The sequence below is a fragment of the Cydia strobilella genome, chromosome 6, assembly GCF_947568885.1.
Source record: "Cydia strobilella chromosome 6, ilCydStro3.1, whole genome shotgun sequence".
NCBI classification, from domain to species: Eukaryota; Metazoa; Arthropoda; class Insecta; order Lepidoptera; family Tortricidae; genus Cydia; species Cydia strobilella.
The window spans coordinates 9,229,287-9,517,644 of record NC_086046.1 but is presented as its reverse complement, the minus strand read 5'-3'; the positions used below and the strand labels follow the sequence as shown (position 1 = coordinate 9,517,644).

Here is a 288,358-nt window from a genome sequence, read left to right as displayed (position 1 = left end):
CTCAATGCTATTTGTTGCTTAGTGTCCAAAATTAGCTATGTCACCGGTGAACTGACTCAAGTTTGCTTTTCGAGAAAATATTGATAAGAAATTTAAGTATAAGTAATTTTTGGCAAATCTCACAATCACGGCCATGTAACAAATAACAGACTGACGATGGAACGAGTTGTAAAGAAAAAATGTAGACAGTAATTGTTTTCCCTTTACGTAGGTCCCTATCTTATTATTAGTCATGTCACAACCCTTTCCTTTTTCGAACGCAACATAAGGGCTCATTCATCTCCAGCCCTAAACATATAAATAGTTATTTATTATACAAGGGTGCAAAGTTGTATTTTACCCGCGAGTATTTCAACACACGAGAAGTAAAATACATTTGCACCCGTGTGTGCACTATAGCGAGGTAAATGCAACATCCACAGGCGTTAGATCATCTTCATCAACTGGAATCACTAATTTTTTTACGATATTAAATATAACCGAAAACTCTGGAAGTTGTGTACGTGAGTCGGAGTCGGTGAGAAAAGTTTTAAAGTAAAATGTTTGAAGTTGACATTTCTGACGATGCGTTTTGGAATTGCATCGACTCAACCTGTGCGTTCAGAATTATATACACATCATTATAAAAAAAAAACAAATGTTTCTTATGGAATTTTTAGGTTTATGACTTAAAATCATTAAATAAAGCTAAATTTGGTATTTTCAATAAATTCCCAAACCATTTTTTTATGATAATTAATATCGAACGAACTATTATTATGAGCGTTTTACGTTTTGTTATCTGTCAAAAGCTACTTAAACACGCTCCATCCAAAGTCAAATTACTTTCCCCACTAGTGGATAAAATGCGTTTTACCCGCTTGTTTTAAATAATAAAAACGGCTTTCCGAGCTAGTGAGGGGAAAATATTTATGTCGCGCCTAGTCTTTGGTCTCCAATCAAGTATCTTCCTGGCCGTTAACGTACGACCCACAACATGATGTGCCTAAAAACTCTAGACGTGCGTATTTCAGAAACCAAAAATATGGCAGCAAATTATTATAAGAATTATTATAATCTAGTTTTGAATTATTCACGGTTAGTTTCACTAGACTTATATTGACCGGGATATAGACCGTGATTACCTTTTGTATTATTTGTGAGCTCCCGATATTTCGACGCAGTTACATGCATCATGTTCACGGGTGACTGAAGATAGCGGGTGGGTGTCAAAGTTGTGTAGACAGCGCTCTGTCTACCCTCATTCTTGCGCGTCGGCTGCGTTCACTTTCAACGTTACCAACGGTCGCATTCACACTTGTTGGTCCGGTCGCGTTCACAATCGTTGGTCTGTCCAAACACACTACACTCACGGTGTCACTACGCGACACCCGCTTCACGCTTCAGTCACCCGTGAACATGATGCATGTAACTGCGTCGAAATATCGGGAGCTCACAAATAATACAAAAGGTAATCACGGTCTATATCCCGGTCAATATAAGTTTATTATAATCTGTCTCGAACGCAGTTTATTATATTTTACCGTTCTTAATGTGCTGTTAGAAATTAAAAATAGCTTATTTTATTTCTTAAGTAAACATTAATACCACTTTTGCACGCGCTGTGTACAGTCAGCATTATTATCACTGAAAAGCAAAAGCACTTAAAATATATATATGATTCAGTCTTTATTTCTCTCTAATCTAGAAATAGAATGGTGTCAGATATCTTTGAGGACCTTGTCATAATGTATGACATACCGCAGGACGAGAAAATAATTATGGTTTTTAAGTTATGACGGTTCTATTAAACTTGTATATGTGGTTCTGAGTGTTCTGACACTTCTGACACAATCTTATTAGTAGAGAATAATACCGGATTTTGGTTGCAACTTCCAGTCCGTACTGGTGTACATAATACCGGATTTTGGTTGCAACTTCCAGTCCGTACTGGTGTACATAATACCCGTATTAGTCACCCGTTGACCACGAACGCTGTAAAGAGTTCGAAACGTCGGGATGTATTATAAATTCAATATACGCGATATAATCCGTTTTCATAGTTTTATTTCATGAGTAACTATCGCGGGAGTCACCCGTTGACCACGAACGCTGTAAAGAGTTCGAAACGTCGGGATGTATTATAAATTCAATATACGCGATATAATCCGTTTTCATAGTTTTATTACTTATTAGTAGAGATCAAAGACTGTCATACGTTTTTGCTCGCTTTGTTATGCTTGATGTGCAAGGTCCAAAAAGACAGAGTTCAAATCGTCGATCGGATATCAAGACAATGATAATCTTTGAAAACATGTTTAATGTTCAATGTCATGTTTTTCAGTGTAATCGCATTTACATGGGTTGCGTAGCAGCGGCATAGTGTACGTGTAAGTTTATTGCAGCGGTGTAGGGAGCGAGGCGCATGCGCCCGTGACTAGGGAATGCAATCTCGATCTCGTAATTTCGAGATCTCGCACGAATTTTCGAGATTCAATCTCGTTGAAATCTCGATTTCTGCAATATTGGTCGAGATCTCGATTAATATTTTCGAGATTTCGAACGAGATTGAAAGATTGATCCGTTTAATTTGCTTTGTTTTGTGTAATCTTTTTGACCTTAGCGACCGACTTTAGCTAACGATAAAAGCATTGTGGCGCGCTCTGTGCGGAAGAATCGGAGAAAATTGGCGTACCTAACCACAATTATATTACACCAGCGACCCGCCCCGGCTTCTCACGGGTAGTTCAAATAATTTACACAAAACCTATACAAATTATACATATAAACCTTCCACTTGAATCACTCTACTAGATAGTAAAAAAACCGCATCAAAATCCGTTGCGTAGTTTTAGAGATCTAAGCATACATAGGGACAGACATACAGACAGCGGAAAGCGACTTTGTTTTTAGTGATGATATGATGATGTTAGCTTTTTTGTACAGTAGTAGCTGTAGTTTGCTCAATGCTTGTTAAAAATATCAACTGAGCATGTTAGTGCCTCTACTTCTTCGCTTTATTGTTGTTAGGCGGTTTCCTAAGTGAAGTTACATAACTAGTGGTTCAAAGACACATGAAAATTGCGCTAAGTATTTTTTTATAAAGGTTGATTTTTTGTTAAATGTTAAATCGATTTGTTGTTTTTATTTTCAAAATATAACATGACTTACATGACGTACTAAAAAATAGTACATACGGAATACTTAGAGAATTATGATTAAATTAACACATTTTTAAGTACTTTGTCAAATCTCGATCTCGTCGATATTAATCTTGATCTCGAAAGTCTGACGGTCGAGATCTCGAAACACCAAGTTTCGATTCAGATTTTTCGTGCGATATCTCGAATCGACAATCTTGGTGCGAGATTGCATTCCCTACCCGCGACCTTGTGGTGCAGTGAGCAACGCAAGAGCAGTGGTATCATAACATAATCGTTTACCGGGCACACGCTAGTCGAAATCAAAGTCGAACTATTAGAGAGGCTTCTCCTTTTAAGCATAGTTCGAAACGGTTCTCGAAAGCGAGTTAAACTAGTGCGTGCACCTGCGTTCGCGCAATCTATAAGAATGCAGAACCAGACGGCAACCGTCAATGCAGCGGGTCTCGTTTCGTGTCGATCACATACATCAAATACGGACAGCGGCAGGGGAGACCGGGACAAATCCGGACATGTGCCAATGTACTGAATGTACATAAGTTAAATAAATAAATTTAATTTAAATAAGTGATACACCTAACTAGTAAACACGAATGATCTACGTTGCTATTGGAGCATCATTTGTACGAGCTTCAGTCACCTATATACCACCTGACTATGACAGAAACATGACATATTATTATGTGGACATGAGAGAAACTTGACGATGCGCGCCAGCTGCTTATTTTGTGGCTGCCTTTGGCCAGAAAAGAACTAAATTCTGCTTATTTATATTTAATTGTAATATGCGTATGTTACTCTATTGTACTCGTAATGTTTATTTTATGGCACCTTGAGAGATAATGCCCAATGAATTAACGGTTTTTATCGTGTTGTGTTTGGTGTCTTTTTTAAATTTATTATAAGTTACCGAAACTTTTGTCTGTCCATGGTGCTTAGCCAAGGTGACGATCGCTTGCGCTACGACAACGAAATGCTTTGGATCTCTCTATCACTCTTCCATATTAGTCCGACAGTGACAGTTGCGTTTCGTTCGCTACAGAGTGTAAACGATTGGTATGTTGGCTACGCACCCTGATGGTTCTGTGCTATGTTTGGCGGATAAAAACTATTACGGACAGATAAATACTTCTTAGAAAACCAATGAAGAAGAGTACTGATAAAAGATCAATAGCGAATATTTCCGAGGTTTTGATACTGCTGATACGAGTATCACGAGAAATGCGCACTATACCTACCGGCCCTTATCAGCGGATGCCTTATCGCAAGCGGCAAAGCAAGGTCGAACTTTAACTACATTCGCTATGCTACTCCAATCTCTACTATAATACTATAAAAAGCATACCTACTTACAGCATCAGCTTTAACTACTTGTACCTACCTATAATACTTCATTTGTGTACTGCACTTTCAATAAAGTATGTACGAGTACCTGTGTAAAATACTCTTAACAGTGTAGCACTTAGGTAAAACAAGATATTAGCTTACCGTTAAAAGCGATCTCTTCCACATAACCATTGGATAACAGTAACAAGAAATGAATAATTTTATTTATGTACTATTATATTAGCTTGAAGGGATTGCTCATGCTGCCTTCAGTGTATCAATGCGTCAACGTATGTACCATGTGTACCTATAATATTATATTCATAGATAAGGTTAAATAAATTGAACATTCTTGCGTATCCTACAGTTAATTTAAGACTATAGTCGCTGATGTGTCCTTGAGCGTCTCAGCGTCTCTGTACCCGCACCCCGCTCACTGCGATCGTACGTGAATTTACCACAACGAGGTTCAAAGAATAAGCTACAGCCCAGAGGCGCGCGGTTGGCGCTATACTCGTATTTTTAGTGTATCTTTTGCAGATATTTTGTCGTTTGAGTATGAGTAGATCATGCGTTTAGTGGAGGTCGTAAATTATAATAAAAATATATTCCCTTAGGCATTATACTTTGCAAGCCTCAATTAGTTAATTTGTGTTTTATCTGTTTCTTACTTACAAATAAATACCTAAGTCAATTCGACTGATTAAAATTTATAGCTAGAGCTTGATATGTAAAATTGGGGCGTACAGTGTGTTTATTTTATAGTCATTTTTTTATCCGTAATAAATAAATATAAATAATGACATTAATAGTTAACTTATAAAATTAAGTACCTACTATCTAGTCTACCTACATATAAAATTTTGGGAACTAGTGTTAAACTAGTATTATTTTTCGAAGTTCGAAGTTTTCTCAAACATTACGTGGGAATATCATTCGTGGGAAATTTATATTACAAGCGCGCCACAACCAAATCAGCGCTCTGCAGTTTGTTATTTTTTGGCCACAATAACTCCGATATAGTGGTTAACGGCTATGTATGATGAACCCCCGTGGACGTCAGCTGCCGCTCCGTTGGTGGGTTGAGGAATGGCAGTCAGCTAAAAAAGCAAAAAAATTGTCATCGCCTCCCGCATGATACTTTGTCAGCCGGTTGTATCTCGGTGGAAGGTCAGCTGGTCACATGAACATGTAAAAAAAAATATTTTCAGTCATCGCATCCCATTTCATTATACTTTGTCAGATGGTAGTTTAGAATTTAGATGATATTGTTAATAAAACAAATCGTCGGCCAGTTCTATCGCGGTGGAAATACCGTCAGCTCTTAAAACATTATTGTTAGTTTAAAAATAATTTTAATTGATTTAGCCGTTAAGTAGAAATAACCAAAGTTAGCCGCAAAATGGCCCGTTGTATTATTTTTATTACGGTAAAACTATTGTTGAACAATAAATAAAGATTCATAGCTATATATTTTTTTCATAATTTTTTGTTTACCCATTTAGAAGACATACGCTCTAGACCGTAACAGTAAGTAAGTATATAGTTTCTGAATTAAAGAGGTATTATTTACCATTATAATAATTTACCACCTCCACGAAATGCAAGGTCTATTCGTATCTGAACAAGAAAACATTTGTAAAATACGAACTAACTATTACATTATAGCATAGGTACTCGTATTATCGTTGCGGTGGTAAGTAGTACGTTTGATTTTTTCCTTTCGCCTTAATTTATAGTTTCGCCAAAAAAAAATACGACAGGACGTTTTGGTCTTTTTACTAAACGGCTTAATCAGTTGTAAGGGTCATGATTTATAAATAGTTTATATTTGGGTTATGCCTACTTTCATTTATGATTAGCTTATAAAAGAATATCAATTGACTCTTACTTGTCACTGTTCGTTTTCATCATCAACCACCACCAATCAATTGGAGATTACCCAATCTCACAACAGTCACAACACAATTTAAAAAATTTAAACTTAAAAATGAATAAATAAATATCTATATACAACGTAAATTGATAACCTATATTAATCAATTAATTATTGTTTTGTTAGGAATCGAACTTTATTCAAAACGTAAAAATGGCAATATGTCCGCGCATGTTAGAAAACTTTTATTTTTATATTTCAAATGAAGCTTTCTCAAACATAAGTAGAAATATTGTCATTATTTTCGTTATAATAGGCTGCGAAACACCGTGTTAGGCGCGCTAAAGCGCGTCAGAATCAAATCAACTTTCTGCAGTTATTTAGTCTTTGGCCACAATAACTCCAATTTTATTGCACTTGGGCTCAGCACAAGCATACAGAGTACAAGGAAGGCACGGAGCGATGAGCGACACAGCCTCCTCGTCTCAAAGCTAGCACACGACTGCCGGCCACGCTTTTTTCGAGCTGCATACGCACGAAATGTTGAATAATATTCGATTTCTTTAAAAAAATATTATTTTTAACATTATGAAACGTTGCCTTTGTAGTGCCTGTTAAAACATTTATTCTAGGTTAAAAATAACTTTAATCGAATAAACCGTTTAGGAGATACGAGTATAAGCAAAGTTAGTCGCAAAACGACCTGTCGTAATGTTCCTTTTATGGAGAAACTATAAATCATAGGGAAGAAGTCAAACGTTAGGAATGTTGTACATAAAATGGAGATTAATATATTTTTTTTCATAATTTAATGTTGAACCGTTAAGCAGATATATACTCTAGAAAGTAAGAGTTTACGGCCAACAATAGCGACTAGCGCCTTAAGTGGCCAGCAAGCTAGCCGGATTTGGTTTCTATGAACTTAATGTAGGGAAGCCCAAGAGGGGAATATTTTTAGTTACTCGAGCGTGTCAGATTAAGATCTGAGTGATATCTTGCTAGTCGTGGAGTCTACCTTAACCACTTTTAGCCATCTATGTTGGATTGTTGGCCCGTTAGTAGGTGGGGGGTTGGAGGGCGGGGTTCGGTTAAAAAATATGGGCATTTGGTTATAGTTTGGTTTGGTCCACGTTGATGCTATAGGTAATTGTGCTAATACTTAATCTGACAAATATTTGGATTGTCTTAATTTGACGGTTACAAGTTCGAAACACATTATCCGGCGGTAGGTAGACTCCACGGGTATTAATCTGACGCGCTCGAATAAGTACAAAAATCCCCCCTTGGGCTCCCCTACCATAACGTTGCAACATGTTGCGTTGTGTACAAGGGTACATATACATTTTTCGTGTTTGTATGAAATAGTGATTGTGTATGTAAGGTTTACAAGACATTAGAGACCGCAAGCCAGGCGCAAATTTCGTCAGTCATCGCCTCCCGGGCGAAAACTCGTATAGCGGTTAACAGCTATGTACGATGAACCCTCGTGAACGTCAGCTGCGGCTCCGTTGGTGGGTTGAGGAATGGCAGCCACCGAAAAGCGTAACACGGTCTTTCGACCGCGATACAACAGGCTGACGATGTTTTGTTAACAATAGCATCTAAACTATCATCTGACAAAGTATCAAACGGGAGGCGATGACGCCGATGACTGAAAATATTTTTTTTTACATGTTCATCTGACCAGCTGACGGTCTTTCCACAGCGATACAATCGGCTGACGATTTTGTTTATTCACAATAGCATCTAAACTATCATCTGACAAAGTATCAAGCGGGAGGCGATGTCTAATTTTTTTATAGACTTTATTTGCTGCCATTCCTCAACCCACCAACGGAGCGGCAGCTGACGCTCACGAGGGTTCATCATACATAGCCGTTAACCACTATACGAGTTTTCACCCGGGAGGCGATTGGTCATGGAAATCTGTTCCTGGCCCGCGGTCTATTACATATACAAATCTGAACCGTTGTAGTTCCAAACATTTTACCAATCATCTCCGTATACACCCTAACACCTTGAACCGTTTTGAGCTTTACGGCGATTGGACACTTGCGATAACATAGAGCGAAATTAATGCCAGCTTTTGTAGGCTAAATAAAGTGGTTCCGAATAGTTCCGATAAGAATAAAAGCTGATAAAACTTACCTAAATTAACCCTGGTTGCTAACGTAACGTAAAAAAATATGTAAATAATATTATGATGTACCTGGCTACTATTTGTATACCCCTTATCAAACGGATTTGAAGTGTTCGATTGAGTCGGTGTGAGATGGTGACTTTTTCCCGGACACATCATTTGATAGGTCCTTAAAAATAAGGTTAAGCTTTTAAAAAAAAGTTTTTAGTTGAAGTGAATATATAAATATATAGTTGGTCAAGCAAATCTTGTCATTAGATAATTTTTAAGAAAAAAAACCGACTTCAATGGGGGATGCCGTTGAAAGGATACTTATTGTTGATGATGCACTCCAGACAATGAAATGAAAAAGACAGCATCTTTTGCCTAACTAAAATGAGGTAAGACCACCCACGTTTCTAGTAGCATTTCGTTTCTGTAAGGGTCATAGTTCTAACCTAACCTAACCCAATGTTCTGATAGCATTTCGTTTCTGTAAGGGTCACAGTTCTAACCTAACCTAACCCACTTTTCTGATAGCAGTTCGGTTCTGTGAGGATCGCAGTTCAAAAAAAAGTCCAGGTCCAAGTTTGGGTCTGGGTCCATAACGAAGAGAATAAATCGCCAAACGTGAACTATGTGTCGTTGAAGAGTTCCATTCTGATCATCATCAGCAGTTCCACTTCATCAAATGTCACTTTTTTAAATGTAAATGCTTGATTTGTTGATGAAAATACTAAAATCACAATTTGTATGCCTTTAACATTTGAGGAGTTCCCTCGATTCCTCATGGATCCCATCATCAGAACTGCGTTTTGACCAAAACGGGACCAATCTGTATGTATATACTTACAATCAAAAAAAGAATTTTCAAAATCGGTCCAGAAATGACGGAGTTATGGAGTAACAAACATTAAAAAAAAAAAAAAAACAACCGAATTGATAACCTCCTCCTTTTGAAATCTTGAAGTCGGTTAAAAAGGCGCGAAATTCAAATTTTCTATGGGACGATAACCCTTCGCGCCTACATTTTTTAAATTTGCCGCTTTTTTTCTACTGACAAGATTTGCTTGACCAACTATAAATGCGATGATGAATAATTTTTAAAATAATCGCTTCGAAACTCGAAAATATTGTGTCCACTTTTGAACCGTATTTAAAAAAAAATGAAACAGAAAACAAAGCATGGAGAGCATTTTTTATTTATAACTTTAGTCTTAATTTTGATGATTAATCTACTTTCGATTTACTTAATTGTATTTATTTCTTTCATTAAGTCGTTACATCTTAATTGTTGTATGTTGTTCTTAAATAAAGTTATACAATTTTTAGTAATTACTCATTAACGAGTTTTCTAAGTCCTCTACTTATTAACATGACGTAAGTGCCGGAAGGATACGGCCTTTCGCTGGTATGACTTTTTATATCATATGAATGTACGGAACCCTCCATTATGATGGTCCGACACGCACTTGGCCACTTTTCTTCCCTCAGTATGACCGATTTGTATTGCTTACCCTATATAACCTACGACTTTCATGAGATGACGTCTCATCGCGTCGATCTCAAGAACAATTGCGCTACGACAAACGATATTAAAGGACAAAATGTTTACACAGTAGGAATAGAAGACGAATTGTGGAGGACACAGACACAAAGGTCGAGATGTTGAATTGTTGTTTTGTTGCGCGGGCGTCGCGTCCCTGGCGGAACGGGTGACATTGAGCGCCTGCTGAGTTTTTACACAGCTGCCGGGCTAGCACATTAATTCATACATTATGTTAAAGTCTATCTCGCGTCTATGTCGCGCCAATCATGTGCTAGGCCTACTGGGCTGTTATTTTCATCACTTACTAACTTCGCTTCATATGCGAACCAGTTTAAGTGACAAGAGTTGTCACTTCAGTTACTGATGATCCTTGATCCATAATAACCATGCGTAATCCAAGATTACACTTATATATATTGATCTGCCTTAGGAGATAGCTCGGTAAGTGGTTAGAATAAAGCTGTTCGTTGATGCTCTGACGCAGGTGTCTGCTTTGCGTATGGCCTTTGATTGTTAAGTTTGGATGTTTGTCTCTACGTCTGGCATAGGTACTTGGTACTTGTTGAGGAAAACTTTAGTTTTCTATCGATCAGTTACGCACTTGATACTCGTAGGGTGAGTCAGATTGGAAATACAAGGAAGTTAGTCATATCAGCAGTCGGCACCGAAGAATGTAAGACTACATAGGGTAAGACGTAAGACGTCCAGTGAATGAACACTTAAGCAATTATCCAATTTTGAAAAATCATTTCTCAGCATTCATTAATAATTTGCATAATTAATTGCAATTTAATCAATCCTCATTTATTAATTAAAAAAGTAATTTCTGCGATTTTTTATTACTTTCATAGTTTTTGAGTTATAACATTATTTATCAAAAAGTATCCAAAAACCTAATGAATGAACATGAAAACTAGTGAATGAACACCGCAAAATCCAGTGAATGAACATAATTTCGATCTTATTAATCAGCATTAAAAAGACATTTCTAACACAAAACCCGTTTCCAGCTCTATTCTAAATAGTAGGTATAGCGAAAGCGTTCATATCTTTTTATCCCCTCTATTTGATATTAAATATATAAGAATGTAATAAAATCATGGTTATTCACCAATAACACAGAAATCTGTTACATATTAATAAGAAAAAAAGAATCAATATTTAAAACTACGTGCATATTTTGATAAAAAAAGGTCAGGCTCAGCAAATAATGCTTAAAATAATAGACTTTTCATTCCGTTGTTCGTGGTTACATTGTTCATACATAGAATTAGTATAAACCTAATGAATGAACAAGCCAAATTTTGTACTGTTCATACATAGGCATGAAAAATGTAGTAAATGGACTATGAAAAATCTAGAAATTTGGTTTGTTCCAATACTGGATGAATGAATCAGAATCGTTTTCTATGCAGAATCACAAAAAACAAACTCAATACCATTTCGTTTACATATACATTTAGAAAAAAAATGAAATCTAGACGACATCAGTGGACACACCGTTCATTTACTGGTTTCAGAACGACTATGAAAAATCTAGAAATTTGATTTGTTCCAATACTGGATGAATGAATCAGAATCGTTTTCTATGCAGAATCACAAAAAACAAACTCAATACCATTTCGTTTACATATACATTTGTAATGGCGCGCCTAGCCGCGCATTACAACATCATGCAACGGCCACGTGACAGACAGCGGAGCTACCTATCGAGCCGCGGCCACCGATCGAGTGCCAGCCCACTCGCCCCACCCGCCGCGCGCCGTGCCGAGAGTATAAAAGCGGCGCGCGCCCATACAACAGCGTCAGTTGGGCTCACCGCCTTCCGCAGTGAGGACAGCTGATCTCCCGGTCGAGCCGGCGTGTTTTCAGACGCGTAGGCACCCGGTTCCCCTCCGACCCTTCCTGCTTCCCGTAGCCCAGTCAGAGCCGGCGTGTTTTCAGACGCGTAGGCACCTGGATTACGTAACCCGTCCTACCCTGTATCTTGGTCCGAGCCGGCGTGTTTTAGACGCGTAGGCACCCTTGATACTCCCTATCGCCCTGGTCAGAGCCGGCGTGTTTTAGACGCGTAGGCACCCTAGGCGCTCCCCCCCCGATTCGCATATCCTTCCCGTCTCGCCATCCCCTTCACTCTTAGGGGATACCGTTCCCAAATCCGCGAGTAGCTTAGGGTCCGCGCCGTACCGTTGCAATAATTAAAAGCCACCCCGCGTCGTACCCAGTTTAGGATACCTAGACTTAAGGAATCTTAATTTATAATAAACCGGCATAAAAGCCCGCCGATTTGTATTACAACATTAAAACTGTGTTTCCTTATCTCACTCTGCACCCTCTCTCTCCTCTGAGCTAAATAGGAAACCCTTGCTCCCGTCTGGAACAAGGGAGGTGTATGAGGCCGCGCCCGCCCCGGCGAACGTGACCCCATCACATCTGGCGCCCAACGAAAAAACTCACGTAGGAGTCCATAAGGTATCCTGGAAGGAACCAATGCTCGAGAGAGGACAGAATAAATAAAGAAATAGAGAGTAAATAAATAAATAAATAGTTTACATATACCGCACCGTGTACTTATATATTCCGTACAGCCGCTACACGTAGCATCACCGCACCGAGGCAACTGGGACTGTCACATCCCGCCCACCCGTAGAGTACACCTAGCCCGCACAGAGGTACACCAGGACCCCCGACGCTCCATCCAAGTAATAAGGTTAAAAAAAAACCGTACACCGCTGCTTACCGGTAGGTATCAGAAATGCCTACAAGTTGGATATACCGACTGAGAAAACCCGAATTAATACAAGAAGCCACGGCACGTGGCGTTCCTACTGAAGACTTAACAGTAGAGGAGATACGCAAGGGCTTGGTGGAGATCCTGAAAGAGGAAGAAGCCGATAAAATGGCGGAAAACAATGCAAAGGTAATAACAAAGCTAATAAAAGAGTGGAACCTGTCATTTGAGACCACAGACGACGCCGTCGAGTTCATAGAAAGGTTGGAGGAACTCATTATGGCGAGCAAGATTAAGAAGGAGGATATATTAGCAGCATTACCACGCATCTTAAAAGGTAGGGCACTGCTCTGGTACAGAAATTACGTAGATTCATGGACCGATTGGAATCAATTCCTGCAAACATTTAAGCTGTACTACTTCCCGGTAAATTATGAAGAGGATCTCATAGCCAAAATTGTCACTAGAAAGCAAGGAGCCCAGGAGAGGTTTACCGACTACGTCACAGACATTCTGACGCTGATGCGCAGGTACGGAAGTCTCGACGAAGCAGCGAAGTTACACCGCATCCACGAGAATATGTTCCATAGCTACAAGCTATACATCAAAAGGCAAGACTATAAGACCTTACCAGAGCTGTTAAAGTTAGGAACCGAGTATGAAAATATAAGGACACCCACGTACGGTGCAACGACGTCGTCAGGAGCGTGGCGAGACGCCAGCGACGACAGCAAATGGAGGGAGGACAAACAAGCAAGCAGCGAACAAACGACCCAAGGTAGGGACGACCGACGCCACAAAAACCAGAAACCGAAACCCGAACCGAAAGAGAAACCGAGCCACACATTGCATCCGAAGTATGACCCCAAGACCAGCTGCTGGTCCTGTGGGAAACCGGGACATAACGCAGACGCCTGCAGGGGCAGACGCCAAGTGTTTTGCAGCCAGTGTGGAAAACTGGGAGTGCTGAGTAAGGCCTGCTGCAGGAAAGCAACCTGGATAGGGCAGGAAAAGCTAGGAGCAGCCGATAGCCCACAGGCGAGCGACAACCGCATATACACCGATTTGCACATAATGGGAAGAAAATACCGAGGCGTAATAGACACAGGATCCACCAACTCGTACATCAACCAGCAAGTATATAATGAATGTAAGAACATCGCGTACCAAAATAAGCTAAAAACAAGAGAAGTAATACTAGCGAATGGGACCAGGACACAAACCCACAACAACTTGTTGGTCGACATAGAAGTCAAAGAGGTAAAAATCAGACACTGGCTGAGGGTGCTGCCGTCAGCGACGGACATTATAATAGGAATGGACGTCCTGAAACGACTTGGAATGTCAATAAAATGGCCAGGAGAGAGCCAAGACGAAGAAGACCCCGATGACAAAGATACCCAGAGAAAAATACGAAAAACGGAGAGGACAAGCAAAAACATAGACACGCCAGAAGAAAATCAGAATAGCACAACCGCCGAATCCAGTCAACAGCAGCCAACCACACTGCTCACAAAGGTACATCACAGAATAGAACTAAAGCACACAGGACCCGTAAAACAGAGATACAATCCGCGAAATCCGAAACAGCAAGAAATAACCGACAAACACGTGAGTGACATGCTTCAACAGGGCGTGATCGAGAGGTCACACAGCCCACATAGTTTCCCCGTCGTAACAGTGGAAAAACCGTCAGGTCAGTACCGATTCCGTGTAGATTACCGTGAGAATAACCAGATATCCGAAAAGGATGCGTACCCGCTACCACAGGTAGATTTACCACATACCAGGAACATTGACCAGATATCCGAAAAAGGTAAATACACAACAAACCAAGTCCCGCACCGCCGAGCAAAAGCGAACCTTACACAACACACACAGAGTCCAGCGATAAAATACAACCGGAAGAAGAAAATTAGAAAAACAGAAACCACGCAGCGCGGACACGAACCGACTTCAGAAATGGAACATGGGACCCTTAAACGTCAATTTAATAGAAGAAAAATAGATATAGGATGGATACCAAAAAGTAAGTTACAGATCGCCAGCCCCCTGGCACCGGCACCGTCCTCGAGACCAGACACGGAGGGCGGAAACAAGAAAAGGACGCGCAGGGCGGGCAGAAAGAGGAACGGCGGCCAACAACACGGCCATACGAGAAGGCCGCGAACGCGGCAGGCGCACCCGCCCTACGAACGTCACAGCAAAAGAAAAAAGGGGGGAAAAGAAGACTAAATAAAAAAAAATGTGTGAAGTGAAATAATATAAAAATATAACAGTGATTATATTAAAGTACCGTAATAAGAAAACCAAATAGTGTAGTAAAAAAAAAACGTAATAAAGCGTAGTAAAAAAAAAAACCGTCAGCAGATTTAAGTACCGTAGAAGCATAAAAAAAAAATGTGTAAAAAAGAAAACCTATTGTTTAAATAAAATAAAGTAATAGAATGAAGAATAATTACCGTGCAATCAAGTGTGACCAGTAAACCGCAATAGATACTTAATATAAACATAAATAAACCCGCGACATAGTGAATAAATAGAATAGAATGATACAAGCACATAGAAAGAATAGGTTACAGACCAAGTAAGTACATAACAGTGAAGTGCATGGGTAACATTAAGTCAAGTGAACAACAATATAGTGGGAATAGTATAATAGAATAGCAATATATTTACAATAAATAACTTTAAAAAAAAACAAGACGCGGGTCAAACAGAGAACGTAGGCTCAAAATAAATAAACGTGTTGCAAATAGGAAGACGAATACTTAGAATAAATACAAAAATCAGATAAACATAATAGCATCCAGTAAATAAAAAAGAATAATAATAAGAATTAAAAAAAAAAAAAAAAAAAAAAAAAAAGAAATGGTATCGTCTTTCAGCCAGCATATTCTAACGGTGATTTTTCCCCATAGGTAAAAATCTCCAGACGGGTGACGGGACTGTAATGGCGCGCCTAGCCGCGCATTACAACATCATGCAACGGCCACGTGACAGACAGCGGAGCTACCTATCGAGCCGCGGCCACCGATCGAGTGCCAGCCCACTCGCCCCACCCGCCGCGCGCCGTGCCGAGAGTATAAAAGCGGCGCGCGCCCATACAACAGCGTCAGTTGGGCTCACCGCCTTCCGCAGTGAGGACAGCTGATCTCCCGGTCGAGCCGGCGTGTTTTCAGACGCGTAGGCACCCGGTTCCCCTCCGACCCTTCCTGCTTCCCGTAGCCCAGTCAGAGCCGGCGTGTTTTCAGACGCGTAGGCACCTGGATTACGTAACCCGTCCTACCCTGTATCTTGGTCCGAGCCGGCGTGTTTTAGACGCGTAGGCACCCTTGATACTCCCTATCGCCCTGGTCAGAGCCGGCGTGTTTTAGACGCGTAGGCACCCTAGGCGCTCCCCCCCCGATTCGCATATCCTTCCCGTCTCGCCATCCCCTTCACTCTTAGGGGATACCGTTCCCAAATCCGCGAGTAGCTTAGGGTCCGCGCCGTACCGTTGCAATAATTAAAAGCCACCCCGCGTCGTACCCAGTTTAGGATACCTAGACTTAAGGAATCTTAATTTATAATAAACCGGCATAAAAGCCCGCCGATTTGTATTACAACATTAAAACTGTGTTTCCTTATCTCACTCTGCACCCTCTCTCTCCTCTGAGCTAAATAGGAAACCCTTGCTCCCGTCTGGAACAAGGGAGGTGTATGAGGCCGCGCCCGCCCCGGCGAACGTGACCCCATCACACATTTAGAAAAAAAATGAAATCTAGACGACATCAGTGGACACACCGTTCATTTACTGGTTTCAGAACATTTGATAAGCCAGTAATGGAACTCTAGAAAATAAAGACTTAATCGCATAATACGCCGACAAAGTGTGCATTTATAGAAGGTTTAACTCTTAATCTATCCAAATAACTAAACTTTGTACAGGTAAACATTAAATAAGCATAATTCATAATTTATTTATTTTAGACAAAAAACGTGAATTTGTTCATTCACTGGGGGGTGTTCATTCACTGGTGGGTTTACCCTATACCTATACATAAAAGTATGCGTTCGTTATGAGTTTTTAACTACATACTTACTATTACCAGTTTGATTTATTATTCTAATTCTTTATAGGTATTTTCTGTGGCACCTTTACACATTAATTACTTCAATTTATAATCCAGTAACTTAATACATTTAGCGGTTGCGTCAAATCCGATAGTTCTGATATTTTGCAGACTTGTTTATGATGTTGGCCCAATGAATAATCCAAGTTTGCAACCTGACCCATCTTCAGACGCGAAATCGACAGGTAACTGTACCGGTGTCTGACTTTACATAGTTACTGTATTTGTAATCTACATCTATAAGTCTTGTAAACTTTAACAAGTTCGTATAGGCCTACAGATTCTCTTTAAGCTGAAACATAGCTTAAACTGTCCATTAAGGAAAACATTACGGACTATTGAGGACACTCACATTTTTATGAATCGTATGTACTTAAGCTGGCTGTGCTCTGAAGAACTGTTTAACATGATGCCAACGGCCGCTTTCTATCACCGCACCGCTCGCCATCGGCAGGGTGTTCATCCTCACACCCTAGCACCTAAATGGTCGCGTACTGTGCGGTTTAAGAGGAATTTCGTCCCGCGTACGCTTCGGCTGTGGAATGAGCTCCCTGCCGAGGTTTTCCCGAGGGGCTACAGTATGGGGTTCTTCAAAAAAGGAGTGTACAGGTTTTTAAAGGGTCGGTAACGCGCGTGTAATATCTCCGGTGTTGCAGGCGTCCATAGGCTACGGTAACTGCTTACCATCAGGCGGGCCGTATGCTTGATTGCCACCGACGTGGTATAAAAAAAAAGCTAGTATTATATATTTATACATGGTGTTTCATGACCCACTGAAAACCTAAAAACAGTTTGTTCAGAATCGATAGAAGAATCGATCGCGCTATGTTTTAATGGGGGTATTTTTTTTTTACATGCCCATTCTACAGGTTTGTAATGCAACAATTTCAATAACTAGCATTTGACACGTTATTTGTCAATGAGCAACACCCTTAACCGGCCATTGGTAAACCTTATCTCGTTGCAGTAAGGTATGTATATGGTCTGTTGTAGTGTTTACGATGGTAACTAGCAATTGTTTGATGTCACTAAAACGACGAAGCATCTTGAATTACCAGTCGAATAGAATTGTTAAGAAAACTAAATAACTAATATTTTTTTTAAATATTTATCGGATTAAAGAATAAATACTCAAGATGAGTTCAAAAAAAAAAATCTTGGGGTCTCTCAGGTTTTCAGTGACTCAAGTAACCCCGTATATATATGGAAGTGCTGGCACCTCTAAACTCCCCATGAAAATTTACTGGGCACCAAATCGAATAGCCAGCTTTGTCAGCACGTCAGCAGAATAAGGTGGCACGTTTGAAAAATCTAGGCGCGAATCGATCTCCCAACTCCCATACAAATCAGCTATTGCTCATGCTCAGCATCTCCTTGAGTCGGGTACAAATCACTGGATCGAGTTGCATAGTGTTAGCAACACTGTTTGTAAGGATCATTATTTATTATAGCTTATATTTTGATCATTTTTACTTTTACGATTAGCTTAAAAAAGAGTATCAGTTGACCCTTACTTGTCACTGGTTCCCGCCATCTTGAATTGTTATTAAAAGGCGGGTACACTGTGATAAGGGGCAGTTCGTGTACAGACGAGTTACAGTGTAGACGTCTTGGAATATTTATTGTAAATTGGTGGTTATTATGTTGGTAACGAAAGAATAAAGTTAAAATATTGGTACAAGTATTAGTTTTCATCATCAACCCGGTGGTAACCTAACAATCAGAAGCTGGATCCAACAAAAATCGATAAGATTTTGTTTTGCCACGCCCCACGAACGTAAGGTTTTCTTTCCGTTGGTATCAGTGAGTAAAACATTATTTACCGGAAAGTATGTTAAATTATGGTAAGTCAGTCATAATTTTTATGTATTTCTTTTACCTTCTTTCATTTTAAATAAAACTGGTTAGATAATCTATCGTCGTCTAAGATAATATCATTTAATGTAGTAATTTTGGCATATGTGTGTGAACAAATAACAGGTATTCTCAGTAATAATAAAAAATTAAAAATATGAAATTTTAAAATCTACAGTTGTCTATTAAGCGTTTTTTAATACAGCATAGGAGCTAGTGAAAAGTCGATCGTGTCATTAGAATGTTTCTTATTTTTATTTTATGAAAATCGATTGTACGATGCTGTAACACATCGATTATTTCAAGTTCAGGCTAAGGATGCATTGTTTAGTTTTCTGCGTAGCAAAATAGCAGTAGTGTAATAGCAGACTACAGTAGGATATTGTTTTATACACATTAAAAATTTACGATCTGCTGCATCTTTGAGGTCAGTTTGTGGTACTAAAATAGGCTAGATGACAAATTTTCTTTAATGGTATCAATCGATCAGGTTTATTTTTAGGATCATATTCATATTCCTTTATTGATAAAATTACAAATTTTACATGTCATAAATATTAACAAGTAAATATCAGTTAATTACAATTCATCCAATGTCTATATGGGACCCATTGCATTAAAGCAATACAAAAGTCAGAATTGATAGTCAAAGTCCGACAGTCGTACTTCACTCGCGAAACGGTCCTAACAAAAAGATATGAACGTGACGTCAAGGTCACTGTGAGCCCAACTTAAATGTATGGAAAATAAGTAAAATTGCGATTTTGTCTGTGAAATATTGCGTTTATGCATATCGTTGCTATACAATCTTTTTTTGGATAAAATGTAACCTTACTTTATTCCTTTTTGGAAGTTGAAAAAACTAGATTTTGAAACTTAGATCCTGTATTTTCTTATCATTTCCATATATTATTTTAATATCCATATTATTGCGATTAATTGCTCATTTGCTATCTATTTTACTAGATTATGTTATACAATTTAACATGTGTCATCATCCCTATTGTATAAATACACTACTTAGTAGCCGTGAAACCGATGAGTGAACTAAAATGATAACTTGTCAATTTTATTGAATATCTCTTAATTAATGCTGCGTTTGAATAAGAAAAGCCTCGAGTTCCAAGTGGTTAAACGCGATTTGCGTCAGTGTCATAATTGTCCCGAATGCAATCTGTTCTTAAACTAAAATAAGCCTCAAATATTTTCATAAGGAATTAATGATGTAGCTGTCGAAAAACGAACCTTATTCTAATTTTGCCAACTCTGGTATGTTAAATCTCCAAGTTATGGAGCAGAGCATATGTCTTATTTTCCATATTGTACACTCCTCATGATATATATATATCTCGTAACTTTATGCGCTGAGCATTCAATTATTTTTGTGTCAATGTACCCAACTACTTATGTAACCCAATATTCATATGCAAATAAATCACTCATCATTCATACGAGGTCGTTGGGAAGTCGATATTATTATTTGATTAACTCGCATATTTTGAAAATTAAAAAACTCATTTTCCCGTTTTCTATTATTTATTGAGAATATTTTGAATATCGTATAGTGTATTATATGGCAGTAACTACATTTTATTATTTATGTTTTGTAATAATACTAATTCATACGTAAATAAAAAAAATAAGGGACCTTAATTGGAATCATATAATATGAATATAATGCGAAAAAATGGGCCTTGCCCCGCTGCCGGCGGCCAGGTTAGGTTTTTTATATTGTGTTTATATATTTTTTGTACTGTTTTGTAAGTGCTTTTATATTTTACTTTAATATCCATATTATAAAAACACTAACTTAAGATGAAAGACAAATATAGAGAATATATTATAATGCGTAATATGTAGTCGGTTATGTAGTCGTCACATGTACTCATATGTAGTCATATGTAGTCACATGTAGAGTCACATGTAGAGTCACATGTAGAGTCACTTGTAGAGTCACATGTAGAGTCACATGTAGAGTCACATGTAGAGTCACTTGTAGTCACATGTAGAGTCACTGGTAGTCACATGTAGTCACATGTAGAGTCATATGTACAGTCAGAGCTATGTAGTTACATGTAGAGTCATATGTACAGTCAGAGCTATATTGAGTAATTCTCATAAATAGAAATGATGGCGTACGTGTAGACGCTAGTATCAGTAAATACGAACATACATCTTGTGAAATCGATGTGTATAGTTACCGCACGTGGATGAACATGTGAGACCTTGAAGTGCGTGGATGAAGGCGCTAGACTTTTATTACAACTCTCATAAACATATTTACAACACTAAAATAAGGAGTCAACCATGTAAATATGTATAACATACAAATAAACAATAATAATAAAAGGAAAAACTTAATAACGTCGCTACACGCTAATATGTGGAGTTCTCATTCAAGTGCAATTTAGATTAAAACTGAATAAATTACAGATAATGTGAATGAAATATCATATTACATGTGTTATACATTACTCGTACTTGTATTTTTGTGTACACCTACAAAAAAAATAAGACGAAGGAGTTATACACTTGACTAATAAAAGGAACGCAGCGTTACTATCGCTCGTTCATAAATATAAAGGAAATCGATATACGCGTACATTAGTGATACCTGTTTTCTTAATGTTCAATTTGAACTTGAGCGCGTTAGCCATAGAGTTGAGACATTCCATATATATATGAAAACTCTGCTTATTACTGAGGAGATATGATAAAATCTTTGCAAAAGAAATAACATGATCTTATAAGTTTCGTTCATAAGAGAATCTCATTTCTTCCATTATTTAAATCACCATAGTGACATGTAATTATGTACATATAAAATAGTAATTAATAAGGTGCTTCGTTTTCAATATGCTGTTTCTGTTCAATATTATCTTGACAAGTAAGCATGATGTAAATTCTAGTCTCATATTTTATATTCTAATATGTAGTGTGTTTGATAACTGATAATTCAGAAGAAAGTACCACTTATCCAAATGTCAATTTCAATACAACAAATAAATTGACAAAAAAATCTTAATTTAATAACGGTTCTTAATTTGAATAATTATTTACGAATACCTATCTCGATATAGTAAAATAGTATTAAAAATAATATGCAAGATAAATTGTATTCGACATATATACCCAAACTTTATTTTGCCCAGGGTTTTATACGTGAATTATGACAGTAATATTAATAAAGTCTTGTTTTCGTAAAGCCAAAATAATAATAAATAAAAAAAGATATTCCAAGCATACGTATTGAAATAATTACATGCATTAATTGTGGAATCTGGAATTTAGTCTGAATAACGAATTAGGATAACAAATGCACCGTAAACAAAACCCCTAATACAAACCCGTATTACAAATTGTTTCTAAAAAAAATACGATTATATTTGGAAATTAAATACTTTTAATAAAGTAATTAATTAAAGTCATCTTTTTTTGTGACATGGAATTTGTTCTTGTAATGAATCACTCGTTAGTTTATTTGATGTTCTTAAATTTGGTTGAGTATTCATGAGTCTTTAATGGCTATAATAATGACCTAAAGCGGGTAACCGTCAAAGTAATATAATTTAAAAGAAATTATCGAATAATCCTGATATTGAAACGGGACTTACTCGTTTACACTTCCGTTTATTAAGTATATGAATGAAATATTGTCAAATAATGGGTAGCCTAAACCAAACAACATAATTTGTTACTCATAATTATTATTATTATCAAGAGGTTTTTTATCTCAGCATATGCTTGCATTCATGTTGACTACGGGTTGGACCCGAAGATATAAAATCAAAACCATGCATTGTTTATATAGGTGTAAGACTTATTATGTTAAACTTTCATTATTAAACGTTATTGCACAATACATGATATAATACATGACTAAATGACTAATAAATTGTGGACTATGTGGCTTTAATAATTAGGTAAAATACTTGGTAGCCATGTCGTTTATGTACGAAAATATCTGAAACGTGTAGCAATATTAATCCATTACAAGCTTAAATCGATATGACTACTAAACCAACAAATGAAATAAATCAATAAAATAAAACCACGAGTCTTAAGTATTCAATAATAATTTGAAGGGAAGTCTTGAAATATCGTCAATACCAAAGGGTTTACTATTGCTCAACTGCTGTTGACAATAGGAACATCGTAATATGGACAATATTCAACATTAAGTACTGCCTTACTGTTGGTTGTTAACTTATTAAAAATATTTGATAGATGAAAGGGTTATTTAGGATAGTACATACATCTTGATAATTATTAAAGATCTTACTATTCATTTTTTTAATAATAAGGTATATTTGTTGTCTGATCTCTATTTGGTACCTGCGAGGACATGTTATTCCAGGTTGCTTTATTATTATTAAAAGATATATATTTGCTATCGCAAACTTCTGGCGATTTGTGAATACATAGTTTAAAAAAAACTCGTGACCAGCTCAAACTTGATGACCAATGTCATTAAATAAAGTGTAACTAAAAAATAATACTAATAATATTTACATGATTAGAATAAGCGCAACATAGTCTGCGTTATATGTAGTATTTATGTTGGTGTGATATTTAATACATTTATATTCAATTCAGGTACTGAAATATGCCGTATACTGCGGTGATCAGTGATTAGGCAAGAAAATATATCTGAACTGAAATATGCCGTGAATTCGGTGATCAGTGATGATACGAAAATGAATGTTTATGCTGAAATATGCCGTATACTGCGGTGATCAGTGATTAAACAAGAAATTATATCTGAACTGAAATATGCCGTGAATTCGGTGATCAGTGATGATACGAAAATGAATGTTTATGCTGAAATATGCCGTGAATTCGGTGATCAGTGATGATACGAAAATGAATGTTTATGCTGAAATATGCCGTATACTGCGGTGATCAGTGATTAAACAAGAAAAATTATATCTGAACTGAAATATGCCGTGAATTCGGTGATCGGTGATGATACGATAATGAATGTTTGTGCTGAAATATGCTGTGCAATGCGGTGATCAGTGAATAAATGAAAGAAAATGTTTGTTCTGAAATATGCCGTGTAATGCGGTGATCAGTGACAAAATGAGAATGAATGTTTGTACTGAAATATCATCATTATTTCTGTTTTGGAAATGTACCTGTCGTTTAACGTGACAAGACTGGCGGATACCTTTAAATAATCACTTAATCCCCTTTTGTCGATGATGATGATAATTTAATGATGGAAAAAGACAGATCAAAAAGAAGTCTCAATAAGTCACAGAGGATATTAAACGCTTCCTGAGCGTTGTTCGAGCTAATAAACTCATAAAAGGAGAGAGCCTTTATACTATCATGAAACTTTCTATAAATAATCTCTACAATAGTCTTGATTTCATTAAAGGTTTAAAGCAATTGATTGTGCCAGGTCATGATCAGATGATTCAAGTTGCGTTTTGATTATGAGATCTCGTCTACGGTGACGTAACGCGTATATATAAGAAGGAAGGTGAGATCTCGTCTACGGTGACGAGTACACATAAGAATGCATAAGTGCTCTCGTCTACAGTGACGTGTACAAATAAGAGGGAACGTGTGATCTCGTCTACGATGACGAGTACACATAAGAAGGTATGAGTGATCACGTCTACGGTGACGAGTACACATAAGAAGGTATAGATGATCTCGTCTACGGTGAATTAGACACATGAGAAGGAGTGTGTGACCTCATCTACGGTGACGTCCACCAAAGAAGGAGCGTGTGATCACGTTAAAGGTGACGTGCACACTTGCAAGGAATCGACGTCTACGCTGAAAAATTGTATAAATAAATCGACGACGATGAGTGTGCAAGTTTTGAAATAATGGATTGGATTATAAAAGTGATACATTGTCCTAGAAAGTCTTATTTTATTTTAGTTTCATTTTTATATGCTTATTGCTTATTAATGATGTATAAGATTAAAGTTACATTTTAGAAGACTAGTCTTGTTAGACGTGTTTATTGAAATTAAATCCTTAATTTTGAGTGTCAATTTGTCTATTTTGCAAAAACTTAATTTTGCACGTAATATCATATAATATAACAAATAAAAGTGTACTCGTCAAGATAATTAATTATTAGTATAAGTACTCATGTAAGTGAATTGTAATATTCTTATGAGTAATAAAATTCTTTAAACCTAATTTTGTAGAGATTCAAAATAATTGTATGAGGCCATACGCCTTTTGTAGAATGGCCGAGCATTAATCGGAATTCGGAATAGGGACATTCCTACATCAGAATGGCCGTCTGTTAGCAACACTGTTTGTAAGGATCATTATTTATTATAGCTTATATTTTGATCATTTTTACTTTTACGATTAGCTTAAAAAAGAGTATCAGTTGACCCTTCCGTGTCACTGGTTCCCGCCATCTTGAATTGTTATTAAAAGGCGGGTACACTGTGATAAGGGGCAGTTCGTGTACAGACGAGTTACAGTGTAGACGTCTTGGAATATTTATTGTAAATTGGTGGTTATTATGTTGGTAACGAAAGAATAAAGTTAAAATATTGGTACAAGTATTAGTTTTCATCATCAACCCGGTGGTAACCTAACAATAGTCCCAAGGTCATTTCGACAGAACGCCACTATATACCAAGATTGGTAAGAGAAGCCGTTGAAATTCACAAATACAAAAATTTCAATCGTGAAGATGGGTTTAAACTGTCAAATGTGTGGAATCCTGTGATTTGTTTGTGTAAAAAACCAGTGATATCCGAATCAAACACGCGTAGTGACACCGTGAGTGTAGTGTGTTTGGACAGACCAACGAGTGTGAACGCGACCGGACCAACAAGTGTGAATGCGACCGTTGGTAACGTTGAAAGTGAACTCAGCCGACGCGCAAGAATGAGGGTAGACAGAGCGCTGTCTACACAACTTTGACACCCATCCGCTATCTTCAGTCACCCGTGAACATGATGCATGCAACTGCGTCGAAATATCGGGAGCTCACAAATAATACAAAAGGTAATCACGGTCTATATCCCGGTCAATATAAGTCTAGTGAAACTAACCGTGAATCATTCAAAACTCCCATACAAATGTTTAATTATGCGCCTTTTTTTGGCAAAGTTGGCTCGCCAGAGTATACACTTGTAATTTTATAAGATATAACAATAGCAGAAAATCGTATATCTGCTGTTTCATATACCTACATCGAAATAAACATAAAATAACTTTCACGAGTTGACACAAAATGGGTGGGTGGTTTTTACGTTATAATTAATTTTACCGCTTACAGAACTAATATATATACCTACTTACTGTGTACCTAAAGCTAATATTGACACTGAATGATAGTATATGTAGTATGTATAGGTAGGTATATATTTCCAAGGAAATGCAAAGATGATACAGATCAGAAGGACCCTACAAATCGCTTAAAATCAATAATTTTGATTTCAGATTCGGATTTCGATTTTTATTCTTATTTTTGCATGACAAAGCAAGTTTAGTCAAGCATGAAAAAAGCTTCTTTACCCGCCTCGGCCGCCTCGATAATAAACTACATATACATACTATGGTAGAAGAACAGACTTTCTTTCAATTATTAACATAACATAGAAAAAAAACAGTTAATCTAACTAAGTCTTCATTACTTGTATAAAATATATTATATTTTTTTAAACTACATAAATCGATAGGTTTACCTTTTACCTATCCACATTGGTTGTCAACAATGAGTAAACGATATAACCCTGAACGGAACAAAGGAATGATTGGTCGGCATGTATTTCAGTCATTGCGGTTTAAGTTATCGGTTGACCGTATTTATACCCTATGTGCAATTATTATTGTCCACACATTTCCCAATGAAAAGCTAAAACGCAAAAACTAGTACCAATATAGTTACCTACTGAAGGTCATTAACTGAAATTGTTACGAAAAGTATCTGACTATTGGATCATTACATATTTTAATGACAAAAGATTTTAACGTTTGTATGAATTTGAGTTGAAAATAACAGCTTTGTTTTACACGTTTTACAAAGATCAAGGACCTCAGTACATTTGACTGGAGTTTAAACTTTTTACAACGCCAGCGTTGAATGCATTGTTCTTTATTTACTTATCTCCCTCTCTTTGTTAAATTATCATACAGACAGTAGGCATCTAAATAACTTGACCGTTTTTGACATCAAGTACACTAACACTACTAACAGTAACAGTAACAGTTTAATTAGAAAGGAATAAAAGATATGGCGTGCTGCGCGAAACTTGCGACGGAAGATTAGGCGATTACGTGGCTTTTAACGTTTCATCTCAATTACTCTGACAGTACTTATACTCCTAAACTTCTGATTAATATTTTGCTAGCCAAATCCCTCCTAAATATTTTCTGCTAAAATTACTACTGCTATGGTATTTATGCAGGATAAGGATCAAAGAATATAATGTGATAACGATATACAATTGAAAAAAAAATTGACATGTTTTCGTGATTATTTTTTTCTACACAACTTTTGGAACTAACCAAATTATTTTATTAAATCCGCCGGTTCTGCCGTGGCGGGGTGGCCTAGGGGTTCAAGACGTTAGCCCGGATTGCTAAAGACCCGGTTAGAATCCGGCCTTCACCACTGGAGGGCTTCGTCACTTTTTCTTTAATATATGACATCTATTTCAGTTTATTTTTTCATAGCCAATGTTAACCTTTTATGGTGTTGCTTAGAGTCTGCCCTCGCAAATATAGTCACTAGACTATATTTGCGAGGGCAGAGTCGGAAACTATTCCGACTTAATTTTTTCATGGTATTTGCACTTGATTAAAACTGTAAAAATTCAATATACAAAAACTGCAATTTTGCTCTTAAGGTGCTATGGGTTCAGCCAGCAGTTTTTGAAAAATCCTAGCGCTTTATCAGACAAAAATTATAAATAGCAATCTTGAGGCCTTTCTTTATTAACTTCATCACTTCATAGGTTTAAGTTTAGGTTAAGTGTACATTTGCATGATAACTAGCAAAATATGTTTAGTGCAGAAATATGTTATCTATACCATCTAGTGTTGTTAAAAGACTAGTCTTTAAGACTTTTGAACCTTAACGACTCGCGAACCTTTAAGGCTGAAGCTTTGAAAGCTAGAGCGTTAAAGGTTTGCTCACAAAGCGGTTTAGAACCTTAACGACTCAAACTTTTTATGACTTGTCAAAATGAAGTCTTTAAGACTCGGGCCTCATAGGGAACTAGCTTTTTAACTTAAGCTCAAGCCCCGAACCTTAAAAGCTTGTGTCAAGCTTAGAGCTCATACGTTGAGCTCTCTTTGCAGAAATTATATTTGTGTAGAGAATTTACGAATATTACCTATCTATATCGGAAGAGTAACTTAACATCATCTAACGCACCTGCAACGTATACAGGGTGGACCATTTAGAACCGTGATTCCGTTGCGTATGTACATCCAGTTACATTTTCTATGAAACTATATTTTAAAATTTTCCCGTTCCGTTCCGTCCTATATGAGTGAGTCATAAGAAATAAAAATAAAAGTATTAAAAAAATATATAAATTAATTAAGACTGGGTGATTACTTGAACCGCTTGAACGTTTTAACTTTAAACCGCCTCCGCTATTGACTAATAATTTAATTTTTTTAATATTTGGAAGATATTTAGCCAATATTTATAGTGTCCAAAACGTGTCGACGGTTTCCATGCGACGACGCTCCGCAGAGTCCGCGACAGCCGCCACAGTCTCCTGAGCGTAGTAGCGGGGTGGTGGGACAGTGGCCTAATCAGGCACCGGTCCTCGCTTCACTTAGGTTTAGGTACTAATATAGTTATTTAAGTATTTTTTGGTACTAACTAACTAATATGGACACTTATTCATTGGCCCAACTTACTACGAACAACTACCTGCTGACCTAAAAAATGAGCCGTGTGACGAAGCATTTAAGCGCAAATTGAGAAACCTTTTGTTGGATAACCCTCTGTACTCTATAAGTGACTTCATGGAATTAAATTTGAAATGATATATGTAATTTTATTTATGATTCAAATGATTTATTGTATATTAAGAATGACATTTACATCTTTTGTGATATTTTATTTTGTTTGACATTTAATGATGATTCTAAATTGCTAAGATTGACATCTATTTTTGACATGTTTTTGTTTATACATACTTATATGACGATCCTTATTGGGAGAGAAAATTATTTTAATTTATTTTGTATTTTTTAAGTATGTAATGTTTGACGATCATGATAAGAAGATAAGCATAATTTTGACATTGATGCAAATTTATAGTGTAATTTTTATCCTGAAATAAATAAATCAAAATCTATTCGTCAGAAATAAATGCATTTTTTTTAAATAGTTGGAACAGAATAATTCACCCCCATTCATGTGATAGAGGTACCGAAGATTTTTTTATGTTTTCGCTCGAGCACTCTTTGTCAGCATGTTTACATTTCACAACACATACCTATTCATACCAAGTTTCAACTTTCAAGTACTAGTCACTGAGCCAACCCGCGGACTGACAGACAGACGAACAGACAGACATGGCGAAACTATAAGGGTTCCTAGTTGACTATACGGGACTCTAAAAACGCGATAAGTCATAATTATCTTTTTCTGTTTTTCCCTATTTCACAAAAACGTATTAAATTTCACCCTACCCTATAGCATAGGTTGATCTTATTTGTTTAAAGCTTTTACTTTTTGCTCCAAACCTTTACTGCTAAAAACCTTACAGACTTAAACCTTCAAAGCTTAGGAGGCTTTTAAGCTTGAGGCCAAAAGACTCGAGGTTTCTTTGCTCGTAAGCTCTTAGTTCGAGTCGTTAAGGTTCCGAGGCTTTAAGATTCGAGGCTTCAAGGCTCAGCAGTCGCGACTCAAGTCTTGTAGTTTACGCCTCAAAGCTTAAATCCACAACACTAATACCATCTCATATTGTACCATATTTTAAGCAAATATATTATTATTTGTATTTCCTTGGATATCACGGGCCTATAAATCCCGGTCTTTTGATAGGCTTGCGTGGGGATATAGATCCAACACGTAGAGGCCCCTTGGAGAGCTTTAATGTCATGTAGAACGCCTGCTGGAACCCGTTCACAGGCGCAACAATAGACACCCATGAACCGGTCGCAGCAGGCATTGGGACTATTGCAGAAAAAGTGAACAGTATACCGGTCTATGGATTGAAGTTTGGGTGGACAATGAGACTGGGCTATTGTAAAGAACTCCGGACACCTGCCATAACAATGTTAATACACGTTATCGAGGCAGGTGGTGACTTGCCGCTGACTAGATGGGCCCCTGAAACTGCCGTCGTGAAGACGACCAGGAGCAACACCGGTGTGAGCGGCTCAGGGGTGTCGAGAGGTGTGCGCCGCTTTCTACCCAGTGGCTGTTAGCAGCCACTGTGCCAACTCGCGTCTTATGCATCTTTCACTTCCACTCCTGGAGCATATAGCTCTTACGACTCCCCTCTGGACGGCCAATGAAGGCAAGCCAGAGCTGAGAGTCCTGGATATCACGGGCCTATAAATCCCGGTCTTTTGATAGGCTTGCGTTGGGATATAGATCGAACACGTAGAGGCTCCTTGGAGAGCTTTAATGTCATGTAGAATGCCTGCTGGAACCCGTTCACAGGCGATGAACCGGTTGCAGCAGGCATTGGGACTATTGTAGAAAAAGTGAACATTATACCGGTCTATGGATTGAAGTTTGGGTGGACAATGAGACTGGGCTATTGTAAAGAAGTCCGGACACCTGCCATAACAATGTTAAAACACGTTATCGAGGCAGGTGGTGACTTGCCGCTGACTAGATGGGCCCCTGAAACTGCCGTCGTGAAGACGACCAGGAGCAACACCGGTGTGAGCGGCTCAGGGGTGTCGAGAGGTGTGCGCCGCTTTCTACCCAGTGACTGTTAACAGCCACTGTGCCAACTCGCGTCTTATGCATCTTTCACTTCCACCCCTGGAGCATATAGCTCTTACGACTCCCCTCTGGACGGCCAATGAAGGCAAGCCAGAGCTGAGAGTCCTGCGGGTCCCCTTGGGGTCCACTCCGACCGACGAAGACACGCCGGAGACGGAGACCCTGACCGACTCTCTGGAGCACTCGGGTCCGTGGGTACGTCACCTCGAAACCTGATTTAGGTACCATAAAAAAAATTTATATATAAAAATTGTAATATTTTTTGTAGAAAAGCTGTTAACATGAAAATTGCTTCTAGATTTCTAGAAGCAATTTTCAGCAGAATTTTATTTTTGATTTAACTCATCGATTACTTTTGTTTCTGTTAAAACTAAATAAAAATAATAATAATTCCTTCCGGTTCAAAAGCTTTACCACTATAAGTATAATCTATCCGTGTATATCACATAATATGTATTTTTCTTTTTGCTTGCTAGACCTGCTTTAATGTATAATTTCTCGACTTATGTCATCTCTACTTGAGCCACCTGCTATAAGTAATTTAGGACTTGACAATAGGTAATATGAAATAAATAATACGTTATTGAATTAATCAATATTCGTTATTTTTTTTGTGTTATCTTATGAGCTTCGTTATCGAGGTTCCCCGAAGCGGCTGCAGCGGCTGCGGCATGAATGCGCGATACAGTGATTAGTACTTGCGTTTGCGCACGTACTCGCTACACGCGTCACGCGTCACGCGTTGCTGATAACGCGGCTATATACAATGAACAAAATGTTGGAACGTGTAAAGTCAAACCATTTATAAAAATCCGACTGCTTAAGTATGTAAATGCAGCATATTATGCTACTTCCACAGCAGAGGGCCTACCGCGAAAACCGAATATCGCAAATTGCGGGGATCTTTCTCTTTTACTCCGATGAAGGCGTAATTAGAGTGACAGAGAAAGATGCCCGCAATTTGCGAACTTCGATTTTCGCGGTTATAGCCCAGAGATTTATCTAAGGACACCAGAAGTTAAAATTTATCAAAAAAATTGACTTACCAAAATATATTTTAAGGTTTACATACATTTGAAAAACCTTACCCTTCGTTCTTCGTCACTCAGATAGTAGTAGGTTAAACCCACCTCTTTTTTCAACCTTTAGTTAACCTTAAGAGCCTTTAAAGGCATAAAAAACTATTATTGGAACGCGGCTACAAGCATAAAATAAAGTAGAGCACAACTTAATAATTACTTTGCAATTATTAAATATCTTATAAATCTCACTAAAGGTATGTTTGTGTAGCACCACAACTCACACATGTGCACCTCAATTCTGAGGTTCAGCCAGAGTCGTAAACAGCAGTTACCGTTATGATAGACCAACTCTATACCTATATGTACTTGTCTATAGTCGCTCTGAGCTAAGTTTGCCCCGACTGTAATAGAACAAATTAAGCAAGTTTCGTTGTAAAGGAACGTCATATTTTGCGTCACTTTGTCATTCCAAATGGTATGCAGAGCTAGCTTGGTCCGACTCTATCGATTGGGTTATTCAAAACTTAAAGTTCAGATGCGTGATGAGTATACAAAAAAAACATTATTAGTCTCGAATTTGTACTTAATGATCTTTGTTTTCTCTTTTAAGAGAGAAAGTAAATGAAGCATCTGCAACAGGCTAATAATAGACACATACATACTGGCTTAGCTACTAATGTGATCCTTAGTTCTATAATTTTACTCAATTGGCAGTAGTGAACAAGTATTATGTGTATCTTCGTATGCACTCATAACAGTGCAATCAGTTGTCACATAAATTAATGATTTTTTAGATTTTTATTTATCCTTCAACAATTTGGTATACGCCACCTTAGACAAGAACATCAATTTGCATATAAACAATTGGTTAGCCAACCGGACACGCGAGCCATGCACGTCTTCAGCTAAATCAGTCGCAAGCTTATGCAGTCAATGCGTTAATTAAATCGCAATTAGAATTAGTTCGGTGGAACATTACGGCTTACGTTTTATAATTAGTGTTGGATAAATGAAACAGTGGCCTCGTAGGAATTAGGTCGGTGCTGGTTGCGGGTAGTGGAGGGGACGGAATTCGCGTAACGTTACGTCAGCGGGCATCGGCCTCGCGGCGGTCGGTGACCTGCGGCTATCTCTAGCGCACGCCCCACTAGCGCGCGCGCACGCGGCTCACGCACCGATGTACCCTCGATAACCTGAGAACCCTGTAACACGAGCCCTCGCTACCACCCCTTCAACAACTGCTTCAGATATCGACTTTTAGATTAGCGTCATTTTTTTATGTGGACAGGCGATCATGAATTTCAACGTTTACGATATACCTGCTGAATATTAACTGAAATGTATGGATACGAGTATTAATTAACCCCAATGCGCGCTATCAAGGAACAACGGAATAGTAGTAAATAAAACATCCTATCCATCCATGTTATTCCATTGTATAACTGTTTTTAAATGTGAATTTAATACGCTATATATATATATATTTATGGAGCGACGACCTGGTGAAGGTCGCGGGAATTCGGTGGTTGCGAGCGGCACAAGATCGGTCGGAGTGGCGAGCCTTGGGGGAGGCCTATGTCCAGCAGTGGACGTCTATCGGCTGACATGATGATGATGATGATGATATATATTTATAATTTTATACATTATCTCTACTCTACCCAAATAGGTATATTCCATATAAGCAAGTACCTATATTCCGGTCACATTTAGGATGAAAGATAACATTAGATTTAGTATTAAGTAAAGTTAAAGTTAAAGCATCTTGTCCAAAATTTCCCTTACGAGTATGAAGTGGCCAATGTCCCGTTCCCGCTTTTTTTCACGTGGCTAAGTTGCGCGTTGCTTGGTGGTCATTGACATGGTTGTTTGTTTGCCGATACTATATTGTGTCGTAAACGCATTAGAATACATTATATAAGTACATAATACTGTTACTTTGTACCTCTAAATATAAATACTCAGACTTATATAAATAAATATAAATATTGGACAATCTCTTACAAATAAACACAAAGTCACTGCAGTAGCTTTTGTAAAAAGTTGTGCCAGCGCCAATTCTTAGGATTAGGGTGACAAAGCGAACCTCGGATTCCTTTCAACCGGGAAATAGGCGTTCGGGAAAAACGATCAGATACGGAGAAGCACTGTGGTACAGTCGAAGGCAAAAATATCGATCCATGCAAATAGCTCAAAAATATATGAACACGACCTTATTGTCTCAGGTGTAAGAGCGTACACACATATTTTTGAAAGTTTGGGAATGTGTATATATTTATGCCCTTGACTGTACCTATGCCAAAGTAAATTAACTTCACTTATGTATATATGATGAACATCATGAATTAGTGAAACAATAGTAGATTGTTAACCAAGGGATAAAAGGCACTCATTTCTGCCGAGGTATTTTGGCGCTCGAACGCAGTGAAAGCGCCAATAGTCCGAGGCAGAAATGATGCCTTTCACCCGAGTTAAACACTACTTTTCATTACGAATACGAGGAAAGTCAAATGCATGTGTTTTTTAAAAACATGACTCAGTATACATTTTTATAGTATTTCTTGAGGGTACGTTCAATTAACAATTCAGGCAAAAGTATCGTTATTTATGGAATGGAGAGTCAAATATCAGAATCGAAATTGTATAACAAGTCCATTTAAAATCAAAATTCAATTGCGTATCGTAAAAAATTCAAAAAATCGTACTTCGAACATAAAATGCTCTAGTGCAGACACGTATCATTTTCTGCACACTTTTTAGAACAACAATGACCCTCTTTCAGAGCATGAGCAATAAAAATTATCATAACAACCGGTGTAGCGGTTACGAAGAAATTAACAAATTACGATTTTTTACTTTGGAGCAGCCTGTATGTACCTAGCTCCTGAGGGTGCCTGAGGTCATAAATAATATGAAACCTTCTTCGACCTTTTTGATTATCTTTTTTATTTATGACACTAATAAGATTCTGACTTGACAAATGTCATCATTGCCGCATATTTTCGAACAAATTGTCAAAAGCACTGGCAATGATTAATACAGTTGTTTCTTTTTGTTGTCGATTATAAGAAATAACTAGTTAAAAAAAAATGTTTTTTTTTATCTTTGGTCTTATTAAAAAATATTAACGTTAGAGCATTCCTGAGAAGTAACCCTACGTGGGATTTCAGGGTTTGTCCAATGGCTAAGGTCATTCTGTATAATACTCAGGAAATTTTGATGTAAAGCATATCAGTAGATAGATAGACCTATTTATTAGTGCTTTTAAGACAAAAAACAGTTTTTAATTTCCGAATTATGATATTGAAATGGCACTGATAAACTAATCCCCACTTGCTGGCTTGTACATTTGAAACGGTATATACAAAAAGTGTCATAGCGGTGCCTGTCTGTGGAACTAACGACTTATGATGCAAGTACAAAGCGGGCTACGTTTTCAAAATGTAGATCCGAGTCCCTCGACCCGAGGTTGTCGACCTCGTTTCGCCTTGTATCTATGCGAGTGGACGTGCCTACTATACACTCGCTGGTAAGTAGGTACCTAACTGCAATCTATGCACGGTTACATAGACATGAAATGTATGGAAAATTAAATAAGAATGAGATATTTATGATATTTGATGCAGTTAAAAGATCAAAATGACCAAAATAAAGTACAAAATACATACATAGCAAAATGAAGGCGAAGTTTTTTATTACTTACCTATAGGTAAATAGAGAATTTATTGGCCGCACTCGGGCACTCAATGTAGCTTGTAGCGAAATGAGAATAGTACATTTCGCTGTTAGTGCGGAAAGTATGTCATTATTTCACGAGTACAGAGACTCGGGACGAGTGAAGAATGACATTTCCGCACGTGTATCGAACGACGTTTTTTTATACAATTGCGAAAAAATAAGAAAAACAACAAGTAAGGAATTCGAAACTTTTATATTATTAATTCTGTTTTTCTTATTTTTCAGAAACATCATTGACATTGACATTATGAAGAGGTGTTTTTTAGCTGGGTTTTATTATTATTGAACCCACTTCAATGAAAGATTTTTTTTTAATGCATGTTCTTTATGACAGAAACAATTGTAAATATAAAACCTTGTACTATTATTACCCAAATATCGTTAATTATGATTATTTGTGTATCGTACATTTATAAAAACAATATCGAATGTTGCCTTTGGAAACTTAAAGCAGAAAGAAAAAACGCCTCTTCTTTGACAGGCGTTCCGTTCTATTCAGACAACTTATTAAGAACGGTTTTTCAATATTCAATATATATAAAAATTGACGTGTTATAATGATGAAGAGGTAAGTAATAAAATATGAAATATGCATATTTTTCGTATTCTTACATTAACAGTAGGTTTTTATGTTGATTACGACGTTTTAAGGAAACTAATATTAACACTCATCAATAAGTAGTCATGAATTGGAACAAGTGAAAATTTAAAAAAATTGGAAAAGTAAAAAGCACTAGTTCGCGAAAACCAACTTTGCGCACGCTAAACAGTCGCGAAAAGTAGCACTTTTTGAGCAACTGTATTAAAAAAAACTATACGCTCGTTGTACAAGTATGCTCATTTGGATAGTCCGACAAAAATGTGATCCTGTGTGAAAATAATTTACGCTCATTGTAGAAGTCATATTCTATTATAAGTCAAATAGTTAGTTTTATATATGTTTCTATTCCATTAACACATTCACTGCCCCCAACGCACATGTGCGTTCACCGTCATACAAGTTTGTTACTAGGCCACGCCCCTGGCAGTGAATGCGTTAATAGAAAACCAATTCACAATAACAAAATAAAAATCGTCCTTATCTTAGCACTAAATTATATAAACTAATTCTAAAAACAAAATTGTCGGAATTCGTTTAAACGAAATCAACCGCCGTCTACCTTCCAACATACAAGGGAAAATAGGTCTCAACAACGTAAACAACTACAAACATGCCTATGAATTCTAGGCCTAACTTTTACTCGCCGATAGTATTAATTAGTACACCGAAGCATGTTACTCTCATTTATGCCTCGTGATTTACTATCTCGAAACCTTGCCCGAGCTTTCCCTTCTTGACATCTTCGGGCCCTGACTTTCCAAACACAGACCTCGGCATAACTAGGGGAAATTTACATTTCACGTACCTAATGACAACTAGTAAGGAGTAAATATAGTTTCGCATACTTTACGTAAAACTTCGTGTGCGCATAGAAGACTAATTTTTAACCGACTTCAAGATTTCAAAACTAGGAGGTTTTCAATTCGGTTGTATGTTTTTTTTTTAATGTTTGTTACTCCATAACTCCGTCGTTTCTGGACCGACTTTGAAAATTCTTAATACATACAGATTAGTCCCGTTTTTGTCAAAACGCAGTTCTGATGAAGGGATCCATGAGGAATCGAGGGAACTCCTCAAATGTTAAAGGCATACATATAGTGATTTTAGTATTTTTATCAAGAAATCCAGCATTTCCATTTAAAAAAGTGACATTTAATGAAGTGGAACTGCTGATGATGATCAGAATGGAACTCTTTAATGACGCATAGTTTACGTTTGGCGATTTGTCCTCTCTTCTTTATGTTTGTTAAGCAACTTAAGTTTTCAAGACACATTTTTGTCAAGCTCGAGTTCTGATATGATGGGACCCATGAGGAACCGAGGGAACTCCTCAAATGTGAAAGGCATACACATAGTGATTTTTGTATTTTCATCAACAAATCCAGCATTTACATTTAAAAAAGTGACGTTTGATGGAGTGAAACTGCTGATGATGATCAGAATGGAACTCTTCAATGACACATCGCCAAACGTGAACTATGATAGTTCACGTTTGGCGATTTGTTCTATTCGTTATGGACCCAGACCCAAACTTAGACCCGGACTCGGACCCAGACCCGGGTCTGGACATGAACCCCAACTCGGACCCGGACCCGGACCCGGACCGAACTCGGACCCGGACCCAGACCCGGACCCGGAAATGCTACTAGAAAAGTGGGTTAGGCGGGTGGGTGGGTTTTAAGTGCGATTCTCACAGAAACGAAATTTTATCAGAAAAGTGGGTTCAGCGGCATCCCCCATTGAAGTCGGTTTTTTTTTCTCTAAGAACAAATTAAATTATTTTCTATGAAAATATTTTAATTTGTGGTTTTTCAAGTAGACACACTACTATTTAAACTATAAACTGAAATAAATGTCATATACGAAGGAAAAAATGACCAAAGCCTCCAGTGTCCAGAGCTGGAATCGAACCAGCGTACCCGGTTTACCGGACAGGTGCCTGAACCGCTCGGCTATCCGGTCACGATGGCATGGGTCGAAATTTCCAAGTATATGACAATTCCCGAAGGCTTGTGGCGCCCCCTGGCCATCTCTAAGGTAGAACAGTATGGTTCGACCTTCTAACTGAATCAACTCGGGTGATTACGGGCTAGCGAAGATACCGGTGGTGACCGGTGGATTCGGGTGCTAGACCCGAAAGAAAAGGATGAGTATAGTTTTTTTTGGTTCTTATTTACTGCCAATTTGGTTTGTCCAACTATACAATAAATGGGATTCTGTGAGTTTTCGCTGAATATTTTCCATTTACTTTTTTTTTGTACAGCGTGTTTTGATAATCTTCACTCGCTTCCTGCTATAAAAATAAAACAATGCCACAATTTTATTTATATTTTTATAAGCTCTTTTATGCTCATCTTACCAAACACATACTTTTTAGGGTTCCGTACCCAAAGGGTAAAAACGGGACCCTAGTACTAAGACTCCGCTGTCCGTCTGTCTGTCCGTCTTTCCGTCTGTCACCAGGCTGTATCTCATGAACCGTGATAGCTAGACAGTTGAAATTTTCACAGATGGTGTATTTCTGTTGCCGCTATAACAACAAATACTAAAAACAGAATAAAATAAATATTTAAGGGGGGCTCCCATACAACAAACGTGATTTTTTTGCCGCATTTTGCGTAATGGTACGGAACCCTTCGTGCGCGAGTCCGACTCGCACTTGGCCGCTTTTTGAAACTCTTTTTTACTTGGGGGTCATCCATTAATTACATCACGCGTTTAGGGGGAGAGGGGGGTCACGAAAATGTAACATGTTGTGACAAGGGGGAGGGGGGGAGTCACAAACAGTTTTTAACGTTGATTCTTAACGAGCCCTTATGATTTGTACTCGTTACATTTATTTTGCAGCTTAGATACACTAATGCTCTTTCTATATTGTAAGTCTCAACATAATTTGAAAAATGCTTATACATATTTTACTGAAACTTGAATTTGGACCATAGTTGTAAGTTGTGGACTAAAGTTACCTGATTTTACGGTACGCGTTTGCGTTAAGTATCATTTTGTATGGGATTTTGAGTTTTCAAAACGTTCCGCTTGGCGCGCTGCGCTGTTCAAAATCGTCAGTCACGCTATCGAATGTATAGTTGGTCAAACCAAATTGTCAGTAAATAAGAACAATAAAAACTATGCTCATCCTTTTTTTCTGGTGTAAGTAAGAATCTCTCTTAATTTTAATAATCAGTATAAGTATGTATAAAAATAAATAGCTGTGCCCTTACAGGGTCTGTATTCTTGTAACTTGTAATACTATGAGTAATAAATATGTTTGAGTTTGAGTTTTGAGTTTAGGTTTGAAATGAGACAGTCCTTTGACAAACTATAATATACACTAGGGATTCAGATTTAAAGTAAATCTGAATATAAGCTAGGCACTCGTGTATTTTTAAAGCTAAGTAATAGGCACCTATCTAACGAAACAAACTACATAATGCAAATAATCAACAGACATAAATTTGCTCTATTGTGGAGTGAGGGAGTGACCATGGATGAGATGCCATTTAGATATACATAATTCGTAGAAGAACAATTTTGCATGCCGATTCGAGTTATCAAATTAATACCAAGTCATTGAGTTCAGAAAGTTGCACAGAACAGTGAAAGTGTCTCCACAATCCCACAACAAACAAGTTCTCTTTGTTTGATTGTATTTTATTTCGGCATACGCTAAGTTACTTTTGTACCAAATTAGAGTTGGACGACTGTCAGTGTCAGCCATCCATTAATCATGGTATTTGGTAAAATAGAGGAGCATAACTTTCTAGCGGCTGGCTCTGCTGAGAGCCAGCGCCGGGCCTGCTGGCTTTCTACGGAGCTGCACGGCTCTGCTACACAAACTGTAACTAATAGATTAGATTGAAAGAAGCCCGAGAAAGCGAGCGGGGCGCGGGCGGGAAACTGGGTCACTTTCATTTTCGTTCATTTCTTTTCGAATGCAACGTGCTTGACGTTTGCCGCGCTGGTTAGCGCGTGTTCATTACCTCCTTTCTTTATGGATAGGTTGTTTTGTTTAACCCAATAATGCACCAAAATTAACTTCCAGAGCACTTTAAAGAAATGATTCTGAACAAAATGGTTACCGTGCAAAAAAGTACTTTTTCGCGCATAGTGTTAACAACGTCTTTGTTTAGTACCTATATCTTAGGAAATTTTGAAAAATAATCATTCGGACTATATTGTTGATTTTAGACCGACTACTTGGTTTGTCATGGGGGGCACTATCATTTAGAGTATTTTAGAGCCTCAAGCAAACAAACAAAACCAAGTATTTACACTCTGCTACGAAGATCATCTTGGAAATAATAGGCAAGATACTAAATTACAATTATAATGGTTGTCCAAAAAAGAACGCAAGATTTGAATTTGCCGCAATTTTTGCATGTTAGTGCTGGCAACCCTAAAAAAACTATTTGACAGCTGAAATTAGGGTTTGTGAAAATGCAGGCGGGTTATACAAAACAAGGGCCTGACACTCTTTGATAGAGAAAGATAGTCTTATTGCGATTCCTATAAGAAAGAATAGGAAATAGAAAATAGTGCCGTGCTTTGTCCTTATCAACGACTGGGTAGTATCATAGGTAGGAGGCGATGGCGAAATACCGAAATTTATAAGAGTGAAAGAGAAAAAATCCTATGCTGCCCAAATTTTATATGAATATTTTTTCTCTTACCCCCAGTCACTCGGTGGCGCGTCTATAACTACTTGTATATACTATGTCTATGATACAAAAGAACAACGCGTTTTCGTTATTGAACAATATTCCAAACGTAATAAAAGTTTGGCGGGCAAAGATCGAAAATTTCGTAATATTGATTTGACTTTGTCAACTGAGAAGAGTGATTGCAAAATTCAGGTAGAGTGGATCAATTCATGATGGTCAAAAGTCTATGCCAACAAGCCCACAACCACCCATGCTTTATAGGAGAAAATTCGACGCTGCATCGGTGAAATTCAGCCGAATTTGTGCAAAATGGTCACGGAAACTTTTGACAAAAGAGTGCGTATGTGCCAGCAAAGCCGTGGAGCCGCCATATATCCGACGTGTTTCATTTCATTCATTTCATTTCATTTATTCATAAAACAATTTTACATTTTTTAGTGTATTTTATGATTCTATAAACAAATAATACCTATGATAACAAAAAAAATGTGTTTTCCATTATAATATTGCGTTAATTTAGGGACATCCTTTAGTACACAATTGTATTAATTTCATAGGTTTCTACATTTTTTTAAGAATTTCCGCAAGTCAGTAAAAAGCCGGTTGTCATGATATTTTTTTTTTTTACTTCCAATATTATTTAAGTAAAGGCTACAGTTAATTTTAAACAATGTTAAGTAACGTAGAAGAATTATAAAAAAAGAGCCAATTATAATTTTAATTTTCTTATTGACTGCTATTATTTATATTGCACACAGCTGTACCTATTTATATTTTATTTAATTATTAGCGATTATAAACTGAAATAGATGCCATATATTAAAGAAAAAGTGATGAAGCCCTCCAGTGGTGAAGGCCAGATCCGGCTGAGGGAGGCAACGGGCGACCCCCGCGCGGCGCGGGCAGCTTTCTCGCGCAGAGAATGAGGGCTATCGTTTTTTTGCTCACCTGTTGGCGCCTCTGTTGATGGTGGTCCAAAAGACTAAAGAACAGCTGTCAGTCATTGAAGTGACAAGTGACATTTGACATTTCGAACTATGGAAAAGACCACCATCTACACTAGCGCCCCTAGCGGCGAATTCATACGCGTTAGCCCTCATTGCAATCGCACAATCAAGCGCGGGAACGCTGCCTGCGTGATGGGCTAGGGTGCCCAAATGCCCAAGGGCACAAAATGTTGATAGGTTTTTTTTAAATTTGTAGCTTTAGTTATTTTAATTTTAGTTAGTTTTTTCAGTTTATAATTTATATACAGTGTGGAAAGAATGAATGGGCCCTGAAGGGAAAGTACCTCAAAACCTTAAGTTAGCTCATTTTGCTTAAAGGAAACATTCTTTTATTTTTGAAAATAAACAGAACTGCATTCAAAGATTTTTTTCTTGTCTAGACGATTGTAAGGCTTAATGTCTCTTGGAGAAATAGTATCGAATAGTAGAATAAAATAAGCGAGTTTTAATTTTATTTAATTTTTTGTCGGTTCGATTCCCGGGTGAAACAAGCGAATTTCAAAAAATCTTTGCATGCAGTTTTGTTTCTTTTAAAATATAAAAGAATGTTTCCTTTAAGCAAAATGAGCTAACTTAAGGTTTTAAGGCACTTTCCCTCCAGGGCCCATTCATTCTTTTCACACTGTATAGTAGTATGACTACTTAAAAAACACAAATCAAAATATTTAATAAAATAATTTGACTTATATCCAAAGTTGTGTATTTAATTAGCGACACATAATCTAGGTACAATTCAAAAGAATCTATATTTTTTATATTTTATATGTTACTGTATACTAGCTGTTGCCCGCGACTTCGTACGCGTGGTTTTGAATCATCACAACCTACGAAATTTCAAGCCCCTAACTGAAAAAAATTGTTCTCGGTAATATCCCTCTCAACCCCTAGAAGATTTTCAAGTCCACTATTTAAAAAAAATGTTCGCTCTCGATACAAACTTACAACCCTTTTTTCACCAACTTAGGCGATTAATACAAAATTTCAACCCATTTAAACACCCTTAGGGTTCATAAATGTCTAAAAACGCTGAAACACTTTTTTTGTTTTCTATTATTGTGTCTTTTAACGACATTTCAAGATCACTTTTTACAAATATCTTCGTTCCCGAAGCAAACTTTCAACTCTTTTTTCACCAAGTTATTATCTTGTATTATGCCTTTCTAAGAAGTTTTAAAGCATTTGTAATGCATTCAAACTTTCAACCCCTTTTTGGGGATGAATTTTTAAAAACGCTGAAATAACTTTTCTCGTATTTTAATAATATGCCTTAATAAAATATTTAATCACCATACAAAATTTTATACCCTTTTTCACCACCTTAGGGGACGAATTTTCTAAAACACTGAAATTAGTATTCTTCTGTTTTAATAAAGTACCTTCTAATAAAGTTTTATGTTCTTAGCTTAAAATAAAACTTGAACCCCATACAAATTTTCATACCCTTTTTAACCTCCTTAGGGGTTGAATTTCTCAAAATAGCTTCTTATTTCTTGTACACATTATAAATGTAACCAGGTGTGCTTATTTCAAATTTCTAGCTTTTTTAGTTTCGGCTCTGCGTTGATTATCAGTCAGTCAGTCAGGACATTTGTATATACGTAGATAGCAGATAGATAGATAATACAAGTTTTAGAGATTTTAACAACTACAATATTAGCCACGTCGTTTCAGTAGAATTACCTTTTTGTAATATTTAGTACGAATACGATTAAACAAATTACTACTCACCTACATGTTTTTTTGTCTTAAGTGTTTTTTACAATTAATGCTTACGTAGGTAGTAGGTACCTATAAATAAAGTCTGTGGGGGTCATTTATTTACTAAGGACTACACGATTCATGTCTGTACCTTTTTTCGTGTGACTTGTAAGCTGACACTATCGTAAACCTACCATATGAGGAGAAAATGTTGAGAGTACACTTTACAATACAACTTACAACAACAACAACACTTTACATTACATGTACAATTTAATTACACAGCAAATCACATTGTTGATTTATTGTACCTAACCCACTAATGTACCTAGTTATAACATCAGCTTCATAATTTTCAAGTGTAACTTGTTTGTATGAGGTGTTATTTCACTTTTCACCTAGCATTACTACGTGATGAACATAACTGCCAATTTCTTTCGGTCATTGATAAATGCAGATATTATGTAGGTAGAAACTGTCTACAAAGGTTATACGTATTAACTACCAAAACAATGTCACGTTCTACTTACTGCACTGAGTGTAAAACGTGATGATTTGATTGCGAAACATAACTTTCATCTAGGTGCAACGTGCGGTATTGTTGTCCTTCGATGCAAGCGTCATACCTTTTGCTTTGTCTAATTTTGAACCGATACGGGCTAATAAATACAAAATGTAAACCGGATTTAAGACAATAATAACAACCACACTTATAACACTTACGTAAATCACTCAACAATAAACCTTTTTATTAGCAGCATAAGGCCTATGAGGATTGCCAAATTTTCGTGGCTGTACTACTGTTGACACGCCATAGGCGCAGGGCACACAGCGCCGCTGCGCCGACGGCGACGGCTAAGACGCCGCTTGTCGAAAGTGATCACTTTCTAGGCCGCACCTTCACGAGCACGCTAATCACGCACTTTTATATCACACCAGTTTTCTAATAGTATAATATTCAAAGCAACCCGCCACATGGAAAATTTACGACTGAACCACCCAACTTCAGCACATGATTATGCGCTAATTGCGCTATGTAGGTGAACTATGTGCAGTCGCGACTGCTATATTTATCGCTAGTATTATGAATCATATCTGCCTGCTACGCATGGGGTCTAAAGGCACAGATTAATAACAATTTACAGAGAATTTCTATTTTTGTTCCAGACTATGACAAACAACAGACACGCGGTGAATCAGACCCATTACAGGTAGTCATGATTTATATATCAGAATTTGTATGATAAAAGTAGTCTTAAATTTAGGCAATTATGATGATGCACTTCTGAATATAATAAAAGCACCACCGGAAAAAATGCCTCTATCCTGAGAAGAGTGACCTGTAATAAACTCAACAATTTAGTACATTAATTACTTTATTAGTGGTTAGGCATTCATTATAAGTAATTTTAGCATTCGTATTTAAATATGACAGATCATCAATGACATAATGAATCAGGAATCCAAAATTGATCCTTGAGAGACTCTTGAATACATTATTTTTACGACATTATTAATAATTTTTGTACATTTTGAGTTCCCCGGCTAAATCTGATTTAATGGTAACTGATGCAACTACATTCAAAATAAGTACACCAAAATTCGCTCCACATTGCATAGGTATTAACCAATTAAATAATATAGGATAAGAAATCGACGTGCCTTTATGAAAATATCCGCCAACTTTATATGCCAATTATCAATCCAACGAAATTATTTTCACTCACTTTGTAGGCAAGTGGGTAAATCTACAAACACTCAGTTGTCGACTACAAACCGAGTAAGTACTTGCCGATAAATGCAGGCACTTTCTATAGTCGTCAGGTCATACTGCAGAGTGCGATAGTGTAGTGGAAAAGGTGAAATTTAGTCGAGCGAGAAATCGACGGGATGCTATGTTTATTGTAGCTGCGATCGGGCGTGCGCGCAAGAGAAACTGAAAGTAATGGCGCCGCATTCAACCCACTTTCACTGCTGCGCGCGCGCCCTCGGGCCGCCCTGCGCTACACTAGGGCTTGCCTCACTACGAGTATAATTACGATCGCGCTGTCAATCTAGCTCGACAGCCTGACAGCTGGTGATCAGGAGCGTTTTGACCTACGCATAAAATAATTCGATAACGTTAAAAGAACTTTGACATGTTGTGCGCGTAATCTATAGTATCTTCGTGAGGGTTATTACTTATTACCATTAGTTACCACCAAGTTGTCACCAGTGGTAACAACTAACACGTATGGCATGGAGAAAGGCATAATAGTGCGTAGAGTGAAAATATATAATTTTTTATATTTGAACGCAACTATAGTATGTGTATAAGCATACCAAACATAGTTTCTCTTGTTTATATTACAAAAGAAAGTTAATATATCAAACAGGTGTACTTACACCTATATGTCTGTCATTTCAAAATACATATTGGAAGGAAGCTACATACATAAGAAACTAAATTTGTCAAATGGTAACAGTCATACCAAATATGCTTATTAGAAGAGTAATTTTTAGACAGATTATATGAAATTACTTTCTCCGAAGATTGGTTTTCAATTGTAGAATAAAGAAATCGCAAAGAAAGTGTGACGTTTTAAAATGCGTAACTGCACTTCGCTACATCCAAAACGATGCCGTCTACTTCCATTTAATCTCAGTGCATAAATTATTGAAGTGCATAAATTATTTAAAAAAAATACTTGGAGAAAAAATAATTACATACTATTTATTTCCAATTGTCGATTTTCAAAAACGCCTACTCCTGTTTAGCTGATTTTGGGGCTATATAATGTTTGATCTAATTAAATCGTTAGGTTTTCCTATACAAATATAATTTTTGGCAAATCTAGAAACATACCTTTTAAAAGTATTTATTGTTGTTTAGTCTACTACTAGCTACTCAATATAAAATTGACAATGTCGGTCCAGTCATCAATGATCAGCAATGTCGGTGCAAACAAAAATGTGCGATTAAAACAATATTTATACATGCGACAATAATGCTAGTCTTATTAAAATAAACTTTCACGTGTTTTACCCAAAAAAACCGGCCAAGTGCGAGTCGGACTCGCCCACCGAGGGTTCCGTACTTTTTAGTACTTGTTGTTATAGCGGCAACAGAAATACAACATCTGTGAAAATTTCAACTGTCTAGCTATCACGGTTCATGAGATACAGCCTGGTGACAGACAGACAGACGGACAGCGGAGTCTTATTTATAGGGTCCCGTTTTAACCCTTTGGGTACGGAACCCTAAAAATACGACTGATTTTTCTATCTCTACATTGTTTCGCACTATTCACACATCATCACAGTCACATCTGTCACAACACATCACAAGTGATGACTATGTGTGCGCAATACATAGCCGCTCTAAAATAATCAGAAATGAATTGCACTCGGTTTAGTTGGCTAAATTAAACAAAATATTTTAAAATCGATATAAAGCACGTTTCAAATTGCGGTTGTATTAAGGACAGAGGAAAGAAATTAACAATCAATGCAAGTGGTTGCGAAATTCTCTCTACTCCCCATCGAGAAAGAAATGTAATGGAATAGAATATATGTCCAGCTTAAAAATAAACTAACTATATAGCTTAAGTAGGAGTTAAAAAAGGGTAATGTAACTAAAAATGTACCTACTCAAATAGACAAGTGAGTTCCTGGTAATTAGAAAGCTTTTAATTGACCGCAAAATATAGCAGCAAAGATAATGTCAACTTCAAAACTTCAAAAATCATTTATTCAAGTAGGCTTAGATAGGATCAAGTAGGATAAGATAATGTCAACTTCAAAAATCATTTATTCAAGTAGGCTTAATAATAAATTAATAAGCACTTTTGACAAGTCATACAAAACATAAGTAAATATTACAATCATTAATAATAATAATAAAAAAATAATAATAAACAATACAATTGGTAACAATTAACAATAATTAAAAAGACAATGTCAAACATACATAAAAGGAATAGGAGTCAGCAGAGTATAATAAAATATAAATATTAGAAGGTCAAAGTTAGGCATAAGTCAACTCAGTCCCAGGCATTTTTGTAATCATTCATCATCATCATTAATATAATCCTTGATATTATAATAAGCTTTTTTGAATCTATGCAATGGAAGTTCAGTTACACTACTTGGCATTTTATTGCAGAACCGTACACAGTTACCCTTAATAGCTATTTATGCAACAAGTGAGGAAAGTGTATGATTTCCGACGAGTCTAATTTTATTCACGAGCGAGCAAAGCGAGCGAGTGTATAAAGGAATACGAGTCGGAAATCATCTTAACGCACGTGTATCATACAATGTTTTACTATGCATTGTGCGAGTAAATAAAAAACATATCATGGCAAAAAAGTTTAATTATTAAAAGTAGTGTTTTAAATCGACACGAGTTGCGAATTACCTATTCGCACGTGTATCGTACAACGTTTTACAGTACATATGGCCCTTTAAACTTCGACATATGCACGAAAAGGGCTTTTTTCCGCACTAGTGCGAGAAAGTAGCACCATATGTACTGTAAAAAAAAATTGAAAACAAAAAGCACTAGTGCGGAAAAGTAGTAGTTTTCGCATGATATGGCTCCGTAGGAAACGTACTTTTCGAGCACATGCATTGTAAAAGAGTTTTTGATCTTTTGCAGTCGTGTAGTTGGCACTGCTAGTTTGTCCTTGTTTCTGGTATTAATTTTATGAATGTCACAATTTCTTTTGAAGTTATCTATATGTTTATGAATATATACAATATTTTCATAAAAAATATATATTGGGTAATTCAAATTACATAAACAGCATAGTACAGTCAGCAGCAGAAGTTGCTAAGCGGGCGAGGTGTTCAAAATTACCTTGACACGCTCTTATTCTCAACAATAAAATCGCGTCAAGATCATTTTGAACACGTCGCCCGCTTAGCAACTTCCGCTGCTAACTGTTCTGCTACTATTTAAGTAACATTAGAGACCGTTATGTACAGTCGCCATTAGATATATCGGAGCGGTCGAGGTGCAAAATATCAGAACACACACTTTAAGGCAATGAGGGCTACCGTTTTTGTGCTCACCAGTTGGCGCCACTGTATTAGATGTAGATCCAGAAAAACAGATCTCAAAATTCTTTTATGCTTATTTTTATAAAATCAATACGTTCTAATATACATAAAGGTATTTTAACGTCTAAATGTGTAATTTTTTCAACCTGTTTAATTTTGTATATATATTATTTAAGTTGGCACTTTTTTAAACCACTAACATTTATTCAGCTATATCTATTGTTTACCATGATTAATCAAAGATAAACAAAGATGTACCACAATTATAAATGAATGAATGAATGAATATTTTTATTGTGTGTAACACATAATTATTATGAATAAGGAGTGAAAATTCCCGATAAAAAAGCTTGAAACCCCCCAAACTTCTATGCATTTGACACTTTGAAAGACCTCCATCTACACTAGCGCCGCAAGCGGCGAAATTAAACGCGGCAGCCCTCTATCGTGTTTAGATATTTGTGAGCACCTCGGCCGTTCCTATGTATCTGATGGCGACTGTACGATTGTTTACAGCATCTTTAGTATAGGGTATTTGACTACTAGTCAAATCAGTTTCTTTTTTCGAACTGTCAAAACGATTTTGCGACTATGAAATTTATATGAAACACTAGCATGTGACGTCGCAATCAAATTACCTAGTCTTCATAGTTTTATACGGGTTTTATAATAGAAATTGTGTCTAAAAATAACTGCTGTCTACGTTTCTCTATTAATCTTTTGGTGCTTTATTTCAGTGCTTTTTTAAATACAGTGAAATACCCTATTCAGCTTGTCGCCAATGGCGCTTTACACGCCATCTATGGGGAGGAGTGCAGCAACAAAAAAGATGCCTTCAACAAGCGATATGGCTCTTTTAATAGTTTTAATCGTTTTTATTTTACAGTTTATCGGATATCCTTTTAAAAAAATACTTATATTATTATTCTTTATTTTGCGTGAAGAATGCTTTCGATATCCGAAAATTGATAGACGAAGGTTAGCGCGGCGTATTATTTCTAATTAGTTAGCAAATACTGTATGACGCAGGTACAGCGTCTCCCGCCAAAAACTGTCGACTGAAAGATTTAGTTAATGTAAATGACTTGGTACCTAACATATTAATTTATGTTCTCGGTTTATTTTACTATTAAATTTCTGGTTGTTATTAAAGACATCAACGGGTTGCATTTAGGTACCTACTGGGATCGTTAATAGGGTATTTGACTACTAGTCAAATCAGTTTCTTTTTTCGAACTGTCAAAACGATTTGTGCCATTCTCAACCAAAAGAGTACTTATTGTCGGTTGTCAATAAAGCGCTATTTCCATATAGTTTCAATTTGAAATCAACCTTATCGACAAGCAACAATGTGGTACCTTTTGATTGAAAACGTCACATTTTGCTACTATGGAATTTATATGAATCACTAGCATGTGACGTCACAACCAAATTATATACTCTTTATAGTTTTATACGGGTTTTAAAATAGAACTTGTGTCTTAAAATAACAGCTTTCCACGTTTCTCTATTGATCTTCTGGTGCTTTATTTCATGCATGGTGTAAAATAATTTATTTTAAATACAGTCAAATACCCTATTAGTGAACTAATGAACTGTCACGAAATAATTATTGGAATTCAATGTTTTAGAAAAAAAAAACCTGATTTTTAAACTGCCTGTACACATCTTACGGACTAGGTGTATCTGTATTTACACTATTTACTCTTTTTTCATCCTTCACAAAGGAAGTGGAAATTGATGTAAATGTAAGCAAAAACTTCAAAAATAAAAATAAAAGGCAACTTGTAAACAAATAGCAATTAACCGCGCCCCCGCTATCACGTGGAAAAGCTTAAGTAGCTTTATAGAAACTTTCTTCGAAAGCATTTTCCAGAGGCTTCGTATTTTCATTTCTAATTCCCTACAAGGCTTCATGGAAATGTCTTCAATCCTGGAAGCAAACAACAGCACGTCGCATTTCTAATAGAAACTAACAAAAAAATGTTGTGTGTAAAAATGACAAAATCATTCCTGAAGCCCTTAAAGGTATTGCATTGTCTACTAAGCGAGCATTGAAAAGGGGATATTACTTCAATGTTCTGCCACCAGAGTGTAAACCATAGAGTAACTTATAAATACTGTACCTTTAACAAGTTTTTGACAAGTTTTCAGAGATAATAAAATATGACATTGATGCATCAAGGCGGTTTGTTTACAGAGGACCTACCGAGAAACGCGAATCCGAAATTTCGCTATCTGCCTCTTTATCGCTCGAATATGCATGCAAGTGGCAGAGATGTTAGATAACGGAAATTTAGATTTTCTTTTTCACGATAGACCCTCAGATTGTGGTAGTCGCGCCACCACGCAGAGTTTCGCGTAATATTCCCTATTGCAAAGTTTAAGTAACGTAATATTTACAATTCATTGTTAGGGTTGTACGATTCTGTTGAAGATTCAATTTGATTCAAAATACCCGCAACAGCCAAAGCGGTCTGGACTTGAGTATCCAAACAAGTTATCGATCAAACTAAATAAAATACCTGTGCAGACGATCGGGTTCGAAAATACTGGTTCCAATCACGGGATTCACGGGAGACACACAACACATATTAACGTGTATACAAGATGTGGTCTCTTTAATTCTCAGGGACGCAGGCGACCGAACGCCTTGGTGATGGGTGGTCCAATTTATAATGATTCGAGTTTTGGGGCAGGACCCCTCTTTGCTGTAAAAAGACTTGTTTTCTTTTAATTAGACCCATTTTAAAATATAACAATATATGCATTCAAATATAAAACAGACAGATTAGCTTACGATTAGCGAACGAAATATTTGTAGTTGTATCTATTAGGTATAACTGTACAGGACCGATTTATGAAAGAAAACAATTTAAACAGAAAATAAAAATTCATGCCGATGTTTCGAGTCCTTTACGAGTACTCATAGTCACGAGGAGACTGAGAAAACGTAATCGTATCTATCAAAGTTTCAGAAATAACTATCGCGGTACCTAACCAAAGACAATATTTTTCGTTACTTTCCGTTATTTTAAAGCAAAGTAGTTTAAAGTGAGATAAACTTTTGTTTTAAATTATTAACGCTTGACTAAAAAAACAAATCAAATTACTTAGCGGTAGCGAGAGCGTATGGCGGAAGCGAAGGGCGGTGAGCGAGCGCGGAAGCGGAGACGGAGGCGGACGCGCCGCGCGCCGTGCGGTGTCAGCCGGTGTCAGCGAACCTCGAGCGAGTCAAGGGCCTCGGTCGACGACCGCGCGGCCCGCGTTTCGACACAAAATAATAATACACATAAAGCCGAGCACTGCCCACTTTGAGCAGGTACCTGCTATGCCTCCTTGCGTGCTATTTTTTTTGTAATGGTCCTTCTTCTTAATTTTGCGATACGTGTGTAAACAAATGCATAAGACAAAGTAATATTTACGTGGTTACTTCTTTTAGTTATTTTGCTGTTTTAAAATTTATTGAAAATCATGTTTTTGCAAGTTACATAGGCAAGTTATCATTACATTTACGACTAAGATATTAATGTTCGTGTCCTTTTCCTAAATGATCTAATTACTTATGCAGAAATACGAGTAGTACCGGTACCGCATGTGTGTGTCGTTTTAGCGTTGTTACTTTACACTCATTATAGCATATATTGTAACTTAAACTTAAGAATAATTTTAGTATTTAACTACATAATACATATCTAAAATTTATTCGTACTTATATGAAAATAAAACATTTTCTCCATTTGTATTGAAGACCAAGTAATTCAGACAAGACTTTTTCTCATAAACTTAAACACAAAGATTGTCAATACAATATCAGCAGTTTTTTTTATTTCTATGATTAGGCAAGTTCGAAAGTTTAAATTTGGGTTTGTGATAGATTTCTTTCGGTAATAATCATATAACGGAACGGAATTATCATATAACGGAAAATGGATCAATACTATAATTTCAGTAACATCGTACTTTTACTATCGGCAATATACGGATTATAAAATTTATTTTAATCAGCAATATAGGTACTAAAATCTACACGCTGAATGTCTACCAATATTAAAGGGCATCTAGAAGCCCTAGAAGGCATTACAATTTCATATGTGGAAGTAAAACTTTTATTTACTTCCTGTAAATGGAAATCTAAAAATAAAAATCTTGTTAATGTCTAAAATTTAAACGCATCACTGTTTTACCTTGCACCCAACAATTCTCATTTAAATGTTTCTACTGATTCATTTTAAATGCAGACATTCGAACAAATATTCACTATTAAACCGTTGACGTAAAGCCATAAGTTGGATGAAAACACTGTTGAACGCTATCCGTATTAGCTAGCGCTAGCGGTGTCGCGGCCGGCCGTCGAACCCACGAACTAGGGTACGCTACGCGCGCGCCGCGGTTCATGCTAACAAATATAATAGGATAGAGCGATAGAGCTGTGGCCTTATTCGGAATAAGTTGATAATTCAATACCAATTTAATACGAATTAAATTAATGTATACGCTTGCGGTGTAGGGGGAGGGAGCGAATTGATTATCATTCGTTTTACGCGTAGGAACAAAGGAAGTAGAGTCATACAGATATGTAAAAAAAATCTACATGAGTCTTTTGTATCCTTATGCTTAGTTTACTTATGAATATTTGACGGATTTCAGCGCATAGGGCGCTCATGCAACGGCTAAACCTCGTAAGTGTGAGACTCTATTAAGAGGTGGCTAACGCAACAAAATTTTAGTTTTTATATAGAACTTTTATACGTTTTGCTTGGATAAGGGTATGAAAAGAATTACACGGAAACTAAATTTGCAAGCGCAGACTCCAACTAAAACCGCAAAAGGTTATAGTTGGCTCGATGGAAAAAAACACGAAAATATGTATAATTTTCATTTTGTTCAGTTGTGTATCGTTACCCTGCGAACCATAGCAGTATAATTTTAGTATAAATAGCTAATATATATTTTCAGTGTAGGGTAATTGAGATAGAAGTTAAAAACCCGCGTGACGGCCATATCTTCCTTGGTAAGTTTCACGCGCCGCGCCATATTTTTTGTTTTCTTCTAGGAAAAATTTCCTAACCTTACGGGGGCCCTCTTAATCATATTAAATTGTAATTAGATTTATAAATTATTGAGAGGCATAAATGAGGCTACTGGACGATTGGCATCATGTGTGTGGTAAGTATGTGTTAGTGGACAGGTTACTGACGCACGTGAGGGTTTTCCGATTTATATTATATACTCATGTTAAACAAAACCAGGTTTATGTCAACCTCCGATTTAAATAGAACGGTCTCTACAATTACGCTAATTATTCTTACGTACAAATACATATTGTCAATGCAAACCTATCTTGATCTTGACTGGTTGGGGTAGACGTGCATCCATTACATATTTCTATAGACATATATTATGAACCTCTTGTCTGTTTATGATAAAGAACCTAACCAAATTTATAGTCTTCTTTTCGCATTTTTTTTTTCTAAAACAATTTTTTCTGCTCTATACGACAAGACCGAGGTTCGAACCCAAGATTTTACACCGCCACTCACATACGAAAAGTTAAGAAACAAGTTCTTTGAAAACAAAAGTTACAAACATATTAGCCAATCAGTCAACGCAACAACCTTACTATTATAACAAAACAGAAAAAGTAAAACACTGATTTAAACTTCCACGATTTTTTCTCATAATTATTTACTAAAACAGGACATAATCGGAGAAACAGAGACAAAGACTCAAAAGCACCCATTATAATTGTATCTAATTCAAATGTTTTTAATGTGAAACAGAAGCCTGAAGAGATATAGATATATGTCTGTTTCCAATTGGAAACCCCAACATTTGCTACTTATCACCTCCCATGCTTCCTGAAAATAAATAAATCCCTCATCCGCAATCATCGCCAAGACAACAGTAACGAAGTGAAGAAAGGACAATGCTGCACGTCGGCAGTTTGTCTCAGGCTTTATCGCGCGCCGTAACCGTAAAACGTCTGAAAGTCACACGTCACCTTCAGAGATTCTATTTGAGAAGTCATTTCGGCTAACGACCGCCCCGGCGAGAAGTTAATCGTCGTTTACCTGTAACTGTCACTGCTTGCTGTGTTTGCGCACGGACGCCGTGTGGCGATAGTAGGGACTAAAACAATATGCTATACGCTGACAAGGTTTTATTTGGCACTCGCCATGTTGCGGATTTTAAGCTAATGTTACCGATGTAAACAACAAGAAAGTATTTCGTAAATAAAAACGATTTTACCACAAAAATAAAGTTGATTTACCAATAAAATATGTTATAGGCCAGGAAATGAATGCCCAAAAAAAGGTATAGAGAGGGAAATGCTTGGAACACAATTTTTGACTTCGTAGCTTTGTTTGGACTAGTTAGGAGGTGAACATATCAAAAGTCCCCGGCCGTAACCCTGGTGCCGGGGGGAGAGGGGGGGGGAGGTTGAAAGTTCCATTTTTCGGTTTTTCGATTATATCTGAAACTATGCGTCTGAGCGACATGGCCACTCATGCAATATGAAAAGTGATTTACTTTGTTACAAGTTTTATTAAGTCAAGTTTTTCGATATCTTGTATAGTTTTTGAGATATCCGCTCTTGAAGGTTTATTTAGGGCTCTCATTTTTATCTCGATTATCTATATCAGTGAAGCTGCTAGGCCGGGTTTGGTATCGTTTTCGTATAAATCGGGGGTGTTGAATTTATTTATGGTATCAACAATGACACTAAGTAAAAACAAAATTAAAAACATGTTTTTTTTTAAATCTCGTCTTCACACTTAAACCGCTGAACCGACTTCGTTGAAATTTGGCATAGAGATGGTTTGAGTCCCGGGACAGTACATAGGATAGTTTTTATAACCAAAATCATCTTTTGAGGTTGTGAAAAGTTGGGTGGAAGTTTGTATGGGGAATCAATAACCGCTGAACCGATTTAAATAATATTTGGGATGGTTTACATGTTTGCTTTAGTTGAAAATGATACCAAACATGACTTCAAACCTTAACAAACAGTATTAACCTCAGGAATTCAACTTCGGCGAAGAAGCTGAATTCCCCTCACACCAAATTTCACACCTTCAAAGTATGATTTTTGAGATAAAAACTATCTTATGTCCTGTCTCGGGACTTAAAACATCTCTATACCAAATTTCAACTAAATCGGTTCAGCGGTTTAAGCGTGAAGAGGAGTTAAAAAAAAGTTATTTGTTTAAAGTTTATATGTTTTTACTTCGGAATGGTGTCAATGTGATACCATAAATCAATGTGGCACTCCCGATTTATACGAAAACGATACCAAACATGGCCTAGTAGCTTCATTGTAGATATCAAAAAAAAATTGAGAGCCCTAAATAAACCGTCAAGAGCGGATATCTCAAAAACTCTACCAGGTATCGAAAAACTTGACTTAATAAAACTTGTAAAAAATTAAATCACTTTTCATTTTGTATAAGTGGCCATGTCGCTCAGACGCATAGTTTCCGAGATATAATCAAAAAACCGAAAAATGGAACCTTCAAACCCCTCTCTCCCCTCCGGCACCAGGGCTACGACGGGGACTTTTGATATGTTCACCTCCTAACTAGTCCAAAGTTACGGCGTCAAAAATTGTGTTCCTAGTATTTCCCTCTATACCTTCTTATTGCTTGGCCTAATAAGATATTCTTCTTAATATTCAATTCGTCTGAATATTTAATAATGAACAGTTTAAAAAAAATATTTAAAATTTCCTTAAAATGGAGCAAATATTGGAGCAAAGTAGGACCATTTTACTTATCAAAATTAAATTGTCAATTGCATTGATTATGAAAGAAATTATACTGCTTGTATTTAATATTTAAATGTATGAAATAAACAAATATTTGTTAATAAATCAATATAAATGACGATGAATGTTTAAAAAAAAATATTATCATTACATTACTTTCATTCGTTCATTCAGTTTCACTTTTTTTAAAGCGCGTATACATTAATGCCATTTCAGACACATCCCAATTTAAGATCGGATTGTCTATATGGTTTCAGAATTTTTCTCCGATCAAAATGTAAATGGCGCCAATGGCAGTCCCTGGGTCTCTTAACCGTAAAATATTTTCTTGTGTTCGGCTTTTCTCGTAATCGAAAATGTCGAAATGAAAACTAGGTAGAGTGTTTAACTCGGGTAAAAGTAACACCCTCGAACTATTGGCTATATCTCGGGTGATATGGTTCACTTTCCACCCTTGGTTAACAATCTTCTATTGAACACAATTAGTAGATTGTGTCACAAGGGAGCAAAATGACATATTTACGGCGAGGGCGTACATTGAATCCTAAACGAAGCGAGGGATTCTATAATAGCATCCCGAGAGTAATGAGGGATTCTAACGTAGAATCTGAGCGTAGTATAACAATAAAACATAGTAAGATGGAATTAACTTTGCCACCATGTGACACATACTGTTTTTCACATCACCTATGAGGTCATTATGATGTTCAAAAAATATTATTTAAGCTAAAAAATAATGTGCAAAAAATATAAAAATAGGGTCCTAGGACAGAAAACTTACTGTTACTTTGATCCCTCCTAGCAGGGAAGAAAAACCCCTTTTTCGAATTGGTGATGTGAAAAAAAACATTTACATCGATAAAAGGACGAATCAAGGAATCGAGGAGGACGGGCGTAGCGTTCCAATTAACAATGTTTTGAATTTAGTCGTTGACATAACCGGTACTGACTATACATGACGCACGCACATTATTGCAATATACAAGGTGTTCACGAGGAAACCGAAAGATTTTAAAAGTCTGAGGCCAAAAGAAGGAAAAAATGTAATAAGTTTAATGTAAAAAAAAATGTTTTTTATTTTCGATTTTTTAAATTTATTTGTACATAAAAAGTAAATGATATTGGTAAACTTATCAGTTAAAACGGACTTTTACATTTTTTTTCCGTAAAACCTAGTTTTTACAAAGTGTTATTTGTCACTTTTTGACATCTATCAATAAGGTTACTTAGACTACGTCCCATAGTGACAACATCGCTATCAAAAATGTGTTTTGCACTATGTAAAAATAAAAACTTGTTTTTTTTTTATTGGTATTAATTCTGAAACTAGGCGAATTACAGGAAAGTTTATAGGATATTTTACTTTAAATTTGATCAGGAATACGCCGTTAAAATTATTCGGTTTCCTCATGTTACACCGTGTATATGTGGCTTACAATGTCATATAAAATCGCAACAATGTATCTTTACTTGTTGCGACACTATCTCAGAGCCAAATAAAATCTTGTCAAGCTTTACATGAGAGCATTAAAGGTTAATGCAGACTACTGTGGCCTGATAGCCATTGATAACCTTGTGTAACGTGCCCTCTAACGGTCAATCCATCCACCAATCGATGGCTTCGAGCTATCTAAATAGTATCAATTGTTAATAGAGTCGGATTTAATATTTATTTTTCGTTCATAATGAATACCATGTTTTATCTCCTACGCCGTGTTTAGCGTGTTCCTCTTCCTCTACCTTTAATTCTCAACCACGCTCTCTACCTCTGATCGAAGATAAACTACTCTCCACTACATTACTGTGGCACGGTTCGCGCGACCGTGATCGTGGTCGCTCACTCGCGCCGCGCGTAAACTCGCGGTTTTATTGGGCGGGGGCGGCAGCCGCGGGATTTGTGTAACGTCCCTCTAACGGCCAATCCATCCACCACTCGATGGCTTCGAGCTGAACAATAGCGAGAAATAAGGATACTTTTCTTTATGCGATAATACGGATATTGAATAACAGTTTTTACTAGATAGTTTTGGGAAGCTTGTTACTTTACTTAAGTAGTAGTATAATAATCACTTTTTATTGTACACAACACAGGTTTACATAAAATTTACAGAAATAAAGGCAAACAAAGGCGAACTTATCCCTATAAGGAATCTCTTTCGGCTATCCTTCGAGTAGATGAGGGGAGAATGCAAATTAGATAGACAAACTTACGGAATGCACACTAACATTTTAAAAGTTAAACTAACCAAAATTTCCAAAGTAAATAAAAAACATAAGGAACATTATAAAATAAAATACATACTAACGTACATAAATAAATAAATACATATACTTTACTTAAGCATATGAGAAATGCATTTTCAAGCAAACGTTGTAATAAGCGCTTTTAATACAGTTGCTCAAAAAGTGCTACTTTACGTAGCTGTTTAGCGTGCGGAAAGTTGGTTTTCGCGTACTAGTGCTTTTTACTTTTCTAATTTTTTTAAATTTATTCTTGTTCCAATTCATGACTACTTATTGATGAGTGTTAATATTAGTTTCCTTTAAACGTCGTAATCAACATAAAAACCTACTATTAATGTAAGAATACGAAAAATATACATATTTTATATTTTATTACTTACCTCTTCATCATTATAACACGTCTATTTTCTATATATATTGAATATTGAAAAACCGTTCTTAATAAGTTGTCTGAATGGAACGGAACGCCTGTCAAAGAAGAGGCATTTTTCTTATTCTGCTTTAAGTTTCCAAAGGCAACATTCGATATTATTTTTATAAATGTACGATACACAAATAATCGTAATTAACGATATTTGGGTAATAATAGTACAAGGTTTTATATTTACAATTGTTTCTGTCATAAAGAACATGCATTAAAAAAAACTTTCATTGAAGTGGGTTCAATAATAATAACACCCAGCTAAAAAAACACCTCTTTATAATGTCAATGTCAATGATGTCTCAGAATTAATAATATAAAAGTTTCGAATTCCTTACTTGTTGTTTTTCTTATTTTTTCGCAACTGTATTAAAAAACGTCTTTCGATACACGTGCGGAAATGCCCTCTCGCCTGCGGCTCGTGGCAAGATATCTCGGTACTCGTGAAGTAATGACATACTTTCCGCACTAGCATCGAAATGTAATATTTCAATAAGAAATACGAATATTTCTTAGCTGTGTGTAAGTATATGATATGATCGTGATTGGTGATTTGAGAAATTCTAATTCACTTCGCTGTATTTACTCAAATGTTCATGTTCAATCAACAATAGCCTGCTGTACAATACACAGTGAAAACAACCGTAGGCGTATATTAGAAGGCCGCCAAGCTGAAATGGGTCTGGGCTGGGCACATCTGCCGCATGCCAATTGCCGAGTGAGGCCAAGGTCGCAGAACTCAAACATACCGAGGTGGCGGGATGCATTGAACTAAATATGACCCAGGCCAGATAGCACAATCCGAATAAGACAAACTTCGAAATCTCTTGCACAACAGTGATGTCCTTTGTTTAACATAATTATTGAAAGTCATAATGTAATGATTGTCATATTATCATTAGTCATAATTTTGAAACCGTTATTTTTTTCAGGATTTTCCTAAGGTTATCCTATAGATAGGTTAGGTAAGGTTAGGTTTGTTTTATGGCAATCCTGAAAAGTTACGCGTTTCTGAGAAAAACCAAATTATGACTAACGAAAATGTTGACAAACGATACATTATGACTTAAAACTTTATGGGAAACAATAGAGACCCGTTTTTGACACATGGTGTTGTATACCTTTTTTGTGTGGAATTTAATAAGCTTTCGTTTCGCCATACACAGTATTCACACTAAACCCAGTTATTCCGAGAAAAAAAGATTTCAAGCTTGCGTTTGATCCCCGGGGTCAAAGTCCCCGAAGATTCGGTTGACATGAATCGCGAATATATAAAATGTTATATTCTAATATTCCCTCCTATGGAGCAGGGAATATTAGAATGCTGACAATCATATTTTGTAAGTGTAAATATGCGTAATAAATTAATTAAAAATAATTAAAAAATATTTAAAATAATGCCCAGCAATCACGTGACTGCAAACGCAAATCGGAGCGTGTGACGTCACGGTGTCAGAAACACGCACAGACAAGTGTCAAACCTGGTGGTCCTCTGGTACTGACAGCAGTTTGTTTATCACATCGTTACGTCATCCAGATCACGTGACAGCTTGGAGTGTTTTTGCGCGAAATTTAAACACTAAACTAGTTAAAGTCGATTTTTTATTAAAATTAATAAAAATAAAAATATTTTTTGGCAGTAATTACGTGTCTATCTATAAAATGAAAACAGTTCTAAAAATTGTCACCATCCCTATTTTAAGACATGCAAACTGGGATCCCACTGATCCCAGGGATTGAAGGTGTCAAATTGTATTACTGTCACAATTGTCTAAGCCCCATTTAAGATCTAAAATCTGTTTTTACCGTCACATTATTAGCCCTACGAATTTCTGCCTCATTCATTTTACTAAATTTGTATTGCTTAGTACTGGTGTTCCAATTAGTTACCTACTGAATTATTTTTTATTGAAATCTGCTCAATAGTTTAGGCACTAGAAGGAAAAATATGATTTCACTTTCAGCATCCTCTCAAGTCGGCTGTATTGTTTTTTCTTTAATAAAACAATTGTAAACAGGTTGTGAACGTCAAAAGGAATTTATCGATATGTATTTGAAGAAATCCGTCCAGTATCTTGGGCTTCAGGGTGTAGAGAATCATCAGTACTGAAACCCATTACCCTACTTTCTGGTTAAGTCGCAGACGAGTAAATTTTTTATTTTTATTTTTTATTTTATTTATTAATTTTAATGTTGCCTTACACCATAATTCCATAGAAAACGTAAATTCAGAGTAAAATGTAAATTTTTCCAAGAAGTCACACATTTTCCAAGATGGCTGCGGTTGCTCGAGGTCCCCAAATGTCAAACGATGTGGACATGAAAAAGGGACCTTTAATTAACATATTTACCAAATTTCATTACTGTCCAAGAGATTTCGCAGTTTGTCCTATTCCGATTGTGATAAGAGAGGAATGTGACAGCATGTTATTTTGCACATTTTAACTTTATCGGAAAGTCGATATTTATGTTGGCGGCAGATCGTAAAATCGGGAATATAGAGATATTCCTAGGCAATAGGCATATCATGAAACGCCGCCGTTTCATGATCTGACTAAGATTAACCCAGGCATATCAGGATCTGCCTTAAAAAAGAGGCGACAGATCGATCAGACCAATGCAAATGCATTCGTTGATATTCCTAGCTTCATACCGGGCTCATCGTAAACTAATTGCATTTTTGCCACTGGTGGCGCTGCAGGCAAATCGTCAAAGGTTGAGGTTTGAACGATATGGTTGGTAGTCGCTAGTCAGATCATGAAATGGCGGCGTTTCATGATATGCCCAGGAATATCTCGATATGCCCGATTTTACGATCTGCCGCCGACATTTAAATCATAAGGCACCTGTAAACCTAATACACACTAATAAATGCCCTTACCAGGATTCGAACCCGGACCCCCTGCTTCGTAGGCGCTAGGCGGTGGAGCGTGTGTAATTATTAACTGTAAAAACCGGCCAAGTGCGAGTCGGACTCGCGCACCGAGGGTTCCGTACTTTTTAGTATTTGTTGTTATACCGGCAACAGAAATACATCATCTGTGAAAATTTCAACTGTCTAGCTATCACCGATCATGAGTTACAGCCTGGTGACAGACAGACAGACAGACGGACAGACGGACAGCGGAGTATTAGTAATAGGGTCCCGGTTTTACCCTTTGGGTACGGAACCCTAAAAAGTTGTAAAATGTAAAGTAATAAGAAAATATTTAAAGCAAATATTTTGTGATGCCTGGATTCGACGTTTAAACGTCAACTTTTGTCAATCAAAAGATATATTAAAAGATAAAAGATAAAGGATTTAACTTTACTTACGATTGAAATTGGTCTAACTACATTTCCTTCTTCGGAAAATCATTTTACCTGATACTTTTCTGGTTACGCGCGAAAAAATTACAAACTCCTTTAATAGTACAACAAGCAATTTATTCGGTAAGTGGTTATAACTTTAAAACGTAGGCGAAATGTTGAATTAGTTAAATAGACAAATGTGATACTGATATAACGGTTTACGTTTTCTTTATTGTGTATATGTAACGACTCAATTACTTAGCACAGACAAACAAGGGAGGTATAAAGGCAAACTTATTCGACGTATATTTCTTTATGGGCGTGGTACGACTAGACTTTAAAGTAATTGCGTGAGATCGATATGAAGGTTGCGTATTATTAAGTTGAATTAGGTAAGCCTAGTAACTTGTACAAGAGCATTATAAACTTGTACGACTTATGTAACCCTTTATTATCAGGCTGACACTTCTAGAATGAGAATCTAGTGTCAGTGGGGGCGTTCAAATATTACGTAATGCAATATTCGAAGATTTTTTACCCCCCCCCCCCCCCGTGTAACGCACCGCAACGTTCGTTTTTTCTTTATAAACTTGTATAGTATGAGCAACATTAATTACAAATTCAAGTAAAAATAAATATTTTTTCAGTAAGTGACCCTACACACGAGCGCTTTTTCAACGCTCGTTAAAAAGGCTCTCATTACTGAAGACCAATTATTTTTGAAAGTATCACAATATCTTTCAATCTCGAATTACTTATTTGCATGCATTAAGTACCTTGCTCTAGAGCACATTTGTGTACAAGCGCGACGCACTAACATTTTGAATACTAATACTCATTTATTGATAATATTCTTAAAATATTACATGTAAACATCAGAAAATACGAATACCTAATAATAGGAAAATAAGAATAGGGAGTATTATAGTGTTGTGTTCCTGCCGGTGAGTAAGATTGCCAGAGCTCGAGGGAGAGGAGTGTTAGGGTCGGCAACGCGCATGTAACTCCTCTGGAGTTGCAGGCGTACATAGGCTATGGAGACTGCTTAACATCAGGCGGGCCGTATGCTTGTTTGCCACCGACGTAGTATAAAAAAAAAAAAATTACTGCAATGTTCTGCCACCAGAGTGCAGCTCTAGCTCACATCCTAAACCATAGAGTAACTTGTACAATCAGCTGCAGAGAAAAGGCACCCCCCCCCCCTGCATACAAAGTTCTGTAAATTAGTATGGACGTGGGGTACCTTTTCTCTGCAGCTGACTGTACATACTACGCCTTACACGGTTTTTTGACAAGTTTTCACAGATAATTTGTTGCAAATAAATATGACATTGATTCGTCACTTAAGGCGGTTTGTTTAAATGGATCTACCGCAAAACGCAAAAGATTTAAATTTCGTTATCTGCTTCTCTATCGTTCGAATATGCAAGTGATAGAGAGACAGTTAAAGAAATTTCGATTTTCGTATTTCACAGTAGACCCTCTGAATGTACTATTGGTATTATTTTTGTTAGAACGACCTCTAGACGCTCAACATGTAACAGATATTTTATGCTTGCCAACCCCATATTTCATCCTTCGTTGTTTATTTGCTTAAGTAGAGACACAGACACTCAAGCCTTACCTTGACACAATAATCTATACCTATTGGTTGGAAACCAATCTCGAGATAGGTTTCCTCTATTTGGGAGCTGTCAAAAACGTCATAACGGTGACTTCGCGCTCGCGTGTTTTTAACATGTATTTAGTGATGTAACCAGTGTATAGGCAGTAAAACATTACCAAACGGTTGGCGCCTATCTGAGGACGCAGTGATAGTGTTATCCTTACGAATTTTGCAGTAAAAATTAACTTTTCAGTGTGAAAAATACGTGGCTTACATTTACACTACACACAATATACACACCTACCCTCTTCTCTCAGGAGTAAAATTGTTTTCATCTGAGCTGTCATTTGTGTGTTGCCAGTGTATTCGATAGAAAAACTACCACAAAATGACTCCCATTAAATCAAAGTGTGCAAAATGCAGCAAAATACCTAGCGAAAAGAAACTGTCGGTTACATGTGACTCGTGTAAGAACCTGCTGTGTAGCGACTGCCACGGCTTGTCCCCTACGGAAATAAGGGTGTTTGAGCTGAAAACTGTGGTTAGAGTGATGAGTTTCCTATGTAGTGACTGCAAAACAGTTATGACCCAGTTGCCTATGTTAATGAAAAAGGTTGATGAGCTTACGGAGGAAGTGAAACAATTACGCGCGCGACAAAATATGCTCACAACTGAGTCAACCATACAAGAGGTAGCCGAAAGAACCTATAGAGCCCAAAACGTGATTATATATGATGTCCCGGAGTCTTCGAGCGCTGATGTTAATGAACGGAAGGAGCATGATCTCAAGGAGAGCTCGACAATTATAAGCAGTGTCTCGAGCAAAGTGAGCTGCGTCGGGATCAAGACGTTCCGCTTGGGTAACAAGACGGATGGCAATGGAGATGCGACACCGCGCCCCTTGAAGGTTGTACTACGAAACAAGACTGATGCACTGGAGGTACTTCGTAATAAGAAAAAACTGCAGCGGCCGGCGTCTATCAAGGCGGACCTCACCCCTCAACAGAGGGAATACCTACAACACCTGCGAGATGAGCTGAACAAGCGCGTCACGGAGGGTGAAACGGACATTACTATAAAATATATTCGGGGACGCCCAGCTATCGTGAAAATCAAGCCTAATCTTGCTTCTAACGCTACGATTGTAAATTAATTTCTACCGGTATACTTGATTCATGTTACCTACTGTCTATATCTTTGTACCTATTTCAAAATTGTCTCTTGGCTTGGAGTTGTTTTCTTTTATTAATCACTAAACTATAGTAATATAGCACAGTTTTGTTAGTTTAGTAAAACATTTGTGTAAGGTTAAGTTAGTAAAATTATATTTAATTAAATTAAGTAATACCAATAATATGTCCAAAAACAATAAAAATTGTAATCTTCATTTAGGTGTACTTAACGCGCAGTCTTTGAACACCGGCAGGGACGAATTCAGGGAAACTATAAGAAATCATAAAATCGATATTGCTTGTATTACAGAAACCTGGCTGACTCCGCACTCGGACATGAACATGTTTAAAATAACTGGTTATCGACTTTGGCATGTGCCGCGTAAGAACAGAATCGGTGGCGGTGTCGGCATGTACTTGAGGTCTAATTTAAAATCACGGGTCTTAGATTTGCCACCATCGGAACTGGAGCAGATGTGGGTCGAGGTTCAGTTGCACAAGCACAAGCTGGCTGTAGGTGTATTGTATAGGCCACCTAATAGCAACTTTCTTTCGTTTCTAAATTTACTTGATGATGTTCTGGCCATCCTTGTACCTTGCTATGATCATATTATAATTACCGGTGATGTGAATTTGGATATGCTATTGCCTGCTAGAGGAAATCAGTTAACTTTTATAAACCTGCTGCATAAATACGAATTGACACAAATCGTTTCGGAACCAACACGTGTTACGGATAACAGCAAAACTCTGATCGACATCATCTGTTGCAGGCCTGATTTTAAAGCGACTGCGATGAATGTTACGCACAACAAGGACCTAAGTGATCACGGGTTCATCTACGCACAATTTCCCCTTCTGACTCCGAAGCCTCAGCCTAGAACGATCACATACCGACCTATTAATCACTTTGATCCCGACACTTATAGCTGGGCCGCTTCCGTAACACCGTGGGAATGGGTTACTGCAACCCAGGACGTAGACTTGATGGTAAACCGGTTCAATACACTTATTCTGGGCTTATTTGACCACTTTGCGCCGGTAACTACAAGAACGTTTAAAGATCCGCCCTCACCCTGGATTACTGATGTAATAAAAATTATGATGAAGGAGCGGAACAAGGCAGAACAGAAAGCTAGGAAATCAAACTGCCCGGAAAAAAAGAAAATTTACCAATCACTTCGCAATCTGGTGACTACGGCAAGGCGAAGAGAAAAGACAGCATACATGACAAAGAAAGTAAATTTGAATATTCACAATCCTAAACAAATGTGGAATGAGGTAAACAACATTTTAGGTAGAAAAACGAAAGACGAAATACCTCATCAGCTGCGTGCACCGGACCTAGTGAACAACTTTTTCATAGACTCCGTGCCTCCAGCACTGCAGCTAAACTCGAATGACCCCATAACACATTCTACGAACGGCAACACACAGTACGAAACATTGAACTTGCAAAGCGTGTCTGTAGATAAAGTTAATCGTATAATCAATTCCATCAGCTCGAGGGCTATAGGCAGTGACGGTGTTTCTATAATAATGATTAAGCTGACTTTGCCGTACTCACTTGATGCTATAACCACCATCATAAATACCTCAATGTTATCTGATAGGTTCCCGACGGCCTGGAAAACCTCTATTGTCAAACCGATACCCAAAAAGACATCCCCACAAACGTTCGGTGACCTTCGCCCGATTAGCATTTTATCAGTTCTCTCCAAAATCCAAGAGAAAGTGGTGAACGAGCAGGTACAAACGCACTTGGAGAAAAGCAAGATATTGCCAGAAGCTCAATCGGGATTTCGCAGACATCATAGCACTACAACAGCTATTGCACATTTGATTGATGAGACACTTAAGGCTTCCAACGATGGACTTGCGACAATTCTTGTCTTGTTAGACTTTAGCCGAGCGTTTGATAGTATATTGATTCCCGTGCTCCTTAACAGAATGAAGACCTACGGATTTTCTGAGTCACTTTGTAGATGGTTTTCTTCCTATTTCACCGACAGAAACCAAATAGTTGAATGCCCAAACGACGAAGGAAAAATTGCTCGCTCGTCACCCCGTTTGCTTGACAGAGGAGTAATCCAAGGGTCAATATTGGGTCCGACCTTATACAGTCTGTACACTTCGAGCCTTCTCGAGGTCATAAAAAATTGTTCGTACCACATGTATGCAGATGACACCCAGATAATGAAGCATATACGCCCCACTAAAACTGACGTCGCACTTGCAATATCGCAAATTAATACCGATTTAGAAGCTGTGGCTGGTTGGTCCAATAACAATGGTCTCATCATTAACCCAAAAAAATCTGTCTTCATTATTTTGGGAACGAAGAAACAGATTGCTGAAGTACGTGGCCTTGAAATCGACTTGCGAATATCTGGGCTGCCTATATCAGAAGAGAGTCAGGTAAAAAATTTAGGCATCGTAATGGATGAGTCGCTTCGATTTGAAGCTCATATAAATACTAAAATACCAAAATGCTATGGTGCACTAAATTCATTATATAAGCTTAGACCCTACCTAACACAAAATGTTCGCGAACGCTTGTCAGATGCGCTAGTTTTATCCCAACTGGATTATGGAGACGTGGTATATGGGCCTTGCATAAGAAAAAGAACAGAACGAGCAATTCAACGTGTGCAAAACTCATGCATGCGTTTCTGTCAAAATATCCCTCGCCGCTCACATATTAGCCCTTACCTTAATAAAGCGGGTAAACTGAATATGTCACACAGAAGAATATTAAAGCTTGCGGCAATGGTATTTACGCTTAAACAATCTGGTATTCCACCCTATCTCGCGCGTAAACTTGAATGGAAGCCTAACCGAAAGTTGAAAGGTTTGCGTGAGCAACAAGAGCGTATCTCTCTTCCACTTCTCCGGCTTCAGTCATTTGGAGGCAGTTTTCGTTATGCTGCGTCTAAATGCTGGAACAATTTGCCGCCACCAGTAGTTAACTGTAAGTCCCTGGCGGTTTTCAAACTACGTTGCAAGGCTTATTTACTGGACCTCCAAAAGGAAGTAACGTACACTTTTGGTTGAGTGACCTGCTCAATAGATATTTAAATTTAGCACTTTAGTTAGCACTTCTTTATCCACTGCGCATTGCTCGGTTTTGCTATCATGTCCTATATGTAATAGTGTAAATGTTTATACTGTCCTTAGCTAGATACAATTACGGCGGTGGCAGAATAACAGCGTCCGTTGCTGAAAACCTTTGGGGCTGCTGTGCCCCGAAGCCTTTTTGGCACAGACATCAGCTGAGCCACCTTCCCTTTCAATTAGTTTGTAAGCATTATCGTGTACTTTTATTATGTACCTATGTTACAACTTCTTGAATAAACGTCTTTTATTATTATTATTATTATTATTATTTCCGTCTATTCTGAGTTCTCATATTCCATATTTTCTATTACTCGAGCAAATGAGCAACTTTATAGCAAAACCAAACATTTAAATGTAACGATGTTATTTGAGTAGGTTAGGAGCGAGTAACGGGTACCAGTAGTTAATAGTATGTATGTAGTAGGTACATACTACCTAAGTTTATAACGACCCTCCCTCTCCCTCTTTCAAAGACATTTCTGAAATGAAATCCTGCCTCTGAAATTCTAACTTGTTTGATTTTTCGTCTTAATCGGCTTAGCTGTTAAATCGTGTAAGATTACCTATATACCCATGTACATACCTAGCTAAGTATTGCATAATAATGAATTAATTGGCCCACTAACATCATGCAGCTTTACGGCCTAATTTGGACAATGTTTATAAGATGTCACAGCGATACGATCAGTGTCAAAAGTGACATTTTTTTTACCAAAAACGTCACCTTTGACACTGACAGATCGGTATTGTAGTGGTTTTTCATATATGTAATCTGTTGTGGCGTTAAATAAATGTATTTTCTTTCTTTCTTTCTTTCTTTCTTTCTTCTTTCAAACACGAGTAATAAGCATTGTTTGAATTGGGCCGTTAGCTACCAGCTAAACCATATCTACGAAACTATTTTTTCCCATTCTGTAATGTCGCCGGGCCGGACCACTGATGTGCCGTCGGAAAGTTTCCAAAATTGCAAAATTTCCACATTTAAAAAAATTTGGACACTTGTGATATGTTTGTATGGGGATGGAAATTTTCCGTTTACAAAATGAAAGTTTCCTTAATTTCCTATAAAATTTTCCTAAAATACCCGAGAACTTTACCAACTTTTGGAAACTGAAACATTCCTCAACTTGCACATCTGGGCACCGGACTCCAAATGGCGATAACTACCAACTCAAAAACATTCTCAGTCATAAACGTCGTTATAACAATCAACATGAAAATCATGAAATACAAAATGCTTATAAACAAGACTATTGTTGATGTTATTCATATATTTAACGTTATTTACAAATCTTATGAACATAACATTTCATGATATCAAAACAACTTGTTAAAAAAGGAAAGGACAAAAGAATTCAGAATTCATTCATTCATTCCTCACTGTTGCTTGGTCGTTTCATTACATAGACATAATATATACAAGTAGTATGTATTTATATAGGAATCGCAATAAGACTATCTTTCTCTATCAAAGAGTGTCAGGCCCTTGTTTCATTAGGTATTTATGTGCGACGGTTCGCTCATATATTATCGGCCACAACACGGAGCAATAGCCACCTTCCATGAAATAGGCTAATATAGGTTACTTATAGGTACTTATTTAAAGTTTACGGGTTCGGGACGGATCTATTTAAAATTTCGCTCCAATCTCGCGAAAAATGGTTCTCGCATGCACATAGATAGGTAATAAGCACGCCATGCTTACGCATGTTACTTTACTTTGTAGGTATTTATTTCGGCGAAAAAGCTAATGGTAAACCAAAATAACTCAAGTTATGTATCGGATTTCAACCCGTCACTTATAAAACGGAGGATTATATTAATGAAGAACTTCGGTAGGTGCGCATGGAACGTGGTAGGACCGTGGGCGGCGGGTGGCGCCGGGAGGCCGGGACGCGTGTATTGCACTATAGCATCGGTACCGGTACCTAGCTATGCGCCCTCTCTATACCTACCAACATTACCTATATCCTGCGGAAAACTTCCGAGTGGGTATTGCGTAATAGATTTTTCCTGAAATAGGACCCAATTTTGAGAGTCCAACAGATTTCCTGCTACCGGGTAATTTTATTGATGAGATGAGCGTCAAGCTCGTGACGTTATTGAATCGCGTTCCAAATTGAGTTAAGAATAAAAATTATAGTAAAATATTTTACGAGACATTTCTCTAACAGTTACAAAATGTATATGGTAAACCAAAACACCCAAATTTCAGATTTTGATTGTTTAATTACTGCTATTGCGTTGTATTGAGATTGAGTTGAGAATTGTAGTTGTGCCGATGCCGATGCACGCTGCGTCAGACAAATGTGCACGCAATCATATTCAATGTATGAAACCGATATGCGTCACGACACACCACATCACGACACGACAGATAAATGTAAACCGGGCTTTATTTGAATAGCCGGGTCCACACAGAGCGAGCATACGCGCGAGGCAATTTCCTCGATTTCGCCTCGGCCAAGGCACGTCTACACTGGCCATTTTGTACGCGAGGAAATTGCCTCGCGTGTAAGCTCGCGCGCGCCGCCTCGGCCGAGGCACGTATATACACTGGCCGTTTTGTGCGCGAGGAAATTGTCTCGCGCGTATGCTCGCTCTGTGTGGACCCAGCTAATGACGTACTTAGTCTAACGGTATCATCAATTTTATAGTAGGTACGATAGTTAGGTAAAGCTAAAGGGCATTTCCATTTAATGATTTTGTGAATTATTGACGCCAAAGCTAACTGATTGATCGTAACTCGTAAGAGCTTTGTGATTTCAAAGTCGTCTAAAAATATCCAGCCATGAACTGACTGCAACAAAACAGTTGTGACTCACTATTAAGGCACCTACCGCTACCTACATCATTGGCAGCAGAGACTCGGCATTACCATTGCCTACGGGCCCGGGGGCGTCATCTTAAGTAAACCAATGTAAATATGATCTGAAAAGAAACCGTAACTGGGTCGATCATTATTTTTTTGACGTTTTTTTTCTTTCGGCAGTTATTGATACAATTTGGTAGGTAAGTTTGAAGAGCTCCTCTTTGTGGGCGGAATAAACCCGAACTCCGAATTTGGGACAAAAAAATGTATCTATGTAATTTTCCGTTTAGTTACGAAAAGTCCATACGTTTTCGTAGCACCGGGGAATATTTTTAGGACACCAATGAAATTGCGCTTGTATTGTACAAAATAGGAACCTCACCAAATTTTATCGAAATCAGACGAAAACAAAACAACGACTACAAAATAAAAATGGCTACTTTATTCGTAATCGCAAATATCAGTTACAGTGGTTGTGTTTGGTATTATACCTAAGCGATGGGAACAGTCCAAGGTTGAATCACACTCGGCATTTTAAAACCTTCAGCCATTAGTCTCCTTGACCGACAGTCAATGCCACGGTCACGCAAGTCTCATCGGCCAGAATGAGGGGTAAACAACTTATAAATATTAGCAGTTTACACTCTCTTCTAGTTGTTGGCATAGGTACCTATATGATTTTTCAATTATTTTTAACAGGCGGCAGAAAAATTAGTACCTCCTTAGAGAAATCCTACTTGTTATTTTATTAATGCTCTGCCAATTAATATTCAAACTAATTTCGAGGCAATAATGTTGACATTTCTGAAAAATCTGAATGCTAATGAATGTATATCAAAGAAGTGGTATCGTGCTGCTCATAAGGCAAACAGCACACTTCCCGCCGCCCCATCGAAAATTTTCCATTTCTGCCCGGATGGTGAAAATCACGCCACGTCTGTCTGACGCCGTGATTCTTAATCAACAAAGGCTAGAGTTTAAGAAAAAAGGGGTATCAAGATATCTCTCACACCTAATAAAGGTAAATATTAAGAAACCAGAATATATGATTCCTTATTATGTCTGAGCTTATATAGTTACGTGAATGTGACCGAGTGGAATGAATCCGCGACCTTGCGGGGGCGAGGTCACAGCGCCCCCGCTACCTGAGCCTCCACGGACGTCATTCGGGGACCGGGGCCCTCGACATAGACCAACGTTCTATAGCCGCGACCTTGTAAGGCCCAAGGTCGTCGATGTTAACATCGCATGTAATCACAATAAGTGGCCATATACGTATAATACTATTAAAAGGTCATAGTTGTAGGACTAATTGTAGTTCGCCAACAATCAATAATGCTATCATCAGTTACAAAACTGTCAACTTTTAATATCAGACATCTTAATTACTCTTTTGTCTTAAGATTTGAAATAAAATAAGAGATAAATTTTCCTCGATGTTACAGTGTGAGGTGTAGGTATGTGCAATGTAGTGTAAATTAGTTTTAATGCAACAATATGATATTACGATAAATTATTATAATAGAAATCCATACTTGTGTTTTATACTAAAGCTTGTTTCTAGTGTAACGATGTTTCAATCATAACCATAACAAATACTATAGTGTACAAATACTACCATACTTTTTTCATTTCTCATGCTCTGAAAGAGGGTCATTGTTGTTCTAAAAGGTATGCAGAAAATGATACGTGTCTGCACTAGAGCATTTTACGTTTCAAGTACGATTTTTTTAATTTTTTTACGATAAGCAATTGAAATTTGAGTTTAAATGGATTTGTTATACAATTTCCATTCTGGTATTTGATTCTCCATTCCATAAATAACAATACTTTTGAAAGTACCCTCAAGAAATACTATAAAAATGTATACTTAGTCATGTTTTTATATAATCACATGCATTTTACTTTCCTCGTATTCGAAATGAAAAGTAGAGTGTTTAACTCGGATGAAAGGCATCATTTGAGCCTCGGACTATTGGCGCTCTCACTGCGTTCGAGCGCCAAAATACCTCGGCGCGAATGAGTTACCAATTGTTACAATGAGTTGGTTAACAATTTCTACTATAGTCGGTTACGTTGTTTCTACCGTCCCCACATCGCAAGTTTTACTTCAAGGACAAATATTATTTACAAGCAACACTCCATCGCTGTTTAATGGCAGATAAAATATTCCATGATTCCCTTTCAAAACCCCAAAAAAGTTTAAGTACTCAAAATACACACGTAAACAAAATAAACGAAAAAGTCTCATCGCTTGCGCGCTTGAGCATTATTGGCCCAGGATTTAAAAATGGCTGACCGCATGGCCTGAGTACTGCGTCATATATGCGTAGTTATTGTAGTTTTCGAGAAATGTGACGTGTTTCAATTATGACGTGTTTAAATTGTCCCCAGTCTACCCTACTTATTTATTATCGCTTGCACATTTGCTTAACGAAATTAAGTGTTTAATATGCGCTGTGTTTTGACGAAGATACTCGTCCATAACACTTCGGAAGCAATATAAATCGGTAGATACAATCATACAAGTCCGTACAATGTACATGGCGCGGGGAGCGGTGAGTGATGACGCCGCGGACCGACCTTGGCCGTGATCGCGCTCGATATAGCACCCCCTCCGCCCGCCGCCCACCACCCCCCACTCACTCTCCTTCTTGTTATCCTATGTTTATTTTCGCGAGTTTGATTTAGATATAAATGACACCGATTTCAGGCTTGATATTGACAGGCGACCCGTTTAAAAGAGGCAATTAGTATACCTTCGAATGTACCTATTATTTAGGTAGTGGCCTAGTGGCTTCATTGTAAGAATATATACCTACTTACTTCCAATGGGGGCAGAGAGTGTAGCGACCTAATCCTACTATTGCAGGAATTATGGTTGTTTTAGCTCTACTAATTATTAACTAATCTCTCACAACGGGAAACGGAACGAGAAGTAGGCATTCTATCATCACCGTCCTATTACATATTTATTTTCGCGATTCGATACAGACACCTTCTACAGGCTTCCTGCTTTCTACCTTACATCCAACCACCATCGACTAAACACAAGGGAAAGAACAATCATCCTCATAGTATTTTCCCACGGCTCACTTAGGGCGCCTGGAATCCGCTCGGCTCAGCGACTTTATCCCAAGAATTGACATAGGCACTAGTTTTTAAGACAGCGAGTTTTTAGAAAGCCAACCAACTAAAAGGTAACGAATACCAAATACAGGTAATAATGCGAGAGTGATGCTGTTTACATCCAAACATCGTTTTTTTTTTTTATTTGTTGCATACTAAAATGTACCTACATAGGTCATTAGTTCTACCAAAAACCTATGTAATTCCGTATAAGATGAATAGTCTAAGAAAAAAACGTGCCTCGGAAATCAAGAAAAATTGATTCTCGCATAGATGGCGCTACCACCTTTGGCCTATTCTCGGCTAGATGGTGTGACGGTTTCGCTTATTATTTAACAATCTTAACACATATCAGGAAAGAACATGGGTCAAAATCACATGAAACTAATAAATATAAATTTAAAAAAAAACATTTATCCATATATATATATATACATTACTTGGTATTTTTATACATTTTCATTTTTAGTTTTAATCGTGTGTCGATAGATGGCAGTAAATTTACTGTGACTACAAAATTTACTATGACAGTAACCCTCTATCCTATATATTCTCTTTGGTTCTACCCACGTGGCTTGCATTTGTGCGTAAAGTTCGCCGTAGTGGATTTTCTTCCAGCTTAATTCGTGTACATACAAAAGCATTTCCAATTTCTATGGTATGTTAACGCAACTCTATGCTAAATCTATTGTTGTTTTAGTTCACCTTCAGTAGCCAACCAAATCCAAGATTTATGTAACTAGTTTATCTTGACAAACAAGACAAATACTGTCTTTGGTGTCGTATGCCTATTCAAGTATTCACACAAACGCAAATTAGTAGGCAGACGGCGTAGTTGAAGCGAATCCGAATCAGGCACCAAGGTCGGGGCGAAGTTATTATCATTTATATGCCGTGCCTGTCCCTGAACTCTGGCCGTTAAGCGCGAGTGACGCGCGGGGATTTAAATACCACCGGCCCTGACCCCGGGCCGTAAAAATATCTCTAATGCCGACCACCACCCTCGGCCCCATGGTATATGCACCCCTATTCGTAGAAAGCACTCGCTGATGACGAAATATCTCTATATTAAGCCTGTCAATTTTGTAATACTTAGATCGCGGTGTGGACGGCAGCGGGCCACGGGGCAACAGCGGCCGTTCATAGATTAAACTTGATCAAAACTGCTGAACTACTTTGTGTCTACTACCGTCAGTGTCGCTCATCCTTACCTATGTACTAGGTATTCTAACTTCCAAAGGCAAACATTATGTACTTTATAATTATTCATTATAACTCATTGATAACATGAAAGCTAAGTGTTAAAGCTTCGTACGATAAAATAAAAGCAGAATTATATTTCAAAACGTATATTTATGAAACATAATATACTTAATCATTTAGCTTCCACTTCACGTCACGCTACAGACAAGGACTACATAAATCACTTGGCCTTTTTACCTTTCTTTTTCTGCTGTTTCTGTTTACCTCTGGGAGCCTTGTTGCCCTTCATAGACTTGCCCTTTTTGCCGCGGCCCATGGTCTTCTCCTTGGCCTTCTGCGCGCGCAAGTCCTTCTTCATGCGAGGGTCGACCACCTTGTAATGGCCCTTCACCCCGGATGGCCGCTTCATACGTTTGGCCGTCGTATGTTTCTTCGCAACTACGTACGTGACCTTTTTCTTACCATCTGTCTGCGCTTTCTTGTACAGCGTCCTTATTTGCTGAGATTTCTCTCGTTCAGACATTTCGGCGTTCTCAATGACGGCCTCGACCTTCTTTTTCGCGCGCTCCATCTTTTTAATCATGCGCTTCTTCTTTCTAGCTTTAGCTTCGACGACTTTCTTGATTGGCCTAGTGTTTATGTCTTGTAATTTAGTTTTGTATTCCTCTGTGTATTTCTGTAATAATAAAAGACTTTAATTAATCACTATGTTAACAAATGACATAAGGAGTATATACTTATTTAATCAATTTAATTTTTCTTTTGCCACGGTTTACTGCTAAAAGGAATAACAATACGTAGTTTGTTCTAGGTCACGAATTGCATGCCGAGAGGCTGAATTTGCTGGCACTTAGCCAATATTTAACAAAGTCATATATCTAAGTCGAGTACTTGGGCCAGTTTTGAAACAAGCGATTACGATCTCGATGTTGGTAATCAAGCATATCGATTGTAAGCGTCGTCTATCAGATCTCTCTTGAACTTCTTGGACGTCGCGATTATCGTGCCTAGGGCTAGCATCTCTGCATCCATTTTAAGAGTCATTCTAGTATAAAAGAGTACCCACCTCAGGCACAACAATTTCCTTCTTCATATGTTTCTGCTCGTCCTCTACAAACCAGTCCGGCAGATTCTTATCGTTGAACGTGTACCGATTGTAAGCGTCGTCTATCAGATCTCTCTTGAACTTCTTCGACGTCGCGATCATCGTGCCTAGGGCTAGCGTCTCTGCGTCCATTTTGAGAGTCTTCTTAAGCCTTTTCAATTCTGAAAAGTAGTAACACAGGTTAAGGTAACCACGTTCGTTTGTTTCTATAGCGGCAAGAGTAACTCATGGCGTCTATTCTAAGACTAAAATGTAATACTTCTCGCTTTTACACAATTTGTTACTTGTAAGTTAGAGGAAGTATATACCTACTAGAATAATTATTTTATAACGCTAAAACGTAATAAGTACTTTTGATGTTTTTATCATCACATAATCATAATAATTTATTTATAAAACCAATTTACACGTCAATAATAAATAATTAATAATAGTGATTTACTAATAATAGTGATCTAGTTATTTAGGATTTAGGATTTTTAGTGTTTTTTTTTTTATGTCTGTGTGAGAGTAATTAGAAATGAAACGATGTGATGTAATATGATTAAAAGTAACAAAATAAATTGAAGACAAAGTAGCAACAGAAGTAAACCACAGTAACAAGTTATTAGGTACAAACAGTTCTGATTAATAATAATTAACTAAATGTTTTAATAATAATTGTCAATATAATAATGACTTCACGTCTGCTATAACTTAACTACTAGAGTCTGTGCGGAGAGAGGAGTCGTCGTTTGTATTGGTTTCCATACATTCCACGACTCTTCTCTTTCCGCACAGACTCTAAAAAGGTTGTATTGATTGTAATAGACATGTAAAACTTAAGACAAATTCGTGTTTCGAATACTGTACGGCGCCGTAAATAGGGAATATTACGCGAAACTCTGCGTAGGGGGGCGCCACTACCACAATCTGAGGGTCTACCGCGAAACAAGATGAAAATCGAAATTTCTTTATCTATCATCTCTGTCACTCTTGCATATTCGAGCGATAAAGAGGCAGATAGCGAAATTTCGGATTCGCGTTTTCCGGTAGGTCCTCTTTAAACAAACCGCCATGATGCATCAATGTCATATTTTATTATCTCTGAAAACTTGTCAAAAACCTGTTAAAGGTACAGTATGTATACGTTACTCTATAATTTACTAAAAAGGCTAGTCCTGCACTCTGGTGGCAGAAGATTGCAGTAATACTCATACTCATACCAAAGATAGATATAACTCCGTAATAGATGGATACAGTCTAAGGAAAAAACGTGCCTCGAAAATCACGAAAATTTGATTCTCAATCAGATGGCGCCACTAGTTTTGGCCTACACTCGTATAGAGGGCGTTGACTGTTTCGTTTGTTATTTATAATTTTAACGCATACCAGTGAAAGAACATGAGTCAAAATCATATAAAAATTATTAATGCAAATAAAAAAATCATTTATCCATATTTAAATACATTTTATCGTATTTTTATAAATATTTATTTTTAGTTTTAAAGTGTGTCGACAGATGGCAGTGAATTTACTGGGGTTACAAAATTTACTATGACAGTACCGCTCTAGTATAAGTTACTCTATGCTCATACTCATTTATTAATAATATTGTTACATATTACACGTCAAAAATTTAATTTAATTACATGAGATAGATTACATTATTTTAATTACATTACATGAGATAGGTTACATTATTTTAAAGTTATATCCCCTATTATACGATCGGTAACTCAAAGTTGACAATTCAGTTACCACAAACATATAGCATCGTCCAACGTAACCTTCAACTATCAAAATCGGGGGTCCTAATTTTTTCTCCAATATGCTCGGAAATGTTCACCTTATTCGTGCAAAAATAGTACGGGAAGTTCTTCTTTATGGCCAAATCCAATTTTAAAAAATCAAACAATTTTTGTCCTGTTTTAATGGACGGGAAGGTCAATGTCTCCCGACACAGGCATTCTTATGCTTACTGGGCGGCTCCATCCCTTTAAATCATTATATATTGCTAATTTATTAAATAAAGAATTTTTGTATTTTTTTGTATTTTGTAATGTATTGTCTCTTACTTTTTTAGGGTTCCGTACCTCAAAAGGAAAAAACGGAACCCTTATAGGATCACTCGTGTGTCTGTCTGTCTGTCTGTCCGTCTGTCACAGCCTATTTTCTCCGAAACTACTGGACCAATTAAGTTGAAATTTGGTACACATATGTAAGTTTGTGACCCAAAGATGGACATGTAACGTAAACAAATTAATTTTAAACACGGCCACTTTTGGGGGGTAAATGAGAAAATTAAAAAATAAAGTTTGTCAAACTATATCTTGTTACATATCAAATGAAAGAGCTCATTGTGAGAATCTCAAATATATTTTTTTTATAATTTAAAGATAAACAGTTTAGAAGTTATTCAAGAAAATAGGCAAAAAATGACCATTCCCCCCCCCCCCCCCCTTTATCTCCGAAACTAATCGGTCAAAATTTTGGAAAAAAAAATACACAAAATAGATCTTTACCTATGGCTATAGATTACAGGAAAACCTATTAGAAATGTGCAGTCAAGCGTGAGCCGGATTTAATTACTTAGTTTTTGATCCGACCCGTACGGGTTTTTTAAAGACATTTCACATAAAAAATACATTGTTTAAATTGTGTAATGTACGGAACCCTTGGAACGAGAGTCCGACTCGCACTTGGCCGGTTTTTTTAAGAACATGTATCCACTAAGTAAAATGCAAACAGCCAATTTTATTATCATAGTCGCGAGCCGCGTCTACACGATAACAATTCGTGGATTCGTCTTCTTTGTCGAAACTCAACCATGAATTACAACCCGACCTCTGCAATAATGTACTATTCCTTACCCGAGTCCTGTGAAACCACTTCAAAGCTGTCCTTCTTGCCGCCCTTGCCCGCTTTCCCAGTAGAGGGCGCCACGTTCTTTTCCACCTCATACTCGCTGTCTGATGACTCATCGTCATCATCATCATCATCATCACTCCCCAAATCAGACTGTTTCCTCTTCGATCCTCTACTTGGCGCGTCATCAGTTTCCATCAGCTCATTGGCAATAGTTTTACCTTTAAAAAAAGCAATTGATAATAATTATAATTTTGTTTGATAAAATATTACATAAAAACTACACTTCCGACTTTATATAACGGTAGCTTAGATAAATGCTAAACTGCAATCGTAGACAAAATAATATTAAGAAATAAAAAGTGGTATAAAGTGTATGTAAACTGGTGCAAAAAATTTCCGCCAACTTGTCTGGTGATGGCGCTAAATATAACTTTTATTATCACGCGCTAGACAGCCCAGTTACCGGATAACGTACCATCAGGACCCTACAGCACCATCTACTTCAAGTGCCAACTTTACTGCTACAATATAACTTTTATTATCACGCGCTAGACAGCCCAGTTACCGGATAACGTACCGTCAGGACCCTACAGCACCATCTACTTCAAGTGCCAACTTTACTGCTACAATATAACTTTTATTATCACGCGTTAGACAGCCCAGTTACCGGATAACGTACCATCAGGACCCTACAGCACCATCTACTTAAAGTGCCAACTTTACTGCTACAATATAACTTTTATTATCACGCGCTAGACAGCCCAGTTACCGGATAACGTACCATCAGGACCCTACAGCACCATCTACTTCAAGTGCCAACTTTACTGCTACAATATAACTTTTATTATCACGCGTTAGACAGCCCAGTTACCGGATAACGTACCATCAGGACCCTACAGCACCATCTACTTCAAGTGCCAACTTTACTGCTACAATTTAACTTTTATTATCACGCGCTAGACAGCCCAGTTACCGGATAACGTACCATCAGGACCCTACAGCACCATCTACTTCAAGTGCCAACTTTACTGCTACAATATTTTGCATTATCTCACCCGTTTTAATACCTGGAATTCATTATTTTCTAGCTACAACATGCATTTATAAAGCCACAAAAACTGAAAGACAATATAAAGCCAGGTAAATACATGCCTTTCTCCTTATATGTCTCAACCAGTTTATCCAGATCAACACCTTCATCATCCTCCTCCTCAATGTCTTTGAAGACATCCTTCTGGAACCAGAGTTCGGCCTTCATGGAGCGCTTAGACACTGGGTCTCTGTTGTCCAGGTCCGTCAGCAGTGGGTTATCCTTGGGGATTGTTGTCCTGATTGGCTTGCTGTTCTTTAATGTGTTTAGTTTTGTTAGCTTGTCTCTTTTCTTTAATTCCTTTTCGTCATCAGAAAATGCTGAAATAATAATAGTAATTTCCGTATGATTAGATTTAAAAATAATGGCCATCATAATGCATCACAAAAAACTATGTAATCAAATCTAATTTACCTAATGTTTCCTTATCATTTTCCTCCTCAGAATCACTTTCCATTTCCAATTCACTGTCAGAGTCCTTATAATAGAGTCCCGACTTGTCCAACTTTGAAGCCTCCACGTCATACTTCACGTATTTTTGTTTCATTTTGAACTCATCATCGGAATCAGAATCGGGGTCTGCCACAAGATCTGGCTGCTGGTCTATTGTTCGAGCTAATTCCTGAAAATATATGTTTATTTTAAAAGCCGCTGCAGACCGCCGCACCAAGGTCGCAGTCCGGTGCACGTTAGATCGTGTGCAAGGTAGTCTGCCATACGCCATAGTAAGAGCGAAAAAGAGGTATTTTAACCGCACCAAGGTCGCGGTCCGGTGCGGCCGTCTGTAAACCCTATATACATGACCAATTAATTAAATGTACAAATAATCTATGTATGATCTAAAATTGAGTTAGTTTCTTCAGTATAAGAACAAGAAAAATGTCACTCACATCAGCATTTTTAATGTCAGAAAGCCTGAACATGTCATTGCTCTCAAGAATCGGTCCGTCATCTCCCTTCAGAACCATTTTCAGGTTCATTTTTTCAGCCAACTTCTGCCTCTGTTTATTCAATTGTTTCCGCTTGCGTTTTGACTGGCGACGCTCCTCATCCTGAAACCATTCAAATATGTATAGTAATTATTAATTAATTTATTAAAGGAGTGTAATATTCCTATTACGTGACTGGAGCACAGAATGGCCACTTTAGCCTAGTTAGTGGGTAACTAACTCAACTGCCTTGCCTACTAAACTACTAAACTATTTTAATCCAAATACTTAAAACCATTTATTGGTTTGGTGTGATGATTAGCAAGGATCTTTTCTTGTCAAATATTTGTTGTTATTGTTGTCCTAAGGCAAGTGCAGAGGACTTTCACAAGCGCGCGCCACGCCCTCCTATCTTCAGCGACCCATCTGGCCTCGCCCCAGTTCAGCCTGACTGCTCATACGAGTAGCTCACTCTTGACGGACCGTTGCCAAGTGTACAGACTGGCTGATTCCAACCAAAAGCGATGGTTGCATTATTCGTTACCCCTCTCCGAATAGTATGTCCTACCTTACATCTCCATTTACGTGTCGCGATTTCCATGTCCATGGGTGTTTTATTATCAATATTTAATCAGTGCATATTCAGTATGTTACCTGAAGTTCAGCAATCTCAGTGTCAACAGCAGCCTCTTCCTTTTCCTCGGCAGGTTCCTCTTCTTCTGCCTCTTTGGGTGTATCTTCTGTTTCCTCTTTCTTCTCCTATAAAACAATAAACCAAATAATAAGAATTATGACATTTGAAATATTAATTACCCTTTTGCCTGCCATATTTTAAATCCAAAAATATCAAGCACACGCCTACATCATTGGTACAAGCTAACAAGTATAAAGTAACCCTTACTACACGTGTTCTTGGTACTACATCACACAATGGCATTAAGGGTTAAGAAAACTGTACAGTGGCGTTCAAAACTTAAGGCATTATGGTCGACATCTATTCATGCACTTTTGAACGCCTCTGTACATGAGAAGACAATATTTTCAATGAAGAAGAAGAAATTTATTAAAACAGTTCACATTCACAGTTGGCTTGTTATTATATTATGAATGTATGAAAAATGGTTTTATTTTGCTTTAAAATGTTTTTGACAATCTTTAACACATTCACTGCCAGGAAGTCCAGGAACCCATCTGGTGGGCGCTCGTGAACTTTGGTCAGATGACAACCCACTGAGTGGGTTATTTTATATGCAGCTATAGACGACAGGTTTCTGGGGTAGTGCGCCGTTTTTTGTCTGGCAGTAAATGTGTTAAATATTTGTAATAGGGTATTTGCCTACAAGTCAAATGAGTTTCTTTTTTCGAAATGTCAAAACGGTTTTGCTACTATGGAATTTATATGAAACACTAGCATGTGACGACACAATCAAATTACCTACTCTTTATAGTTTTATACGGGTTTTAAAATAGAAATTGTGTCTAAAAATAACTGCTGTCTGTGTGTTCTCTATTAATCTTCTGGTGCTTTATTTCATGAATGGTGTAAAATTATTTATTTTAAATACAGTCGAATACCCTATTATCAAGATTAGAATGGTACAAAATGAAGGCCTACACCCGAAGGGTAGAAAAGGGCTAAAGAGAGAGAGAAAATTATCATTTTATCAACATACCTGAGAAGTTTTCAATTCTTTCATATGCTTTAACCAGCTCAATAGAGCCTTAAGGTCTTTCCGGCCTAAAACCTTAATGTCTTGGCAACATATCTTTATTTCTGGTGTTGTCTTAGTATTTTCCTCTATACTTTTATCATCTATTACAATCTGAAACAACATTCACAAATTCAAGTTGCAGTTTAAATTTGATTACAAACTGAGGTAACTTAGGTTTCAAATTTATGATTCAAATCTTGACTCATATGGCATAAAATATTATGTTTTATCTAACAATACCACTCATGTTGTAACATGTATATTATGATTCACCACAGGACTTTAGCAGTGTTATTCGGTAAGTGACAATATGTACCTGTGAGCAACCCTGGAGAAGATCTAGGGGATCCTCTTTACCCATAAACTGTGAGACAAGAACTTTGTGGTGTGTTGTGTAGTCATTCTCTTTATAACCCTCGGCCTTAGCCTTTTTCTGCTTTTCAGGGTGCAGCAAGTTTGTGTGCTGCTTCTTAACAATTTCTAAATCCTCAAACACATATTTGGGATCAAGGAACTTCGGGTCAATGGTATCAGGTGCAATATAACCTTGACACACTACAAATATTTCAGCAGATTCATTTCTTGATGCTTGTGGTTTTGTCGCATGGACTTTTTTGAAGAACTGCTTCAGTACCCACAAGAGTGCATGGTAGTCTTTAGATCTGAATACTTTTGTAACAAACCAGCCGCCTTCTCTCAAGAAATGTGTGGCCAGCTTTAAAGCACTCAATGTAAGAGTAGCTTGCTGATATGCATCATGGAGCCAGTTAAGACCCACATTAGGTGCACCGTCGTGCAGCACTACATCAGCTTTCCATGTCTTTATCTCTTTTTTGATGGCAGTTTTACACTTATCAGTGGTGATATCCTCAGTGAGTCCTATGCATCCAGGTACGGGTTTGATTGGGAACAGATCTACGCCAATAACAACACTGGACAGGGGCATATTCTGATGCGCAACTTGCATCCACCCACCAGGGGCGGCACATAAATCGAGACATACTCGAGACTTTTGCAAAAATCCAAATTTTCTGTTAAGTTGTATAAGCTTAAAAGCAGCTCTGGAACGATAGCCTGTAATTTTGACATTAACAAATTAGTATCAATATGAGACTACACTAAAATACACACTACACATGATGATGATGTACACTAGTTTAACAAGATTGATAGTATTTACATACCTGTTTCCTTAGCTAGCTGATAATATTTATCTTTACGTTGTTTTCCTACTTTTGACTTTTTGCCCATGGTTTCAGCTTATTGCCATTAAATAAATAAAAGGAACACCACAAACATCAGGCAAGTTTTAGGTTAGGCATGAATGTTTTGTCAGATATTGTTTTGTAGGTTAAAAATTTGACAATCCGTCCACATGACGGCTGGGTTCAATGTGCACTACTAAAACCTTGATTTTCGCCATACAACCCCAGCGAGCAATTTTAATCGCTTGGAGGCGCTCGTGAGCTTTTATGTTCTTTTAAACTGTATTTTGACATTTAGATGGTCCAATATGAGGTAAAAGTACCGGAGGAAAAAAAATATTTTATAGAAATAAATAATATAATATGTAAATAATGAATACTTATCACTAAAAATATAAATAACATGAGTAGGAAGTATTAGATCGCCTTAAATTTCATTATAAAGTTACACAATATTGAATCAGTCGATGGATTCCATAAGGGCCCTCCACACTCGTGCGCGAATCGCGGCGCGAAGCCGCGAACGCGAGTGTTGAGTGATTCGCTACCAGCGAAATCGTTCGTTTATACTAGTGGCGCCCTCGTTGTGTACCAATGGAACTAAAGTTGACGTTTTGTCCTTGTTACAGTCTCATGGTCTGATCACTGATGGATTCGTGTTTTCATCGTGTTTTGCTCCCATTGGTCATCGTCATACAATCGTAATGAATCGATAGCACTCGAAAATCGATTATAACATATTTTTATCGATAGAAATATTAATTTATTTTACTATGATTTTGCCTAATTGGCAATTAGAACCTTTATCTGCGTATATTAAAGGCGTATGGGGTTGGTTATTCTTTTAAGTACGTAACTAGGCGATAATAGCGAAAATCGAAGTTCGTAGATTTCGAGCAACTAACTCTGTCACTCTAATTACGCCTTAGTTGGAGCAAAAGAGTAAGATGCCCGAAATTTGCGAACTTTGGTGTCCGCGGTAGGCCCTCTGAAACATAAGTTTATAATACGCATCGTAACTTGATGACAGGTTCGAAAGCTTGCAAAAAGGAGCACAAGTCAAACACAGAATATAGTTCTGTGAAGTCAAACCTTCCTTCCGTCCTTTGAACTGAAATTTGAACGATGAGGTTCTCATTTCGTATCCTGGGCTTTTGTTGGTGTTTTTTTATGTAATTGGTTCCCAATCTTCGCTGTCCTAAATGAGTAGGATTATTATTCCCTCATTATATTCGTCACGTAGTGGACTGTTACTGAGTTAGATAGGGCCAAGATAGGGCCCACAGTGGGAATAATCCAGTAGAACATGATTAATGGGAAAATATGCGGTTAATAAGTCACCTAAACATATTAGCCGTGATAAATAAGCAACCCTACTTGGCTTTACCCAAACATTATAATATGAAACATAAAACAGGTTATTCCGTTCTTAAATTAGGTATCGACTAACGATATCGATACTTTTATACCATACTATTATCTGTGTACGTTACGTCATGTTATGTGGTGTGGTGTGATATATCAACCTATTTCTATTTATCTGTGAGTGAAGTGAAGACAAGTGAACGTGTATTGTTTTCGTAATATTTCAAGATAAGCTATCGAAATTTATTTTGATATTTATTTTACAGTGATTGAAATTTCAAGTTTTTCAAAATGGCTCCTAGTATTCAAACATTTGTGAATAGTTTTCAGAATCGACTGTGAGTATTATCTCATTTGCATATTTCGTTGTTCAGTTTCGTCTTGTGCTTCAAGCTTTTCAGGAATTTTTGATCATCATTTGTGTCAATTCATCGTTGTATTACTTGTTATTAAATAGGTTTCGCAATTTGGTATGCCGTTTAACTGACGCAATTAACTAAATTGTATGTATTCTCCATTATTCTAGAACGTCTAGAAAGTGACAAAAACAAACAATGTAGGACAATATGTACAGAGACGAATTTAGATTAATATAGTTAACTTTATAGTATATCCGTTCTTCGTGAAATAATTGTTCAGACGAATATTAGTAAAATATCTTGTTCATAAATAAACGAATTGACGCGCAATAATAAGCACTTAAGCAGGTGAAATGCGAATAATGCGATCACCTTAGTACTAAATTTACAGTTATAGGAAACAAGTAAAGGTGTTATTATACGTTTCAATCGTGTTTTTTTTTTAATTCCACTCCTATTCCTATTACTCATTGACTATAATGAAATGAATGAAATCAATATAGTTCGTCAAACCAAATAAATTGTCAGTAAATAAGAACAAAAAAAACTATACTCATCCTTTTCTTTTGGGTGTAGGACAGCTAGTACTAGTGTAAGACAAAGATAGTATATATGATTCTCTCTATCTAGGTTTCAGAGGAGACAGTCCTTTGACAAACTATATATTAATTTTCAGGGAACCCCCAGTCCGCCAACATCTGAAAAATGTTTATGGCGCGCTCACAATGACATGTACTTCTGCCTGTGCAGGAGTATATGTTGACTATGCTATATTTCAAGCTGGACTTCTCTCCGCTATTGCTGGAATTGGCTTCATGTTGATGCTTCTTGCCACTCCTGATGACTATGGCAAGAACACAAACAAGCGTCTCGGATATCTCTTGGGATTCGGTTTAACATCAGGTATGAATGTTTAATCTGAAATGACTCATCGTTGCGTAAACAATGGTTATGATTTTATAAATAATTGCCATACAAAACATCAACAATCTTGTATACATTGACTTATATATATTACTTCGTAAAGAAAGAGACCTTACAAGCACTACGAATGGGGCCAATTCATGGGTGTCAAAATCACATTTAGTAACACTCCTTCGCTCAGTCATGTGGCGAATTGTGCAGTGGAAAGGCGTCACGTAATGCCATTCCCAATTTTAAAAAATGCCTAATTGTGTAAAGACTGTTACAGAAAAATCAAATACACTTAAATTGCAATCATTTCTTGCTTAAAACAAATTTTAAGCGATCATTATTGTATTACGCGTGTGGCCATAATGGCCTTGTCCTTGTGACTTGTCCCAAGATAAAGGCATATATTAAATAGACTGCCATGGCAACATTCATTCAATTGTCCCTTCATTGTTGCCCTAAAGAAAAGAAAGGGACACACCTCTCCCATGAGCTATTTTGTTCAGTGCGTTTTTGGAGGCAGGAGAGCAGTCTACTTTAACATATGTCTTAGACTTGACTAGTAGTATGCATACTATATGACAACATGGTGCCTGTGCTGCTTAATGGGAAATCATTGCTTCTATACAACAACCATTGAAAAAATTGTTTACCATATGTGATCTGGTTTTCCAATGGCTGTTGCAGCTGGCTGTCTGCCTAGTGGGACAGTACAGTTGTTGTTGCCAAGACACCTATTGGATGACCTATTGATGAACCTACTTATATAATGGAATATTCCAGCTGGTTTAACTGATTTTACTACAGGGCCCATGGTTTTCTAAAGATTTTCCAGTTAAGCAAGTAATAATAGGCTTAAGCAGACCTAGTTAGATGGAAAGCTATTGAAATTGCTGAAATTAAAGTTTATTGTTAATTGTAAACATTTCATCGCAGGTATGGGTTTGGGTCCGCTGCTAGCCATTGTCAATGCGATTAATCCTGCCATCATTGTGACGGCACTCCTGGGCACGACTCTGGTGTTTGTCTGCTTCTCCATCGCTGCAATGCTTGCTGAGCGCGGCAGCTGGCTCTTCCTTGGGGGCACACTGGGAACTCTGGTGTCTTCTATGGCTATTATGAGCCTTATGAACATCTTCATGCAGTCACGCATTTTGTACCAGGTATTTTTTCTAATTTAAGACACCAATGTGTAGTAGTCATGTTCATTTTGAATTCTACCCGTGTTTCACGTAAACAAATCTAAAGACACTGAATACATTTCCATGGATTAGTTCTTACTGTCAATACTGTCTGAAAAAAAAACATGAATTTCTTTTTATAGCTTTTTTGCACAGTCATTCAATGAAGTATAATGTCAATGATGATAATACATATACCTGCAAACCAACATGTACACGTTTCATACAGCAAGGAAAATACTCTAGTTGTTTCTTCATACTTTAATCTGCCCTGCTTATCATAAATGCAGTAAGTACTGCAAGTGCATGAGAAAGATCGTATGTTCTTTATACGATCTTTCTTTCTTTATTAAAAGACAACAAGATAAACAATTGAATAAGTTTTCATGTGATTACTACATTTACTGTTAGCACGGCGGAAATGTCAAGAGAAGACAAATTGTTTCCAAGGCAATCTTTACCCTTGTTGATAAAGTTAACTCCTCTTTAATAAACCCTATTTTAACGAAATAAGGTATTGGTACAATTATTCGTCAGTATTGATCATGGTTAGTATTTCCATGGGTATTTCCTATAATTTCCAGACCCACCTGTACCTCGGCCTGCTGATGATGTGCGGCTTCGTGCTGTTCGACACGCAGCTGATCATCGAGAAGCGCCGCCTCGGCAACAAGGACTTCGTGCAGCACGCCCTCGAACTGTTCATCGACTTCATTGGCATCTTCCGCAGGCTGCTCATCATCTTGACGCAAAAGGTTAAAGTCTACTGATACTTCAAAATATTTAAAAAACAATTGTGCCAAATGCAATTTCTTTACAAAGGCCGGCAGCTGGGATTCTACACAGTGAAGTTAATAATTAATTGATGAGTTTTTTATTTAAACAAGTGTGCAGGAACATAGTAAGTATAGGTAGCTTTATTTGACGTTCATAAGCGCATTGTAATATGCCTACTTGAATAATAAACTATCTTTATCTTTTATCTTTATCACAACACAAAACCTCATATCACTGAAGACTTAGAACTCGTTGGTAACATTAACTTAACTCTTTGTTTGCCTTTGTCTAAAATATGCTACTGAATTCAGCCGCCGTCATTGCGCCGTTCATTTTATCAACAAAACTTAAATTGTTAATTGTGTCAAAAAAGTTAAACTAACACTGACCATACTAACCACATACCTTTAAATTACAGTCCAAATTGTGTGGTACATATACGGAACAAGGCATACGAAAGGTTAATTCTTTGAACGCCACGCCCACGTATGTGGCGCGTCATAGTGAACCTTGTCAGAATGCATAAAGATCGATAGAGAGCTGTAAATGTTCTTGATAGATTTTGGTTGGGTTGGCAAGAGTGGTGCCGAATAGGTGCAATTAATGACGTCCAGTTGCAACCCGCGCTAACATAAATAGCATAGAGAAATATAAAAGGAAAGAGTGGTAACTCTATACATATAAGTGCAAAATAAAATAAAAGTGTTCGATATACACGCATCAGCTCTAAGAGCTGCTAGTGTATAAAATAAATAATAATAATAAATAAATAAATAATATTCAGTACTTAGTATAGAATGACGCAGTTGTATAAAATGACACTCCTATGACTCGACAAATAAAATATGTTTAGGTAGTTTTGCACGCTTCGTTAACTGTTTATACTTCTGCCAGTTGAGTAGAGGTCGTCTAAATATCATTATCAGAAGACAAAATGTGACGTTTTCAACCAAAAGGTACCACATTGTCGCTTGTTGTTAAGGTTGATTTCTAATTGAAGCTATATGGAAATAGCGCCTTACTGACAAGCGACAATAAGTACCCTTTTGGTTGAAAATGGCACAAATGTTTGATTTTTATACGAGTTGTCTAAATCAAGGTATTTTTCATTGTTTCAGGAGGAGCAGGATCGTCGCCGCAAGCGTGAATAAATTATGAACATTTTATAAGCAGTTTGCTGAAATGAAATGCCCAGTAGCACTCATGTGCATGATAACTTCATCAATAACTATCCACTTGTTTAGTCAACCAGAAAAGTGGCGTTCTGTGCATTAGTGCAACTGGGCAGGAGGGATTGTTGGTTTATATAATAAATAATAACACAAATGTGTATACTTTCAAACTTATATGAGTACCTATAACTTTATTTATTTTGTTGATAAAATTAAGAGGTCGGAAATAATAATAAATAAATAATTTGGAACAGGACTTATTTTTTATTTTTTTCAATATCCAGTTACATTTTGTTTTTTAACAAAATAGTCCTTTATCCAGTATATACCGGGTGTGGCCTGTAACAGGAGCAAAAAATTAAACTGTAGGCTGTATTCCTCAAATTGGCCAACATTTGTTCAGCGACTTTTAAAAATAACTTGTTTTGATTTTTAGTACATTTTAAAATTCATTCCGAGACGCAATGTATTGCGAATTTTGTTATGTTTAAGGCGTGATATAAGCAACGTCAATTACAATGATAATGGCGTACATTGAAGATAAAATAGTTGTTTTAAGGCGTGTTACAGGCCACACCCGGTATATATATATATAAGTTTTTATTTTTATATAATACTTTAAGCTATATGTATCACCTAGTATTAGCACAATGTCAAAACTTCAGCGTAGGAAATTGTTAATTAAAAATTGGAATTGTCTCAACTGACTCCACAAGACAGGCCTAGCCTAGTGTGGAGATCATAGGTTAATAAATCAATGTATAATTTTTTGGTAAATAAACTATTTTTATTTATTTATTTTTTATTTATATATATTTTTTTTCGACATTTCGAGAAGACTACTAACCTACCGTCTTTCATAAGGCTTAGTGGTTAAAGTAATAAAATGTAAGTGATTCAAGACTTGCAGTTATTTATTACCCGATTAATTATGTACATAATCTGTTTGTTCTAGAGGTTTTATAAACATGGGTCGATAGCACCTGTAAGGCTACCATCAATTCGGCGCCGTGATAATCGCTAGCGTAAACGTAACTTACTTTCTATGCATCTCGCTCGTACTAACGTATTAGTGCGAGCGAGATGTATAGAAAGTAAATTACGTAGACGTTAGAGTATATATCAGTTTCGACACTGTCAGTGACTCATGGTACGGGTACAGAACTTACAATTTTAAATTTTAATTACACTGAGTCACACTATTGTGCGATTTGTGACGCACGTTATTTATTAGTTTTTTAAAGGCGGAAACTGGTACAGATGTATTGAACAATTCTTTGCAATCGTATTTTCTCGGAAACGTTCGTATTTTGTCATCCTACTTCAGTCAACCTCGGTACTTTTTGTACTGAGACTGACTGAAATAGCATTATAAGTTATAACACGTTCGTGCGTTTCCGTGAAAATACGATGGTAAAGGATTATTCACTACAAGTGTATCGTAGATTGTAGTATTTGCAATACATTATCTTATCAGTATAAACATCATGCGGTGTAAGAATAATTTTATGGGGTCCTTATCGCAAGAAAAAGATAACGCATTTGTATCTATGTCATATTTGCAGACTAATGCTACCTATATACTCGTGATGAACCCGACAATGACCTCAATACTTTATTTTCTGAGAAATAAATGTAGTGTATTACACCTAAATAAAACAAAGGACAATGTTTTAAGGCACAACGCGTTTATTTTTAAGAGTCACATATCGTGTCAGTCGTGTTATCGTGAACGTTGTCAGAATGCACGAAGATATTGGGTCAGCCCAATATAGCTACAGCGCCGCGCGCGTTAGTCGATGTCTTTGGCGGTCCAACTGGTCCAAGGGTTAAATCTTGCACTGCCTCTCTTCCGGTACACCATTGATACTTCTTCTTCTTTCCCTTTCCCTTTATTTGGGGTCGGGCCTCCTCACACTACTGCGCCAAGCTACTCTGTTTTGGGTTGTCTCTTTTGACATCTGGAATCTTTTGAGGTCTCTTTCTATGTTTGACCACCACAGGTCGACGGACGGCGGCCTGGGCCTCTCTTAAGTTCTGGAATTTCCAATGCGACTTTGACGACATGATCATCACTACGCCTCGACACATGGCCGTACCACCTAAGACGATTTTCAGTGAGTTTTTCGGTGATTGGTGCGACTTTAAAGCTCCCCCGTATATAGTCGTTCCGAACTTTATCCAATCGGGTCACACCTCCCGCCCATCTCAACATTTTCATCTCGGCTACATGGCACTTCTGCTCGTGACTTTTTGACTGTCCGGCACTCGGAGCCGTACATTAGTGCAGGACGGACTGCCGTCTTATAAACTTTGCCCGTAGTTTTTATATACTGAGGTAATCTTAACCATAAGTGACCTGCTTTACTCAGTGTCTTCAACCCAAACTCTGTTACCGTTCCGCAATACCATTTTCAGGATGTATCTTATTTTTGTCATACAGGAACAGCGTTTTAGCTTTATCCAATTCATGATTAATTAAAATACCAATCAGATTGTTGACATTTGCTTCGCTGTTTACGGTTTTTCCTGGATCTTCCGAACCCATTACAGTATCGTGATTCTTTTTTATTCGATACAATTTCTTTGTACATCTCTTTCTACAACAGGATCCGTTAGGGATACATTGTATTCTTGGAGCATCGGGTGTTCCACTTTTAACAATGTATTCGTATGTAGATACGCCTAAAATCCATATATAAACATGAAAACAACACAGATGCAACAAGGCACATGCTATTGCAAAGGCACTTACACACAGTACAATAAGAAACACTAAAAAACATATAGAGTTCTTACAATACTTATTGTAACTGGTCGCCTCGTAGATCGAGCAGTTAATAAATTGCTGTGCGGATACGCTTAACTTTTGTGGGTACGATAGGAATAGAATAATGTCTGTAAGGCACAAACACGACGTGAACATGGATATGAATAATGCGGTGGCAGCGGCTGTGATGAAGGCCGCATAGTTCCTCTGACCGACGCAGTTATTCAACCATTTGCAGTGGTGGTCGAAGCGATCGACGCACTTGTTGCAAATGCTGCAGTGTTTTGTTTTTTTGCTGCTCGTGTAAATGTTGCACAGGTGACACCTCCCATTTTCGATGACGTGGGTGTGGATGCTTCGATCGAATTCTGGCACATTATTCACTTTAAGTTTCTTCAGGTCTTCTTCGCTCGGGTCCAATAGTAACGCGGCACTGTGTGACACGATGTGCGTTACGTATAAAATGATAAAGATGGTCAATGAAATTATTTTTAACTCCTGAAACTGGATATTGACTAAAATAGTAAAATTTATTATGGCAGTGACCACAAATACAATCCATCCAATAACTTGTTGATAGTGTAAAGGTAGTTGTAAACCGTGTAGCCTACGCTGAGGTCTTGGGGTTCGCTCAATAGTGCAACATTTGGCCATTTGTGACTAATTATATAATATTTTATTATATTTCTATACAATTGACATCGACGGAATAGTTATATTGTTTAGGCCCCTGAATCGAAAAGTTCAATAGGACGATGCGCGCGCAAGCGGAAACGAATTTGCCGATTTAACACCACAAACTTACAATGTTCCGGTGGCCAAACAAGGAACTAACATGATTTCATACTAATTATGAAACTAGTGGCGCCCCCATATCTGAAGCCTAGTCTTGCACAGTATATAGCACAGTAGTTTGACCTAAATTACCATGGCAACTGAAACTTTGACCTTCTATTGTTATGAAAACATTTGCCTTTGGGGGTAAAAACAATTGAATTGGAACTATAAACAAAGGACATAATTACATTGATCATAAACAATAAAGTCATGTCAAGACCATTCTTAAACACCTCACCCCTAGGTATGCCCTATACTTCTGCTGCTGACTATACAAATACCTTAAATTTGGGTCTTCCACGCACGCTAAAAGCGCTACAAAATGCTTAAGCGGAATTTACATTACGAAATTAGTGTCATGCATGTTGAAATCAATTTCACGAAAGTAGTTTTGATATATGCGAAAGCATTTTCGTGAAACAATTAGTGTCGTGAAATTCACAGTGACCATGGCCCCATCAGCATCGAAGCTTCACGTCCGCACAGCGCAGGCACTTTCGCGACATTCGTTTTTCACGTCGTATTTACACTACGAAATTAGTTGCATGACACTAATTTCACCAAAACATCGCGCAGGGCACGAAATTGATTTGCTTTCACGAAATTAACGCATGCATTACGAAAATATTAAATGACTCGTGACTGTTGGTAAAACTAATGTCACAAAATTAAATTCACGCCACACGCCACTAATCTCGTAATGTAAATCCGGCTTTACAAGCGTAGGTTTGTTCATGTAGCACAACATGATACGACTCGTAATTAAATATAGTTCAGAATCTCCGAAAACTAGACAAACTTAATAATTATGGAGAATCAGGTTCAGTCAAGGATCCTAGTGAGCCTAAATGAAACTGTCATATTTTTAAGTGAACATAAATTGTAATATAAATATAACATAAATTTTCACTTACATTTGTAAATATGATACAATTCACGTAACAAAAAATCAATTAAGTCACAACATTACTTTCTGCAGCATCAATATTTTCTTTTGCATGTTTCTTAGCCATTTCTCGTCTTGTTTTTACATGAATTCTGTGCCCCATGCAGTCAAGGTTCTCTTCGTAACATTTGTTTTTGCAGCACTTCTTACAGAGTTGATAACCACATTTACCGCCCTGAAAAATAATGAAAATTAATTCAAATAAAACTTGCCGTCTTAATAATTCATAAACTACCTCTAGATGGCGCGCTGGTTAAGACGTTGCCATTGCCATATATTTTGTTTTAGTCCACGGAACAACTACGAAACGTTGGTATAAGTATGTACCTCCGTGACACGTGACGAGAGTGAGACAGAAAAGTTTATTTTTACCATACAACAATTAAAGCAAGTTTTACGATGGGTCGTGTGTTCCATCATAGTCTCAATATTTCTTACTCAACTTTGATGAATGTCAGACACAAAGAATTTGTTTTCATCTCAGCAGCGCGAACAAGCCTACTTTCTTCACTCCCTGGAGTGACGAAAGTGCGACTTTCCTCACTCCAGGGAGTGAAACAAAGTAGCTTTTTAATTTAGTGAAGGCCATGAACTGCCACTTCATACTTCGGGGTCTATTACAATTTCGAAATACATTGAAACCTTCAATATGTTCTCACTACTGAGGTGAAAAATTATATGTGCAACACGAGAGCAGTTATTTCATATCTCGTGCTTTTGAGTCCCTCGCTACGCTCAAGATTTTAACTTAGAATCAATTATAGAATCTTTCGCTTTCTCGGGACTCAAAATCAACACTCCCAAGAAAAACGAACTTTCCTCTCTTGTTGCACTAAAAACTATTTCATAGCCTATGGTGGCAAGGCTCGCAGCAAAAATTTTTACTAGACTTCCAAAAAAAATGAGGCACATTTTTAACAGGGTTCCAAAAAAGATACGATAAAAACGTAGTCAAACTTTAGATTTGACTCATTCTATTTTGAGAAGAATATAAAATACTACTACTATTATATGGAACACCATAGATGATAGTCGGGGTGCAGGCAGACCGAGGAGATGGCGGGACGACTTGGACGCAATTTACCCGAATTGGTGGCACTGGCAATACAGACAACAGGGTCAAGTGGAGCAACTTTGCCCAGTAGGGACGCCAAATTAGGCAAATAAAGAACTTACAAGAGGGTTGGGGCATTTGTCTTTCATACAAATCTCGCCGCTCCTCGGTTGAGGCCTCCCGGGTCTCCTTGTGACACGGCGAAGCTTCTTCATTTTCTTCCGTGATATGGTGTTTCCATCCGCATCGTCGTGATTTCTTTTACATTGGTTCTCACTGTCCTGAGAAAATTGGGTTATAAATATTTAAAGTCGTCAATATGATTTATGGTATATATTCCCATTTGTCCCCGCCTGAAGTATGGCGGCGGTCAGTTGGTCAGAGACTAATGGGAATAAACCAGACTTATTAACTCTTTGACCACCGAAGAAATCAACTAACGCGCGCGGTTACACCCCAATGTCAACCTTCGTGCATTTCAATAAGGCTCACGATGACGTGCCGCTCTTGATAGGCGCGGCATTCAAAGGGTTCAAGCCTTTAGAAAACAGCAATTTTTCATTTCTTGAATTGATATAGTGTGACAACAGCATCTACAACAGCTACTTATGGCGTTGTAAAGAGCCGCTAAGTCTATTTACCTGATTTCTACATAAATTCTCCATTTTTTGCGTATGTTCTTCTGGTGACATCCTTACATAAGGTTGGCATATCCATGGAGGTAATATTAAGTTAAATCCTGTCCTCGTTACTGCTTCATTTTCGTCAAGTAGTTGCGTACCCTCATGGTAATTTAAATATTTACATTTAATATTTTTACACACTTGCTTAAACTCTTGGAGGTTCTGAGCAGTGGCCAATAGTTGTCTGTCATCGTTATTGTCTTCTATCGTAAAACTGTAATTAGAATATGAAAGTTTATTGTTTAAGATATAGCAAACTAGCAGACAAATTGGCTGATCGTAAGCGACTACCTACGATCATGGACCCGCAACACTAGAGTTGTTGCGTTGCCGGTTTTGAGACGAGAGTACCTATGCTCTTCTCCTGAAGATTGTTAAGGCATGTTCGTTAAAAATATAATTATGTGTACTTGTAGGAACCTTATAAAACTTGGTCATCCAAAGCATTTAGAGTAGGTAATAAGGACTGCTCTTAGAAGTTGTTCACATTAGTCAGACAGACAATCAGTGGTTGTCTCAGCTCACTACATGGTGTTATATGTGTTAGGTTCAATAAACAAAATATATTAGAATGAAATATCACTGAAATAGTAAATAAATCATAAACTTTTAAATTGGAAAAAGTGCTACTTTAAATTATAACAATCAATAATTATTACGTGAAATGCATGTTTGTGATTTAATTATTTACAACTTACATTTTATGAAATATTTTAAACAAATGTCCTCTAATATAAGATGACGGGCAAGGATACTGCTCTACCAAATCAAGGTATTCCTCTGCCATTTCCCAAGTGACAGCATTGATGCCATTAAACAGGCCCGGATTTGTAAGGATGCCCTCCGCACTCATGACCCCGTCAACAGTAGTATACTCTATACACCTGTATACATCTTCTAAGCATTGAATGTTACCATTGGCCAACATAGGGACAGACACTGCATCCCTTAAACAAAACAAATGCTAAATGAAGTACAGTAGCAGCAAATACCACCAACTAATAGTAAATTAGTACTAAGAAAAAAAGCGCTCACAACATGTATATTACTTACTATATTTAATAAAATACCAGCTGACATAAAGACATTGCCTATAAACGAATTTAAAACAAAATTGTATAAAATATTCATTGATAAATGTTTTTATAGTATTAACGAATTTTTATTGTATACATTTTGAATATTGACTGACATTTAATTTACATGTATCTAAAAGAACTTTACTTATTCTAATTTTAATTGTAATTTCTTCTTCTTTCTGTTAATCTGATTATCATCACTCTATTGATTTCTTATTAAATTAATTTAATTAATTATGTACTATTATAAATATTTGCGCCAAATTGTAATTAATCGTGTGATTGTATTTATCTTATATCTTATGTTCATTGTAAATAAACGATTTCATTCATTCATTCAATAATCAATTATATTTTTTCAGATACATTTGCATATATTTTTTAATAATTATAATTCGATGAAATTTACAATATAGGGGCGTATGAAAACGACAATTCGATTAAGCTAGGGTTCATTTTGAAAATAATTAGTTTGCCCGAGTTTTCGCGATAGCCCGGTGGGTACTTAAACCAGAGGCTAACGAGGCAGAAAAATCGATCCATCTAGGTTTTATTGATGGTAATTTTATTTGATTTTGAGTGTTTTTTTAATAAGAAATACAATATTTATAAGTTTTATAACATACATTAATTGGGGTGCGTCAAGTCCCCAATCCGCATTGTGCTAACGTGGTTGCCCACGTTGCCACGTGCAGTGGGAATTAATCTAATTTCATGAATTTTTGAGTGAATGCCTGCATAAAAATAGCAGTATGATACATTTTTTGCCACTACTGTACCTACACATTTTACAATAAAATTTACATGTATGTCTTAAGACAAATATACCCATTAGGGTCAATAAATAAAAGTCCCAAGAGCAATCCATGAAAACGGTAAGTTTTTCCACAAGTTTTTTTTTAACAAAATTATTTATGCAGTGTCTACTGTCCGCGCGCGAATTCCGTGCACGGCTGAGAAATGTTAGGAATGTTGGGTTGGGCGACTTGGGCGTCATGACAGAGTAGTGTCATTTTGTACGTACGGGCGCGGCGCACACCCTCCCACTTCCTCGTCCACCGCACCGAATGTACGGAATTGGCGCGCGGACAGTACGTGTAGGACAAAGTATTGGCGTATTTTGCATGCGAATCGCTTAAGAAATATTTGCTTTAATTCCGAATTACTTTGTCGACTTGCGTATTATAGTAAAAGTATATTAAACAGTTTATTACGAAAACAAGCAGCTTTAAGATGATACCAATGTTACACTATAAAAAGGCAAGCCAAAAAAGAACCAGGCTCGGAAAGTCGAAAAATTGGGTCCGAATGTCCCTTACGTAACGATGGAATGTTCCAGCAAAACCTAATTTAATAGTCATAGGCCTTAGCAAAATGAAACTGCATTTTATGCAGAAAGCAAGCCGCTTTTCCCAGAGATACTAGGGACCAATCTGAATGATTTCATCCGAGGAAATACAAATTTCATCCAGTAGAATTCAAGATGGCGGACCTTTCCCAAAATAGCGGCTGCAAAATTTTAGACAAAACGGCTGCACCGATCAGTGGCGTAACTAGGTGGAGGCTGGGGGGAGGCAAGTGCCCCGGGCGCCATCCAAGGGGGGGCGCCAAAATGGGCAAAAGGCAGCAGCAGGGCAACTTTTGCCAGTCTTCAGGGGGCGCAAATTTGGTGACTGCCCCGGGCGCCATATCCTCTAGCTACGCCCCTGGCACCGATTTTAGTGATTGATAGATATAGTAACATAAAATAAAATAGTACATAAAAACAAAAGCTCGTATTCACCGGGACTGGAAAGCTACTAAAGATGTGGCTCTTTACAGGCAATTTGCCCATCTCAGGACGAACTTAAAAAAGCGTATGCTCGTCATATTGATCGCATTCAAAGCATGCTTAAATGTAATCCACGTTTATTCTGGCAGCACATAGATAGCCTTAAGTCGATGGGAGGGTTTGCGTCCAAGGTTACCCTGGAAGGGAAACAATTCGTCGGAGTGGAAGCAGCGGAGGCCTTCTCCAGATTCTTTTCCAGTGTCTTTTTGCCTAACGTTCCTCGCCTTGATTTAACTACTCTACAGAGTAGTACCCAAAAAAGTTCTGCACAATACGTTAACATAAATAACATATCTATGCAGGATGTAGTGACTGGTATTAAACATCTAAAGGGTAATAGCTCAATAGGGCCCGACAACTTACCGGCTTATGTTATCAAGGGATGTATGGATTTCTTTAAAGTTCCTATACATCACTTGTTTAATTTGGCTCTTTCTACTGGCAGGTATCCAAATCAGTGGAAAACAACGCTGGTAAGACCCATTCCAAAATCTAAGGACACTGCCAGTGTCGACAACTACAGGCCTATAGCCGTGCTGTCTACACTAGCAAAATTGTTCGAGTGGATACTTCACAGGCTGATAACAGGGCAAATAAAACCGTTCTTGTATGACTCGCAGCATGGTTTTAGAGCGAAGCGCTCCGTAAACACCAATCTGATGACCCTGACTGATACTATATCTGAGCATCTTGATAAAGGCGTCCAGGTGGACGTACTTTATTTTGACTTCAAGAAAGCGTTCCATCGCGTGGATAACGATGTACTTTTACACAAGCTGAATGGTTTAGGCTTTTCGCCTAAGTTGCTCGCTCTATTTGCGAGTTATCTACGCGATCGACAGCAGTACGTTCGTCATGGATGCTTTGTTTCAGCTCCTTATCACACGAGATCTGGTGTCAGTCAGGGTTCCATACTCGGCCCTCTTTTGTTCGGGTTGATGGTCAACGATCTGGAGACAGTAGTCAAAAACGCTAAGTGCTTGCTATATGCTGACGACCTGAAGTTGATTTATGGTGTAAAAAATAGTGTAGACTGTAATTCTCTGCAGGATGATATTAATTCTGTGATGCGGTGGAGCGTTGAAAATAAACTCCTCTTTAATGTAGCCAAATGCTGTGTATGCTCATTCAGCCGAGCTGCAGAACCTCTGCTTGCGCAGTATACGCTCGGACCTGATGTCATTGACAGAGTCTCTTCTGTGAAAGATCTTGGGGTGGTGTTTGACTCGCGTCTTACGTTCCACGATCATATACGAGCGCTAGCCGATAGTTGTTTCAAAAGACTAGGCTTCGTGATCCGCAATGTCAAGGACTTCCGGGATGTTGAGGCCATAAAGCTTGTCTTTAACGCATTGGTGAGAGGCAAGTTGGAGACCTCGTCAATTGTGTGGAACCCGTATGAGTCGACTTACGCCTTACTTCTAGAGAAGATTCAAAAGGCTTTTCTTAGATTTTTGTATAAGAAAATATATGGGCTTTACCCATTTTTATATCCAACCAAGTTTTTGCTCGGAACACTCGGTTACAGCTCTAGAAGTAAGGCGTAACTGCAACTTACTTGCTACCGTTTGTCGCATGCTGCGTGGCGAATCAGACTGCCCTGATCTTGTGAGTCGCGTACTTAGACTGCACGTACCGGATATCCCTAGGATTAATCTGAGACCGCGGGTGCGCCCACTGTTGGCGGTGCCGGCGGCGCGCACTGTGTCACGCAGAAATTCGTCGCTCCCTCGAGCACTGACATTACTCAATGCGCTCCTGACGTCAGCACCTGACTGTGATTTGTTTGCATGGAGATGGACGACTGTGTACCGTGAATGTCTGAAGTATTGTGAGACGATCGATGATAGGCCTTCCACAGTCGGTGTATAATACTATGTTATGTGATGTGTTATTTCTGTTTGTGTATTTTGTATCTTGTACCTACTTTTGTACTATATTTTTTTGGATTGAAATTTTCTGTTAGGTTAAGTTTCTCGGCGCATTGGTGTTTGCTGTAATGTCGTTTAACCAGAATTGTATTAAATAAATAAAATAAATAAATAAAATAGTAATCAATTCGTATTGACACCTGTAATCGAAAAAAATACACCATTTAAGAAATTAACGATTAATCAATATTCGGCCGCCATCTTTAATTTATTAAGCGGAAATACATTTTCTTGTTTATTTATAGCTCATTAAATAAAGTAAATATATTTTATGTTGTTTTTTTACTCTTGAAAATAAAGAAATATCATGGAAAGTTGTCATTTGTGGAGCGAGTGGGCCGTTTCGGGCGGCAGTTACGCGCTTTTTGTAATGCGTATAGTTCAAAAATTACTCGACGAATTGTCAAGCATTTTTTTTATGTTTAATATATAGGTTACACTTAAATTAAAGAATCATCATCATCATCATTATGTCAGCCGATAGACGTCCACTGCTGGACATAGGCCTCCCCCAAGGTTCGCCACTCGGACCGATCCTGTGCCGCTCGCAACCACCGAATTCCCGCGACTTTCACCAGGTCGTCGCTCCATCTCGTTGGAGGCCTACCGGCAGTTCGTCTTCCGGTACGCGGACGCCACTCCAGAACCTTCCGGCCCCACCGGCCATCAGTTCTGCGAGCAATGTGCCCCGCCCACTGCCACTTAAGGTTAATAAAAGAATATGTGACCATAATATAGAATATTTAGTTGTTATTTTCATTATAAGGGAAAAGAAGAAAAGAAAAACACAATTTTCTTAATATTCAGCCGCCATTTTTAATTTCTTAAATGGTATATTTTTTCGATTACGGGTGTGAATACGAATTGATTGATATATCAATCACTAAAATCGGTCTAGCCGTTTTGTGTCTACAATTTTATTTGTAGCCGCCATTTTGGAAAAGCTCCGCCATCTTGAATTCTAGTGGATGAAATTTGTGTTTCCTCAGATGAAATAATTCGTATTGGTCCCTAGCATCACTGGGTAAAGCGGCTTGCTTTCTGCATAAAATGCAGCTTTAGATGCAAATATCGCCATAAGCCCTAAGACTAATATAAATTTGAATGGGGTTGGCAACTGTCAAAGGTTTGCAGAGATGGTGCCATCATAGCTTGCCCCTTTTTCTATGAGATTTGGCTTAAAGGGCTGGCATCCAGGGCATTAAAAAAACAAAAATTTGACACAATTCTAGGGATTGACAGGGCAAGCTATGCTGGCGCCATCTGCTAATTATTTCGACCGGCCAACCCCATTGATTTGATACACATTTGGTCTGAAATACGTAATTAATTATGCAGAAAGTGTTATGTTAAGGTTTTAATATTTCTAATAAGTAGAATCACTGTTTAAGTCCTGTATTTAGTATTAGTTGCAGTCCCGCAAGAGTAGTGGTATTTGCTGCTTACATAACTTTGTCTGTCTGGTTCACACTCTTGCAGGTTAGCAAGCTGGACTATGGAAACAGGACTTTTAGTCAGCTTTTATAATACAAACCTAACAGCTTTGATATGCTCCCAACTGGCAATTCCTGTGAGGGGCCCTTTTTGCTCTCGGGTCCTGCCGTGAACTGTGAGCAGTTTGCATCCAGCATTTTGCAACATCAATGCATACTCTACAGACTTTTCAACACTTTCAAATATTCTCACCTTGCATGTTATTGGCACTGACACTGCTTTGGACATAGCTTGTACTGAAATAATATACAAAGTAATTATATTTAAACAGTCTAACTTAGCAATTTGAATCATGAGTGGGAAAGAGCGAGCAAGGGACACTGAGATAGATGAGTTACTGAGCGAGTTAAATCATCAGTGAACTGAAGAGTGAGTGAGTTCAATAAAAAGATATTGTTGATTTAAATCACTCACTTGTGAACAACATATGTCTACCTTGTAAGGAATCAAATTGTATATGAAACAAAATGTAGCAGTAGAATATATTTTTATGTTGTACTTGCAATAGTTACCAATGTTATTCAATAATTCCCATTCATCCTGGAGGAAGGAGCCATACCTTCCTCTTTTAGCAATGGCTTGAGGACATCCCAGGTTGATATCTATAGCATCACAGTAGTTTTCTGCTAGCTTTGCCGCTGCAGCCATGGTTTCTGGGTTATTGCCACAAAACTGTTGAAATAAAACATCATGAAATGAAATATTTTTAGACAGTTGTACACTAATCTTTACCTTTACTCTAATGAATAACGGTATAAATAACAATGATTACAAAATCCTAATTGCATATGAAAATCCAAGATTGAGGAACATGCATTTATGTCCAAATTATTTTACAACCTATGCTATAGATAGGCCCTAAAATCTATAAGTGAACCTACCCCCGCTGACCGAGCCAGTTCGGATTGAGAAGGGCGTACAACAAGGTGATACGCTTTCACCAAAACTGTTTACTCTGGTGCTAGAGGACATCTTAAAAAGCCTGAACTGGGAAAAGCGTGGATTGAATATATGGGGTAGTCGCTTGAATAATTTGCGGTTCGCTGATGATATTGTCTTGCTGGCAAGCGACCCCGCTGAACTTCATAGCATGATCCAAGAACTCAGCAATGCTTCCATATGGTGTGGCCTGGAAATGAATCTAGACAAGACAAAAGTTATGACCAACACAGATGTCAAGGCGGATATCACAACGAACTAATAACTCAACAAGGTATTGCTGCCTAAGGGCATCATTCTACATAGCTCCAGTTCCTAAATATTACTAACCCCCAAGTCTATTTCTAGTTACCGCAATATAATGAATTTATATGTATAATACGTGTACCTTTGCTGTAATATACAAGTATTTATATCTCATATTTACTATTGACAAATGTTTATTTATTTATTATTACCTGACACACAAGTCGCGCAGTATGCCGTTCCGCACACCTCCTCTCCTCCTGACTCCACAGAAAACCAGCGCCGTTGACAACGCTTAGTCGTGCCAACTGCATTGCTGAGTGGAGACCATTTCAGCCTCACATCCTTATCTGTTAGTTTAGTTTAGTTTTGTATTTTTCACCTTTGTTTTTTCTTTCTTGTTGTTGTTAATGTATCTTTGTAATGTAATAATGATGTGTTGCCTGAATAAATATTATTCTATTCTATTCTATTCTAACTATCTCTTGTCCCAAATACACATATTTTTCGAAAGTATGGTTAACTGTGATATCCGCCTTGACATCTGTGTTGGTCATAACTTTTGTCTTGTCTAGTCACTAGACTGGAAAAAAGAACCAAACCAATGAGATCAACAGACGCGTACGACTAGCCTGGGCAGCCTAATCCAATCTCGAGTTTGCCTTCAAAATGAACTTTAAGGCCGAACAAAAAGCACGCATATTTGACCAATGTATTCTGCCTGTTCTCACTTATGGAGCTGAAACCTGGGTTTTCACCAAAGACATACTAAGTAAATTGAGCATTGACCAGCGGGCGTTAGAGAGAAAATTGGTGGGGATCACATTGAGAGACCGTAAAACCAATGAATGGCTGAGACAACAGAGCAAAGTCAATGATGTTATAAAACGCATAGCCAATTTGAAGTGGGAATGGGCTGGTCATATAGCACGAAAGACCGATTCGTGGAGCAAATGACTACTCGAGAGGCGACCATGGGGGGAAGAGCGTCCTCAAAGTAGACCCCAGATGTGTTGGGACGACGACATTAAGAAGACTGCGGGGAAACAGTGGCTCCAAGTCGCACAGAACCGCGACGAATGGCGCAAAATGAAGGAGGCCTACGCCCAAAGTGTAGGAAAAGGCTAAAGAGAGAGAGAGAGAGAGAGAGAATTCATTTTATAATAAAATATAAAAATGGCTAATCGGCAAATATTGGCAATGTAGAACATAGTAAATTATTATAATTTTAACTTGGAATTTTATTGAACGCATTTGTGAATAATTTTAATAATTTTCATATTATTATTTATATGTAAATTCGCTTAGTTATTATTTCACTAATTGTAATTTTGACGTGTAATGTACATTATTAATAAATATGAATACCCTTACTAAAACGCCTCCATTTTGGAAATTCTGTATTGTAATTTGGCTCGTTTTTATTAGGTTAAATAGTATAATCTGTTGACACACGAATGGCTTATCACTTTTATCAGGAGGTATAATCGCACACAACCTACCTGTACAATCAAAGGTCTATCTTCATTACATGTTTGTAAACTGTCCCTTCTGTATTTAGGGTCCTTTGTAAAGATATTACTGTGGAACATTGGAGTGTAACACAACTGTGCGCCGTGACGACGACAGAGTAGCCTCCAAGCTAATTCACTTGCATCTACCATAGGGGCAACCACAAAACGTGGGCGTTCTATTGATTCATACCAATCGTACGACATTATTAATATAAGTATTTAATATTAAACTGGTAATGTGCAAATAATAAATAGACGCAGCATGCACCATGTGAGCAAACTCTTGGCAATATTTGGCACATAACATATTTGGTTGTGGTTCTGGTTGGACACTTGGACAATCAAATTTGACATTGACAGGCATGTAAAGGGTCCTCCACACTCGTGCGCGAATCGCGGCGCGAAGCCACGAACGCGAGTGTGGAGTATAGTTCGCTAATCAGCGAAATCGACTCCACACTCGCTTTCGCGGCTTCGCGCCGCGTAGTCTGGAGCAAAGAGTAGGTCTGGAGTGTTATTATGTCAGTTTTATCAAAGCACTAACACACGCTCGAACCGCCAAATTTTTTGATGGTTGAACTGGGTCGCACTCAAAGTCGCACTACTTTTTCGGTGCGATGAGCCGTACGATCGTGTATTTCTCTCTCTCCTATATATTATACTACTCTTTGATTTCTCTGTAGTTTGTGGTGGAACTTGAACTTTACTGTCTTTACTTATGACTAGACGGTGGAACAACTTGTGGTCTAAATCCAAAGAAGTCAAAGGGAAATGGCTAGCTGAAATAGTCCTGGCACCTAGCACCAAGTCGTGGTTTGAATACCAAAGAAAATATGTAGAAAGGGCATTTATTACAACTATGTGTAGATTGCGCATTGGTCATGCTCGTTTTCCTGCACATCTTTTCAGATTAAAGCTAAGCGATTCTGCTGTTTGTGCACATTGTAATTTTAATGTATGTGATCTCGAACATATATTTTTCCATTGTCCTTTATTTAATTTACAAAGGCTATTGTTTGTTGCCATGTGTCTGGATACAGGTTTGCGAGTTCTGCCAAGCTCCGTTCAGGGCCTTTTGAAATATCAACAATTATATCCTGTAATCTATGAATTTGTTCTTCACACTATTGGCAGTCTGTAAATGATTGAAATAACCATAAAATTTATGTAAAATGTAATGACTTAGATTTAGATTGTATTGTGTATTAGTAGATTTTAGGTATAAGCTGTATAATTACTTTTGTGTTTTATGTTTGAGCTGATGGCCAAGTTGCCAATGCTCGTAATAAATGAAAAAAAAAAAAAATTTACTGTCTACTAAATGTCAAAATTGTTGAGTAAGCGCAAGCGCTAAGCGCCGGCTGCGGTAACGGCAAATACCAATACCTTCTTTCTTTTGTGTTTTAATACTTTTAATGTAGTTAGTACACAAACAAACAAACTTTGAAAGAGCATGAATTAAGCTGCTTATAAAATAAAAGGCTGTTATATAAAACTTAACCATGGCTCTTGACATTATGGTGAGTTGTTCACAATCATTGTTAAAATATACAACATCATAATTATACGGAAACTCATGTTTTTATAACCTACAATCTGAATATAACTACTAGAGAAACAATGATACACTATAAAGTAATTCAATACTTTAAACGTGGTTAGTAGATTTGACTGCAAAGCCTAAACAAGTGGTTATAGCATCTCTTTTAGATGTACTCATTATAATTTTAAGATGTCGAAAGCCTTTTACACTATCTTCATTATTATTTGTTACAGACCAGGTTCTACACCTGCCTAAACTACCCACTGCTGGAAAAACTGAAAGCTCTAACAACAATTATAGATCAATCAAGTCCCAGCAAAGACTTGCAAGCAATATTCCCTCAGCTTATCAACAATATATTTGCTTCCTCGTTCTCAAATGGCTGGGGATTGCGCTCTGTGTCGTGGGACACTGACAGATATGAATATGAACTGTTGATTAGTTTCTTGGAGCCGCAGGGCCCCATGTTCAGGCTGTGTTATAAGCTGTTGCTGGATCCTCACTTGAAGTACAACCTGCCATTAAGTGCTCTGCCAGTAAGTAACTTGCTACTTGTTGTATTTTAATTAATATTTTTTGCCAACCAATGTGAATGTGATTTTTGACCTTCCTCAAAACAAAAAAAGTTGCATTTTTTTGTCTTATCATTAAGTTTTTCAACAAATGAAATTTAATTCAATTAATTATACAACTATTCAAACTTCCATTGTAAAAAAATGTATAGTGTAAATAACATTTTTAAACATGCACACACTATGTTTCAAGCACTTTAAGCCTATTCCTGAATTAAATCCAGTCTCCAGAATGATACGTATGTATGTATACATGTGGTGTCTTGCTGGGTACCCGCAGATCTTATCTACCCACATGTCAATATATAACAGGCTGCAAGTATTATATCGCGATATTATCACCGAAATTCGGGAGAGCACATGTGCTTACGTATCTGACAAATCCAGACTGGTTTTGTAGGGGTACCCTCATATTTCAATACACTACATGCCTTCCCCTCGAGATAGTTCACTAAAACTAACTTTCACTAATCACTAACACTAAGTTTCACTGTTCATTGGTAATTCACTAATACTATTCAATTGTCTGTTACAAGGTCCTTACACTCTATCATATATATTTATACTAAAACTATCATCGTTCATCATCTACAAGTCTTGGTTTGAATCTTCAGTCTGTTCATAATCAGACTCTGACAGACTCTCATAGGCATCTAGGGCTAATCTCTTGGCTTCCATGTTTTGTGGTGATGAAGGTGATCTTGTTCGTTTGTTGGTTGGCGGTATGCGTTGTTGGCTCTGGTTAAACGTATAATCCTGAGGCCCAGAAACCCCTATGATATCAGCCCACTGTGAGGCCGGTGGAGTAGCATTTACTTTTACATTAATATCCTCATCCTCATCACTATCTTCACATGTTTTATTCACCTCCGTGTCCTGTAAAACTTCACGACCAGTATCTTCCGATGTATTCTGGCGGATATCTCTCGCCTCTCCCCCATGACCTTGTATCTGATTAATATGTCTTTTCATCAGCTTCCCATTCCATCTTATTATATACCTACAAATGCCTTGTCTCTTCTCTATGACTCCTTTCAACCAGCGTGGTCCTGAACTGTAATTCCGGAAATACACTGTCTGTCCCGTTTGAAATGAACGTACTTCAGTGTTTTCATTCTCCTCGCATACTTCCACTTTCTCTTGATTCTTAAAAGTGAGAGGATTTAAGTGGTCAAACTTTATTCAAAAGTTCCGCCGGTGATTTGTCGCTAGTACTATTTGGTGTAGTACGTAACCCATAAAGTATTGTAGGTAATTTAACGTGCCATGGAAGTGTCGACTGTTTCCTCAATTTATTTTTAACTGTTTGAACCGTCCTCTCGGCCTGTCCATTAGACGCCGGATGGTAAGGTGGTGTCAACACTTGTCTTATCCCATTTGTTGATAGGAATTCTTTAAAGTGATCTGAAATAAAACTTCTGCCATTATCACTGACCAAGGTGTCTGGTAACCCTTGTTCTGCAAATATATCCCTTAATACATTTATTAATGTCAATGAACTCATATCCGGAACAATCTTAACTTCAGGCCATTTTGAATAAGCATCGATCAGTATGAGAAATGTTTTACCTTGAAATGGGCCCGCATAATCAACATGCAACCGTGACCAAGCCTTCTCCGGTCTTATCCACTTATGGCTCACTTGGGAAGGCATATTCCTGTTTTCAGCACAGGTTTCGCATCTTTTAACCAAATTCTCAATTTCTTTGTCTATGGCCGGCCACCAAAAATAACTTCGGGCTAAGGCTTTTGTTATTACTATTCCGTCATGATTGGAGTGTAATTCTTGTAGGATATATGGTCTCATTTTGACTGGTATAATTACCCGATTACCCCACAAAACACAATTTTTATACTCTGACATCTCATTTCGTTTCTGCCAGTACACTTTATATTCTACATCCACTTTGCTAGGCCACCCGTTCCGAATCCAGTATAATATTTTGCTCAGTGTATTATCTTTAACTGTTAGTTTAGCCACTTCATTTGCTGACAGTTCCAGGTCTGTCGGAGTTTCTTCTATAAGCAGGACTCCTAAGTATTCTTCTTCCGACGACTGGTCACGGGACGGCCACCTGCTTAAAGCATCAGCGTTTCCTAGTTTTTTACCTTCCACATATTGTATGGAGTAATCATAGGAGTTCAACAGCAAGGCCCAGCGAAGCATTCTCGGAGATATGACATTAGGAATGGGTTTTTTAGGTTCAAACAACCCCAATAACGGTTTATGATCGGTTCTGATCGTAATCTTCCGGCCACTAATAAACTGGTGGAATTTCTTAAGACCAAATACTATAGCTGCTGCCTCTTTGTCTATCTGACCATAATTCCTCTCATGAACATTCATGGTCCTTGAAGCAAACATAACCGGTCTGACAGATCCATCTTTCATCACGTGTTCCAAAACAGCGCCCAAGCCAAATTGTGACGCATCACAAGACATCCTTATCTCTTTATTCACATCGTAATGGACTAGAGTGTCAGTACTCGACAACATCTTGCGCAACTTTTCAAATGCCTTCTGATGCTGTATAGTCCACTGCCATTTCACATCTTTATTTAACAACTTATACAGCGGTTCAGCAATATTAGCTTTGTGTGGTAAAAACCGATCATAAAAATTAAGCAATCCTAAGAAAGCTTGGAGCTCTTTTACATTACTTGGGGCCGGTGTACCCTCAATTGCATGTATTTTATCTTCACAAGGATGTATACCACATTCATCAATGAGGAATCCTAAAAATTTCACACTTACACAAAATTACACTTTTCCTTGTTTACCCTTAGGCCAGCTTCTTGTAATTTCTTTAAGACCATTTCTAACCTGGAGTTATGCTCAGCAACATCTGTGCCACTTATAACAATATCATCTAGTAACACAGCTATCCCCCTTATTCCTGTAAGCAAGGAAGACATTAGTCTTTGAAAGATGCCTGGACACGCTTTAACCCCAAAAGCTAGACGTTTCATTTTATAAAGGCCTTTCGGTGTATTTATTGTTAATAGCTGTGCTGTTGCCTCGTCCACACTAACTTGAGTGTATGCCCTTTCCAAATCAATTTTGCTGAAAATCGTGCCACCCTGTATGGCTGTGAAAGCCTCATCTAGAGTAGGCAGAGGATATGTATCAGTGTCGGTCACCATATTTACTGTAGACCTATAGTCACCACAAAGCCTTACATTACCATTCGGTTTCAGAACTGGTACTATAGGGGTAGCCCACTCGGAGTGTGCAATTGGCTCCAAAACTCCTTCCTCTACTAGTCTGTCTATTTCCTTAATTACTCTTTCCCTCAAAGCAAAAGGAATGGGTCTACTTTTCAAAAACTTGGGCACCGCTCCTTCTCTCGGTGTAATCTTCACTAATGGGCCTTTATACTTTCCCAAACCTTCCTGAAAAACATCGCTATATGTCTGTAGGAGCCCTTTAATTTCCTCGCTGTTTATTTTCAGATGTATGACTCCCTGAACCCGTATTCCGAATGGCTGAAACCAATTTCGCCCTAAGAGGCTGGGTCCGTTACCTCTGGCTATATACATTATAAGATTATTTTGTAAACCCTTAAAAGAAGCTTGCACTTGAATTTTCCCCAATATTCTTAATTGGCTATCTGTCCATGTAGTCAATGCAATATCATCTTCCTCTAATACAGGTAATTTCCCTTTCCAAATGAGTCTGGCTGTCACTTCAGAAATTAGAGTAAATGCACATCCCGTATCAACTTCCATGTCAATAATAGACCCCTCAATTGACACCTTTACCATAATGGGGTCAACTTTATTTTCTCTAACATTGTTTACATTTGCATATAATCCATTACAATTTGATTTATGTCCATCATCCTGTTTATTTTTTGTAAGACAGACTGCCTCAATGTGGCCAGTTCTGCCACACGCATTACATCTACTCCAACGGAATCTGCACTCTCCTCTGTGTTGCCTACCACACCTGAAGCATGGTTTATTCTGTTTGTCAACCTTTTTGTTAGTGATTTTGTTTACTTCCATGGGTTCATCTACCTCCACATTTGGTTTAGATGGTCCTGGCACTACAATAATACTGGAATCAAATGTGGCACTCTCATGTGAAAATGCTATCTCAGTTGCTTGAGTAAATGTCAGCTTCTCACATTGTAACAATTTCCTTTGAACCTCTTTGCTCCTAATACCACATACCAACCGATCTCGTAAAGTTCGGTCTAAGTCTGTAAAATTGCAATGAATACTCATTTTCCTTAAATTTGCCACATAATCTCTAACCTTCTCCCCCTCTTCTTGATTTCTTGAGTGAAACTTAAAAGATTCTACAATCTCATTAGGTGTGGGGTGGAAATGAGCCTTCAAAAATATCAAAATTTGTTTATAGGTTATGTCCCCTATACTTATCGGAGATGACAAAGAAACTATTAAGTCAAATAGTTGAGAGCCACACACCGCCAACAAATTCGCCTTCTTCTTGACGTCATCCACAATATCATTTGCACTTAAACAGAATTCAAACCTTGTAATGTAGTTTTCCCAGCAGCCATGACCCATATCAAATTCACCAAATTTAATACCCATTTTTTTGCACTTTGCACTTACAACTTCACAAAAAGTCACTAACACAGTCTAATACACGCTTTTACTACCGATTTGCCTCGTCGCCACTATTATATCGCGATATTATCACCGAAATTCGGGAGAGCACATGTGCTTACGTATCTGACAAATCCAGACTGGTTTTGTAGGGGTACCCTCATATTTCAATACACTACAGCAAGAATATAAAAAAAAAGCGTAAATAATGTTACTCCAATAAAATAATATGTATACTTGTATAGTGGACTAGAATTAGCAACTGATGCTTGTGTACTATCTAAAGGGGTCCACTAAGTTGTTCGGAACTGTAAAATTTTTGTTCTGACAGGCTCATATTGTCCAGGGGACTGATAATCAGTGACCCCCTTTAAGTAAGGTGTGTACTTAATTAGAATATTGATGTGAGACTCTTGAAGACACCTGAATCATAAAAAAATATAATTTCACTGCTACTACTACACCCTTACTACTGCTGCTGTGTATGTACATTACCCCAGAATAAGTAATAGTATTATCATACAGAACGGCCACGCACCGCCCCGCCCCGTCCCGAGCTACCAGATTGCTGGCTTTTCACTGGCCGGGAACGTTCAAAATGCCGATGTATTGTGCGATGTATGGGTGCCTATCAAATTGAAGTAAAGAAGTTTTTTTTTTTACATGGACAGTCAAGGGCATAAATATATATACATTCTCAATGTTTCAAAAATATGTGTACGCTCTTACACCTTAGACAATAAAGTCGTGTTCACATATTTTTTTGTCATTTGTCTGGATCAACATTTTATCCTTCGACTGTACCTACGTGTAGTGTACCTAGCATGTAGGTAGATACTCGTATAATATTATATTATTTTATTTGAAAATATGTTACATGACTACAGAAATCCAATGCGCCATGAAACTTAAAATTAACATTAAACAAACAGGTTATTAAAAATAACAATCAGGTACAAACAAATATTTACAAATAACACAATTACAAATAACTATTACTAATTAAACTTTCACGGATGTAGGCCTCGCATCCATCACCTCACAGAATCTCAGGCATTCATTTCTCACAGACGCCCATCGCCACGCAAACAGGTCGCACTCGGGTGCTGATGCCAAGAGAGCATTCAACTGTGTGAGGGCACGGAGCAGCGGAGAGTTCAGGCGCGACACGGTGCGATTCTCTGGCAAAGCCAACAGATCGCGTCGCCGCGGTCTGAGGGCTATCCTGGGGATGTCCGGTACATGTAGACGCACGAGTCAACTCACCAGTTCTGGGCAGTCTGAATCACCACGCAGGGTCCGACACGCAAACGTCAATAAGCTAAGGTTACGTCTCACCTCCAAAGAGTTGTAACCTAAGGCCCCAAGGAGATACTTCGTCGGATAGAGAAGCGGGTAATAGCCAAACATTTTCTTGTATAAAAACCTTAAAAAGGCTTTTTGTACCTTTTCAAGAAGCAAACTGTAGGTACATTCGTAGGGATGCCAAACGATCGATGATGTCTCAAGCTTGCTTCTTACTAGCGCATTATAGACAAGCCTGAACGCAACAGGATCGTTAAATTGACGAAGGTTGCGTACAACGAAGCCCAGTCTTCGGAAGCAGTCGCTAGCAAGCGTCGAGATATGCTCGTGGAAAGTAAGCCGCGTATCGAAGACCACACCCAGATCTTTAATAGAGCACACGCGGTTTATAGGCTCAGACCCCAGTACATATTGTGCATGCAACGGCATATGAGCACGGCTGAAAGTGCAGACGCAACATTTAGCCGGGTTGAACAGCAACTTGTTTTCGGTGCTCCAGAGAAAAACCGAGTCGATGTCCCTTTGTAACGACTCACAGTCAGTACTTTGCTCCACTCCATATACCAACTTAAGGTCATCTGCATATAGGAGACACTGAGCCGATTGAAGGACTGACCTGAGGTCGTTTATCATGATCCCAAATAAGAAAGGACCTAATATGGAGCCTTGACTGACCCCAGACCGGGTATGATAAGGGGCCGAGACGAAGAATCCATGCTTGACATACTGCTGCCGATCGCGTAGATAACTAGCGAAGAATGACAACAATGCGGGAGAAAAGCCAATCCGATCCTGTTTCGCCAACAACACATCGTTATCCACGCGATCGAAAGCCTTACTGAAATCAAAATAAAGGACATCGACTTGGATACCTCTATCCAGGTGCTCAGATATGCTATCAGCCAAAATTAATAGGTTGGTGTTAACCGAGCGACTATGTCTGAATCCATGTTGTGCGTCACATAAAAATGGCTTTACCTGTGCGCATAGAGTTCGGTGGACTATTGACTCAAAGAGCTTGGCCAGAGTGGAAAGGACGGCAATGGGCCTATAGTTTTCCACGATTGTGGCGTCATTTACCTTTGGTATAGGTCACCCTCGAGAGTTTCCAGCGAAGAGGGTATGACCCAGTACAAAGTGCCAAATTAAAGATGAAGTGTAAAGGTACTTTAAGGTAATCCATACATCCCTTTACAACGTACGCTGGCAAGTTGTCCGAGCCTACCGCACACTTGGATTTAAGACGCTTTATCCCAGATACAACCTGTTCCATCGATACTGCATCTATATGGATGTAGTTGGCACTACGGTTAACATACTCAGTTCCCCGTACGTTAGGATCCAGAAGCGGGGTGTCAGGCAAAAATACCCCAGAGAAATAGCTCGCAAACGCATCAGCTACCTCAGCTCCAGTAAACAGCTTTCCATCTAACTTCACACTACTAGCGAACCCTCCCGTCGACTTCAGGCTGTCTAAGTGCTGCCAAAACGCCCTCGGATTGTCCTTTACCTTGGTCTGAATTCTACCGATGTATAGTCGTCGTAGGCAGAGGCTACTCGTCCTTTCAACTCACATAGTATAATACTGATAATACATCAAATAACGCGTTTTCTACAATCACATTTATTTAAACTACCATTTGGCGAAAACCCAAATGTACGTCAATATAACAAAGAGTAAAAGGAGTGATAATATTTACATAGGTACCTACCTAGTACCTACCTACGGATTTCAAGAACCTGTTCGTTGAAGTTGTGAATGTTAGCTAACATTCAACTACCTATAGGTAGGTACAGGTCAATGAGGATATAATACGATTACGGAGTTATATCTATCTTTGGTACAGGTACATATATATTATTCCTTCGTAAATATTTTGTTTTTTGTTACACTTTTATCATATCTAAAATGTATCTAAAAAATATAATATCTATATATAATCGTCTAAATTAATAAAAACAATAATACAAATACCTACTTTATAATAATTCCGCTTTCAAACTAGGTACAGTTATTATTTATCTCCACGGGACTTAATCGCGTAAAATAGTTTTAAATTTACCTCCGACGTTTCGAGGACGGCGTTGTCCCCGTGGTCTCGGAGAAGACTGGCTAAAGTTGACATCAACATCTTCTAGGCGCGCGAGTTTTTCGAACTACCCGCACTTGGTCTTGTTTATTAACTTGAACGTTTTGCGCACTAGGGATGCTACCGGGTCGACACACAACACTCACAATATTCGATTTTTCAACTTTCGATATTTGGTTTCGCTTACACTTACTAATGACTGGGTTCCATGTGGATGAGATCTTAAAACCTTCGTCTCGATTGAAATTTCTATGTCTAGGTACAGTTGAGTGTAAGATTATAAACCGACCTAGGACCAATTGCTTGGTGAACGGTAGATTGCCCATACAATTTCGTTTGTTTACGTTTCGGTCGGGTTATCCTGCATGTGCACGGCCGGCCGCGGCCTGCTCGTGTCAGTTCGGCAGGCATCGAGAATGTTCGGCTCCGCCTTCGCCGTATGTCAGCGCCGCACGAGGGCTGTGTGTGTTGTATTTGAAACTTAATATTATTATTATTATATTGTTTAATACACTAGCAGCTGAAAGCTGATGCGTGTATATCACTGCACTAGTGCAATAGTGTTTGATATTGGTACTTCTTGGAAAAAGATAAATAAATTAAATGTAACACTTAGATTTCAAATAAGAGCATTGTCCTGCAAATACGACATGTACTTTTCTTTTACATTTTGTGCAAATAATCCAAAGAACTCAAACCATGATTGGAAATATGAACGCTGCGCTGTATTCTCATAAATATGACGTGCATAAATGGGAAGAATAGAACCACGTAATGTAAATTTTAAATTGTAATGTAAACTTAAAAATGGTTTCTTTAATTAAAGAATAAAAATATTTCTATTCCCTAGTTAGATATTTACATAACGAGTATTTCGACAACGCTCCGTGAACACAAAAACATTTAAATGGCAGCCCTAAGCAGCTTACGCACACAAAGACGCGTGTACAAACGTGCCGTTCACACATATAAACGCAAGCGAGTTTTGATGTATGGCGTGTCCGCCCTGTGACATTACTTACGGTGTACACTCTGTTTTTGACCAAATAAATAATAAATTCCACCCACCCCACGCAACAATTAAAATTACAACTAGAATTCAAACTTCCTTAGCTATAATTTTGTATGGTGGCCAGCATGAGATTACATTTAGCTTTGTATTGTATCTGAAAATAATGTTTTTCCAGATTTTTTTTTCCGTTATATCCCTCAACATTTGTTTTATCTCTAAAGGAACCTTAGTTACTGAATAAAAGGTGTAATTATTAAAGTCCTCTGGGATCCAAAAGGATACACATATTCTGTAGCTGAAGTAAGATACTTGTCACTCAAGAATTTAAATAAAACCATTCAATCAATTTCAGATGGAGTTGCAGATGACATTAGAAAGAGGAAGGTGTCCCCAGTTCTACACGGACATGCTGACAACCGACCCACAGTCACTCAATGCAGTAGCTTTAGCTCTCAGTATCCTTTATACCAAGTATCATTGTTCTTTATATCCAGTCAGCAAAACTATTAGCTAAGCACCCCTGCATACATTTTTGTAATAGTTTTGATCTATTAAGAAAGAATGAATGAATGAATATTTGTATGTCAATAGTGGGTTTACACAATGGCCACAATGATCTTAAAAAGTCATTTAAAAAGTATTCAAATTTTATCTATGCATAGTATTTCAAAACTACAGACAAGTATACTGGTTTCAGAAGACCTGAATATCATTAGGCATATCAGTATTATAACATTATCCAATATTTTACCTACTAAATATGTTCTCAACATTTAAAATTGTGGGAAGTTCATTATTGCTCATGCTCCTTGTAAATAAAGTGGTCTAACTTTGATAGGTTATACTTATAAAAATATTGCATAAGGCAGACTTATTGCAACCAGACATTCTCTACCAGTAAACCAGGCAGTTGTGGTAGTAAAAGTTTTATTTTATTATGGCCATATTGTCCATATTACTTAGTATGATCCCTTAACCGAAATATTCAGATCCATTTGACTTTTATATATTCAACTTTGCCCTACACCTGGTGAGCTACAGCCCAAACAAGAGCTCATGGGAAAACTGTGCATATTTCGCGTTGGCCTGTGATTACTTGATGCACTTCTTACCTTCTGACCCTAATGTACCTGTGCTGCCTCACATACCAAACTATTCGGGAAAAGTACATATGGCGGCACCGCTGCAAACAGCTAACAGGTACGTACCTATAATGTTAAACAGTCCATCATTAGTAGTACAATTACGTATAGTATAGTATTTTCCATTAGTAAATTAAGGGGAGACTGTATAAAATTATTATAAACTGGACTTCATTATATAACAAACAAACCCTACCTTCCGGTTGCTCAACTCTTTGCATATTATTACCTCTCAAACACAATTTTTTTTTTCTGCTGGGAAAAAATACTTAGACTAGACTACATGCTATCAAAAACTACACCGTATAAAAAATAAAGGTGCTTTACTTCAGACCTGTTTACAGAAAGAAGCATTTATAATGTCTGTTGTTTTTCAGACCATTCAGCCAACATTCACCATCTCTCTTGATAATACCAGACCTGCCTGGGATAAGTAACCAGCACACACCACCTCAAAACCAGACGCGAAACGAAGTGTGGCGCTCGGAGACTGTGCTGCAAGTATTCATTGATGTTTGGATGAGTGTGGACCAGTTTAACGCAAGAAATATTGAAGTAAGTTGAATACATGTTCGAAAGCCACCAAGGTCGATGAATAATCTGGTCAAGATCGCACAGAACTATTGCCATTATTTGATTAGACATTAGAGCAGTTCCCAGTCCTTCTACTCTACCTATAGAATTTCATTGTCACGTCAGCCACACAACACAACTGCTATCGTAAACATCAACTAAGATGGACAGCTAATGTTTCTTCCAACTCACTCACATAAATAGTCATTTATCCAGTGACCGTCATCACACGATGTTGCTAAGCGAAAGCGGTTCCAAGAAAGAAAAGCAACTTAAATTACTTATGTTTTCTTTCCATTATGTGACTTTTTAATACCTGCTTCCCTTGTGTACTATTGTGTATGTGTATGACATTCCAGATGTACCAAAAGAACTACATAAACGCCAATTCCAGTCCGGAGCGTGTCCGCACAGTGCGTGTTCTAGTCAAACACATTCACTCCTTCTCTGCGAAGCACCTATCCGACCCGGCATGTCGGTCGGACGGCCTAAGGACGTACGCTCGGCAACTCATGTGCGCGCGGGCTTATCATTATATAAAGCATATGGTGTCGACTTGGCCTTTAGATGCTTCGTTTAGGCTGGTCATGGAGCTATGGTTGAGCCTTATACAGCCATGGAGGTATACGGATAATGCTATCAATAAGGACAGGTATGTCATACATATATATCTATTAAAATGTATGGTCCAAAAAATAACTTGACTTAATGGCGCAGCGACCCAAAATGAGTCTTGGCCTCCGACACGAGTATACGCCAGTCGTCTCGATCCTGTGCCATCTCCCGCCAGTTATCGGCATGGAGAGCGCTCAAATCTACTCCAACAGCATCGCCCCAGCGATACCTGGGACGTCCGACCGGCCTCCGCCCCACCTGGCGTCCCAGATAATACACTATATAAACTTTAATATTTCTAGGTCCTGCTCATCTTTCTTCGTCTAGACACATAATTTCATACCGTAGGTTTAAGTACAGTAGGTTTTACTGAGTTGTACCCCTCATTTCACCCCGTTAAGAGATTATTCCCGGGATAAAAAGTGCATGCATGTGTGTGTGCATGTTAACCAGCTCTGTATGTCATCTCTAAAATCTGGCCGATAGCTAAAAGGAGTATGACATTGTCGCAAAGCGTGATAATTTTAAATTTTGAGAGCCTATGTTGCTTTAGAGAACATTCTCTTGGGGATTGACAACTTCCATTGTACATATATCGTCATCCGTTACGTTATTTTTGCAGGTTCCCTCAGACAAACAACAACCAAGAAGAGGGAAATACCCACGCAGCACTAGATGCGAGTTTCACCCAGTACATCGCTGAGAACTTTCCGGCCTACACCTGTATACTACAGCTAGTGCTGCCGCGGTTCATGGTGCTAGACCTGACTTCCTACAAAAATGCCGTCATGCTGTTCCGATTAGGAAAGGTTCGTAATATTGTCCAAAGAATAGTATGTCAGCCGGCGTTTTAAAAGATGCTATGTGCAGTTAAATATACATATAGGGAAACATACCCATACTTACTATATGCAGTTAATGATATAGGGGAACATACCCATAATACATACAATTCCCATTCCGCATCTCATCAGTCCCATTTTTACAATTCTATACCTCTCGGTGACCGCCCGTTAGTAATTCATAAATCTTTTTTTTTTTTTGTTGCAAACAGAAAGTTAAAAAAGTAGTAATTTGCGTCAGTGTTGCCACCTGTGAGTTTAAAAAGCGCTCGCTAGTCGCTGCGCTATATTTGAATATAGCTGGAAAAAGCGCCAGATTTCCCCAGAGGATAGGATATTGACTAGGTACGTGACGAAAACCTTAACGAAATCCATATTAGGTATTGATTTTAGTCGAAGCTTATTATGCGAAAAGACGGTTCGTGCGCGGTTATAAATTTCAATTTTGCTTGCAGGCGGCGAGTATAGGTATAATTTTATACCTAAATCTGACTTTTGTGAAGGAGTGAATTTTCTGTACGGTAGTACTATTAGTTATTTTGTGACAATACCGTATGTCTGCAATTTATAATTATTTTGTTTCAGGTGTTTTCTCAGCAACACCTAGTTCCAATATTGAAAGGATTGGAAAGGGCGATAACTGAAAATAATTCAGGGTTTTACGCCAGTCCCGAATCAAGTTTTAACACCTCTGCACTTGATTCCAGGTATGTTAATAAATTTATCAGTTATCTAATAAAAACATTCGATTACCTGTTAGTCAGCCGGTACGAACGTATGACACTCCAGAGGTTTCAAAAAGGGCTATAATGCTACGTTTCTACGCGTGGCACGGCTCGACAAGCCTCAGGGACGCAGCTATGCGGTGGAATGAGACAACAATATCGCTTGCTCCCTCTAACGCATAACTGCGTCCCTGAGGCTTGTCGAGACTTGCCACGCGTGGAAACGTAGCAATAGCATTAGACAACGAGTTTATTGAATTGAATGTACTGACGAAAATTAGTTTATTTTATTGTATATATTTTTACTGGGTCTCTATTGTTTCCCAAAAAAATTTAAGTATTGTTTGTCCGCATTTTTTGTTAGTCATAATTTGGTTTTCTCAGAAACGCGTAACTTTTCAGGATTGGCATAGAACAAACCTAACCTAACCTGTCTATAGGATAACCTTACGAAAATCTTAAAAAGTTAACGGTTTCAGTTTTAGGACTAATGATAATATGACAAACAATACATTACGACTTAAAACTATATGGGAAACAAAGGGACCCCATTTTTACTCTTATATTGTTTTACTACAACCTAGTTTTCATTTATCACTCAAGTTAGCCGGCTACAAGAGATGAAAAGTCTATGAAAAAAAATTTGCTCCCTAGTTTGACTGTTGATATAGATGGCGCTGGGATGGGATACTGCATAATGTCCCTGCGGTACCTGTACAACACAGCGCCATCTATATAAGCTGCCAAATTCGAATTCGAAGCACGAATTTGTCTTAGACTTGACACATTCTTAAACATGAACCATGTATATTTAACAAAAAAAAAATGTTTTTTTTTTTTTCAGTTTTTCATATAACGGCATGGCTCTACACAAATGGGTCGCTATCTCTAGACAGGCTTTATCCGAATTGAACATGTCACCTAATTTCGAATATGAGCCAATATGGAGTGAAAACAAGAAACAAAACTCATTAGACTTTGTTAAAAAGATATATGCGGCCAAATTAGCCAGTGAAAAACATTTAGAAGACCTTGAAAAACGAATGAATCAACAACATAAAGGTTAGTTTTATTTATTACATGTAATGTCGGCAGTGGCGGCTGTAGGTACACAATCGTCGAGTCTGGGCACAGAATAAGTAATAGTACTACCATACAGAAAGGACACTTCCTACAAAGGGGGCGTTCAAATATTACTTAACGCAATTTGGGGGGCGGAAGGGGGGGTTGGAGCAAGGCGTTACGTAACAATGTTTTTTTAAATTAAATAATGCATAATCACGCCTATTTCCCGGAGTGGTAGGCAGAGACCACGGATTTCCACTTGCTATGATACTGACATGCCTCTTTCGCATAACTTTCCTTAACACGTTCGCTCATTTCTTAAATTTTATTACTATACTTCGCTGAACATTATTGTGACTTTTAGGTAAAAATGGTCACTTGGGTGTTACGTAACTTTTAGGTAGGGGGAGCAAGGGGGGGCACAAAAACGTTACGGCGCGTTACACGGGCGGGAGGGGGGGTCAAAAATCTTGGAAAATTGCGTTACGTAATATTTGAATGCCCCCAAACCCGAAGTTTGACAGCGATTCAGGGTCGAATCATGCTGTTCCTTTCTAATGTATGTCACTATTCCTTTCGGCTATTTAGGGTTGTCAAAATTCAACTCATTATCTTATCTGTGGTCGTGCACGTCAAGTTGTGCCAACCCTAATAATTGCCCGGAGCAAACTGAGCCGAACGGAGCCGAGATTGCACGAAAGGAGCAGTGTCCCTCCACTGCACTCGGCAAATAACCGACCCAATCGGAGAAGGCCGAGACGAGATGAGAAGGGAGCAGTACACACTCGTTCTCGGCCTGTCTCGGAGTCTTTCGACTCGCTGTGTACAGCCGGCATAAAAGTAATATCTAACATCTATGCCAGATATTCGTTGATGTCCGTGAGAAGCATAGTATATCTTAATTCAGATTTTTAGAGCTTTGACCCTAATCTTGAGTTATATGAAATGAATTTGAACCATATAGATAAGACGGTAAAATTGATTTTTCTTAGTGAAAAAAAAAACCGGTGGGGTTTTTTTTACTCAGAATTATAGCTGTATTTTTGTGAGCCAACCGCACTGCATAAAGAACAATGTTTTTTCACCTCAGCAGCTCGAACAAGCCTACATTCGTGAAACAAAGTAGCTTTTTTAAAATACGTTATTTTGTCAGGTTTGTGGGCTAGTTTCAAGCACTGGCTCATGCTGACTCCCGACGACGAAGATTCGCAGGCGTTAGAGGAATGCAAAAAGGTCCCGAACTACCTGAACGCCACCATCCACTTCTTTGCTGATATATTTGGGGTATGATTTATTTGAGTAGTTTCAAAACTGTAATAGATGTCATATATTAAAGAAAAAGTGACGAAGCCCTCCAAGCGGTGAAGGCCGGATTCGAACCGGCGTCTTTAGCTATCGCGGCTAACGCTCCCCTAGGCCACCTCGCCACGGCGGTACCCGTCCCAATTTCTCGACTATATGCCATCTTAGTAAGACTAATAGTTTCAGTATATGTAATAATATTAAGAAGCCGGGTGAAAACGATGATCATTCCCTAGCGTTGTCCTGGCTTTTAGCCACGGCTTATGGGAGCCTGGGCTTAGCAATAAATCCCTTGGCGTAGGCACTACTTTTTGAGAAAGCGACTGCCACCTGTCCTTACAACTCGAGGGCAAACTAGACCTTATTGGGATTTAGTCGGGTTTCCTTGCGATGTTTTCCTTCGCCGAAAAGCGACTGGTAAATATCAAATGATAGTTAGTACGGCTGCGGGACGACTGGTCTGGCCTAGTGGGTAGTGACTGTGAAGCCGATGGTCCTGGGTTCGAATCTCAGTAAGGGCATTTATTTGTGTGATGAGCACAGATATTTATTCTGAGTCTTGGGTGTTTTCTATGTATTTGTATATTATATATATCTTTGTCTGAGTACCCACAACACAAGCCTTCTTGAGCTTAGGCCAAGCGCGCACTACGATTTTTTGTCGTGCAATAATTTTGTCACAGAAATGCAACGTATGTGTTTATATGTCAGTGCGCGCATATACGACAAAAAATATATATTTCTCAAACATGCTATGTAATATTGATATTACGTTCTTTATATTAGGCTGGGAAGTATCACGTCTCAGGCGCGGCTAGACGAGAGGCCTGTAATGAAATTTCATACAAAGTTACAGGCCTAGGCCGGGAAGTGGCTTTTTTTTTAATTTCTATTTCACTTATATTTGTGACACAGCATCATGGCATTCAGCCATAAAAAAACTATAACCAATATTTGCTTTTTCGTTCGGAATGACATTCTGCCAATACGACTTTAAAAAAAAAACAATTAACGATATTTGATATATTTTGCAGTTTTATTTGTATAGAATTTCCAAAAAAATCATAAATAAAACATTATTAACAAATTCCAATAATATGGAATAGCAAATTTATAGTTGGTCAAACCAAATTGGCAGTACATAACAACAAAAACAACTATACTCATCCTTTTCTTTCGTGCTGACAGTGCCGACGCATCGTATATCACCTGCATTGTTTGTGTTTTTGTGCCTTTTGTTTATTATTACTATTATTAGACTACTTTTCTATCTATATAAGATTATCACGCGTGTTAATTACATTTCGAGGCAAAATAGACCTGCCTATTCGAACAAAAGCATTGTATTAATTGTAAAGTACGAGCGCTTATCGCTTGGTTTGGTTTGTCAGGTACTCGTACAAGTGGATTAGGCCAGGAAAACATATCCAACCGTGATAATATTTGTTTCTTATAAAGTTGAATGTGGAATTTTAAAATGCGAGGGCAGGACACACCTACTGTTGCACTTACCGTCCTAAGTAGGGGCCACAAAACCGTGCATATTTTTGAAAGCCGGTTTTTCGGGTTTTGTAGAGCAGCAAAACCCGGGTTTTTCGGTGTTTTCGAGTTTATGTATAATTTGTAAAATAAACAAGTAATTGTAGACGATTTAATAATCAATTTGCAATACTTAATAGTAGTTTATCTACATTCATAGAGGGCTATGATGCTTTCAAAATGCGTAAATAATAGCCAACAGCAAATTTTTTATCTGTGAAAATGTTATTATTGCTAAATAATAACATCGATTTTGATAATATTATTTCATTCAAATTTCGAACATCTCTGAAATACAAAGAAATTTGATTGAACCTCTATTCTAATATCAGTCGAGATGACGTTTTATTCGAAATGGAATGTCAATTGCATACAATTTTGACAAATCTCACTTGTTAGTTGGTGTCGAACGATATGGCAATCGACCCCCACTCTAGTTTGTGGACTTTTAAGTTAGTAGTTTGATTTAAGTTCAGTGGACCCCACAGAACTTAAGTCAAACTTTAGTTATAATTAAGCCGATAAATGTAACGAAACATTCCTTTATATATATTATTAAATATATACTATGTAGGTAACTATTTAGGTACGTCTACATATTATACGGTACGATTGCTACACATACAAAGTTTATGTGTAATAATTTGTTATAGGTACCAACCAATGGTACGATTAAATAAAACTAAAAGGTTGCTTCGAAATTCGAAAAAGCCGGTTTTATCAAACCTAAACCCGGTTTTTAAAATTGGCTGCAAACCCGGTTTTTCCGGTTTTTTCTAATTCGGTGAAACCGGGTTTGTGACGCCTAGTCCTAAGGCTTACTTACGGTGGAAAGGTTTCTTGTTTTGAATTAGAGGCTAATGGCGTTTTATAAACGCATTACAAGTTACAAGCCTGAATTAGCTATGAATCTTTTGTCTTTATCTGTCATTTTGACCTATGTATTTGTAAAAATACACTTATAAAACATAATATATATACATAATATATTATGTATTTGTAAAACATAATTTAACTAATTCAGGCCTGTAAAGTTTTATGAATAAGGGGGTAATAGTCTAAGACTAGAGTCGGTGTAAGTTAAGAAGTCAATTCTGACAGCTATGTATTGACCCTTATATTTACGATGCTAAGACCTACCGATGTAGCCTTATACCTGATAGCCTTAGTGTCATATACAGGGTGGCTAAAAAATAAGTGCATTCCCGCTGCCAGGGAGGTTTTGGGATTATACTGAGCAACTTTTACTATGGGACCAACCACGAAATCGCGAACAAAAAATTTACCTTCCCATTCGAATTTCCGGCAAAGCTCATGAACTGATTAAATCGTATCTAACAAATCGGCGTTAAATGGTCAAGATAGGAAACTACCAAAGCACATCACAACTTCTAAAGAAAAATATCTAGGACTGATTTTGGATACTAATCTCACATGGAAACCTCAAATTGCTAGAATTCGATCAAAGTTATCATCTCTGATGGGATCACTTCGTGGTATTGTGAAATGTCTTCCGCGCCAAATTAGATATAAATTCACTTGTCAAATCTCATCTAGATCATTTAATCGAAATATGGGACACACCGCGAAAACGACTCTAAAGGATCTTCAAGTGACACAAAATAAGATTATCAAAGTACTTTTTCCCCTCACTAGCTCGGAAAGCCGTCTTTTATCCTTTAAAACAAGCGGGGAAAAACGCATTTTATAAACTAGTGGGGAAAGTAATTTGACCTTGGATGGAGCGTGTTTAAGTAGCTTGACAGAAACAAAACGTAAAACGCTCATAATAATGGTTCGTTCGATATTAATTATCATTAAATAAATGGTTTGAGAATCTAATAAAAAATACCAGATTTAGCTTTATTTAATGATTTTAAGTCATAAAATTGTCTTCGGTTACCGCGATAGTTACTCATGAAATAAAACTATGCAAACGGATTATATCGCGTATATTGAATTTATAATACATCCCGACGTTTCGAACTCTTTACAGCGTTCGTGGTCAACGGGTGACGGGTGGGTGGTTAAGTCATAAACCTTAAAATTCTATAATAAACATTTGTTTTTTAATAATTATGTTAAATATAATTCTGAACGCACAAGTTAAGTCGATGCAATTTCAAAACGCATCATTGACATTTCATACGTCAGAAATGTCAACATTGTCAACAAAAATTTTACTTAAAAACTTCTCACGTAAAAGTACAGAATTTCCAGTTTTTTTTATAGTATCGTAAAAAAATGAGTGATTCCAGTTGATGAAGATGATCTAACGCCTGTGGACGTTGCATTTTCCTCGCTATAGTGAGGGGAAAAGTTTTGCGTTACACACGGGTGCAAATGTATTTTACTTCTCGTGTGTTAAAACACTCGCTACGCTCAGGATTCTATTTTAGAGCCACTCGCTTCGCTCGTGGTTCAACTATAGAATCCTTTCGCTTGCTTGTGTTTCAATTCCACACTCGCGGGTAAAATACAACTTTGCACCCTTGTATAACAAATAACTATTTCACTACGATTTCGGTGTAGCTTACACCTACTAAAAAAGTATATGCAGAAACCAAGATCCTATCTCTTAACCAAATATATAACTAATACGTGTATGTTAATAAGAAAGGTATATTAAAAATCAGATACACTGTGAAACAGTATTTTTCACTAACAGAAAAAGGACGGAGTAGACTTCGCAACGCGGACCATCTAATCATATAAAATTTGAAGGGGCGCGGATGTATAATAAGATACCGAAACATATAAAAGAATCTCACACCATGAGCATTTTCAAAACCAACCTAACAACTTATATTGTAAATAACATCCCTATAATCCAAACCTAAATGCGGCCCTGGCGAGTTACCGCTGTCCACTACTTACTTAGTGCAGTTGTACAGCGGTGCCGCGGTGCGCGTATGAATTTTAAGTATGTATTTTAACTTACTTCTACCCACTATACTGTGACTTAAGCTTTTGGTATTTTGATATTGTTACTACTTGTATGCCTAGTGTAATAAAATTAAAAATTGTAATTGTAAATAGAATCAAACTATCGATCACGGGCATAAACCAAATTAACATTTAATATAATTAATTAGTGCATGTATCTCATTAAGTGAAATGTAAATTTCTTTTGAGATCAATAAAAAAATCTTTAACCACAAATAGCCAAAAAAAATTTCGCGATTTCGAGGTTGGTCCTATAGTAAAAGTTGCTCAGTATAATTCAAAAACCTCCCTGGCAACGGGAATGCACTTATTTTTTTAGCCACCGTGTATACATACAAGTGTCAATTCATAACTGTCAAAATTGACTTCTGACCGGCCAGGGACTTAACTGCCAAAATTAGAGTTGTACCGTTCTTGAGAACATTCTCCGTTTACTATGGGAAATATTCTCGAGCGAGAACGTTCCCCATACAAAACGGAGAATGTTCTCGAGAAAGGCTCAACTCTACTCCCAATGCAAAGGCGTCTTTGTTTAAAGACTAGAAGGGAAGGTTCAAATTAAAATACAAGATATAGGGTTAATATTTTTTATTTAAAAATATCACTGCAAACTCAATATGGTCAAATTAAAATTTCTACATAGCTTGGAGAGTTGTACGGCGGCTTGACGAGATTGGTCAGTACACATTGCCTGTCGACGTACGGGAAACTCAGCGTGCGGAGCCCCCAACAAGGTGAACTTGTTAATATGGTCAAACTTGCTTTGTGGACAATGGACATTCAAGGACTCCCATAGATATCTTTCGATTAATCCTATGAATACTGTTATCTCTGAGTACTCACTGTGGGGATCACTTTTTCTTCGTCTTGGTGAACTTTGACTTGTCATCGTGCACTTGTAACAATCCCATCGGATCCGCGATCTCCGGTGTTGTGTTAAGACTTGTCTTCCTTAAATATTTTGCTAAGTGTGAGCGGCTATACGGGAAGGCGCAATCTTTTTTTAATTCTTCATATATCCTGTGAACTGAGGGTGTCTCATTTCTTAAATAGAAGTCCTCTAAAATACGGTTAATAAGAGCACGAGTGGAATTGTCAATTTTTGAAAACAAAACGTTTCTTTTCTTTGGCTGCGTTTTGCTAACATATCTCTTGATCGTCCTGATTGGAACGCCGGTAAGTTGCCACGTACGTTTCGTGGCTCCGCGTTGCCCTATTTCGAATTTAACATTCTTGTACACATTTATTACAAGTTGTTTCGCATTTAGATTAAAAGGTTCTTCGGCGCACTCTTTTTTGATATTTTCCCATGGTCGGTACATTTTTTTATATCGATGAAAGTGCAAAAAAAAATAGGTAGCACTATATCGCAATTTCCGATGAGCGCGAATCGTGTAACTTATTTAAATCAAACACGAGGTAATACAATACAGATACGACGGAAGGTTATAATCACGTCCGTTGCAAAGGACAGCTCACGAGAGACTAATCCTCCCCACCTCCAAACCCGAACCCGATACGGTGGCCAAATCTTATCATTACTATATATAGGTAGGCCAAGCAATAAGAAGGTATAGAGATAGAGGGAAATGCTAGGAACACAATTTTTAACTTCGTAGCTTTGTTTGGACCAGTTAGGAAATGAACATATCAAAAGTCCCCGGCCGTAACCCTGGTGCTGGGGGGAGAGGGGGGTTTGAAGGTTCCATTTTTCGATTATATCTCGGAAACTATGCGTCTGAGCGACTTGGCCACTTAAACAAAATGAAAAGAGATTTAATTTGTTACAAGTTTTATTCAGTCAAGTTTTTCGATATCTTGTATAGTTTTTGAGATATCCGCTCTTGAAGGTTTATTTAGGGCTCTCATTTTTATCTTGATTATCTACATCAGTAAAGCTGCTAGGTCGGGTTTGGTAACATTTTCGTATAAATCGGGGGTACTGAATTCATTTATGGTATCAACATTGACACCTTTCCGAAGTAAAAACATATAAACTTTAAACAAATAACTTTTTTTACTCCTCTTCACGCTTAAACAGCTGAACCGATTTAGATGAAATTTGGTAAAAAGGTGTTTTAAGTCCCGAGACAGGATATAATATTGTTTTTATCTCAAAAATCATACTATGAAGGTGTGAAATTTGGTGAGGGGAATTCAGCTTCTTTGCCGAAGTTGAATTCCTGAGTTGATACTATTTAAATTTAGGTTTGAAGTCATGTTTGGTATCATTATCAACTAAATCAAACATGTAGATTGTAGACCATCCCAAATATTATTTAAATAGGTTCAGCGGTTATTGATTCCCCATACAAATTTCGACCCCACTTTTCACACCCTTAAAAGATGATGTTGGTTATAAAAACTCTCCTATGTACTGTCCCAGGACTCAAACTATCTCTATACCAAATTACAACGAAATCGGTTCGGCGGTTTAAGCGTAAAGGAGTTTTATAAAAAAAACATTTTTTTTTAAATTTTGTTTTTACTCGGGAATGGTGTCAATGTTGATACCATAAATAAATTCAGCACCCCCGATTTATACGAAAATGATCCCAAACCCGGCCTAGCAGCTTCACTGGTGTAGATAATCAAGATAAAAATGAGAGCCCTAAATAAATAAACCTTCAAGAGCGTTTATCTCAAAAACTATACAAGATATCGAAAAACTTGGCTGAACAAAACTTGTAACAAATTAAATCTCTTTTCATTGTGTATAAGTGGCCAAGTCGCTCAGACGCATAGTTTTCGAGATATAATCGAAAAACCGAAAAATGGAACCTTCAACCCCCCTCTCCTCCCCAGCACCAGGGTTATGGCCGGCGACTTTTCGATATGTTCACCTCCTAACTAGTCCAAACAAAGCTACGAAGTCAAAAATTGTGTTCCAAGCATTTCCCTCTATACCTTTTTTTGGGCATTTATTTCCTGGCCTAATTCAATTCAATTCAATACATTTATTTCATGTATCCAAGACACATTTTATTAGTAACACTTACAAGACTAAGGGGCTAATACCTAGCGTTGGGCATAATGTTTGGAAAATTGGCACTTATCTTTCCTTACCCTCTAAACCTCAGTGTTGTTGTAATTACAAAATATAATAGTGATACTATACCTTTTGTTATCTTAATAGCATAAAGACGCAGTTTGTCTAAAATTGTGTTGGTAAACACTTGTAATTTTAAATATGTGGTGTTTTTGATATTCCAATGAGCGAACTTGATGCAAAGTAACAATTTATTATTGAATGATAATAAAAAAAACATTATGTTTTAAGTACTAAGTAATTGAATTGACCAGTAAAACACAAGTCACATATTTTATTTTTTTCATTACAGTTGCAAGAATCGTCATTGCTGCCCCTTGATCCAGTAGCGGAGGATATCACGGAACACTCGTCATTTGCAAACCAAACACAATTCTCGCAATCTATCACAAACAAGGTAACATTATTTTCAAAAGTTTAGTCAATAGGAAGGGCTGGTAAAAGCTAATCGGAGATGGCGCTCTCGACGATGGCACTTTTTTTTCTAGATAATTTGACACCATTTGAACATGAAATGTGACGTTTTATTCAAAAGGTAACTACCATATTCTCGGTTGATATCTAATTGAAGCTTTATCTCAATAGCGCCGCGGTTGAGCATGCGCGCGAGGCAATTGCCGCGTATGCTCGCTCTTTGTGGACCCGGATATTGACAACCGACAGAGATGGGCAAAATGTAATCGACTAACGATTAACGATTAAGATTACAAGAATTAGTTGCGACTGACGATTGAAAACGACGATTGATCAATCTTAGTTGTATAGAGTGCAACTAATTTAGTTGCAACTAAATTAGTTGCCGATTGATTTCGGACAACTAAATTTTGTAATCGACTAATTAGTTAGACTATTTTCTCGCGACTAATGTTAGAAGCAAATTGAATAGAATACCTCGGTATGGCTATGTTGACAGACTGATTAGGACATCTTAACGGATGTTTAAAAATAAAATAGTCATGTATTACTTACGATATTTTGACCGTTTCTAAGGAGTGAGATCTGTTCTCACTATTATTTTGCTACTAAAGTAGTGCATCTGTCTGAAATTGGATTAAATTTCTCTTATCTAAGGGTAAATAAGAACTGGGTACTTTGTGCATTAGTAAAATAACACTTAAAAAACACAATTATATAAATCAAACTTTGTATATTAAATATAAAAGCAACCATGATATGTATTTAGTTAAACTATATGAGGTTAGTCTTGCAATCGTAAAAATAATAATTAAAAGCAAAAATTATCAACAAATCAACGTTGTTTATACAATAACATGTTCATATGTGATAAGATAAAACATTAAAAAACACAGTTATAATAAATCAAACTTTGTAGGTATGAAACATTCAAAGCAAAAAATATCAAAAAAATCAACGCTGTTTATACAGTAAGATGTTTATATGTGATAAGATAAAACATTAAAAAACACAGTTAATAATAAATCAAACTTTGTATATGAAACAAGCGGCTGATCGACCAATTCGCTACCGGTCCAATATATTGGCAATAGCGGTAATAAATAAAATATGTATGTTGATTGATATATTTGAATGTAGAATGACGCAAGGAAAATGTACCATAGTTAACGCTGAGAGTTCTTTACAAAGAGGTTTAAATATTTTTAATGACCACACGTTGAAAACAAAATAGACCGCGTAGATAATAAACAACATGCAGATGTGTCATTCAATAGAACGTGTTATTTTTAGAAGATGCGTCGGCACTTGCACCAAAATGCAACAAACAACTTCCAGGCCAGGTAAGTAGGATTATCCCATTGTTTTGTCACCGCGTGACACTAAAAAGAGTTTTACTATCAGAGACAGCAAAATATTGATAGTTTCTATGTCTAAGATTTACTCAGTATCGTATAATTCAAAGTATTAATAATGCACCAACCTACTTTATTGTTTGCGATTTGTAAACAATGCAGTTTTTCGCTATTTGTCGTTATTACCAATATATCGTTATAATAATATTATGGCATTATTTGCATTGTCATTCAAGCATTTCAAACTAAACGTGTATACATAATTTTAGCTCAATCGGATGAAGATATCTGCTTCAAAATAAGTCGCAAAATTCTACCCAAACTAACATAGTTACAACATACGAGTACCTCCGTATGTTACATACATACGTACTTGTAGTTACATATTGCAAGATAAAAAATGCAAAAACGGGCGACTACGTAGTTTTAATATAGATTTAATCGTGAAATTTAGTCGATTGAAACTAAAACTAATTTAGTTGTTAGTCGAACATTCTCACAACTAATTTAATCGCAACTAAATTAATCGCGATTAAAAAATGACGATTGATATTTTTAATCGATTGATTAGTTAACTAAAAGATTAATCGATTAATGCCCATCTCTGACAACCGACAACCATACCATACCTTACCTTTTTTGACGAAAACTACACAGATTGACTGTTGCCTTCCCTTTTAAGAAAAACTATTCGGATACGGTTATCCACCGCGGAGATACTAACAAATATGTTGTACTAAAGCTAATCAAACGCCAATGACGGATATATCGGCACCGCAGGTCCAACGCCGAAGACCGATTAATCAGTCGAAGACCACAGAGCAACATGGACCTACGTGCATGTGCATAAAGTTCAATTTCAGTTTTGGCATTTCGGTGACGTGGCGTCCGAGTGACAGTTCTTGTGTTTAACACGGTGTCGAAAAGGTTAATGCCATCCCAAATACACATAAATTTTCCCTGACAAGATTTATTTGTTTTAGCTACGCGGCAAGCCAAAAAGCATTACTTACATGGGCGACCCAGACCTCATGCCTATAGCAACGTATGAGACTACAATATTAGTGCGGATGTTGTATCAGATAGCGTCGAGACTGAACGAACTGGTGAGTATTTCAAACACACGTAAAATCATATTCTACATACTATAACCTCCTAAGGCTTGGTAAGGTCAATGAAATTAAACTATTTTTCACTTGGAACTGTTGCATTTGTTTTGTTACCGTAACAAATCAAAATGAATTCTGTTTAGTACACTATAGGTTTAAATTTCATTGGCAAGGGCATATCCCTTTCCACGAAACGGAACTTTCGCTTGTTTAGTGTAGATGTAGGTAAGTTTTCCGTTTTCTGTTTCCAGTATCAAGACGAATTCAACAATATCTGGAATAGAAATGACTTCTGGGGGCATGTTGCCCGTGAAATATTGCAGCAGCCATGCACCGTCCACAGTTACGCGCGCGACGCCACCAACCATCAAAACATCGTCAGCCAAAACCTACCTGCGCGTCTATCTCTACGCAAGCTAGGTTCCCAAGCTTTCGTCTTCTGGCTCGTCATAGGCTATTTGTTCCTACGGATATTCTATTCTGCTAGCGGAGTGTTTTATATTTTTATACTGTTCATAATGTGGGCGTGCCTTGTTTTAACGAAGGCGACTTGTAAAATGTTGGGAATCATGAGAGTGTAGTGTTAAGTTTAGAAATAAAATTATTTTCAAATTTATTATTTATTTTTATTCATAACATCTGAAATGAACCCATGAATCTATTTCCGCATTACAATGCACTGGTTTTGAGTAAAAAAAGTTGCTAAAAAAAGCAGTTGTATCTACAGCGACGCGAATATAGCGAAAAAGGTTAGAAGAAAGTAATAAGTGCATCTCGACTGTGGAGATGCACTTATTACTTCAAGTGGCAATACGGTACGGTATTATAGTGGCAAGTGTGATACCAAGCGCGTCTCAAATGTCAATTTACTCAATATTTGTATTCCACACAAATCAACAGTATTTCTTAAGCGTAACTTTAGGCACGATGTTCATAGAAACTAGTTAATAGTGGAAATAAGTAAGTAAGTAAATATTCTTTATTGTGCACCATAAAGTTAAAAAAAATACACAGAAAAAGAAATATAAGCTTAAGACTAGCTAACAACAGGCGGTCTTATCGCTAACAAGCGATCTCTTCCAGACAACCTTTTGGTAGCAGGAAAGTTAAGTATTACAACTTTGAATGGGTAGTGCCGATATACATATAAATTAACAATTTATAAACTTGAAAATCATATATACATACAAATACAATAAATGTATACCCATATATATGTATATATATATATATATATATATACATACATACATATATACATATATAATCATATAAAAAAGGCAAGTTAAGGCAACGAAAGGAAATGTAGTTTCAATTGATTGGAAATAGTAGTTTGGAAGCGCAGGGCATCTCTACAGTAATGGAGACGGCGGCCAAGGAGCGGCAGGCGTGACACTCGTGGCAATTAGCTCCATGCATGAATTTATTTTTATTTTTGGATTCATAATTTATATCGTTGGAACACCGGAAATGATAAAAATACTTTTGTAAACCTTAACATTATTTTATTAAAAAATATTTAAAATGTTGAAAATTTTTGAGCGGTTGAAACGCTCATAATTTTTGGCGCGAATTCGACAGAGCGCGATGACGTCCCACGTTGAGCGGCCCAACTGACGTTTGCTACTAATGACACTAATCTGTCGAACGCGTGACGTCACGTGGCGTTTCGAGCGTTTCGCTCACTAGCTTTTCGCGGGCAAATTTTTGTACTTTTTATTTATAATTTTAAGTAATTAAATGGTAATTTAAAAACAGAAATGCATTTGTAACATGATATAACGGTAACAAACATCCGAATAAAACATATTTCGTTCAAATATAAACTTAATGCATGAGGCTAATTAAGGTTAGGTTCAGGCTTTATAAGGCATAACGGTTCAGAAATTATGCAGAATTGAACCCTATCGCTTTAAAATAAAGTTCAAAATCAGGTGGGAAATATATTCCCTCTGCCTTACAAAGGGTTAAATAAAACTAAGAATTTACTTAATACATATTTGTATTCCATACAAATTAACAGTATTTCTTAAGCGTAAGTTTAGGCACAATGTTCATAGAGGCCAGTTCTTGGAACAGTAGTTTACAAGCGTAGGGCATCTCTACAGTGGAGACGGCGGCCGAGGAGCGGCAGGCGTGGCACCACGCGCGCGACGCGAGGCGCCCGCAGCCGCCGCAGATGTCGGCGCTGAACGCGTCCGACGCTAGCATTAGGCGCTCCATTAACAGCATGCTGGAAGGTAAAACGATGGCGTTAATATATTATGTCTAGAGCTGAGTTTTTAAACAAAGATTTCAAAAGTAAGGATAAGCCTTTCATATAATGCCGAGCGAACATGCGCACCAACGAACTGGTAGTGATCTCAAGGCCCGTCTTTACGAAGTAATATATAAGTCAATAGTTTTCAAACAAACTGTCAATATGGATACGCGCGGATCTAATGAAACTCGCCTAGACCGAACTAGAAGTTAGTTTCTGATCCTTGAACTGCTTAATATTGCTAGAAAAGGATCTTGAATGGCACAAAGTGACATCGTTCATAGGCGCTGCTATGTCTTAAGGTTGATGAACGATCTGCGCGGGCGATCTAAAGAACCTGTCTGTTTCAGCTTCTAGATACTCCAGATATGTTTTTTATGCACAGATGAGACAGTCGCGCTCCGTCTCGCCGAGCCGCAGGCCGCCGTCGCGGGAGCGGCCCTCCGTGGGCTGCCGCGTCAGCACGGCGCGCGTGCACCTTGTCCTGCACCATGTGCTTCACATACTATACATACCTAGCGCCGTATCCGATGAGACAGTCGCGCTCCATCTCGCCGAGCCGCAGGCCGCCGTCGCGAGAGCGGCCCTCCGTGGGCTGCCGCGTCAGCACGGCGCGCGGCCCGCGAGCGCGCGCGTGCATCTTGTCCTGCACCATGTGCTTCAGCTTCTGATAGTATACCTACAACGACACTTTCGACAACTAAATGGAACGGTTCTATATAGGGATGTACCGAGCCGACTAGTCGGGAAAGCCGACTATCCGGCCACATTTGTAGTCGGCCAAAACGGCCGATTAGTCGGCCTATTATTACTTACAGAAAACCATACCAGACATAAACCAAATAAACAGCAAATATTTATCAAATGGTGAATACCCATTTTACTCAAAAATAATAAAATTCTACTTTATACCTATTAAGGGTGCATACGAATATTTTTGTTCATATTATTATATTCAACTTATGTCTAGGGAGTAGATAAAAATATAGATTCATTAATTTTCTTAAAGAAAAAGACATAGTTCTTTACACAAAAGGATACCAGCAACAAAATGTTTTCACTAAAAGATCGTCAACTTCAAATTGAAACAGCAAAAACAACAATTTATGAAGTAAATTATTAAAAGAAAAATATATAATCAATAAATAAATGAACAATGTCACACACAAAAAAGAGATGTCAAACTAGGGCAAACCTAGGACAGGAATTGTCGAAATATCAAAAAAGTATGTATGTCGTCGCAGTCAGTACAATAACTATTATGTAGTTGTACAATATTAATAGTATTACAGTAGGTAGGTAATTTTTAATGTAAACTTTAAAGAGAAATAATGAATTATGGATTTGGCCGACTAATCGGCCATCCGAGCGCCGAGTAGTCGGCCAAATCAATAGTCGGTACATCACTAGTTCTATACTAATGTTTACCTAAAGTTTCGCTTAAAACCTTCTTCATCATCATAAGAGCTTTGCTCTTGTCGGTGGAGTAATTGCCAGTTCTTTCTTTCCTGAGCCAGCTTTTGATTTGCTCGTACGATGCATTCTCTTTTACTTGGCTCAGATATGTGATTCTAGGCTTTCCACTGCCTCTAGTCTTTTCAATTTTGCCTTCCAGGATGTTTAGGAAAAAGTTGTCGTTTCGTATTAGGTGTCCTAACATCTTGCCTCTCCTATTCCTTATGGTATTTAATCAATGTGTAAAACCTTAATCAGTGTAAATAGGTACAGGATTAGATAAAAATATAAAAAATGTTAGTAAGTATTCTAAAGAAGGATGCCCACGCATCCTAAATATAGCGACGCATTGCGCTAATTGTGTATACTAGTCAAGGACCTTTCATTATATAGCAAGACCGTGTTCTGAAGATTTTTGACTAACCATATTTGAACCGTATTACGGCTACTATTAAAAGAAAAATATATAATCAATAAATAAATGAACAATGTCACACACAAAAAAGAGATGTCAAACTAGGGCAAACCTAGGACAGGAATTGTCGAAATATCAAAAAAGTATGTATGTCGTCGCAGTCAGTACAATAACTATTATGTAGTTGTACAATATTAATAGTATTACAGTAGGTAGGTAATTTTTAATGTAAACTTTAAAGAGAAATAATGAATTATGGATTTGGCCGACTAATCGGCCATCCGAGCGCCGAGTAGTCGGCCAAATCAATAGTCGGTACATCACTAGTTCTATACTAATGTTTACCTAAAGTTTCGCTTAAAACCTTCTTCATCATCATAAGAGCTTTGCTCTTGTCGGTGGAGTAATTGCCAGTTCTTTCTTTCCTGAGCCAGCTTTTGATTTGCTCGTACGATGCATTCTCTTTTACTTGGCTCAGATATGTGATTCTAGGCTTTCCACTGCCTCTAGTCTTTTCAATTTTGCCTTCCAGGATGTTTAGGAAAAAGTTGTCGTTTCGTATTAGGTGTCCTAACATCTTGCCTCTCCTATTCCTTATGGTATTTAATCAATGTGTAAAACCTTAATCAGTGTAAATAGGTACAGGATTAGATAAAAATATAAAAAATGTTAGTAAGTATTCTAAAGAAGGATGCCCACGCATCCTAAATATAGCGACGCATCGCGCTAATTGTGTATACTAATCAAGGACCTTTCATTATATAGCAAGACCGTGTTCTGAAGATTTTTGACTAACCATATTTGAACCGTATTACGGCTACTATTAAGGTTGAGCAAAGCAATATACAAACTAATACGATCCTATAATAACTTCCGATAGTGTCCATTTAAAACCAGTACGGTTTAAAAAAGTAAACTATGTTTTGTTCCTTTTCTCTAAATTTAAACAAACAAAACCACATGACTCGGTCAATGTGGTACCTATTGGGTACCTAATACCAATACCTTTTTATGCAGGTGACTTATGAATCTTATGATCCTTAGATTAAAAATGCAAGACTTACCGGTCCCGAGTAAATGTACGCCTCAAGAAGTTCCCCAGTTAAACCTGAGTAGAAAATGTCTTTCCCGTGAAAGTTAAACCCATGTTTCTCCAGCTCTTGGCAAACATCTCGCACTTTAGAACCACCAAAAGCGGTACCTACAAAAGACAATCAAGAGGTTATTGTATGACTGACTTTACGTGAACAGGCGTTAATTTTCTTTGATCAACGAGTTCACTCAGCAATAGCAAGATAATTTTAATAACAATACAAACCGTAGTGGAATTTGCCTTCCATCAATCCGGCTTTTCCAGCAAGCAATTCAATGGTTTTTCCGACTGTCATTCTGGAAGGGAACCCATGCGGGTTCATTATCATGTCGGGACAGATTCCACGATCGTTAAATGGCATATCTTCCTGTTGCACGATCAGACCTGTAACACCTTTCTGTCCGTGCCTGGAACTGAACTTATCTCCAATTTCTGGCACTCTAGTTTGCCGCAGCAAAATTTTAATGAGGAAAGCTTCTTCGGAGTTTGAAGATACCATCACTTTCTCTATATAGGACTCGACTGGCCCCTTATATGTAATAGGAACGTCTTTATATTCGACTTGCTGGGGCTGGCCTTGATTCACTGGATTTATGGTTGCTGGAGGCATTTGTTTGTTGATTAGAACTTGTCTGTTCTCGACCATCTCTCCCGGCGCGGCGATGCCATCGGAATCCAGAATTTCATGCGCTCTGATAACTTTTCCTGTAGTTGCGTCTCTGGAAGGTCCTAAGATCCTGTCCGAGGTCTGGTTACTGTATCTTTTCATTGTTGTTTTGGCACTTTTGTAAACGAGACACCGGCCATATCCTCTGTCGATCGAAGCTCTGTTTAGGATCAAGGCGTCTTCGATATCGTAGCCGCTGTAACTCATGACGGCCACGGTGGCGTTCTGGCCGGCGGGCAGCTTGTCAAAGTGTGTCAACTCTATAGTTTTCGTTTTTACCATTGGACATTGTGGATATACCAAGTTGTACATGAGGGTGTCGATTCTATTTTTCTGATTGTATCCAATTGTGCCTGAAAATACAAATTATAGATTTAAAATGCACTTATTCTGGATAATAAGTGCCTTAAGCCTCTAGTGCATACAAAGATATATATGGCAGTTTAATACTCAACTCTATTGCTCGCTAGTAAAGTTCAAATTAAAACAAATATTTTTTTATTAAATGCACTAAGGGCTAATTCAGCAATTAAATATAAACTTCTTGTAAACTAACTAAGTATTTTTTTAAGATGACTCAAGCAAGACCAGTCCAAGCCAAGTTGATTCCTTAGAATAAAAAACAGCCAAATAAGGGTCAAGACATAATCACAGCTTACTTTAAATAGTACAGCCTATCCATTTTTTGACGGGAATGAGGTGGCACTGGTAGTCAAATATAATCATCTTCTTGACTATACCCTCCTTCTTCTTCCTCGCGTTGTCCCGGCACTTTGCCAGGGCTCATGGGAGCCTGGGGTCCCCTTGGCAACTAATCTCAAGAATTGGCGTAGGCACTAGTTTTTTACGAAAGGGACTGCCATCTGAGCTTCCAACCCAGAGGCACTAGGCCTAGGCCTTTTTGGGATTAGTCCAGTTTCCTCACGATGTTTTACTTCACCGAAAAGCGACTGGTAAATATCAAATGATATTTCGTACATAAGTTCCGAAAAACTCATTGGTACGAGCCGGGGTTTGAACCCGGGACCTCCGGATTGCAAGTCGCACGCTCTTACCGCTAGGCCACCAGCGCTTATTTCTTGACCATACCCTAATTTACCTAAAGATTAAAAGTGACGCATAAACACAAGTAGTACTTACCCATAGCTTGTTTCCCCATAGCACACTGATAAGTGTTCCTCGGACTCTGGTTGTGATGCGGGTAGGGCACTAGGCCCGCGCACACGCCCAATATCGTGAACGGTTCGATCTCCAAATGCGTCGTCACATACGGATCGATCTCCGCCTCTTCCGTAGCTATATGACTGTCGTTCTCTTCATTCACATCCAGATACTCGATAAGACCATCATTGAGGAAATCTTGAAACTTTCTTATACCACGATTGAGCTCTTTTATATGATGTTGTTGTACTAAAGGGTGCCCTTTCTCGACTATAATGTAAGGCCGGCACAGCCTGCCGCCGTCGCTGCAAATATAAACCGTCCTCTGGTTGTGGTTTGGGTAAATAGACACGAAAGCTGAGATGAGACCGCGTCTTCTGAACATTCGGAAGACTTTGATAAGTTTCTTGTATTGTCTTGAAACTCCTAGGATGTTACCTGGAAATTAAACACGAGCACTTGTTACTTGCGGTATCATTATATTAATTATCCATTTTATTAAAAACTGTATCTATTACATTGTCATATATTAAAGAAAAAGTGACGAAGCCCTCCAGTGGTGAAGGCCGGATCCATTTTATCTTATTTACTTACTTCATACCTTCGCTTAGGCGAAAGTTACCTCATTACCTAGGCCTAGCCTACTGGGTTCAGAACCCGTCACGAACTTACCTATAGGATTGCACGGTAAATGCGATACGGCAAACCAAGGGTGTCACTATGCCACAATATTAGTCCCCATTGCAAGTAGCCTTCAACGCCTTGGGAAACTAGACGACTTTGTATACCCCATAGCTTACAAAAGGAGACAAGACAAAAAACCATTTTGGACTGACTTACCGTTCAGAAACACCAAATAATTAGCCGGATGATTTATTTCCTCACCGCCCAAGAGTCTGACGTCTTCTACGCCAGCATTACAAGCAAGTCTCGCTATAGGGTGCTCAGAGCACTCAGTCGTAATATGCGTCATCAGAGCTAAATTCTTGACAAGACCACAGGCTTCCCCTTCAGGGGTATCAGACGGGCACAACATGCCCCATTGAGAAGGTTGTAGAGACCGCGGTCCAGAGACTTTTCTGGTTTTCTCGAATTGCGAGTTGACTCTTGTCATCATGCCAAGGGCTGATATGTAGCTTAGGCGACTGAGTACTTGGGTTACGCCATGTCTTTCCATTTTGAATCGTTTGATTGTCCAGTTACCCTAAAAAAATATTGATTATGAAGTTCAATAACTAACAAAACTGAAACAGAAAAGAACGACTAAAATTTGTACTCCAAAATATACAGACATTGTTTTTAAATGATCCCACAAATCACTCCAACCCTTCAACTTAATTATGACAATAAAAAATGTGTGTCTTACGCTAGAAATCGCCGCAAACAATCCGTTAGCTATCAAATCTGGTCGCATATGTTTTACAACATCAAACGGCGCCGCTTTTACTTTTGGTATTATTTTGTCAGCAATAGACTTCAACTCCCAATTAAATCTTTTAAACAGATCCTCAAACATAAGAGCTAATAAGGAGCCAGCTAACTCGAGCCTCTTGTTTCCATAATAGTCGGGATCATCAATGGACGCCTTGTTGGTTTCTGCCTCAATGACGCGTTTAACCATGATAGCAAGATAAATGGCTTTGACATAGAAATTGAAGTTTTCTACGGCCACATGAGCTAAGATGGTTGTAGCCAATAGGTCCCGCGCTTCGTCGATCGGCGTTCGGGATTTAGAATTTGCCGTTTGAAATCTGCAAGTACAAAAGAAATTATTTAAAACACAATGCAGTTTCTAAAGTGTAAAATTAAATAAACCGGTAAGTTAAACTTCTACAGAGTGCTCGCAGGAGATACTCATGATACGATTTTTGTTTTATAGGTGTTTTTTCTTAAGTGTTGGTTGGGTTATCGCTTAGACCGCCAAAGAATCAACTGAAGCGCGCGGCTACGGCCCAATATCTACCTTCGTGAATAGGTAAGAATACACATGATAGGCGTGCCGTTCAAAAGGCACTAAGGTGCGTTGGGGTAAGGTTGAAAGGGTTTTTCATGAGGGGTAAGAAAAAAATCGTCCGTATGCCGAAGCATTACGGGCGACTTTTCATCTTACCCCGCATGAAAAACCCTTTCAATCTTATCCCAACGCACCTTATATTTATACAGGTGGGTCACTGGAGTTGCTTATTTCGCCTAAAAAGCCTGCATGGATCATTTAATTACGACTCAGAAAACATTTAAAGGTAAATGGAACTTGTGACCATAGTACAGTTTATATTATTTATATTGTAAGAGTATTTTCTATGAGTACAACCTTTTTACTCTCAATTTGCTGCCAATGTAAGCAAGTGCCTGATTTTGCGTAAATATCTTTATATTGTGGCAATCCATGATGCAAGGTGCCATTTTCTTAACAGTTGTGTCATCAGTGCCCACTAGTTGCATTATCTCTTGGTCACTGCAAATACCCATAGCTTTGAAAGCAACCGCAATGGGGATGTCCTGAAATTAAATTAAAATAAGTTATAATTAATTAATTTACTATGGTGACAACTGGGTATCATTTTGAAGTAAAACTTTATTTTGTTTAAATGTAGTTGCAATTTTTAAAAAAATGCATATACATATAAACCATATAATTAAAACTAATTTAATTAAAACTTGAGGATGAGGAGGTAAGGTGAGAAGAGATAACTTAGCTAACTAACTAAAGAGAATATTTGTTTGTTTGTTTATTTATTTATATCAATCAGACAGCACTAACAGATAAACCTTACGTGCTATTTGGCATTATATTACTTATTATCTAACATGCATTATTTAGGAAGATACAATAGAAGGAAAATAAAACCGGCCAAGTGCGAGTCGGACTCGCGCACCGAGGGTTCCGTACAATACATAATTTTAACAATGTATTTTTTATGTGTAACATGAGTGAAACCGCAATTTACGGTTTAAAATTTATGACGTATTAAAAAAAAACTACTTACTAGATCTCGTTCAAACCAATTTTCGGTGGAAGTTTGCATAGTAATGTACTTACATCATATTTTTTAAGTTTTATCATTCTCTTATTTTAGAAGTTACAGGGGGGGGGGGACACATTTTACCACTTTGGAAGTGTCTCTCGCACAAAATATTCAGTTTAGAAAAAAATGATATTAGAAACCTCAATATCATTTTTAAAGACCTATCCATAGATACCCCACACGTATAGGTTTGACAAAAAAGAAATGAGTTTCAGTTCCAAGTATAGGGAACCCCCAAAATATATTGTTTTTTTTTTCTATTTTTGTGTGAAAATCTTAATGCGGTTCACAGAATACATCTACTTACCAAGTTTCAACAGTATAGTTTCAGAGAAAAGTGCCTGTGACATACGGACGGACAGACAGACAGACATGACGAATCTATAAGGGTTCCGTTTTTTGCCATTTGGCTACGGAACCCTAAAAATACAATAATTGGCAAGACGAATGAGGCCGTTAATTACAGCAAAGATAGATATAACTCCGTAATAGATGGACACAGTCTAAGGAAAAAACGTGCCTCGAAAAAAAATCACGAAAATTTGATTCTCGATCAGATATCGCCACTATTTTTGGCCTACTCTCGTATAGAGGGCGTTGATGGTTTCGTTTGTTATTTAACAATTTTAACGCATATCAGTGAAAGAACGTCAAAATCATATAAAAATAATTATTTCAAATAAAAAAAATCATTTATCCATATTTAAATACATCTTATCGTATTTTTATAAATCTTCATTTTTAGTTTTAAATCCATCCCATTATATCCTCTTTGATTACAGTAATAGAGTGTATAGACTGTAAAGAGGGTTATTGTCACAGTAAATTTACTGCCATCTTTTGACACAGGATGAAAACTAAAAATGAAAAACGGGCCAAGTGCGAGTTGGACTCGATAGAAGGGTTCCATACATTACACAATTTCAACAATGTATTTTTTATGTGAAACGTGAGTGAAATGTCTTTAAAAAACCTGTAGGGGTCGGATCAAAAACTAAGTAATTAAGTCCGACTCACGCTTGACTGCACATTTCTAATAGGGTTTCCTGTAATCTATAGGTAAAGATCTATTTTGTTTATTGTTTTTCAAAATTGTAGACATTAGTTTCGGAGATAAAGAGGGGGGGGGATGGTAATTTTTTGCCTATTTTCTTGAATAACTTCTAAATAGTTTATCCTAAAATTATAAAAACAATATATTTGATATTCTCACTAAGAGCTCTTTCATTTGATATGTAACTTTTTAATTTTGTCATTTACCCCCCAAAATTAGGCCAAAGGTGTGTGCCATCTATTTTAGCATACATTTGTCTTGATTAACTGAGGCACGTTTTTTCCTTAGACTCTACTTATGTTATACGGAGTTACATACATATATCTTTGGTATAATCAAATTAAATGCAACTGTATACACTGATTATTGTTTCTATAAACTTAAATAATAAAATCTCTAGTATAAACACCCATAATTATGCACCCGTGTAGTACAAAATAATATTTAAAAAACTCTATTTTCAAGTGTATGGTTTAATATAATTAGAAAAATTACTTACATCTGATAGGGCATTATGTCTCAAGACATACTTGGTGTTTTTCAATATGACAATAGTTCTAGTTTTCTTCTCATGAGTAGAACTTGTAACTTGACACTGTATGGCCCCTTTAAACTCATCTACTATCATTCTGTTTCTAGACAACTGCTCCTGAATCAATATTACCTTTTCTTGACCTTAGAAAAAAAAATTATTACACATCTCTTAATTTTGGACAAGTTGACATGAACAAATGTTATAGGTATTATAAACAGAAATTGATGTCATATATTAAAGAAAAAGTGATGAAGCCCTCCAGTGGTGAAGGCCTCCAAAATATTTAATAATAGTACATTACTACAGAGGCCGGGAAGGAAGGGGTTGCCGGCCGAATAGAATATACGGCCGAACGTAGTGAGGCCGGATAGTTATGAGGCCGACAACCCGTTTTCACGCCGATGTATGTATAGTGCTTTTCTCAAACGATTAATATAGGGTCCTGGATTTCCCCAGGCTACCATCCCCCCACACAGTCCTACCGCTCTAATAGCCCTAGTGCCATAGAGCCCAAGTCAGGTTAAAAAAAATATTTTTTTTTTAATAGGCGTATTAGCAGAATGTCATAAACGAACCAAAAAGCAAATATTGCTTATAGTTATTTTTTAATGGCTGAATGCCATGATGCTGTGCCACAATTATATGTGAAATAGAAATTAAAAAAAAAAGCCACTTCCCGGCCTAGGCCTGCAACTTTGTATGAAATTTCATTACAGACCTCTCGTCTAGCCGCGCCTGAAACGTGATACTTCCCAGCCTAATATAAAGAACGTAATATCAATATTACATAGCATGTTTGAGAAAAATAATTATAATTTGATTTGTTGATCCCAAAGTTGTGTTATAGGTATGTTCACATATTAACTGCAGTACTGGGCCAAAAGATGCAATGAGAAGAATGTTTTACATTAATTGCCACAGCAATCATGGTAAGGTATATATTAAGCTAGACAGTAAAACTTAGTTTTCAATTAGTAAATAAAATGAAATGTGGTAATAATAAATACCTCTAATAATGAAGTAGCCGCCGGGGTCATGAGGGCATTCATTTAATTGGGCTAATTCAATGTCAGATTTATTAGTCAGTACACAGTTTGATGATCTCAACATAAGAGGCATTCTGAAAAAAAGGGGTTCATCTCAATTTCAAAATCAACAGTTTGTCATTGCTTAAAATAAATACAAAAGTAGCTGTACATTAAGAAGTAGAAATAAAACACTATGTTGCAGAAAAACTACTGTAATTATAAACATCATTGTCCTTTTTCAATGCAAGTTTAACATGTTTGCTGATAGTACTCGGGTTAAGCGTAGTTAAGCTTACAAGTACTCCACCTGACAACATACCTACTGTCAGCACATGTTTAAGTAATTTTAAAACTTTATACATGGACAAAATTCTAAACCGTGACTTCTAGCTACATTTATACATGTGAAATACTCTATCAGTTAAAGCACTAAATAAAGCTTCACAAAATAAATAGTACTTTACTTAATTTCAAAATACCAACCTGCCAATCAGCTGTTTGTTTTTAATCACCCTCTGATTTCCTCTAATATACTCTATGTCAACAGTGATTGGTGCTGAATATGTCATATCTCTAAGCCGACATTCGTGAGGAGTTGTGGGTTTGGTAACATTAAATCCTTCCTCCAGGTCTGGGGTGCCAACATAAGCATTGAGATATTTAACATAAAACAATGGATCAGAGTCACAAAACACCTTTTCATTGGCCTGGACTATTTTCTTGATCTCTACATTGATGAAGTAATTGAAGGAATCGATGTGTTGTTTTACGAGACCTTTTACTTGTAGGAAAGATGGAACCAACTTCCATTTGTCCTGAAATAATAAATACATACATCAAACCATAGCATACTCTTGTTAAGCAATATATGTTTGAGAGTATCATAGGTCGTTAAGTAAAACATAAATCCAATTCTTATTACATAATTATATCGACGATCTCAAATAATATCAGTAACAAAAAAAAATTAGTAAACACACTAACCTCTAAAGTTTTTACTGGCTCCCGTAACCCTTTGTCCCAGTCACTGCCTTTGTCGCCCATTGTTATCTAAGTAATTTGTTGGTTCACTATATTATTTAGAGATTAAAAAATCACCTATTTATCATTATTTAATAGAAAAACAACATTTTTAAATACACTTTTAACTTCATGCGCCGCCCGAGCCGGAGCCGCGCATGTCAGAGTGACAGTCAATCGCTGTCAAAAAAAAAGATTAAGCTATGTTTTTAATCGCTTTAATCCATGTAGTCAGCTTTGCTCCTAACGCTCATACATATGTCTAGAATAGTTTTTGAAGTATGTTAGGTTGGACAACCTGTGTTTATTTAGTTTTTTGTGAGTTTTTTTCATGTGGGTTATTGCTGAAAATGCATTTTGTTACTTGTTCTGTGGTTGCAGTATTTTTGTCCATGATTTCGGTGAGGATTTAGGATTTTGGTTTTTTGTCTGTGGCTTAAGTCAATTTCTGAAAGGTCAGAATTGTGATTCCGGTTAGAATAAAAATTATTAAAATTGTTTACATAATATCAGCAATTATTTTCGTGGAAGTTTATAATAATTATGTGCTGACAAATTGATAATTAACGTTTCGTAATGGTATTCGAGTCTTTACCCCGTACGGTTCGCATTCTCTTGCTTGGAGAACCTGGAGTGGGAAAAACTTCGCTTATTCTTTCTTTGGTGACTGAAGAATTCTCAGAACATGTACCACCTAAAGCTGAAGAAATCACAATTCCCGCTGATGTCACCCCAGAACAAGTGCCAACCAACATTGTGGATATCTGCAGTAAGTAGTTTTATTGAAATTTTCGTATTCCTGCTCCTAGCAACAACAAACAACTTGAGCCAAATTAAGGCATTTTTTTTGTTTTTTCAGTGGCTGAACAATCATTAGAACAAATTGGTGAAGAAATAGAAAAGGCACATGTAATATGCATAGTGTTTTCGGTTGAAAAACAAGAAACACTTAATAAGATTGCTTCATACTGGTTACCGTTTGTAAGGGAAAACTGTCCAGACGACCACAGGAAGCCAGTTATTCTTGTTGGGAACAAGATAGATTTGATTGACTACTCTGTTATTGATGTGAGTATTATTCTGACTGACTGATTAATCAATGCAGAGCCGAAACTACAAAAGCTAGAAAGATGAAATTTGCACACCAGGCTACATTTATAATGTGTACAAGAGATAAGAAGCGATTTTGAGAAAAACTAAGGGGGTTAAAAATGGGTTGGTATGGGGTTCAATTTTTATTTTAAGCTAGGAATTTGAAACTTCGTAAAAAGGTATTTTATTAAAATATAAGAATACTTATTTCAGCATTATTGAAAATATATATCCTAAGGGGGTTGAAAGTTTGTATGGGGATCAAATATATTTTTGAGTGTGGGATTTGAAATCTCATAAGAAGGCTCTATATTAAAACACAAGAAAAGTAATTTTCGCATTTCTAAAAATTCTTCCCCTAAGGGGGTTGAAAGTTTGTACATGGAATAATTTGAGTTGTTGTTGTTGTTGTCCTATGGCACCCCAGAGGTGCTAAGGGCCTTCACAAGCTCGCGCCACTCCTTCCTATCTTCAGCGACCCTTCTGGCCTCGCTCCAGCTCAACCCGACCGCTCGTAGCTCACTCATGACGGACCGCTGCCAAGAGTGTACAGGGCGCCCGGAATTTGAGTAGGGACTTGAAATTCGTAGGAACACAATATACCTATTAGAAAGTAAGAATTCCAGTGCTTTTATAAATTCATCCCCTAATAGGATTAAATAGGGGGTTCAGGGGTGTATCGGGAAATGCTAAATCAACACGAATGTGGGCATATAAAGTACCTATATTTGTCATATGAAATGGAAAGATTGTTTTATAATTTATATTAGTTATAATTAAAATATATCTATTTATTTTTAGCACATATGGGACATAGCTGAAGAATATCCAGAAGTGGATCGTTGCATAGAATGCTCAGCAAAAACACTAACAAATGTCTCAGAAATGTTCTACAATGCACAAAAAGCGGTGCTACACCCTATCACACCCATTTATTCTATTGAGGAACAAGAGGTAACTATTATATTCATACTACAAGGGGAGTTAAAATATCTATCAACTTGCTAAGGCTGGAAATCATCTAAGATAGATTTATACATATTTACATATCAATAAATACACTAGAAACCCAAAACTAAACAATTTATATAAAAAAAAATTGTGTGCCCTAGCAACTAATCATGGTATTTAATTTTAGTTCTATTGCCAGTAGACTAGGTCAAGTACCACTTTCATTGTCAAAAGTGTGAATCGTGATATTTCGTTTTTCTAGCTGACAGAAAAGTGTAAAAAGGCCCTCTCGAGAATATTCAAGATCTGTGATCTAGATGGTGACGGACTTATGGATGATTATGAGATTACATTATTCCAAAGGAAATGCTTTGATACTCCACTGCAATTACAGGTGAGACAAAAAATGCCTATGCCATCCAATTTTGTTTTAAATAAAAATAATTCCTCTCGGTCTACTAGTGGGTTCCTGCATTTAACATTGTTACAAATCATTGCATCTTACAAACTATTGTTATTATTCAAATAAGTATGCATGTATTTGATGCTTATAGTAAACGAAAATGTGTAAATTTTATAAAGTGAAATAAATAAACATACATAACGTTTTTGTCACAAATATAAAGCTATTTATAAACGTGTAAACTTCTTAAGGGTGCTATATGTATTTGCTGACTTAATAATAATATTATTCTACAAAAAAAAATTTTTTCCCTTCTAGGTTTTAGATGAAGTAAAATCTGTAATTGCCCAGAACATTGCTGGGGGTATAGAGAATGATTGTATTACAATGAAAGGCTTTATATTTTTACATTGCCTCTTTATACAAAGGGGAAGGAATGAGACAACTTGGACAGTTCTCCGCAAGTTTGGATATGATGAATCCTTAGAATTGATGCACAGCTATTTGTATGCAAAGTAAGTTACATGTCAATAATGACATTTCTTTCACTCAATGTTTTCTAAACAAAAGATTGAATCTCTTTTGTTTTTCTTCAATAAAGACTTGATTTGTTCAAATCAAACTGAAATTCCAATAAATGTATAGCAATGGAGTTCAGTTTAATATAAAGAAAACCATAGACTTCTACTTGTGCAAGATAGGTACCTACAAAATAAAACATTTAATTAATTATTTGTAATTTTCTCACTTAGCCAGCCACAAAATTGATTGTGTTTTTTAATACATTTTCAGCATCAAAGTACCGTCTGGTTGTACATCTGAGCTTTCATACAAAGGCCAACAGTTCTTGACGCAACTGTTTGAAAAGTACGACAGGGATAAGGATGGCATGCTCAATCCAACTGAATTGAAAAATGTGTTTTCCAGCTGCCCTAGAATCCCTTGGCACAATTTGAGATACACCGTACCTACAAATGAAAAGGTTTGTTAATGTTTAAATCTCAGGGATTCCCTGTGTTGACTACAAATTGCTGTGATTCTTCCACTTGAAACTTGTAATATTAAATAAAATTCTCATAGAAGCTAATTATAGCTATTAAGGCCCCTTAAAGATATTTTCGATATGAAAAGTATGCCCTTTTAACATTATAGTAATATGGAAATAACGCCTTTTTGACAATCAACAATAAGTACCCTTTTGGTTGAAAATTATACACATCCAAAATTCTGATCCTCTAAACGTACAAGTTTACCTACTTACATTAACTGCTACAACTTTAGGTACTTAATAATACCTACATTATTGTTTATTTATTTATTAGGGATACCTGACGCTGCAAGGCTGGATGTGTCGCTGGACACTGATGACGCTTATGGATCTACAGAACACAAGTGCCTATTTAGCCTACTTGGGCTTTAACTTTCTCGAAAACGAGTCACAAAAAGCTGCAATACATAGTAAGTAAAACTTGCAATAAAACCATCTCATTACGCATAAGATTACAGTTTGGATACGACCTTGGCAATGACGTAAGATATCTAAAAAACAATTTAGGTTGTTAAATGTATTCTATCTTCGTGCTAAGCACACATAACAAACTAAATGTTTCCATGACATAATCGCCTGATCATTATGCATATTGTTTTTTTTTTTGCTATTTACGATGACGGGCGAATTGTTTTATGTGTAGGTAAGATTTTTTGCGTTAAGTATTTTATAGAGGCCTGTGCCCAGCAGTGGGACGTATATAGGCTCAAATATTATTTTAAATATTTTTATATGCATTATAACGCAAAATTATAACGTAAAAATATATTTCTAATCTGATAACATATTACTACAATCAATTTTTTAACATGCAGATACGTCTGCGAGCGATACTCCAAATTTTATATTAAAGGAAAAAATGGAAAAAGTTGCACTTCCGGCAGGATTTGAACCCGCAACCTCCGCAATCCATGCGTTGCTCTTAACCAATTGAGCTACGGAAGCCTTAGAGGTTGTTTTGGAGGTTGCGGGTTCAAATCCTGCCGGAAGTGTAACTTTTTCCATTTTTTTCTTTAATATAAAATTTGTAGTAACATATTACTATGTTTGTAAAATAGTACGATCGTTTTTATGTCTGACATAAACCTCGTCTCAAACTTCCAATTAAATATTTGCTAGGAAGGAGGAATGCGCAAAACGCGATCGTGCTACCTAGTCTAATTTTTAGCCAGTCCAGTTTCAAATGATGATCTAATTACAACCAAGGTCATAATACTCGGGTATTATACCGGATGTGAACTATGGTGGAAATTAGTTGAAAAGATGAACAAACTGTAGCCAAGCATATTATTGTAATTTGAATTGTGTGTCATAGAAAGTAAGGTATATTTTAAACTGTTTATTAGTTACAGTTGTTGTATCTAGCTGACGTAACGTCTGTTTCAGTAACCCGCGAGAAGAAGGTGGACATTGCCAAGAAACAGTCGAGCCGCAACGTGTACCAATGTCACGTCATCGGCCCGAGGGCGTGCGGGAAAACTGCCATTTGCCGGAGCTTCCTTGGCATCGCACATAAGGTCATTATCACATTGCAATGTCTTTCGAAATGTATGTGTAGAGTTAGAATAGAATAGAATATTTATTTATTGTATAACTGTGTACATACGAAGGTTAGACCAAGATAAGTACAGCGATTTTGATAGCCCAGACAATGCAAGCGTTATTTTAAACGTTAAACTTCTACATCATACACTTGCAGTCTGTGCTGTCAAAATCGCCGCAGAGTTATCTTGGTCTAACTCTAACAATTGTCTATAAAAGTTTAGATCAGAACTGTTTCTAAATGCCCTTTGCTTGGAAGCTGTCTGGGAATGTTACATAGTATAATATACAGGGAGGGAAGAATGTATGGGTGGTATGGTCCCTGGAGGAAAAGTGCCTTTTAAACCTTAAGTTAGCTCATTTTACTTAAAGGAAACATTTTTTTATTTAAAAAAATAAACAAAACTGCATTCAAAGATTTTTATTAGGGTTCCGTACCCAAAGGGTAAAAACGGGACCCTATTACTAAGACTCCGCTGTCCGTCTGTCACCAGGCTGTATCTTATGAACCGTGATAGCTAGACAGTTGAAATTTTCACAGATGATACCGCTATAACAACAAATACTAAAAACTACGGAACCCTCGGTGCGCGAGTCCGACTCTCACTTGGCCGGTTTTTTTTCTTCAATTTCGCTTGTCTAAAAATATTCTTGAGTACTAAATATTCGATTTTATGGATGTTTTGTAAGACAGACGATTGTAAGACCTAATGTTTCCTGGAGAAATAGAATAAAATAGCGAGCGTTTATTTTTGGAATTTTTAGTACCAGTTGCACTTGAAAGACTGATCAACGTCACCCGGCGCGCCGCGGCGGTTCACTATGAAACTTTCCATACAATACAATTTAGCGAACTCTTTAACGATGACAAACAGTTGGTGCAACCGACCCTTAGTCGGTTCGATTCCCGGGCGAGACAAATAAGAAACATAACTGCATTCAAAGATTTTTTTAAATTCGTTTAAAAAAATTTTTGAATGCAGTTATGTTTCATTAAAAAAAAAAGAATGTTTCCTTTAATTAGAATGAGTTAACTTAAGGTTTTAAGGCACTTTCCCTCCAGGGCCCATTATTTTTTCCACACTTTATAAATAGTTACTAGATTATCTAAGCGAAGGGTCGGTCGGAGAAGAAGAGCCAACCGCAGTAAAAATCGCCAGTCTTAGGAATCTCAAAGAGCTGTAAAAGTTGTTTTCAGTGGTCTAAGAACTTAAGTGGTAATTTATTGCTAGGTTTAAGAAACGTTATCGTATCTTCAAGGAGCCGTATGCGGCTCGCGACCCATGGTTTGCCGACCCCTGCCTACTAAGCAAGACAATTTTATTTTCCGATTACAAAAGGTCGATTATTCGGGGCAGGGTTTATTTATAAGTTTACGTTTGACCCATCTCTCCCCTGACGTCGATGGCACGGCTAAAGGCACATGAACGATAATTTTCATATGGCTGATCAAGAGATTACCTAACGAAGATACTGATAATTTATATGGAAATAAGATTATCTACCGACAATAGTGATTATTACATGTAACTGTATGAGACGTTTGTTGTATGGGAGCCCCACTTAAATATTTGTTTTTATTCTGTTTTTAGTATTTGTTGTTATAGCGGCAACATAAATACATCATCTGTGACAATTTCAACTATCACGGTTCATGAGATACAGCCTGGTGACAGACGGACGGACGGACAGCGAAGTCTTTGTAATAGGGTCCCGTTTTTACCCTCTGGGTACGGAACCCTAAAAATGGCCCAGCTGTCTGGTATTAGTTTGTTACTAGAAATTGAAATATAAAGAAAATAGAGAGAGTGGAAGTTTTGCAAGTGTAACGTTACTTCTACTCCCTCATAAGACTTAAGTTACTTACATAACTTTCTCCACCAAATCACAGATTATATAATAGTTCTTACGAACAGATACTTATCTCTCAAAGAAAACGCAAATACCTACCGTTTTGATACCTACACAAAAATACAATGGAGTGACCTTCAACGCGCCGCTCCCCGCACCGCGCGCGCCGACACAACGCTAGGGTTGCCGACGCTTCTTTCAAATACTTAGGTATCTTAGGTAGATATCTAACTATGAATGTGTCATAAAAACATTACCTACATCTTTAAAACGTCGTAGCTTGTAACTATCGTAGAAATAATAATAGTAGGTGTAAGTACCTACATTAAAATGTCTACTTACTTTTCCTCATTTGTCGGAAAAGTAAAAAACGATAATTTATTATTTGTTTTGGTATTCTTGCATCTACTCACACTACAAGCTGACCTATTTTGCGAAGACATTTCTTTCGTATGATCTCTGGCGTATTTGAGCGCGCGGTGACGTGCGTGCGTTAGCGCGTGTGGCAACCAACTGGCTCTTGGTACCGTGACCGCGAGTCGTAGGTATAAATCCGAGCTCGCGCGGAGAGTTCCATAGGCCTGACCAAATGTAGGGAGACATTTTGACGACCGGTCTGGCCTAGCGGGTAGTGACCCTGCCTATGAAGCCGATGGTCCTGGGTTCGAATCCCGGTAAGGGCATTTATTTGTGCGATGAGCACAGATATTTGTTCATCATCATCATTTTTATTCAAGAACGATATTACATTCGTAGAATGCTTAAGATAAAATGGACCGACAGTTAGTAACGAAAGAGTAAAGGTGAAAGTCGTAACAACTATTAAAGAAAGGAAAGCTTCATATTTCGGACATATATATAGAAACGCAAAATACGACTTGTTAAAACTAATAATTGAAGGGAAGATTGAAGGGAAACGAGGACGTGGCAGAAGGAGAATATCATGGACAAGGAACATAAGAGACTGGTTGGACGTGCACAGTACAGAAAAACTAATTCGCATGACTACGGATAGAACGGCATATAGGCATAAGGTCGCCAACCTCTGGGACGGAGAAGGCACTTGAAGAAGAAGAAGATATTACATTGTGTTTGAAATCTTAAAACTAGGCACATGCACACAAAAAAAATATTACAAAAACAAACATCATAGCCACCAATAATAGTACATTTTACAACTAGTGTGAAAACGCTCGTGCTCGAGCTCGTGGCAAGATACCTCGGTACTAGTGGTAAAAAGACATTTCACACGTGTTGTAAACGACGTTTTTTAATACAATTGCGAAAAAATAATAAATTAATATATCATTAGTAGAATCATACCACCAAACCAAACCAAAACCAAAAGTACCTATACAGCTAAGATACGCGAGCTGCCGCAGCCCGCGATACCTTCATACTCGTGAGCCGCGGGCCCGGCGCGGGTTGGTCAACGACACCTCCTCATAACTCATGAGGCCCTGGTACCTGCTCCGCGCTAAATTCAATTTTAACTGCGTTTCGAAAGTATAGTTTGGAACTAAAAAGTAAAAAGCACTAGTTCGAGAAATTGAGCTTCTCGCACGCTACGCAGCCACAAAAAGTACCACTTTTTGAGCAACTATTAAAAAATATTAATAAGACGTAATAAAAAAAAAGTAGAAAATTCCATGTTCCTGAGTCATGGATGTTTTTTATGTATTTAAGTATTTGTATTTTATATCAAAGAGGATATAATAGGATAGAGCGGTACTGTCATAGTAAATTTTCTAACCACAGTAAATTCACTGCCATCTATCGACACACTCTAAAACTAAAAATGCAGATTAATAAAAATATGATAAAATGTATTTAAATATGGATAAATGATTTTTTTTATTTGCATTAATTATTTTTATATGATTTTGACCCATGTTTTTTAACTGATATGCGTTAAAATTGTTAAATAACAAACGAAACCGCCATCTGATCGAGGATCAAATTTACGTGATTTTCGAGTCACGTTTTTTCCTTAGACTGTATCCATCTATTACGGAGTTATATCTATCTTTGGTTATATATATCGTTGTCTGAGTACCCACATCACAAGCCTTATAGAGCTTACCGTGGGACTTAGTAAATTTGAATGTCCTATAGGTAATATTTATTTATTATTTAAGCTTAGGTGTAAACTGTGACTAATAATTTCAGAAAATTAAACCAACCCAAGAGCGCGGCAGCGGCGACAGCACCGACACCTGCTGCATCAACACGGTCCAAGTGTACGGCCAAGAGAAGAACCTAGTGCTCAAAGAGATACCCATCGCACGCGTGTCGGACTCGCTCAACCCCAGCGAGGTCAACTGCGATGTCGCTTGTTTGGTTTATGATGTGTCCGCCAGCCGCTCGTTCGAGTACATCGCTAGGATATACATTGTGAGTATGATAACTAGTGTATAAACAACTCGTATTAGATGCCCATAGCGCGTGTCGGACTCGCTCAACCCCAGCGAGGTCAACTGCGATGTCGCTTGTTTGGTTTATGATGAGTCCGCCACCCGCTTGTTCGAGTACATCGCTAGGATATACATTGTGAGTATGATAACTAGTGTATAAAGTTATAAACAATTCGTATTAGATACCCATAGCGCGCGTGTCGGACTCGCTCAACCCCAGCGAGGTCAACTGCGACGTCGCCTGTCTCACTTGTCTGGTTTTTGATGTGTTCGCCAGTCGCTCGTTCGAGTACATCGCTAGAATATTTGCTTCTTACTAGTTGCTCTAAGATGTAGGCGTCGCTAATCCGAATCAGCCGTTATGAAAAAATTCCAAAAACTGGATTTAAAAAAACCCATATAATTTTATCGAACCTGCTCATCAAATTTCACGAGAATCGGTTGAGAAATGCGACCTGTAGAAGAGAACAGCCGGGTTATGCGAGAGCATTTTTGCCCAAGCTAAATCGGACACGCCCCAGTCGTGTTTCGCGCTCTCACGATCAATTAGTATAGTCCGAAGACATGTCACATTTGTGTTGAAGTTAATGTATTGCTTGCTACGCTTGCATTTAACTACGCTGTAAAGGGTTCGAAACGTCGGGATGTATTATAAATTCAATATACGCGATATAATCCGTTTTCATAGTTTTATTTTATATCTGCCAAGTTAAACCAGTTTGACAGCACTGGCTTCCCTCGAATGCGGCTGACCCACATACAAGCACCTCATGGTTACGTACCGATACACTCAAGCCCAGCGATATAGATATGTCATCCATTTTGATTGTATAACTTGTTTTCCAGAAATATTTCGCCGAGAGTCACATCCCCGTGCTGATCGTGGGCACCCGCAGCGACGCCCCCGTCCGGCAGGAGTACATCCTGCAGCCCGAGGTGTTCTGCAGCAAGTACCAGCTGCTGCCGCCGCAGGACTTCGCCGTGCGCGAGAACCACCGCGACGTGTTCATCAAGCTCGCCACCATGGCCGCCTTTCCGTAAGTCACATTTCAATGTGGATAAAAGCTAAGCTGAGCACAGTTAACAATGCGATCCTTTTAGGTTCAAGCTTCCAGTAATTTGAATCGAAATATGTATTTAAAAAATCTTTTTTATAAGGTATTACACGAACGACTTCTCACGCACGGCAAAACGCGGAAAGGATAAATCGGGACTTTAGAAGTTGGAACATAAATCAAGCGCCCTTTGTAGTGTTCTTTATCTTTATTATATTGGCTCGTTTGCATTTGCACTAACGATGTTTCCGTACGAGTGTCATTTTTGGATAAATTGTAAATAAGGCGTTTTTTGTGGATTTTTACGGTACCCAACAAATTTTTTGGATCCTTGTATTTTTATAGACTAGACGAAGCGAGGTAAAGCAGGAAGTATAATAATTATTACAATATATATAATAGTAATAGTTTTGTTTTACAAGGGGGCAAAGTTGTTGTTTAACCTCTCGTGCTAATATTGAGTAGCGAAAGATACCAAAAGCGTAGCGAGTGGTTCGAAAAATGGAATCTTGAGCGTTGCAAAGGTTTCAAGGCACGAGGGTTAAACAAATTTTGCCACCGAGTAAAACACAAAATTTTTCACCACGCCAACACAAGGAAAATTACTTACTGTAAAATATCAAACAAAATCAAAGCAATTCAATTCAAAATGAATGTTATTAAATATTTATCATTCAAAATTGTCATTTAAAAGCCAATTCGACCAGCAAACATCTGAAAACAACTCAAAATTTGCATTTGATTACTTAGACCTGTACCAATAACTTCTGAGGTTATAAGAATATTAATGTTGCTTATTTTTTATATATAGTTTCCAGACCATATACTAAACCTAAAAATAATATTTTGTGTCATCCTAGGTATTTGCTTAGGTAGAAATTTAGGTATTTCTTTTTTCAATCAGCATTCTGTAAAAAAAATATTCGAGACGAAATTCTTTGTTTCCCTGTAAAGGCAAAGTGGCTTCCGACGTACACACGCATTTTGTGTCATTTTCATCCACGGGTATAATGGCATTTAATAAATACCTAATATTGATCCTAAAACGCCTAAAAAAATATTAGAGTCGGTAAGTGAAGTGTTGTACTTTACAGAACATTGTTATATGTTATTCAAACAAATCTGTGTCAAATTCATCCACCGCTTTTATTTAAAAAAAAATTTTTTCTAATTAACAGCCTGTATCTGCCACAAAAAAAAATTCATATTATTAAGTTTACGTCTACAATATTATAATACCACATTGAGACATCATTCATAATTTGGGTCATTTTGATCCACGGTTTTTTTACTATCTGGCAAAATAAAACTCAATTGAGCAAGAAGGACGTGCGCGGGGAAGGGTACCTACGCGGGTGGGGTGCTTATTATACTTGCCGCAATATCAGCTGGCGACTGAGATCTTAACACTATCTCCTTTACCCTTGTTAAGACCAACCAAGAGATGGCATTATGAGCTGTCTCGCCACTTAGTTTTGCGATACAGTGTATTTATTTCATTCGGAGGCATAATTACATTGTCTTATCAATCTTACCGTAGTAGGTATATAAATATAATTAAAAATAAACTGTAGGCTGCACTCCTCATACTGACCAACATTTGTGACGTTCCTAATCAAAAGGTACCACTTTCTCTGACAGGTTATTTGTATAGATATAATCAAATTTCGTCTTTATGGTAAACGACAAAGTGGTACCTACCTTTTGATTGAGAATGTCACAACAGCGACTTAAAAATTACTTTTGTTTCGATTTTTAGTAGTCTTTTTAAGTTTATTTTAAGACGCAATTTATTGTGATTTTTGTTATGTTTAAGCGTGGCAAGCAACATTAATTACATTGATGATGATGTTCATTAAATACAATATTTTTTCATACTATACTGAACTGTCACCCTATACATGAGAATGAACAGCGCCCTCTTGACAATGATCATATATTACTGGTCAGGCTTTAATATGTGTCATAATTTAGTAAAGTCCCCTTTGTGGATTCTAAGTTTCCGAGTTACAGCAGTTTAGTGAAAGCGTTTTTTTTTAAATATAAATTAAGGGTTGAATAAAGAGGAAAGAAAATTTGATTATTTTTGCGCTACGACACACGGTTTAGGAGATACAGCCCTATAAAGTTTTTTTTATTGTTTTTTTCTTTTTTTCTTTTTTACATTGTGTTTTTTGTATATTACTTTGGGGTTTCATAAAGGGGAACGAAAATTTAATTATTTTTGCGCTACGACGCATGGTTTAGGAGATCAAGCCCTATAAAAAAAAAACTCTTTTTTTTTGCGTTTTTTTTTTTGTATAAATTAATGGTTACATAAAGGGGACCGAAAAGTTGATTATTTTTGCGCTACGACGCACGGTTTAGGAGATACAGCCCTATATAGATTTTTTTCTTTTTCTTTTTTACGTTTCTAAATCTTAATTAAGGGCTTCTTAAGGGGAACGAAAATTTGATTATTTTTCGCTACCATGCACGGTTTAGGAGATACATCCCTAAAGTTTTTTTTGTTGTTTTTTTTTCTTTTTTTTGTCATTGCGTTTTTTGTTATTACTTTGGGGTTTCATAAAAGGGAACGAAAATTTTATTATTTTTGCGCTACGACGCACGGTTTAGGAGATACAGCCCTAAAATGATTTTTTTCTCTTTTTCTTTTTTGCGTTTTTAAATCTTAATTAGGGGCTTCTTAAAGGGGAACGGATATTGATTATTTTTGCGCTACGATGCACGGTTTAGGAGATACAACCCTATAAAGTTTTTTTGTTATTATTTTTTTCTTTCTTTTTCTTGTGTTTTTGTATATTATTTTGGGGCTTCATAAAGGGGAACGAAAATTTTATTATTTTTGCGCTACGACGCATGGTTTAGGAGATACAGCCCTATAAAGTTTTTTTTTAAAATTTTGCGTTTTTTTTTTTAATATAAATTATGGGTTGCATAAAGGGGAACGAAAATTTTATTGTTTTTGCGGTACCACGCACGGTTTAGGAGATACAGCTCTATAAAGTTTTTTTTCCTGGTTTTTTTTTTGTTTTTTTTTAAGTATTAATTACGGGTTTCTTAAAGGGGTTTTTTTAAATTATTTTTGCGATACGACGCATGGTAAGAGATACAGCCCTATAAAGATTTTTTTATTGTTTTTTTTTCTTTTTTTCTTTTTTACATTGTGTTTTTTGTATATTACTTTGGGGTTTCATAAAGGGGAACGAAAATTTTATTATTTTTGCGGTACCACGCACGGTTTAGGAGATACAGCTCTATAAAGCTTTTTTTCCTGGTTTTTTTTTTGTTTTTTTTTTTTTAGTATTAATTACGGGTTTCTTAAAGGGGTTTTTTAAATTATTTTTGCGCTACGACGCATGGTTTAAGAGATACAGCCCTATAATGTTTTTTTTTTTAATTTTGCATTTTTTTTTAAATATAAATTATGGGTTGCATAAAGGGGAAAGAAAATTTTATTATTTTTGCGCTACGACGCATGGTTTAGGAATTACAGCCCTATAAAGATTTTTTTTTTTAATTTTGCGTTTTTTTTTTAAATATAAATTATGGGTTGCATAAAGGGGAACGAAAATTTTATTGTTTTTGCGGTACCACGCACGGTTTAGGAGATACAGCTCTATAAAGTTTTTTTTTCCTGTTTTTTTTTTGTTTTTTTTTTTTTTAGTATTAATTACGGGTTTCTTAAAGGGGTTTTTTTTTAATTATTTTTGCGCTACGACGCATGGTTTAAGAGATACAGCCCTATAATGATTTTTTTTTTAAATTTTGCGTTTTTTTTTTTAAATATAAATTATGGGTTGCATAAAGGGGAACGAAAATTTTATTATTTTTGCGCCACCACGCACGGTTTAGGAGATATCATATCTATATATATAGCTATAATAGCTCTATAAAGTTTTTTTTCCTGGTTTTTTTTTTAAGTTTTAATTAAGGGTTTCTTAAAGGGGAACGAAAATTTGATTATTTTTTGTGCTACGATGCACGGTTTAGGAGATGCAGCCCTATAAAGATTTTTTTTGTTTTTTTTTTTTCATTGTGTTTTTTGTATATTATTTTGGGGTTCCGTAAAGGGGAACGAAAATTTTGTTCTTTTTGCGCTACCTCGCACGGTTTAGGAGATACAGCCCTATAAAGTTTTTTTGTTTTTTTTTCATTGTGTTTTTTGTATATTACTTTGGGGTTCCGTAAAGGGGAACGAAAATTTTATTATTTTTGCGCTACGACGCACGGTTTAGGAGATACAGCCCTAAAATGATTTTTTTTTCCACTTTTTCTTTTTTGCGTTTTTCAATCTTAATTAGGGGTTTCTTAAAGGGATTTTTTAAATTATTTTTGCGCTACGATGCACGGTGTGGGAGATACAGCCCTATAAAGTTTTTTTGTTATTTTTTTTCTTTTTTTTTCATTGTGTTTTTAGTATATTACTTTGGGGCTTCATAAAGGAGAACGAAATTTTTATTATTTTTGCGCCACCACGCACGGTTTAGGAGATATTATATCTATATAATAATAATAATAATAATATAGCCTTTTATTCAGATCCACTTAACCTAGTAACATTAGACTGATTTTAACAAAAGATAAACATAAAAACTTATTCTAGTATTTGCTGCTTGCTTATTTTTTGTAGATCTGTTTGCCAATCGGCAAAGGCCTCCTCCAACCTTTTCCATTCCGATCTTTCCCAAGCGACTCTGTTCCACGTCGCTCCTGCCACCTGTCTAATATCATCATCCCATCTTTTTCGTGGTCTACCACTCTTCCTTTTGCTGTTCCTGGGGTACCATCCTGTCACTTTCTTACTCCATTTATCATGACCTCTAATCATGTGCCCTGCCCATTTCCATTTGAGTCTCCTCATTTTCCGTGTTACATCTATGGTTTTTGTTTTATTTCTGATGACATGGTTTCTCAGTCTGTCTGATTTCTTGACATTTATCATACTCCTTTCCATAGCGTATTGACAGGATGCGAGTTTTCTGGTCATTTTCTGATTTAAATTCCATGATTGGCAGCCATATATAAGGACGGGTAGTACACACGTGTTAAATAGTTGACTTTTTATGTTTATGTGCAGTTTTTTGTCTTTCATAGCTTCTTTTAAGCTCCAGTATCTTTTCCAGCCGTTCGTAACTCTTCTCTCTACTTCTTTGCGCATAGGTTCTTCTAGTGTTATGAGCTGTCCCAGATATATATATTCATCAGTGTACTTGATTTCGGTGTTTTCTAACTGTATCGTGACTTTGTTTCCATTTGTCATCATTTTAGTCTTTTCGGGATTTAGCTTTAAACCCACTTTTCCGCTTTCCAACGTAAGATCTTTTATCATTCGATTTATGTCGTCAGGTGATTCGGCGAATATCACAATGTCGTCAGCAAATCTTAAATGCGTCAGCGATACACCGTCCACATTAATCCCGAGATTTTCCCAATTTAATCGTCTGAAAATTGATTCTAGTACCGCCGAGAATAGTTTTGGAGATAGGGGGTCTCCTTGTCTGACGCCTTTTCCTATTTTGAATGGATCGCCTTTCTTTTCTAATTGGATTCTAGCTGTACTATTCCTATATACGTTCCTGATTAGTCGAATGTATTTATGTTCAATCCCTTGATCTCCTAATGCTTCCCAGATGTTCTTATGTAGTAGAGAATCGAATGCTTTGCTGTAGTCAATGAATGCAATATAGTATGTGAGCTGGTATTCGTGGTATTTCTCTAGAATTTGACGTACTACATGGATGTGGTCAATAACCGAGTAGTCTTTCCGAAATCCAGCCTGCTCGATGGGTTGATGTTCATCTAGTGTTCTTTCAATCCGTTTTAAAATGATCTTGGCGAATGTCTTGTAAATGTTGGACATCAGGCTAATAGGGCGGTAATTTCCTATTTCGTGTTTATCTCCTTTTTTATACAGTAGGGTTATGTTGGATTCTGTCCATTGTTGGGGAATTATTTCAGTGTGTAGAATATCGTTAAATATGTTTGTAAGGACTGGTGTTAAGACTTCTTTGCATTGTCTTAGGATAACGTTATTTATACCATCAGGACCTGGTGCTTTGTCTAATTTTTGGCTATCTATAGCTTTGTCGACTTCAGCTTGGAGAATACTGGGAATGTCTGAGTTTTCTGCTAAATCAAATTCGTCTTCTGTTGTGTTATTTTCGTATAGTTTCTTGTAATATGATGTAGCTGTTTCTAATATGTCCGTTCTGTTGTGTTTACATTTACCGTTGTCTTTTTTTATTTTGACGATCCAATCCATTGAATTCTTTAACTCTTTGTATGCTTTTTTGACTCCTCCCGTTTTACTTATATACTTTTCTATAATTTCCATTCTGCTTTGTTTCCTATCCTTTCTTATACTTTCTCTGATTTCTTTATTAATTTTCGTTAAATGTTTTCGTCTGTCTGGAGCGTCTCTTGCACTAATTAAGTGGTTTCTTTCTTCTAGGAGATTTGTGGTATTTGTAGTTAGCCATTTCTTCGGTGTGGTTTTGGCATTTGCGCTGAGTTGTATCTGAGATTTAATGGTATTTTCGATCCAGTTGTATTTATCTTGTGTCCCTAATCCTTTCGTGTTAGATTGGGAGTCTGTGAATTTGTCTTTTAGAGCAGCTGTTATTTGTTCTAACTGGTGCTTTCCGAAGTTTGTGTTTTCTGGGCGTTGTCTTGGTCTAGGTTTTTTTGGTTGCTTTGAAACGAGTTCTGCCCTGATTAGTTTGTGGTTAGTATTAAAGTTCAATTTACTGATTACGGTACAGTTGGTGAAGTAACTGTTTCTGTTGGTCATTATGAAGTCAATTTGATTTTTTGTTTTACCGTCGGGTGAGATCCAAGTCCACATGTTTTTCTTCTTTTTCATGAACATAGTGTTTAAGATGGTAAGGTTATTTTCTAGTGCAAAGTTCGTAATAAATTCTCCATTTCTACTTCTAGTTTTGTTGCTATATGTGAATGGTCCCAGTATCTTATTTTCTTCTGGGCGTCTTTCCCCTATTTGTCCATTGCAGTCTCCCATTACTATAAGGTTTTTATGACCGTGCTCTTGAATCGCTTTGTTTAGATCAATGTAGAATTTACTTATTGTTTCCAGATTTGCTTGTTCAGTAGGAGAATATATTTGTACAATAGACCAAGGATCTTTGTATCCAGGTATTTTCAAATTCATCATAGCGATACGCTCCGAGATATCTATATATATATAGCTATAATAGCTCTATAAAGTTTTTTTCCTGGTTTTTTTTTTAAGTTTTAATTAAGGGTTTCTTAAGGGGAACGAAAATTTGATTATTTTTGTGCTACGATGCACGGTTTAGGAGATGCAGCCCTATAAAGATTTTTTCCTCTTTTTTTTCTTTTTTGCGTTTTTAAATCTTAATTAGGGGCTTCTTAAAGGGGAGCGAAAATCTGATTATTTTTGCGCTACGATGCACGATATAGGAGATACAGCTAATACAGCCCTATAAAGATTTTGTTTCTTTTTTTTCATTGTATTTTTCATGTATTACTTTTGGGTTACATAAAGGGGAACGAAAATTTTATTATTTTTGCGCTACGACGCATGGTTTAGGAGATACAGTCCTATATATTTTTTTACAATGCATGTGCTCGAAAAGTGCGTTTCCTACGGAGCCATATCGTGCGGAAAGTACTGCTTTTCCGCACTAGTGCTTTTTGTTTTCAATTTTTTTTTACAGTACATATGGTGCTACTTTCTCGCACTAGTGCGGAAAAGAGCACTTACCGTGCATATGTCGAAAGTTTAAAGGGCCATATGTACTGTAAAACGTACGATACACGTGCGAATAGGTAATTTGCAACTCGTGTCGATTTAAAACACTCCTTTTAATAATTAAACTTATTTGCCATGACATGTTTTTTTATTTACTCGCACAATGCATAGTAAAACATTGTATGATACACGTGCGTAAAGATGATTTCCGCACTTGTTGCATAAATAGCAATTTTTTTTTATCAAAGAATGAAAGAAAGTCACGGTATTAATAACCAAATTTTACTTTAGTGGTACCTTTTCCCTATCACTGTCACAAATGTATGTGGCGTTCACGTAAACGCGATATTTTTAAGATTTCCCTGCGCAATGTTGCCAGCTCGCTCGCAAATCAAACATGTACTTACAGTTCTTTTGCATAATGGTGACATTGTACAATATCTATGAGTTTTAAATAGGTAAAAGATAATTCGACGCATTCTTTGCTTGCTTGTTGCTTGTTGTTGTGTTGTTTGCGTAACTTCTTTGAATAAGTTGCGTTAATTTGGCGCACAGGCGAAGTAAACATGCGTTGCGTACGGCAAGGTCACGCCGCAGCCCCACCCTGCACGGCCTCCGTTGCCCATTCAGACCGCCCGCTAGCTTCGTTTGAACGCAAATAATATTTTTGTAATATTTGTTTATGCAGTGGATGCAAGTGACACAAATTCATACATCTTATTTATCCCGCATTTCAAATTAATAAGATGTAAACTCTAATATCTTTAATATTCTTTTGTAACGGTGACAGCCTGTTACAACAAAATCATCAAATATCTTATGAAGCTATGCCTTAATAAGACACAAAATCATTTAATGGACCTATTTAAACGATTAAATTCGACCTAAGTAATTTTTTTTAACTCTAATTTTTTTTTGTGTCATTTAGAATATTATGACATAGTATCAGATTGCAGTGGACGTAATTGACACAAACTATGTTTTCACACTAAAAACACTATCCTAAATGCAACACAGTTACATGTTTTCTCTCGAATATTTTTTTCTCCAAGATAATTCAAAATAAAAAATAATTACCACAAAATAACAAATTACTAGAAAAGCAAATTATATATATGACACAAAACAAAATGTAAGATTTACATCTTAACAAAGTATTCATAAGCGAAAACAGAATTGACTTTAATATTTTTATAACCTAGGGGTCAAAATATAGCCAGCGGTACAGGTCTAACTTTGCCTTACATGTGAATAAAATGCAACTTTCTTATCAGTTTTTGAACAATCAAGAGTCTTTACCAGCTGGTGGGGTGATAATGTATATACTATTTTAACCCCCACAAATGAAATTTCTTGCTTCGCTTCGCCTCGTCATCGTCAATAAATGTGTAACCGAGAGATAACCATACAATACACTGTTATTTTAATTGTCTTTGTCAGTCAATTTCAAGCTGCTTGGATTTTATTCAGCAAACGCAGGTAATTTTATTCATATGTCATTAATATTTAATACAAAATCGATGTTTTTTATTTAAAATTTGGTCATACTTATTGCATAGTAACTTTACGTCGTAAACCTTTGATCTACTTAATTCATAAAATTAAATAACAATTGCTGCCAGCAGAGAAACTTTCCTCTGTTACCCACATTTAGTTATAAAGGGCGCGCTTGTCGTCCTAAATTAATATCAAATTTACAATGAGTATGATCAATAAATTTACATAGCAACCTACCTGTCGGTAAAAAACTTGTCTTAAGTCTCTCTTGTTTGTGTGAGTGAAGTATTACCTATACGCAGTTTTACTACGCTAAAAAGGTTCAATAATTTTGGCCACCTCAAGTAATTTATTTAATGCGTTTTTGTAAACTGCACACAACTACATACAAGAGGTGCAGCAATTTTTTTTTGCATAGGCAAAAAAAATTTTTTTTTTTTTTTTAGGTTTTTGGTATAGACCTTAGGTAATTTTAAGAACAGGCAGGCACATAATAAATAGTTTATAATGTCAACAGACACTTGAAGCAGTTCGCAAGCTTCGCCGGCGAGAACTCCTCGTGGTGGAAGGCGGGGATCGGCGTCGCGGCCGCCACCGTCATGGGGCTCGTGCTTCTAAACATGTTCAACTTCCAGAAACGATAACTCCACCTCTGTGGCCGCTGTCCTGTCCCTGTCCCACCGACGGTTACTTACCTTACCTACTAGCGAGTAGAGGCACTCACTCACAGATAGATGTGCAATTTGCGTTTCCTAAAATTTGGAAAAGTTCTCAGAAATTTCAGAAAATTTCTCGTGAAATACTTTCATTTTGGAAATGGCAAATATCGATTCCCATGCAAAAATATGAGAGGTTGCTGAAATTATTCCATGTAGGTAGAAATTTCGCAATTTTAGAAACCTTTCTAACGGCAGGCACATCATTACTCTTACTTCTTCGGCGATTTTCCTGTCACGTTGCTCGGAGCAGCTAATGCGAAAATCGTTATCCACAAACCGTAAATTATTTTAAGTATGAAAACCAGTAGGTAGTGTGGATTTTAGCATAATAATATTTTATTGCTTTCACATTGGTTTTACAGATTTTCTTAATCGATAATGTATCACAACATGACACCCTCTAAGGGTATTGCAATTTTATCTATCTACTCTAAACTAACACATATGTAAATTAAACAGAGATAACATTACACAAAAGTTATACCTACCTAAGTTCTATGTATTACCTATATGTCTATTTATGGTATTTATTACAATCAAACTATTATTGTATTCTTGGAATGCGCGCGATTAAATGGGGTTCGGTGCCTGGTACCTATCCTGGTCCTGCCCACCATACTCAGTTTATGCCATTGAAATTTAAACCAAATTATTTGGAAAATAGTTAATTTTCCTTTGATTCACGTTTTAAGCAAAAGTTTTAGCGTAAACTGAACCTATCCAGGCTTTTCATTCTTTAATTGCTAAAAATGGAATATGTCCTTTATAAATCACATTGGACAGGACGAGGCTATTGAGTGAGATATACATAGCATTAGCTGCTTTATTCGGTCCCTTCCTCGTCGGTGGTGGGACAGCTGCCTATACAAATTTGTTGTATTAGATCATCATCTATGAATAGAGTGCATCTCACACCAAATACATTGTTACATTTGCTTCCTGCAGCTTAATATAATACACAGTATTTTGTTTTTAATGTAAATAAAGTTTTATTTATTCCTGTACTTGTTTTTGATTTGATGGGTTAATCTACCAGTGGTGGAGCATCCATAGATATTATCTTTCCTTACAGCTCAATAAGAAAATAAAAGCCAAGCTCGCCTACATAATTATGTAGGCGCCGCCACTGTAACTTACTTTTACGCCGCTGACAATGTTCATATCCTTTTAGAGACACAACAGGAAGGATAAGAAAAATGTTGAGAGATGTCTAAAACTGTAAGAGATATATATAGTTCTAAGGACCGCTGCTCGCAATTAGCTGAAAACTACCTGTGGCTCCCAGCAATGAAAGGTCTGCCAAAAATCAGACTAACATAAAACGACAAGTGTTGGAACATATAGACATTAAATATGTGAAAACTGAATTAGTAGAGGGAAAAAATCTAAAACGAGCATCTACAAATCTGCTGAGAATGTGTCGAAACGGCGTGCACGAATCGAGCATGCACGTCGTTTCCGTGAAGTGTAAGGTTTCTTTTTTAAAACTTACTGCAGAGACTGCTTGCGGTAGACACTTACGACAGGTTTTGTCTTACAGTGCATATTGCTATGCGCATCCCTAAAGGCGTGTAAAATAAACAGAGACAAGGCAAAGCCACTCGTGCGCGAATCGCGGCGCCAAGCCGATGTTGAAACCAAGTGATCTATCTTCGGACCAGTGTGCGGATATTGTTAGTGTTGCGTGTATGTGCAATGCATAGTTTGGGTGCCAAATGCAATATTCGCAACGAGGCGGGAGTCATTTTGATGACATTCCGCTGAAGTAGATGGCCGGCGCCGCTGTCTCCCGGCAGTTTTGGAGACCCAGTACCATGCCCAACAACATGCTAAAATTTGGTAGCGGTTTCCGAATCTGAACTATATTCCCATAAGGCAGTGCACTAAACCCGCTTCCACAAAACGTTCCACTATCTTCGCTTTCGGCAATAGGGAAATAGTACTGGAGAAATGGCATACAGTTTCGCGACGGTGTTCGACGCGAAGATCCAATGCCCATGAAACTTGCCGGATTAATTGACGGATACTTTAAATTGGGAGTTAGATATAACTTCACTTTACTTTTTGTTTATTTTTTACATGTTCAAAACTGTCGATTTCACTCCGCATACGTTAGGTGTAAATTGACGTTATTTCGGCAAAATAAGAACGAGTTATACAGTTTTTTTTAAATTTATTTAGCAATTAATATGTATGCCACAACTCACACCTAATTTTTTTTTACAGTAACTTAACAGACAAAGTAAATGCGTTAGCAGTACTATGTTCAAATTAGTGGTGTGGTCACTCATATTCTTATCGTGTTTTGATCTTGGTCCTTTAGTAAAGGCTAGACAGTAACCTTTCCTACCGGCCAAATTTATACCCTATATGTTATTTAAACTCACATGGAAGTTATTCTAAATATTGTATACTAGTTATTGGAATTTCATTGTTATTTACAATTTCATCACAATTTGGTTATGTAAATTTCTAGGTGCTGCAGATGTTGAGTAATTTATTGACAATAGAAATCAGTGCTATCAGGTTTCTTTAACCCCAAATTGAAACTATTAAACCACATTGACAATATTTATGTTAAATCTAAACAACTCTATATAGGCAAGCTAGATTTTAATTCACATTAAAGTAAAATAATATAAACATTGTCATCATTCAGTAAAATAATTAATGCTTAAATACAAAGAACATCAAAAATGAAGTCATTAAAAATAAATTAACCTTTCTATCACATACAAATATGTAAATGGTAAGGGTTTTGTTTAAGTTTCTTAGTTGTATCATTGTTGATATTCTTCTGCATTTAGGGGTAAAATCAGTTGGAATACAGTACTTATGGCTAATTTAAACTTATTTATTAACAAATAAATTATTAATACGGTCTCTGGCGATCTCGGCCCCTGAAACAAAAAAAAATGTTGTTTATCATAATAACCAAACCACAAGTTGCCTTGCCCTAAATATTTGTAATAAGTGGCTTTTCACCAGAGAAGGTTCATTATACATATGAACCATAACTAGGAAAGCCACATAAAAATATTTAAATGTTATCTAAAATGTTGGTTGTGTAGCAAATTGATTTCATAGGGGCAGTTCGATGGATAATGGCAGAGCTGATAAAATAAACACTAGGAAGCGCCATTGCAAATGAATAAGTCGGAGAGACGTAGTAAAAATGTACAGTATCATTCTTATTGTTAGTAGTGTAGGAGACTAGTAGACGAGTCCTTTTAAATTGAAATAAATTTATGGTTCTCACCCTCCATCCCCTCGCATAGCACCGCCGCTGTTGCGATCGCCTCCGCCGCCGAATCCGCGCCGGTCGCCGCTGCGGTCGCCGCCACGGTCACCACCACGGTCGCCGCCGCGGTCCCCTCCGCGGTCCCCGCCGCGACCGCCCCAGCCGCCGCCGCCGCCGCGCCCGCCGCCTCCGCGCCCACCGCGGCCGGGGGGTCCGCCGCCACCGCGACCGCCGCCTCCGGGCGGGCCACCGCCACCATCGCCGCCGCCGGGCTTTTCTTCATTACATCTATTGCAAGCTTTACGCCATGAGAAATTAGTGTTTCCGCAGCTGGGGTTAGGGCACCGCCAGTCGCCCTCCCGGTTGCCGGAGGGCGGGCCGCCGCCGCCCCCTCCGCCCCCGCCGCCACGCGGGCCACCCCCGCCCCCGCCCCCACGGCCGCCGCCGCCGCCCCTGCCACCGCGGAATCCACCTCCGCCGCCGCTGCCGCCGCCGCCACCACCTCTTCCTCCGGCCCAAGTGTTTTGTCTTTGCGCGAGAGACACTTTGATAACGACTCCGTTGAAGTCCTTGTTATTGAACCATTCGATGGCAGAAGAGGCCGCATTTGAGTCCTCGTAGGTTACTGTAGCCTCGCCTTTAGGCGCACCGGTGGCTTTATCTTTATACATCCAGACCTTAGGCCTTTGGGTCTTCTTGTCAGTCTGAAAATTAAATGTATTTTTGAGTTATGATTACAAAGATCGAGTGGTCAGGCGAGCGACTTTCAAACAGAAGGTTGTGAGTTTGAACCCAGCTGGGCTCGTAAGGAAAACTCGGAACACAACCAGTGCCAGCAAACAGCGAGGAATCTGAACTAACTTCAACATAGCACAGTCTCCCCTTTGTATTGATCTGCACTAATATTTTACGTAAAAAGTGTCGGCGTTTATTCTGGTTCTGGAGATTATGTTGCCGTGCAGACCCCAGATTTCTTTCGCATTCGTGGCATAAGCCAAGGCAACACTCGAGAGAACACTTCAAAGCCCTTCAAATTCCGACTTTAGAACAGATATTGATGAACATTACCTTTATAATGCCAATTGATCCAAAGTGGCGGCACAATTCATCTTCAGTAGTAGTGGGATCCATCCCCTGAATGAAAATCGTGTCTTCCTGGGTGACCATATCACCCCCACCCCCTCCTCCCCGATCTCCAAAGCCGCCGCCGCCGCCACCTATAAGAAATAACTGGTTATTTTTTGAAAAACAACGTAGGTTGAATTCCAATACATCTACCTCGAGTTTTTAATATGCAATAATCGTAACTACTTATGAATATGTAAGTTATTGGCGTTGAAGATATAAAATTCCATACTAGTGAGTACGACGAAAATATACAACCCCACAAGTTATTTTTGTTTAATTTTAGCTTTTTTTCTGAAAATCATCATAAGTAACTATTACCATAACGACGACGAACTAAAATATTGTCCATAAATGGAGTTGTATCTGGTTTTACCTATGATTATATTATACCAATCGTTCGAGCAATTTACAACCACTAAGAAGTTTGTTCCTGAAATTTTAGCAAAATGTTGTAGACATAAAACATTGTTAGTACCATTATTTTTTAATAATGCTCAAATTTAGCATTTTATTATTAGAATACGGCTACGGCCTCTAGAGGAGACTTGTTATAAATAAAATGTGTATGTTCCATTGAGTATACATATAGGTATGTCCGCTTGTGCCTAGTTTAAGATCACAAGATAGATAACCATCCTGAAAATAATACCGCGGTCTGAAAACGTCGGCAATAGCCTGTAGAGTGTAGACGATGAGAAATGTCGGTACCTAATCTGTGAGCCAAACGCCGGGTCATTTATAAACACTGATTATGCTTTCAAACATTTACGAAGCCTGGTTAAATTAGACTTGAAGATCTGAGAAAATAGTGAAGAGCTGGCTGTACCTTGTGAAAGAGAAAGTAAGTACCCATTTCAAATGTTACCAATCAGCTGTAGACTAACCGGCTGCTGTCACGAATGTCCATAGGTTTAAATAACGCCACACTGTTGCCCTTTGAAATTAATTGGTTTACCAGAACAGCACTTGCTTCTCTACGTTGTGATGAAGTCACGACATAAGTACTAAAATTATCCTTGCACTGTAATTTTCGTTGTACCTGTTTACATTATCTGCGACGATAAACACCCTGGTTTTAGTTTTCTTTCCACCATTGATACCAGTTTTATTAAAATTTAACCTTCGTGAAATATAAATAATGCCGAATTTTTATTGATCCCTATTTAGCAGCCAGTCAGCAACATCGATCAAAACAATTTTCCATGGCCTGGTATGCAGTACATGACGCTAGATTTGACCACTTATTGAAACTCGTATATAAATATGATTTTAACCTTCACATGTATATAATACACTTTACTTCAACGGTATAAACCAACCAAACTTGTTTTATTATATTAGTAAGTTGTTTACCTAACGTCAAAACGTAATAACTTATACATATTATTATGTCGAATCTCGGATGAAGAAACGCAAATTAAAACAATACCTTTGTAAACACATCTTATAGAACATTCAAACCATAGGGCTGCCAAAACAATATACAGAGTTTTTGGTATGTTTGCGGCCATAATTTTAGGGAGTTATAACCATGATAGTTTCTGCTATATTATCTATATTATCACGCGATCATCTTCGACTTTTGATGAATTTTAACACAAATATACCGTTTTTATGTTTGACAAGAAATTCACTATTTCGAAGTTATACTCATCAGTGAGTTTACTAGGAAAAAAGGTTTTTTCTATATCATGAAAACAATCCGCCTGAAACTAGGACACGATAACAATAACTCTGCATATTCTACACGTTAGCGTGAAAACCTGACGTCTTATAAAACCTGTTAGCCACTTAACAAGACTGCTGACACAGCTTCAATTACGCGAAACCCATTATTACTCAACAAATATTTGTACATTATACACCATATATTTGTTCCTTTAACGACGCCGGTCTTCTTGTTACTTTTGAAGCACATAAGTTTTTTTTACGCGCATACCATATTACACAAAACCTTGTTACGAACATTTCAATAATTGTAGAGACCCCAATTGTTTCCAGTATCGAGTCATCCCGTAGAATTAATTTGATGCCGAATAGCTTGCGCTGCCTTGCCGATTTCCAAACACTTACCCTCTGTTACTTTTATTAAAATTAAGGTCCTGCTTGCCTATGAATCATTGACGCTACTTTCAACGCCCGTTGCACGTACCAGGTTTCAATTACACACCAAATTTCAATATCTTCTTTAACCCCCCTTAGTTCAAGCCATGAACGCGATAACATACGTTTCTATCTTATTAGTTATTTAAATCTTTAAAACCATATTCAGCAGGGATTTTTTCCAGAATAACGAATCCTATTTCATACCCGCCTAAAGTATCTGTAAAATATCCTTTAGAAATAATATAAATATGTACACCCTAGATATATCTGTATATCTGTCCTATATATCTGTGGCTTAAAATATCATCTGAAGCAGCAATTTGTCAACAGCCAAGTAGTGATTACACACCAGTAGACAATCGTAAAATAATTTGGCAGCCCTTATGTAATTACGTATTAAAAATAGCACCGCTCGCATCGCGAGGAGCTTTACCTTTATTAAAACCACCCCCCCTGCCGCCGCCACTAAAACAACAAGAAGATCGTTTAGTACACTTGGGCTGGCGGGTTGGGGACACTCAGAACGGGCCACGCTGATTCACCTAGGTTCACCTTAACCAGTGACCTTACTCGGGATCCTTTTCGTTACCATTATGTTTAAACCTTGATACCTTGAAAATCTTGGAACAACATTTTTTGACAATTATTATAAACAATGGTTACAACATTCTTAAAACATGCATCATCATCATAGGAAATAATATCTTCATAGAATTCATCATTACAGTATAATCAGTAGAGTCCCCATGAGATTAAAAAAGAATGATATACACTTATCTAGACTAAGAAAGCAGTAAGTGTCAACACAAAAGGTACATTTTCTAGTGCCAATCTATATATATATATATATAACATATCTTCTGGTGAATTCTATGTTCTTCCACAAGTAATAATCAGCATTGTGTATGTCTTGGTTGCCATTTAACAACTGCTCTGCAGTTATCCTGCTTGCCTCCTGGTTTTCCAAATTTACTCAGGATCAGATTCAAGCCCTACACCCCAGCAGTGGGTAACAGGATAAAAAGAAAGAAGACTCGAGATCAGTGTTTTCCCTGCTCTGTTGTCACTTGACTGTCTGCCACCTAATTCTGGTTTTCTCATGTCTGTTTGTAGTTGTTGCATGCAATTTCCAAAACTGCCAGTACTATGCTATGGAGTGCCAAGGAGTACCTTGTAGTATATAATGCAGAACCTACCAATAAGGTTGTATTGAACACCACTTTACTGCTTACTCAGTATAGATATGGCTAAAAATCTAGACATTGCATTAACAAAAATGGTTTTCTTGGTTGTTCAGATAAAATAGAATACAATTAAAGTCTAGAACCTTTTGAGAAATACCAACTTTTTAAAATCCCAGCTACTACCAGTGGTAAAAACTTGGTGGTTAGGTAAGGAATAACCCTATGTAAACTTTGAAGTAAAAGTGAAAATTATAAGACCTTCATGAGAATATAAATCTAATTTGGTTTTTGTGAATTACCTCATGTCAACTATTCAGTCCAACCATTTAGAATTGAGTTTCTGTCTGCTGTTAGAACTAGGGCTTGCAATTCGATTTTTCGAATATTCGGCCACTCAGTTTTCGAGTTTTTTTTATTACTCGAATGAATCCATTTCATCCGCTATAGTTACAGTTTGTATGTGTTTTGCCCGGTATTTACGGTGAATGCGATGAAAATAATGTTTTTACTGTATTTCTCTCTATTCTTCGTGAAATTACAAAGTATGTTATTTTTACGTTGCGGCTAATGCTTTTGGCAACGTTGCTAAAGCAACGTTTACGTAAGTTTTAAGTTAAAGATTTTGTACAAGCGTACCTTAAGCGAATATTCGAAATCTAAACCTTGCCCCTTACCAATTCGCAAATTTTATCACACCCAATCTGCCCGCCTGCCTGACAAATAATCCACCCAGTAGTCAGCCAACTTTTTTCATTCAATATTCCAATACATTTTTTCTACTCGTCGACTGAATGGTTGAATTAAGATTTCGTATACCAAACTATATTTGCGTACTTTTCATGTATGGGCTCCCAACTCAACTATAATATAAATTTCGATATGATGTAGTCAACTATAAAAAAATGGCCAATCACGTGCCGCCGCGCTCCCATAGAAAATACTAAACGGGCAACAATAGTCGCGCGTTGATGTCTTTTCTACTACATTTTTGTAGTACCAATTTTCATTAATTATTCAGGTTCTATAGTAAAAAATACAATAGTGATATGATCGAGCTTTTCAATCTCGTACCTCACTTAGGCAACTCAGCAAGTTTCGTTGCCTAAACACGGTACTCGACTGAAAAGCGCTCTATTATATCACGATTGTGACTTCCGGTGGCGCAAATGTCGAGTGATAACCGCTATAAGTGTCGTGCAGTGATTTTAATAAACAACCCAGTAAAAAACCAATTCTTGAACTACAAAAACACAAAACACGTTAAAAGTACAACACAACGTACACACGTTAGCATACATACATACAACGTACATACGTTTTTTAGCAGATCACATGATCTGCTAACAATTCTTAAAAAAATAGAAGAAAACATGATTGCATTAAGAAAAGACTTTTTAAAACATGCAAATTCTATAACAGAAAATATCAAGACAAGTTTGCATCAAATATAGAAGAAAAATTAGCTCCATTAGTAGAAGATAATTCAAAAAGTGAAAACACTCAATACAAAAGTTCGTAACTTAGAAAGGGAGGTGAGGAAAACAACTTGATAATCCATGGTGCAGAGAAACCGAACATAGCACGGAATTAATGGAACTGGTACTGAAAACCCTGAGCACTGTAGCCGAGGATGGAGATATAGAACCTTTTGACAAGTGGGAAATATGCGAAGCTCACAGGCTAGGAATAAAGAAAGATAATAAACGTAAGCTAATATTAGTAAAGTTTACTTTAGCATGGAGGAAATGGCAAGTACTACAGAGTAGCAAAAGACAACCAACAAATATCTACGCGTTAGAAAACTATCCTAAAGACGTAGTCGAAATAAGAGAAGACCTCAATATCAAGAAAAAAGAAGAAATCAAGAATGGGAAAATTGCTATGATCAAGTACGATAAACTGATAGTTAAGGAAAAATCTAGCCACGGAAAAAATAATGAAACAAGGAAACGATTACGAAACGAAATCATAAAAATAATTAATGCAAATAAAAAAATCTTTTATACATATATAAATACATTTTATCGTATTTTTATACATTTTCATTTTTAATTGTGTGTCGATAGATGGCAGTGAATTTACTGTGGTTACAAAATTTACTACGACAGTACCGCTCTATCCTATTATATCTTCATTGTCCACAAATAAATAGCAATCAAAGAAAACAAAAACCCACCGGAAACAGAAAGAAAACTAACTAAAAATCAAAACAACTTTAAACACAACATTCCCCAAGCCGACTGGTGATCGTGGGGATTACGACCACCACCCTCAACCACCAACCTACCATCCAAATCACCAACTAATAAAACATAATCATACAACTAGCTGGAAATAGCAAAAAACAGAGAGAGATGGAAGGGTAATGAGGACGCTTTCACCCACCAGGGATCAGTGCAATCAAAAGTGCAACCAACATAAAACAAAATAGGATTAAGCAACAGTTTGAATACACTTATAAATTTGGAGCTGTCAAAAACGTCATAACGGTGACTTCGCGCTCGCGTGTTTTTAACATGTATTTAGTGATGTAACCAGTGTATAGGCAGTAAAACATTACCAAACGGTTGGCGCCTATCTGAGGACGCAGTGATAGTGTTATCCTTACGAATTTTGCAGTAAAAATTAACTTTTCAGTGTGAAAAATACGTGCCTGACATTTACACTACACACAATATACACACCTACCCTCTTCTCTCAGGACTAAAATTGTTTTCATCTGAGCTGTCATTTGTGTGTTGCCAGTGTATTCGATAGAAAAACTACCACAAAATGACTCCCATTAAATCAGTGTGCAAAATGCAGCAAAATACCTAGCGAAAAGAAACTGTCGGTTACATGTGACTCGTGTAAGAACCTGCTGTGTAGCGACTGCCACGGCTTGTCCCCTACGGAAATAAGGGTGTTTGAGCTGAAAACTGTGGTTAGAGTGATGAGTTTCCTATGTAGTGACTGCAAAACAGTTATGACCCAGTTGCCTATGTTAATGAAAAAGGTTGATGAGCTTACGGAGGAAGTGAAACAATTACGCGCGCGACAAAATATGCTCACAACTGAGTCAACCATACAAGAGGTAGCCGAAAGAACCTATAGAGCCCAAAACGTGATTATATATGATGTCCCGGAGTCTTCGAGCGCTGATGTTAATGAACGGAAGGAGCATGATCTCAAGGAGAGCTCGACAATTATAAGCAGTGTCTCGAGCAAAGTGAGCTGCGTCGGGATCAAGACGTTCCGCTTGGGTAACAAGACGGATGGCAATGGAGATGCGACACCGCGCCCCTTGAAGGTTGTACTACGAAACAAGACTGATGCACTGGAGGTACTTCGTAATAAGAAAAAACTGCAGCGGCCGGCGTCTATCAAGGCGGACCTCACCCCTCAACAGAGGGAATACCTACAACACCTGCGAGATGAGCTGAACAAGCGCGTCACGGAGGGTGAAACGGACATTACTATAAAATATATTCGGGGACGCCCAGCTATCGTGAAAATCAAGCCTAATCTTGCTTCTAACGCTACGATTGTAAATTAATTTCTACCGGTATACTTGATTCATGTTACCTACTGTCTATATCTTTGTACCTATTTCAAAATTGTCTCTTGGCTTGGAGTTGTTTTCTTTTATTAATCACTAAACTATAGTAATATAGCACAGTTTTGTTAGTTTAGTAAAACATTTGTGTAAGGTTAAGTTAGTAAAATTATATTTAATTAAATTAAGTAATACCAATAATATGTCCAAAAACAATAAAAATTGTAATCTTCATTTAGGTGTACTTAACGCGCAGTCTTTGAACACCGGCAGGGACGAATTCAGGGAAACTATAAGAAATCATAAAATCGATATTGCTTGTATTACAGAAACCTGGCTGACTCCGCACTCGGACATGAACATGTTTAAAATAACTGGTTATCGACTTTGGCATGTGCCGCGTAAGAACAGAATCGGTGGCGGTGTCGGCATGTACTTGAGGTCTAATTTAAAATCACGGGTCTTAGATTTGCCACCATCGGAATTGGAGCAGATGTGGGTCGAGGTTCAGTTGCACAAGCACAAGCTGGCTGTAGGTGTATTGTATAGGCCACCTAATAGCAACTTTCTTTCGTTTCTAAATTTACTTGATGATGTTCTGGCCATCCTTGTACCTTGCTATGATCATATTATAATTACCGGTGATGTGAATTTGGATATGCTATTGCCTGCTAGAGGAAATCAGTTAACTTTTATAAACCTGCTGCATAAATACGAATTGACACAAATCGTTTCGGAACCAACACGTGTTACGGATAACAGCAAAACTCTGATCGACATCATCTGTTGCCGGCCTGATTTTAAAGCGACTGCGATGAATGTTACGCACAACAAGGACCTAAGTGATCACGGGTTCATCTACGCACAATTTCCCCTTCTGACTCCGAAGCCTCAGCCTAGAACGATCACATACCGACCTATTAATCACTTTGATCCCGACACTTATAGCTGGGCCGCTTCCGTAACACCGTGGGAATGGGTTACTGCAACCCAGGACGTAGACTTGATGGTAAACCGGTTCAATACACTTATTCTGGGCTTATTTGACCACTTTGCGCCGGTAACTACAAGAACGTTTAAAGATCCGCCCTCACCCTGGATTACTGATGTAATAAAAATTATGATGAAGGAGCGGAACAAGGCAGAACAGAAAGCTAGGAAATCAAACTGCCCGGAAAAAAAGAAAATTTACCAATCACTTCGCAATCTGGTGACTACGGCAAGGCGAAGAGAAAAAACAGCATACATGACAAAGAAAGTAAATTTGAATATTCACAATCCTAAACAAATGTGGAATGAGGTAAACAACATTTTAGGTAGAAAAACGAAAGACGAAATACCTCATCAGCTGCGTGCACCGGACCTAGTGAACAACTTTTTCATAGACTCCGTGCCTCCAGCACTGCAGCTAAACTCGAATGACCCCATAACACATTCTACGAACGGCAACACACAGTACGAAACATTGAACTTGCAAAGCGTGTCTGTAGATAAAGTTAATCGTATAATCAATTCCATCAGCTCGAGGGCTATAGGCAGTGACGGTGTTTCTATAATAATGATTAAGCTGACTTTGCCGTACTCACTTGATGCTATAACCACCATCATAAATACCTCAATGTTATCTGATAGGTTCCCGACGGCCTGGAAAACCTCTATTGTCAAACCGATACCCAAAAAGACATCCCCACAAACGTTCGGTGACCTTCGCCCGATTAGCATTTTATCAGTTCTCTCCAAAATCCAAGAGAAAGTGGTGAACGAGCAGGTACAAACGCACTTGGAGAAAAGCAAGATATTGCCAGAAGCTCAATCGGGATTTCGCAGACATCATAGCACTACAACAGCTATTGCACATTTGATTGATGAGACACTTAAGGCTTCCAACGATGGACTTGTGACAATTCTTGTCTTGTTAGACTTTAGCCGAGCGTTTGATAGTATATTGATTCCCGTGCTCCTTAACAGAATGAAGACCTACGGATTTTCTGAGTCACTTTGTAGATGGTTTTCTTCCTATTTCACCGACAGAAACCAAATAGTTGAATGCCCAAACGACGAAGGAAAAATTGCTCGCTCGTCACCCCGTTTGCTTGACAGAGGAGTAATCCAAGGGTCAATATTGGGTCCGACCTTATACAGTCTGTACACTTCGAGCCTTCTCGAGGTCATAAAAAATTGTTCGTACCACATGTATGCAGATGACACCCAGATAATGAAGCATATACGCCCCACTAAAACTGACGTCGCACTTGCAATATCGCAAATTAATACCGATTTAGAAGCTGTGGCTGGTTGGTCCAATAACAATGGTCTCATCATTAACCCAAAAAAATCTGTCTTCATTATTTTGGGAACGAAGAAACAGATTGCTGAAGTACGTGGCCTTGAAATCGACTTGCGAATATCTGGGCTGCCTATATCAGAAGAGAGTCAGGTAAAAAATTTAGGCATCGTAATGGATGAGTCGCTTCGATTTGAAGCTCATATAAATACTAAAATACCAAAATGCTATGGTGCACTAAATTCATTATATAAGCTTAGACCCTACCTAACACAAAATGTTCGCGAACGCTTGTCAGATGCGCTAGTTTTATCCCAACTGGATTATGGAGACGTGGTATATGGGCCTTGCATAAGAAAAAGAACAGAACGAGCAATTCAACGTGTGCAAAACTCATGCATGCGTTTCTGTCAAAATATCCCTCGCCGCTCACATATTAGCCCTTACCTTAATAAAGCGGGTAAACTGAATATGTCACACAGAAGAATATTAAAGCTTGCGGCAATGGTATTTACGCTTAAACAATCTGGTATTCCACCCTATCTCGCGCGTAAACTTGAATGGAAGCCTAACCGAAAGTTGAAAGGTTTGCGTGAGCAACAAGAGCGTATCTCTCTTCCACTACTCCGGCTTCAGTCATTTGGAGGCAGTTTTCGTTATGCTGCGTCTAAATGCTGGAACAATTTGCCGCCACCAGTAGTTAACTGTAAGTCCCTGGCGGTTTTCAAACTACGTTGCAAGGCTTATTTACTGGACCTCCAAAAGGAAGTAACGTACACTTTTGGTTGAGTGACCTGCTCAATAGATATTTAAATTTAGCACTTTAGTTAGCACTTCTTTGTCCACTGCGCATTGCTCGGTTTTGCTATCATGTCCTATATGTAATAGTGTAAATGTTTATACTGTCCTTAGCTAGATACAATTACGGCGGTGGCAGAATAACAGCGTCCGTTGCTGAAAACCTTTGGGGCTGCTGTGCCCCGAAGCCTTTTTGGCACAGACATCAGCTGAGCCACCTTCCCTTTCAATTAGTTTGTAAGCATTATCGTGTACTTTTATTATGTACCTATGTTACAACTTCTTGAATAAACGTCTTTTATTATTATTATTATTATTAAATTGTTAATATGAAAAATGTAAAGCACTGAATAAGTAAAGCTATAATAAAAATAATATATCACGATTGTATAAATTCTATTATAATAGCCGACCATCAGGAATCAAAACTTGCCAAAACAAATCAAGTCAATAAAGATTCAAAATACAATTAAATGAAAGGCCTTTTTATAGACTTCCGAGGGACTACAAGTTAATTAAATTTAAATCTGAAAATAATTACTACAAATATTGTTTTCTCTCGTTTGTTTGGTTAAAGTTAATATTAATTGACACAACAATGCATATTTATAATAAAAGTTTTATCTAGAAATATTGAATACGTATAATTTTTGCGTTTCGACTCGTTTTTATAAATCTCATAGTAGGTCAGGGTAGTCTCAAACCTAGTCAATTAAGTAGGTGTCTGCAAAATATCATTAGTTTTTGCAATATGTGAAAATAGTTTTCGAATATAACAATGATAAACTGATTTCTCTTTCCTTTTCTTATGTTTTTATAATATTCGAATATTATTTGAATATCTCGTCAGAAAAAATCGAATATTCAAATACCTGAAAGTTTCGAATATTTGCAATCCCTATACAGAACACATCTAATTTTTCTTTTCATACTTTTTTTAATTGCAACGTTTTATGAAATAAATTTATGGCTTTCCAAAGGTAATAAAACAATGTTCCAAAAACTTTATATTACATTTTGTCTGACAACCAATAATTGTTAATGAAATGGGGATCCTACTGAGTAGTTACATTTAGTTAACAATAAGCAGATAACATGTTTTCATATAGCTGATAAATTTTAAACCTCGAAGATTGTAACTTTTTTTCTTTGTGATAAGAACACCACTTGGACCCCAACTCAAGAAATCTTATAACCCATACTAATTGCTTCTTTATACCTCTGTTACCATTAAAACCTTAATGACATGTATGTTCATAGTTATACCCATAAAAACTACTGGTAATATAATTCAGACCTTAATTTTAAACCAATTTTATTTTGTCAAATAAGTTCTTCACCTCACCCTTGATCAGGAGATAGCCTAATCAGACTGATTGTGTTACAGATAAAAAAATATAAAAAAATCAAAAACTTGCTTACCCATATCCTCCATCTCTACTCCCACCATCCCGATTGTAGCTGGACCGGTCGCCACTGCCGTATCCACCGCGGTCCCCGCCTGAGTAACTGCTTCCACTGCGGTCACCACCGCCATAGCCCCCAGAGCTTCCTCGGTCACTGCCATAGCCACTGCCGCCGCGGTCTCCGCCGCTCACATTATATCCACTGCCATTGTTTCGGTCATATCCTCCACCGTTGCCACTTGCGCCACTTCCATAACTGGAGGCTCCATAGCTTTGGCCATAGGTATTTCCTCCTGCTTGGCCACCGGCATAGCTGTTGCCACCTGAAGCAGAATAGTAATGGAAGTGGTAAAAATGTATTTAAAATAAAATAATAAATGTTATAGGACATTCTTACACAGATTGACTAAGTCCCACAGTAAGCTCAAGAAGGCTTGTGTTATGGGTACTCAGACAACAATATATATAATATACAAATACATAAAGACAGAAAACACCCAAGACTCAGAAACAAATATCTGTGTTTATCACACAAATAAATGCCCTTACCGGGATTCGAACCCAGGACCATCGGCTTTGAAGGCAGGGTCACTACCCACTAGACCAGACCAGTCGTCAAAACGCGTTGGTCGTATTTGCAACCAGGGACCGGCCCACTATCCCTTACAGAGGGTTTTGGTTTTGCATAAGGCTTAACTCACCATACCCTTTGCCAGACGAAACCCTTTCATTTTGCTCTTAAAGCCCTTATATAAAGCTAACCCATTTGTGAGTAGTCCGTAGAACACCTTTACAAAACCCTTATCATCCGCTCACCAACACCCTGCATATCGCTTATAAGGGTTAGCCTTATAAAGGGCTTCCCTTTTTGCATATTAGCATGCTAATTTAAATCGTCTACCTTGATCACAAAGCACACATTACTTCGATTCCGAGCGATCGTCGGCGGCGTTCTTTGACTAGATATATATTAATCCAGTCTCTTTCGCGCAAGGCTGAACTACGACAATACTAAAGGGAAAGCTTTATAAAAAGCAATGATAAGGGTAATCCTTATTAACCGTCTTACAATGTGTTAGCCGTGTTTAAGGGACGCCCATTGAAAGGCTTTTATCGCGGAAAGAGTTGTCCGGTCCCTGTTTGTAACGCTATAATGTATATCTACATTAAAATATTCGCGTGTTCCTAAAGGCGCATTGCTAATCAATTCTAACCTGCGGCTTGTTGCCCCCACTCTTGGCTTGGATTCTGGGCAGCGTAACTTCCTTGGTTGTATCCTCCCTGCTGTCCGGCGCCATAACTATTGTCACCTGAAGACAAATTTGGTGGAGGTACAGAATATTGAGCGGAATATCCGCCGCCGCTGTAATCGCCAGAGGCGTAATCTAAAAGAAAACATGGAGGTATGTAAGTAACTAAAATATATGTGTTTGCTATAAAAGTAACGTTAAAAATACTCACGGTCGCCCATTTCCAGGGATTAATAAAACAGGGACCACTTAATTTCACTCGAGACGCGTGTCGGCACGCATGTACTTTCCCGTTGACTTTATGAAAAAGATGGAGGGCGGCGGGCGCCAAGCCAGCATACGTAGTCACCGTAGTCACCATGTAGTCACCCTAACATCAATGCTACCAACCCACCAAATGTCATGGCGGGAGCAAGCACAAGCGTGGCGATAAAAGCCAGGAGTTTGGTACGGTCGTCTATTAAAGCACCGTTTTAATAACGTCTCAGAATAATGACTAAAGCAAAGAAGCCGGGCAAAAATAAAAGCTTGGTAAAAGATATCGTATTCACAACACGTTATTACTTTTTGTCTATGAGTGAGTGAGACAACAATCCGCAAGTTCTTTCGTTTTTTTCAGTATTGTCATAAGATAAACTGAGGAAAATGTCAAATGGTCCTATGTGGTTCTATAATATAATCCAGCCAAATAAAATATATGTTCGTTATTTCACAGGTAGGTGTCAACTGTAACAACTTGACATAGTCGTATTATTTTAGTTGAAATATTTCGGGATGTTTCAGCGGTCATCTTGGTTTATTTTAATTATATTTTTGCTATTCCTGAAAGATTGTTGGAAAACGTGCTGAGTTTTTATTTGTAATGGTTTGAAGTTCCCTTTGTGATAATGTCTTGTGTGATCGAGGGCTGTAAATCGCATACAGGAAGAAAAGAAAATACGCACGAACCGATAACCTTTAATCGGTGAGTTTTGTTCAATTTTGAAGAAATTTATTTATAGGACCTGACCCTAATCATAGAAATCGATATGTTGTTTATGTAATTATTACTTGCATTCAAGTCTATATAGAGTTTTGCATATATTTTCGAACTTTTCTGCTAAGTATGAAAGGTTATATTTTTGGCATAGTGATGTATCGACCTCAGATCAATAACCTATCGACATTTACAGCTTTCTTATAGTTCGGCCCAGGACTGTTTCATTTTAATTGATGAGTACAGTCAAGGGCATAAATATATATACATTCCCAAAGTCTCAAAAATATGTGTACGCTCAGACAATAAAATCGTGTTCACATATTTTTAAGCCATTTGTCTGGATCGATATTTTTACTGTACCTATAGTTTTCTTTGTTCTTACTTACTGACAGATTGTGTTTGCCAGACTATAGTTTAATACTAAAAACCGGTCAAGTGCGGGTCGGACGCGCGCACCAAGGGGACCGTACTTTTTAGTATTTGTTGTTATAGCGGCAACAGAAATACATCATCTGTGAAAATTTCAACTGTCTAGCTATCACGGTTCATGAGATACAGCCTGGTGACAGACAGACGGACAGCGAGGTATTAGTAATAGGGTCCCGTTTTTACCCTTTGGGTACGGAACCCTAATAAAAAAGACATTAATGATCATTGATGAATGTTCCTTTTATTAATATTGTTAAACACTGATTTAAACTCACGATTTTTACTCATTATTATTTATCTCCACGGGACTTAATCGCGTAAAATAGTTTTAAAATGTACCTCCGACGTTTTGAGGACGGCGTTGTCCCCGTGGTCTCGTGGGTCGTCTTCTCCGAGACCACGGGGCCAACGCCGTCCTCGAAACGTCGGAGGTACATTTTAAAACTATTTTACGCGATTAAGTCCCGTGGAGATAAATAATAATTAATATTGTTGGTCACAAAACTCAACTTTTTATTTTAGATTTCCAAAGGACGAGGAATAGGGGATATTACTGCAATGTTCTGCCACCAGAGTGCAGCACTAGCTTTTTTTAGTGCACCATAGAGTAACTTATTCATACTGTACCTTTAACAGGTTTTTGACAAGTTTTCAGGGGACCTACCGGAAAACTCGAATCCGAAATTTCGTTATCTAGCTGCCTCTTTATCGCTCGAATACGCAAGAGTGACAGAGAGCGATAGACCCTCAGATTGTGATAGTGGCGCCACCTACGCCGAGTTTCGCGTAATATTCCCTATTATTAAATAATAAAAAAATATTACACGAACGTTTTTTTTTATTATTTCCTATTTGGTACAGTCAGCTGCAGAGAAAAGGTACCCCACGTCCATACTAATTTACAGAACTTTGTATGCAGGGGGGTGCCTTTTCTCTGCAGCTGACTGTACATGACTAGAAACTATACTTAGTCTTTTAGCATTAGAAAAAACGGTAAACCATTTCCACGTGTCTTTTTATTGACAAGTTTTTTTATAAATATAACAATATTTTACTTATGAAAGCAAAAGTATGTAAATGATCGTATATTATATTTGTTGTGACTTATTTTCAAAGTGTTTTTCGATAAAACGACACGTTAAGATCGCTCGCCTTCTTTCTAATGATAAAAAAACGAGAGGTATAGTTAGACGGTTCTGAGTGGTAGACTGCAAATGAGATAAAAGCTATATTAGGTACATGCATTAATCCTCATATCAGGCGGCTCTTTGATTCCAAGGATTGCATAATTTTTATACTTTTTAATGATTTTTAGAATATGAAAATTATAAAAAGTGTAAAAGTTATGCAATCCTTGTATTCCACGCATTTCATTTCATTTCATTTCAACGAGCCGCCTGCTACAGATTTCTTGAAATTGCCGCGTTTTTTCAGCTTTCATTAGCCAGACTATTATCAATTTGCCAATTTCGTGATTATTATTTTACACGGCACATAAACTTATGCATAATTTATCGATATAAAAAGTCGACAGTTACATCCCTAGCAAATTATCAAACTTATGACACCGTACGTAAATGAGAAATAACAAGCATATATGCATCTCTTTTCGGCACATTATCTAATTCGTAAGGAAGTAAAGTACGGGTATACATATTTGCGAAGCATTTTTGCCTGACTTCTATGCTTTAGTCATTATTCTGAGAATAACGTGGCCCTTAAGGGCCCTCGACACTCATGCGCGAATCACGGCGAGAAGCCGCTAACGCGTGTGGAGTGGGTTTAGAACTTTTAAGTAGACAGGACAGAAATGAAGGCGTAACATGGATCGGTCATGAGGGGTGGGGGAAAATGACCGAACGGGATAGTCTTATGTATCTTTCAGTAGGAGTAGCAGAGAAAGCGCTGTTATTGTTTGTCCTTGTCATAGTTTCACTTTTCCACCGCTGCCACAACCGAGGTTGTGGCAAACAAATAAGTACGTGACATGTCATGTTTGTTCGTTGCTTGTTTAATTATCGTTGTTTTGTATGAAATTGTGCTTTCTCTTATGAAATATAGTGATGGTTAGCGTTTTGAATGCTTGAACTTTAATAAAATACTGGTGAATTGTTCTGTAATCGGCTGTTATAGCCGCTCTGAGCAAAAATATGAGATCATAACCTTTCACACGTAAGTACGGTATTTTACACCTTCCTCTTAACGCAATATGTGAGAATAACATCGTAAAATTACGTTACACTCAAAGTAATGTAGATACAAACGATTTCAATAAAAATATCACAATTATTTACGCAAATTAACAAAACATTATTTGTAAAATTATCCGCCCAAATTACGTAGGTAGGTAGGAGTCTGAGGTCAGCCATTTTTAAACTTCTTCTTAATTTAGCTGCATAACAATCATGTTAGGGATACCAGATGAAAATATCATAATTTTATGGGTAATTTTGACCTCGAAGTTTTTTCGTACTTCTAATTCCAAAAAATAAATAAACAAATGTTGTGAAGATTAAATGTGGTGTACATTAATTGGTGTGATTGCGATTTTTGATTTCTTTAAATTAAAACCCATAATACATTTTATTTTACGTTTTATTTACTAAACATGTTTAGTTTTGTACCACCTGCGCGAATTATAGGAGGTATTTCATTGTTTATACGCCTAAAAAGAACGGCCCATTGACATTTTATTTAACAATTTTTTAATACCGTCAAACAAGCTAACTTTGCCTCCAGGGTAATCGCCCCAACGTGATATCAAATATTGGGGTAATTTTTACCAATATGGTATCCCCACGTTTATGACGTCATCTATGTCTATCCCTTACGGGCGCACGCGTATTGCTGGTCTATGTAATGCTAGGTCTATGGAAGGCGTAACAAGGCGTAACATATCGCACCGCACCAAGGTCATTGAGCGACGCACCCATAAGTAAGAGCGAGTAAGAGATATCGCTTTCTCGCTCTTACTTATGGATGCGTCGCACAATGACCTTGGTGCGGTGAGACGGTGTGTTGCGGCTTTAGTCTGGACTGGCCAGACCTAGCATTAAAATAAATAAATAAATATAAATAAAAATCATTTATTTCGGACGATAATACAATCCATATTTTGTTAGTTACAAATATACTTAAATGACTATGTTAGTACCTAAACTAAGATGTTGGGACGTCCAGTGCCTAATAAGTGCACTGTCCCTCAGAATAATGACTAAAGCATAGAAGTCAGGCAAAAATGCTTCGCAAATATGTATACCCGTACTTTACTTCCTTACGAATTAGATAATGTGCCGAAAAGAGATGCATATATGCTTGTTATTTCTCATTTACGTACGGTGTCATAAGTTTGATAATTTGCTAGGGATGTAACTGTCGACTTTTTATATCGATAAATTATGCATAAGTTTATGTGCCGTGTAAAATAATAATCACGAAATTGGCAAATTGATAATAGTCTGGCTAATGAAAGCTGAAAAAACGCGGCAATTTCAAGAAATCTGTAGCAGGCGGCTCGTTGAAATGAAATGAAATGAAATGCGTGGAATACAAGGATTGCATAACTTTTACACTTTTATAATTTTCATATTCTAAAAATCATTAAAAAGTATAAAAATTATGCAATCCTTGGAATCAAAGAGCCGCCTGATATGAGGATTAATGCATGTACCTAATATAGCTTTTATCTCATTTGCAGTCTACCACTCAGAACCGTCTAACTATACCTCTCGTTTTTTTATCATTAGAAAGAAGGCGAGCGATCTTAACGTGTCGTTTTATCGAAAAACACTTTGAAAATAAGTCACAACAAATATAATATACGATCATTTACATACTTTTGCTTTCATAAGTAAAATATTGTTATATTTATAAAAAAACTAAGTATAGTTTCTAGTCATGTACAGTCAGCTGCAGAGAAAAGGCACCCCCCTGCATACAAAGTTCTGTAAATTAGTATGGACGTGGGGTACCTTTTCTCTGCAGCTGACTGTACCAAATAGGAAATAATAAAAAAAAACGTTCGTGTAATATTTTTTTATTATTTAATAATAGGGAATATTACGCGAAACTCGGCGTAGGTGGCGCCACTATCACAATCTGAGGGTCTATCGCTCTCTGTCACTCTTGCGTATTCGAGCGATAAAGAGGCAGCTAGATAACGAAATTTCGGATTCGAGTTTTCCGGTAGGTCCCCTGAAAACTTGTCAAAAACCTGTTAAAGGTACAGTATGAATAAGTTACTCTATGGTGCACTAAAAAAAGCTAGTGCTGCACTCTGGTGGCAGAACATTGCAGTAATATCCCCTATTCCTCGTCCTTTGGAAATCTAAAATAAAAAGTTGAGTTTTGTGACCAACAATATTAATTATTATTTATCTCCACGGGACTTAATCGCGTAAAATAGTTTTAAAATGTACCTCCGACGTTTCGAGGACGGCGTTGTCCCCGTGGTCTCGGAGAAGACGACCCACGAGACCACGGGGACAACGCCGTCCTCAAAACGTCGGAGGTACATTTTAAAACTATTTTACGCGATTAAGTCCCGTGGAGATAAATAATAATGAGTAAAAATCGTGAGTTTAAATCAGTGTTTAACAATATTAATAAAAGGAACATTCATCAATGATCATTAATGTCTTTTTTATTAGGGTTCCGTACCCAAAGGGTAAAAACGGGACCCTATTACTAATACCTCGCTGTCCGTCTGTCTGTCACCAGGCTGTATCTCATGAACCGTGATAGCTAGACAGTTGAAATTTTCACAGATGATGTATTTCTGTTGCCGCTATAACAACAAATACTAAAAAGTACGGTCCCCTTGGTGCGCGCGTCCGACCCGCACTTGACCGGTTTTTAGTATTAAACTATAGTCTGGCAAACACAATCTGTCAGTAAGTAAGAACAAAGAAAACTATAGGTACAGTAAAAATATCGATCCAGACAAATGGCTTAAAAATATGTGAACACGATTTTATTGTCTGAGCGTACACATATTTTTGAGACTTTGGGAATGTATATATATTTATGCCCTTGACTGTACTCATCAATTAAAATGAGACAGTCCTGGGCCGAACTATAAGAAAGCTGTAAATGTCGATAGGTTATTGATCTGAGGTCGATACATCACTATGCCAAAAATATAACCTTTCATACTTAGCAGAAAAGTTCGAAAATATATGCAAAACTCTATATAGACTTGAATGCAAGTAATAATTACATAAACAACATAACGATTTCTATGATTAGGGTCAGGTCCTATAAATAAATTTCTTCAAAATTGAACAAAACTCACCGATTAAAGGTTATCGGTTCGTGCGTATTTTCTTTTCTTCCTGTATGCGATTTACAGCCCTCGATCACACAAGACATTATCACAAAGGGAACTTCAAACCATTACAAATAAAAACTCAGCACGTTTTCCAACAATCTTTCAGGAATAGCAAAAATATAATTAAAATAAACCAAGATGACCGCTGAAACATCCCGAAATATTTCAACTAAAATAATACGACTATGTCAAGTTGTTACAGTTGACACCTACCTGTGAAATAACGAACATATATTTTATTTGGCTGGATTATATTATAGAACCACATAGGACCATTTGACATTTTCCTCAGTTTATCTTATGACAATACTGAAAAAAACGAAAGAACTTGCGGATTGTTGTCTCACTCACTCATAGACAAAAAGTAATAACGTGTTGTGAATACGATATCTTTTACCAAGCTTTTATTTTTGCCCGGCTTCTTTGCTTTAGTCATTATTCTGAGCACTGTCCCATCTCCCTGCCAAGACGGCCAGGAGACTGTGGCGGCTGTTGCGCACCCTTCGGAGCGTCGCGGTCCAGACTACGCGGCGCGAAGCCGCGAACGTAAGTGTGGAGTCGATTTCGCTGATTAGCGAACTGTTCACACTCGAGTTCGTGGCTTCGCGCCGCGATTTGCGCACGAGTGTGGAGAGCCCTTTACATAGATGTGCTTTACGCGTGCGCCCCTAAGGGACGAACATACGCAATGCGACAAAATTAAAAACACGTTTTAACATTCGACAACATACCAAAAATAACCTACGTGTTCATTGTTACCCACCATAAGAACGGTGGGCAACAAAAACGTCTACGTCACTTAGGATTTTTAAGCGCTCCAGACTACGCGGCGCGAAGCCGCGAACGCGAGTGTGGAGTCGATTTCGCTGATTAGCGAACTAGACTCCACACCCGCGTTCACGGCTTCGCGCCGCGATTTGCGCACGAGTGTGGAGGGCCCTTTAGAAGTAGGCGGAAAGGAAAAGTGAGACTATGACAAGGATAAACAAATAACAATTAGGTAGATATTTGGGGGAACAACAATAAACACATCCTATATTGGTTTCGAATGCACAGCTATGCACTCGTCCGTTCGGTGGCAGGGTCGGAGCGAGACTGCCTTTAACCCTACCCACATTATCGGCCGAGTGCTAACCGACATTCCATTTATTATATAATCTCATGACGTCACATCTCTTCCTTTTTATAATGATTTATGTTTATCTTATACTGCTAGGTTAATTTAGATTCTAATTCTGACATACTACTACCGGTTCGGAAAACAGCGTTAAACTCAGACCCGAGAAGAACCGGCGAAAGAAACTCGGCGAGTTGTGGATGTATTCATTTTGCAACAGTTCAACGATAAACATTTTTCAACAGTATCAAACCTTGGAATATTTACAACTATTCAATATATCTCTCTTAATTGCTTAGCGGTTAGCTGGAAGAGATCCCATAAAGGAATAAGTTCGTCTTTGTATACATTTATTGTATTATCTTATTGTTATTTTAATTTTACAATATCAGTCCTTCTCCTTCTCCTTTTTTGCAGTTTTGAGTCTACTTTCTTTTATTCAAATTTATAAAAACTGAGGTTTATCTTACAAGTATTAACCTATAGTATGACTACATAGTGCCTTATAATGGCTACACATTTCTAGGTATTTTTATTAGCATACCAGCTACATACATTTTTCACCAAATTAATACCTATTTCGTGAGTTTACAATAAAATTATATCATACAGGTCGCTTTCCAATAACATCTTGTACCTGTACAACAACTGATTGCCTTAGTTTTACTTGGCATATTTGATAATACAGTACATATATGTCTAGATATGATGCAATTTATAATATGCATAAATGGTCCAATGTTAAGTAAGGTAGGAATGTCACACTGCTACCGTTTACCGTACATACCACAACAAGCTGTGTAGTTTTACTTGTGTACAGGTATAATGTTATTTAAACAAACAATGGTATATATAAATAGATTTATATTAATTAGGTATAATGATGAACCTACATATTATGTATTTGACCGTTATTATTATAAATTGCATTGGACATATTATTTAGTTCTATAATTATAATACTTGTTGGATACAATATTGACATCAATTATATTCAAATACGGTATCTCGACTGTAATGTTAATCTAGCAACCTCAATTCACTATTTTTATTTTATTTTGTTGCCTCAGTATTCAGTATTCAGTATTCAGTATTCATTTATTTCTTGCTTCCATGGTACATTTTTGGGTAGTATTTACATATTTCTTATGGTATCACATGGACCCTGAATAGGGTGTAGCAAATACAGATAATTAAATTAAATTACAGTTACTTAACTATATCTAGTGGCTCAGCTAGGCACACTGTAATTTGGTGCAATCAAGATCAAGTCTGATCCGAATATTGTTCCTATTTGCTTATGTTTTTATACGTATACTTAATTAAAACCCATCTCTGTCTGGGTAATTGTCCGATATTGGCGCCATGGCTAGGCAGTCTGTTTTACGAACTCGGTTATTATGTACGTATGTGTGTTTTTCACTATTAGGAACAAGTCATATATAAAGTACCGCAGTGGCTTTCTCGCCGTGCAAGGTTTCACGCAACGCCACTGATTTGTACTTTGTTTTTTTATTTATTTTTCAGCATTTAGTTTTTACCCAGCGTCTATTTATTTACCTCTGATTATCAATTTATAGAATTACGTGCTCTTCCGGCACTAAAACTAGTTGATTGGTTTTAGGTAATTTATTCATTCTTGGACTTTTATTTAGTCGGCCCGTCGACTTTTATCGGTACTCTTTTAGTCCTAGTGCAGCTTTGCATTTGGAATTGGTCTTTGCAGACACATTTATCACATGCCGGCACATTTTATCTTTTAGGGGAAAGGCAGCACCATTATTACAATCCTGTTGACCTGTTCGTTATAACGCGGACAACTAAGACATCATTGTAATACCAAGGAGAATATATATTAGGGTAGACTAGACGGTTACTGTCATAGTAAATTTTGTAGTCACAGTAAATTTACTGCCATCTATCGACACACGATTAAAACTAAAAATGAAAATGTATAATAATACCAAAAATACAGATAAATTATTTTTTTATTTGTATTTACTATTTTTATATGATTTTGACCCATATTCCTTTACAGATATGTGTTAAAATTGTTAAATAACAAGCGAAACCGTCAACGCCATCTAGCCTAAAATCAATTTTTCTTGATTTCCGAGGCATGTATTTCCTTGGACTTTATTCATCTTATATGGAATTACATAGGTCTTTGGTAATACTATCCGTAATTAAGCACGGAACATGTGCGTTAGGTAAGTACCTTCTAACTACCGAGTTTCCATACTTAGCGAGTTATCGAAGTTATCTAACGTTTTTAACAACAGAACAGGTAGGCACATATACATAGGATTGGACCCCAAGACATACATTAAAATAGGCACATATACATAGGATTGGACCCCAAGACATACATTAAAATTCAACGAGCCTATGTGACAATTAGCAGAGTATCACTCCTTATCGTTAATAATAGGGTATTTGACAAATTTTTATTAATGGTATCAGTCGATCAGGTTTATTTTGAAAATCAAATGTCTATGCGACCCGTTGCCATAAGCAATAGAATACAAGTCACAAATTATGGTCGAAGTCTGGCACCCGCACTTTACTGACGAAACGCTTCTAACAAAATGGCAATACGTCGTGACGTCACGATGTAACGTCGCTATTGCTTAGAAACCGTTTCGATGTATGGAAAACAAGCGGCGAAATATTGCATTTATGCGCCATACGATATACGATATTATTATTATTTTTTATGTAAGGAATCGAATAAAATGATACCATATTTTCTTTTTGGATGTTTAAAAACTTAAATTTTGAAACTTTGAGGTGTTTTTTGACTCTTCCCATTATTTTTCAAATATTTTTTTTTATTTTTTTTTTTCATAAATTGTTCATTTTCTATCTATTAAACTAGATTTAGATTCAACATGAGTCACCAACCCTATTATCGTTACATAGTTGAAGAACTTATCATTTTCACTACATGGGCCGATATCCCATGCAGTACTCGCGAAGTTTTTCACTCCGATGGTATTTTTTCCGGGCTTATGTTCCACTTACGGAGTTTTCGCTCCAATTGTATTTATATAAACGGAACTCATCTATTGCATAAACTGTACATTTATAGCTTTGTCTTTTCAGTCTATGAAACTCGACTTTGCTAGTTTTAATATTTACAGGTACTTTTGTGTTAATGTGTAGTTGTTTTAAATACACCACAGTCAGCATTAGCAACCCTGCCCCGCGTACCATAACCGCGGTAGTTGCATTTGAAAACTCGTTTAATTAAGGAGGACAAGGTAGACCATTTCATGAGTTTCCAAACTGCTGGCGTGGCAGAATTATTATAAGCATAACCATACCTTCCCAAGGCCCACGGTCCTACATGTAGTAGGTACCTACTTTTTAAGTTCGATGAAATTTAAAATTTTTACCTCATCTATTCGGAAAAGGGCATTATTATTATTACTCTTTACTCCTTAGACTTTATTTTTATTTTTTTTATTTCTCAAATGAAAAGTGGAAAGCAGTATGGGTCACATGGTAGCAAAATTATTTTCACTGGCGTTGTCAACACTTGAATCCCTCACTACGCTCAGTATTCCATTTTAGAATTTCTCGCTTCGTTCAGGATTCAATGCAAGCCCTCGCCGTAACCATGACATTTTGCTACATTGTGACACGTTTCACTAATGTTCAATGGCAGCAGAGTGGCATCTGCTTTGCTTTGTTCTATTTTAAAACAAAATAAAATTAACCCTATTTCCTATATTATCCTCGTGAGTCTAAATGTACATTAAAATGTACATATTCATTGCAATCTAATTTGAACCTTTTGATGAAACCAATAGAGTAGCGTTTCTTTTGTTTTACAGCGTTGTAAAACAAACGAAATTCGTTCCAATTTACTTATAGAATAAAGTCCAAATTAAAAATTTAAAAACCATATGGTGGGTCTTACGAGGTTAAAGGTTTAGATTTCATTAGCAAATTTCGGACTTTTTCCTTGTATGGCTGGGCCCCAGGAGGATCAGTGCAATCTTAACACAACATTAACAACCATAAAGGTATTTCCATGGAGAATAGGTAATTACTTGCTTTAACGACAAATTTCACCGACCGTATCAGTTTTATTTACTTATTTTTCTTTTTTACATTCTAGAAAGAAGACTCAGGCAATAATGTGCTGATTTGGTAAACAATTAAAATTGATACCTAAATAGCACACGTTGTGCAGCTGATCAGTTGAGTTTTATTAAGTCTGACGCTAAATAAAGTCTACACTACAATTATGAGACACGTCCATTGTAAAGTGTACACTTATTATTTATTTAGATAACTTCTGGTTAAAACTATTATGTGAACTATTATGAAGCAGTTGTCGTTTATACCACATATTCGTGAGCTACTAATATATTACAGTCATCATTCGCTTGCCCTTGTCCCATTCATATGTCCCATGTATACTACAGTTGTACCTAGATCAACAACCGTTACGCAGACAAAAGCATTTAATAGTATTCAGACTAAATAAGACGTTGAAATATGCTTTATAGTAATACTATTAGCGCAAAAATAGTTCTTTTCTCGACCATACTGTAGTTTAAATACCAAAAGTGTACCTTACAAAAATGTTTATGTGCTCAGACTGCTTTGTGGGTAGTCATATCTGCGCTATTTGGGTCATTCTTCTCCTTTCCTTTTATTGAGAAGAATATAAAACTGATAACTTTTTGTCGGCCAGCATCATCTACGGCACCATGCCGCAAGGATATATTATATTTTTATTTATTGGAGTAAATTTCCAATATTTTTGTTTCTAGTTAAATACTGACTAGATTGATGTACACACTTATACTGATTAAAAATCATGGTATTATCGGTAAAAGTTGGGTAACGAAATAACAATTCCTATAACCTTTTTGTGTACGTTTACGTACATCTCGTGGGTTCTTTATTTATTACATCGATATATTTAGCAATAAATAGCTTTAGTGGTGCAGTTAGTAAGCTGCTATTTATATCCCTCTTTCTTATTTTTGAGACAGGATTTTCACTTATTTGGTAACTCGTCGCCACTGTGACGTCCTGCCTCTTAGGTAGATATTTGGGGGAACAACAATAAACACATCCTATATTGGTTTCGAATGCACAGCTATGCACTCGTCCGTTCGGTGGCAGGGTCGGAGCGAGACTGCCTTTAACCCTACCCACATTATCGGCCGAGTGCTAACCGACATTACATTTATTATATAATCTCATGACGTCACAGTCGGGTTATGGCAGCATAGGTAGGAGGCGATGGCGACTATACTATGTCTATGGTTCCATAAGAGCATCTCGTTCAGTCATATGAGGGAGGGCCGAGGGGCCCATTCCCTCTTTATATTATCGTACCTATGTTTATAACACAGACATCATACTGTCTTTATCTTACGCTAGTACTTGCACAGGGCGGACTCGCCATATCAAAAATCATTTGCGTATCTAGTATCTATGTGTGAACGGCACGTCTGTACACGCGTCATTGTGTGAGGTGTGACTTGTGAGTAAGTATACTATTACTTATTCTGTGTTACCTACTAGCGCCCAAAAGAAAGGGGCAAGTATAATTTTGCTGGTTTTTACTGACAAGTGTGAAGTTGTATTTGCCAGACTATAATATCTCCCCTCTTGTCGCTTCTATAGGATTGTCGTATACAGTATTGTAGTCTAAAGGCTGGCGTCCACTAGGCTCGCCGAGGCGAATCGCAATAATTCGCCTTCTATACATTTACTATGAAACTGCGTCCATTGACGAGGAGCCGCGGCGCGTCGAATCGAATTTACCATTCATAGTAAATGTATAGAAGGCGAATTATTGCGATTCGATTCGATTCGCCTCGGCCAGTCTAGTGGACGCCAGCCTTAGCCCCTCTCTCAAGTTCAAGTAAGTTCTCCAATAACCGCATGCCCGTGATGTCACATCCGCGTGCCGACCTTTTACATGTTTTACAGATAAACGAGGGAATTGTCTAACAAAAATCTAAGGGTAAAAAAAATTGATACTCAGTTTGCTTTAATATCTTAACTTTAATTACCATAATGCACACAAAATATGTTTAACTACTTGTCTGAAATGCTTACTTGCGTTGATAAGATAATTATTGTTTGATTTCACTTACTTACAAATTACTGAATAACACCTTGTGGAAAGTGGACAGATCAGGTTCAACGTTTGAATTGGTGCTGTATAATCCAGGCTTGTTTCCGCTTCTGAAATAAAGTAAATAGGTATAATAAGAATATATTAAATAATATACTTACATTTCAGTCACAGAAATAAACAATCTGCACATATTTCACTCGATTTCAAGAGAGTGGGGTGCAATCGACCGATATGACGGCATAGACCTAGTATGACATAGATGAGCTATACGCGTGCACCCGTGAGGGACAGAACATACGTAATGCGACAATTAAAAACACGTTTTAACATTCCTGACAACATACCAAAAACAGCCTACGTAATTTGGTCAGGTAATTTGTTGCCTACTCTACTATATCAGGTCAAGCAAATCTGGTCAGTAGAAAAAGGCGGCAAAAGAAAACCTACATACCAAATTGATCTGTGAATGGAAGCTATACCTTGCCGGAGCTGCGTTAGTGCGCGGCGTGACCAGCAAGCAGTTCATTGGCTGCCCGTCCAGCTGCCGTTTGTGGTAGAGGTCGACAGCTCGCTGGGCGTCTTCTAAGGTCTTATAGATCACTTCAGCCGTGCCCGGACGGACAAGACGGGACTCTATCATGCCGCCAACATCACCAAACAATTCCTAATAACAAAAATATGGGTAATAAAAATCATTGGAATCCATCTAAACCCAAATTTTCTGTATTGAGGTGTACAATAAAGAGTATTTGTATTGTATTGTAAATTCTGCACAAATTTTATGAGTGTCATCAATCATCCAAATCCTATCAGCCGTTTTTGCGAGATTGAGTAGTAACAAATGCCTGAACTTACACTTACACACTTTCGCATTTCAATGAGGCTATCAGTGAGCAGAGGGCCTGCTACTCTTTCGTATTCGAGTGATAAAGATACAGATAATTTAATATTAATTAAATTAATAATTTCATATAGTACCTTCGATTTTCGGCCCTCCGTAATGTAATAGGTAAGTGTTGTCTCTTAGACAAAGTAGTCGACGAAGTAATTAGCAATAGAGGAGGTATGCAACGGTTTATTCAAACGAACGGTTTATTTCAACGCGCTTTTATAGAATATTCGATCGCTACTTGGTTTATCGCTACTCGGGAAGCTAAGATAATTAATATAGACGCACCTCAATATCCCCAGCGGTGACAGTGCTGCCCAAGCTGCTGACGATGATCCTGTACTCCGTGTTAGGCTTCTCTGGCCTCTCGACTTTCTTCTCAGTTCTGAGCGCAGCCATAGGGCGCTTCTTTAGTATTGAAGGCGGTCTAGGTGGACTGATATCGCGTTCTACGGGAGCACTCCTAAACACAAAACGATGTTTCAAAGAATCATTAACATGTTCCAATTTCTAATTTGCGTTATTAAATACTGTAGAAACACCACAATCTAAAACAGTCGTGTTATATAGATACTAACAGGCAACGTATCTATAGCTTAACCCGGAGAACGACAAATCGCGGCTCTTCTGTACACGGCACGTCTGTACACGCGGCATGCGTCATTGTGTGACTTGTGTGAGTAAGTTCGAATCGGGGCGGGGCGGTGCGTGGCCGTTCTGTGTGAATCAAGCATCGTAAACTGCGAGCGAAATCCATTGAAATGACGTATGACAACCAGTTACAACCCTAGTACTTCAATGGATTTCGCTCGCAGTTTACGATGCCTGATGATAATACTATTACTTATTCTGTGCCTACAGTAAAGACAAGATCGATTTTGTTTATTTATTTATTTAATTTATTTAGAAACAAACAGTCTCTTATATTAATAACTTGTTACAATGTAGGGTAATAGACTTATAGACCTACAGTTTCCTAAAAAATAGTATGAAAACCATGTGACATATATAAATACTAAATTAAACTAGAAATATAAATTCCAAGTTGTCAAAACAATGTTACAACAATACTCTTTCATTTTAACAAAAATAAAACAAGAATGGAAAAATAAAACAAAAATGGATAAAACTAAAATGGATAAATTGTAAACAAAACAAAAGTGCAATTAAAGTTAATTTTCTAATTAAAGCCTGTTAAAGCCTATTAATACACTTCAAGGTCAGGCGTTTGAAGGTACAAAACTTGTTATTGAAAATATCTAAATTTTGAAATTTATTATCATACATCCTGCAAGCTCTTCTAATGAAACCGTTTCTCGCGTATGAAGTTCGACTACGGGGAATATAAAAGAGGTTCTTCTTTCTACATACTCGCTCACAACGACGGGGTACTCTAAAGGAAATAGATTTTAATAACTCAGGGGCGTCGATAATGTTGTTAATGACCTTATACAGAATAATAACATCAGTGCGTTCGCGACGCAAGCTCAAGGGAGAAATATTATGTCTTTTTATAGCGGTAGTGTAATCTATGTATTTATTACCAGTGCGGTAATCAATTGCTTTTACAAACTTTTTTTGCACTTTTTCTATTCTATCGCTATGAATTTTATATAGCGGGTTCCACACTGCGCTAGCAAATTCCAATCGACTACGGACATAGCTATTAAATAATATCTTATACGTCGAAGGTCTCCTGAAATCCTTACCTACGCGCAATATGAATCCCAACTGTTTAAAAGATTTTTTTAAGATATTGTCAATGTGGGGCACAAAGGTAAGCTTTGAGTCCATGATTACGCCGAGGTCACGGATCTGGTTCACACGGGTTAACTCTTTATCGCAAAGATCATACTTGAAATTAATAGTTGTCCTTTTTCTACTAAAGCTAAGTCTGGAAATTATGTAGATCATTTTGCAGTAACTTACAATCGTCAGGATTTCGTATGATTCTAAAAATTTTCGTGTCGTCGGCGTATAAGAGCATGTTTGAGTTCTTGATACATTCAGTGATATCATTAAGGTACAGGACAAATAGTAAGGGCCCCAAATGGGAACCCTGCGGTACACCAGAACTGATAGACCTGTAATGAGAAATATGCCCTCTCACAGCTACAGCCTGCGAGCGATTTTCTACATAAGATTTTATCCAACGGTAAAGATCCCCGCGCATACCAAAATGCCACAGCTTCAGAAGTAAGCGCTTGCGCTATTTTGTATTTACCTGTGTGCAGAGCTTCTACTTTCCCGCGGCTCATTGTTATGTGCTATTATCTTTAGCTGCAGGCTAGCTTTACGGTTCAGGTTCAAGGATACCCGTGGCTCCATTTCGACATCACTGTCCATGGGGTCATCATACATTTCAATGTCATTTTCAACAGTTCTTACAATTGGTTTCACTGGTGCACTCCTGGTAATTCCTGTAGTTTAAGATATATTTTTACAAAATTAATTGGATGTATTAAATAAATACAGAATGTTATAGGTAGGTATATTTTATTTACTTAGTGATGAAGATTGAAGACACACGTCAAATGAAGCAAAATGTAGTAACAAACTCTCCTCATCTACCACTTAATTGAGGCTGTTGGTAAGAAGTTATTATAGCAAACTACATATGTGTTGAAGGGTCAGCTGCTTGAGCCTTATTTGTATTGTGTTTAGTAAATAAGAATTAAACATTTACAGTAGCTTCAGTCCCTAAACTAAGTAGAAGGTGGCAGGTCCTTCTACTAGAAAACCATTGTGCATGTAGTACCTTAAAGACAATAGGAAAACCGGACTCGCCCACCGAGGGTTCCGTACTTTTTAGTATTTGTTGTTATAGCAGCAACAGAAATACATCATCTGTGAAAATTTCAACTGTCTAGCTATCACGGTTCATGAGATACAGCCTGGTGACAGACAGACGGACAGCGGAGTCTTAGTAATAGGGTCCCGTTTTTACCCTTTGCGTACGGAACCTTAAAAAAAGGAAACGGTACAAAATAAATGATGATCTTACCAGTATTTTTAGTTTGTTTCCAATTTGATACATTAACTGAGAACTTGCCTGTCCTAAGACCTGAAACAACACCTTATTAATTTCAATGACAATAAATTGCTGAAGATAATAAACCAATGGAATATTTATATCCATGGTGACGGTTTACTTTAAAAAAAGTTTGTGTTCTAGGATCTTAATAGCTTGCTATATGAAAATAATTCTGAAAAAGACATGCGCAAAGGCATTTAAGTACACTGTAAAACCATCTTTTAGCATGCTACTAAATTCATTTTCTACTATGCAGTGCAACATATGTAATTAATGTAATAGTTGATAAATTTCTAGTTAAAACCTAGTCCTTATTAACGGTATTTATTTTATTGTTGATAAAAATCTGTTTTCCCCTAAGGCCTCATAGACACAAGCGCTTTTTTAACGCGCGTTTAAAAAGCACTTGAATCCGTCCCGCACGCTAAATTCGATTTAACGATGACCAAAGCGCCACCGCCATCGTGTGAATAAATACACATGTATCCATTTGTGTCATTCAAACGCTTTTTTAACGCGCGTTGTAAAAGCGCTCGTGCTATGAGGCCTTAGTCCCTAAGCAAGCACCCTAAATAAAAACTTACCAATGGACCTATTTTCAAAAGATCTGGTCTCTATATTTCTCTTGTTAGTGGTTAGCTGTCGATTTACTGCCATCCTGGCCCTATGGAGGGGCTGGGAACGCACTTGCCTTGAGGAGTCGAGAAATACTGAAAATAATGTTTATTGGACAATTATAAAACAAGCAACCGAAAATAAAACTGAGCAGCTAATATATTAACTCAGCAAATAGTCACTCAGGACTTAATTGCTAAGTTATTATTTATTGAGTTACTTTTCTTTCTCTTTTCTCTTTAATATATGACATCTTCTCAAGCAAGTTCTTTTTTGCTTTAAACCATTTGACCAAATTGTACGGTATAATTATATTACCCCTAGCAATATTTATTTACATTGTAGAAAGCAACATTGCTTTGTTTTTATGGAAATGAGTGAAACACATATTTAATTATACGAATTTAAAATCAAGGTTTTTACCTTAAATTCCGACGTTTCAGCTGAGTTGCACTAGCTGTGCTCATTGCATGCTTAAATGATGGTGGTAGACCCGTTCGTATAACTTAATATGTGTTCAAAACGCAAGAGTCTAAAGTGTTATAATGAGTGAAACTGCAATTGTAGATAGTCTATTGATTGAACTGACCCATTTCACAAGATGTTTTCACTTGATTATATCGAGTGACAATAAATTGAATGTGTTCCATCTGGGTATCTGTGAACCTAGCACAACAGATCTACTTTAGTTTAAAAACATAAGAGTACTAGTAGCATCACCAGCACCAACATTTTTTAAATATCTAACAGGACCGGAATAAATTACTTACCTCTTTCTTTATTTTGGACAGTTCTCATAAACGGCAGCTGATTCCTATTAAAAATGTTTCTATCCTTTGTTTGCAATTTTGCAATCTGTAAAATAAAGTTACATATATTGTTCTATTATATTATTTTTAATTATATTACTTCTGATTTGGTTTTCTTTTGTGGTGCAATAAATGGTATTCACTCACTTAACTACTTACCTTTTCAATAACACTTTCATAATTAAAAGCCTAAGGAAAGGACTTCTATACTATTCAAATTCCCAATGTCCTTGAGAAGTATGTACTATGGAAACAGTAAATTTAGAGAGGGGTTACAATTTTAACTATTTACGTCAAGTATTCTACAGCAGCTTCAAAGCTACCCAGCCTTCTGATGAGGCTAGGAGGATAAGGTGTCAATAATTATTGATTTGTATTTATGGGCCAAGTGGCATAGTCTACATCTATAACCATTCATCAGGTTATAATATAGCCAGTTAAAGCAGGGGGGTGTCACTTCGCAGTTTAGGTACATTTGGCTGGCGCGCCTCCCGGGCAGGCGTATGGCAATGGGCTGCCGCTCAACTCGCGCAAAATTGAAAATACATAATGCCTTTAAAACCTAAATCTATAGATGTTGTTCTGTTTACGGATGTCTGAATAGATGAAAGAACATGGAAGCAGAAATATTTTTTTTTTTAATTCCAGACTATATTGACCAACATATTTTCAAAGGAATAAGTACTTCTGTGGCATACCTACTTCCGTGAGAATCAAACATACTATCTCCGGATAAAAAAAAATATGTTTACAGAATCAAAGTTTGTAATTCCTACATATTTATCTTAAAAACAATAAATCAGTAGGTATAGGTACAAAAACTTGCCCACAACCCCGTGCCGACACTCGCACCTCAGTCATAAAACTGCCGCGCGCAAAGAAGATTTACCGTTCGTGTGCGGTTATAAGTTTCAATTTTGCTTGCAGGCGGCGAGTATAGGTATAATTTTATATCTAAATCTGACTTTCGTGAAGGAGTGAATTTTCTGTATGGTAGTACTATTCTATTCTGTGGTTAAAGTATTCACACCTTTTCACTAAATAACTTACATTATTACTTAATGTTAAGGACATAAGCTGTGCCCACTGTGCCCAGTATAATAATATAACAAAAATTATAGGAATCCACTAGTATTTCATTTGTCAGGCTTTAAAGCAGAATCAAAGCTTGACATACCCTCTGTTTTCTCATTTGTTCGAGTTTCAGCCGTGCATCCTTATGTTTCGCTAGTTCAGCTAATTTTTCACGTGCATCTGTTATTTGTGTACGCTTTTTGGAAATAATTTTATTTCTGGCGTCAACAATCGGAATCTTTTTTTTAATTGTAGGCTTGGGTTGACTTTTGGGATTGCCATTTTGAGGCTTGATTTTAGATCTGAAAGAAATTCAATCAAGATTAATTTTATCATATGCAATCCAAGCTATTCAATAGCTATGCACAACAGTACTTATAACTAGTATAAGCAAAAGTTACCTTAGATTTTCTTTCCGTCGTTTTAGTATGATATCCTCTAAACTCATGTCAATTAACGAAGTCATTGTTAAATAATACAGAAATGAAGTGTGTAACTCCGAAACTTAGGTCAGCTCCAACGGCCCACTTCTGTTAAAAACTACTATTAAGAATTCTCTGTAATTATTTTATTTCTTCGACCGACGGAGATACCGAGAAACCGAGATATAAATTGACAGGCGGCGCGGGGCAATTTTTCTACCAAAGAGTATAATAATATGTTTTCTACCACAGAATCCAATCTACAGACAGATTTTTTTAGATTCGTTTCAACTTCGTTCGACACAACCTAAAGGACTTATTACACTGCTAAATTTAGGATTCTAAACGATTTAGAATCCTAAATCAGTAAAGTGTAATCGCGTGTAGCAAGTAAGGATATTCTAATTAGGAGCAAGGATGGTTTCTGACAAGCTGAATGATTTTAGCATCCTAGTTAGGATAGGTGTAATAATATTTAGTGCAGTCAGTCGCCTACGGCACGGCGGGCGGACGTGTCTAAATTTAAAACTGTCGTGTCTAAATTTGGAACAGTGTAATCAGGAGCGTCCTTCCTATCCTAAGCAGTCTAATTAGGACTAAATTTAGCAAAGTGTAATAAGCCTTAATGTTTCAACTGCGCAGTACAGTAAATACAGTAATGGCAGTTAAAACCGTAAACAGACTACCGCACCGCACCGCACCCATAAGTGAGAGCTATATATAAGGCGCACTCCAGACTACGCGACGCGAGTATGGAGCCGATTTCGCTTTCGCCAATCAGATTAAATTGACCGATCAAATCAGGCCGTGCGGATGCAACTCCAATTTAGCTCGCCGAATTAGACCGCCGATTATGACCGATATTTCCAATAATATGGGGTGCGGACGCAATAATACCAATTTGTAGCGTCACAAATTGGTATTATTGCATCCACACCATGGTTTGGGGGCATTTAATTAAGAGCGCTCAAATATCACCATAAATTTAAAATTGATGATTAAATTGGAGACTGAAGCCAATTTTATTTCTGATCAAATCGGTCGATTTAACGATCCTTCTAGACTCCACTTAATTTACTTAACATAGTTGGTCAAGCAAATCTTGTCAGTAGAAAAAGGCGCGAATTTCAAATTTTCTATGGGACGATATCCCTTCGCGGCTACATTTTTTAAATTTGCCGCCTTTTTCTACTGACAAGATTTGCTTGACCAGCTATAGCACGTGTAGAGTGTAGAACCATTGTAGAACTGACTTACTATAGTTTGTCAAAGGACTGTCTCATTTCAAACATAGACAGAGAGAATCATACTATCTCTGTCTTAAACAAGTACCAAAAGAAAGGGATGAGTATAATTTTCCTGGTTGTTATTGACTGACAAATTGGTTTGACCAACTATAAATCTATAGCTGGCCAAGCAAATCTTGTCAGTAGAAAAAGGCGACAAATTTAAAAAATGTAGGCGCGAAGGGTTATCGTCCCATAGAAAATTTGAATTTCGCGCCTTTTCAACTGACAAGATTTGCTTGACCAACTATAGTATATACAATTAAAAAAAAAATTAGTTACATTTGATTACATTCATGGAGACTATATAAAATTACATTACCAAACCAAGCATTTTAGTAATCTGTGGTAATATTATATTATGTGACAAGAACAAGAAACTCGAGAAAGACAAATCAAATTAAATCAATTCGGCACTTCGCTTTACCAGACGGAAATCATTTCAGTTTTAGTAGGTAATTTACTTTTTTCAGCAGAAATACAATAACACAACAACAACAATGGAAATGGATAAAGAGGAAGGAGAAATGAGTGACGATCCGATGCTAGGGGATGAAGATAATGATTGTATTCCAGAAGACGTAAAGCCTACATTGGTATGTAACAAGTTGGTGGACTCTGATTTTGAGATTATTTTTCGCTACATTTTTTTATATATATAATCAATTTATATTCTAGCTTTATAAGGCAGAAAAGGAAGGATTAATCATCACACAACTAGAAAAAATTGACGCGAAGAAGTTAGAAGAGAGAGCAAAAAGATTTGGGTTGAATCTCTCAGGAAACAGAGTAGTAACACAGAAACAAATTGATGAGCTGTACCGTAATTTTGGAATAGAAAGTGGGAATGAACGACATTTTCGCTTTGATGCACTACATTTAAATGGAATTGCTGGACTTAAGGAAAAAGATATATTTGAGTACCTTGCGGATTATAAACCAGTCAGCCTTGAATGGATTGATGACAAATCATGTAAGTTTTTCATTATTGTAATCTTCATACTGTTCATGACTGGTACCTAGTCTCACTTTAATTTACACATTAATTAACCCCCTTATTCATAAAACTTTACGGGCCCGATTTAATTATTTTCTTACAAATACATAAGTCAAAATGAAATAATAAAACAAATTATAAATTGTTTCAAAGTTATTACGTCACATCAGTGTTTTGTATTATTATTATTTACGGAGTTATAACTATCTTTGATTTTAGTTAACAACTGTAATCTTTTGCCTTGAAATTAGAGTCTTAGGCATGATATTTACACATTGATTAGTGTTAAGTGTAAGCTCATACATTGGGTAACCATACACTATAAAGTACTTGTACTTATTCTAAGATAAATCTTAATAACTAAAAAAAGTTACTCCAGTTTCACTTAACACTAATCAATGTGTAAATCGGATTGGCCCTTATTTTAAGTTACATGCATGTAAGTGACTTCCCATAAGCATACCTGTGCTAACACGCAGCATGAACACGAAAGTGGTGTAGCAAAATATTTTATTGACGACAATTATATTGATGTTACTGTCAACATCTAGAATAATCTAGATTCAACATAAATATATATTATTATTTTCTCTGGATTTCAACAAACATATATTATTCTTTATTATTATAAAATTGATTTCATAGTATGATTATTTTGATTGTAATTACATTGGTATACTTTCACTATCTTAAGAGGCTCGATATCAGACATGATATCGAACCTCTTTATAGTAATAGAGGATTTTTCTGTGAGTACATACATGTATAAATATATATCGACATCAAATCCCTAGAATGTGTCCCGAGTTAGTACAAGTATGGCCATAAGCTGTAAACTTGTGTTTATGAGATAAATAGGTAATACAAATTATAACCATGGCTATTATGCATCTATCAGATGTCACTATAGTACAATTTTTTTTATTTATTGTATTGCAGCAAACAGCAAACACTAGTGGTGTTATTCATATACACATTACCGACCTGTCTTTATCTGTCATTATGAATATCAAGTACTTATTTTCTGCAGGGTCTGTTGTTTCCTGTGATGAAAACTATAATGTACTTCATTATAGTTTTCATCTTTTATCAAAATATGGTGGTTTAAAAGTTATTACGATTATTGTAAGTCTTTGTTTTGCTACTACAATTCCAATCTTTTGTAGTTGTAGGAGCAACATAGGCTAGCTTTATAAGTTGTTATATACAATTTGTAAATTATTGTGTTTTAACTGTGTTTGAATTAGAGTTCAAGTAAGTAATTCCTGTTTTTCACTCATTGGCAGGTAACATAGTTTGTCAAGATCATATATCAGTTGCATTGGCATTGTTAGTGCATTCACGGGAAATAAGAAATGAAGATTTAATAGATATGCTCAAGAAATCGTCACATCACTGGAGGGAAGGTGTTCCACACCCTAAAAAGGACCTGATATTGATGCGTTTTGCTACTAATGGAGATAAGAAATTGCCAAAAAAGGTACCAGAAAGGAAAGCGCCAGAAGGGTATTATGATGAAATTTTAGATCCACCAACTAAAAACCCCTGGGGAGATTTATGTAAATCTTGGGGTGTATATGACAATCAGGAAGTTATTCAGCGCAGATTATCCAAGAATGATTATGAAGATGAAATAGAAGAACCAGTGCCAAAAGTACAAATCAGAAATAAGAGACTAGCCATGCGCCTCGGCAAAAGACATCATAACAATGTGGAAGACCAGGATGAAGATAGTGATTCTGACACTGAATGGAAAAAGAAGTCTAAGGCTCCTAGAATGAGAATGCATGCTGATGACGAAGAATCTAAGCAGAATAAGAAAAGACAAGCTATGGAATTGACTAAAGCTATTGCCGATAAAGATGTTTATGCTCCTCTGTCCATAGAAGTGGTCAATTCAAGAAGTAATTATACACCAAGAGAATCAGTACTGTTGTCAGATAAATTCAAGTACCACAATAAAACAACTACAAATAAAGCTAGAAACAACGTTCAGTCAAGGTTAGGTGCTAAAATTCTGCATGAAGATGTACCATCATCAAGTGACGAGTCCTCATACTCTTCTGATGAATCTGATCACAACACAATGAGTAGAGTTCAAAAAATATCTACTGCAAAGAGTTCCAGTGTATGGTCAAGACTAGATTCAAAGCCTACCACTACAAGTGATCACAATGATTTGAGGCAGATGCTAAAGTCAAAAAAGCAATCTACTACTAAGACAGATGATTTAAGAGATAGAATAAGTAAATACAAAAGAGCACCTTTACGGATTGAAATAGACAATAAATAAGGAATTATCATTTAGGTAAATTGTTGGAATGATTGGAGAGATCATGGCTACGCGAAAAATGGCTCAGATACCTGGAGAGGATGGGGGAGTATAGTTAGGCCCTTCTTGAGAACATTCTCCATTTCTACCTATGGTTTCTCGAGCGAGAATGTTTCCCATACAAAGCGGAGAATGTTCTCAAGAACGTCACAACTCTTGAGGGAGGGATGATTGTAATGTGAAGAGAATGCAAGGACCTGACATTCAAACTAGATGTTCCTGGCCATTCCTTTGAGGCGCGAAATTCACCTTGAATAACGTCACGCTGGAATCAGGGCTCGGAACCGGTATTTTTTTAAAACCCCGAAATAGCCCAATATTTTGAATTTTTTTATGCTCATTACGTTGGACTGAATCATGTATTTAGAAAACAATTTTGCATTATTAAAACGTCCCATTAAAAATGAAATTATAAACAAAAGAACGAAAAAGAACGTAATAATACCGGTATTTTTGTATGGAGCAAATACCGGTTTCCGACCCCTGGCTGGAATGCCGTGTCTACTGGAGGTGATTCTCTTGAAAATAGTTGTGATGTGGTATTCCTTCATGCAGCTCGAGCTACTTTCAAGAGAATCACCGCACAGAAAGAGATGCAAAATTATTATTACGTTGCGTTGAATGCGCCTAAGTCTTTTGGTCGGGTGTATAACAAAACAAAATAAACTGTAATGGCCTGATTGTATGTTAATGTCCTACAAAAAGCATTTATTGCTGGACAATTATATTGGACATACACACAATCATGCCAGTTTCTCACTTCGTTTACTGTTATCATTACACTATGACCTTGTGAAGAAATGTGTTCTATGCAGTTAAAGATCGATATAGATCTCTGGAGTGCTGAACCAGCATAGTTTTAGTAGTAATTCTACAGCAGGAGTATTTTAATTATGAAATTAAATTAATGTTTAGGTTACTTGTTTACCTAATGTTTTGTGTCTATCTTATTCTATTGAATATCTGACTCCTTAATTCTTAATTGAATTACATAAATCAAATGTGTATTATTGTCATAATCAATCTTTTTTACTGATGTAAATTCTTATGAATCTTATGATCAATGTTTTGCGTGTGCAAGCTAGAGCCAGAATAAAAGAGGTAATGTAGTAAATAAATCTTTATTTTGCATATTCGAAGTATAAGTGCACTGATACAAACAGAATGTTAATAATTAAGGATAATAAAAACGTGACCATCTCATTCGAGTGTTTTTCTCTATGTGGATAATTAAATAATTAATAAATTTTGTGGTAAATAAAAAATCCCTGTGCATTAAACACATACAAATATACATATATATACACGTAATAATTCGGAAGCCAGGAGTATTTTTTTAATACAACATCTTATGAGTATATTGCCAGTTTAGGGACAATTTGCGAAGCCGTGAATCAGGATGGCGGGTGTGCAAATACAAGAACTACCAAAAATTTACTAATGTACTTCCATATATGTGTTTTTTTCCTATAAAAAGGGACCTTATTGTCGATGGCGATTACGCCATTATAAACGATGCTCCGATATAAATACAATGCCGCGCGACGCTGTGCGGCGTAAGCGCCATCGACTATAAGGTCCCTTTTCATAGAAAATGCCCCATATAACTATTTAGTACCATCATTTCAAAGAAGTTACCAAATCGTAGGTACATTTTTTTATAAAAAAATATCAATTAATGGTACGATACGATCACAACACAATAGGTAAGTATACCCGCCATACTGGTGGAATTGCGGGTACACTTTACAGAAAGTACCTAATAATAACACAGAATAACTAATAGTACTACCGTACAGAAAATTCACTCGTTTACAAAAGTCAGATTTAGGTATAAAATTATACCTATACTCTCCGCCTGCAAGCAAAATTGAAACTTATAACCGCGCACGAACCGTGAATCTTCTTTGCGCGCCGCAGTTTTATGACCGAGCTGCGTGTCGGCACGGGGTTGTCACTTGACAAGTTTTTGTGCCTATACCTACTGATTTATTATTTTTAAGAAGTACTTATTCCTTTGAAAATATGTCGGTAAATATAGTCCGGAATTTAAAAAAAAATTATTTCTGCTTCCTTGTCCTTCCGTACAGACATCCTCCGTAAACAGAACAATATCTTTTATACGGGTTAGATCGAGATTTAGGTTTCGAAGGCATTAAGTCGTATTTTTAATTTTAATTTTATTTTTTAATTTAGTTGTAATAACATATATTCATCTATAATAATACGGGGCAGTATATTTAAAACAAAGTAGATTTTAAAGAATACATTTAGGAAACATTTTTCGGTATAGTTCCTTTATTACCTATATGTTTTGGTACACCATATACTAATCTATGCACCCGCTATCGAGAAATTTACTTGCGAAGATTACTTTTTTTAAATAAAATATTAAAAAAAAACCATTACACATATAAGCGAAACGCATTTTATGTATATAAATCCTTCCTTTTACATAAAGCCGAAAGAAGAAGCCTTGATAACAATCTGATTTAGCATTGCTGCTACAAGTTGCTTCTTTTTCTCTTTCCCTTAGTTCGGAAAAGTTGAGGAATCGTTTATAAATATATGTGCTAAAGTCAAACAAACCTAAGCTAAGCCAAGGCTAAGGCCAAAATAAACAAAACTATAAATTTCAATTGGCCAAAATGATCAACTTACATAGTGTGAATACAAAAATTATAGCACTAAACTGGCTTTTTTACTTAATCAATAAATAATATTTAATAACATATATTGTGTAGCAAAATATACCAGAAAGAAGAGTTTTCAAAAATAACATTGCTTATGTAATATGTAGATCTGAAGTCTTCATCCGTGTATACATTTTGCTACTTGCTGTACATACAAATAACTTCAAAATAATAAAAAAATCTAAAAACAACAAATGCATTTAGTTTCGTACGTACAGATTGTCGAGGTATGGTGTAATTCGAGATATAATATCTGGAATTATATTAATATAGCAATATTTGTGCTTTTTTGTGAACACAATTATATTCAACTACTGTTTTGTCTGCCTACGAGGTGTATATCGATATTATAACAATACAACTTAACGAAGTTTAATATTACGTTAGCGTGGCACAAAATTAATGACTAATATTTTGATAAATTCTTTGCCATAGTAATAAAAAATTCAACACATTGCTTTAGGCATTGTTTTATATAACTAATATTGGCGTTTATTCAGCCCTTTTAATTTCTGCTCCTGTCCTGTCACCTGACTCACTTTTGCAGGTTTTCTTTCTGATCTAAAGGATTCCCGTTAACACCGAACATTCGGAAACACGAACTTCAGTAATGCTAATGAGTATCTAAGCGTAATTTCATTACCAATATAGGCCCAATACCTAGTGGAAAATAAATTAAAATTAAGACATTTTTATGACACGTTATTACTCCAATTTATATTTCAAAGAAACATATGTATAATTTAGTTAGTGGAATGTTTCAGTCTTGCTTAAGTACTTTAGTATGCCATGCCACTTAAGTATATTTAACACATTATAAATGTCTTTTATGCTTTAATAAAAAAAACAGCATCAAAATATGAACATAATAATAACGTAAAGCATTTTATATGGACATACAAACAGCGTCGCTTATAGCGAAGGCCATAAACTTAAATACAAATAATGTGATACGTACGAATGGTACGAAAATTGTGTCCATTATCAAAACTAAGACGTAATAATAGTAGCGAGTTATTAATAATACTAGTTTGTTAGTCTCCGTTAGTTTACCAATACGTAAGTACTAATCACAGTGCTATTTACTAAATTTGGGTATTTTACATGTATTTGAATATCTTTGCTGGTTGCTATTTATTTATTCTTCTGAACAGAGCAAGTCATTTTGTGTGTCAATAAACCATACATTTATAAAATACTACGATAATTGATCAATGTTACGAGTATCAAGTCTTTTCGCTTATTGACCGCTGTAATTGTTACAAGTATTGTTTTGATTTTCCTTGTTCTCTCTTGCTATTTTTACACTTAATCACGTGTGTGTTATTATTTCGATTTCTTTTCTTTTTCGGATTTTGCCTCTTTTTTGTCTGAATCATCTTTTTTCTTTGAAATAAGAGTGTGCTTTGCTTTCTTAAGTTGCTTTTTAACTTTGTCCTTTACTTTGTTTTTCTTGGGCGTAGGGACAACCTCCGTAGATTTTATTGATGAGCTGTTGGAGTCGCTGTTCCTTTGAGCTGAAAAATATAGTTGTACACAATTAAATAACGTAGGTCTACCCACAGTCCACCGCTTAAGTCAGTTGGTTGGTAAAGTTGGCTTTCTTAGTTTTTGGGGCTAAATTTAAACTAACTACTAATATAATGAAAAATTACTTCCACATCAACTAGTCCGTAATCATTAAGCATAATAACATTAAAAACTTGCCAACGGGAGCATTGTCATAACCATATATTAGTAGATTGGTAAAGAAGAAAAAGTCACGCTTATGATTTTTCATGAAAGCGCAGATCATTCTTGGTTTCTTGATTGGTTTACTAATGTATTGCCAAAAATCGTTTCCCAAAGTATTACTTCCCAAACTATTTTACGCAAATTAACATTTGGCAAAATTTCACTTCGCAAATTTTCATAATCCAACCTAACCTAACCCAACCTAGTACGTCATTTTCATTTCGCAAGTATGGGGTTGGGAAATGAAATGGTTGCGAAGTGAAATTTGGCGAAAAATATTTTGGCTAAACGGCGGTATCCTTTCTTGATTCTTAGTTTCTAGATTCTTCCCACTAGTTTCCTATCCCATTGCTCTTGACTACTAGAAGATCACCATTGTCTTCACGCAAGTAGTAGATTATTGTCCGTCCCAAGCCACCTAAAAATGGCGTGGTAGCTATCAAGGCTGTAAAAATGGTGTGGTAGTGTTGTGTACTTGTGTAGGTGTATCTCCCGGTCCGCTTTTGAAAGTGTGTTGGTAGCAATAGCGCAAGTATGTACCGCGATGGAGGCAGTAAATGTAGTGATGTACCGACTATTGACTTGGCCGACTAGCCGACTAATCGGCGCTCGGATGGCCGATTAGTCGGCTAGTGGGCCAAATCCATAAATCATTTTCTCTCTTCAAAGTTTGCATTCGGATAGTCACTGCAGAACCTTTGTCTAAGTTCGAATGCTTTGAAAAACATTTATTTTGCTCCTTGCGTCGCTTTAGCTTTTCGCGCGCTATTTTTGTACATTTGATTTAATAAATGAAATGCACAATATGTGTAACTTGCTTAACTGTGATCAAAAATTTATAAATTTGAGTAAACTGGGTATTAAACATTTGATCAATATTTCCTGTTTATTTCGTTTATTTGCTATTTTTCTGTACCTAATAAGTAGCCGACTAATAGGCCATTTTGTCGACTACAAATGTGGCCGGATAGTCGGCTTTCCCGACTAGTCGGTACATCCCTAAGTAAATGGTCAGGTGAGCGTGTACGGGCCGGGGATGCGGTTGACGGCAAGGTGTGAGGTATGTGTGAATGTTTGATTTTTAGGTAGGTAGTAGGATTTTTAGGATGCAATTTTTAGGTGGCGTGGGATGGACATTAATCTACTACTCACGCACAAACACGTCTTTGAATCTATTCGCCGATGTACGAATATGCAGGTTTCCTCGCGATATTTTCCTTCACCGAAAAACAACTGGGCCATTATTTTTTCACCTCAGCAGCACTTTCCTCACCCCAGGGAGTGAAGAAAGTGCGACTTTCCTCACTCCAGGGAGTGAAACAAAGTAGCTTTTTTATTTAGTGAAGGCCATGAACTGCCACTTCATACTTTTATTACTTTTAATTTTTTTTATTTCTCTGTATTATTCTGTGTAATTCGAAATACATTTTAACCTTTAATATGTTCTCACTACTGAGGTGAAAAATTATGTGTGCAACACGAGAGCAAAGTTATTTTACATCTCGTGTGTTTGAGTCCTTCGCTACGCTCAAGATTCTAACTTAGAATCGCTCGCTTCGCTCGTAATTCGATTATAGAATCTTTCGTTTTCTCGGGGCTCAAAATAAACACTCGCAAGAAAAACCAACTTTCCCCTCTTGTTGCACAAATAACTATTGTTCTACGTAAAAGTTTTTGACACCTTTTCGTAAAATGCATATTTTAAAATACTCGGCTATTACTTTCATTTTCTGTATTGTGATGGAGAAAGAGGCTTAATTAGGCTCCCGATTTGTATGAAAAATAAGGCATTTACCACTGCGTTACCTTAGCATCTTTTAAAATTAATCAATCAATATTAATATATGAATTTTGGTCAACAAATTCGTATTATGTATTTGGTTCAGGTACAATTTGGGAATACAATTTTTATACACGGATTCAATATCTATCGTACTTTTTTCTGGCAATAGATTAATGGTCATGATATAGTATAACGACCCAACTAGTCACTGATCGGTCCGAGCCCAGCCCAGGTTTGTATTGTAGTCCGTGCCCAGGAGCTGTTTGTGTTTGTGTGAGTGTGTCACTGTGGCATTAGGGCTAATGGTATTACCCCGCTTGGTGGCGATGGAGCAGGCGATGGCGAGGTCCTCCTGGCGCTCGCGGCGGCGCTCGGCGTCGATCTGCTGAACCAGCTCGTCGCGCATGCGCACGATCTGCACCAGCCGCGACACCAGCTGCTCTTCGCGGGCCTGCCGGGAGATTGGTATTTTTCATTAGTACGAGTATCATAACTATTTGTATCAAAAGCTTAAGGGCGTCCGCTAGCTGGCGCGGTTGTACGGAGCGGGTGAGCGGGTTGACGAAAAGTGTGCGACGGATTTTACCTCTAATGGCACCCGCGCCAGCTAGCGGACGCCCTAACATGCAGTATAAACATCATAAGGGAAAGGGAAGTGTTTTGTCAAAAGAGACAAGAGGGTTGCACCAACGGATTACGGAAACAGAAATCCCTACGAATTTTCGCCACAGTTCAGTGGTGATGTGGTGCTCGCTGAATATACATGGGGGTAAAATCGGTAGCTCTTAAGGTTGTCTAACATTGACTTTCGTTGTATGCGTACTGAACGCAACACCCATTAAACCGCCTGGTGTTAGAATTTGGTGGCAACTTTATTGATTTGTGTACTAATTAATAATATATATTTAAGAATTATTGTACCTACTGTTTGTGTCCAAAACATGAAACTTATATAGGTACATATGTGTGTGATAGTCAAAAATCATGGGTTCAAACCTCGGCTGCGTAGTGCGTAGAAAAAAAACCGTTTTTTGAAAAAAATTACAAAAGATGATTAAAAATTCGATCAGGATCCTTATTCATTATTATTAACAATAACGAGACTTAATCGCGTATAATTGGATATACAGTATGTTGATGAGTACATTTACTTGGGCCAGATAGCCTCCTTCGAAAACAGGCAAACCATAGAGGTCCATAGACGTATTGACAACGCCTGGAAGAGCTTCTGGTCCATGAAGGCGCTATTGAAGGGTGACCTTCCCCTGTGTCTCAAGCGCAAACTCATCGACATGTGTATCCTGCCTATCCTAACCTATGGTGCTCAAACATGGTCATTAACTAAGGCGTTAGAGTCCAAACTCAATAGTAGGAGATACGTTATATATGGTCGACCTTCACCCATACGTCTGACGGATGAAATTTACATTTTATGAAAGAAAATATGTTCCTGAACATAAATAAATAGGGTTGCCTAAAGAAATATGGTCAAGGCTATTTTAAATCAATTTTTGAAATTATTTTTTTCTCTTCAAATTTCACCGATTTGTCTGACGAACGGAATAAGTTCCAATGGAAAGTATACAACTTCTACAACATGAATAAATTAGGTTGCCCATGTTTTTCCGGCCACTATTATGAGGTTGCCGTGTTTAAACAGGTGAGTTAAAATCGATAATTGCACCCATCTGTCTGACGCTTGAATTATATATCAAAATAATGGTAATTTTATTGCGAACACAATGGTATAGGGTTGCCTGCAAAAATACGGTCACAAATAAGGGTTGCCAGGCTTTTAAAGAAAATAAGAAGGAAAAACTTTTAGCGATAACTCAAAAATGGCTTAACTGATCACGATTGTTTTAACTATTTTCGAATGTGTTTATTAATCACTATTTTTGTGATTTTTTCATAATTTTTGGATCAATGGTTCAAAAGTTAGAAGGAAAAACCCTTTTTTTTTCTTTCTAAATAATTATTTCCGAAATGATTCACTTTATCAAAAAATGTTGTTCAAAGACCCCTATTTATTTTGAAAGACCTATTCAACGACATCCCACACCATAGGGTTGAAACGATAAAAAAAATTTCAATCACATTTTGTTTCTTTCAAAGCGATTATTTCCGAAAATATTCGCTATCAAAATTTGTTTTTCTAAAACCCCTATTTTTTTTAAAAGACCTATTCAACGACATCCGACATCATAGGGTTAAAACGAAACAAAAAATTCTTACATACATTTTGTTTCTTTCGAGGCGATTATTTCCGAAAATATTCACTTTATCAACAATTGATTATTGAAAACCTGTATTCATTTTAAAATACCTATCCAACAATATCCGGCACTATAGGTTTCAAATGAAAAAAAAAAAATCCTTACATACATTTAAGAAACAAAATGTATGTAAGGATTTTTTGTTTCGTTTCAACCCTATGATGTCGGATGTCGTTGGATAGGTATTTTAAAATTTATAGGGGTTTTAGAAAAACAAATTGTGATAAAGTGAATATTTTCGGAAATAATCGCTTTGAAAGAAACAAAATGTGTTTGACAATTTTTTTATTGTTTTAACCCTATGGTGTGGGATGTCGTTGGATAGGTCTTTCAAAATAAATAGATTTTTTGATAAAGTGAATCATTTCGGAAATAAATTATTTAGAAAAAAAAGGGTTTTTCCTTCTAACTTTTGAACCATTGATCCAAAAATAATGAAAAAAATCACAAAAATAGTGATTAATAAACACATTCGAAAATAGTTAAAACAATCGTGATCAGTTAAGCCATTTTTGAGTTATCGCTAAAAGTCTTTCCTTCTTATTTTCTTTAAAAGCCTGGCAACCCTTATTTGTGACCGTATTTTTGCAGGCAACCCTATACCATTGTGTTCGCAATAAAATTACCATTATTTTGATATATAATTCAAGCATCAGACAGATGGGTGCAATTATCGATTTTAACTCGCCTGGTTAAACACGGCAACCTCATAATAGTGACCGGAAAAACATAGGCAACCTAATTTATTCATGTTGTAGAAGTTGTATACTTTCCATTGGAACTTATTCCGTTCGTCAGACAAATCGGTGAAATTTGAAGAAAAAAAAATATTTTCAAAAATTTATTAAAAATAGCCTTGACCATATTTCTTTAGGCAACCCTATTTATTTATGTTCAGGAACAAACCCTATTTATTTATGTTCAGGAACATATTTTCTTTCATAAAATATAAGTCATCCGTCAGACGTATGGGTGAAGGTGGACCATATATAACGTATCTTAGACTACAAGGTTTGCCAGCGAGCGATGGAGCGCAGTATACTAGGTGTTCGCAGAACTGATAGAATCGGAAACACGGAACTGCGCTCCAGAACTCGAGTTGTAGATGTAGGTGTCCAGACCGCTAAGCTTAAGTGGGACTGGGCTGGGCATGTCTGCCGCATGCACCCTGAAAGGTGGGCCAAAATGGTTACCGAGTGGGACCCACGGAACACCATAGATGGTGCTGGCCAGGGTGCAGGCAGGCCGAAAAGGAGATGGCAGGACGACTTGGACGCATTTTATCCGGATTGGCGGGAAACTATAAACGACAGGGTCGAGTGGAGGAAACGAGGGGAGGCCTTTGCCCAGCAGTGGGACACTAAATTAGGCTAGTAAAAAAAAAGTTGGAGAGAGAGACAATTTTCTCCGAGACCACGGGGAATACTGCCGTCCTCGAAACGTCGGAGGTAAATAAGAAAAAACTTTCTTACTCGTAATGAGTAAAAATCGTGTGTTTAAATCAGGATCCTCATTATATACAAAGGGTTTAATTGACCATGTCACGTCCACGTCGACGTTTCCGGATTGTGATCGTCTGATTAAATATTAATTAGCATTGTTGTTATTACCTTATCGGCATCGATGCGATTAACCGCGGGCCGCGACTGAATCACCCTGATTTCGTGCTCGATATCAGCCTGCTCTTGTTCCAATCGCTGCTGTCGCCGACTGAAATACAAATTAGAATATATGTATAATTAGATTATTGGTTTGTTACATAGTTATAATGCCTACATGCTTATAATGAAATAATTTTAAAACTAACACGGGACTTAATCGCGTACAAACTTACGGTTATTTATGGCCTGACGTTTCGAACGTGACGATACGTTCGAAACGTCAGGCCATAAATAAACGTAAGTTTGTACGCCATTAAGTCCCGTGTTAGTTTTAAAATTATGAGTGAAAATCGTGTTAGTTTAAATCAGTATATAATGAAATAGTAAAAAAAAAAGAATTTTTATTTTGATACTGCGATTATTAGTTATGTTTACATAGATAAACTTTATAAATATTTACAATAAGATTCTAGCCAATCCGCTATAATCCGCTACGTATCCCCCACTATAATCACTGATTGTTTTTAACCAACTTCAAAGAAAAGGAGGAGGGTCTCAATTCGTCGGAATTCTTTTTATTATGTATGTTCACTGATTACTATTATACTGTTTTCGGGGGCCCTTGCTGATAGACTTCGACCCATGGTTATCTTTTGTGTAATTGCCCCCTTAACTGAGAAACAATTAAACCGATTCCGAGAAACGTTATTTTGTATGAAAAGGTGGGTTTTGTAGGTAGGGTTTGGTCGTTGGTCCCATTTTCATAGTCAGGATCTAATGACGGGATCCTGGAGAAACTGCTATTATTCTTACCTGTGATGACCCCATAATAATTTAAATTTACAGTGGAACTGCGATTTTAGCACGTAATTACGGCGCAAACCGGCATCGGCATTTGGCTTTTGTGTTTACACCGCAACGGCTGTCATCAAATGACAATGCGATCGTGCTTTCTGATCATTTTGATCAGAAAGTAGAGTAGAGACACGCGCCCAGAGCTGTCAAAGCACTTCTCTTTATATTCATATTTCTATGCATTACTCACACAAGTAAAAGGGGCTTTAGCTAAGTTTTTTACCACACCAATGTTCTTTTCGGGTTTATTTGAAATTTTCTCTACCATTGATGTATTTTTTTGCCTAGGAACTGCGTCTTAAATAATAGTAACACCTAAAGAAAATACGCTTACCATGTCATGTTCGCACAGTGACATTGACAGTGTACGAAAATCCTTGTGGTATTTTCTTTAAACGAAGATATTCGAGTTAGTTTCGACCCATAGCAGATTATTGTCTATAAGTGTTTTAACTATTAGTTACTAATGTAAAACCACTTACATATACATGAGCTCCGTTTGTTTCCTGAACAGATCGTTCTTCTCGTTGACCAGCTCGCATAGTTGAATGACGAGATCTTCCACTTCCTCCTGCGGCGCTGGTACTGCATCCTCTCCTATGGACGGATAAAATTCGATAAATAAATAAAGCTGCCGCGTTTTAGTTAACTCGTGTAAACCAATACACTCAAGTATCAATTATTAGATCAAAAATCTTAATTACCGTGTTGATGATAAAGTATAACTTTCGACGTCAGGAAATTAATTACATTTGCATTCTTCAAGCATTTACTACAAAAACCTAATAACATAATCTAATTATTGCTCAGTTCGTTTCTAATTAGGTAAGTAATAATTAATTAGGTACTACATGTTTAAATTTGAGATATTAATTATGTAAAGCCAGATAACGATTTACGTATATCACAGATTTTTTTCAACTTTTTGATACTGATCAATATGTAGGTACTATAGGTGAATACTTGAATAGGTATGTAGGTAGAATGTATTTTCCTTCTGTGTATAATAGTATGTATATACCTCTGCATTATGACCTGGCACTCACGTGACAGTAGGCACCAGCACTACACTACCTACCTTCGCACTTGTCCCGGATCATCTGCTCAATGAGCACGCCCTGCCGCTCCAGGCCCAGCTGCTGTGTCTCCAGCATGTCGAGTTGCACCTGCAGCTCTTCGGGAGACATCTGCATTTTCACTTCGCGCCGCTCCGGCAGCGGAAGGCCGGGCGCTGGGCCTTTCAGACGACGTCCACCTATCAAACAAATAATAGTAATAGTTGTTTAACCTCTCGTGTTAATATTGATACCAGAGCGAGCGAGATTCCTAAATTGAACGAAAGATGGCTCGGTTCGAAAAATGGAATCTGAGCATTGCGAGGGTTTCAAGGCACCAGGGTTAAACAAATCTTGCCACCGAGTGTAACACACAATTTTTCTCCACACCAACACAAGGAAAATACTAACTGTAAAATATGAAACAAAATCAAAGCAAATCGATTCAAAATGTATGTTATTAAACATTTATCATTCAAAATCATCATTTAAAAGGCAATTCTACCAGCAAACAAGAAAACAACTCAAAATTTTTCATTTGATTATTTTGCCTCACATGTGAATAAAATGCAACTTTCTTCTCAATTTTTGCTGGTATGGTTAAATAGTTATTTGTTATACAAGGGTGCAAAGTTGGATTTTACCCGCGAGTGTTTCAACAAACGAGAAGTGTATATTTGCACCCGTGTGTAACACAAAACTTTTCACCTCACTATAGCGAGGAAAGTGCAACATTCACAGGCGTTAGATCATTTACGATATTATAACAGAAAACTCTGGAAGTTGTATATTTTTACGTGAGTCGGAGTCGGTGAGAAAAGTTTTAAAGTAAAATGTTTGTTGACAATGTTGACATTTCTGACGATGTGTTTTGAAATTGCATCGACTCAATTTAACTTATGCGTTCAGAATTATATTCAACATCATTATAAAAAAACCAATTGTTTCTTATGGAATTTTAAGGTTTATGATTTAAAATCATTAAATAAAGCTAAATTTGGTATTTTTTATTAAATTCTCAAACCATTTATTTATGATAATTAATATCGAACGAACCATTATTATGAGCGTCGCTTTCGATTCAGGTCACGAGATGGCAGACCTTCCAACACGCACGGTCTCTATTAACCTCTCGTCTCGTATTTCGGGACCGGAACGTGGATCCTTGCAGTAGATATTAAATTTTAATTATATAAATTAGAGTTCAATATCTGCTTATGCAGATCCACGTATCGGCATATGGAAGGTTAATAACAAATACGTGGATTGTTCTGTAATGTAAGTTGTAATAGGTACTTATACTGATTTAATTAATAATTATTTTCTACAAATCTAGAGTAAAACCATTAAAAACTGAATGTAGCATCCCAATTATCCAAATTGGATGTTGTTATATAATAAAGAGATGTTGAAAACGATAATAATCATAATTCTAGCAAATTGATAATTATGGCAAACATTGTTCTTTAATCTTAATTGCAGCTTAATGATTAATAAATCATTAATTATCCATTTATCACTTTAAATCAATCTTGGAAAATATGGAAGGACAAAACGATTAGGTAAAATATTTTTAATTTAAAACAGGGGTTTTCGATACACATGTTCCATATAGAGTCTAGACACGAGTGCCCGGCAGTACTAACCCAACAAACAATTTAGTCATATAATCAAGTAGCTTTACGACTCGTAAAAGTAAAATAAATATATTATAAAAGTAGTACCTATGTATAACAGTCGTCATTTTGACCGTACATCGAGTAATGGTGCATTATGCAACTAAATAGTCGATGTAACTTATTATAGTATAGCAAGGTCGAATAAACGTTTATTCTACCATTTTATACGTCAGTCGTATAGTAGGTATTACGACGACTTCTATAGAACTTTCTTACACGACAGTTGGTCGCATAGAGGTTATGATCGTAAATGTCGTAGTCGCGACAATTTTGTATGTCATTAACCTTAATTAATTTTAAGTTTTGTTGTAGTTACATTATATGAATCAAAATAATTCGAAATAATAATTGAATTGAATTTTGTGGTATGGACTACCAATAGTTGCTTACACGTCGTAAAAGTGTTCCTTATAGAACAGTCGACTAACTGTTACGTTAAGTAGTAAAAGTGCTATTATACTACCGCTATTTAATCAATAGTCGAATAGATGTGTTAAATAAACTTTTATACAACTTTTGAAAAGTTATGGCGACCGTTCCAATTCAAAGGTATAGATTATAGAACCTCAAGTTGAATAACTGGCCAATAAGGTACCTGCTTAATAATTTGTTAATCAAAATAATTAAATAAGTAAGAATTAATTATGCTACGAATTATTTGTGATTGTTTGGCATACTACATAGTACATATATCCGTGAAGGGTGCGTTTTTAGGGAGACTGTTAACTGCCTTAACAGTCTCCCTAACTGGTCACAGAAGGGTCGCTGAAGATAGACCCTCTGTACCTCTGGGATGTCTTAAGACAACAACAACTAACTGGTTACAAGGGTGATTATATGGTGGGCTGTGGTTTCAGTATAGAATAGGTGCAACTCTTGTAATGATATTACTTACCATCAGAGTGATTTCTTATGTCGGAGTGGTCGACGCCTTTCTCCATAGAACCACAGCCGGACATGGACATGCTGTCTGGTGGTGTTGGCGCTATACGTTTCTTTTTTAGCCTTGGAGTCGACATGCCGTATGATTTCTGCGACAAAACAAGTTACTGTAGTTAGTCGAAATTTGGTAGGCGGGAGACAAATTTATAAGCGGATAAAATTGGTACTTGGACACATATTAAGAGGAAAAGGGACGATGGCTTCTCCATACAAACGTAGTACCCATTGTCCTACCTGGATGATAACATTATTGACCGTATTTTTTGCGATTATATTAACCATTGCCCCTTCGTTGGATTTTTTTCGATTTTTTTATTGCTTTAAGAGGAGAGAAAAATAAATTCCATATAAATTTAAAAATGATCCTAACTCTTATAATAATTTAAAATTCGAAAATAATCAAACCACATAGCTGTGGTTGATATGCATCAAATTGTGTCGAAACATTTTCAATAATGTTCAAACCCAGAAAGGAAAATGGGAACACCACAGCTACGTTTGTATGGAAAGGCGATTTCGGGGCGGTCGTCAACTTTCATCTCAAAATCGATCCAGATGCAAAGCAAATTATCAAATACTTAGACGCTTCATAAAACTGGTCATTTACAAATGTAATACGAATGAGGCGATTGCGCATCGTGCTGCTTATCGCGTTCGTTTCCTATTATTAGGCCTGCCGCCCACGATCTCTTTTGTACTGGACAGTAGGTATTCATTATAGTACATTTCGATGCTAGTGCGGAAAGTATGTCATTACTTCACGAGTACCGAGATATCCGAGGTATAGGGACGAGTGAAGAATGACATTTCCGCACGTGTATCGAACGACGTTTTTTAATACAGTTGCGAAAAAATAAGAAAAGCAACAAGTAAGGAATGGAATTCGAAACTTTTATATTATTAATTCTGTGACATCATTGACATTGACATTATGAAGAAGTGTTTTTCTAGCTTTTATTCGACTAGAATAGATTTTGTTATTATTATTGAACCCACTTCAATAAGTTTTTTTTTCAAATGCATGTTCTATAAGACAGAAACAATTGTAAATATTAAAACATTGTACTATTATTACCTAAATATCGTTATTTATGATTAGGTATTTGTGTATCGTATACCTATATTTATAAAAACAATATCGAATGTTGCCTTTGGAAACTTAAAACATTCTTGCAGTAAGAAAATACTCCTCTTCTTTGACAGGCGTTCCGTTCCATTCAGACAACTTATTAAGAACGGTTTTTCAACATTAAAAAATAAACGTGTTATAATACTTATAATGATGAAGAGGTAAGTAATAAAATATGAAATATGCATATTTTTCGTATTCTTACATTAACAGTAGGTTTTTATGAACATGTTTGGGAACAAATCAAATTATTTTATTAAATTTTTTTTTTTTTTTTTAAGTAGTCACACTACTATATATAAATTTAAAATTGTAATAGATGTCATATATTAAAGAAAAAAACTTCACTTCCCTCTTCGTCACTCTCACTCACCTTCGTCACTTTTTCTTTAATATATGACATCTATAGGTATTACAATTTTTAGTAGGTTTTTATGTTGATTACGACGTTTAAAGGAAACTAATATTAACACTCATCAATAAGTAAAAATTTAAAAAAATTGGAAAAGTAAAAAGCACTAGTTCGCGAAAACCAACTTTCCGCACGCTAAACAGCCACGAAAAGTAGCACTTTTTGAGCAACTATATTAAAAAACAATTTTCACTGTCAGTGCCTACTTTAACTACTAGACTTCGTGATGATAAGTCCATTATCCGGAAACCAATTTTAACGCGGATATACTGTGTCTATGGAAATCAACGTACAGCCCATATGACGTGTGTTGTGTTAGTACGTAAATAGTGAGTGACATCCTCTTCAGAATTTACGACTAGAAAGAGTATAATCACATCACATCAGAACAGAGTGTGAGAACTGAGTGAGTGAGAGTGAACTCCGCACTGCATCGGATTCATACCTAATACGCGTCGCACATCGCAGACGGTGCAAAAAGCTAGTACGCTAGTATATGTCGCTTCACTCACTTTAATTTTACGACAAAAATGACTTCGCCTAGTAAAACCATAGTTATTAATATTTAGAGTGAGAGATATCTAATTTATCCTTGAAATGTGTCATAAACCCCAACTAGCTTTCGCCATAATATGCTATGCATTTTGTGGTATACGTAATTACGTTCTTACGAATACGAACCGATACGTACACGAAATATGTAGTGAGAGTATGGCTGGTATGAGAGGGCCGAATTTAGGAGAGGGCAACCGGGGCTACTGTCCTGGGCCTCCATAAAAGAGGGGCCCCTACAATAGAGAATTCGGAAAAATAATTTGGGGCCAGGAGGCCTCCACTCCTTTGTTGCCCCAGGGCCGCCAGACCTCTTAATCCGGCCCTGGGTATGACTACGTTGACAAGTATAGCGGCAGACCTTTTTAAACCTTTTTGTCGTATTCAAAATTCACTTGGTCAGAATGTATGATGGATGTGTAGAAGCCGAGCGAGGATATGCTCGTGACATGGTCCATGGACGTGGCGGGGACCTCGGTGACCTTGAGCACTGGCAACGGTGGCGTCTTCACCTTCTTCAACGATGACTTGTAATTACACGTAGGTGAAACATGGCTAAAAGACCTTATCTACGTGTCTTAACCGCAGTCACTCTTCATTTTTAAATAAAAGCAAATAAATGGCTTACTTGGTCAGAATGTACGGTGGACGTGTAAGAGCTGAGTGAGGATATGCTCGCGACATCGTCCATGGACGTGGCGGGGACCTCGGTGACCTTGAGCACTGGCGGCGGCGGCGGCGCCTTCACTTTCTTCCGGCGCCCGCTCGGCAGGTTCGGCGTGCTTGTGGTCAATGACGACTTGTACATGTTTGTACTGAAACATTATAGGTATACATTTTATTAGAACATATTAGACAAAGTTTGTGTGAAAATCACCTTTAAAGTGGTTATATATGATTCCGTGACGATTGTCACACTGACGCCACGATCGGTTGCGATGGAAGTGTAAATACCATCTATAACTTATTTTTCAAAAGGAATGTAAGGGTGCGATTGCACGAGCTATGAAATTCCTTTACAGTTCTCTCGAGTCGCTGCGCCCGAAACGTGATACTTTGAAGCCTGTTATAACGCACGTAAGGACGACATTTCATAGCATGTTTGAGAAAAATAATTTATTTTAAATACAGTTGAATACCCTATAATAATTTTGTGAGAGAAATTTACCTTCCATAGTGAGGTTCATCGTCGGACGAGGGTTCCTCCCCGTCTGACCAAAAGGGGTTGGCGGCTATCAAGCGTTTCCTGTTAACATAAATAACATTTTATTTAGGAATTCTAAGCTACATATTTAGAGCTTCTAATACTCAGTCTAACATTTATAGATTTATAGTCATTATGTGTATTATGGTTATTAAATACACTTAAGCATTTTTAAAGGAATATAATTATGTTACTGACTGATTTGAGCTGTTTGAGCATATTTGCAAATAAAACAAACGTCGTAGGCAACTAAGGCCCATAGATGCATATCTTACAAACTACATACATACAATAACAAAAATCTTAAAAGCTAAAAATTATTTCGGCGACAGTTTTCTGTTGCGTCGCATGTTCCGGTGTAGGCGGTGTAGATTCCCACGGAACCGCCGAAACGAAATACCACACCCTTCGGCCAAAAATCTGCGCTCGCTACGTATAGCAATGTCGTAAGTTAAGTTAGGTACTTCGTTTTGTTGTTTCCAGCAACTTGCCTTGGCTTATCATCATACTTAGTTTATGTTGCTCAACCGATTTTTATCATGAATACGAATCTTAACAGCAAAACACTTTGTTCATTGATAGACCTTATGACATTGCAATAGGGGTCACAAATCGTCAATACATACGTGGGAGTTGAAGTTTGTTCAGTGGGCAGTCTCGGAGGATGGATCGGTGGCACATCGTCGTCTTCCTCGTCGCTGCTGCCAAAAGGATTGGTGCTCACTGGCTTTGATGTCTCTTTACTGGCTTCCTCCTATAACGTGCGAATACGTTACATACATAAGTGTGCAGTAACAATATTTAAAAAAATATGGCTTAGGAATTCAGTCACTTTAGTATTCTTAAGGCCTCCTTGTCCGTCGTTACGTGACAGGCATTTTATTCAGAAACTGCTACCCGCCGTAGGTAAGTGTGACAGAGAGAACACTACGTATTCGCGTGCAGTAAGTGTTTGATTTTACTATAGATGAATATTAAGTATATTTAGAAAAAAAAGTTTCTTTGTAAAGCGTTACTTAGTTTTGTATTGTGTAAAATAAAGGCAAAATTTAATATTCGTGTATATCTTTAAAAAACTTTAGATTTCCAAGCATTTTTCTATCAAGATACTAAATTGAACCACACTTTGTGCGTGGTCCGCAATTGTTAAAATTCTATCCAGGCGCTTTTGTAGACGCGAATCAAACGCACTAACTGAATTGATGAATAGAATCATAGTGACGCATATTGTGGGACATTTGTTATTGTTAGGTACATACCTCTTCTTCATCGTCCGAAAACGGGTTTAAATGGTCGGGATAAAGTTTAGTGTCGCCTTTTTTCTCATTGTCCGCTTTTTTAACTGTCGATTTTCCACTCGGCGTAGGGTTTTTTTTCTTCCGTGGGGGTACACTAATCGATATTTGTGGCTCAATAATAATAGATTCATTTGTTTCTGTTGGAGAACAGTCAGTTTCGGGAGGCGAATTAAAATGGTTTTTCGCTATTCTAATATCATCAGTTATATTACTCTCGTCTTTACGCACACTTTCAATGGAGTCAAATTTTTCCTTAAAACCAGAATCACTGACTTCGTTATCATCTTTCGAATCGTTAAAATTTTCATGTTGTATCTCAGTATCGCCAACAGTATACTGATTGTCACCATTAGTATCGTCAGCGAGTTGCGTTTGTAAAAAATTAAATTTATTTATATTGCTCTTGTAAACTTTTTCAGGGTTTTGTTTAAATAATTCGGTATTTTCTTTAGCACCGGCATTGTCAACTACTGACTCCATATTGTCTGCTGCTTGAGATTGTAACTTGCTTGTGTTTAAAACACTAGGTGTACTGTCTTTAAGTTTACTATCTAAATTGTCAGATAAAGACATATTCACTAACTTGTCTTCTAGACTAACTTCTTTATCTGATTGCTTTTCGAACATGCTTATTTTCTCTGTAATAAAAGCAAATGAGTCTTATTATACTAATTGTTAATAATGGTCAATTGGGTAATAATATAAAATACCATCATCAAGTTATTATGGGAAAGCTGCAGTTGTATTTATGTAGCATCTACACTACAAATTTTGGGACACAGGTTTCTCAAAACCGTAGTTAAATAGGTAAGTAAAATTGTTTCATACTTACTAGTACATATTTCTTCAGTGCAAGTTGACATATTAAATCGAAGATGAGATCAATTGATATACATTGTAGGTACGGCCAGGAAAACGATTAGATACATATTTGTATTGTATGCAGGGTTGCTAAGCTAATTGTTTTACTGACTGTAGTTTCTCTTATAGGAAATAGTAATTAACTTAATTTTAAATATAGTTTGGTTATGATGTTTGTACAAACTATGTTTAAAATTGTGGTATTTTCTATAAAAAGGGACGTTATTGTCGATGGCGCTTACGCTATTATTAACGATGCTCCGATATAAATACAATGCCGCGCGACGCCGCTGTGCGGCGTAAGCGCCATCGACAATAACGTCCCTTTTCATAGAAAATGCCACAATTAATCATTATAGTAACAGTGTAACTATTTAACAAAATACCACTAATGTATATGTATTAATCTCAGTAACAGAGGTGATTAAAAAAGTGCATCAAATTAATCTAATCCAAAGAGCAAAATGTTACAGGTGCATTTCTAAGCCGAAATCTAAAATAGCTACCTACTTTTAAAATATTATACTACTCACTTACAGTTTTAAATTGAAAAGTATTGTTAAGTATACTTGCAATTAAAGTAAATTAAATAGTCAATGATCAACGTAAATAACATAGACTTGACATACAACAAAGCTTGTTCTGAAGGAATAGAGAAGATGTAGTTAAGGGAAGTTATGTAGAGATACTCACCTAAGATTGAACGAGGCCTTGTCTTATGTTTTGGGACAATAGGCTCTTCACAGGGGAGCTCATGAGGTTTAGACAAGTCTTCATGAAATGCTAACATTCCTATTTGGTCATTATTGTTAAGAAATGCAGGCATTGTCTTTTCATTTTTGCAACTATCACAAAAAAAATCAGATCCTTCGATAACTTGAAAATTTTTGGGGTTCAAGTGACCCGAGCACTTGGAGCAACGGAAACATCTCCTATGATAGAGCTTGTGTGAGACCATGAGACGCTGTGCGAGGTAAACAGGCAGGCCACATGCAGCACACTTGTCTAGACCTGTCTTTCCAAATTTGAATGGTGCCTATAAGTGAAAATAAATAAAGAATAGATTATAGAATGCAAGAAATCAGTAGTGTGTAATCACATATTTTAATAGGGCCCAAATCATATTAATGCATACTATACATAGGGAATGAATTTGCTTACTTAGCTTGAATAATTTTTATATTTATTGATGACACACTACTAGTTGTACTAGAGAAAAACATCACAAATTGTACTGTTGTAACAAATACAACACAGAAAAATGATAGAGATACCTATATAGAAACTAAAACATACATTTGCATATGTTTTGTTGCTTTCACCAAATGTATGGTCGTATCACAAATAAGTAGGTCATATACATATAACCAATCTAATCTATGTGCAATGGAAGTGCAAGTATAAAAAGTTATTGTGCTGGCTATAATATTGTTGTCACACCATAAACTGTCTTAAATTATCACAAACTAAAGATTACATCCAACATAATCCCAACTAATCTATATAATAAGTTGACAAATAGAAAGATTTTGGCATTTAGGTAATGCCAGAAAGGTTATTATTATTCAGGGAAATAAATCTCATTTTGAACCACTGAGCTCACATAGTAAGTAAGTATGAATGTCATAGATTCAAAAGAATATACAAGGTGTGGCAAACAAAACCAAGAAAAATATATGTAAGGGCAACATTAATTTGTAAAATGTACCCACCGCTGCTGTAGAGGTTGACGGAGGCTCTGGGGTCTTGGATTCATTTTCGGAGGCTTTAGTGTTTACTGAAAATATTATAAGCAAATCCTGTTTAATCCTGTTTGTTTTGCACATATGATTTATATACCTAGCATAGATACTTATTATTTTGGTGATGTACGTAATATAGGGATGTATCCTTCCTGTTCTCAATAGTTAAGGAAGTAAGAGCTTTAGGTCACCCGCATTTCAGAATCAGGTCGAAACATGTTTGAAGCAAATTAAGTACACTTATATAAATTCACAATTACACACCATAAATTTAACATCAGTCACTTCAAGAGACATTTATTTGTATTCATGTTTGTTATCAGTTGATGTCCATAAGGACACTGTTTACCTGTGTAGCCAAGACGTTGATAAAACTGAGACAAATAAGTGAGAATAGACAATCTGTCTGGCACTTCGTTTTCCACCATATCCTCAGGATCCAACAGCGCGGGGATTCCCAGATGTTTCTCTGCAATACTAAATGCCTGCTGGTTGTTTTCATAAATGTTTTCCGGTTTTAAACTTGATATATCTCTGTAATAACGCACCTCCAATTAGTAATATGTATTCAGTAAACTATAAATATAAAAATAATGTAACATAACTTACATTAACTCAGGCCTGAAGTGATGAACTAATGCACAAAAAGCGATACCATTTCTCCATGACGTAGTCATATTATCAATCTGCACATTAGGGCAATCCTTAATTAGGCGTTTACACCATAATTCCAAGGCCTTCGTCCCTTTTACCTCAGACATTTTTGAGTATTTTAGTTACTAGTGTATAGAAAGTAAGCCACAACGGTCATCTACACGATGACTCATATAAGTTTCCGTGCATCTTCAATTAATGTTACGATGAAGATTATGCTACACAATCAGATTTTAGCTTTAATGAAATAATTTATGAGCCCGATTGAATAATCTTTAGTTGAACAAGTGATTGTTGGGTTGGCATTTATTGCAAGTACAAGACAAGTATAGTGCAACTCAGTAAATGACATTTCTGAAACGTCAATCAAAGTTATTTGACAGCTGAATTATTACAGTCCAATACATGCATGCTTTTCAAAATAGTGGAGCCATAGGCTGGATACACAGATGTAATTTGACAATGTTTAATTTTACTTATTGACCATGGAGGAATAGTATGAATTTTATGCATAGATTTTATGAAATGATTTTTCGTAATATCAAAGATACTCCGTAACGAAAATTTGATTCTCGATCAGATGGCGCCACTAGTTTTGGCCTACTCTCGTATAGAGGGCGTTGACGGTTTCGCTTGTTATTTATAATTTTAACGCATATCAGTGAAAGAACATGGGTCAATATCATATAAAAATAATTAATGCAAATAAAAAAAACATTTATCCATATTTAAATACATTTTAACGTATTTTTATAAATCTTCATTTTTAGTTTTAAAGTATGACGATAGATGGTAGTGAATTTACAGTGGTTACAAAATTTACTATGACAGTACCGCTCTATCTTATTATATCCTCTTTGGTAATATACACTCTCTACCAAAGAATCTCTCTACCCACCCTAACCTGTTAAATAAAAGCCAGTCAAGATACGAGAAAACGTGCCTCGAAAATCAAGAAAATTTGATTCTCGATCAGATGGCGCCACTACCTTTGGCCTACTCTCGAATAGATGGCGTTGACGGTTTCGTTCGTTATTTAACAATTTTAACGCATATCAATGCAAGAACATGGGTCAAAGTAATATAAAAATAATTAATGCAAAAAAAATCATTTATCCATATATAAAATTTTTTTTTTAGTTTTAATCGTGTGTCGATAGATGGCAGTGAATTTACTGTGGCTACAAAATTTACTATGACAGTACCGCTCTATCCTATTATATCCTCTTTGGTGTAACGTACGGCATGCTTCATAAGCGATATCTCTTTCTTGCTCTTATAGGTGCGTCATGGGTGCGTCACAAACGCAACGCTTTTTAAGCTCTCGTGCGTATGGGGCCTTAAAAGACTAAAGCCGCAAGAAATTAATCGCAGTGCGCTCTAATGCTGGCACCATACTTCGCCTTATTTGGCAAATATTCGTATTGCATCTCTTTCCTTTGACATACAAAACAAAAGGGATGCAACACGAATATTTGCCAAATACAGCGCAGTGTGGTGCTGGCATAAGCCTTAAGCGGGAACGAAATTATAAACAGTCATCAGTGGCGGCGTCGTATAAGAATATTCCTAGTCGACCCGCATTTTATTTGGCTTTCTTGAGCAGAAGAAGAAGTATCTCAAAAATAGGCAAACTGGCACGTTGGTTGAAATCGTGTCCAATGAACACACTGCCACTGTTAGTGATATACAATTAACAAAAACAGCAAAATTAAAATAATAACTGTAGCTGTGGTGCAATCATTGTTTTATTTTTTTAAATATAAACCCATGGATGCTTAACCGCGACAAGGACAAGGACGAGAAGGTGGCGTTACGGCCTTCACTGCCCTTCGAACTCTCACTTCACTGCATTCTTCAGGCTTGCAGACAGGGGCGGTCACGTTAGATGTTAATTCAGGAACAGGTTTCTCTTCATTGTCTCCAAGAGGGAGTGCTGTGGTCCCCGCAATCGCAAGAAGTAGAATCAAAAACATTTTAATTTGAATTACGTGTTAACGCTGTTTTGGTGAGCATGAGAACTTAAAATTGCCGAGTAGCGAGTCATTACATTACATGCCATTTTATTGTCACATAATTGAATTTTTAAATTAGCCGTGGTTTTGTAATGATAGAGGAAGATAGGGAAAAATAGGCCGATTGTTCGGATATGAATATTTTATGCTGGATTTAAATAGTAACTAATTTACATTTCACTTCGAATCTAAAATTCTCCTACACTAGATGGAACGATTTTATTTTGTTGAAGTTTTTTTTAACAGATTTTGGATAAAATTTGGTAAGTTTGAAGAGCTCATTCTGGATGGAATGGGTGTGTAATGTTTAAAAGAAATATATATATATATATAATAACCTACATTTGTTATATTATTATATTTGATATATTATTATATGTTATAATATAATTTGTATTATACGTTTCCTTTGTTATATTGTGATTTCATCTAAACTATCATTGATATAATGCCTATTGTAATATAATTTTTAAATAGTATATGGACATGTTTTATAATGACATTTGTTACCTATATTATATTTTCATATACTTAACGTAATACTTTATATAATTTAATCAATTATAAATACATATATTGTATAACCATTTTTAGCATATTTTAAAATTCTAGTTATGTGTTATATGCTATCCCACTTCTTTTGCTAGCTATTTTATTCTAGGGAGGTCTCAGTTCTAACCTAACCTAACCAAATTATTCACGGATTTCGATTCTGTGGGTGCCGGAGTTCAAACCTAACCTAAACCACTTTTTTCCTAGGTATTTCATTCTACGGGGGGTCAAAGTTCTAACCTAACCTAACCCTCCATTTGCTAGGTTGTTATTCGTCTGTGCAGACTCGCAGTTTTAACCTAACCTAACCAATTTATATCATGCAACTATTATGCCACACAAATAATTATGTGATATCACTTGTTATAACAAATAATATGCTTTAGCTTTAGAGGATGTAATAATTATGGCAATATATATTAGACGAAGTGTAAATATGCCTTATGACCATTATACCAATAATTACATTATGTGTACCGTTAATTAGGTATTACGGTAGTATGCCATTTATTACGCTATTCAAAGTAACGATATACCAAACTATAATATATGAAAAGTAATTATAACAACTGTAATGCACCCGGATGGAATACCTACTTAAATATACAAAATCCCAATTTGGGACAAAAAATTGTACAGAAATACAGAATTGGGAACTCTATAATTATATCCATCAAACTATCAAAATTCGACAAAAAAAACTGGCCCAGTTCCAAGTTCACTTGTCCATGAAGAACCTACTCATGTCACCTACGTCGAATACCAGTGAGAGTAGAGTTAAGGAAATAGTAAACCAGTGAGCTACATGCTTGACTTTGTCATCAGATCTTTTCCCATCAGGTGAGATAAGGGTCTGTCGCGCCCACGATCGAGCCAATTGTTTTAATACCTAAACCGGGAACTCTATAATTATATCCATCAAATTTTATCGAATTCGACAAAAAAACTAAAAGAAAATAAAAATTGGCCCAGTTAAGTTTGCTTGTCCATGAAGAATCTACTCATGTCACCTACGTCGAATGCCAGTGAGAGTAGAGTTAAGGAAAGAGTAAACCAGTGAGCTACATGCTCGACTTTGTCATCAGATCTTTTCCCATCAGGTGAGATAAGGGTCTGTCGCGCCCACGATCGAGCCAATTGTTTTAATACCTAAACCGGGAACTCTATAATTATATCCATCAAATTTTATCGAATTCGACAAAAAAACTAAAAGAAAATAAAAATTGGCCCAGTTAAGTTTGCTTATCCATGAAGAATCTACTCATGTCACCTACGTCGAATGCCAGTGAGAGTAGAGTTAAGGAAACAGTAAACCAGTGAGCTACATGCTCGACTTTGTCATCAGATCTTTTCCCATCAGGTGAGATAAGGGTCTGTCGCGCCCACGATCGAGCCAATTGTTTTAATACCTAAACCGGGAACTCTATAATTATATCCATCAAATTTTATCGAATTCGACAAAAACACTAAAAGAAGATAAAAATTGGCCCAGTTAAAAGTTCGCTTGTCCATGAAGAACCTACTCATGTCACCTACGTCCAATGCTAGTGAGAGTTGAGTTAAGGAAAGAGTAAACCAGTGAGCTACATACTTGACTTTGTCATCAGGTGAGATAAAGGATTGTCGCGCCCACGAACGCGCCAATTGTTGTAATACCGAAACCGATACGATCAAAAATATTCTAAACTGCACCTTAATGACCTAATAAATAAATAGCCGTTCAATATAAAATCAATATGGAAAAACGAATGGATAGCAAATCCACCTAGGGCTAATGTTTCAAAGTATGACCCCACGCAAAAGCCGAATGGCTTCTTGGGCTCTAGGCGGGATTGGTGCCAGCTGAATTAGGCTCAGTACCGAACATGGACTCTGCGGGGACTACATGTTTAAGTGTGGCTGCCGATATGGGCGATATTCACCGGCGTGTGATTGCGGAGCTCCAGTGCAGTCTATTAAACACATCATCTACGACTGCCCCAAGAGGAAATATACCGGAGTTTCCCTGGACCTGCTCTGTCCTGATGTGACCGCAGCCCGATAGGTGAAGAAACTAGATGTTAAATTATAGACATTATATAGTACCTACTCAATAAGCAATTAATTATTATACTTCCACCAATATTATACAGGCGACCAGTTTGTACAATACGATTAAATAAATAAATGACCTAACAGAACCGGTGATGTCTTAAAACTCCATTTTTTCCAGGATTATTTATTAAAATTGAGTAAGTACATAATTATCTTGCTTTACGTTTTAACGACAGAGTCCGAGTCAGCAAATTTTACATTAATTACCTACTTATAGCACCCAAATCACTCTGCAAACACCTAGCGCGTCTGGTGCATATCCCGCAGGGCATTGGTTAGGCACACTTATAACATTTTTCAAAGAATAATCGAAATTATTGACTCGTTCCACCATTTCTTCAATTGCTTCAACTTCAGGGACTGACTCCTCCAAAAGTGAAAATCTAAAAAGATAAGAGAACTCTTATTAATAACCGTCGAACAAGCTATATGTATCGCAGTCAACATGACTCAGATAATTCCTCCCTTAACATCATACGTATCATAACAATATACTTACTTAACATAGATCGCACAGATAAGCAACAAACACATATTTAGATATGTGATATATTATTATTGTTCCATATGTAGCTGATAATGATAAGAATATTTAAATATCAATGAAAAATGATAGATTACTTTGCATGTTGAGGCCCAATAATATATCGGCACTAGGTATGTTAAATAAAAACCTATATTACACCACAAAATGAAAGTCTCACGGCTAAGTGGATATCAAAATGTACATTTCTGTGTTAATTTATATGCCAGATAGAAAGACTGATTAAAATCTAAACTCTAACATGAGAGAAAACGGAATTTTTGAAATTGTAGGTACTCACTTCGAATTAATTCTGATCCAAACATCACGGCATTCTCCATTGATATATTCCTGACCATCAGGGCAATTTGTTGGCACGGTTATCACATTCAATGGAGAGGAAGTTCTGCCAATATTGTGTGCTCTCCAAATATCACGGCATTCTCCATTGATGTATTCCTGACCATCAGGACAATTTGTTGGCACCGTTATAACGTTCAGTGGAGCAGGGGCTCTGCCAATATTGTCTGCTCTCCAAACATCACGACATTCTCCATTGATGTATTCCTGACCATCAGGACAATTCGTTGGCACCGTTATAACGTTCAGTGGAGCAGGGGCTCTGCCAATATTGTCTGCTCTCCAAACATCACGACATTGTCCATTGATATATTGCTGACCAGCAGGACAATTCGTTGGCACCGTTATAACGTTCAGTGGAGCAGGGGATCTGACAATATTGTCTGCTCTCCAAACATCACGACATTCTCCATTGATATATTCTTGACCATCGGGGCAATTTGTAGGCACAGTTATCACATTCAGTGGAGCAGGAGTTCTCGCAATTACTTTTGCTATAGAAACATCTGGGCTTACTTCGAAATGGGGCGGTCGTGCTAAGCTTGTCGCCACAAGCGCAAAGAGGAAATATAAAAACATATTTATTATATAACTTTGGCTACATGTATTGGAGAGTAGCTAAGAACATACTGGTCAGGAAAATAAATCTAATTGGCTTTTAATTACATTATCTGATCAGACACAGACATGACGTCTGAGATAAGAGGGGAATCTAAGGTAATATATACCTATATTACTTCTTACTTGATAATCAGCGCTAGGTACAGCTGGGTACATAATAAAGGATAGGTAGATGAAAGCTAAGTGGCTCGAAGATTAGGAAAATATTGATGGTTTGGTAATCTTAACAATAGGTGTACTGTATGCGTTTACCCACCGTAGGGTTAGTCAGAAAACAATCTGCATGTTAAAATTTATATTTATGCTTACGGAACTGAAGGTCCCGCCCGGATTCTAATCCCGGTAAGGGCATTTATTTGTGTGTTCTATGTAATTATCCATGTTATCTATGTATTTCTATATTTACATATTTATCTATATTATTATATATATCGTCATCTAGTACTACAACACAGCAAGCCTTATTGAGCTTACTGTAGGACTTGGTGGGTGCGTGTATGATTGTCCCATAAAATTTATTTATTTTAAATAGGTATGACCAGAGATGTGACTTATTTAAAATACTTTTATTTAAAATGTAAATACAAAATACGTACCTCTTTTGTATTTAAATACCATTTTAATAAAACCATTTTGTATTTTATTTGAAATAGGTTTTGGGACCTATTTTCTATTTTCAAAATACAAAATACTTTTTCATTTCTCATGCTCTGAAAGAGGGTCATTGTTGTTCTAAAAGGTGTGCAGAAAATGATACGTGTCTGCACTAGAGCATTTTACGTTCCAAGTACGATTTTTTCTATTTTTTCACAATAAGCAATTGAAATTTTGGGTTTAAATGAATTAGTTATAAAATTTCCATTCTGATATAAATATCCATATTCCATAAATAACGATACTTTTGCCTAAATTGTTATTTGAAAGTACCCTCAAGAAATACTATAAAAATGTATACTTAGTCATGTTTTTAAAATAACACATGCATTTTACTTACCTCGTATTCGAAATGAAAAGTAGAGTGTTTAACTCGGGTGAAAGGCATTGCTCACTGCGTTCGAGCGCCAAACAACCTCGGCAGAAATGAGTGCCTTTCATCCCTTGGTTAACAATCTACTATTTCATTTCTCATGCTCTGAAAGAGGGTCATTGTTGTTCTAAAAGGTGCGCAGAAAATGATACGTGTCTGCACTAGAGCATTTTACGTTCGAAGTACGACTTTTTTAATTTTTTTACGATACGCAATTGAAATTTGAGTTTAAATGGATTTGTAATAAATTTTTCATTTTGATATTTGACTCTCCATTCCATAAATAACGATACTTTTGTCTGAATTGTTAATTGAAAGTACCCTCAAGAAATACTATAAAAATGTATACTTAGTCATGTTTTAAAAAAAATACATGCATTTTACTTTCCTCGTATTCGAAATGAAAAGTAGAGTGTTTAACTCGGGTGAAAGGCATCATTTCTGCCTCGGACTATTGGCGCTCTCACTGCATTCGAGCGCCAAAATACCTCGGCAGAAATGAGTGCCTTTCGTCCCTTGGTTAACAATCTACTATTTAACTGACTTCAAGATTTCAAAGGAGGAGGTTCTCAATTCGGTTGTATGTTTTTTTATTTTATGTTTGTTACTCCATAACTCCGTCATTTCTGGACCGATTTTGAAAATTCTTTTTTTCATTTTAAGTATATACATACAGATTGGTCCCGTTTTTGTCAAAAAGCAGTTCTGATGATGGGATCCATGAGGAATCGAGGGAACTCCTCAAATGTGAAAGGCATACATATAGTGATTTTTTGTATTTTTATAAACAAATCCAGCACTTCCATTTTAAAAAGTGACATTTGATGAAGTGGAACTGCTGATGATGATCAGAACGGAACTCTTCAATGACGCATAGTTCACGTTTGGCGATTTGTCCTCTTCGTTATGTTTGTTAAGCAAGTAATACATTTATTTACATACAAGATATATACAGTGGTACTACGTAAACGAAATTAATAACTAGCTTAAATCTAAAATAGGCCCTTGAGGCATTGTACCAAGGATGCTGGCGGCATTTCCCCGCTGTATCGCAATGCTGATACGTTGTGCGAGAAAGCCGCCAGCTCTTCGGTCACCAGTTACGTCAACCAGACGCTTCGCGATTTCTGCAAACAACTTATGCGCGCTGGGACCCCATGGACCTAGAGTTTCAACTCCAAATGGAACGAAATGATACTCTCTACCGAGGCTCTTATATTTATTACGTTTTAAAATTTCGTCGCTTTCCGCCGCTCCGCCCGCTTTTACATTAGTCCGTTGGAGGTGGGACGGTGCCAGTGTGTCTACGCAGGTAGCATCCCACACCAACATCCGTCCCAAGCTCCAAGGAACCAAGGACATCCCATCGGGCCTCTTGCCATCATCTCTGATAATGCCAGTCGGCTCAAGAAGAGCGGGTACATTGATGGTGGCAAGAGACCGACGGATTATGTCATTAAGCGACGCATGTCTTGAAAAACGGCCGACACTTTTTTGACAAGATAATCCATGGTGTCCCAGTCGGTCCACGTCCGTGCCACAAGAGCATATGTGTGGCGTACACACCGAAACCCCGAGTCGCAAACCAGTCGCCAGTCTAAGGGAGGCCGGATCCAAGAAAGTACCAGTATTAGGCGAAGGATGGGCATGTAGCCAGTAACCCGCTTCCCGGGCTCCGACCGCCAAAAGCCTCGCGCGGTCTGGACCTGTACAGTTGTTTAGGAGAATATTGTAAGTTAAATCACAGTAAACATTATCCCAACTCCTTTGTGAATTTGGGTTAAGCAAGTTAAGCAAGTTAGGTTTTCAATTTTTGTCAAGCTCGAGTTCTGATGATGGGATCCATGAGGAATCGAGGGAACTCCTCAAATGTGAAAGGCATACATATAGTGATTTTTGTATTTTTATAAACAAATCCAGCACTTCCATTTTAAAAAGTGACATTTGATGAAGTGGAACTGCTGATGATGATCAGAATGGAACTCTTCAATGACGCATAGTTCACGTTTGGCGATTTGTCCTCTTCGTTATGTTTGTAAAGCAAGTTAGGTTTTCAAGAAACATTTTTGTCAAGCTCGAGTTCTGATGATGGGATCCATGAGGAATCGAGGGAACTCCTCAAATGTTAAAGGCATACATATAGTGATTTTTGTATTTTTATAAACAAATCTAGCACTTCCATTTTAAAAAGTGACATTTGATGAAGTGGAACTGCTGATGATGATCAGAATGGAACTCTTTAATGACGCATAGTTTACGTTTGGCGATTTGTCCTCTTCTTTATGTTTGTTAAGCAACTTAAGTTTTTAAGACATATCTTTGTCAAGCTCGAGTTCTGATGATGAGACCCACGAGGAACCGAGGAACTCCTCAAATGTGAAAGGCATAGGTACATATAGTGATTTTTGTATTTTCATCAACAAATCCAGCATTTACATTTAAAAAAGTGACATTTGATGAAGTGGAAACTGCTGATAATGATCAGAATGGAACTCTTCAATGACACATAGTTCACGTTTGGCGATTTGTTCTCTTCCTTATGGACCCAGACCTAAACTTGGACCCGGACTCGGACCCGGACCCGGACCCGGGTCTGAACATGGACCCCAACTCGGACCCTGACCCGGACCGAACTCTGACCCAAACTTGGACCCGGACAGCCGGACACGGACCCGGACTCTGATCTGGACCCAGACCCGGACCCGGAAATGCTACTAGAAAAGTGGGTTAGGTGGGTGGTTGGGTTTTGAACTGCGATTCTCACAGAACAGAACTGCTATCAGAAAAGTAGGTTAGGTTAGAGCTGTGACCCTTACAGAAACGAAATGCTATCAGAAAAGTAGGTTAGGTTAGGTTAGAACTGCGACCCTTACAAAAACGAAATGCTACTAGAAAAGTGGGTGGTTTTACCTCCTTTTCTACATTATTAGGCAAAAGATGCTGTCTTTTCATTTCATTGTCTGAAATCTAAGAGTGCACCATCAACAATAAGTGAACTTTCAGCGGCATCCCCCATTGAAGTCGGTTTTTTTTTCTTAAAAATTATTAGTAGGTACGGTCAACGAATTGCCATTTCGTACCTTGTTACACTGACAATAGTATGAGGTCCCTGGCGACTTTCATATTGATTGTCATTGCAAAAAGGTACCAAATGGTAGATAATTAATTTCTTGACTGTATGTAGGTAGAGATTACAATCCTTTCTGACGTTACAATCCTTGCAATTCTTTCATTATTTTAACATGGAACTGTAAAATCTGTTTAGTATCATCGCACCACGATCGTAGATATCGTAAAAGTGGAATCTTGTGCGTTGCGACTTTCACGGCTCGGGAGTCAAACAAACTTTCCTGCCCTAATGAAACACAAAAAACAAGAGGCAAATACTGGCTTTAAAACATAGAAAATCTAAATTAATGCTTTTAAACCATCACGGCATCAAAAATCCATTCCGCCGGTTAACATGAGGAGACAAGACTGGTTGACAGACGGTTTTCAAAGAATAAAGATCTCGATTCTGACTCGGAAATTTCGAGTAGTTATTTTTAATTCAGTACTTTTTATCGCAAGTATTTGTATTTGAAAAAAGTATTTTGAAAATACTTATTTTGTCTCGTTAACAGAGGGCTTACCGCGAACCAATTTCGACGTGTTGCCTGTCTGTCACACTTATGTACGAATTTACATGTGCGACAGAGAGGCAACACGTCGAACGTGGTTCGCGGTAGGCCGTCTGACTATTACATACACTGTATGACTATGATTTAAGACAAAAAATAAAAACTTACGTGAACCCTTTTTTTCACGTAATTTTATTGGGTTCGGTAGTAGAATATTAGTTACACCTATGTTTGTTTAGGTCATTGTATACGAATACAACACAGATAATTATTAGAAACACATAGACAGCAGTTATTTTTAAACACGTTCTATTTAAAAAAATCGGATAGAAATATAAAAAATTGGTGAGTTGACCGTGACGTCATTGTGTAATGTTTCATATAAATTCCATATTAGGAAACTTCTTGACAGTTCTAAATAAAAAACCGGCCAAGTGCTAGTCGGAGTCGCGCATCGAGGGTTCCGTACTTTTTAGTATTTATTGTTATAGCGGCAACAGAAATACATCATTTGTGAAAATTTCAACTGTCTAGGTTCACGGTTCATGAGATACAGCCTGGTGACAGACAGACAGACGGACAGCGGAGTCTTAGTAATAGGGTCCCGTTTTTACCCTTTGGGTACAGAACCCTAAAAAGAAACTGATTTGACTAGTAGGAGAATACCCTATTGGCCTATTGCATCCTAATACCTACTGCAGTTTATGTAATAAAGTGGTGGTTCCAATTATAAAGTGGTCCGTTTTACCCGCGGTTACCCTATGATTTATATCGTAAGCATGGACAAAGCACTTATATATTTGATAAGGAAAGCACTGCCAATACAACAACAAAGATATCTGATTGCATTCTTTGATTTAATGCGCAATTATTGGCCAGCCGTTATAATATTGTTGCATATTTTCCTGCTTTCTTTTTATTATGAAAATCGGTTTCAAAGTCCAATCCAATCCAAAGATATCGTACCTACTGCGGAATGTACAATACACGTGTAATATAATTTGAAATTTTAATATAACGTTTCTTGTATTTTTTAATAAAAAAAATAGTTAAAATAAAAAATAGTATAAAATTTTAATATCATATTTCTTCATTTCAATAACTTAGTAGTCGTATATTAATTACTTATTATGTCTCACTGTCTCACCCTCAGGTACTAAGATAACGAAACCAAATTTTGTCATGTTCGTTTGTCTGTCTGTCCGCAGGTATGTCACAGGCATTTTACTCGAAAACTAAAAAGTAGGTACGATACTAATGAAATTTGGAATGCAGGTGTTTTTCGTAAGTTGCTATATAATTTAGTTGTTAAATAAATTATTTGTTATACAAGGGTGCAAAGTTGTATGGGTGTTTGTGTGGGTATGGGTGTGTTTTACCCGCGAGTGTAGAATTGAAACACGAGCAAGCGAAAGGAATCTATAGGTGAACCACGAGCGAAGCGAGTGGTTCTAAAATAGAATCCTGAGCGTAGCGAGTGTTTCAACACACGAGAAGTAAAATACATTTGCGCCCGTGTGTAACACAAAACTTTTCACCTCACTATAGCGAGGAAAGTGCAACATCCACAGGCGTTAGATCATCTTCATCACTGGAATTACTCATTTCTTTACGATATTATAACAGAAAACTCTGGAAGTTGTGTATTTTTACGCGAGTCGGTGAGAAAAGGTTTTAAGTAAAAAAATTGTTGACAATGTTGACATTTCTGATGTATGAAATGTCAACGATGCGTTTTGAAATTGCATCGACTCAACTTGTGCGTTCAGAATTATATTTAACATCATTATAAAAAAACAAACGTTTCTTATGGAATTTTAAGGTTTATGACTTAAAATCATTAAATAAAGCTAAATTTGGTATTTTTTATTAGATTCTCAAACCATTTATTTAATGATAACTAATATCGAACGAACCATTATCATCAGCGTTTTACGTTTTGTTATCTGTTAAGCTACTTTAAACACGCTCCATCCAAGGTCAAATTACTTTCCCCACTAGTGGATAAAACGCGTTTTCCCCCCGCTTGTATTGAAGGATAAACGACAACTTTCAGAGCTAGTGAGGGGAAAAATATTATTAAAGCTTTTCTTTCGTATTATATTTTTTCCTTACATATTCTTACTGCTAGTTACTGATATGAAAAGTTATTCATGCCACACAAGGCTAAAGTTCTTCTTTAGATCTCGTGCATTAGGTATAGTCCATCGCTTCGGTCAAGATTCTAATTAAGCATCACTCGTTACGCAAGTGATTATATTATAGAATCTTTCGCTTACTCAGGATTCAAAATAAGCACGCGTAGCAAAAACTAACTTTGCTCTATTGTTGCACAAATAACTGTTCTCGAACAAGTCACTGTTTCCCGGTTAAAACTTGGTTGTGGTACAGGTAAAATTCTGCCAGCCAACATTCGTGTCGGGAACGACATGTCTTAGACTCTTAGCATGAGTCATCATTTAATTTGCGATTACAATGCCACGATAATGATACTCGTAACTCCTAAAGTATCATGCCCGTTAACAATGTAGAAGTCGCATAATTAATTAAGTACTGTACAGTAGTAAGTACACAACTTGTGTAGGTATTAATACCTATGCTGCGTAACCGGATGCTAAAAGTATGTTAGGTAGATCAGCTATATATTATGTGTCGGTCGAGAAAACATCAGATTATGTCTGGTTGATGACCATGAGGTCGTCGATACGGTCGATACGCATTTCTATACTTTTCTTGCACCTACCACAAGGTGCAAAGTGGCTTATACAGTTCTTCGGTGCCAGCGTAATGAATGTTATCCTGTTGTGGTACTTTGTAGATCTTGTGTCAATTGATAAATGGATTGATGACCCGTCTTGTAGAACGTTCTCAGGTTCTAAAAACTACTAGAAGGTACTCACTTATTATCTCGTGTATTCTGGTATCTTGCTTTACGGCGTATTTCATCAAAAATAAAAAAAAACTTATATTATATGTACAAGATGATATGTACATTGTATGTATTCTTATTTACATGTAACGACTAATGCCGTCTAACGTCACGGTTTCAACAAGCGTGAAGTTAAATATGCTTTTAATTTACTTATGTAAAACGATAAATAAACGAAAGAGCGAAATAATTTGTAGAATTATTTATCTAATTTAATTCGCATTCCCACACATAAGTACTCGTACATATTTGACATACTTACGTTCTCCCCTACCCCTTACGCTGCATTCATATAAAAAACCAGACCAAAAAGTCTTGATGCTAAATGTAAATTATTTGTCTTTTTTGCGTGGATCGCTCTTATTACACAGCATGTATCTATATGAACAGTATGAACTTACATTGTATATATACGGGTATAAATTCACTCGTACCTCCCTACGTAGTTAGGTCGATAGCGTGGTGTTGTGAACAACTACCAAGTGCCAACAAATGACCTCCCACAGTCGTAACGATCGAAATACAGATTGTGTCAGGCCATTGCTTTGTGTAACCGTATGTTGGACAGTCCTCGGTGACACGTAGCTTACTGACCAACCATTAATCAAGATTACTCATGCGACGAAAATGAAAATAACGATAGTGATTACGTTGTTTTTGGTGGTGTTATTATGTGTGGAAGGAAAGAAAACGGGTAAAAGCCGGGGTTCAGGCTCCGGTTCGAGAAGTTCGTCGAGAGGGAAAACAGCCCCTCAACCTGCACCTACTTCATTCAGCAACCCTCAGCCCTCAGCCCCGAAACCATCGCTCTTCGGATGGCAAGAAAAACCTGCTCAACGCAAGACGCAGACACAGAGGCAACAGTCTACTCCAACTGGTAGTAAAACCCATTCGTACCCATCGAGTCAAACCGGTCTTTCTGGCGGTAATACGCAACCAAAGCAGGCAACAAGCTCTCAAGCCCAACCGGCAAACAACAAGCCCAGTTATCCAGCCGGCAATGGTTTATCAGGCAGCGGGGGCCAGCCTTCATCAAATGGAATGTCAGGCAACAGTGGGCATGGTTATCCCGCACAAGAAAGTGTTCAAAGGAGCAACGCACCGCAGCAAGCTAATAAGCCACCTGGTAACGGCTATCCAGCTAGTCCTGGGCTATCAGGTAATGGCGGTTACCCTCCTTCAAATGGTCTTTCTGGTAACAGCCCATCGTCAGGCCATGGTTATCCGCCAGCACAAGGGAGTGGACATGCTTCTGGAGTAGCTCCTCCACCTTACTCCGCTGCTGGCGGTGCGCAGTACCCTGGTTCAGGCGTAGCTCCACCTCCATATCAGGCTGCACCCCCTCCGTATTCTGGATACAAACCCGGAGGAAACTATGGAACAAACAATTACGGTAACAACTACCATCCACCGCCGGCATATTCGAATCCAGGAGCACATTACGGAGGCAACGGCGGTTATGGTGGTTACGGGGGACCTGGATTTAACGGATACGGGTCTCAAATGCCTGGTTACTTCGGAAATAGAGGTTTCGGCGGTGGAAGTCGCACTAGCAGTGCACTCAAAGGTGTTGGTATTGCGGGTGCCGGCGTGGGAACACTTTTAACCGGTTTAGCTCTATGGAATTTGGCGCGATCAACTGGCCACCATCACCATACAGTTATTTACGACAACAGAGGGCAGCCAGTGGCGGTTGCGCCAAATAATAGTACAGAGCCCGTGGTAGACCCGATACTGGGAGACTTGGTTAATTGTACTCTATCTATAAGCAGTCCTAACGCAACGGAAGTACTGGGTATTCCTTGTGCAATTGCTACTTCCTTCACACCCGAGGCAGACGTAAAGGAAAAGGCACAAGACGCAAACGCCGACGATAAGACAGAATGCATTGTCACAGTTGTAACAAAGGCGGGTAGAGAATTTGCGACAGCAATTCCATGTTCTATTTTGCTTAGAACAGCCGCAGAAAATAATGTAACCGAGCCGCCTGAGGTTCTTAATAATGGGACCGACATTACAAACGAAAGTGTCACTCTTGCGAATCAACCTTCGGCATTAATGCTTTCCGGTGACGCTAATGGCCCTAACAATGGCGGTTTAAACTGCACGGTGGAGTCGGGTGACGTTCGGGATCCCATTAACCCGTGTTTCTCCGTAACGCACAACTTAACAGTGATCCCTTTGAACCCAACTGTTCCAAGTGATATGGTTAATTCTACTCCCAGTGCGGCATAATTCATAATGGATTAAGACCCATCTTCAATTGTTTCAGTTACTTCTTTGGTTAGGTATAAATTAATTAAGTGTGCCTTACTATGTACTATTTATGTCTCTCTCTTTTTATTTAAAGACAAAATATTTGCATATTGTATGTGTATTATAAATGTTATAATATACAAGGCGTACTATACAGGCATAAATCGGGTTTTAGCTAAAACGTGTAGAATTAATAAATGGCTAGCCGCAGAAAGTAATATATATGTATTCCGAATTCCATTTGTCATTGCAATACAAAATACAACAGTTAATTTCCGCAATAAAATAAAACCACAATATAAATAATATCCATTAAGTAATTTCACCGTACTTTTCTATTTGCAAGTGTAGGTTTGTATAATTTAATGTTCTGAGCAACCATACCTGAATGTTAATATTCATAATAGTGGAAAATGATGTGGTTTGTGAATGTGTAATCTGATTAACACAACGTGCTACGTAGACGAACAACACGCGAACGCGAAGCGAAGCGATGCGGCGCTGGGACTGCTGCGCCGCGCCGCTTCGCTTCGCGTTCGGAAGTTATTCGCTTACGTAAGACGCAGAGTAACTATATTATGTGTGTTGTTTCCCAAAGGTCTAAAAAAATTAAATAATAAATACAGTGTGCAGAATGTTTTTTCACCTACAATACCTACACACATACCAGGATAGATGCGCGAAAGCGGTGTTAGAAGTCCTACCCTATGTCTTTGACCATTGGAATATGTAGGTTTTGGTAATAATGTACAGTCAGCATCTAAAATGGCAATTTTGACAATAATGGACATTAAGATAAATAAATAGATTATTAATATTGTCTTCGGTTACCGCGATAGTTACTCATGAAATAAAACTATAAAAACGGATTATATCGCGTATATTGAATTTATATACATCCCGACGTTACAGCGTTCGTGGTCAACGGGTGACTGAGGAAAAATTACAAAGTGCAAAATACCCACATACTAAAAATAATGATCAATCATAGGCTGGTTGTACATGCAAAATCGCATAGCCTTATGAAGCGATTTTGCATGTACAACCAGCCTTAAAGTTTATAGTCTATGATTGTTCATTATTTTTATTATGTGGGTATTTTGCACTTTGTAATTTTTCCTCAGTCACCCGTTGACCACGAACGCTGTAAAGGGTTCGAAACGTCGGGATGTATTATAAATTCAATATACGCGATATAATCCGTTTTCATAGTTTTATTTCAAACAGATTATTATTTTTAATTAAATTAGATTTTAAACTAATTAAATGTCCAACGGGACCACCTGTATAAATTGTTTTTGATGCCGTATATTATTTTGACAAAATCTTGCTGAAAATACAATGAAGTTAAAACCCTTAGATAATAATCGTTCCAACTGATCTCTAGAAAAGTCTGTACTCTGTCTTGTTATTAGGGTTCCGTAGTCAACAATATGTAAGTACCCTTATAGTTTCGCCATGTCCGTCTGCCCGTCAGCGACTTTGCTCCGTGATTGTTAAGCTCTGGTTTCCTAGGATAGCGGTGCCGTTTCCATACAAAATAATACGGCTAAATATGGATGTAGTAGTATTTTGTATGGAGACGGCCGCGGGCCGCTATATGACGGCACCGCTATCATAGGAAACCAGAGCTTTAGTGCTAGTGTGGTGCTAGTAAGCTGCAATGTGGCATGGATAAATAAACTTACAATTTACATCAAATTACTTTGCCACTCTAGTGTATAAAATACCACTTTCTCATGTTATTCAATTGGTTATTGGCTATGCTTATAAGTTCTCATGTTTTTCGTATATTATTTACTGTAAACGCTGTTGAACTTTTAAATAAATAAAATAGAATATCGGCTCCGTTCATCTTATTCTAGCAGACATTAATCTGCGTCCTACTCAGGATTGCAAGCAGAACAGTGAGTACTAGGTTTTATAATATAGTTTGTCAAAGGACTGTCTTATTTCAAACATAGATAGAGAGAATCATACTATCTTTGTCTTACACTAGTACTAGCACTCAAAAGAAAAGGATGAGTATAGTTTTTTTTTGTTCTTATTTACTGACAAGATTTGCTTGACCAACTATAGTTAATTTTATCAAACGTGCTCATGATATTTTCTGAACGCATCGAATTTATACTCTGTGGCTATTGTCACTGTCAGTGTGCCGTGTTTTGAATTGATATGTCAGTGTCAGATAATGTTATACGATATCGATACGATACTTCCTGAGGCTGGTTGTTTAATGAAAAAGTGTACATTTACGGTGAATTATTATTGTCTATCTAAACACAATGTCTGATCCAACAATTCAAACATTTTGTTGTCATCGTTCTGGTAACAATGAGGATATGGCATTGAGAATAATGAACGAGTTTAATACAGATTCATATAACACTGTTTGTTTGGTTTCTTCTACAATCGGTATTTTAGGCGCATTATTCCAGGTACCTACTCAAAAAATGCGTAGTATCTTCAAATTGTATGCCTGCACAGTCAAATTATAAATGAAATACAGTCCCTACAATGTAGATTACGTATTTGTTTTTTACAAAGAAGGGAAAGTTTTTCAAACTATACACAAGTTCTGATTTCGTTGAAGTTTCTAGGTCTCTAAAATAGTTGCATTGTAGTAGACATGGAACTTTAATTAAGCCCAGTTTTTTTTTAGATTGTACACTATTTATGGCAAAATATACCTCAAAGATACAACACCTTTACATCCAGTCGTGGACGAAACATTATAATGTGGCTAGCTGTTGCTGATTTGTTGGCATCCTCTGGTAAACTTGTTACAATATTTAGTTATGACTCTGATATGGTTCTCCGGGCTCCTGGTTTCACCTCACCCATACATTTTATGAGCACTAGTAAACAAAAGAATACTCTTATTGTTTTAGGTTTATTTATTAATGTATTATGTTTATTTTTATTTTACTTTTCAGGTGTCTTAATAAGATCTTCACTGTGGTTGAAATACAAAACTATTATGCCTATGCCAGATGATGGTTTTAGTGTATTATTCTGCAGTATTACCTCTGTAAGTAATTGCTTTAGCTGGAGTAAATTTACTGTTCTCTATGATGAAGCGCTACAAGTGTAGCTAGTATATTAATTAATATGTTAATAATAGTACATTACGATACAAGTGTGAAAAATAGGAAATTCGCAACGAGTGGCGATAAATTAAAACATGACCGAAGGGAGTGTTTTAAATCGACATGACGCACTAGTGTGGTAAACTAGCACTATTTTACAGTACATATGGTGCTACTTTTTCGCACTAGTGCGGGAATGAGCACTTTTCGTGCATATGTCGAAAGTTTAAAGGGCCTTATGTACTGTAAAACGTTGTACGATACACATGCGATAAGGTAATTCGCAACTCGTGTCCCTCCCTGTTAACTCCCTGCGGTCGTGTTTTAATTTATCGCCACTCGTTTCGAATTTCCTCTTTTCCGCACTTGTATCGTAAATAACTATTAATGTATTGTAATACAGAATGTTTGGTACATTGTTTGCCAAATTAAAATGGCAGATAGGTTAAGTCATTTGCTATCTTCTCATGTGTACAAAAAATTTCTGCACCCATTTTTTTCCATCATTGCATCTTTTTCGTAAATTACAAAAATTGTTACATGCATAGAGGTGAAAAAAAACCTAAGCAAAAAAATAATTTTAGCAAATGACAACCTAATAACCTATCTGCCATTTTAATTTGGCAAACAATGTACCAAACATCCTGTATAACAATAAATATTAGCTAATCAAAAATTACTTTATTAATTTCTTCTTTGTCAACTTGATTTGTTTTACATTTCTGTCTGTGGTGTACCATGTATCTTGTTCTGTCGGTCTACAGGCTTGGACTCAATATTTCTATACAGCAACTTGGTTCTGGACTCTATTCTATGCAATTGACACTTGGCTTACTATTAAAGGCAGGGACTCTCACCAAATGGTTTACCACTCGGTAGCCTGGGGTCTGCCAGTGGTCACTACTGGAGTAGGACTGTCTATTCTTTATTTTCCAGATGCAACGTGAGTTCCTAGCTAAGCATTAACTATCAATATTTGTGCCGTTTTCAACCAAAAGGGTACTTATTGTTGGTTGTCAATAAGGCGCTATTTCCATATAGCTTCATTGAAATCAACCTTATCAACAACCGACAATGTAGTACCTTTTAGTTGAAAACGTCACATTTAATTAAGGTCATGTTGCATAATCTATATTAATAATTATTATTGTCCTATGTACAATGGAAAACCAGTTATGGTTATGGTTATTTTTTGCGCCTTTTTGCTCGCTGATTCTCAGTGAGCCCTGTCTATTGATGTATACAATGTGTGTATGTAACATGATAGTTTGTTATTTTTTTGATTTCGCATTTACTCCCCAAAAGTGGCACCTATGTTGAAAATGCATTTACATGTCCCTCTTTGAGCCACAAATTTACATTGCTGTACCAAATTTGAAATCATTAGTCCAGTAGTTTTGGAGCAAATAGATTGTGACAGACGGACAGACGCACGTGTGATCCTAAAAGGGTTCCGTTTTTTCCGTTAGAGGTACGGCACCCTTAAAAAACGCTCTGGTACTGAATTCAGCCGCATTAACCTTACATGTAGAAATATTCATCTATTGCATATTTTTAGCACAACATAATCTTTCAAAACTAATTTCAGATGTCACAATTTAACATCAGTCACAAGTGCCCTACTAAAAATTCTTCCCAACTACTGTGCAACATATGTGCCCATAGCACTTGTGATGGTAATAAACCCCATCATGTATGTGCTCGCTGGCAAAGACGTTGAAATGGCTGTGGCGCTGCCGCTCGCTCAGGTACGACTAGTGTGTTTATATAGTTTGTCAAAGGACTGTCTCATTTCAAACATAGACAGAGAGAATCATAGGTACTATCTTTGTCTTACACTAGTACTAGCACCCAAAAGAAAAGGATGAGTATAGTTTTTTTGTTCTTATTTACTGACAATTTGGTTTGACCTACTATAGTGTTCACGACGGCGCACGGCGCATCCTAGGCCAGGATTACACTTGTAAGTTTTACTTACGTAAGTAGGGACACAGCTATACTACAGAATGAGATATGAATATCGTTATCTCATTCTAGCAAATAGCTTTGTCCCTACTTACGTGTGTAATCCTGGCCCTACTCCAACTTCATGGCTCTCCATACTGATTGCAAAAATCATCCAACCAATCATGAAGGGTCCTTACTCTTTGTCTTTCCATATTTATCTCCTAAATCCTGTATTGTTTTTCATGGAAGGTCCTTGTCTTTCGGAAGATCGGCGCTGGTAGTCGCCAGCAACATGCCGAGATGAGACGACACCACTAGTATGACGCTTGTAATATAGTCTTTATGGTTATTATTGTGATAAGGTAACTGACAGTGACAAGCTAGGGTTATCCAGTCACCAGTGTTTTTACACTCAAGAGCAATTAAAACGCGTCACATTGCACGGAAATCGCTTGAGTGTATTTTATTACCACGCCTCTAGAAATACGAAAGCTGCTTATTTTTAAAATTTATTATTCTATTATATTTTGAAAATTACTGCACATTAATCTCAACTTTATCGTTTCCTGATTTCAGTTCACTAGTAAGGAGCGAAGGGTTGTGGACGCTTTAAGACTGAAGTTTTTTATGATAAATGCTGTATTCTACATTTGCTGGTTACCTAATCTTCTGAACGGAATACTATTGTGGACTATGTGGTTCAATATGCCAGTAAAAGTTATAATATCTGTTTGGTATGTTATGGTAAGTAAAGCAGAAAACCTGCCATTTTGTTGTTAGTTAGGGTTCCGTACCTCAAAAGGAAAAAACGGAACCCTTATAGGATCACTCGTGTCGTGTGTCTGCCTGTCCGTCTGTCACATCACAGCCTATTTTCTCTGAAACTACTGGACCAATTAAGTTGAATTTTGGTACTCATAGTTATGTAAGTTTATAACCAAAAGACGGACATGTAACGTAAACAAATGAATTTTAAACATGGGGGCCACTATAAACGAAATAAATATCATATACAAAGGAAAAAATTACCATTTCGTTTATAGTTTAAATAGTAGCGTGACTACTTGCAAAAAACACAGGGTTGGGGGCCACGGGCCACTTTTGGGGGGTAAATGAGAAAATTAAAAAATATAAATAATCATTCTAAGTAGGTATATCGTGGTGAATCTCATTTTTTTAAATAATTTTAGGATAAACAGTTTAAAAGTTATTCTAGAAAATAGACAAAAAATGCCCCCCCCCCCCCCCCCGCTTTATCTCCGAAACTACTGGGGTTTGAATAAAAAAAACAAAATAGTTATTTACCTATAGATGATAGGGAAACCTATTAGAAATGTGCAGTCAAGCGTGAGTCGGATTAAATGACTTAGTTTTTGATCCGACCTCTACGGGTTTTTTAAAGACATTTCACTCACGTTTCACATAAAAAAGTACATTGTAAAAAATTGTGTAATGTACAGAGCCCTTGGAACGCGAGTCCGACTCGCACTTGGCCGGTTTTTATTTTAAGGGCCCTCCACACTCGTGCGCGAATCGCGGTGCGAAGCCGCGAACGCGAGTGTGGAGTCGATTTCGCTGAATAGCGAACTAGACTCCACACTCGCGTTCGCGCCGTGATTCGCGCATGAGTGTGGAGGGACCTTTAGGATTGGGAATCGTCCCAACATTTATCGAATTACTTAAGTACGTGTAGGTAAATAATGAATTAATGATAGCCGTTGGTTGTTACCCAGCAATTTATCTTTTATCTTTATCATTAAATCAAGTATCAATTGTGTAAAATTATTGTTATCAATAGCTCTATCTTTTTTTATCCACATCTATATTCTATACCTAGTTATCAATTTTTTTAGCTAGTGTTTCTGAATAAATAAGTTTATTCAAGTTAGAATATAAAATTTTCTTTACAGAAGGCGGACTTTCTTTCCATGATATGACAATAACCATTAAACATAGAGCAAAGCTGAAAGATTATTGCATGGTAGCGCATCTAACTTTCTTTTTCATTTTTACAGGCTTTAATGAACCCAATGCAAGCACTGTTTAACGCTATGGTTTATCGCAAGTGGAGTTTCACTGGCTACAGCATGGCGCCCACAATGTCCAGTGCCACAATCAAAGGTTTCCAGTTCAGTGAGGAACAGTCCCCGCTACTTGGCTCGGAGCCCCCGCGGCTCCATTTGGATCCATTGCCGTCTAGCATTAACAATTATTCGACCCTGTGATCTTTAGTCAATAGTAAATATAAAGACTGCCGGTGACGACCACATCAAGGAAGCTTACAACACTGGAGGTTATAATTGTAACTGAAACGGGACCGGGACTTATGGCTTTATTCATATTAACGTCAAGCAGCAGAGATCTATGAAACTTTCCATACAATAAAATTTAGCGAACGGTAAAACGGTGACAGACGGTTTGGTGCAACCGACCCATAGTCTGTAAAATTTAACAAGCAGATGGTAATCGCTTGTCGCTATCTTTCATCCTTACATACGTGTTTGTTCGAAAGAGACAAATTTTATAGTGTCCGATCGAAACATGTTTTTTATCCGAAACCGAAGGTTCGGCTTTGGCTCTAGTTTCGGCCGAAACCGACACTTTTGTAGATTTGTTACAATAAAATCGTTGAAAAAATTTCATAACACCGCTTTTATACACATATTAAGAGTATAAGACTGCGTCGACCGTCACATGGCGACCTCATTAATATGGCGATATTTCGAGGGAATAACCTTTGGAGTAAGCGACCACTGCGATTAATTTCTTGCGGTTTCAGTCTTGCAAGTGCGTGCAATTATGAAGCATGCCGTATGTTACACTTACTTATTGCGGTTCTGGAACCTTAAGAAATTAATCTCAGTGCGTTCTAAGCCTAACAGTTTGTAAACAAAAGCCTTAAATGGTAAAGCGGATGACGTAATTCGATTTTCTTAAATAAAGCCTCTTGGTCACATCACATCTACGCGAGTAGGATGACTGATGTAGAGTAGGTATAGGCTATACCAGACCATTCGCGCTACCAAGACTAGGGGCCTAGATTAGTGTTTTCTATCAACGATTGTAGTCTTGGTTAGGCCCCCTGGTCAGTTCAAAATAAGGCGTTTAATTATGAAAACTCAGCTCATACATTAGGTAAAGATATCGATGCGACCAATTTGGCATAAATATGTGTACAGAACCTTATATTACGTTCGTATAAGTACCTACACGTATTTAAGGTCCCGTCTTGTTTTACACCTTACTCGTACTCGTTTGGAATAAGGCGAAAAATGTAAACATAGATAATATATCTTTGAAGTCTACTTTACGTGACTTTAGAAGCTGCATAGATAACGACATTTCAAAATGGAACGGGGGCTCCGACTTGCTCTAGCGCTAGGTTTGGCAGAACAATTGTTACTTTAGGTACTTATTTACATGCCATTCCAGTTGTTTTACTAGTATTTAGTATAGGTACCCTTAGCTGCTTGTATACGATACGTCCATTGTTTTCCCCGGACAACGGACGGTGTTACGTGACTACGTTTAGTTTTTTATATGGATACAGCCAAGAAAACAAAACCTCGTCGCATAAATGCCTGTTCATGTTCACACCGGCTGCGTGTGCCTAGATGTGCACGTTGTAATATATAGATCCTTATGAGAGACGGCACACTGCTTGCGTGACGTGTGCGTGCGTGGCTCAAACATTTTAACTTACGCGCTCGTGCACGTTTACGCACACGCAGCCGGTGTGCTTTAGCCTTTACAAGTTTACACGGATAATTGTCCGCTGAATACGACGGACGTATACAAGCGGCCTTACGTACATTGTGTACGCACGACGACTGTATTCGAGTGAGCACTTCTTGCCATGTTATTACTATGTTTTCAAGTATATCTAAGACATAGTAAATTTGTTATTTTTTAAAGTTAATAAGTTCTATATTTATATTATTGGCTCCACAAACCTCACCGATATCGGGTGGAATTTTTGATAATATTTTGTTTGGATAGGATTTTTGATACTCGTTTTGTCAATTGAACTCGTTGCATCTCAGTAGCTGGTTTTAATGTATCGAAAAAGGCGTTCAATTAGTATCGGTGACGTCTGTAGAGCCTAAATGTTCGAATTAAGATTAAATTATGTACCTACCTATTTTTTGAGAAATGTTTGTTTTGATAATGTAGGTATACCGGATTTAATAAATTTTATACAATTATGTACCTAGTCGGCTCATAAGTTCTGTCATATACATAGTATCAAATAAAATCAAAAGTTTAAGTTTATTCCGTATAATTTGTACAGCGTTTGAAAGCTTATAAACTAAAGAATCTAAATGTATAACATTTATTCAAAATGACCGCCATAATTATCTACACAGGCTTGAAGTCTTCGTGGCCAGTCGTCAATGGATTCACGCACCACTTTCATGTCGATATTGGCCACTGCCGTAGCAAGAGATTTTTTCAGCGAGTCTAGATTTGCATGAGGTTTTGAGCACACCTTTTCCTCTAAATACTGCCATATTTTATAGTCTAAAGGATTAAGATCTGGGCTAGAGGAGGGCCAATCTTCATGCCGTATAAAGTCGATTTTATTGGAGGCGAGCCAGGCTTGTGTAGACTTTGCCTTATGGGCTGGAGCAGTCCTGCTGGAAAACCCAATGCTGGTTTAGAAACATCGTATGGGATAGTGGTTTCACAATATTAGTCAACACCGTGTCTTGGTACACTTTGGCACTAGTTTTTACTCCTTTCTCACAAAAATGCATACTAGTGACGCCCGCATAAGAAACTCCCAGCCAAACCATCACAGATGAAGGGTGATGACCTCTTTGAATACGGGGAATGCTATTAGACGCTTCTTTACTATTGCGAGCGTACACTATCATTTTGTTTATTACAGTTTTCTTCTATGTCAAAAATTTTCTCGTCCGAAAACAGTATACAACGGTGCTTATTTTTAGCGTACTTCTTCAATAAAGCTTTAGATCTTTTAAGCCTTAAAGCTTTAAGCCGACCATTGAGAAGATGGCCAGTTTTTCGTTTATAAGCACGAAGTCTCAGGTCTTGATTAAGCACTCTTTTCACCGTGTTTTTGCTCAAACCCATCTGGAGGGCCATAACTTTTTGTTTCCTAGCGGGATTTCTGGCAATGCGTGCCCTAATTGCTTGTACAACCGCTGGAGTCCTAGCTGTACGCGGACGACCGCTTCTTTTCTTGTCATTTAAACTAGAGACCTCACTGTATCTTTCTATGGTACGATACACAAATCTTAGAGAGAATTTTAAATTTTCAAGTGGCTTAAAAATTTTAGTCGGCCAGTGACCACAACGATATAGTGCAATTATTGCGGTACGGCTATCTTTAAGCGTCCACTCCATGTTGAAGAAAACAGAAAATTGCAAAATTATACTACTCAAATATTTAATAAAGATTCGAAATTCAAATGCAGAACGGTTTTTGTTTTAGGAGTTCCAAATTTAAATTTTAAAGGCCAGTGACAGAACTTATGAGCCGACTAGGTATTTTCACGAGTTACTTTGTAGCAGATATAGTATAGTATATACCTACCTATTTAATTTTCCTCGAGTCAAAAATATGCCCCACCGACGTGGGTGCCTCGCCAAGATGCCAATCGTTTACGCCGCAGCGAACGATACGCTAATGTCTCTTTGTCGCACTAATATGTAAGAGTATAAGTAGAGAGAGATACAGTTCCGTTCGCTACGGCGCGAACGATTGGCATTTTGGCTAGGCCCTTGGTTTCGCCCCTTTCGGAGTAAAAACGGCGGAAGAAATATTAGTTGTAATTTTTGTAGCAATACATTTTTCGTTAGTCGCGACACTCGTGACATCTGGTGTCAAGTAGCGGTACTGATAAATGAACTTCCTACTTGACGCTAGATGTCGACTACGAAATAACCCGCGTTTTGGTAAGAAAACTGATTTATGGAGTTAGCACCCTTGCCTTATTATATCTCTATGGCCGATGTAACATGCGCTGCACATCATATATTTTTTTATTCTACGTCACTACGTACAAGCATACGGCCCGCCTAATGGCAAGCGCTTACCGTAGCCTATGGACACCTGCAACTCCAGGGGTGTTACATGCGCGTATTCGACACTAAAAACCTGTAGGACTTTAGGTTAGGCTTTTTTTTAGACTAAAAAACGTACTACCTACGTAGTTTTTTAGGGATGATTTTCGTGACTAGTAGATTTATAGCGTTAATTATTATAAGGTTACAATTAATACGTCTGCTATAAAATTCCTTTGTGTGACGTTTCGTGCTCGTCTGAATACCGAGATAACAAATTGGAAGAAGCTACTTATTGAATGGATGACGTAATGTTGATATTTTGGCATTCCGTAGATTAAGTACATGCTTATCCGTAAACAGAGAAGTTATATCTCGAAATTATATGTGTTAATTTTTATTTAATACGTATTCTATACATAATCATTTACAAAATATACTTTTAAACAATAACTATCACATGTTCATACATCATCACGTTCATTTTCTGGTGGGGCCATTGTCAGGTCGGTCACGTCTTTTACAATCATATGAGCAATTTGCCAGGCCATTTCTTCATCGACTTTAGACGTATTAATTGGCACAAATCGACTGACCATTTTCTTAAAAACCGATTTATCTTTTTTGTCTGGATCGGGTTCAAATTTTGATTCAAATCGTCCCAAACTATTCACTCTGCCAAGGATCAAACCGTCATACCTCTTTCGCTGCCATAATGAGTCTGCATTATAAAGCTGGTTAGAGTCTATTGTCATGTCAGGCACGGAATGGTTACGTTTCTTTTTACGAAAGATGGGATCACCCATTGCAAGTAGAGTATTTTGAGTGCTTATACTAAATTCACTGCTGCAATCTGAATGTGACTTATGATTAGCAGACCACATATTATCTACAGAGTGAATCATTTCAGAGAGATACTTATAATATAATTCCGATTCTAAAAATGCTTTTACATAGTGGGTTAGGGTATTGAATACAATTTGATAAGGTATATCAAAGCATGTTGGAAGAGGTCCGCCTTCTCTGCAAATGTCACTTTCAATTGTAGACCTAATATTTGTGGTGAAGCCAATAGGACTTGTCGCTTGGAGTGAAAAATACTTGTCATAGAGAACAATTGCATCTGTTTGAGCTTGCTCCGGGCTGGTAGTGTTGGCATTAATTAAATTATCCCTGAAATGCATTACAGCCATAAGAAATTCTAGTAAAATACTGCATGATTCCTGCTCCAAGTACTCCATAAAGTAAAATAATATGGCTTCATTATACAAAATGTCTTCCAGACCTAGAGAGCCGCCGGTCAATATATCTATTTGTGCCTTAATGTACAGTGGACTGTTTTGAAAGTCCTTAAAATATCTCTGTTCAATTTGATTGAACAATTCGTCTTCAACTGGCTTAAAGCAATCTTCTTTTATGTGCCCCTCAGGGTTGCAAATATTTGTTATAACAGTTTTTCTTAAGCTATCTGGTAAGTCTAGTTGATTTGGTGCTTCTAGTGCTACATATTTTTTAAATAAATTGATGGCTTCTTCGGTTGGGTTATAATGTTTACATTTATAAAGAGAGACATTCTCTAGTGCAGAGTGTTCTGCCAAGTTCCCAAGAGAATTTGTGGAACATTCCTGCATATTTTGTTTATAGGCATCAGCACTGTCTTCAGTCCAGCTGAATCTTTGTGACGCATGTGTGGGGGGCAGCTTGCTGTGCGAGTTACACTGCAGGTCAAAACTTTTTGTTCTGCTCAGTTTCCAATGATTGTTGATTTCACCATTTGAACTATTTTGCAAAACAAGGACCTTAAAGTTGTCCATTTCCAACCAGCATTTGACAAGCACATGCTGGCCAATAGTTTCCATAAATTGAATAAAGTATTTTATAGCTTTCTTATCTAAAAGTATGTCATGTACACTTAAATTCAATTTCGATTTTTTTAGGAATATCCGAGAGTTTTCTGTAAGAAAAACTTTGCATTAGGATATTTTTGTTACAAGATACACTTTTTTTAGAATTCAATGCATGTATTTAAACTGAGGTTGTGTAAGTTCAGAAAAAAGGATTGCAAAACCGTGTGTTCGGATAATTTGACTATTCACATGTGTAAGAAAGGAAAACGCATACTAGCTAGTAGTGTTGTTGTCTGTACATGTTCGTACTTGTGTTGTGATCGTCACGAATAAATGTCTTTTATCTTTATCTAATGAGAAAAAAATATGTTTACCTACCTTTCAGTTCACCGTCTATATGCGTGTCTAAATAAGTTTTGTTACCGGAACTGTCGATTGCGCTCGTTTCAGGTGGCCGTACCGGACAACCAGTTTTTCCTTTTGCTGAAACAATAGCCACGATTAAGCACAGTTATTACAACACCAATATAAACTTTACGTGACTAGTTTTACTTCACTGTTTACCTGCGCTCTTCCAAAACTTAATCATTTTACTGATTCAAATATGTCAGACGTGGTAGCAGAAGCAGTAGGTGAAATAACAGAGTTCTTCATAGGTGATTTAATAGCTCTCGGGTAGACGTAAACAATAATAACGTAACGAAGACGAAAACAATTTTCTATTTCTTACTGATTTGCTGGACAGGACAACCCACAGAGTATGTAATGTAATCACATCACACACAATGATTTGACGCGACGATTAATGCTACCAGTATTTAAAAAAACCGGTCAAGTGCGAGTTCGTTTAACTCGCGCACCGAGGGTTCCGTAAAAACTAACTTTTCTCATGTAACTATAATTATGAGACTTTTGACCAGAAACCAGAAACACAATTGTAATGGTTAAGCATAATTGTTGACAACGCCATTTATCGGCAAATTGCTCGCTCCAGACTACGCGGCGCGTCCGATGAAGTGAAATATCTAGGTTTAACACTAGATAAAGAACTGAACTGGAAAAAGCATGTCGAAACTACCATAACCAAGGCACTGAGGGTGTTTGGAATGTGTAGAACGGCATATGGCAAAACGTGGGGTTTAAACCCAAAGGTACTGAGATGGATCTATACCATGATGGTAAGACCTATCATTCTGTACGGATGCCTGGCATGGTGGCCAAGGACACTAAAGAGCACATGCAGGGATGCCCTTACGAAAATACAAAGAACGGCGTGCATGGCTATTACTGGCGCGTTTAGAACGACGCCAACAGCGGCGATGGAGGTACTACTAGACCTCCCGCCGCTGCACCTAGTGATACAATCTGAGGCGCGGAAATCGTTACACAGGCTGGCTTTGACAGGCCTCTGGAGCGATAACAAGCCAAAGACTAAACACACAAACATGGAATGTGACAATTTCATGAAAAGGATTACGAATATGGGCTGCGATAAGATGCAACCCAAGTTTGTGTTCCGTAAGAATTTTAATGTTAAAGTTCCAACAAGGGCTGAATGGACCGAAGGTCTTGAAGCACCAATGTCTGATGAAAATGACATCATATGGTACACAGACGGGTCCAAGACAGATTCTGGTACTGGGGCAGGCATTTATGCAAATGACTTTAGTAGTAGCATAAGCATGGGCAATTACGCCACTGTCTTCCAAGCCGAGACATACGCTATAATTGCCTGTGCACATGAGAATATAGTTAGGCAAACCCAAGGGAAGAATATCTATATTCTCAGCGACAGTCAAGCTGCACTCAAAGCGCTTAAGGCGCCTAGAGTGGACACTAGACTGGTATACAATGGCATCCAAGCTCTGAACAAGCTTGGAAGGCAAAACAAAGTGCAACTGGTGTGGATCCCAGGGCACGAGGGATTCATGGGCAATGAAAATGCAGATGAACTTGCCAGAGCCGGATCTGCAAACAACCTTATAGGTCCGGAACCATTCGTGGGGCTCTCACAGGGAACCATCACAACGGCTATCAAAGACCTTACTAAGACCAAACACCAGGAAGAATGGGACAGTCTGACGGGTCTAAAGCACTCAAAGCTCTTTATACAAGGGGTAGACTCTGGTTGGAGCAAAAAGCTTTGGAAACTTAGCAAACGGCAACTCCAAATAATAACGGGGGTGTTTACTGGCCATTACGGGGTCAAGGGAATCCTGGCCAAGATGGGGCACGCTGACAACACCGATTGTCGTATGTGTGGCGAAGAGGAAGAGACAATAGAACACCTTATGTGTGAATGTCACGCCCTCGCCAGACAAAGAATGAAGGACTTTGGAACGGGCTACCTGGTACCAAAGGAATTCAAAAAGCTACCCATGGGGTCCATCATCCGGCATATGGAGAGGGTGGGGAAGGCTCTTGAGTAGCGGACGGATCTTTCCTAGGGGGTAACTGCACAAAAGATCCCTATGGGTCGAAGTGTATCCGTAAGGGCCCCCGAAACTATAAGATAAGATAAGATAAGAGTGTGGAGCCCATTTCGCTGATTAGCGAACTAGACTCCACACTCGCATTCGCGGCTTCGCGCCGCAAATCTCGCACGAGTGTGGAGGGTCCTAGGGATATCAACAATTGTTGATTTATTTGAAACATGAATCTAGTATAACATGGATCGGTCATGAAGGGTGGAGCGAAATGACCGAACGGGATAGTCTTATGTATCTTTCAGTAGTAGTGACAGAGAGCAATATATTACTTTTTGTCTTTGTCATAGTTTCACTTTTCCACCGCTGCCACAACCGAAATTGTGGCAAACAAATAAGTACGTGACATGTCATGCTTGTTCGTTGCTTGTTTAATTATTGTTGTTTTCTATGAAATTGTGCTTTCTCTTATAAAACATAGTGATGGTTAGCGTTTTGAATTGATAAAATAATGGTGAATTGTTCTGTAATCGGCTGTAATAGTCGCTCTGAGCAAAAATATGAGAACATAACCTTTCACACGTAAGTACGGTAATTTACACCTTTCTCTTAACGCAATATGTGAGAATAACATCGTAAAATTACGTTACACTCAAAGCAATGTAGAATCAAACGATTTCAATAAAAATATCACAATTATTTACGCAAATTAACAAAACATTATTTGTAAAATTATCCGCCCAAATTACGTAGGTTGTTTGTGGTAATATGTCAGCTACTCAGACGAGTCTGAGGTCAGCCCATGGAGTCTGTATAAAGGAGCCAAATCTCTATGTATGAAAAGTGTCAATCAAAAAACAGTAATTAGGCGGCGCCACCATACACCGAAATACTACCAAAAACAACCTACGTAATTTGTTCGGGTTATTTGTTGCCTTATATGGTTCATATTATACTCATGTCCCAGAGCCTAACTAGCGCCACCGGAGAGATTAGGAACTATTATTTAAAGCTAAAAGCGGTCACTTTTGTAACAATTCTGCCATAAGAGATTGGCATCCTTTCTATACCATCCATAGGTCAGCTGTTTTTAATCTTCTTCTTAATTTAGCTGCATAACAATCATGTTAGGGATACCAGATGAAAATATCATAATTTTATGGGTAATTTTGACCTCGAAGTTTTTTCGTATTTCTAATTCCAAAAAATAAAATAAACAAATGTAAAGATTAAATGTGGTGTACATTGATTGGTGTGAATAATGTGATTGTGATTTGTGATTTCATAAAATTAAAACTCATAATACATTTTATTTTACGTTTTATTTACTAAACATGTTTAGTTTTGTACCACCTGCGCGAATTATAGGAGGTATTTCATTGTTCATACGCCTAAAAAGAACGGCCCATTGACATTTTATTCAACAATTTTAATACCGTCAAACTTTGCCTCCAGGGTAATCGCCCCAACGTGATATTAAATATTGGGGTAATTTTTACCAATATGGTATCCCCACGTTTATGACGTCATCTATGTCTATCCCTTACGGGCGCACGCGGTAGGCCGCATCTATGTAATGCTAGGTCTATGATTTGAAAGGTGTTTGTGTTTATAGTGTTATCTAGAAATTACAATTGTATTAAATAGGGGCTTAAATTGCAAATTAAATTAGTAAATGTTTTTTGATAATTAAAAAAATGTTAATTAGAATAAAAGTGTGATAAATTCAAACACCAACTTTGAAATGATGTCAATAAACTCGATTTGGTTATAACAGTCAATCTTTCATACTAAAAATTATACTAAATTACATTAAATTAAATCAAATATACAATTATACATCACAAAAGTGTGATTATATTTTTCCTGTGATATTTATGATAATACTATTATCATGTAAAAATTTCATAATTTTTCGTTGGTAAGCTTCGGAGATAAGGCCCCCCTACCCCTGGGACCGTGCACGACGACAGCGGCGCCACACAGCGGCTGCAACTATAGGCTCGTATTTTGTCAAAACTATTAAGCGAGAAGTAAGTAAATCGTAATAATTTCAGTGAAAACTACTTAACGGATTTTCATGCGGTTTTCACCTCCCAATCCGTTTGAGATATAACAACACAATGTATGGTGGAAAGATCTCTCTTTCATTGGTCTACAAAAAAGTCCGTGATGGTGCATATCTATCTTTTAAGGATAACTTACTATACCCATTCTTAACTTCTACAAAAAGATTTCATAGTAATGTGGTACTTGCAAAGCTATTTACACGGATACAGTATTAATAATTATCAAATTAAATACGTTAGTTATATTAAGCATTTCATACAGATTAAAATGGTCCCTTACACCATATAATTTAAATGAATATCTCAGGAGTAATCGTAAATTAAAGTTCCATTTTGATCCATACTTCTTCTATAAATAAAACGTTTGAAACGCCTGCGAAGCGTATATTGCAATCCTGTTTGCTACACCATCCGAGAAATTTCATACAAACGTTATAAAGCCACCAATGGAAGTCTGCAATCTAGCGGAAATTCTGTTTTAGGTAAGCTACCGATTCGACCAATGCTTATAAGATGTCACCACATATCATAGACCTAGCATTACATAGATGCGGCCTACCGCGTGCGCCCGTAAGGGATAGACATAGATGACGTCATAAACGTGGGGATACCATATTGGTAAAAATTACCCCAATATTTAATATCACGTTGGGGCGATTACCCTGGAGGCAAAGTTTGACGGTATTAAAATTGTTGAATAAAATGTCAATGGGCTGTTCTTTTTAGGCGTATGAACAATGAAATACCTCCTATAATTCGCGCAGGTGGTACAAAACTAAACATGTTTAGTAAATAAAACGTAAAATAAAATGTATTCATCATCATTAACTTAAGAGTTATTCTCTTGTCGGTGGAGTATCTTCCAGCTTTCCCTATCCCGCGCCAGCTCTTTGACTTTTTGATACGACACGACCCCTACTTTTTCTTTCACTTGATCTAAAAAGCTGCGTCTGGGTTTTCCTCTACCTCGCTTCCTTCCTATCCGCCCCTCCAGGATAGTTTTAAAGAAGTAGTCGTGTCGTATTAAGTGTCCAATCATTTTCCCGCGTCTATTTGCAATAGTGTTCAGAATAGCTCTTCTTTCACTCACTCTTCTTAGCACCTCCTCATTCGTTATCCTGTCTCTCCAACTAATGCCTTCCATTCGCCTCCAGCACCACATTGTATTATGAGTTTTAATTTTATGAAATCACAAATCACAATCACATTATTCACAGCAATCAATGTACACCACATTTAATCTTCACAACATTTGTTTATTTTATTTTTTGGAATTAGAAATACGAAAAAACTTTGAGGTCAAAATTACCCATAAAATTATGATATTTTCATCTGGTATCCCTAACATGATTGTTATGCAGCTAAATTAAGAAGAAGATTAAAAACGGCTGACCTATGGTTGGTATAGAAAGGATGCCAATCTCTTATGGCAGAATTTTATTTTATTTTTATTTTCTTTATTGGGGAAAAAAACAGATACAGACCAATAAGATTTACAGACAAAGTTAAAACAGTACATATAGCCTACATCCTAAGACAATTCCCACTAGGAGGTTCGACAGTAGTTTTAGGATAGCATTGTGATCGGAACTAAATACACAGACATACACTATATACTTAAACTTAACAATAACGACATTTAACACTTCTAAAGTACATAAGCACAAGCATAGGTTTATCATAAAAATAAATTATGGCTAATGAACACTACAAGATATACAAAAGAAACAAAATTACACAATATAAATAGGCTTAAAATTAAAGTTGTAATATCGAGCTGACTTTGCGCTTAAATTCAACTCGAGTATTATTAAATATGTCAACCGAGACTAGGCGTTTATTGTAGTTATTACATATCCTACGCAGCGGAGCTCGCACCCCAGCGTTAGTGGCAGCTATCGGGACCGCGAATAGGGACAGATTTCGTGTCCTGTAGTTAGGAGCTCGGAAACTAATAGCCTCAAGTAGCTCCGGACAGTTGTACTGACCTGTACATATGTTGTATAATATGGTAGCGTCTTTGGCGTGGCGTCTGCTCGCCAGGGTCTTCAAATGTGTCGAGTAGTTTGTCATATGACATTGTTGTACGTTCGAGTCTGTAGTGGAGGGCTCTAAGGAAACGCTTCTGTACCGCCTCTACAGCATTTATATAGACGGCGTAATGTGGGTTCCATACCTCTGATGCATACTCGAGGTAAGGGCGCACAAGAGCGTTATAAAGTAACATATATGACGAACATTTTCTTAAAGGTTTAGCTGATCTGAGAACAAATCCTAACATTTGAAAAGCCTTTGCCGTTATTCTGTACACATGTTGGTCAAACGTTAACTTCTCGTCGAATGTCACCCCAAGGTCTTTTACTTGTGATACTCTTTGGACCGTTTCCCCTCCTATGTTGTATCTAGAGACTATTTTATTTTTATTTTTTGTGAAAGTCATTTGGACGCACTTATCATAGGCCAAGTATAGTTTATTGTCTAGGCAATAATTATGGAACCGATCTAAGTCATCCTGAATGAGAGTGCAGTCATGCTGGTTTCTTACTGTTTTATATATTTTCAGGTCGTCTGCGAACATAGCAAAATTTCAATTCAAAAAACAGTTTCCAATGTCGTTAATAAATAAAGAGTACAGAAGCGGTCCCAAAATTGACCCCTGAATTACCCCAGACGCTACGTGGGATGCTTGCGATTCATAACCATTGATAACGATTTTTTGGGTACGATTGTCTAGGTAGGAAGCAAACCATCTCAGTAGATTACCTTTGATGCCATTAAAAGCTAATTTACGCAATAGTAGCAGGTGATCCACTTTATCGAAGGCTTTTCGGAAGTCCGTATATACCACATCTACCTGAGCGCGCTTGTCCATGGAAGAAAACAAATAGTTAGAGTACACAAGCAGATTTGTAGTTGTAGACTTATTCTTCATAAAGCCGTGCTGTTGTGGTATATACGGACAAGCGGAAATATTATATCGTGTATAAGCGACTCAAGCAGTTTCGATATACATGATTGTATTGATATCGGTCGATAATTATTGACCTGGGCTTTGGACCCAGATTTATGTATGGGAGTTACGAGAGATATCATCCAATATTCGGGGTAAGTACCCTCTCGGAGACATTTATTAAATAATATTTTAAGTGGGGTTACTATTGCCGGTGCAGTATGTTTCAAGAATTGCGGGCTAATTTTATCCGGGCTAGGCCCTTTCTTAGTGTCCAGATGGCGGAGCTTGCGTTTGATATCAATGTCGCTTATATAAATGTCAGAAATAATACTAGCCGACTCTGAGCATGGTAAGTTGTCTAAATCGCGCCCAGTGCAACTGCTTTTGGGCTCAAATACGGAACTAAAGAATTTTGAAAAGAGCTCGCTTACGTTTTTGGGGGTATTCGCAGAACTATTTTCCAGGACCATAGTCTGGGGGTAGTTCGACTTTGTTTTTTTTAGCGAAGATATGTAAGCCCAAAATGATTTTATATTTGACCTCATTGCGTTTTCAGTATTTTCTGTGTAGTTGCGAAAACAGTTTGTCATTAGCGATTTGCATCGTGTACGTAGCAACGAAAATTCACTGTAATCCCTAAGGGACTTATATGTTTTCCATTTTAGCCATACCTTTTCTTTTCTTTTTAGGGTTTTTATAAGAGCATGCGAAAACCACTTTGGGTAGGCCCCGGTATTTTTTTTGCATAGGGGAACATTGTCATCGATTATATTATATATAATATTGTAAAATCTTAAAACAGCCTCATTTGTTTCCAAAAAATTTAGCTCATGTGTCCAGTCGATCTTATTTATTTCATTTACAATGTCAGTATAGTTAGCTTTATAAAAATTGTATTTTAGGGTGTCAATTGATGGCAATGGAGCAGTAGGCTGTATATTGATATCGAATTGGAATGGAGGGTGGTGTCTGTCAACATTACTAAGGGTTGTATCAGGAAGGGAGAGCTTACAGTCTATATTTGAAAGTAGTAAGTCTAATATTTTCATATTTTGATTAGTAAATGAGTTATATTGGTGTAAGTCAAGTAGATTGATAGTGTTAAGCAAGTATTGGCAGGCCTCACTAGGCGTAGAAGTCGTTTGAGCGATCAGTTGACCCTGACCAACAGCCCATGTGAGTTCAGGTAAGTTGTAGTCTCCCGCAACACATATTTTGCAATTAGGAGTTAAGTCTTGTATTTTTTCGATTGATTTAAGGTGGTTAATGTAGGTATCTTTGCTGGCGGCCGGCGGGATATAGACGACGGAAATGACGAAGTTATGGTTAGGAGTATGTTACATGAATTGTTACAACAGTGACCGCTTTCAGCTTTAAAAAATAGTTCCTAATCTCTCCGGTGGCGCTAGTTAGGCTCTGGGACATGAGTATAATATGAACCATATAAGGCAACAAATAACCCGACCAAATTACGTAGGTTGTTTTTGGTAGTATTTCGGTGTATGGTGGCGCCGCCTAATTACTGTTTTTTGATTGACACTTTTCATACATAGAGATTTGGCTCCTTTATACAGACTCCATGGGCTGACCTCAGACTCGTCTGAGTAGCTGACATATTACCACAAACAACCTACGTAATTTGGGCGGATAATTTTACAAATAATGTTTTGTTAATTTGCGTAAATAATTGTGATATTTTTATTGAAATCGTTTGATTCTACATTGCTTTGAGTGTAACGTAATTTTACGATGTTATTCTCACATATTGCGTTAAAAGAAAGGTGTAAATTACCGTACTTACGTGTGAAAGGTTATGTTCTCATATTTTTGCTCAGAGCGACTATTACAGCCGATTACAGAACAATTCACCATTATTTTATCAATTCAAAACGCTAACCATCACTATGTTTTATAAGAGAAAGCACAATTTCATAGAAAACAACAATAATTAAACAAGCAACGAACAAGCATGACATGTCACGTACTTATTTGTTTGCCACAATTTCGGTTGTGGCAGCGGTGGAAAAGTGAAACTATGACAAAGACAAAAAGTAATATATTGCTCTCTGTCACTACTACTGAAAGATACATAAGACTATCCCGTTCGGTCATTTCGCTCCACCCTTCATGACCGATCCATGTTATACTAGATTCATGCCACATATACTATTATACTCTTTGGATGTCACTCCGATACGATACTGATCTGTCAGTGACATAAGTGATATTTCTTCAACCAAAAACGTCACTTTTGACACTGACGGATCGGTATCGTATCGGGGTGACATCTTATAAGCATTGGTCAAATTGGGCCGCTAGTGATATACTAGCAGGTACACTGATCGTTTCAATAACAATCAAAGTTAAGCTCACACAATTATTATTATGTCAGTCAAATTAAGTATTCGAATTACCGACGGATTGAAGAGTATAAGTAGATATAGTTGGTCAAACCAAATTGGCAGTAAATAAGAACAAAAAAAACTATATTCATCCTTTTCTCTCTCTACTACTAAAGGCTCTAAGGGCTCTAGTACTAGTGTAAGACAAAGATAGTATGATTCTCTCTGTCTATGTTTGAAATGAGACAGTCCCTTGACAAACTATAAGTACCTATACCTATCAGAAGCGGCGCGTTATACATAGCCATTAGGCAAACTATAGCTGGTTAAGCAAATCTTGTCAGTAGGAAAAGGCGCGAAATTCAAATTTTCTATTGGACGATATCCCTTCGCGCCTACATTTTTTAAATTTCCCGCCTTTTTCTACTGACAAGATTTGCTTGACCAACTATAAAGCAAATTTGGTCTATTGTACTTTAAAACCTGTATGATAAGATGTTAATTAAAAGCTGACTAGACTATAGGCTAACCCGCTGGGACCTATTTCTTTTTTGGTTTAAAATTTAGGCACCAGGTAACACCGGCTGCGTGTGCGTATTAGACGTGCGCGTGCGCTAAAATGTTGGAGCCGCGCACACACACGTCACGCAAGCGGTGTGTCGTGTCTCATAAAGAACTGTATATTACAACGTGCACGTTTACGCACACGCACCCGGTGTGCACAGGCCTTAAGTGGAAAATGTTAAAAAGAAACAGCGACGGGGTAAGCGGACCCTATGGTAACAGGTACCAGTAGATACCTACTGGTACTTTTTCTTTGAGCCAAGTAAAATAAAGCGCTGAATTGTGACGAAATAGGCAACAAGGTGAAAATCAAAATCTAGTTATGAGGATGGATGCCACTTTAAGTGAATTGAATTTTTAATACGTGTACCTACACTTAATGACATAATATATGTATAATTACTAGCCAGCCAATGAGGGCTAACGCGTATGAATTCGCCGCTAGGGGCGCTAGTGTAGATGGTGGTCTTTTCCATAGTTCGAAATGTCAAATGTCACTTGTCACTTAAATGACTGACAGCTTTTCTATAGTCTTTTGGACCACCATCAACAGAGGCGCCAACTGGTGAGCAAAAAAACGATAGCCCTCATTGAATGCCAACTCGGGTTCCTAACGGGTTTGACCACATCCGTCGGGATAGAACAGCCCGGTTTAGTGCCTATCCCACCTATAGGTACGACGTGTACCTGTAACGGGTTCCTATCTTGGGTTATGATATCTATATGGTACTTATTATTAGATACTCTCTATATTCTTCCTCGGGAACGTTATAGGTACATTCCAGACTAGGTAAATACGAGCATAATTACCCGATTAGGTATCAATCAATTAAGAAATAATGACCTTCTCAATCTTAACCGCGGTTGTCCGAAAAAAGTGTGGATAGGCTAGTTAAGTATAAATTATACAATAATACTTATTTACTAGTGGCTCTGTGAGCTGTAGACCTCGCGAGACACCGCCATTTTGAAAAAAATTCAGATACTTAATTGACAAAAAAAACATCGAACCTTCTCACAAAATTTCACGAGAATCGGTTTAGAATTGCGACCTTAGGAGAATATCCGGAAATACGAAAGCATTTTTGCCCAAGCTGAAACGGAGACCTTCGCTGACGCTCGGTCAATTATATTGCGTTATATTTTTATGTCCAAAACAAACCTAACTAACGTAGTAAATAAATTATATAAATTGATTTCCAAAGTATTTAGGTATATAATAAATTACCTTTGAATTTTGAATCTGATCTATCGGACTGGAGGACCGATGTCTGACGGCCCATTAATAATGATAATGGACACAAAGGAGATTTAGAAGTTAAGAAGCAAAACGGTATGTAAGGTACTCCTTTATTTTTTAAACGAACACTTATATTTAAAAAACCGTTTTAAAGTGATCTTATTCCTTAGTCCAGTGAGTGTTGGTGATTCCATGAAACTTCTGTTAGTTTTAACGGTTCATTGGGCAGATTATCCACGGTCCTTACGTAATCTGAGGACGCAGTGCACTAGCGGAGGCTATCGACCTTCCCACCATTACTTGAAAGAACTGTTATGTTGTTGGAAATAACTTGGTGTCCAGAGGCGCGCAGGGCAGGCTTAGCTCTGCCAGTCGCCTGCTCGCGGGACTCGGGGCCACTTCACCAGACACTACCACTTTACAAGCTTACAAAATGTGCGCAAAATCTATTTTGTTGTTATTTTCCATTTTATCGACTTACGTAGACTCAGCTTCGTTTGACCAGCGTCAGACTGGAAACTTGAACGTGCAAGTAGATTTGAAGGACATCCAAATCATTGCTTTGATGAAAGGTGGCAAGGAAGAATATGTGGTAAGACATCTTTATGTTTTAAAACATAACATTTTACTGCTAGCCTTGCTTTATTAGCTATTATTAGGTACTGTATGATATTTTTTCCCTAGTTTATTACAAAGCGGCTGTAGGCGGTTTACTGACGTTCCCCGAAACATGCAGCACTTTAGAAAATTAGATAGGCAAGTCGATAGGTCTACCAGCTACACTAGGTACACAATATATGTAACTACTATACCTACTTTATAAGAACGTGACGAGGTTCAACGCTGTTAAGAATTTTAAACAGTTTCTATCTTAAAAAGGGTTTAAAGTATACGTATTTGGGTTCACATTCGAAATTCTTTGACGCGTTGTAATCGGTTTAGTTTTGAACAAATGCCCGTCTTGATAATTAGCCCTTAGGACGGCACCGGTAACCAATACATTTTGAAAGATTTTTACAGTATTTGTTCTCGTACTTATTCATTTTTATTAGATGTAAATTAAAAAAAGTTGCGTCGTTGAAGAGTTCATCAGCAATTCCACTTTATTAAATGACCCTTTTTGAATGCACATGCCTGGTTTGTTGATGAAAATACAATAAATGCCTATAAGATTAAAAATATTATTAAATAAAAAAATAATTTTCTGAATCGGTTTATAAATGACGGAGTTCTGAGGTAACATAATACCTACATACTTATAAAAAAAAACCGGCCAAGCGCATGTCGGGCCATGCTCAATCCCAGGTAGCAAAATGACGTAAAATGACGTCAGCAACGTCATAATGACGGCATTATTACGTCATTATGACGTCGCTGACGTCATTTTGCTACCTGGGATATAGGGTTCCTTACATAGATATATATATTACTTCGTAAAGACCGGCCACTACGCACTACGAAAGGTTGGTTACCCGCACGTTACCCGCTAGTCACAAAGCTGCCTTGAACGGGGGCTATTAGGTGGTATCCTGTGTATAACAAGCAAAGGGGACCTTTGCAGCACTTTTACTAAGAAGGGAATATTTTTATTAGCAAAAACTCAAAAACGGCTGTTTTACAAGGGGGCAAAGTTTTTGTTTAACCCCTTGTGCTAATATTGATACCCGAGGAAGACTCCAAAATTGAAGCACAATACCGTTGCGAGTGGTACAAAAAGTGGAGTCTTGAGCTTGAGCGTTGCGAGGGTTTCAAGGCAGGAGGTTTAAATAAACTTTGCTATCGAGTGAAACACAACATTTTTCACCATACCACCACGAGGAAACTACTCATTATTACAAATCTAATCTAAATTGCCACTCTTGCGGATAAAATGCAACTTTCTCACCAGTTTTTGAAGAATAAATGGAGCGGTGTGGTGAAAAACAAATTATCTCAAAATTTGCCCCTTGATTTACTTTATATGTATTTATTATATTTCATGATGTTCCAAATTAGAAGTTTTAAAGAAGGACCTTTCTTTAAAAACTCGGTTTTTTCATACACATCTTAATCACGACCTTAATCCGCAGTGGATTATGCTATTCATTGAGCAATTCTTAACGAATGCCTATCTTTATTCCAGGATTACGACTACGCCTACGATTACTCAGAGATGACTATAAGACCGGAAAACGGTTCGACAACACCGAGACCATTAAATGCAACCACTGATGCTGAAAATGATTCAACAACCACTGCATTCAATCTGTCGACTGAGGCGATAAAAAATGATACGTGGTTGAGTGCTGAGACCACACAGGCACCTACCGCGAGCCAGCAAGACACGTCTTCGTTCACAGAAAAAAGTAGCGAAGTGTTCGCAACGGCATCGACTCCGCCAAGTCCTAATGACAAAAACATCACAGTAATACAGACTGCTTCAAATAGCACGGAATGTAAAAAAGGCTTTATGCTCAACCTCAAAGGTGATTGCGAACTCAAATTGCAAGGCACTGGAAATGCGTAAGTAATTTTATATGAATTACCTATACATTCGTTTTCCATCTACTCGTAATAGTGTACCTATATGTAATCTATGCCATTTGAAAATGGCAGACTTTTGATTTGGTAAAGTACACACATAGAGTCGGACCAAGCTAACTCTGCACGGAATTTGCAATGACAAAATTATACCGTTTATTATGACACTCTCACACTTTGTTCTATTCAAGTCGGTAGGTTACTTTTAATGGGATGGAACATAACATAATAGCAAAGACCTTTATAACTCCGTATAAGATGAATAAAGTCTAAGGAAAAAACGTGCCTCGGTAATCAAGAAAATTTGATTCTCGCACAGATGGCGCTACCACCAATATCAACCTTTGGCCTATTCTCCTTTAGATGGCGTTGACGGTTTAGTTTGTTATTTAATCATTTTAACACATATCAGTGAAAGAACATGGGTCAAAATCATATAAAAATAATAAATACAAATGAAAAAATAATTTATCCATATATACCCTCCCATAGAAAATGGACCAGCCAAAATGTATGAAACAGCCAAATTTTTTTCGCGATTTCGGGGTTGGTCCCATTGTAAAAGTTGCTCAGTATAATCCCAAAACCTCCCTGGCAACGGGAATGCACTTATTTTTTAGCCAACCTGTACTTATATAATTTTTTTGATATTTTTAATTTTAGTTTTAATCGTGTGTCGATAGATGGCAGTAAATTTACTGTGATTACAAAATTTAGGTGCTATGGCAGTACCCCTCTATCCTATATATTCTCTTTGATAATAGTAATGTCTGGATCTGGATTAGGTAAGATGTATTCGGGTAATTCCGAAAATCACCCATAATTCCATTGAAGCGACGTGGTGTCCGTGTATTCGCGAGGGGCCTAGCAAAGATTCCAATCGTTTGCGCTGTAGCGAACGAAACGGAAAAGCTAATGTCTATCTGTCGCACTTAGGTATATGGAAGAGCGATAAAGAGACATTACCGTTTCGTTCGCTACGCTTGGCTAGGCCCTCAGGTACCGTTCCACGACTGGGAAGAATGAGCGCGTAGAGTGAAAATTACCAAGTAGTTTTTACAGAAATGAAACATATTAACACTACAATAAATGCTTCAATCAAGCAAAATAATATGAAATACTGTGAATTCGTACCACCGTTCGTTGGTCTGGTCTGCGTCGGTCGGTCGCGATGAAGCTCCTCGTTATGGAGCGACCGTTATTTTCGAATTAAGAAATGTGAGTGACACGTTTTAATGTTAGTCTCCAAGTTTTGTTATCATAATTCGTACTACAGCTACCGATTAAAATGGGACTCCGGTAGCCGTTTAAGAAGTGTAACGCTTTTACCGTAGATGTCGCTAGGGAGCCTCCCTAAAGGCCCATATGGTGAAAATATTTGCTGTCGTTGGGTGTGGTCTTGGTAGCTCAGATGGCAGAGCATTGGGCACATTTCACTCGATAAAAATGGTTACCTACTGCATGTCTATGTCATTAACAGTTTAGTGTTCGGCTAGCAATTACTGTTATCAACGTAATTGTAATGTACCTACGTGTGTATTCACAATACGTAATAATGTCGATTTGTGCTCGATTAGCTCTATAAGTCTACAAAGTGTTCAGTATTCATTCACTAGGAAGGGAACATAGTTCAGAGCCAGTAACCGCTACCAACTTTAAGTATGTTGCTGGTTGTTGGACATGGTATTTGGACCTCAAATCTGCCGGGAGACGGTGGCGCAGGTCATATATCTACCTCAGCATAATGATGTTATCAAAAAAAAAAAATGAATGCATAAAATAATGTTTCCTTTTAGTAAAATGAGCTAACTTAAGGCACTTTCCCTCCAGGGCCCATTATTTTTTTCCGTGTGATGCGTTTTAGACTGACAGACAGCTGAGCGGATATATGGGGCCTATTTTTTCTAGTCTTATTTCACCAAACTATACACAGGTCAACCTTATACTATAACGCTTTACTTTTAAAAGCACAGTAGTTACCTACAGATACAACATTTTTTTTTTCATTTCTCATGCTCTGAAAGTGAGTCATTGTTTATCTATGAAGCGAGCTGAAAGTTACGCTAAGTTGATAAGTTTTGGCCCTAGTATTTAAAAGTGGCGTCCTCATTTCTCTGTGTCCCCGTTCCATTAGCAACTAGATGGAAACAAATGGAAAAATATTGTCCTATTTTCCTGCCTGGCACAATTGGAAATTGTTCTAATTTACTCATATCCCAATTGGATCTATTTTATTAAAAAAATATGTAAGTAGATAGGCAATGTTACCTACTCTTAATATTTATTTTAAGTTATGTTTGTCACATATACCTAGTCGGCTCATAAGTTCTGTCATATACATAGTATCAAATAAAATCAAAAGTTTAAGTTTATTCCGTATAATTTGTACAGCGTTTGAAAGCTTATAAACTAGAGAATCTAAATGTATAACATTTATTCAAAATGACCGCCATAATTATCTACACAGGCTTGAAGTCTTCGTGGCCAGTCGTCAATGGATTCACGCACCACTTTCATGTCGATATTGGCCACTGCCGTAGCAAGAGATTTTTTCAGCGAGTCTAGATTTGCATGAGGTTTTGAGCACACCTTTTCCTCTAAATACTGCCATATTTTATAGTCTAAAGGATTAAGATCTGGGCTAGAGGAGGGCCAATCTTCATGCCGTATAAAGTCGATTTTATTGGAGGCGAGCCAGGCTTGTGTAGACTTTGCCTTATGGGCTGGAGCAGAGTCCTGCTGGAAAACCCAATGCTGGTTTAGAAACATCGTATGGGATAGTGGTTTCACAATATTAGTCAACACCGTGTCTTGGTACACTTTGGCACTAGTTTTTACTCCTTTCTCACAAAAATGCATACTAGTGACGCCCGCATAAGAAACTCCCAGCCAAACCATCACAGATGAAGGATGATGACCTCTTTGAATACGGGGAATGCTATTAGACGCTTCTTTACTATTGCGAGCGTACACTCTATCATTTTGTTTATTACAGTTTTCTTCTATGTCAAAAATTTTCTCGTCCGAAAACAGTATACAACGGTGCTTATTTTTAGCGTACTTCTTCAATAAAGCTTTAGATCTTTTAAGCCTTAAAGCTTTAAGCCGACCATTGAGAAGATGGCCAGTTTTTCGTTTATAAGCACGAAGTCTCAGGTCTTGATTAAGCACTCTTTTCACCGTGTTTTTGCTCAAACCCATCTGGAGGGCCATAACTTTTTGTTTCCTAGCGGGATTTCTGGCAATGCGTGCCCTAATTGCTTGTACAACCGCTGGAGTCCTAGCTGTACGCGGACGACCGCTTCTTTTCTTGTCATTTAAACTAGAGACCTCACTGTATCTTTCTATGGTACGAAACACAAATCTTAGAGAGAATTTTAAATTTTCAAGTAGCTTAAAAATTTTAGTCGGCGAGTGACCACAACGATATAGTGCAATTATTGCGGTACGGCTATCTTTAAGCGTCCACTCCATGTTGAAGAAAACAGAAAATTGCAAAATTATACTACTCAAATATTTAATAGATTCGAAATTCAAATGCAGAACGGTTTTTGTTTTAGGAGTTCCAAATTTAAATTTTAAAGGCCAGTGACAGAACTTATGAGCTGACTAGGTATAAAACTTATACATGATTTGTTTTTAGCAGGTAATATATTTTTGCGATACCCTACCAGGGTCCATGTGCCTAGCCTATATGTTACTATGTAACAAAGATAGATATAACTCCGTAATAGATGGATACAGTCTTAGAAAAAAACGTGCCTCGAAAATCACGAAAATTTGATTCTCGATCAGATGGCGCCACTACCTTTGGCCTACTCTCGTATAGAGGGAGTTGACGGTTTCGTTTGTTATTTAACAATTTTAACGCATATCAGTGAAAGAACATGGGTCAAAATAATAAAAATAATTAATGCAAATAAAAAAATCATTTATCTATATTTAAATACATTTTATCGTATTTTTATAAATCTTCATTTTTAGTTTTAAAGTGGGTCGATAGATGGCAGTGAATTTACTGTGGTTACAACATATACTATGACAATTGACCGTACCACTCTATAATATTATATCCTCTTTGCTATGTAATATAAATATGTACATTGGATGCAAATAAATATATCTATCTTTCTATCTAAATTTTTTTGTAATTTGCTTCGTTGAATTGTTTCTAAAACGAACTTCTAAGGCGGCCACACTAAATAGTAGATAATGTAGATTGTTAACCCTTGTTTAAGAGACATTCATTTCTGACGAGATATTGTGGTTTTTAGCAATTCCGCATTCAAATATGTATGTAGGGGTGCTAAGCTAATAACTTTGCTGACTACATAATAACCTATTAATTGGCTAGCAGCAGTAATTCTAATAAAATCCGCGATTATGTCTGATAAAAATATTTTTTATCAAAAGCTATCAGACATGGTAGGTATTATACAAAATATTTTGAAGGAGTGTCAACCAAAATATGTTTTTATTTTTAATGCAAAATTTTCCAGGGCAAAATCATTGATGTCACTAACACCGAAATATTATTGGGAGCTAGCCTAGTTATTTTGTAATAGTTGGTAATAGGTAGGTAATCAAAATGTACCTAGTGACTATTAAACTACTTATCTAACTACATTTTGTGCTTTCACAGGTTGTTGAAATTAGTTAAACTATCCCAGAGGTTGAAACTGAAGAGGGAAAACCGAAGAAATCATAATCATTCAACATAAGCTACAGGACTACATGCTGATATATTTTAAATATTATTCTAATTAGTGCTAGTTTAGCTTATATGTAACAAAGACTGCAAAAATAAAATTTTATTAAAAACTCCTTCTGTGGGTTTTTAATACATATTTTCCTTTAGTATGAATTGCATTGTTTTATATAGGGCTGTAGGAGTATGAGGAAAACTATGCTAGTCATTATAGCCAAGCATATTGTTATTTTGGACACATGTGCTTATTATTAATTGTCATCTCTTGCACTAGCAATGTGAAAGTTAGTAATTATTATAACATTTATGGGTACTATTTTGTGACTATTTTTGGTTGTCAGTAAAGATATTGTTTACGGCAAAAACATATGTTCATTTATGGCATGCTTGGATTAGAAATGACACATTTACATAGCATAGCTTTAATCAGCAGTTTAGGATAGCATTGTGTGGAATGGAAACAAAATGTAACTGAATATTATTTATTTACATAATTTCTATGCACTTTTCAAGTATAAGTCATCCTGCTCCATTATGCCCTAATAATGTTTATTTCAATATATTATGCTTTGAATAGGACGGGCTTTAGCATTAAAAAAAAAAAAAATTGTACTATTTTAGGCATTTGGATTAATTCCTGGTGAATTCATAGTTTTATGCACATAAAATTATGTAAAATAATAATTAGCAATAAGTTAAGAACATACTGCATACGCAATGTATGAGAATTAATAATGGTGCATAAGATCCTAGTCACAGAACAACATGAAACAGAGAGACTACAGTTTGCAGAGACAGAACAAGAGGGGCACGAAGGCTCCTATTGTGATGAACACAGGTATGAGCACGGAGCTCTCATCCATGGAGTAGGGATCGGGCTGCTTAGGAGCGCTTGCCCGTCGTGACTGGGTACTTTTCTCTTCTACCTCCTCCCTAGTCTCCTCTGCCTCATTGTCAGGCCATACTAATGGTGATAGTTTAGGAACTTCATCTATAGTACCCCTCATCACATATAAAGCATTGATTTTGGGGTTGTCTCGGTAACCTTTGATAAACTCAACCTTTATTTTTCCTCCTCTAATATCAGATTCTTCCTCATTATAATACAGTTTACCATTTTTAATAGAGTATGGAATATACTCGTCATGCGCCACACCACGACCCACTTTGTCGAAAATGTCTAAATCGGCTACTATGGTGTGGTCTCCGTTGAGGACAACGTCGAATACTTTCATATTGGGAGCGTTGAAGTATACTTCGCTAAACTTGAGAACCAGCACGTAATCCCCGTCTTTGTTGGCTGGGATATCGTAGCCGAAGGTGCTGTGGTGGTAGCGCTCCGTCTGGTACAAGATCTCGTCCTTCGGGTTGGCTCTGCCGATCATTACTAGCTGTTTTCCGTAGTCGGAAGCGGTGCCAACTCTGCCTTGCAAAGGATCTTTCTCATAATGAATGCCGTATATGTCTGTGTGCGCAGGTCCGCCAGCGTTGATTGCGTAAATTATTTCCCCGAGTCCTGTTGCATTTCTTATTAATGAAAGTACAAATAGAAACCATAAAATAATATAATTCATTTTTGATGACGAGTCACACACTTTAATGTTCGAATAAATTAACTTCGCTAAGATTGTCACTTGCGCAAACAGTCCTTGCTTTGTACACTATTATGTCAATATATTATGTCGCATTTTTCTTTAAAATTAGCATGGTTAAGAAAAGGTAAATAGCCGAGCCGGCATTATTCAGCAGACACGATCGTACCTACAACTCCTACAAGCAATTTGCAAATGCCAAACCAAACGACTAGTGTTGCTAGGAAGAAAAACAAAACTCCCTATATTATTGAATATCGAGGCATCTCCACACTCGCAAACTTCACGGCGATTTCGCAGTTTGGTTCGCGCCAAGATGGCGGAAAAGCATCAGCTGATCGAGTTTAAGAGCTAGTTATCTATGACATCATACGTGATTTAGCTATTTTTCCATTTTGTTTTGTTGTAAAACCGTAAAATATAGCCGCTTTATATGTATAATATAATTATTATTTATCTTGCCACATATGAGTCAAAATAGTGTGTAATGTGGAGTCTTGCCAATTCGCGCTTCGCGCCTCCTTTGACGCAGGCTAGTAAACCGACAAAAAACGGGGAACTAGGCGCGAAGGCGTAAACAATCTGCGAAGTCGACGCCACACTTACGTTCGCGGCTTCGCACCGTGATTCGCGCATGAGTGTGGAGGGCCCTTTATGTTGGGAAACAATGAACCCGACCAAATTACGTAGGTTGTTTTTCGTATGTTGTCAGGAATATTAAAGCGTGTTTTTAATTTTGTCGCATTGCGTATGTTCTGTCCCTCAGGGGAGCACGCGTATAGCACATCTTTAAATGCTAGGTCTTCACCATAGACATAGTATAGTAGTTAGACATGAAATAGAGCGACCAGGGGTAAGAGAAAGACATATTCATGTATTGACAGGTTAATGTATGGCAGCATAATCCTTTTTCTCTTCCACTCTTATAAATTTCGGTATTTCGCCATCGCCTCCTACCGATGCTGCCATAACCCGACCATGAAAAAAAACTCTGTCGGTGATAAGGACAAAGCATGGCACGATTTTCTCTTTCCTAGGAATCGCAATAAGACTATCTTTCTCTATCAAAGAGTGTCAGGCCCTTGGTCTTCACTGAAATAACGGGTGTCGATTGGATGCGTAAGGCTCGTGACAAGAGCACTGTGGAAGAGCTTGGGGGAGGCCTACGCCACGGAGGCGACTACTATTACCAAAATAAACGTTGTTAAGCTGATTAAATTATTATTATGTAAATGTAATAGTAGAAATAAAGGCTATTTTTATTTTATTTATTTCATTTTTAAATGCTAGGTCTATGTTGAATGTAGTTTGTCAAAGGACTGTCTCATTTCAAACATAGACAGAGAGAATCATACTATGTTTGTCTTAAGGGCTCTCCACACTCATGCGCGAATCACGGCGCGAAGCCGCGAACCCACACATCCACACAGTCGCTCCACAAAGTCGCCTCCGTGAGTATGAGGCCTAAATATTGTTTTGCTTTTTTAAGTAGTTTCGTTCAACTACCTGCGAGTCCAAATTTATACATGACTGGTAACATTACCTATATATTTTTTAAGGTCCCTCCACACTCATGCGCGAATCGCGGCGCTGATTAGCCATGAATCTAGTATAACTGGATCGGTCATGAGGGGTGGGGGAAAATGTTCGAACGGGATAGTCTTATGTATCTTTCAGTAGGAGTAGCAGAGAAAGCGCTGTTATTGTTTGTCCTTGTCATAGTTTCACTTTTCCACCGCTGCCACAACCACGCCACAACTTTAAAGCGCCACGCCAAAATTTAAAGAAATCACAAATCGCAATCACACCAATTAATGTACACCACATTTAATCTTCACAACATTTGTTTATTTATTTTTTGGAATTAGAAGTACGAAAAAACTTCGAGGTCAAAATTACCCATAAAATTATGATATTTTCATCTGGTATCCCTAACATGATTGTTATGCAGCTAAATTAAGAAGAAGTTTAAAAATGGCTGACCTCAGACTCCTACCTACCTACGTAATTTGGGCGGATAATTTTACAAATAATGATTTGTTAATTTGCGTAAATAATTGTGATATTTTTATTGAAATCTTTTGATTCTACATTGCTTTGAGTGTAACGTAATTTTACGATGTTATTCTCACATATTGCGTTAAGAGGAAGGTGTAAAATACCGTACTCACGTGTGAAAGGTTATGATCTCATATTTTTGCTCAGAGCGGCTATTACAGCCGATTACAGAACAATTCACCAGTATTTTATCAAAGTTCAAGCATTCAAAACGCTAACCATCACTATATTTCATAAGAGAAAGCACAATTTCATACAAAACAACGATAATTAAACAAGCAACGAACAAACATGACATGTCACGTACTTATTTGTTTGCCACAACCTCGGTTGTGGCAGCGGTGGAAAAGTGAAACTATGACAAGGACAAACAATAACAGCGCTTTCTCTGCTACTCCTACTGAAAGACATAAGACTATCCCGTTCGGTCATTTTCCCCCACCCCTCATGACCGATCCAGTTATACTAGATTCATGGCTAATCAGCGAACTAGGTTCCACAGTCGCGTTCGCGCTTTTGCGCCGCGATTCGCGCATGAGTGTGGAGGGCCCTTGAGGGCAAGTATGAAAGTGCGCGCATGTAGCGACGTGAAGCCCGCTCCATACTACGCGGCGCGAAGCCGCGAACGCGAGTGTGACGTCGATTTCGCTGATTAGCGAACTAGACTCCACACTCGCGTTCGCGGCTCCGCGCCGTGATTCGCGCATGAGTGTGGAGGGGCCCTTGACAAGCGGAGACTTTAGGGCCTACCGCGAACCACGTTCGAAGTGTTGCCTTCCTGTCACACTTACATACGAATTTACAAGTGCGACAGAGAGGCAACACGTCGAACGTGATTCGATATTTCATTTGATATTTACCAGTCGCTTTACGGTGAAGGAAAACATCGTGAGAGAAACCGGACTAATCCCAATAAGGCCTAGTTTACCCTCTGGGTTTGAAGGTCAGATGGCAGTCGCTTTCGTAAAAACGAGTGCCTACGCCAATTCTTGGGATTAGTTGCCAAGCGGACCACAGGCTCCCATGGGCCGTGGCAAAATGCCGGGACAACACGACGTAGGATAATCAGGCATCGTAAACTGCGAGCCATTGAACAGTTTACGATGCCTGATGATAATATCACTATGATTATTTGTTTAATTAAATTTAGTCTCACTTAAAGTAAAATCAAAGATATATAACTCCGTAATAGATGGATACAGTCTAAGGAAAAAACGTGCCTCGAAAATCAAGAAAATTTGATGCTCGATCAGATGGCGCCACTACCTTTGGCCTACTCTCGTATAGATGGCGTTGACAGTTTCGTTTGTTATTTAACAATTTTAACGCATATCAGTGAAAGAACATGGGTCAAAATCATATAAAATAATTAATATAATAAATGCAAAAAAAAATATCATTTATCCGTACCAATAATATATAAATTTTTTTTTTTGATATTTGGGTTTTAGTTTTAATCGTGTGGCGATAGATGGCAGTGAATTTACTGTCTTTATACAACCAAATACAACGCACCGCGCGCGACGTGTATGTGTGCGCCATAGTATCTATGCGTCGCCGCACGCACACTCAAACAAAATCTCGACCCGTTTCTCAGTGCGCCAGTAGAGATTTTGTTTGAGTGTGCGTGCGGCGACGCATAGATACTTATGGTTATGGCGCCAGGCGCTGGCGCAACGTACAATTCGCGCGCGGTGCGTTTGTATGAAGATAACATACTTTGCCCTGTTTATACTATGACTGTGGTTACAAAATTTACTATGACAGTACCGCTCTATCCTATTATATCCTCTTTGGTAAAATGAAGCCTTACAAAATGTAGCAACTAGTATAGGTATATAGCTGTGCCTAATGTACATATTTGAGGTCAGCCAGACAGTAAAGCGGCCAGATTATGCTTTAGGGACTGGGAATAATCATTTATACGTCGACAATATAGCTTTGAAGTCGATATATTATTATACAGGTACTTACCTACATTTGTTTGACTTCATTCCACCACAATCAAATAATAAACTACGAGTTCAATCAAATAATGGGCGAAGTAATTAGTAATTAGTTCGCCCATTATTTGATTGAACTCGTAGTTCGACTGAACTAATTAAAAATAAATGATCTTGGCATTCGCCCATCAGGTGCGCGGTACTGTGTGTAACTTGAACCAATGAACTTTTGTATTTAATTAAATAAGTTGTCTTGGGATTTTACTTTGCGTACAGCGTACAGCTATTCAAATTTTTATTATTTGTTGCTATACTTGCTATTTACCTTTCTCTAAGATAAATAATGTTATGTTAGATCAGTTAGATAATACAAGGTGTTCACGAGGAAACCGAAAGATTTTAACCACGAAGGAAAAAATTTAATAAGTTTAGGTCATGTTTAGGTCAAATTCGTGAAAAAATATGTTTTTTTTGTTTTTTTTTTTTTCGATTTTTTAGATGTTTTTGTTGTGTGATTTGTACATAAAAAGTAAATATAGTTGGTCAAGGAAATCTTGTCAGTAGAAAAAGGCGCGAAATTCAAATTTTCTATGGGACGATAACCCTTCGCCCCTACATTTTTTAAATTTGCCGCCTTTTTCTACTGACAAGATTTGCTTGACCAACTATATTAATGGTAAACTTGTCACTTAAAATGGACTTTTACTTTTTTTTTTCATAAAACTTAGTTTTTACAAAGTGTTACTTGTCACTTGACATCTATTAATAAGGTTACTTAGACTACGTCCCACAGTGGCAACATCGACATCAAAAATGCGTTTTGCAATTTGCACCATGTAACAATAAAAACTTGTTATTTTTTTGTAATAAATAATAAATAAATAAATAAATATTATAGCACATTCTTACACAGATTAACTAAGTCCCACGGTAAGCCTAAGGAGGCTTGTGTTATGGGTACTCAGGCAACGATAAATATAATATATAAATACTTAAATACATAGAAAACACCCATGACTCAGGAACAAATATCTGTGCTCATCACACAAATAAATGCCCTTACCGGGACTCGAACCCAGGACCATCGGCTTCACAGGCAGGGTCACTACCCACTAGGCCAAACCGGTCGTCAAAAAATGTAAATTGGTATTAACTCTGAAACTAGGCAAATTACAGAAAAGTTTATAGGACATTTTAGTCTTTAAATATGATCAGGAATACGCTGTTAAAATTATTAGGTATCCTGATGTTACACCGTGTATATATTTATTTCAGGCAATACCTAATTCAGACCTTTTACCAAAATATCTACATAAGCATCAGCGGGTCTCAAACTTTTTTGACTATAGCCCAAGTCCTCTCGAGCATGAGAGGAATAAGCGTGTGCCCAGCAGTGTGCAGTGGGACGTATACTTATAGGCTGAATTATTTACTAGGTATATATTATGTTTCAATGCTGGAATATTTAGTTAAAATATTGCTTGTTCATTAATGATGGTCTCGCCGGCGGGCTTGAGGGAGCGGTCGGTAAATAGGTACAGTTTAATTCTGGCCTAGAAAAAGAATAGAAAAAATCCTCCTCGATAGGTGGATAATATTTGAAAGATTAGCTCAGCTCAGGACTGGGACATGTGACAGTAACACAGTACCTGAAAATATAAATATCATAAGGCTGTATTAGGACAAAAATCAAATGATGATGATGGTATCGTGAAATTGTACAATTTCACGATACCGGCGTACAAAGGACGCCCTACAAACCCTACATATTAGGGTCCTTTGCACGCGCATACACATCATTGAGTCAAAGAAAAACATTATTACATTAAACTTACATGCTTGCCTAACGGGTTATACATTCATTAACACGAATTAAGTGTCAAGAATCGATAGTGTTTTAATGGGGATAATTTTTTAATTATTTTTTATTATTTTTACATGCCCGTTCTACAGGTTTGTAATGCAACAATATCAATAACTAGCATTTGACACGTTATTTGTCAATGAGCAACACCCTTAACTGGCCATTGGTAAACCTTATCTCGTTGCAGTAAGGTATGCATATGGTCTGTTAACAGTAACTAGCAATTGTTTAATGTCACTAAAACGAAGAAGAATGTTGTGTAGAATTACCAGTCGAATAGAATTGTTAAGAAAACTAAACAACTAATATATTTTTTAAATATTTATCGGATTAAAGAATAATTACTCAAGATGAGTTCAAAATAAAAAAAACTCTTGGGGTGTCTCAGGTTTTCAGTGCCTCAAGTAACACCGTGTATATTTATATATTTATAAACATGTATCTAAATACAAAAAGAATAATTTTATCTCAAGTCCTTTTTATTTTACGAAGCAAAAAATTATCTACTGACTTGTATAGGTAGATAACATATTTACGAACCTAGAATATGTTACAACTTCAGAGCCATAAATCTGCTTAGGATAGATAGCGAAAAATAAGATAGTACTTATTTCACTTGAGTATTTAAAAAAACGTATTTTCTGCCTTCTCTTTTATGGGCATAAAACGATCCAGTTAATATTTACTTTATATCGAGCAAAGAGCGACGTAATAAAATATTGAACAGACTTTGATGAATGAAGCACATTTTCATTCATGTCTTATATAACAATTTCTTTTCCATTTCGACACAACAAGTTCTTTGTGAGGATTTTTTTGTCGTAAGAATAACAAAAAAGTAATCTTAAATATTAAAGTAGGTACTGTTATAACTATGTATACTTGTGTAGGTATACTAACTACTTAGTACTGAAAACTCATGCCTAATTTAGATTGTCCAAAAGTATTTTTTAGGTTTAAATTTCTTAGAAATGAATGTTTAAAAAACTTACTTATTCCATTTTTTCTCAGAAACAGAATATTTTCAAACTTGAGATTATTTTGGTATTTAGAAATCTTTAGAAATCGAACCGTTTCAGTATCTAATTTCGCAATTGTGTAGGTTGTGTGATTTTCAGGATTCCGTACCTCAAACCTCAAAAGGAAAAAACGGAACCCTTATAGGATCACTCGTGCGTCTGTCTGTCTGTTCGTCTGTCACAGCCCATTTTCTCCAAGACTTCTGGGCCAATTAATCACTGGAGTGTCGAACGGTCGACTCCCGACCGATTTAAAAAATCCGCGAGTGCCAAGCTGTCGACTCCCGACCGATTTAAAAAGTTCGCAAGTGCTATGGCGTCGGGAGTCGACGGATTGGTCACAATTGGCCATTGCATATTTTGGCGGGAAATTCAACGTTTGCGCG

At 37.3% G+C, this 288,358-nt stretch overlaps 16 protein-coding genes across 19 annotated transcripts; 6 read left to right on the top strand and 10 right to left on the bottom strand.

The window, feature by feature from the left end:
• Positions 1-75,290: 75,290 nt before the first annotated feature.
• Positions 75,291-84,197, bottom strand: LOC134742072 (pre-rRNA 2'-O-ribose RNA methyltransferase FTSJ3). Its single transcript, XM_063675003.1, has 10 exons — positions 84,031-84,197; positions 83,163-83,920; positions 82,808-82,957; positions 81,789-81,893; positions 81,096-81,257; positions 80,620-80,827; positions 80,268-80,525; positions 79,118-79,333; positions 76,227-76,426; positions 75,291-75,836 (listed from the first exon to the last, which is right to left on the bottom strand). The coding sequence occupies exons 1-10, from the start codon at positions 84,095-84,097 to the stop codon at positions 75,381-75,383; spliced, it is 2,580 nt and encodes an 859-aa protein (XP_063531073.1). The 5' UTR covers positions 84,098-84,197; the 3' UTR covers positions 75,291-75,380.
• A 1,356-nt stretch (positions 84,198-85,553) lies between these two features.
• Positions 85,554-90,073, top strand: LOC134742410 (bax inhibitor 1). Its single transcript, XM_063675551.1, has 5 exons — positions 85,554-85,754; positions 86,452-86,678; positions 87,624-87,850; positions 88,453-88,623; positions 89,764-90,073. Exons 1-5 carry the CDS (start codon positions 85,708-85,710, stop codon positions 89,794-89,796), a joined length of 705 nt encoding a protein of 234 aa, XP_063531621.1. The 5' UTR covers positions 85,554-85,707; the 3' UTR covers positions 89,797-90,073.
• A 2,093-nt stretch (positions 90,074-92,166) lies between these two features.
• LOC134742071 (palmitoyltransferase ZDHHC11) lies at positions 92,167-93,455 on the bottom strand. Its single transcript, XM_063675002.1, has 2 exons — positions 93,199-93,455; positions 92,167-93,102 (listed from the first exon to the last, which is right to left on the bottom strand). The coding sequence occupies exons 1-2, from the start codon at positions 93,239-93,241 to the stop codon at positions 92,210-92,212; spliced, it is 936 nt and encodes a 311-aa protein (XP_063531072.1). The 5' UTR covers positions 93,242-93,455; the 3' UTR covers positions 92,167-92,209.
• An 831-nt stretch (positions 93,456-94,286) lies between these two features.
• Positions 94,287-105,445, bottom strand: LOC134742070 (tRNA-dihydrouridine(16/17) synthase [NAD(P)(+)]-like). The gene is made up of 7 exons (XM_063675001.1): positions 105,130-105,445; positions 102,955-103,114; positions 102,483-102,678; positions 96,806-97,054; positions 96,066-96,321; positions 95,547-95,705; positions 94,287-94,545 (listed from the first exon to the last, which is right to left on the bottom strand). Exons 1-7 carry the CDS (start codon positions 105,343-105,345, stop codon positions 94,378-94,380), a joined length of 1,404 nt encoding a protein of 467 aa, XP_063531071.1. The 5' UTR covers positions 105,346-105,445; the 3' UTR covers positions 94,287-94,377.
• A 1,038-nt stretch (positions 105,446-106,483) lies between these two features.
• Positions 106,484-133,533, top strand: LOC134742069 (sphingomyelin phosphodiesterase 4). The gene is made up of 13 exons (XM_063674999.1): positions 106,484-106,661; positions 106,918-107,220; positions 116,594-116,696; positions 117,231-117,441; positions 117,761-117,938; positions 118,316-118,608; positions 119,194-119,380; positions 119,999-120,120; positions 120,983-121,200; positions 122,357-122,487; positions 130,332-130,436; positions 132,792-132,914; positions 133,169-133,533. The coding sequence occupies exons 1-13, from the start codon at positions 106,644-106,646 to the stop codon at positions 133,496-133,498; spliced, it is 2,322 nt and encodes a 773-aa protein (XP_063531069.1). The 5' UTR covers positions 106,484-106,643; the 3' UTR covers positions 133,499-133,533.
• A 1,368-nt stretch (positions 133,534-134,901) lies between these two features.
• On the bottom strand, positions 134,902-146,777 carry LOC134742359 (DNA-directed RNA polymerase III subunit RPC2). The gene is made up of 12 exons (XM_063675441.1): positions 146,596-146,777; positions 146,095-146,426; positions 145,591-145,703; positions 144,548-144,723; positions 142,280-142,467; positions 141,335-141,719; positions 140,809-141,172; positions 139,948-140,406; positions 138,366-139,160; positions 138,112-138,248; positions 135,693-135,856; positions 134,902-135,150 (listed from the first exon to the last, which is right to left on the bottom strand). Exons 1-12 carry the CDS (start codon positions 146,653-146,655, stop codon positions 134,934-134,936), a joined length of 3,390 nt encoding a protein of 1,129 aa, XP_063531511.1. The 5' UTR covers positions 146,656-146,777; the 3' UTR covers positions 134,902-134,933.
• Positions 146,778-147,053: 276 nt separating this feature from the next.
• Positions 147,054-167,942, top strand: LOC134742066 (mitochondrial Rho GTPase). 2 transcript variants are annotated; one of them, XM_063674995.1, is made up of 12 exons: positions 147,054-147,400; positions 147,491-147,699; positions 148,525-148,677; positions 148,937-149,068; positions 149,396-149,592; positions 149,870-150,059; positions 150,400-150,535; positions 151,512-151,642; positions 155,688-155,912; positions 156,779-156,969; positions 166,163-166,201; positions 166,737-167,942. In XM_063674995.1, the coding sequence occupies exons 1-12, from the start codon at positions 147,208-147,210 to the stop codon at positions 166,861-166,863; spliced, it is 1,923 nt and encodes a 640-aa protein (XP_063531065.1). In that variant the 5' UTR covers positions 147,054-147,207; the 3' UTR covers positions 166,864-167,942. The 2 variants fall into 2 exon arrangements, with proteins under 2 accessions (XP_063531065.1, XP_063531066.1); XM_063674996.1 differs by lacking the exon at positions 166,163-166,201 and having other exon boundaries at positions 147,055-147,400.
• A 1,515-nt stretch (positions 167,943-169,457) lies between these two features.
• Positions 169,458-184,243, bottom strand: LOC134742068 (RNA-binding protein cabeza). Of its 2 annotated transcripts, none has more exons than XM_063674997.1 (7): positions 184,082-184,243; positions 183,835-184,005; positions 182,637-182,943; positions 173,847-173,878; positions 171,248-171,396; positions 170,198-170,883; positions 169,458-169,838 (listed from the first exon to the last, which is right to left on the bottom strand). In XM_063674997.1, exons 1-7 carry the CDS (start codon positions 184,089-184,091, stop codon positions 169,811-169,813), a joined length of 1,383 nt encoding a protein of 460 aa, XP_063531067.1. In that variant the 5' UTR covers positions 184,092-184,243; the 3' UTR covers positions 169,458-169,810. The 2 variants fall into 2 exon arrangements, with proteins under 2 accessions (XP_063531067.1, XP_063531068.1); XM_063674998.1 differs by having other exon boundaries at positions 183,835-183,930; positions 184,082-184,229.
• A 13,598-nt stretch (positions 184,244-197,841) lies between these two features.
• On the bottom strand, positions 197,842-204,871 carry LOC134742395 (polymerase delta-interacting protein 3-like). 2 transcript variants are annotated; one of them, XM_063675519.1, is made up of 9 exons: positions 204,659-204,871; positions 204,361-204,559; positions 203,145-203,229; positions 202,344-202,469; positions 201,730-201,801; positions 200,950-201,145; positions 199,014-199,188; positions 198,316-198,500; positions 197,842-197,943 (listed from the first exon to the last, which is right to left on the bottom strand). In XM_063675519.1, exons 1-9 carry the CDS (start codon positions 204,721-204,723, stop codon positions 197,853-197,855), a joined length of 1,194 nt encoding a protein of 397 aa, XP_063531589.1. In that variant the 5' UTR covers positions 204,724-204,871; the 3' UTR covers positions 197,842-197,852. The 2 variants fall into 2 exon arrangements, with proteins under 2 accessions (XP_063531589.1, XP_063531591.1); XM_063675521.1 differs by having other exon boundaries at positions 201,730-201,789; positions 204,659-204,870.
• Positions 204,872-206,350: 1,479 nt separating this feature from the next.
• Positions 206,351-210,497, top strand: LOC134742388 (nuclear cap-binding protein subunit 3-like). The gene is made up of 3 exons (XM_063675509.1): positions 206,351-206,561; positions 206,644-206,938; positions 208,249-210,497. The coding sequence occupies exons 1-3, from the start codon at positions 206,466-206,468 to the stop codon at positions 209,253-209,255; spliced, it is 1,398 nt and encodes a 465-aa protein (XP_063531579.1). The 5' UTR covers positions 206,351-206,465; the 3' UTR covers positions 209,256-210,497.
• Positions 210,400-232,090, bottom strand: LOC134742367 (MICAL-like protein 1). Its single transcript, XM_063675464.1, has 14 exons — positions 231,720-232,090; positions 231,460-231,644; positions 231,081-231,145; positions 230,062-230,404; positions 228,469-229,145; positions 227,836-227,963; positions 227,174-227,251; positions 226,634-226,820; positions 223,866-224,001; positions 221,315-221,491; positions 220,719-220,833; positions 219,391-219,490; positions 215,817-215,955; positions 210,400-213,504 (listed from the first exon to the last, which is right to left on the bottom strand). Exons 1-14 carry the CDS (start codon positions 231,869-231,871, stop codon positions 213,314-213,316), a joined length of 2,673 nt encoding a protein of 890 aa, XP_063531534.1. The 5' UTR covers positions 231,872-232,090; the 3' UTR covers positions 210,400-213,313.
• A 4,524-nt stretch (positions 232,091-236,614) lies between these two features.
• Positions 236,615-237,954, bottom strand: LOC134742065 (uncharacterized). The gene is made up of 2 exons (XM_063674994.1): positions 237,250-237,954; positions 236,615-236,808 (listed from the first exon to the last, which is right to left on the bottom strand). The coding sequence occupies exons 1-2, from the start codon at positions 237,885-237,887 to the stop codon at positions 236,637-236,639; spliced, it is 810 nt and encodes a 269-aa protein (XP_063531064.1). The 5' UTR covers positions 237,888-237,954; the 3' UTR covers positions 236,615-236,636.
• A 12,019-nt stretch (positions 237,955-249,973) lies between these two features.
• On the top strand, positions 249,974-256,959 carry LOC134742064 (G-protein coupled receptor 143-like). The gene is made up of 7 exons (XM_063674993.1): positions 249,974-250,199; positions 250,424-250,535; positions 250,698-250,792; positions 251,615-251,793; positions 252,439-252,598; positions 253,374-253,541; positions 254,813-256,959. The coding sequence occupies exons 1-7, from the start codon at positions 250,047-250,049 to the stop codon at positions 255,020-255,022; spliced, it is 1,077 nt and encodes a 358-aa protein (XP_063531063.1). The 5' UTR covers positions 249,974-250,046; the 3' UTR covers positions 255,023-256,959.
• A 2,249-nt stretch (positions 256,960-259,208) lies between these two features.
• LOC134742063 (A-kinase anchor protein 10, mitochondrial) lies at positions 259,209-261,435 on the bottom strand. The gene is made up of 3 exons (XM_063674992.1): positions 261,239-261,435; positions 261,053-261,157; positions 259,209-260,781 (listed from the first exon to the last, which is right to left on the bottom strand). The coding sequence occupies exons 1-3, from the start codon at positions 261,261-261,263 to the stop codon at positions 259,292-259,294; spliced, it is 1,620 nt and encodes a 539-aa protein (XP_063531062.1). The 5' UTR covers positions 261,264-261,435; the 3' UTR covers positions 259,209-259,291.
• Positions 261,436-272,414: 10,979 nt separating this feature from the next.
• LOC134742547 (uncharacterized) lies at positions 272,415-279,542 on the top strand. Its single transcript, XM_063675763.1, has 3 exons — positions 272,415-272,860; positions 274,391-274,770; positions 279,431-279,542. The coding sequence occupies exons 1-3, from the start codon at positions 272,702-272,704 to the stop codon at positions 279,507-279,509; spliced, it is 618 nt and encodes a 205-aa protein (XP_063531833.1). The 5' UTR covers positions 272,415-272,701; the 3' UTR covers positions 279,510-279,542.
• Positions 279,543-279,964: 422 nt separating this feature from the next.
• On the bottom strand, positions 279,965-281,271 carry LOC134742062 (malectin-A). Its single transcript, XM_063674991.1, has one exon. It carries the CDS (start codon positions 281,068-281,070, stop codon positions 280,276-280,278), a length of 795 nt encoding a protein of 264 aa, XP_063531061.1. The 5' UTR covers positions 281,071-281,271; the 3' UTR covers positions 279,965-280,275.
• Between the last annotated feature and the right edge of the window lie 7,087 nt (positions 281,272-288,358).

Bases quoted from the DNA above. Each gene is read 5' to 3' on its own strand.
- LOC134742062 (XM_063674991.1), bottom strand. From the start codon at position 281,070: ATGAATTATATTATTTTATGGTTTCTATTTGTACTTTCATTAATAAGA.
- LOC134742359 (XM_063675441.1), bottom strand. From the start codon at position 146,655: ATGGGCGACAAAGGCAGTGACTGGGACAAAGGGTTACGGGAGCCAGTA. The intron at 144,724-145,590 runs GTATTTATTATT...TTTTTTTCTAAG, and splicing joins CGGCTACTTCATTATTAGAG to GTCAAGAAAAGGTAATATTG. The intron at 139,161-139,947 runs GTAAGTACTACT...TTGTATTTTCAG, and splicing joins TATGGGGAAACAAGCTATGG to GCACAATTGGATACAATCAG.
- LOC134742068 (XM_063674997.1), bottom strand. The intron at 170,884-171,247 runs GTAATGTTCATC...TTTAATTTTCAG, and splicing joins GATCAATTGGCATTATAAAG to ACTGACAAGAAGACCCAAAG. The intron at 169,839-170,197 runs GTGAGAACCATA...TTTTTGTTTCAG, and splicing joins GCTATGCGAGGGGATGGAGG to GGGCCGAGATCGCCAGAGAC.
- LOC134742065 (XM_063674994.1), bottom strand. From the start codon at position 237,887: ATGTTTTTATATTTCCTCTTTGCGCTTGTGGCGACAAGCTTAGCACGA. The intron at 236,809-237,249 runs GTGAGTACCTAC...TTATCTTTTTAG, and splicing joins TGGATCAGAATTAATTCGAA to ATTTTCACTTTTGGAGGAGT.
- LOC134742395 (XM_063675519.1), bottom strand. From the start codon at position 204,723: ATGACTTCGTTAATTGACATGAGTTTAGAGGATATCATACTAAAACGA. The intron at 204,560-204,658 runs GTAACTTTTGCT...AATTTCTTTCAG, and splicing joins CGACGGAAAGAAAATCTAAG to ATCTAAAATCAAGCCTCAAA. The intron at 202,470-203,144 runs GTAAGTAATTTA...CATTATTTTCAG, and splicing joins TGTCCAAAATAAAGAAAGAG to TATTTCTCGACTCCTCAAGG.
- LOC134742071 (XM_063675002.1), bottom strand. From the start codon at position 93,241: ATGGCCAAATGTTGCACTATTGAGCGAACCCCAAGACCTCAGC. The intron at 93,103-93,198 runs GTAGGCTACACG...TTACTATTTTAG, and splicing joins GCGAACCCCAAGACCTCAGC to TCAATATCCAGTTTCAGGAG.
- LOC134742388 (XM_063675509.1), top strand. From the start codon at position 206,466: ATGGAAATGGATAAAGAGGAAGGAGAAATGAGTGACGATCCGATGCTA. The intron at 206,562-206,643 runs GTATGTAACAAG...TTTATATTCTAG, and splicing joins AAGACGTAAAGCCTACATTG to CTTTATAAGGCAGAAAAGGA. The intron at 206,939-208,248 runs GTAAGTTTTTCA...ACTCATTGGCAG, and splicing joins ATGGATTGATGACAAATCAT to GTAACATAGTTTGTCAAGAT.
- LOC134742064 (XM_063674993.1), top strand. From the start codon at position 250,047: ATGTCTGATCCAACAATTCAAACATTTTGTTGTCATCGTTCTGGTAAC. The intron at 252,599-253,373 runs GTACGACTAGTG...TCCTGATTTCAG, and splicing joins TGGCGCTGCCGCTCGCTCAG to TTCACTAGTAAGGAGCGAAG. The intron at 253,542-254,812 runs GTAAGTAAAGCA...TCATTTTTACAG, and splicing joins TATCTGTTTGGTATGTTATG to GCTTTAATGAACCCAATGCA.
- LOC134742069 (XM_063674999.1), top strand. The intron at 118,609-119,193 runs GTATGTCATACA...TTATTTTTGCAG, and splicing joins AATGCTATCAATAAGGACAG to GTTCCCTCAGACAAACAACA. The intron at 119,381-119,998 runs GTTCGTAATATT...ATTTTGTTTCAG, and splicing joins TGCTGTTCCGATTAGGAAAG to GTGTTTTCTCAGCAACACCT.
- LOC134742066 (XM_063674995.1), top strand. From the start codon at position 147,208: ATGGTATTCGAGTCTTTACCCCGTACGGTTCGCATTCTCTTGCTTGGA. The intron at 149,593-149,869 runs GTAAGTTACATG...ATACATTTTCAG, and splicing joins CACAGCTATTTGTATGCAAA to CATCAAAGTACCGTCTGGTT. The intron at 151,643-155,687 runs GTCATTATCACA...TAATAATTTCAG, and splicing joins TCCTTGGCATCGCACATAAG to AAAATTAAACCAACCCAAGA.
- LOC134742367 (XM_063675464.1), bottom strand. From the start codon at position 231,871: ATGTCTGAGGTAAAAGGGACGAAGGCCTTGGAATTATGGTGTAAACGC. The intron at 231,645-231,719 runs GTAAGTTATGTT...GCGTTATTACAG, and splicing joins CACTTCAGGCCTGAGTTAAT to AGATATATCAAGTTTAAAAC. The intron at 224,002-226,633 runs GTAAGCCATTTA...GTTTTGTCGCAG, and splicing joins CCACCGTACATTCTGACCAA to AAATCATACGGCATGTCGAC.
- LOC134742070 (XM_063675001.1), bottom strand. From the start codon at position 105,345: ATGTCGTACGATTGGTATGAATCAATAGAACGCCCACGTTTTGTGGTT. The intron at 97,055-102,482 runs GTTTGTATTATA...GTTTTGTTTAAG, and splicing joins GAGCATATCAAAGCTGTTAG to GGATGCAGTGTCTGTCCCTA. The intron at 95,706-96,065 runs GTAAATAGACTT...CAATTTTCTCAG, and splicing joins AGAATTTATGTAGAAATCAG to GACAGTGAGAACCAATGTAA.
- LOC134742072 (XM_063675003.1), bottom strand. From the start codon at position 84,097: ATGGGCAAAAAGTCAAAAGTAGGAAAACAACGTAAAGATAAATATTAT. The intron at 81,894-82,807 runs GTATGTTGATAA...ATTGTTTTATAG, and splicing joins AAGAATTGAAAACTTCTCAG to GAGAAGAAAGAGGAAACAGA. The intron at 79,334-80,267 runs GCATGTATTTAC...CTTTTTTTAAAG, and splicing joins TGAGACATATAAGGAGAAAG to GTAAAACTATTGCCAATGAG.
- LOC134742547 (XM_063675763.1), top strand. From the start codon at position 272,702: ATGTGCGCAAAATCTATTTTGTTGTTATTTTCCATTTTATCGACTTAC. The intron at 272,861-274,390 runs GTAAGACATCTT...TCTTTATTCCAG, and splicing joins GTGGCAAGGAAGAATATGTG to GATTACGACTACGCCTACGA. The intron at 274,771-279,430 runs GTAAGTAATTTT...GTGCTTTCACAG, and splicing joins TTGCAAGGCACTGGAAATGC to GTTGTTGAAATTAGTTAAAC.
- LOC134742063 (XM_063674992.1), bottom strand. From the start codon at position 261,263: ATGATTAAGTTTTGGAAGAGCGCAG. The intron at 261,158-261,238 runs GTAAACAGTGAA...CTATTGTTTCAG, and splicing joins TAAGTTTTGGAAGAGCGCAG to CAAAAGGAAAAACTGGTTGT. The intron at 260,782-261,052 runs GTAGGTAAACAT...TTTTTCTTACAG, and splicing joins TATAGACGGTGAACTGAAAG to AAAACTCTCGGATATTCCTA.
- LOC134742410 (XM_063675551.1), top strand. From the start codon at position 85,708: ATGGCTCCTAGTATTCAAACATTTGTGAATAGTTTTCAGAATCGACT. The intron at 86,679-87,623 runs GTATGAATGTTT...ATTTCATCGCAG, and splicing joins GGGATTCGGTTTAACATCAG to GTATGGGTTTGGGTCCGCTG. The intron at 88,624-89,763 runs GTTAAAGTCTAC...TCATTGTTTCAG, and splicing joins TCATCATCTTGACGCAAAAG to GAGGAGCAGGATCGTCGCCG.